This window comes from Pan troglodytes, chromosome 19 (assembly GCF_028858775.2).
Source record: "Pan troglodytes isolate AG18354 chromosome 19, NHGRI_mPanTro3-v2.0_pri, whole genome shotgun sequence".
Taxonomy (NCBI): Eukaryota; Metazoa; Chordata; class Mammalia; order Primates; family Hominidae; genus Pan; species Pan troglodytes.
In genome coordinates, this window is record NC_072417.2 from 27,683,227 (window position 1) to 27,966,720 (window position 283,494).

Here is a 283,494-nt window from a genome sequence, read left to right on the forward strand (position 1 = left end):
CTGGTTTTGGAGAAGGAATTGGTGGGACTAGCAGGGAAGGAAGATCCTGGAAAGGAGCAGAGGTAGTCATTGTTAACATGTCTTGAGCACTTATTACTTGCCAGACAATGCACTAAGAATTTGGTGTAAGAATTTTGCAGAGTGGGGCAGGGTGGGTGGATAATGAGGATGGCTCACCCTATGAAGAGCAGGAGGAGGTACTCCCATTATCCCCATTTTAGATTGTTAAAAATTATAGGCCGGGCGCCGTGGCTCACGCCTATAATCCCAGCACTTTGGGAGGCCGAGGCGGGTGGATCATGAGGTCAGGGGTTTGAGACTAGCCTGACCAACATGGTGAAACCCCATCTCTACTAAAAATACAAAAATTAGCTGGGCGTGGTGGTGGACACCTGTAATCCCAGCTACTCAGCAGGCTGAGGCAGGAGAATTGCTTGAACCTGGGAGGTGGAGGTTGCAGTGAGCCAAGATCACACCACTGCACTCCAGCCTGGGCGAAAGAGCGAGACTTCGTCTCAAAAAAAAAAAAAAAAAAATTATGGGAGGTTGGCTGGGCACGGTGGCTCACGCCTGTAATCTCAGTGCTTTGGGAGGCCAAGGCAGGCGGATCACTTGAGGTCAGGAGTTCAAGACCAGCCTGGCCAACATGGCGAAACCCCGCCTCTACAAAAATTAGCTGGGTGTGGTGGTGCACGCCAGTAATCTCAGCTGCTGCAGAGGCTGAAGCAGGAGAATTGCTTGAGCCCGGGAGACCGAGGTTGCAGTGAGCCGAGATCGCACCCCTGCACTCCAGCCTGGGCAATAGAGTGAGACTCCGTCTAAAAAAAAAATTATGGAGGCCATTGTTTTCAACTGAGCTCCTACACTAGGCCCCAAAAGACTAGACCAAACCAAGATGGAGTCATTCGTGCTAAATGCCATGTAATCCAACTGAAACTTTAAAGAAGCAGATAGATTCCAAAACAGACCACTTTTTCCTGAAAACAGGAGAGTCCAATCTACCTAAGTCAGTTTAATAAGGAAGTCCCCTCTGCTTTAACTCCACAAAAAAGTAACCTGAAGTACCTGATGTTAACCAATCAGGTTTTTTCCGATTGCTGTTTCCTGGTTCCCACCTTACAAAACCCACCGTTCTGCTATTGCCCAGTGGAAGCTTTCATTCTGTTTTGTAGAATGGGGGCTGCCCCAATTCATGAATCACAAATAAAAGTCAATTTGATCTACAACTGAACTTGTAAGGGAGACTGAGTGACTTGCCCAAAGTCATATACCCAGCAAATATCCTAGTCAGGGATCTGCCTTAAGTACTCAACCACATATTCAAGTACAGGTTGGGGGAGGGAGGGGGTAATGTCCAGGTAGCTACTTTGGGCCCCTGCAGAGTGGGGGCAGGGTGGGTGGATAATGAGGATGGTATCTTTCCCCTCCCCCCACCACAGCCCCCTGGAACTACCCCCAACCCCTTCTTGCCTCCCAGGACTGGCAGGCACCTGCAGTTCCCTCTTTGTGTGCAATGCCTTCCAGGCCCACCCATCCCAGACCCCCACCCACTTCTTTCTTCAATAGTCCCCACAAGTCCTGCAGGACCCCCTGCAATAGGCTCTGGGAAGAGGGAGGGACTGGCAGAGAAATAGCTTGTACCCAGAAGAGAAGGAGGGTGGGCCAGAGCAAGACCACCTTGTGCTGGAGAGCTGGAAAAGGATTGTCCCCGACACTTGCATATCTCATTTTGCCCTCTGTGTCTTTGATAAAGGATAATGGCATGGGGAAACCAAGAGACCCAGGAAGAATTCTAACTTAGGTGTGTGTGGCCCCAAAGTCCTTTTGTGTTTTTTGTTGTTGTTGTTGTTTGTTTTTTTGAGATGGGGTCTTGCTCTGTCGCCCAGGCTGGAGTGCAATGGCACGATCTCGGCTCACTGCAACCTCCACCTCCTGGATTCAAGCTATTCTCCCACCTCAGCCTCCCGAGCAGCTGGGATTACAGGCACCAGCCATCAGGCATGGCTAATTTTTTTTTGTATTTTTGTAGAGACGGGGTTTCACCAAGTTGTCCAGGCTGGTCTCAAACCCCTGAACTCAGGTGATCCACCCACCTCAGCCTCCCAAAGTGATGGGATTACAGGCGTGAGCCACCACACCCGGCCCCCAAAGTCCTTTTGACTCCACAGTACTTCTTCTGGGTTTTTGGAACAAAGACACACAGGATCCGGCTAAACTGCAGGACAGATTTCAAGCTGGGCCCCTAAAAAATAGGGCTGGAGCTGCTTGTTAAATTCCTGTTGCCTCATTGCCCAGTGGGTCACTGCAGGCTGGGATGAGCTACAGGGTAGAGGCCGGGAGCTGCAGAAACTGAGCTGCCATCCTTGGGGAAGCATGCCCACCATCCCCACTACCTTGGAGGTAGTGCGTTCTAGGAGGTAGAAGCCAGCATGGCTGGTTTCTGTCAGGGCCCTCGGGTGTCCTGCAGAGAGTGGCATGCAGGCCCTGGATCCCAGGGCCTGGTCAGCCTTCTGGCTGAGCAGAGGCTACTGGCCAAGCTTCCCTACCACTGCTCTGAGCCCCTGGTGGTCCTGTGCTCTCTAACACATGTGGTGAGCAGAGCAGAGCTGGGAACACACAGAGACTGCTGGAGGCCAGGGAGCCAAAGGTCAAGAGAGCAGAACAATGCCGAAGCACCATGCCTATGGTTTCCGAGTGCCCCTAGCCCATGGGCAACTTCCATCCTTGGCTTCCTGCCACATCATACGGCTCCCCATTGGCCCTCCCTTGACACACTGTGGTTATGTAACAATGGTTGACCTCTGGTTTCTTTTAGAAGAAGAAAAAAAAATTACATCCACAATTGTCACACCAGCCTAAGGAAAATTCCTGCTACCTAATACTGTCAGCCCACTATTTACCTTACACTTCTCTCATGTAACCCTCACACTACTCTGAGATCATAGTTAATTATTCTTTTTAGGAGAGGAAACGGAAGCACCGAGAGGCTTCCTCCATCGAAATGACACGAATGGCAAATTGCTGAGTTGGGACTGAAACCCAGGTAGAGGAAGGAAGCAATGAATGGAAAGAGGTGGCTCAGCTGGAATTAGTAGGCACTCAAATTGTGCAGTTTTTTTTTTTTCTGGCTTCTTGTAAGGGTAATAACTTTGTTTAATCCACTCAAACATTTATATCTAAGAGTAATTTTAAAACTTCAGTCTTCGCCGGGCACAGTGACTCACACCTGTAATCCCAGCACTTTGAGAGGCTGAGGCGGGCAGATCACTTGAGGTCAGAAGTTTGAAACCAACCTGGTCAACATGGCAAAACCCTGTCTCTACTAAAAAAATACAAAAATTAGCCAGGCGTGGTGGCAGGCGCCTGTAATTCTAGCTACACGGGAGGCTGAGGCAGGAGAATCGCTTGAACCCGCGAGGTGAAGGTTGCAGTGAGCCTAGATCGCGCCATTGCACTCCAGCCTGGGCGACAGCGTGAGATTCCATCTCAAAAAAAAAAAAAAAAAAAAAAAAAAAAGCAACAAAAAAACAAGCAAACAAAAAAACTTCAGTCTTGGCATTTCCTTGTCAAATTGGAACAGCTGTTCTGGACTGCAGGGTTCACGGAGGTGAGCAAAAGTAGCCAGTCGGAGGGCATCTGGCCAGCTGGCTGCGGAAAAGGTTTCAGCCCCGGATGGCTGAGCCCACCCTCAGCTCAAGAGGCTACCACCACAAGTTATCCCTTTCGATTTACCAGTTGCTGTCCAGCGCTGCTCTACTGGGGACCTGAATGCTGCCCTCCATTTTGCAAAGCCTTTCTACATCCTTCCATTATATGGAACCCCCAAACCACAACTGTGGCACTTTTATTTTAATTATTTTTATTATTTATTTATTTATGTATTTATCTCTTGAGGTGGCCTCGCTCTGTCACTCAGGCTGGAGTGCAGTGGAGCAATCACGGTTCAAGGCGCCTCGATCTCCAATCTCCGGGGCTCAAGCGATCCTCCCTCCTCAGCCTCCGGAGCTGGAGTTACAGGTGTGCGACGCCTCGCCCGGCTATTTTTTTTTTCCTTTTTGGGTAGAGACGGGGTCTCGCTATGTTGCCCAGGCTGGTCTCCAACTCCTAGGCTCCAGCGATCCTCCCGCCTCGGCCTCCCAATGTGCTGCGAATACAGACTCCAGCCACCGCACACAGCCTACTTTTATTTCTTTGAAAAATGAATTCGAGGGTAAAGGGGGCGGGGTTGAGGCAGATGCCAGAATCTGTTGGCTTCAACCAAGCAGCCAGGCTGCCTGTCCAGAAAGCCGGCACTCAGTTTCCTCAGGAAAACGAAGCTAAGGCTCCCATTCCCCTCGCTAACAACGTCAGAACAGAGGACAGTTTTTAGATTTCAGGGATCTTAAATAGATTGGCAGTTCCTGGAGAATAAACATCCTTTGCTTTTCACCTGCACACTTTTGCCTCAGGCAACCCCTTCCCGCTTCCAAAGCCCATCTCTTCCAAGCTTTCCGCACGAGAAAACAAGTGAGCCCTTCTCATTGGCCAGATTCCCTGTCAATCTCTCCGCTATGACGCCGAGTGGTGCCTTTTGAAGCCTCTCTAGTCCCGCCTCCCTAACCTGACTGGTTTATTCAAACAAACCCCGGCCAACTCAGCCGTTCATAGGTGGATATAAAAGGCAAGCTACGATTGGTTCTTCTGGAAGGAGACGATGAGAGCGAGTCAGGGATTGGCTGGTCTGCTTCGGGCGGGCTAAAGGAAGGTTCAAGTGGAGCTCTCCTAACCGACGCGCGTCTGTGGAGAAGCGGCTTGGTCGAGGGTGGTCTCGTGGGGTCCTGCCTGTTTAGTCGCTTTCAGGGTTCTCGAACCCCTTCACGACCGTCACCATGGAAGTGTCACCATTGCAGGTACGGCTCGCGGGAGGGACTGGCGGTGGAGCCTCAGCGCGGCCCGGGCATCTCTCTGGCCGCCCGTGACGGGTGAAGCTCCGGGGCTGCGGTCAGGCCGGCGACCGGCTTGGGAGCCCATATTCTCCATTCCCGGTTCCGGGGTGATCGTGGAGAGGCGGAAGCCCCTTCTGGTGCTAGTAGTGAAGTATGACCCGGCTTCCAGGGTGTCGTGCGTTGTTGCCCTGTTTCTAGGGGCAGGAGTCCGTTGGTCCCGTAGTGGATCCATGTTACAGCGGCCCGGGTGCGACGTTATTGAGTCGCGCGTACAGATGCTTTCCCCTCCTGCCCTCTGCTTGAAAACGGTCTTGAATGTCCCCGATCTTGGAAAGGGCAGAGCCTGGCACAGTGTTTCTCTGCAGCAGCTGGCCAGCTTACAAAAGCGCCCCCTTCCTGAGTTCACAACGCTCAGGTGGCCAAGGGATTGAACGGATAGCCGCCCAAACTGCTGCTGCCGAACTGGAATTATTTACGGTGTCGTGTGCTCGGGACACCGTAAATAATTTATCATAATAGGCACTCGGTAAATAATGTATGCAGGAACTGAAAGAAGTGGGTGTATTTTATTGATGACATCTACCATGTTGCTCAAGAAAAGAGGTTTCCAGACAGACCCACTTGGTGAGATAATATGTGTCTGTTTAACCTGACACCTGGGGACCTGGCCGCAGCGAATTTAAATTGTCCTGTTTGTACAAAACTGTCAACTCCACCACTGCCTACTAACAGATTGCAATGCGTGTTGACATCTCACTATGGTAGGCATTTTGTTCCTAGTTTGGGGTAAACTTATGATTAAAAATTGCCTTCTTTCTCTCTTTTTTTTTAATTGCTAGCCCGTAAATGAAAATATGCAAGTCAACAAAATAAAGAAAAATGAAGATGCTAAGAAAAGACTGTCTGTTGAAAGAATCTATCAAAAGAAAACACAATTGGAACATATTTTGCTCCGCCCAGACACCTACATTGGTTCTGTGGAATTAGTGACCCAGGTAAAATCAAGCTCATCAAAGGCAGTTAACCTAGTAGTTGAAATGGATACTCTTCTTTCTGTACCTTTCATGTACTGAGTGTGACCTTTCTGTGTCTCTCATGTACTGAGTGTCACTGGAACTGGCCTAAATACGGTAATACTTAATATGAACACTTTACGGTAATCATGATAACAGAACAATGAATATAGAGTAAAAATAACAGTATTTCTTTGCCTTATTTCTAGCAAATGTGGGTTTACGATGAAGATGTTGGCATTAACTATAGGGAAGTCACTTTTGTTCCTGGTTTGTACAAAATCTTTGATGAGATTCTAGGTGAGTAAATCCTTTAATATAAAGATCTGGTCAAATCTTTCGTAAGAAGTATCATTCCAAATAAAAATTTAAAAAAGATAAAAGTGAAAACAAAAAGTATCATTTCTACCAAATCTGCTGTAGCCAGGGCTCCTGTCATTTCAATTAGTTGATAAAGGTGAGCTGGTTTCCTGGAGCCCAGGAGGTTGAGCTTTCTCCTAGAAACAGTACTATGGACAAAAATTGCTAAATTAACACCTTGTTAATGCCACTCCTGTGCTGTTTGGGAACTTTTTTTTCTATATCTTACTTAGAGTTACAGAATGTTTTTTAAAACACTAATTTCTTACAAATGTATATTTTATTTTCTTTCAGTTAATGCTGCGGACAACAAACAAAGGGACCCAAAAATGTCTTGTATTAGAGTCACAATTGATCCGTACGTCTTTTGCTTAGTTTTTGTTATGTAGCTCGTTGCTATTGTTAGCTGCATGTATTTTGATTACTGGTGAAGTTGGCTTTTCCTAAACAGAAGTTGACAAAAGTACACAAAAGCAGAATGCTAAAATGAAAAACCCATGGATACCCACCACCTAGATCCAACAGTTGCCAACGTTTTTCCATATTTTCTCCATCTTTTTTTTAATTAGTTAATTTTTTTAGAGGAAGGGGTCTTGCTATTTTGCCTGGGCTGGTCTTAGAACTCCTGGCCTGAAGCAATCCTCCAGTGTTGGCATTATGGGTGTGTGCCATGGCACGTGGCCTATTTGCTCTGGATCATTTCAAAATAAATTACAGGAACTTATGACACCTAATCCCTAAATATTTGAGCAAGCACCTTCAGTAATTGCTTTAAGTATTCTGGCATCTGGAGTTTTAACTTTTTCTCATGATGCTATTCAAACAGTAAACCAGTAGGTGGTGGTAGAGAATAATTTGATCTGACATTTCTGCTTATAAATGCGGGGTGTCCCTTTGTGGGTGATCAGGGTGCTTATTTCACTTTTTTGTTAGTCTGATTGATTATGACAAAGTATACCTGGATTTTCCTAAGGACTCAGTATCATAGTCTTTAAAAAATGTTGAGCTAGGGCCAGGCACGGTGGCTCATGCCTGTGATCCCAGCACTTTGGGAGGCCGATGTGGGCGGATCACAAGGTCAGGAGATCAAGACCATCCTGGCTAACACGGTGAAACCCTGTCTCCACTAAAAATACAAAAAATTAGCCGGGTGTAGTGGTGGGCGCCTGTAGTCCCAGCTACTCCAGAGGCTGAGGCAGGAGAATGGCATGAACCCGGGAGGTGGAGCTTGCAGTGAGCCGAGATTGCACCACTGCACTCCAGCCTAGGTGACACAGCAAGACTCTGTCTCAAAAAAAAAAAAAAGTTGAGCTAATTTTAATTAGTTTTTTTATAGATAATAAGTACTATGTAGAACAAGAACCATAATGTATATCTAGTTATTAACTAAAATATAGTACCATCCAAGAATTAACTTAAAATAACTGAAATAAGTTTTCAGCATTTTATTTGAGAGCAAGGCAGTTTATGATTGATATTGGTTTTCCTTTTTTTTTTTTTTTTTTTTTTTGATGGAGTTTTGCTCTTATTGCCCAGTCTGGAGTGCAGTGGCATGATCTCGGCTCACCGCAACATCCACCTCCTGGGTTCAAGCAATTCTCCTGCCTCAGCCTCCAGAGTAGCTGGGATTACAGGCGCATGCCACCACACCTGACTAATTTTGTATTTTTTTTAGTAGAGATGGGGTTTCTGCATGTTGGTCAGGCTGGTCTCGAACTCCTGACCTTAAGTGATCTGCCTGCCTTAGCCTCCCAAAGTGCTGGGATTGCTGGGATTACAGGCGTGAGCCACTGCGCCCAGCCTGTTTTTATGTACTTTGTTGAGTGGGAACAAGAGATGTATAGATGATCCTCTTGAAAGGGGTATAATAGGCATGATGGCTCACTCCTGTAATCCCAGCACTTTGGGAGGCCAAGGTGGGAGGATCAATTGAGCCCAGGAGTAGTTTGAGACCAGCCTGGGCCATATAGTGAGACCCTCATCTCTACAAAAAATTTAAAAATTAGCCAGGTGTGGTGATGGACACCTGTAGTCCCAGCTATTCAGGAGGCTGAAGTGGGAGGATTGCTTGAGCCCAGGAGGTCAAGACTGCAGTAAGCTGTGATCCTGCCATTACACTGCAGCCTGGGTGACAGAGCGAGATGCTGTCTCAAAAAAAGGAGTGGGAGTGGTGTATAATAATGTTTCCAGATTGTCCTTTTCTTTCCATTGGGCATAAATCATTTCCCTCTGTTTATCCTAACACTTTAAAATTTTGTATTTTTTCAACATTATCAGTGTCTATTCAGGTGTTGGAAAAGGTTTTTTTTTCCTCTTGACTCCTATTTCAGGAATGTCAGGAACTAAGCATGGTGGGAAATGTTCCTGCTGAATTTCAGAAGGTATATATGAAAAGTGCCAAAAAAATTGAGGGCTGGGTATGGTGGCTCACATCTATAACCCCAACACTTTGAGCAGTTCTCCTGCTTCAGCCTCCCAAGTAGCTGGAATCACAGGCATGCGCTACCATGCCTGGCTAATTTTTTTTATTTTTAGTAGAGACGGTTTCAACATGTTGGCCAGAACTCCTGGCCTCAAGTGATCTGCCCTCCTCAGCCTCCCAAAGTGCTGGGATTACAGGCACAGGCCACCGCGCCCAGCCTGAATATACATATTTTAGAAATAATAGTATTTAAATATTTTTAAATGTTAAGCATTCGTTTAATGTGTTGTACAATACAATTTTCAATCTTTTTTTCTTAGGGAAAACAATTTAATTAGTATATGGAATAATGGAAAAGGTATTCCTGTTGTTGAACACAAAGTTGAAAAGATGTATGTCCCAGCTCTCATATTTGGACAGCTCCTAACTTCTAGTAACTATGATGATGATGAAAAGAAAGTGACAGGTAGAGTATTGAGGGGAAATAACATATTTGTTACTAAAAATATATATATTTAAATGACTGTCTGTGGCATGAGGGTTAAAGATATGGAAATAAATCTCTATAATTGAATAGCTCTGCCAGTGATTAAGAAATAAAGCTGTCAATGAGATAGTAACAATAAAATAGTGTTTCATATTTATTTGCCCAGGTGGTCGAAATGGCTATGGAGCCAAATTGTGTAACATATTCAGTACCAAATTTACTGTGGAAACAGCCAGTAGAGAATACAAGAAAATGTTCAAACAGGCAAGTAAATAAGTGTCTTGTACCTTAATGATAAATGGTAGTAGTATAGCCATTTATAATGGCATTAATGATCGGTTTAATTTAACATAGTTTATAAGCTATTGAAGTATGGAAAATTATTCATAAGCATATATATTAGGTTATTAGGACTCATAAATTTATGTTATTTACTTCCAGTTTGTGAGATGACTTGAATTTTTCATGTTTCCTATTCTTTACTTCCATAGACATGGATGGATAATATGGGAAGAGCTGGTGAGATGGAACTCAAGCCCTTCAATGGAGAAGATTATACATGTATCACCTTTCAGCCTGATTTGTCTAAGTTTAAAATGCAAAGCCTGGACAAAGATATTGTTGCACTAATGGTCAGAAGAGCATATGATATTGCTGGATCCACCAAAGATGTCAAAGTCTTTCTTAATGGAAATAAACTGCCAGTGAGTATTTTCCTGGATGTTAAGGATAATAAGGGATTTTGTAATCATTGTCAAGTGCAAAATTGAATTTTTTTCCCCTCCCATATGTTTTTGTTTGTTTGTTTGTTTGAGACAGAGTCTCACACTGTTGCCCGGGCTGGAGTGCAGTGGCACGATCTCGGCTCACCGCAACCTCCACCTCCCAGGTTCACGCAATTCTCCTGCCTCAGCCTCCCAAGTAGCTGGGATTACAGGTGCCTGCCACCACACCTGGCTAATTTTTTGTATTTTTAGTAGAGACAGGTTTCACTATGTTGGCCAGGCTGGTCTCGAACACCAGACCTCATGATCCACCCGTCTTGGCCTCCCAAAGTGCTGGGATTACAGGCATGAGCCACTGCACCTGGCCCAACCATATGTATTTTCTTACCACTTCTCACATATGTTCTTGAAAAGAGAATGGTATGCCACATTTTTTAATCAGCTCATTTTAAACTTACTGAAGGAATTTCTTTCTCAAAGAAACACCTAAAATAAATATTTCATGTCCTTTTTTTATTTTCCTTTTTTTTTCTTTTCTTGATAACCTCGCTGTGTCACCCAGGCTGGAGTACAGTGATGCAATCACGGCTCACTACAGCCTGGACCTCCCAGGCTCAAGCGATCATCCCACCTCAGCTTCTGGAGTAGCTGGAAATGCAGGCAGCACCACCATGCCCAGCTAATTTTTTTTTTTTTTTCTTTTTAATAGAGGTGGGGATCTCACTATGTTGCCCAGGCTGGTCTTGAACTCCTGGGCTCAAGTGATCCACCCACCTCGGCCTGTGTCCTTTAATGACCATTCCCTTATGCCTATCAGTGAACTTCATTGCATTGGTTTTGGAAAGTCCTCATAGTCTATCATTGAACCTATTTTTTAATAACTTTCTTAATACTGTTACCTTTAATTCCTGTACAGGTAAAAGGATTTCGTAGTTATGTGGACATGTATTTGAAGGACAAGTTGGATGAAACTGGTAACTCCTTGAAAGTAATACATGAACAAGTAAACCACAGGTGGGAAGTGTGTTTAACTATGAGTGAAAAAGGCTTTCAGCAAATTAGCTTTGTCAACAGCATTGCTACATCCAAGGTAATTTTATTCTTAAATTATTAATCATGATTTATCTTTACATATATGTGTTCTTATTGTTTTTAATATATAAAGTGGACTTGAATATTGGGCTAGCTTAGTATAAAGGAGGTTAAATTAGTTTTTAATGTTTGATTATTATAATTTTGAGGATACTGAGTTTTACAGTTTGGTATTTTTCCTTATTAGGGTGGCAGACATGTTGATTATGTAGCTGATCAGATTGTGACTAAACTTGTTGATGTTGTGAAGAAGAAGAACAAGGGTGGTGTTGCAGTAAAAGCACATCAGGTATGTGCTTTTGGCAGTTTTCTTTTTCTAAAGTCAAGGAAGAAGAGAAAGGCTAGAAATAAACCATGAGTACATTTTTAGTGGCTTAATATCAACTTTTATTGCAGGTGAAAAATCACATGTGGATTTTTGTAAATGCCTTAATTGAAAACCCAACCTTTGACTCTCAGACAAAAGAAAACATGACTTTACAACCCAAGAGCTTTGGATCAACCTGCCAATTGAGTGAAAAATTTATCAAAGCTGTGAGTACTTAGAGGGAAATAAAAATAGAAACACCTGACTTTATTTTCCATTGCACTTCTTAGCTCTGCAGAAACAATGATTCTTCTCATAGTGAGCTTCTCCAAGTCTTCCCAATCTGAAAAGGAAGTAAAAAAGGGCTTTTCTTTAACTGATTTACCAAAGACTTAATGACCGTCTATATTTCAGTATTTCCCAATTACATTTTACCATTAAGCTTAGATCACTTTTGAATTAATCTAGCTGTTTAACAAACACCCTCACTTAAATGCCTAAGACTTGCTTTCAATCAACACATCCAAAATTGAATTTGTTACCTCCATACTCACTGATTTGCCCATACAAGCAGCCCCCCACTCTCCAACAAAAGAACAACTTCCTATCTTAGTAAAAAGCCCCAACCAACCTCTAGGTTGTATAAACAAGAAAGCTGGGAGCCTTCCTTTATTTCCCCTCCTCTCTAATCCGGTCAATAAGAATCATCTCTTGGATGCTGCAGTAGCTTCTCACCATTATCTCTTTTTTGGTTTACTACAATAGGTTCTTAACCTTCATACTGGTTAAGTCCTTTCCTTGGAATGCTTTTGAGTGACTTTTGTGTTAAAACACCCATTTTTATCTTCACTCTCCTTTGAAATCTTTCAATGACTTCCACTCAGGGAAAGTCCAAATTCCATAATTTGGCCAACAAGAAAGATCTGCTGTAATCTAATTACACCTACTTCTCCAACTCATCTCAGTGCCAGTTTTTCGTATATTGTCCTGTTGCTTTTAAATTACTGAAAAGCACAGTGCTCTTCCCCTCCTCAGAGTTTATTCACATGCTAATCCCTCTGCATGAAATACATCCTTTTCACCTGGCTACTTTAGGTCTTGTCCTTTCCTCAGGAAAGCCTTTACTTTCTACCCTTCCCCCCACCTAAGTTGGTTCCAATATAATATTGAACATACCTTATTAGCAAACTTTTTGCTTATCCATAACACTTATAACACTGTAACTTATTTTATTTCTGTCTTTTTTTTTAGGCAGAGTCTCGCTCTGTCGCCCAGGCTGGAATGCAGTGGCACGATCTCGGCTCACTGCAACCTCCGCCTCCTAGGTTTCAGTGATTCTCTTGCCTCAGCCTCCCGAGTAGCTGAGATTACAGGCATGCATCACCATGCCTGGCTAATTTTTTTGTTGTTGTATTTTCAGTAGAGACAGGGTTTCACCATGTTGGTCAGGCTGGTCTCAAACTCCTGACCTCAAATGATCCACCCATCTCGGCCTTCCAAAGTGTTGGGATTACAGCTGTGAGCCACTGTGCCCAGTCTTTTTTTTTTTTTTTTTTTTTTGAGACAGAGTCTTGCTGTGTTGCCCAGGCTACAGTGCAGTGATGTAATCCTGGCTCATTGCAATCTCTGCCTCCCAGGTTCAAGCGATTCTCCTTGCCTCCTGAGTAGCTGGGATTCTCCAGCCTCCTGAGTAGCGGGGATTACAGACATGCACCATCACATCCAGCTAATTTTTGTATTTTTAATAGAGATGGGGTTTTACCATGTTGGCCAGGCTGGTCTTGAACTCCTGGCCTCACTTGATCCACCATCCTCGGCCTCCTAAAGTGCTGTGATTACAGGCGTGAGCCACTGCACCCAGCTATGTCTGTCTTCTATGTTGTGTCTTAAACTTGATGAGGACAAGTGTCTCAATTTGTTTTATTTGTGTCTAATTTTATTTATTTATTTTTAATTTTTTTTTTGGAGACAGCTTCTCACTGTTTCCCAGGCTGGAGTGCCATGGCTTGATCTCAGTTCACTGCAACCCGCGCCTCCCAGGTTAAAGCAATTCTCCTGCCTCAGCCTCCCAAGCAGCTAGGATTACAGCCATCTCACCACCACCATGCCTGGCTACCTTTTTTTTTTTTTTTTTTTGAGACGGAGTTTCACTTTTGTCACCCAGGCTGGAGTGCAATGGTGCGATCTTGGCTCGCTGCAACCTCTACCTCCTGGGTTCAAGCGATTCTTCTGCCTCAGCCTCCCGAGTAGCTGGAATTACAGGTGCCCACCACCACGCCAGCTAATTTTTGTATTTTTAGTAGAGCCGGGGTTTCACCATGTTGGCCAGGCCGGTCTCAAACTCCTGACCTCAGGTGTTCTGCCCACCTTGGCCTCCTAAAGTGCTGGGATTATAGGCGTGAGCCACCGTGCCTGGCCTAATTTGTTTTAACCACTATATCTCCAACAAGTAGCTCAGTGCTAGCACAATATAATTATATAGTAAATATTTATTGAACGAATGAACCAAAAGGAGCAGCTCCCTCAGTGGTGATAACCTGACATGGGAAGATGTGCCACCCTCTATCCAGAAATTATTGTTCTACATCTTTTTAATTTTTGAATCATTTTTATTTGTATTAAGGCTCATTTGTATTCTAGATTTCTGATAGATCCCTTCTTCCCTAATATGATCCCTAATATGAATCTTCTCGTTTTCAGGCCATTGGCTGTGGTATTGTAGAAAGCATACTAAACTGGGTGAAGTTTAAGGCCCAAGTCCAGTTAAACAAGAAGTGTTCAGCTGTAAAACATAATAGAATCAAGGGAATTCCCAAACTCGATGATGCCAATGATGCAGGTATATATTTAATAATGTTTCCAAACTTTTAAGTCTTATAGTTGTTATTTTATTCATTAATGGCATACCACGGATATTTATTTTTCCCTTGACAGAATAACTATATTCAACAGAATAACTTGTTAAAAATTGACCCGTTTCCTATTATGGAAGATTTAGGTCATTTCCATGTTATAAATAATATTGAGGTGATTATTTTGGAGTATAAAACAAGAATGTTTATATTATGATCTATTACCTAACAAATAATTTTGCTTGTTATATAGTAAATTGTGTTTTATCACAAGGCTATAAACAGCATGTTCAAGTTAGTATATTTGAGGTTGAACTAAATGTGCTAATATTAATATGTATATTTTTATTTTAGGGGGCCGAAACTCCACTGAGTGTACGCTTATCCTGACTGAGGGAGATTCAGCCAAAACTTTGGCTGTTTCAGGCCTTGGTGTGGTTGGGAGAGACAAATATGGGGTTTTCCCTCTTAGAGGAAAAATACTCAATGTTCGAGAAGCTTCTCATAAGCAGGTAGAATATAAAACGATCTTCAGAATCTAAATCTAATTTATAATACAAGACTTTATGCTTATATTTAATTCCCTCATTAGGCATTTTAAAATATATTTTAGACAATTTGTGCTTATTTTGAGAAATTAGGTACATTGTAGCCTATTTTAACAGACCTTTCTGATGTAGTAAATTATAAGCTAATAGCTCAAAATACTGGAGCTCAAGAAAATCCAAGCAACATATACTGTTAAATTTCTTTGTTCTTTTCAAATTTATAAACGATGCTTTTTTTGGTATATGTCCATTTCAGATCATGGAAAATGCTGAGATTAACAATATCATCAAGATTGTGGGTCTTCAGTACAAGAAAAACTATGAAGATGAAGATTCATTGAAGACTCTTCGTTATGGGAAGATAATGATTATGACAGATCAGGTCAGATTTGTTATTAAATTTTTAGATTGTTCAACTAAATTAAGCATGTCTTAATTTAATTTCATTGTTTTTTGCCATGAAAATAAATTACTTAAATAGGAGCTTTATTCATCATCTCTAATCAACATCTAATCAGATATGCTTATATCATATGTATGTTGCAAATACGGGTTAAGTGAGTCGGGATTTGAACAGACCTTTTTTGATTCCCATAGAAAATTTGACAAATTGCCAGTAGGTCAGTCATAATATTTTTTTATTTCTAAACAATTCTTTGTTTGTTTGAGATGGAGTTTCGCCCTTGTCGCCCAGGCTGGAGTGCGATGGTGCAATCTTGGCTCACTGCAACCTCCGCCTCATGGGTTCAAGCGATTCTCCTGCCTCAGCCTCCCGAGTAGCTGGGATTGCAGGCGGATGCCACCACACCCAACTAATTTTTGTATTTTTAGTGGAGACAGGGTTTCACCATGTTGGCCAGGCTGGTCTCGAATGCCTGACCTCAGGCAATCCGCCCGCCTCGGCCTCCCAAAGTTCTGGGATTACAGGTGTTAGCTACCACGCCCAGCCTAACAATTCTTTTGAACTTTGGCTTTCAAATCTTTCTAGGACCAAGATGGTTCCCACATCAAAGGCTTGCTGATTAATTTTATCCATCACAACTGGCCCTCTCTTCTGCGACATCGTTTTCTGGAGGAATTTATCACTCCCATTGTAAAGGTACGCTAATTTCTAAGTACCATCATGGATATTTTAAGACCCTACTCCTCAAACCTGGATATACATATAAGCCCCGTCACATGTAGTGGTATACAGGGGACCCCACAGTGTACAAAGCCACAGTCATTGTTTTTTATCACAGGTGTCTAAAAACAAGCAAGAAATGGCATTTTACAGCCTTCCTGAATTTGAAGAATGGAAGAGTTCTACTCCAAATCATAAAAAATGGAAAGTCAAATATTACAAAGGTTTGTAATGAAACCCATATAGAACTTCTCATTTTATTATACACCCTGTACAAGACTATATGAGGGAACTTGGTATTTTTGGTTTTATAGGTTTGGGCACCAGCACATCAAAGGAAGCTAAAGAATACTTTGCAGATATGAAAAGACATCGTATCCAGTTCAAATATTCTGGTCCTGAAGATGATGCTGCTATCAGCCTGGTAGGTTTGAGTTGTATTTTATATACATTCTAATTTTAGAAATCACTACTTTAGCCAGTTGAAACATTTACATTTTTGTATAAAGACTCCGTATCAAAAAAAAAAGAATGTTTTATAGAATAGAATGTTTCCAGTAAGCATATCCCAGAGAAGGAATCAGATATTTTAGAAAATTTTGATTTTTGGCTGGGCTTGGTGGCTCATGCCTATAATTCTAGGACTTTGGGAGGCCAAGGCAGGTGGATCACCTGAGGTCAAGAGTTGGAGACCAACCTGTCCAACATGGTGAAACCCCCTCTCTACTAAAAATACGAAAATTGGCCAAGCGTAGTGGCTCACGCCTGTAATCCCAGCACTTTGGGAGGCAGAGGCAAGCAGATCACAAGGTCAGGAGATCAAGACCATCCTGGCTAACAAGGTGAAACCCCATCTCTGCTAAAAATACAAAAAATTAGCCGGCCGTGGTGGCACGCGGCTATAGTCCCAGCTACTTGGGAAGCTGAGGCAGGAGAATCGCTTGAACCCGAGAGGCAGAGGTTGCAGTGAGCCGAGATCAGGCCACTGCTCTCCAGCCTGGGCAACAGAGTGAGACTCTATCTCAAAAAAAAAGGAAAAAGGCCAGGCATGGTGGCTCACGCCTGTAATGCCAGCACTTTGGAAGGCTAAGTTGGGCAGATCACAACGTCATGAGATGGAGACCATCCTGGCTAACACGGTGAAACCCCGTCTCTACTAAAAATAAAAAATAATAAAAAATAAAAAATTAGCCGGGCTTGGTGACACGCGCCTGTAATCCCAGCTACTCCGGAGGCTGAGGCAGGAGAATGGCGTGAACCCAGGAGGCGGAGCTTGCAGTGAGCTGAGATGGTGCCACTGCACTCCAGCCTGGGCGACAGAGCGAGACTCTGTCTCAAAAAAAAAAAAAACAAAAAAGGTCGGGCGCAGTGGCTCACACCAGTAATCACAGCACTTTGGGAGGCCGAGGCGGGTGGATCACCTGAGCTCGGGAGTTCAAGACCAGCCTGACCAACATGGTGAAACCCCATCTCTACTAAAAATACAAAATATTAGCTGGGTGTGGTGGCACGTGCCTGTAATCCCAGCTACACGGGAGGCTGAGGCAGGAGAATCACTTGAACTTGGGAAGTGGAGGTTGTGGGAGCCGAAATCGCGCCATCACATTCCACAAGAGTGAAACTCCATTTCAAAAAAAAAAATACAAAAATTAGCTGGGCGTGGTGGCGGCCGCCTTTAATCCCAGGGGCTCGGGAGGCTGAGGCAGGAGAATCGCTTGAACCTAGGAGGCAGAGGTTGCAGTGAGCCAAGATGACACCATTGCACTCCAGGCTGGGCAAGAGAACAGTAACTCCCGTCTCAAAAAAAAAAAAAAAAAAAGGAAAACAGGATTTTTGTTGTTTTTCTGTTCGTTCTTTGTAGAAGGATATTTTGGAACCTATTAGCCTATTAGTACCAGTGACATCTTTTCATCCTTTAATTTATAGGCCTTTAGCAAAAAACAGATAGATGATCGAAAGGAATGGTTAACTAATTTCATGGAGGATAGAAGACAACGAAAGTTACTTGGGCTTCCTGAGGTAAAAGTTTTAAATATATCCCACAAAATGGATTGTTAGACTGACCTTTTGGTATTGATACTATAGCAAATTAAACTTACTGAATAGTTATTTTAGTAAAAAATTTGATATGATAGAGTTGTGCAGCAGTTAAATTTGCTTTTAAAACATATAAAATATTTCTGTATTATTCAATATTTTTTAAAGACTTGAGAATTACAGAAATAATTCTTAGTTCTGAAAGGTTTCTGTTTGATTTTTGTGTTGAGCATTGTTTAGACCGGTAGACTCATGTAATACTATTTGGTCCTTCAGGATTACTTGTATGGACAAACTACCACATATCTGACATATAATGACTTCATCAACAAGGAACTTATCTTGTTCTCAAATTCTGATAACGAGAGATCTATCCCTTCTATGGTGGATGGTGAGTTCCAATTTGTTAGTCTGTTTTCATTGTAAGATGGAAATCAAATTCCAAAAATGGTTAAATTGAGGATACTTACGTTTGCTCTTATTTCATTTTAAAGGTTTGAAACCAGGTCAGAGAAAGGTTTTGTTTACTTGCTTCAAACGGAATGACAAGCGAGAGGTAAAGGTTGCCCAATTAGCTGGATCAGTGGCTGAAATGTCTTCTTATCATCATGGTGAGGTAAACACACAATCCATGTTTCCAGAAAGCATTATATCAGAAATCCCTGCAGAGTCATTCTCAAAACAGATTTGGTGAAAGTATAAGGTCATATATTCATAGTAAAGAACAAGTTGGTAAAACCTGTGAAAGAATAAAACTGCTTGCCCTTTGATTTCTGAAAGTAATATTCCTGCAGGGATATTCATAAGTCTGCAAAGGTCTACATTAAAAAATACTTAGTATGTTTATTATAACTTTGTGATGTCAAAATTTAGACCTCCACTGATTTGAAAATTGTTATAATAAATTGTGACACATGTATGCATGGAATCAGTGCTGTAACTTCAGTAAAACTGTGTGCACTGACACTGAGGAATATCCAGGGTCTATTCTCAGGTGAGGAAAAAAGACAGAACAATAACTAAAAATGTCTACAAGGATATGTTCCAAATTGTTCACTTTAGTTACCCCTGAGAACTGGAAAGGGCAACTTTCACTTTTTATATGTGTCTGAATTGTTTGACTTTACACCAATGTTTTGTGATTACTTTTTGCATTAATTATGTAAAACAGTTTTAAAGAACTAGATTGCCTACAGGTTTGTAGAATTTTAAATATAATGGTTGTCTTGTTGCTTTCAATCAAAATATAGTAGGGATACAATAAATTTTCACCAAACGAACATTTGTTGAATGCCTACCATGTACCAGGTATACAAAAATAAATAAAAATATGTTCCTTATCCCCAAGATATAATAACAATTTAGCCAGAGGGCCAGTACACACACAGCTATAGAATAAAGTGATACATGCTAGAATAGAAATGAACACAGCATTGTAACACAAAGGAGGAAATATTTCATTTTGCTGAGGATAAGGAGAAGAACTATGCCTTCAAAGTTGAGTGGGATTTAATAGAAATTGTTGGACGGCAGCCCTAAACTTGGAGCCAGAAGTTGTAGGTTCAAGTACTATTTCTGCCATCTATTAATCTGAGGAAAGTCACTAAACAACTAAACCTCACAAAATGTTACAGGATTATAGTGAGGTTAAGTCATAATAATGTATTTGTATTAGTAAAAGCCTCAGCTTAATGAATCTTTTTTTCCCCACAGATGTCACTAATGATGACCATTATCAATTTGGCTCAGAATTTTGTGGGTAGCAATAATCTAAACCTCTTGCAGCCCATTGGTCAGTTTGGTACCAGGCTACATGGTGGCAAGGATTCTGCTAGTCCACGATACATCTTTACAATGCTCAGGTAGGTATGCTTTCACTTTCTAGTGACTTGCCATTTCCAGTTTTGAAACAATGTAAGATTTAGTTCACCAAAAATACAAAAACTCAGTTAATCAGAAGATACTGGCATCTAGTGGCAGAGGCCAGGGGTGAGGCTTATACAGGAAAGCCCCCCCATAACAATTATCCAGTGCAACATGTCAATTATGCTAAGGTTGAGAAATCCTGATGTGTAGAGCTTGGGACTGAGTAAAGGAGACTTTGATTCTTCCTAAATATCACAATTGAAATTTTACTCCTTTACAAGCCTATGGAAAGTATATTATGAATGGTCAATTTTCAGCTGTCATCCCAGTCACCCTTTCAGTGGCATTCAAACAGTTACTAATTGCTCCATCCTTCTTGAAACTCTTTATTTGGCCTCTATGACTGTGGACTCTTCTGGTTTTCTACCTTATTAGCTTTCTCTGCTGGGTCCTTCTCACCTCCCCAACCTCTAAATACTGGCCCATTCCAGGGCTCCTTCATCAGATCTCTTTCCAATGCCTACACTCAATTCCCAAATGATCTCCCATTCATCCGTTCTATACCTTTAAATCTCCAGTCTTGGTCTCTCCCCTGAACTCCCAACTTTTATGTCTGACTGCCCTCTTAACATTTCCCACTTGGATATCTAGTTAAGTATCTCAAACATAAGTCTAAAACCAAATCCTTAGTTTTCCTGTCTCGGTAAATGGAATGCTGTGCCATCCTTCTAATTGCTCAGGCTAAAAACCTTGTCACCCTTGACTCCTTTGCTTGATACTTAACATCCAGTTCCTCAGCCAATTCTATAGGATCTGCACTGGAAAAATACTAAGCCACCCCCATCTCATCTAAACTATTGTAACATAATATATCATCTTTTCTTAAAGCAGCCAATTATTTTTTAAAAAATAAGTCACTCTGATTCAGAACCTTCAACTGCTCAGAGTAAAATCTAAAGACCTATTTTAGCTAACCAGACATTATGTGATCCGTGTCCCCACCTTCCATGTCTTTTGATTCCTTCTCATACCATCTCCTCTCCAGCCACACTGTCCTTGGCCTATACTCAAATATACCGAGCACATTTCCTCTTCAGGGCCTTTTACTTACTGGTTCCTTTGCCTGCAACACTCTTTCTCTAGATATCCACATGGCTCAGTCCCTCAGTTTGTTTTTTGTGTTTTTTTCTTCTTTTGAGATGGAGTTTTGCTCTTTTTGCCCAGGCTGGAGTGCAGTGGCGCAATTTCGGCTCATTGCAACCTCTGCCTCCTGGGTTCAAGTGATTCTCCTGCCTCAGCCTCCCGTGTTGCTGGGATTACAGGTACACGCCACCATGCTCAGCTAATTTTATATTTTTAGTAGAGATGAGGTTTCACCATGTTGGCCAGGCTGGTCTTGAACTCCTGACCTCAGGTGATCTGCCTCCCTCAGCCTCCCAAAGTGCTGGGATTACAGGCGCGAGTTACTGCACCTGGCGCCCTCAGTGTCTTTTCTCTGCTCAAATGTTTTCCTATCAGAAACGGCTTAACTTTCCTTAGCACCTCTTCAGTCACTTTCCTACTTTTTCTTCTCTTGTTTATCCCACCACCTAACAAAATATGTGTTAATTGCAAACCTCTACTGGACTGTGAGCTCCTTGAGGATTGAGACTTTATGTCCATGTGCGTGACACATAGCAAGTGCTCAATAAATATTGTTAAATGTATATTAGTCAGCAAGTAAAACCAAGATAATTTTCATGTATAACACATGTCCTTTCCATAAAAGTTAAGTGTCAAATTCAGTATTTTTGTAAAATAACATTCTTTGTTTCTTTTCTTTAGCTCTTTGGCTCGATTGTTATTTCCACCAAAAGATGATCACACGTTGAAGTTTTTATATGATGACAACCAGCGTGTTGAGCCTGAATGGTACATTCCTATTATTCCCATGGTGCTGATAAATGGTGCTGAAGGAATCGGTACTGGGTGGTCCTGCAAAATCCCCAACTTTGATGTGCGTGAAATTGTAAATAACATCAGGCGTTTGATGGATGGAGAAGAACCATTGCCAATGGTAAGTATTCTGTGTGTGTTAAGAGCCTGAACTTTTCCTTGGGTTTCAGTTGAATAGATTGTATGATTAAAGATGATGCAAACATAAAATTTAATTTCATAATTTAGATTTATTGTTAAACGCTGTTGTGATTTCCGTCTAGTATCACATTTAGAAAACATACTGTTTTTTTAAATGCCAATTTAGCTTCCAAGTTACAAGAACTTCAAGGGTACTATTGAAGAACTGGCTCCAAATCAATATGTGATTAGTGGTGAAGTAGCTATTCTTAATTCTACAACCATTGAAATCTCAGAGCTTCCCATCAGAACATGGACCCAGGTAAATAATTATGGATTTCTTTTTTAGGTTTGTGATCAAAAGAAACACCTTTTGTACTATTGCTGTTGACTATTCAGAAGCCTATATTTTAGAAACTTCAGGATTATTTCTTTCTTTAGACATACAAAGAACAAGTTCTAGAACCCATGTTGAATGGCACCGAGAAGACACCTCCTCTCATAACAGACTATAGGGAATACCATACAGATACCACTGTGAAATTTGTTGTGAAGATGACTGAAGAAAAACTGGCAGAGGCAGAGAGAGTTGGACTACACAAAGTCTTCAAACTCCAAACTAGTCTCACATGCAACTCTATGGTATGTATTTGTTTTGTGAGATGTACACGTTTCAATTTATATTAAAGATTAATATCAACTTTAAAAGTATATCTTAGTCTACCTTTATAAAGTTTAGCCAATTTGTCTATTCTTGGCTCTAATCTTGTTTTCCTTTTTCAGGTGCTTTTTGACCACGTAGGCTGTTTAAAGAAATATGACACGGTGTTGGATATTCTAAGAGACTTTTTTGAACTCAGACTTAAATATTATGGATTAAGAAAAGAATGGCTCCTAGGAATGCTTGGTGCTGAATCTGCTAAACTGAATAATCAGGCTCGCTTTATCTTAGAGAAAATAGATGGCAAAATAATCATTGGTATGTTTTGGGAATAATAACTGCTTACTAAAACTCTAGTTATGCCAAACTTTCTTTAAACATTTTTGGTGAGAGTAATGGTGGAGAAAGAGGCAAAATCCATTTAATTCACCTGGTCACTTATACACGCATTTCTTTAAAATATCTGATTAGGTATTTATAGTTTGAAAGAGATGATGTTTCCTTGACTGAGCATCTTGAGAAATCAAGATTTAGTTGACAATTAGACATGAGGAGAATAGAGAGCTAGAAGACCTTGCATAAACTGATTGACCAAGAGAATAGATACACTAATCATGTCTACAGGAACAGAAAATAAAAGAGACAGAGAAGAGATAATAAATCTGATGGTAAAAAAAAAAAAGGCAGGAAGATTACAAATGGCTTATACTGTCTGGGTGTGGTGGCGCATGCCTGTAATCTCAGCACTTGAGCTGGGGAGGTCAAGGCTGCAGTGAGCCTAGGTAGTGCCACTGCACTCCAGCCTGGACACAAGAGTGAGAGAGACCCTGTCTCCAAAAAAAAATGATTTGATCATGCCTCATATATGATTTGACTGCCCCCTTGTGGTAATTTATATTTGTCAATGGTTTAGGGAGACTTGCCTGTATACCGGGATATACAAATTTATGCTAGCACAAAGACAGTTTAATTTCCAGTTTTAAACTTTTGACTTGTGTAAAACCTTATCCCCTTCCTAAAATATTATTCAAAATCATTATCTCTGTTTACTTTTTTAAAAATAGAAAATAAGCCTAAGAAAGAATTAATTAAAGTTCTGATTCAGAGGGGATATGATTCGGATCCTGTGAAGGCCTGGAAAGAAGCCCAGCAAAAGGTAATCTTGGGTGGCACTTTTCTATATTGTTAAAGACTATGTATTGTACAATGTTTATGTTTCACATTTTCTAATAAAGCTAGATTTTAATTAATCCTTTAGGTTCCAGATGAAGAAGAAAATGAAGAGAGTGACAACGAAAAGGAAACTGAAAAGAGTGACTCCGTAACAGATTCTGGACCAACCTTCAACTATCTTCTTGATATGCCCCTTTGGTATTTAACCAAGGAAAAGAAAGATGAACTCTGCAGGCTAAGAAATGAAAAAGTGAGTTGATAGTAGGATGGTACATGCTGCTTAGTTTTGTTCTATTCTAATGGTAAAAGTAAAATTGTGTGTTGCATGAAAATGCTGCTTGTATACATATATTAACTCAATTTTGTAATTATCTTATGAAGGAACAAGAGCTGGACACATTAAAAAGAAAGAGTCCATCAGATTTGTGGAAAGAAGACTTGGCTACATTTATTGAAGAATTGGAGGTATGTAGTTTATAATGCCCATGTTAGAATTTTTATTAATGAAATAATATATTCTAGCAGTATACCTTTGTCAAGATAGTTCACAATTGGCAATAAAAAGAAAATAAGAGGCATAAGGATAAATTCCAAATAGCGTATAAAAGAACAGATTATTGGCCAGGTGCAGTGGCTCACGCTGGTAATCCCAGCATTTTGGAAGGCTGAGTTGGGTGGATCACTTGAGGTCAGGGGTTCAAGACCAGCCTGGCCAACATGGTGAAACCCCATTTCTACTAAAAACACAAAAATTAGCCAGGCATGATGGTGCATACCAGTTACTCAGGAGGCTGAGGCGGGAGAATTGCTTGAACCGAGAGGCAGAGGTTGCAGTGAACCGAGATCACACTACTGCACTCCAGCCTAGGCAACACAGCAAGACTCCATCTCAAAAAAAAAAAAAAAAAGGGACAGATTATTAAATACTACTTAGAATACAAGGCCGGGTGCGGTGGCTCACACCTACAATCCCAGCACTTTGGGAGGCTGAAGCAGGCAGATCACCTGAGGTTGGGAGTTCGAGACCAGCCTGACCAACATGGAGAAACCCTGTCTCTACTAAAATTGCAAAATTAGCCAGGCGTAGTGGCACATGCCTGTAATCCCAGCTACTTGGGAGGCTGAGGCAGGAGAATCACTTGAACTCGGGAGGCGGATGTTGCTGTGAGCTAAGATCGCACCATTGCACTCCAGCCTGGGCAACAAGAGTGGAACTCCGTCTCAAAAAAAAAAAAAAAAAAAGTACTATTTAGAATACAGTAAATGATACCAGGAGACTGCCCAGACATTCAGACATTTTTGGACAAAAAAAGAAAAGAGCAGGAGTTGATTTTTGATAAAGGGAAGAACATATTAGGACTGAGAAGATAAAAAGAGCTTAAATGTGGAAGAAGACCACCAACCCAGTCCCCCAAGTCAACTTAAAAGGACAAAGCCACAGGGCATGGTGGCTCATGCCTGTAATCCCAGCACTCTGGGAGGCTGAGGTGGGCAGATCACTTGAGGTCAGGAGTTCGAGACCAGCCTGGACAACATGGTGAAACCCTGTCTCTACTAAAAATACAAAAATTAGTTGGGTGTGGTGGCATCCGCCTGTAATCCCAGCTACTCAGGAGGTTGAGGCATGAAAATTGCTTGAACCCAGAAGGCAGAAGTTGCAGTGAGCCGAGATCGCGCCACTGTACTCCAGCCTGGGTGACAGAGCAAGACTCCATCTAAAAAAAAAAAAAAGGAGAAAGCAGGGCTATCCAGATGGTTTCAGAAGGTTATTTGTTACTTAAATCTTCCTAATAACATTTGTTTCTCAACATTATTTTAACATAAGAAAAAAGGCCAACACTGTGGCTCACACCTGTAATCCCAATGTGCTTTGGGAGGCTGAGGCAGGAGGATCACTTGAGATTAGGAGTTCAAAACCAGCTTGGGTAACGTAGTAAGACCTCATCTCTACAAAATGTTTTTTTTAAATAGCCAGGCATGGTGGTGTGGGCCTATAGTCTCAGCTATTCCGGAGGCCAAGGTGGGAGGATCACTTGAGACCAGGAGTTCAAGGCTGCAGTGAACTATGATCATGTACCACTGTACTCAGCCTGGGTGTCTCTTAAAAAAAAAAAAAAAAAAAAAAAACCACCAAAAGCTTTATTTCTTAAATTTAACATGCAAATTTGTATTACTGCACTTCAGTATAGATGCCTAGCTCATTGTAATCAGTCGGTTGAATAAGTGTGCATCACTTCCTTTCATATTTTGTATGTGAGTTTACAAATATATATGTATATACATGTTTTATTTTTAGTTTCTCCCTTGTTTTCCTCAAAAAGGTTAAGTGGTAGAATCAGGAATAAAACCCAGTCCTTCTGTCTCCACACCTTCCTTTTCAAGGTGTGTTTTAATTACATCTTCACTGTTGTTGATAGTATACTAGGTTATGGAGCAATTTATCACTAGTTTTTAAGATGTAACAAAATGAAATCAGTTTAACTGTTGGGTGTTTAGATATTGTAATGTTTTTGTTAACATTTAAACTTGCTTTCTTATATCCCTTCTGTAGGCTGTTGAAGCCAAGGAAAAACAAGATGAACAAGTCGGACTTCCTGGGAAAGGGGGGAAGGCCAAGGGGAAAAAAACACAAATGGCTGAAGTTTTGCCTTCTCCACGTGGTCAAAGAGTCATTCCACGAATAACCATAGAAATGAAAGCAGAGGCAGAAAAGAAAAATAAAAAGAAAATTAAGGTAATACTCTTGTGGTGGCTCACACCTATAATCCCAGCACTTTGGGGGCCAAGGTGGGTGGATCACTTGAGGTCAGTGGTTCAAGACCAGCCTCCCAACATGGTTGAAACCCTGTCTCTACTAAAAATTAAAAAAATTAGGCGGGCATGGTGGCAGGCGCCTGTAATCCCAGCTACTCGGGAGACTGAGGCAGAAGAATCGCTTGAACCCGGGAGGCAGAGGTTGCAGTGAGCCAAGGTCACACCACTGCACTCCAGCCTGGCCAACAGAGCAAAACTCCATCTCAAAAAAAAAAAGAGGTAATACTCTTAAAAATATTATGCATAAAATATTGATGCATATGTCCACTTAAAATTGAAAAAAAAATGTATAAAATTTTTTTGTTGTTGTTGTTGAGATGGAGTCTCGCTGTGTTACCCAGGCTGGAGTGCAATGGCAGGATCTCAGCTCACAGCAACCTCCGCCTCCCGTATTCAAGCGATTCTCGTGCCTCAGCCTCCCAAGTAGTTGGGGGCACATCACCACACCCAGCTAATTTTTGTATTTTTAGTAGAGATGGGGTTTCACCATCTTGGCCAGGCTGGTCTCGAACTCCTGACCTCAAGAGATCTGCCCACCACGGCCTCCCAAAGTGCTGGGATTACAGGCGTGAGCCACCGCTCCCAGCCAAAAATGTATAAAATCTCTAATCCCATAGTTCAGAATTTATTCTATATCCAACCCTAACTTTGCTATCTTTTAGAATGAAAATACTGAAGGAAGCCCTCAAGAAGATGGTGTGGAACTAGAAGGCCTAAAACAAAGATTAGAAAAGAAACAGAAAAGAGAACCAGGTATTACAACATTTTTAGAAAAATGGTATAAAGTGAAGATTAAATTGTGTTCGTTACCTAGTACATTCCACATAGATGTTCAAAACCTTTTTGTTGAATTGAGAAACGTGAAAGAGGACTGTATCTCAATTCTACTTGGACCTCTTTTTTTTTTTTTTTTTGAGACAGTTTCACTCTTGTTGCCCAGGCTGGAGTGCAATAGCACAATCTCGGCTCACTGCAACCTTCACCTCCTGGGTTCAAGCGATTCTCCTGCCTCAGCTTCCTGAGTAGCTGGGATTATAGGTGCATGCCACCACGCCTGGCTGCTTTTTGTATTTTTAGTAGAGACGGGGTTTCACCATGTTAGTCAGGCTGGTCTCAAACTCCTGACCTTGTGATTTGCCCGCCTTGGCCTCCCAAAGTGCTGGGATTACAGGCGTGAGCCACTGCCCCCGGCCTGGACCTCTTTAATATCGTCCTTGGGATTTGATTCATTATAGAAAATATTTTGTAATGAAGTAGTTTGTTAATTTGAATTCCTTAATTGGGATCTAAGAAAATACCCAGTTTATTAGATTTCATTTTCTAGCCACTTACGAGGTTCTAGTATACAAAGTTTCTTAAGAAAAGTGACCACATATTAGTCATGTTTGTAGTATCTCTAGAGTTCAACATCATGCTTCGGATATAAATAATGTCCACTCAATGAACTAAATAGAATTAATAATTCTATTAATCATTTGATAATGCCTTTACTGTCTACTTTTTTTGAAACATCTTTATTGAGATATTCACATGCCAAATTTGCCCATTTAACATATACCATTTGGCTGGGCGCCATGGCTTATGCCTGTAATCCCAGCACTTTGGGAGGCTGAGGCTGGCGGATCACTTGAGGTCAGGAGTTCAAGACCAGCCTGGCCAACATGGTGAAACCCCATCTCTACTAAAAATACAAAAATTAGTTGAGTGTGGTGGTGCGTGCCTGTAGTCCCAGCTACTCGAGAGGCTGAGGCACGAGTATTGCTTGAACCCAGGAGGCAGAGGTTGCAGAGAGCCAAGACTGTGCCATTGCACTCCAGCCTGGGTGACAGAGCAAGACTCCAACTCAAAAATAAAAATAAAGTATGCCATTCAGTGGTTTTAGTATAGACAAACAGTTTTAATACAATTTATTGCCCCCCAAGAAAACTGAACTCATTAACAATCATTTGCCATTTGCCACCAACTCCTCTCCACTGGGCGACCACTAAAAAATCTACTGTCTCTAGATTTTCCTATTTGGGGCATTTCCTATAAATTAAATCATATAATATGTGGTCTTTTGGAGCTGACTTCTTTACTTAACATATTTTCAAGGGTAACCCATGTGGCAGCCCATATATTAGTACTTCATTCTTTTTTTTTTTTTTTGAGGCAGAGTTTCGCTCTGTCGCCCAGGCTGGCATGCAGTATGCAGTAGTAGTGAGATCTTGGCTCACTGCAACCTCCGCCTGCTAGGTTCAGGCAATTCTCCTGCCTCAGCCTCCCGAGTAGCTGGGATTACAGGCACGCACCACCATGCCCAACTAATTTTTGTATTTTTAGTAGAAACAGGGTTTCACCATGTTGGCCAGGATGGTCTCAAACTCCTGACCTCAAGCGATCTGCCCACCTCGGCCTCCCATTTTACTAAGCCCGTGAAGGTAGACCTCTGTGTTTTCTTCTAAGCATTTTATAGTTTTAGCTCTTACATTTAGGTCTGTGATCCACTTTGAATTAGTTTTTGTATATGGTGTAAGGAAGGTGTCCAACCTGATTCTTTGCAGGTAGATATCCAATTATTTCAGTACCATATGTTAAAAAGACTTCTTTCTACAATGTTTGTCTTCACCCTTGTCAAAAATCAATTGACTATAAATGTTAAGGTTTATGTATGGAGTCTCAATTCTATTCCACTGATTGAGCTATATATGTCCTTGAGTATCTACTTTTTTTGAGACAGGATTTCACTCTTGCCCAGGCTGGTCTTGAAATCCTGGCTCAAGCAATCCTTCTATCTCAGCCTCCCAAGTAGCTGGGACTATAGGCACTCGCCCCATGACTAGCTAATTTCTAAAAGTTTTTTGTATTTTGTAGAGACAGTCCTTTTTTCTTTTTTTTTCTTTTTTTGAGACAAGATTTCACTCTGTCTCCCAGGCTGGAGTATAGTGGCATGATCACAGCCCACTGCAGCCTCGACCTCCCAGGCTCAAACAATCCTCCTGCCTCTGCCTCCGCCTCCCTAGTGGCTGGAACCACAGGCGCACTCCACCATGCCCATTAATTTCTGTATTTTTTGTAGAGATGGGGTTTTGCCATGTTGTCCAGGCTGGTCTTTAGCTCCTGAGCTCAAGCGATCCGCCTACCTCACCCTCCCAAAGTGCTGAGATTACAGGTGTGAGCCACCGCACCCAGCCAAGACAGGGTCTTATATCTTACCCCAGCTGATCTCAAACCCCTGGGCTCAAGTAATCCTCCCGCCCCAGCCTCCCTAAGTGCTGGGATTACAGGCATGAGCCACTGTGCCCGGCCACATTTATTTATGAGATTAAGTGACCAAGCTATATGCACCACAAAAACAGAGACCATATCTGTCTCTTTTCACGATTGTATTCTCAGAATTATCACAGGAGTTAATAAATTTGAAGGATGGATGGATGATAGATGGAGAAAAGTGGGTCTAATATATAAAGGTGATTAATTTCTATCTCCCCTCTAGGTACAAAGACAAAGAAACAAACTACATTGCCATTTAAGCCAATCAAAAAAGGAAAGAAGAGAAATCCCTGGTCTGATTCAGAATCAGATAGGAGCAGTGACGAAAGTAATTTTGATGTCCCTCCACGAGAAACAGAGCCACGGAGAGCAGCAAGTAAGGAAAACTAAAGAACATTATAGATAAACTGTAAGAGTGGAATGGCCAATATACTTCAGGGTACTTTGCCCCAGAAATTACTGTGTCTTAATAGAGCAGTAAATTATGTTAAAGCTTTGAAACACTGAAGCATCTTTCAGGAGATTTAAAAACTAAAATATTCATGAAATGTTATGTCAGCCTATGAATTGTTTCTCCTACTACCCTCTTTGATTTTTTTGTATATGGTTTTTTTTACTAGCAAAAACCAAATTCACAATGGATTTGGATTCAGATGAAGATTTCTCAGATTTTGATGAAAAAACTGATGATGAAGATTTTGTCCCATCAGATGCTAGTCCACCTAAGACCAAAACTTCCCCAAAGCAAGTATCTTATCTAATACGGGTTTTGTCATGATTGTTTCTAATATATTCTTTTTTGCTTGACACATTTAGAATTGGTTGTCAGGATATTTTTTTTTTAATTCTAGACTTAGTAACAAAGAACTGAAACCACAGAAAAGTGTCGTGTCAGGTATGTATTTAAGTAAAAGTAGTGAGACATCTGCCTTACTGGGACACTCAGATCCAACTGGGTTCTAATCCTGGCTACATTATCCAAGTACTTCCTTTGGAAATAAATTTGAGTTCTTATTAACATTATGTTGATACTGTTCACTGGGTTTAGTTTCACATGTAAATAGGTACTGCATTCAGTATACTAAAAGTAATCATAGTGCTTGCCAGGTACTTTGCTAGTTGCTAGAGATACAAAAAATAAAAACTGTTCTTGCTGATAAAAAATTCAGAAATTAGAACAAAGTTTTAAGAGTATGTTTTAAATATTCCAGAAAAGTCACATATTTTGTGTTTAAATAGGAATTCATACCAGGGACAAAGCAGAAAATGGATTTTCATGTGTTGCTTAAATGTACTATTTTCCTTTCCATTTGAAATAATAGACCTTGAAGCTAATGATGCTAAGGACAGTGTACCACTGTCTTCAAGCCCTCCTGCTACACATTTCCCAGATGAAACTGAAATTACAAACCCAGTTCCTAAAAAGAATGTGACAGTGAAGAAGACAGCAGCAAAAAGTAAGCCTAAATCTTTGAGATGGGTTAATGTTGCAATTACCTAACTGGTTTCCACGTGTCAATTTCAATTTTTTTATTGCCAAAACTCACTATTGATATTACAGATTAAATGTTTTCCAATTGGAAGCAATTTCTTTTCGATCTTTATAATCAAAATTAGTAGTCAAGGCTGTTCCAAAACAGTAAGTTATCTCTATTGATTGTTCAGTTACAGATCAAACTCCTTGTTCTACTCTTTTCCCTCCTTCTCACTACTGCACTTGACTAGTCAAAAAACAAAACAAAAGCCAGGCAGAGTGGCTCATGCCTGTAATCCCAGCACTTTGGGAGGCTAAAACAAGAGGATTGCTTGAGGCCAGGAGTTCAAGGCTGCAGTGAGCTATGATCAAGCCACTGCACTCCAGCCTGAGTGAGAGAGCAAGACCCTGTCTCCAAAAATAAGGTAGTCCAAATGTTTAAAATCAGTGAGTTTCTCTCAGTACCAGGCTTCATCTAGTTCATTTCTATGACAAGGATAGGATTTATAAGCAATTGCAATGTTTAACGTAAAACGTATTCTTGAAATTGAATTAAGTTTAAGGCTGGGTGCAGTGGCTCATGCCTGTAATCCCAGCACTTTGGGAGGCCAAGGTGGGTGGATCACCTGAGGTCAGGAGTTCGAGACTAGCCTAGCCAACATAGTGAAACCTCATCTCTACTAAAAATACAAAATTAGCCAGGTGTGGTGGCACATGCCTGTAGTCAGCTACTCGGGAGGCTGAAACAGGAGAATCACTTGAACCCAGGAGGCAGAGGCTACAGTGAGCCGAGATCGTGCCACTGCACTCCAGCCTGGGCGAGATAGAGCAAGATGCTGTCTCAAAAAAAAAAAAAAAAATAGAATGTTTAAGAATACTTTGATTCTCTGTTTTCACCTCTCTTAGATTGTCTTTTCCTATGTTAAATATACAGTCATCACATTGCTGAAGAAAGTTCGCAATGAGAACAATTCATCTAAGAGTGGCTGTGACTAGGTCAGGCGCGGTTGCTCATGCCTGTAATCCCAGCACTTTGGGAGGCCGAGGCGAGTGGATCACCTGAGGTCAGGAGTTTGAGACCAGCTTGACCAACATGGTGGAATCCCATCTCTACTAAAAATACAAAAAATTAGCCGGGTGTGGTGGCACACGCCTGTAATCCCAGCTACTCAGGAGGCTGAGGCAGGAGAATCGCTTGAACCCAGGAGGCAGAGGTTGCAGTGAGCCGAGATAACGCCACTGCACTCCAGCCTGGACGATAGAGTGAGACCCCATCTCAAAAAAAGAGCAGCTGTGACAAATGCCTGTATTGAATTGCAGGTCAGTCTTCCACCTCCACTACCGGTGCCAAAAAAAGGGCTGCCCCAAAAGGAACTAAAAGGGATCCAGCTTTGAATTCTGGTGTCTCTCAGAAGCCTGATCCTGCCAAAACCAAGAATCGCCGCAAAAGGAAGCCATCCACTTCTGATGATTCTGACTCTAATTTTGAGAAAATTGTTTCGAAAGCAGTCACAAGCAAGGTGAGTGTTGATCCTAGTCAGTCCTTTTGCTGTAGATGTTCTGAAACACGTAACTAAGCCATTGCTCTTAAAAATTTGGCATATCTTTAAGAAAATTAACTCTCATAATCTGTTAGCTTTTACTGTACATATTTAGTTTTAACAAAGTTAAATATGCCACTTATTTGGGCAATGGAAGAGTTGGCCTTAGATCTGCTTCTTATTACTTGGTAGAAAATAGAAAACTCCTTGAATATAGTGTCTTGATACATTTTTTTACATTACAATTATGTTGTCAGATTTACAATGTGCAAGTTACCTGGGCTTTTCTCTTTTAGAAATCCAAGGGGGAGAGTGATGACTTCCATATGGACTTTGACTCAGCTGTGGCTCCTCGGGCAAAATCTGTACGGGCAAAGAAACCTATAAAGTACCTGGAAGAGTCAGATGAAGATGATCTGTTTTAAAATGTGAGGTGATTATTTTAAGTAATTATCTTACCAAGCCCAAGACTGGTTTTAAAGTTACCTGAAGCTCTTAACTTCCTCCCCTCTGAATTTAGTTTGGGGAAGGTGTTTTTAGTACAAGACCATCAAAGTGAAGTAAAGCCCAAGTGTTCTTTAGCTTTTTATAATACTGTCTAAATAGTGACCATCTCATGGGCATTGTTTTCTTCTCTGCTTTGTCTGTGTTTTGAGTCTGCTTTCTTTTGTCTTTAAAACCTGATTTTTAAGTTCTTCTGAACTGTAGAAATAGCTATCTGGTCACTTCAGCGTAAAGCAGTGTGTTTATTAACCATCCACTAAGCTAAAACTAGAGCAGTTTGATTTAAAAGTGTCACTCTTCCTCCTTTTCTACTTTCAGTAAATATGAGATAGAGCATAATTATCTGTTTTATCTTAGTTTTATACATAATTTACCATCAGATAGAACTTTATGGTTCTAGTACAGACACTCTACTACACTCAGCCTCTTATGTGCCAAGTTTTTCTTTAAGCAATGAGAAATTGCTCATGTTCTTCATCTTCTCAAATCATCAGAGGCCGAAGAAAAACACTTTGGCTGTGTCTATAACTTGACACAGTCAATAGAATGAAGAAAATTAGACTAGTTATGTGATTATTTCAGCTCTTGACCTGTCCCCTCTGGCTGCCTCTGAGTCTGAATCTCCCAAAGAGAGAAACCAATTTCTAAGGATTGCAGAAGACTCGGGGACAACATTTGATCCAAGATCTTAAATGTTATATTGATAACCATGCTCAGCAATCAGCTATTAGATTCATTCTGGGAAATCTCCATAATTTCAATTTGTAAACTTTGTTAGGACCTGTCTACATTGTTATATGTGTGTGACTTGAGTAATATTATCAACGTTTTTGTAAATATTTACTATGTTTTTCTATTAGCTAAATTCCAACAATTTTGTACTTTAATAAAATGTTCTAAACATTGCAACCCATAGAATGCCTCTTTTAAAACACACACTATACCCTTTTCCTTATTCTAAAATATAGTCTTCACTTCCCTTTCAGAAGCATTCCAATCATATTGTGACAGACCTTACAGCCTCTGGCTAAGGTGATAAGTCCAAGAGATAGGCATTATGACCTAATTAAGGCCAAAGGCTCTTTATTGAGATTTTATACATGAGGACTAAGTTCTTCATCTCCACCACACTTGATCAGTAAATATGCATGTATCTTTTTTTTTTAATGATACCTTCCTTTAACAACTATTTTGATAACCTAGTCAACTACTTGATGGTATCAGTAAGATATATTGAGGCAACTGGCTAATCCATTTAGAAAAAAAATCAGATAAATCTCTTTCTTCACACCTTACACCAAAATTAAGTTCAAATAGATGAAATATTTAAATGTCAAAAACTATTTAAAAAGTAACTATAAAAAAAGTAATCTTGAGTTACAGAGGGATAAACTGAACAAAACCCAAAAGTAGTGTTGACAAAGATATGGAGGAATTAGCCCTTTCAAAGAAATCTGGGCCAGGCGTGGTGGCTCACACCTGTAATCCCAGCAGTTTGGGAGGCCAAGGAGGGAAGATTGCTTGAGCCCAGGAAGCAGAGGTTACAGTGACCAGAGATTGTGCCACTGCACTCCAGCCTGGGCAACAGAGCAAGTCCCTGTCTCAAAAAAAAAAAAAAGAATTTCGTTTGACAGAAGAATCAGACATGCAAAAAACTATGTAAACACACACAAATATGAGTATAAGTAAATCTGAGTAAGATCAATGGGTTGCTTCAATGTAAATATTCTGGTTACTATATAATTTTGCAAAATTGGGAAATGGGCAGAGTATACGATGGATCTCCATTCTTTTTTTTTTCCTTTCAGAAAGAGTCCTTGTTTCTGATCCATTTCTTTTTTTTTTTTCTGGGACAGAGTCTTGCTCTGTCGCCCAGGCTGGAGTGCACTGGGGCCATCTTGACTCATTGCAACTTCTGCCTCCCGGGTACAAACGATTCTCCTGCCTCAGCCTCCCGAGTAGCTGGCATTATAGGTGCATGCCACCATGCCCAGCTAATTTTTGTATTTTTAGTAGAGACAGGGTTTCACCATGTTGGCCAGGCTGGTCTCAAACTCCTGACCTCGTGATCCGCCCGCCTCAGCCTCCCAAAGTGCTGGGATTACAGGCGTGAGCCACCATGCCCGGCCTGATCCATTTCTTAAAACTATGTGAATGTACAACTATATCAAAACAAAGCCACATGCAAAGATGCTTATTGAAGTTGCTGTAATAATAAAATGGAAAATAACCTAAATGTCCAAAAGGTTAAAATGGTAAATATGGAATACCAGGTGCCTATTAGGAATGATCATGTAGGCCAGGCGCAGTGGCTCACGCCTGTAATCCCAGCACCTTTGGGAGCCCAAGGCAAGCAGACCACAAGGTCAGGAGTTCGAGACCAGCCTGACCAACATGGTGAAACCCCGTCTCTACTAAAAATACAAAAATTAGCCAGGTGTGGTGGCGTGCACCTGTAATCCCAACTACTCAGGAGGCTGAGGCAGGAGAATCGCTTGAACCCAGGAGGTGGAGGTTGCAGTGAGCCAAGATCGTGCTATTGCACTCCATCCTGGGCAACAAGAGTGAAATTCCATCAAGAAAAAAAAAATGATCAGGTAGACCAGGCACAGTGGTTCATACATGTATTCCCAGCACTTTGGGAGGCTGAAGTGGGAAGATTGCTTGAGCCCAGGAGTTTGAGACCAGCCTGGGCAACGTAGTGAGACCCCCATCTCTACCAAAAAAAAAGGTAAAAATCAGCTGGACATGGTGGTGCATGCCTGTGGTCCCAGCTACTTGGAAGGCTGAGGCAGGAGTATTGCTTGAGCCCAGGAGGCTGCAGTGAGCCATGATGGCACTGCACTCCAGCCTGGGCAACAGAGCAAGACTGTCTCAAAAAAAAAAAAGAATGATCATCTATACTGTTTATTTATTGACATGAAAAGATAGATGTTCACGACATTGCCAAGTGGAAAAAAGCAGATTACAAATCAAAGATGAAATCCCCATCTGGTAAATATGCCAGTTGTTTACAAAATAAATAGTGGGAGGAAAGTATGTAAACCCTTTTTAGAAAGTAAAAGAATCAAATATTTTTCCTTTTTTTTTTTTTTGGAGATAGAATCTCGTTTTGGCACCCAGGCTGGAGTGCAGTGGTACGATCTCAGCTCACTGCAATTCTCTGCTTTCTGCCTCCCAAGTTCAAGCAATTCTCATGCCTCAGCCTCCCAAGTAGCTGGGACTACAGGCGCCTACTGCCATGCCTGGCTAATTCTTTGTGTTTTTATTTGTGGGATTTTCTGGGGTTTTTTGTTTTTTGGGGGATAAAGTCTTGTCTTGCTCTATCACCCAGGCTGGAGTGCAGTGGCACCATGTCGGCTCACTATAACCTCCGCCTGCCTGGTTCAAGTGATTCTCATGCCTCAGCCTCCCAAGTGGCTGGGATCACAGGGAATACAAAAATTACAGTTAATTTTTGTATTTTTAGTAGAGATGGAGTTTCACCATGTTGTCCAGGCTGGTCTCGAATTCCTGACCTCAAGTGATCGTCCCACTTCAGACACCCAAAGTGCTGGGATTACAGGCATGAGCCACCACGCCCAGCTTAAATTTTTTGTATTTTTAGTAGAGATGGGGTTTCACCATGTTGCCCAGGCTGGTCTGAGCTCAGGCAATCCGCCTGCCTCCGCGTCCCAAAGTGCTGGGATTACAGGCCTGAGCCACCGCGCCCAGCCAATAGTTCTCTTTTGAAAGTAGAAGTTTTACATTTCCTGATGAGTAAAGACCTTGCTAACTGAAAGCGGATAACGTTTCCTTGACTCTTTTTTCTTTTTTTCTTTTTTTGAGACAAGGTTTCACTCTACCATCCAGGCTGGAGTGCAGTGGCTCGATCTCGGCCCGCTGCAACCTCTGCCTCCTGGGCTCAAGCGATCCTCCTGCCTCAGCCTCCCAAATAGCTGGGACCACAGGTACACACCACCACACCTGGCTAATTTTTGTATTTTTTGTAGAGGCAGGGTCTCACTATGTTGCCCCGGCTGTTCTGGAACTCCTGGGCTCAAGTGATCCACCTACCTCAACCTCCCAAAGAGCTGGGATTACAGGCGTGAGCCACCATGCCAGGCCTATTCATTATTTCTTTTTTTTTCTTTATTTTTTTTTTTTGAAATGGAATCTGACTCTGCCGCCCAGGCTGGAGTGCAGTGGCAGAATCTCAGCTCACTGCAACCTCCACCTCCCAGGTTCAAGCGATTCTCCTGCCTCAGCCTCCCGAGTAGCTGGGACTACAGCCACCCACCACCACGCCTGGCTAATTTTTTATATTTTTAGTAGAGACGGGGTTTCGCCATGTTAGCCATGATGGTCTCGATCTCCTGACCTCATGATCCACCCGCCTCGGCCTCCCAAAGTGCTGGGATTACAGGCGTGAGCCACTGCGCCTGGCCTTCGGCCTTCATTATTTCTTAAGCTACTGACACATTAAAGGATATAAAGATTTGGTAATAAACGTGATGGTTTTATGTATTTAGACCCTTTATAGAATGTGGTTATTTCCTATGTGTATGAAACATTCCTTAAATACATATAAGTTATGAATTACAAAAGAATGGCTATTGAGAAAAGATTAAAAAGTTGCATTAATTGGTAAAGGATTCAACAGTAAGTTTACTGAGTCTTTTTTTTATTTTTTTTATTTTTTCCATGAGACAGAGTCTTGCTCTGCTGCCCAGGCTGGAGTGCAGTGGCACCATCTCAGCTCACTGCAACCTCCGCCTCCTGGGTTCAAGCAATTCTCCTGCCTCAGCCTCCCAAGTACCTAGGATTACAGGCACCTGCCACCACTCCCGGCTTTTTTCTTTTTTTTTTTTTTAAGATTGAGTCTCGTTCTGTCGCCCAGGCTGGAGTGGAATGGCACAGCTTCGGCTCACTGCAACCTCCGCCTCCCAGGTTCAAGCGATTCTCCTGCCTCAGCCTCCCGAGTACCTGGGATTACAAGCGCATGCCACCACACCCAGCTAATTTTTGTATTTTTAGTAAAGGCAGAGTTTTACCAGTTTGGCCGGGCTGGTCTTGAGTTCCTGACCTCAGGTGATCCACCCATCTCAGCCTCCCAAAGTGCTGGGATTACAGGCGTGAGCCACTGTGCCCAGCCTGACCCTTTTTGTTTTTAAGATACAGTGCATCCCACTGTTTCTGCTGCAATGGATTTTTTTTTAATGATTTCTAGCCATTTTTCCTGAAACCCAAACAGAAAAATTTAATTCATTAACTTTTCATTCTTGAGTAATGGATACCTGTTCTTGCCTGTCCCGTACCCTTTCCTCAGTAATTTAGCTGTGGAAAAATATGTTAAAGTCCAAACGAAAACATTTAAGTCCAAAAGCATTCACTGAAGCATTATTTACACTGGTGAGAAATTGGGAACAACATAGATGTCTCACAATAGAAGAATTGGTTAAACTGGGCCAGGTACAGTGGCTCACGCCTGTAATCCCAGCACTTTGGGAGGCCTAGGCAGGCAGATTGCCTGAGCTCAGGAGACCAGCCTGGGCAACATGTCGAAACCCTGTCTCTACTGAAAATACAAAAATTACCTGAGTGTGGTGGTGCACACCTGTAGTCTCAGCTACTTGGGAGGCTGAGACACAAGACTCGCTCGAACCCAGGAAGTGTAGGTTGCAGTGAGCCAAGACTGCACCACTATAGTCCAGACTGGGCGACAGCAAGAGACTCCGTCTCAAAAATAAATAAATAAATAAATAAATAAAAGAAGAATTGGTTAAACTGGAACATCCTTACCTACAATGTATTGTACAGCCATTAGAAGTCATGTTTTTCCAAAACATCTAATACTACAGGAAAGTCCTCATTATGTTGGGTAGAGAGACAAAAGGATACAAAACTATTTAGTATCATTTTGTCAAAACTCATCAAATTATACATTATAAAATGATGCACTATGTGTAAATTCTACCTCAATATGGTGGGGGGAGTAACTGTTATATACTATGAGGCTTAAAATATAAACCAATCCTTCTCAAACCTGTGCTTAAAAATTTTTTTTTTTTTTTTTTTTTTTTTTTTGAGATGGAGTCTCTCTCTGTCACCTAGGTTGGAATACAGTGGCACGATCTTGGCTAACTGCAACCTCTGCCTCCCGGGTTCAAGCAATTCTCTGCCTCAGCCTCCCGAGTAGCTGGGATTACAGGCGCCCACCACCACACCCGGCTAATTTTTGTATTTTTAGTAGAGACAGGGTTTCACCATCTTGGCCAGGCTGGTCTTGAACTCCTGACCTCGTGATCCACCCGCTTGGCCTCCCAAAGTGCTGGGATTACAGGCGTGAGCCACCGTGCCTGGTGCTTAAAAATTTTTTAGGGATCTTATTAAATTACAGATTATGATTCAGTAGGTCTGGGCTGGGGCCTGAGATTCTGCATTACAAGTTCCCAAAATGATGTCAATGCCTCTGGTTGCAGACCCTACTTGGAACAGCCAAGGTGCACATATCCAGTGCTTCTCAATGTATGATACCTGGACCAACAGTGTCAGGGACACCTGGGACCTTCTTAGAAATTCAAATTATCAGCTGGATGTGGTGGCTCATGCCTGTAATCCCAGCACTTTAGGAGGCTGACATGGGTGGATTGCCTGAGGTCAGGAGTTCAAGACCAGCGTGGCCAACAGTGAAACCCTGTCTCTACTAGAAATACAAAAAATTAGCTGGGCATGGTGGCAGGCACCTGTAATCCCAGCTACTCGAGAGGCTGAGGCAGAAGAATTGCTTGAACCTAGGAGGTGGAGGTTGCAGTGAGCCAAGATTGTGCCATTGCACTCCAGCCTGGGAAACAAGAGGGAAACTGTCTCAAAAAAAAAAAAAAGAAAAAGAAATTCAAATTATCGGCTCCACTCCAAAACTTCTGACTCAGAAGCACTGTTTTAACAAGCTCTCCAGTTAATTCTGATGCACGCTAAAGTTTCAGAACCACTGTTATCTGAATCCAAAGGCATTTTGCAAGTCGCAGCAAAATGTCAGCTGCTTTTATCTGGAGAATGAGATTTCGATGATTTTTGTTTTCTTTGTGCTTTCCTATAGTTTATAAAAATAAGTATGTGTTTTCTTGTCTGGGTGCAGTAGTTCACACCTGTAATCCCAACATTTTGGGAGGCCAAGACAGGTGGAACACTTGAGGTCAAGAGTTCGAGACCAGCCTGGCCAACATGGTTAAACCCCGTCTCCACTAAAAATACAAAAATTAGTTGGGTGTGGTGGCACATGCCTGTAATACCAGCTACTCGGTCAGCTGAGACAGGAGAATCATTTGAACCCAGGAGGTGGAGGTTGCAGTGAGCCAAGATCGCACCACTGTACTCCAGCCTGGGTGACAGACAGCAAAACCCTGTCTTAAAAAAAAAAAAAAAAAAGTTAATAGGGCATAGTGGCTTGCACCTGTGGTCCCAGCTACTCAGGAGGCTGAGGTGGGAGAATCCCTTAAACCCATGAGGTCAAAGCTGCAATGAGCCATGATCGTGCCACTGCACATCAGCCTGGGTGATAGGGCAAGACCTTGTCTCAAAAATACATAAATAAATACAGAGAATTGTTGAGTTTTGCCAGTCTCTTCTGTTGCGAGGAATTAAAATGCTAAAAAATTAGTGGGCACAAACTCACTTCTGGGTACCAGCAGGAAGGCTCACAAAGCTGCTCTCTGACCTACTGATAGGTGTCCTCAGTAGGACAAGTCATCTGTGGGAAATCAGGACAGTTTGCAAAACAACTGAGCTGCATGGCTAGAGGTCAACACAGAGTTACACCTTCACAATATTTAGCTTGAGTTCCCAACCACATCAAATTCATGCTCTTGGGGTGACTAAGAAATAATGATTTTCATTAAAGCATCTTCGGAAGAGCCTTGTTTTTTGTTTTGAGACAGTCTCACTCTGTCGCCCAGGCTGGAGTGCAGTGGCACAATCTCAGCTCACTGCAACCTCCACCTCCCAGGTTCAAGCGATTCTCCTGTCTCAGCCTCCCGAGTAGCTGGGACTACAGGCATGTGCCACCATGCCCAGCTAATTTTTGTATTTTTAGTACAGACGGGGTTTCACCATGCTGGCCATGCTGGTCTTGAACTCCTGGTTTCAAGTGATCCTCTCACCTCGACCTCCCAAAGTGCTGGGATTACAGGCATGAGCGACCATGCCTGGCCCGACCCTTGTATTCTTTATTTTTCTGTTTGTACAACCCCCACTGCAAAAAGTACACAAGCTTTGCAGCCCACCAGCCAATTTGCATAAGATTGGATAATTGTAACTCCTGATACTTCTAGAGCTGGTGATCAAGTAGCTCTTTCTGAAAAACACAAATAGGAATCAGTAAAACTAAGCCAAAGTCAAGCTGTCTTCAGATCTGGAATTACCTTTACTGGTCCAATGCACAGCAAAATTTCCAAAGACCCTGATGCTTCTTGTCCACTGGTTTGCTGTAAAGGCTACAACTATCACCTGGAGGAGAGTGTAGGCAGAGAACTCAATCAGAAGACAGCAGAAAGGTATGACACTGAGGAGGGTGAAGAGACTGCTTGTGCTCAGCAGTTGCTGGTCCACACTGCAGTTATGTGATAACGCTGAGCCTCGTGTCACTTTCCAAGGTCTGAAGCGGTGGCCATGAGGCAGATTAGCAGGTCCTTTACTTGGGTTGCAGCTTTTGGTAGTAACACCTTGTACAGTGCATAAGACTCCCTTCTGACACAGTAGATATGTCTTCAATAATTGAAAAATAACAGCGTGAAGAAAGAAGGCTGGCCAGGTGTGGTGGCTCAGCCTGTAATCCCAGCACTTTGAGAGGTAGAGGCGGACAGATCACGAGGTCAGGAGATCGAGACCATCCTGGCTAACATGGTGAAATCCCGTCTCTACTAAAAATACAAAACTTAGCCGGGCATGGTGGCGGGCGCCTGTAGTCCCAGCTATTCGGAAGGCTGAAGCAGGAGAATGGCGTGAAGCCAGGAGGCAGAGCTTGCAGTGAGCTGAGTGAGATCGCACCACTGCACTCCAGCCTGGACGATAGAGCGAGACTCTTCCTCAAAAACAAAGAAAGAAAAAAAACAGAAAGACTGGGAAATGATGGCCAATATTCCTGCTAAGTGATACTCTGGCCAGAAGCAGTGGCTCACGCCTATAATCCCAGCACTTTGGAAGGCGGAGGTGGGAGGATCACGAAGTCAGGAGTTCCAGACCAGCCTGACCAACAAGGTGAAACCCCGTCTCTACTAAAAATACAAAAGTTAGCTGGGCATGGTGGCGCACACCTATAATCCCAGCTACTGGGGAGGCTGAGGCAGAAGAATCGCTTGAACCCGGGAGGCGGAAGTTGCAGTGAGCTGAGATTACGCCACTGCACTCCAGCCTGGGCAGCAGAGCGAGACTCCATCTCAAAAAAAAGATAAAGAAAAAGAAGTTTTGGCCAGGCACAGTGGCTCACGCCTGTAATCCCAGCACTTTGGAAGGCCAAGGGGGGCGGATCACTTGAGGTCAAAAGTTCAAAACCAGCCTGGCCAAGATGGTGAAACCCTGTCTCTACTAAACATACTAAAACCACCAATGTGCCGGGCACGGTGGCTCACGCCTGTAATCCCAGCACTTCGGGAAGCTGAGGTGGGCGGATCACGAGGTCAGGAGCTCAAGACCAGCCTGGCCAATATGGTGAAACCCCGTCTCTACTAAAAATACAAAAATTAGCCGGGCGTGGTGGCACATGCCTGTAGTCCCAGCTACTTGGGAGGCTGAGGCAGAAGAATTGCTTGGACCCAGGAGGTGGAGGTTGCAATGAGCTGAGATTGAGCCACTGCACTCGAGCCTAGGCAACAGAGGGAGACTCCGTCTCAAAAAAAAAAAGAAAGAAAGAAAGAAAAAGAAAGAAAGAAAGAAAGAAAACCAGTAATGCATCTTTTCTTGCCGGATGAAACAGGAGTTTGAGCTGGATGGAAAAATGGTTGCCTTACCATCTGTGTGGTTGTAGAATCCAGGGAGTGCAAACTCAAATTATGTGCTTTATAATTGTCTCTGTCTGACAAAAGAGTCTATGAAAAGACTAAATATGAGAACATAAAAACCCATCTTTGATAAATTACAAAGTGAAAAGGTGGAGCGCTCTGGCAGACACCACATTAACTAAGTGATCAAACTTGGCACACCAGTAATGAGACCAAATGCCATAATGTGCTCCTGATGTGATGCAATGGGAAGCGTACATCATCACTCATGGAGTATCCTTGCCAAAAAGACTTAACTTGAACCTAATCATGAGCGAACAATTAGACAAAGTGAGTTATAAAACAAATTCCCAGTGAAAGGGGTGAACTTGGGGACTGCTGCTGATAAAACAGACAGGCTCAACTACAAGAAAAGAAGCAACCTGGGCCTGGTGCGGTGGCTCACGCCTGTAATCCCAGTGCTTTAGGAGGCTGAGGTGGGCGGATCACGAGGTCAGGAGTCCAACACCAGCCTGGCCAATATGGTGAAACCCCATCTCTAATAAAAAAAAAAAATTAGCCACCCGTGGTGGCGCGCGCCTGTAATCCCAGTTACTCAGGAGGCTGAGGCAGGAGAATCGCTTGAACCCAAGAGGCGGGGGTTGCAGTGAACCAAGATCACACCATTGCACTCCAGCCTGGGCAACAGAGCCTGTCAAAAAAAAAAAAAGAAGCAACCTGGTCCCAAATCTCAGCCTTGAATCACTAACCCTAAATCTCAGTCTTCATTTATTTTTAATGTAGAAATCCTCAGTCCACCTGACATGGTCAAACTGTTCAGAGTGGGGCAGATGACTTTACATCCTTGAGGGTAAAGAAATAATATGGAAATGATAAGGTAATCAAACCCATAGTATTTATAATTTAGTGTTAAAAGTCATCAGGATAATGTGTCTGTATTGCATATTTTAAATGTCTCTAATGTTTAAGAGAACGTAACATTCTTTCAACCTGTCACATTAGAGAATCTTTCAGATTTGCCTTGTAATTTCAATTTTTTTTTTAAGAGACAGAGTCTTGCTCTGTCACCTGGGCTGGAATGCAATGGCACGGCTATGGCTCACTGCAGCCTCTACTACCTGGGCTCAAATGATCCTCTCATCTAGGCCTCCTGTGTAGCTGGGACTACAGACACTTGCCACCACGCCTACACCCAGCTGTTTCTTTTGGTTTTGGTTTTTACTCTCCCTCAAATCTTGGAACCCAGCTGTTTTTTTCAATTTAAATGCACAATTTTTTAGGTATGATTTAACATTGAAAGGCTTAAGGAACTTGATTAAATTTGTAAACATTATAACATTTTTGTAAAATTTAAAAGAACCTGAATTAGGGCGGGGTGCGGTGGCTCATGCCTGTAATTCCAGCAGTTTGGGAGGCCGAGGTGGGAGGATCATTTGAGGTCAGGAGTTCGAGACCAGCCTCACCAATACGGTGAAATCCTGTCTCTACTGAAACTACAAAAACTAGCCGGACATGGTGGTGCAAGCCTGTAGTCCCAGCTACTCGGGTGGATGAGGCAGGAGAATCGCTTGAACCTGGGTGGTGGAGGTTGCAGTGAGCTGAGATCGTGCCACTGCACTCCAGCCTGGGAGACAGAGCAAGACTACTCCAACCCAAAAAAAAAAAAAAAAAAAAAAACATGAATTACCACATTTGTAAATTTGGTTTATTTGCTTTACAAGTTGTTTTAATGCATAGGAAGATATTGTTTTTTTAGAGTTTCACGTCTGCCCCATCAGGCATTAGAAGTGTTTAGAAATGTAATCAATTAGGTGTTTTATGCTTAGGCAAATTTGACTTCTCAAAAGTGAGGTAATTAAAAATTAGATAATACGTGAAAGTGATTATTCTTCTTATTATTTATTATTATTATTATTATTTTGTTGAGAGACAGTCTTGCTGTTGCCCACGTTGGAGTGCAATGGCACAATCTCAGTTCACTGCAACCTCCACCGCCCAAGTTCAAACAATTCTCCCATCTCAGCCTCCGGAGTGGGATTACAGGCGCAGGCCGCCATTCCCCGCTAATTTTTTGTATTTTAGTAAAGATGGGGTCTCACCGTATTACCCAGATTGATCTCGAACTCTTGAGCTCAGACAATCCGCTGGCCTCGGCCTCCGAAAGTGCTGGTGGGTGCGGAATTGGTCGGTTCTTGGTCTCACTGACTTAAAGAATGAAGCTGTGGACCCTCGCAGTGAGTGTCACAGTTCTTAAATGCAGTGTGTGCGGAGTTCGTTCCTTCTGCTGTTCGGATGTGTTTGGAGTTTCTTCCTTCTGGTGGGTTTGTGGTTTCGCTGGCTGAGGACTGAAGCTGCGGACCTTCGCGGTGAGTGTTACAGCTCTTAAGGCGGCGTTTGTGGAGTTATTCACTCCTCCTGGTGAGTTCATGGTCTCACTGGCTTCAAGAGTGAAGACGCAGACCTTCCAGGTGAGTGTTACAGCTCATAAAGGCAGTGTGGACCCAAAGAGAGAAAGCAGCAACAGCTATTGAAAACAGTAAAACAACAAATCTTCCACAATGTGGAAGGCGACCTCAGCGGGTTACCACTTCTGGCTCCAGCAGCCTCCTTTTATTCTCTTATCTGGCCCCACCCATATCCTGCTGATTGGTCCATTTTACAGAGAGCCGATTGGTCCATTTTACAGAGAGCTGATTGGTCCGTTTTTGACAGGGTGCTGATTGGTGCGTTTACAATCCCTGAGCTAGACAAAAAAAGTTCTCCATGTCCCCACTAGATTAGCTAGATACAGAGTGTCCACACAAAGGTTCTCCAAGTCCCCACCAGAGTAGCTAGATACAAAGTATCAATTGGTGCATTCACAAACCCTGAGCTAGACACAGGGTGCTGATTGGTGTGTTTACAAACCTTGAGCTAGATACAGAGTGCTGATTGGTGTATTTACAATCCCTTAGCTAGACATAAAGGTTCTCCAAGTCCCCACCAGAGTAGCTAGATACAGAGTGTCGATTGGTGCATTCACAAACCCTGAGCTAGATACAGAGTGCCAATTGGTGTATTTACAATCCCCTAGCCTAGACATAAAGGTTCTCCAAGTCCCCACCAGACTCAGGAGCCCAGCTGGCTTCACCCAGTGGATCCCGCACCAGGGCTGCAGGTGGAGCTGCCTGCCAGTCCCGTGCCGTGTGCCCGCACTCCTCAGCCCTTGGGTGGTCGATGGGACTGGGCGCGTGGAGCAGGAGGCAGCACTCGTCGGGGAGGCTTGGGCCGCACAGGAGCCCACAGGAGGGGAGGCTCAGGCATGGCAGGCTGCAGGTCCCGAGCCCTGCCTCGTGGGGAGGCAGCTAAGGCCCAGCAAGAAATGGAGCGCAGTGCCAGTGGGCCAGCACTGCTGGGGGACCCAGCACACCCTCTGCAGCCACTGGCCCGGATGCTAAGCCCCTCATTGCCCGGGCCAGCAGGGCCGGCAGGCTGCTCTGAGTGCGAGTGCAAGGCCTGCCAAGTCCATGCCCACCCGGAACTCCAGCTGGCCCACAAGCGCCGAGCGCGCAGCCCCGGTTCCTGCTTGCGCCTCTCCCTCCACACCTCCCTGCAAGCTGAGGGAGCCGGCTCCGACCTTGGCCAGCCCAGAAAGGGGCTCCCACAGTGCAGCGGTGGGCTGAAGGGCTCCTCAAGTGCCGCCAAAGTGGGAGCCCAGGCAGAGGAGGCACCCAGAGCGAGCGAGGGCTGCCAGCACGCTGTCACCTCTCACTGGGATTACAGGTGTAAGCCACCATGCCCGGCCCCAAATTATTAAATGTATAACTAGAATAACAAACTGTAAGTTGGACCTGAAGGCTTAAAAGGAAAAAATTGGATTTTTTAAAATTTAAAGTTTTAATCAACTGTAAATAAATTCAAACCCAAGGATACTGATTTTGAGCTCAAAATCCCTTTCAAACATTAGAAACTCGCGGGGCGCTGTGGCTCACGCCTGGAATCCCAGTTCTTAGAGAGGCAGAGGCGGGCAGATATCTTGAGCCCAGGAGTTCAGACCTGCCTGGGCAATATAGCTAGAACCTATTCTCCACAAAAAGGGGGGGGGAAATGTGTAACTCAAACATTAAAAATTCAAACTGATAGTGAGGTAGGAGGCGGGACTCGACTCTGCGGGCAGGCCTGGGACACCGGACAAAATTGAGGACTAGCTGAAACAGGGATGAGTGGAAGCAGCTTTCCATCAGCGCCCACCAGTGGGCCCTGTCAGTTTCCCATTGCCATGGCAACACCCAGGGGAGTTACCGCCCCTTTCCATGGCAACAACCTAACCACCGGGAAGTTACCATCCTTTTCCTAAAAATTTCTGCATAAACCTCCCCTTAATTTGCATATAACTAAAAGTGGGTATGCATGTGACTGCAGGCCTGCCTCTGAGCTGCTTCTCTGGGCACATTGCCTATGGGGTAGCCCCGCTCCACATGGAGCAGCACCTCTGCTGCTGCTGTGCATCAATGCGTCAATAAAAATTGCTAACACCACCAGCTCACCCTTAAATTCTTTCCTGGGCAAAGCCAAAAACTCTCTTGGGCTAAGCCTCACTTTGGGGGCTTGCCTGTCCTGCATCATCAGGAGCAAGCCAGATTACCCTATTTCATAAAGAATAGGGAAAAGACAGGCAACAAAAGAGGAGAGGGTGACCAGTGTGGAGTGTAGGAGGACAAAAAGGAGGAGGAGGGGGAGAAGAAGGAAAGAAGTCCACCGGAGAGGTGAGAGAGAGATGTGTAATGATGACTTAGAGAAAGTCTTACTCTCTGTTTTCATTGTCACCTCAATGATTTTCAGCACAGATATGCATTGCTTTTTTCTTTTTAATCAACCTTGAGTTGTAATTTACGTACATAAAATGCACCCATTCTTTTTTTTTTTTTTTCAGACGGAGTCTCACTCTGTCACCCAGGCTGGAGTGAAGTGATGCGATCTCAGCTCACTGCAATCTCTGCCTCCTGGGTTGAAGCAATTCTCCTGCTTCAGCCTCCCGAGTAGCTCGGACCACAGGCACCCGCCACCACACCTGGCTAATTTTTGTATTTTAATGGAGATGGGGTTTCACCATGTTGGCCAGGCTGGTCTTGAACTCCTTACCTCAGGTGATTCGCCCAATTCAGCCTCCCAAAGTGCTGGGGTTACAGGCATGAGCCACCGTGCCCGGCCATAAAATGCATTCATTCCAAGTGTAAAGATTGATGACTTTTTGATAAAGGTGAACTCCCTTCCAAGTGCTAACCAGACCCAACCCTGCTTAGCTTCCAAGTTCAGGGTGGTATGGCTGTAAACGGTAAATGTATCCACTTGAACAACCGCAATCACAATCAAGATATAAAGCATTTCTATCACCCCAAAAAGTTCTTATGTGCCTCTTCAACCCCTGGCCCCAGAAAAACCCTAATTTGATTTCCAGCATTACAGATTACATTCACCTATTCTAGAACTTCATATACATGAAATCACAGTATGTATGCTTTTGTGTCTGGCTTCTTTCATTCAGCATGTTTTAGAAATGCATCCATGTTGGCCGGGCGCGGTGGCTCACGCCTGTAATCCCAGCACTTTGGAAGGCTGAGGTGGGCAGATCATGAGGTCAGGAGATCAAGACCAAGGGCCCCGGCCCTTTTTTTTTTTATTGCTGAATATTTTTCCATGGTATCATCTTGTTTCTCCATTCACCTGTTGATGGACATCTGGGCTGTTTCCAGTTTGGGCTCATTATGAATAAAGCTGTAATAAGCATTAGAGTACATATCCTTTTCTAGACATAACTTGTCATTTCTCTTGGGTAGATACGTAGGAGTGGAATTGTCGAGTCACATGTTAAGTGTATGTTTAACTTCATAAGAAACTGAAGAGCTGGTTTTCAAAGCAGTTGCATCATGGTACATTCCCTCTTACTTGCTCGGTACTTTCAGGAGTCAGATTTGTGTTCTCTTGGGTAAGACAATGTATTAGTCACGGTTCTCTAGAGGGACAGAACTAATGGAATAGATATATATAAAGGGAAGTTTATTAAGTATTTACTCACATGATCACAAGTTCTCACAATAGGCCATATCTGCAGGCTGAGAAGCAAGGAGAGCCAGTCCAAGTTCCAAAACTGAAGAATTTGGAGTTGGGGGGCAGGAAGCATCCAGCATGGGAGAAAGATGTAGGCTGGGAGGCTAAGCCAGTCTAGTATTTTCACATTTTCTGCCTGCTCATATTCTAGCCGTGCTGGCAGCTGATTAGATTGTGCCCACCCAGATTAAGGGTGGGTCTGCCTTTCCCAGCCCACTGACTCAAATGTTAATCTCCTTTGGCAACACCCTCACAGACACACCCAGGATTGTATCCTTCAATCCAATCAAGTTGACCCTCAGTATTAACCATTACAGACGATATCTTCATTGGGCTCAAGGTAGCTCCAATACATCATGATGAGTGTAAAAGGATATTATACCCATAAATGTGTTTTTGTCAGGCCTCTGAGCCGAAGCTCAGCCATTATAACCCCTGTGACCTGCACATACACGTCCAGATGGCCTGCAGGAGCCAAGAAGTCTGGGGCAGCTGAAAAACCACAAAAGAAGTAAAACAGCCAGTTCCTGCCTTAACTGATTAACCAACATTACAACATTCCACCATTGTGACTTGTCCCTGCCCTACCTTAACTGATCAATCGACCTTGTGACATTCTTCTTCTGGACAATGAGTCTTATGATCTCCCCACCATGTACCTTGTGACCCCCTCCTCTGCTAACAATAGATAACCACCTTTTACTGTAATTTTCCATTACCTACCCAACTCCTATAAAGCAATCCCTTCCCCATCTCTCTTCATTGACTTTCTTTTCGGACTCAGCCCACTTGCACCCAAGTGAATAAACAGCCTTGTTGCTCACACAAAGCCTGTTGGTGGTCTCTTCACATGGATGCGCTTGACAGTTTTTAGGTGGAAGAAAGGAAGCTCCATCCATAGATGACCTTGTCTTCTGCCCCTAGTAACTTTCCAGGGCCTGTTCCAAGCACAGCCCTTTGGGTCCAGAATTGTTTTCAGGGAGGGAGCTTCAGTGGTCTGTGGGTCCACTGATCTTGAGCTGACCTGATTGCACTACTGATCTGCTTAGTCCCCCTTGAGAGACTCTGGAAGGGCAGGGATCTCGGAGTACTCTCCATCCCAGACCAAGTCCAGGATCATGAGGCTGGGGTGATGGAAAAAGGATCGGGACCCCAGGCTACAGGCAGTGATAGTGATTGCTTACACATCTTGACAGGTACAAAAACACAGGCCATTCAGAGCTGCACGGCGAAGGGGTGGGGGGGGGGGTGCAGGGGAGGGACTCTGAAAAATGCCTCTTGATGACTCAAATCCTTCCCCTGCCCCAGCCCCAATCCCAAAGCAATTTCTCTCACCTGTCAGTTCACTCAGGAAAAAGAAGGGCTTTCAAGGAAAGGAAGAAAGGGACTCCCAAGCCCCTTGGTCACTAAGAAGAGGCTACCGCAGGCCCCAGCCACCTTCAGGTACACTCATTGTCTTTCCAGAGCAAGGTTGCTACATGTGCAACCTAAAAATGGGCGAAAACGCAGGAGCTCCCCTCGGAGGAAATGACCCTTCTACCCAAGGACGGTAAAGAAGGGATGAGGCTTGGCAGAGGGGTGTGAAGGAAAGCCCAGAGGTGCAGTGGTTTGGAAGGGCCTAGGGACAAGGTGACAGGCAAGACTGTGGAGGCTTCCTTCTTCCTCCAGAGCAGCTAATGGGGGCAGACTTGGGAGGAACCCAGTGAGTCCAACGACCCATGTCAGCGTGGGGGACCAATGCCAGAAGCAGATCTGTGACAGCGAGGGAGTCTCCCTGCTCCCTCCTGGGCACAAGAATAAAGACTACATTTCCCAGCATCCCTTGCAGATAGGTGTGGTCGTGGGGCTCATCCTACCCAATGACATGTGAGCAAATCGGTAAAGTGGCCACTTCCCGGCCCTTTTCTGAGACAGGGGGAGAGAGAGAGAGAGAGAGAGCGAGAGGGAGAGAGCATGGGGCTGTGGGCGGGGCAGCGAGGTGACCGCGCCCCTAAGGACTCCATGGGGCAGGCTTTTTTTTCTTTTTCTTTTTTTCTTTTGAGATGGAGTCTCTCTCTGTCGCCCAGGCTAGAGTGCAGTGTCCCAATCTGGGCACACTGCAACCTCCGCCTCCTGAGTTCAAGCGATTCCCCTGCCTCAGCCTCCCGAGTAGCTGGGATTACAGGCACGTGCCACCACACCCGGCTATTGGTAAAGACCTGGTTTCACTATGTTGGCCAGGTTGGTCTCGAACTCCTGACCTCAGGTGATCCACCCACCTCGGCCTCCCAAAGTGCTAGGATTACAGGTGTGAGCCACCGCGCCCAGCCCTTTATTTTTTTAAGACTGCGTTTCGCTCTGTTGCCCAGGCTAGAGTGCAATGTCGCAGCTCACTGCAACTTACGCCCCAGGGTTCAAGCGATTCTCCTGCTTTAGCCTCCTGAGTAGCTGGGATTACAGGCGTGCACCACCACGCCCGGCTAATTTTTGTATTTTTTAGTAGAGATGGGGTTTCACCGTGTTGGCCAGGCTGGTCTTGAACTCCTGACCTCAGGTGATCCGCCTCTCTAGGCCTCCCAAAGTGCTAGGATTACAGGCATGAGCCACCGCACCCAGCTGGGGCAGAGTTTTTATGTGAGAGAGAAACAAACTTCTCTCTTGCTTAAGCCACTGTTTGGAATTGTTGTTCCATCCAAACCTAATCTTTTTTTTTTTTTTTTTAAAGACAGAGTCTCGCTCTGTCATCCAGGCTGGAGTGCAGTGGCGCGATCTCGGCTCACTGCAACCTCTGCCTCCCAGGTTCACACCATTCTCCTGCCTCAGCCCCCCAAATAGCTGGGACTACAGGTGCCGCCACCACGCCTGGCTAATTTTTTTGTATTTTTAGTAGAGACGGGGTTTTACCGTGTGTTAGCCAGGATGGTCTCAACCTCCTGACCTCGTGATCCGCCCACCTCAGCCTCCCAAAGTGCTGGGATTACAGGCGTGAGCCACCGCACCCGGCCCCAAACCTAATCTTAAATAATCATGGAGCCAAAGGAGGGAGCAAAGGCTAGATGCGAAGGCGGGTCCCAGGTGTTGAAAACGCAGGGCCCCAGGGGTCCATAGGGAGCCAAAGGCAAGCTCCAAGGCAAGAGCCAGGAGGTGGGGCCACCCTGGGGTGGCAGAAGTCATCTGGTCTGGAAGGTTTTCGGGGCGCTGGGAAGAATATGAAGGGTCAGAAGCTGCAGCCAGGTTGGGGAGGGTGCAGAAGGACTAGAAGGGACCAAGAAGAGCCAACTCTGCTGCCCTCCACCCCTTCCCTCTCCCACCCAGGCATGGACCCAAGGCCAGCGGAGCTGGGGGCAGGTGTTTACCATGAATCCATTTTTGAGTTCTTGTTTCTATCTAGGATGGGAAATTCTGATTGCTGACCTGAGACTGGATTGGCCACTTAAATGCCCACAGCCCTAGAGGAGACCAGAGCCAGCAGTTGAGACCCGAGACACGCAGAGTTCTTATCACCTTAGGGCAGAAACTTCCACCCACTTCATTCATTCATCCACCCAACAAACATCTACTGAGCATCCACTGTGTGCCCCCAACCATTCTAGGTGCTGGGGATGGGACAGTAAGCAGAGCACCAAAAATTCCTTCCCTGTGGATCACCTGTGCTATTGGGAGAGATGGACTCTAAGCAGGATACATAAGAAAAAGATAAAATTGGCCAGGTGCGGTGGCTCACCCCTATAATCCCAGCACTTTGTGGGGCCTAGGCAGGTGGATTATTTCAGGTCAGGCGTTCCAGACCAGCCTGGCCAACATGGTGAAACCTCGTCACTACTAAAAATACAAAAATTAGCCGGGCGTTGTGGTGGGTGCCTGTAATCCCAGCTACTCGGGAGGCTGAGGCAGAACTGCTTGAACCTGGGAGGCGGAGGTTGCAGTGAACTGAGATCATGCCATTGCACTCCAGCTTGGGTGACAGAGTGAGGCTCCGTCTCTCTCTCTCTATATATATATATGTGTGTGTGTGTGTGTGTGTGTGTGTGTGTGTGTGTGTGTAGTTATGTAGTAGTCAATACAAAGGAAATAAAGCTGAGAAGGGACAGGAAACAGAGGGGTAAATTTCTGCTAGGGCAGCTGGGGAAAGCCTCACGAAAAGACAGCATTTCTGTAAGGACTTTTTTAAATGTTAGCAGGGCACAGGAGACAAAACAGCAGTGTGATGGCTCAAGGATGTCAGTAAATAGAATAAATAAATAAATAACAATAAAAAATAAGTGGCCAGGCATGGTGGCTCATACTTGTGATCCTAGCACTTTGAGAGGCCAAGGCTGGCGGATCAATTGAGCCCAGGAGTTCCAGGCCAGCCTGGGCAACACGGCAAGACCCTCATCTCTACAAATAATTTTTTTTTTTTCGAGATAGAGTCTCCCTCTGTTGCCCAGGTTGGCCTGCAGTGGCACGATCTTGGCTCACTGCAACCTCCACCTCCTGAGTTCAAGCAATTCTCCTGACTAGCTGGGAATACGGGCATGTGCCACCATGCCCAGCTAATTTTTGTATTTTTTAGTAGAGATGGGATTTCACCATGTTGGCCAGGCTGGTCTCGAACTCCTGACCTCAGGTGCTCTACCCGCCTCGGCCTCCCAAAGTGCTGGGATTACAGGCATGAGCCACCATGCCAGGCCTTACAAATAATTTATTTTTATTTATTTAGTTAGTTTTTATTTCATAATCATAAGCTTAATTCTGCAATCCAGCTAGGCATGGAAAGGAACAAGGAAAACAGGGAACTCAAAGCGAACTGATCGAGAGCACAAAGATTCTAGGATACTGTGAGCAAATGGGGTGGAGGGTGCTCTCCTGAGCTACAGAAGGAATGGGCTGGTGGTTAAGATAAAACACAAGTCAAACTCATTAGAGTTGCCCACAGTCAGCAATGGTGATCTTGCTGGTCTTGCCATTCCTGGACCCAAAGCGCTCCCTGGCCTCTGCAATATTCATGCCTTCTTTCACCTTGCCAAAGACCACACCCTTGCCATCCAACTACTCAGTCTTGGCAATGCAGATGAAAAACTGGGAACGGTTTGTGTTGGGTCCAGCATTTGCCATGGACAAGATGCCAGGACTGTATGCTTCAGGAAGAAGTTCTCATCATCAGATTTCTCCCTGCAGATGGACTTGCCACCAGTGCCATTATGGCGTGTGAAGCCACCACCCTGACACATAAACCCTGGAATAATTCTGTGAAAGCAGGAACTCTTATAACCAAACCCTTTCTCTCCAGTGCTCAGAGCACCAAAGTTTTCTGCTGTCTTTGGAAACTTGTCTGCAAACAGCTCGAAGGCGACACAGCCCAAGGGCTCACTGTCAGCGGCGATATTGAAGAACATGGTGGGGTTGACCATGGCTGATAGTTACTGGGTACAAACACATACGTGCACCTATGTGTGTCTTACATGAGCAGTGGCCCCACAATCCGATGGCCAGGGAGAGGTGTCTGGAACAGAGACTGGAGCGAGGCAGGATTGGCCTCTCAGCCCAGCCCCAGATTTTTTTTTTTTTTTTTTTGAGATGGAGTCTTGCTCTGTTGCCCAGGCTGGAGTGCAGTGGTGCCATCTCGGCTCACTGCAAGCTCCGCCTCCCAGGTTCACACCATTCTCCTGCCTCAGCCTCCCAAGTAGCTGGGACTACAGGCGCCCGCCACGACACCCGGCTAATTTTTTGTATTTTTTAGTAGAGACGGGGTTTCACCGTGTTAGCCAGGATGGTCTCGATCTCCTGACCTTGTGATCCGCCTGCCTCGGCCTCCCAAAGTGCTGGGATTACAGGCGTGAGCCACTGCACCCGGCCCCCAGCCCCAGTCTTTAAGCATGGCCGAGAATGGGCCACCGGCTGCCAGATCGAGGCAGCGTCAGCAACACCTCCTCTCAGGCTGGATGGCGCTATCAGGGAAGGAGGACCGGGCCTGAGATTGTAGAGTCTCTGGTTCTGGCCCTGTGGCATCACAGGCTGCAGACAGCACAGGGTGACTGTAGGCTCTCCACTTCCCGCCCCACCCTGGCCCACCGCCTCAGCTGCTTTCCATTCCCGCAGGGCTGATGGGCTTTTTCCAGGTGGCGCCAATGGCCTGACCCAGCAGGAGCCACGGGACAGGACGGGGTGGGGACCATTCCTGGACAGTCAAGGGAGATGAGATGTGACCCTGAGCCCCTGTGGCTGGGGGCAGGGGGCCGGTAGCAGCTTTGCCAGGGGCAGAGGGAGGTCGGTAGGGTGAGGCCAGCAGCGCCCCCAACCCACATCCTGTTTTCAGAATCTGGGGCTCCAGCATGTGCTTTTTCCCTTGGACTTTCTCCAGGGCAGCGTCCCCCACCCAGGCCCACTCCCAAGGGAAGCCTGCACAAGGGCAGGAGGGTTCCCCAACACACACAAGCAGGAGGTTACCTAGAGTTTTTCCTGCGGGGGCTGGGCCCCTGAGCTGGAGGGAGTGGTGGGTGAAGGGTACATGCCTTCCCCTTCCTGAAAGTGGACCTGGGGGTCTGCGTCAGCATACGGAAAACCACACAGGCACCCATGGCTGATAGGGAGAGGAACTGTGACCAAGGAGGTGAGTCCTGCTGCCCTTCTTCAGAGGGGCAGGCATGACCTCCCTCCAGTGCCTGCACCCACCAGCCCCACACAAGGCTGGCATAGAGGCAACCCCTCCTGGGGACTGTCAGGCCCTGGGACACCACCTGGGAAGCCCAGCCAGGCTGGATGGAGGACAGTTCCATGAAAGGCTCAAGAGCTTGGGCTCAAGAACTAGTTGGGCCTCGCATAGGCCTGGATCTGCTATTTACCAGCTGCGCGACAGCAGGCAAGTGGCTTAGACCCTCTGAGTCTCAGTTTCCCCTGGTGTAAATAGTGCCCTCATGCCACCATTGACAGAGAATCGAATGAGCTCATTGGCATATGGAGCTAACGGGGTTCCACACGGGGACTGGCCCAGCAGGTGCATAGGTGAAGCAGGTTTTGCTATGCACTCAGGCGGACCCCTAGGAAGGCAGAGCAGACAACCAAACATCTCAGCCTGGAGTGTCCCCTCCCTGACCACTCAGATCACCGTCGGTCACCCTTACTCCCTTCTCCATAAAACAGCTTCCCCCGCCACCCAGGGCAGTAGGAGGGAACTCTCAATTCAGAGCCTTCTGGGGGGAAAAAAGTCCTATTTTTCACATTATAAAATAACATGAGGCTGGGCGCGGTGACTCAAGCCTGTAATCCCAGCACTTTGGGAGGCCGAGGCAAGTGGATCACCTGAGGTCAGGGTTTCGAGACCAGCCTGACCAACATGGAGAGATCCTGTCTCTACTAAAAATACAAAATTAGCTGGGCATGGTGGCATATGCCTGTAATCCCAGCTATTCAGGAGGCTGAGGCAGGAGAATCGCTTGAACCCGGGAGGCGGAGGTTGCGGTGAGCTGAGATCACACCACTGCACTCCAGCCTGGGCAACAAGAGCAAAACTCTGTCTCAATAAATAAACAAATAAATAATAAAATAACATGTTAGGCCGGGCGTGGTAGCTCACGCCTGTAATCCCAGCACTTTGGGAGGCTGAGATGGGCAGATTGTTTGAGGTCAAGAGTTCGAGATCAGCCTGGCCAACATGGCGAAACCCCACCTCTACTAAAAATACAAAAATTAGCCGGGCATGGTGGCGCACACCTGTAATCCCAGCTACTGGGGAGGCTGAGGCAGGAGAATCGCTTGAACCCGGGAGGCAGAGGTTGCATTCAGCCAAGATCGTGCCCCTGCACTCCAGCCTGGGCGACAGAGCTAGACTCCATCTCAAAACAAACAAATTAAAAATAAATAAATAAATAACATGTTCATTATAGTAAAGCTAGAAATAACAGAAAAGTGGGAAGGAAACCAAAGATTTTATTTAACTATCAAAGCCAGGCACTTGGGATATTTTAATGGTTTTCCATATGGGATTTTTTTTTTTTTTTTTTTTTTTTTTTTTTTTGCAGGCACGAGGGGTTTTTTTGGTTCTCTGTAATATGGTTGGGAATTCAATATTAAGAAGTAGAGAATCCCAGCTACTCAGGAGGCTAAGGTGTGAGGATCACTTGAAGCCAGGAGTTCAAGATCGACCTGGGCTATGTAGAGAGACCCCGTTCCAAAAAAGATGTAAAGCTGGAAGGAAACTTGGGGGTCAGCTGGACTGGCCGCCTTTGTTGACAAGGCAGGAAAGCCTGGCTCAGTACCGCCGAATGATTTGTCCAAGGTGAGTGGTGGCAGAGCTGGAACCAGAAGCTGTTAGATGTTTGCTGCCCCTTAAACTCCAGCACCAAACCTCCCTCTGTCCCCGAAGACCATCTTCACAGGGCATGGTTAGTGCGTAGTGGATCTAGGCTCCAGACTGAGGGTCTGTCTGGGAAGGGCTTCTAGGAATCCCCCAGCTTCCTCGATAAAGGATGTGGCTCTGGTTACCCCCCTCCCCCATTTCCAGATGGAAATTTAGCTAAAAAGTGAGGGCCACAGAGCCCAGCAAGGGGCGTGGTCCGTGCCTGTTCCCAAGGGCGGAGCCAGCCAGCAGGGCCACCCTGTTCCTTTAAGAGAAGGGGGAGCGCTAGCCCCTCTCAGCCATCCTGTCCTGTCCTCCATCCTGGCCAAATCCGAAAGGGAAAATGAAAGAGGGAGCAGGAGGCGCCGGTCCCAGCCACCTCCCAAGGTCCCTGGCTCAGCTCTGACACCCCAGTCCCGGCCCCAGGGTGAGTGGGGTTGGGTGGCGGTTTACGGGCACCAGGGGCGTGTGGGGACCTGTGTAAGTGTGGGGTGGGGAGGCTCTCAGGAGATGTGGAGGCTGGAGGCACAGGAGGCCGGGGAGGAGGGAGAAGCCTGGCGTCGCACTCCCACCACGCTGGGGTAGGAGGGCAGGGACACCTCCGACAAAGGACCCTGTGACAGTTATGAAAGCGGAGTTGCCTCTGTACCAGCCCCCCACCCTGAGAGGAGTTCACTGCAGTAAAAATGGTGAGAGAAATGGTGGGCCAAGAAAGGAGTGGTCTCGCTGCCTCTGCCACTCCCACTCCTCCCATGGGCACCAAATTGGGTCTAGCGGCTCGGGTTCGAGGCTCCACTCTTCCCACAGCATCCTTGACAGCTAAGGGCACCGCTGGGTTTCCGCTTCCGAAACCAGGCAAGTCAGGGGCTGGTCCAGCTGATCTCCAAGGTCCTTCCTAAGAATCTGGGATCTGGAGGATCCCAGGGTCGAACGGAGACGGCTCAGGGGGTGCGGCTAAAATGCAAATGGGGGATCCTCCCCAGCACCCATCGGCCCCAAAGAGAAGGGAACCCATAGCTGAGCGTCGCCTGCTCCCCTCGGGCCCTCCCGTGGCCCTCCGTTTCATACTGGTCTCATCGCTAAACCCGGGCCTCTCCTACCTCACGACTCACCCTGAAGTCAGAGAAGGTCCAACGGACCCCACCCCGATAGGCTTGGAAGGGGCAGGGGTCCCTGACTTGCCCCATCCCCTGACTCCCCGCCCCGCGTCCCCAGCGCCATGGGGGAGTGGGCGTTCCTGGGCTCGCTGCTGGACGCCGTGCAGCTGCAGTCGCCGCTCGTGGGCCGCCTCTGGCTGGTGGTCATGCTGATCTTCCGCATCCTGGTGCTGGCCACGGTGGGCGGCGCCGTGTTCGAGGACGAGCAAGAGGAGTTCGTGTGCAACACGCTGCAGCCGGGCTGTCGCCAGACCTGCTACGACCGCGCCTTCCCGGTCTCCCACTACCGCTTCTGGCTCTTCCACATCCTGCTGCTCTCGGCGCCCCCGGTGCTGTTCGTCGTCTACTCCATGCACCGGGCAGGCAAGGAGGCGGGCGGCGCTGAGGCGGCGGCGCAGTGCGCCCCGGGACTGCCCGAGGCCCAGTGCGCGCCGTGCGCCCTGCGCGCCCGCCGCGCGCGCAGCTGCTACCTGCTGAGCGTGGCGCTGCGCCTGCTGGCCGAGCTGACCTTCCTGGGCGGCCAGGCGCTGCTCTACGGCTTCCGCGTGGCCCCGCACTTCGCGTGCGCCGGTCCGCCCTGCCCGCACACGGTCGACTGCTTCGTGAGCCGGCCCACCGAGAAGACCGTCTTCGTGCTCTTCTATTTCGCGGTGGGGCTGCTGTCGGCGCTGCTCAGCGTAGCCGAGCTGGGCCACCTGCTCTGGAAGGGCCGCCCGCGCGCCGGGGAGCGTGACAACCGCTGCAACCGTGCACACGAAGAGGCGCAGAAGCTGCTCCCGCCGCCGCCGCCACCTCCGCCACCGGCCCTGCCCTCCCGGCGCCCCGGCCCCGAGCCCTGCGCCCCGCCGGCCTATGCGCACCCGGCGCCGGCCAGCCTCCGCGAGTGCGGCAGCGGCCGCGGCAAGGCGTCACCGGCCACCGGCCGCCGAGACCTGGCCATCTAGGGGCGGGCACCGCCTCGCGCGGACTGGACGGCGAGGGCCGGACCCCGCCACCTCCGCCCGCACCGCAGAAGCCGGAAGCTGCTTCCACCAGAGCTGTCGCGGGACCTGCCCCGGCAGGAGACGCGTTGTGGGGACGGCCCGCGGGCGGCATCGCACTTGCCTCGTACTGCCTCCCAGTGGCTGCCGGCGGCACCTGGGGCAGGCCGGGCTGGGGGCGGAGAATGAACTCAGGCAGGTCCTGGATGCCACCACCCAGGTGGAAAGGAAGGAGACCAGGACCCTGAAAGAGAGTGGACCCGAGGGGGAGAACAGAGCGGAAGGTGGAGAGTGATTGTTTTACTGGGGACAAAAACAACTGTGATGCCAGCATTCTCAGGCACTCTCTGTGTTCAGAGAGAGAGTGGTCCCCCTGTGGGCTCTCTGCGAGTGTGCATACACGGACACATAAGCACTGTGAGCTGTGTACACGCGCACCTGTACACCCTGTGTGAGCGCTGTGCATGTGCGCGCATGTGTACACCCTGCGTGAGGCCCACTTGTGCACACAGACACACGTAACCCTCCCGGGTGAGCTGTGTGCACATGCACACAGAAACATATGCCCCGTGAGAGCTGTGTACTCACATCCTTGTGAGCTTTGTGTGAGTGCATTGTGCACACACGCACATGTCCATTCTGTGTGGGCTGCGTGTGCACACCTGTACACAGAAACATCCTTGTGCGCTATGTGTGCATGTGTACATCCTGCGTGACCTCTGTGTGTGCACGCGTGTGTGTGTGATCTCTGATATGCACTGCGGGGGTGGCCAGGATCCGATGCCAGCTGCAGCCACAATGGCTCCCTCCCTACCACCCTAACCCAGCCCACCTGCCAGGGCATCACAGGAGGTCTGTCCCCCCCTCCCAAGAGACCCCGCCCAGGGAGGGAAGAGGAGGAGAGGCTCCCTTTCCCCGGGCAGGCCTCAATCCTCGGGAGCCTATGAGCAACATCCTCACTGTACCCCTTGTGGCGAGGCGGGGGCTGGGCGCTTTCATGGAGGTGGGGTGGGGGTGGGCGGCGGGCCAGAGGGCAACCCAGACTTGTGTTATGCCTCCCTCCTCCATCTTCATCCTCCCCGCCGCTACTGCTCCCCCAGGCTATAAACGGGAAAGTCCCTTCTGTCCTCAGGAGAAAGCTCCCAAAACACACGCGCTCCCGACCCTGCCTTCCCTTCCAACCACCCCCTTCTTCCTACTTGCGGGCATTCGAAGAGCTGCTGCCTATGCAGCGCATCCCCCTCCTGTGTCTCCCCTCCCGTCTGCCCTCCCCCTTCACCAGCCAGTGGGCTGCTCTCCATAAGATCACCCAGGACCTAAGCGAGAAATCCAGGGGCCGTCATCGGACTGCACCTTGAGGGCCTCACCGCATCCTGCCTACCAGGCTGTGCGTTCCCCGCCATCACCCCACCCTGTCCTTCTGAGTTCCTGGCGTCTTTCTCAGCTCTCCTGTGCCCCACACAACAGTGGGAGGTGTTTCTGAATAGCCCCCCCCACTTAAACCCGGGACTGAGGGCAGCACCCCTGCCCTCAGGGTGAGTCAAGCGCCTTCACAAAGCTTCCTTCTGAAGCCCTGCCCCTGTCAGGCCTTCGACTCCACAGCACCGGCTTCCAGGTGTGCTCAGAACCATAGGGAATTTTCTGTTCTAACAAGCACCAGACCCGCTTGCTGCCAAGCGTTTGAATGTGCTGTTCCTTTGCCCAGAGTAGCCGCTGCTTCCTGCAGCCTTCTCCTCCCCTAGCTAATGCCCACCCACCTATTGTTGTCACTTGGGAAGAAAACAGACACCTTCAAGGAGAGGGCTCCCCTGGTAGCCCCCACCCCAAGACAGAGCTGGATGCCCCTTGCTTCCGTAGGGAAAGCACTTCTCCTGCAGGATGGCATTGCTCTCTCCCCTTCCATGGCACGTAGTATGTGCTCAGTAAATATGTGTTGGATGAGAAACTGAAGGTGTCCCCAGGCCTACACCACTGCCATGCCCGAACACTATCCATGCTATGGTGGGCACCATCTCTCTGATGACAGTTCTGTGTCCACAACCCAGACCCCTCCACACAAACCCAGATGGGGCTGTGCTGCTGTTTTCCAGATGTATTCATTCAACAAATATTTGTAGGGTACCTACTGTGTGTCAGGTGATGTTCAAGATCAGCATCATCCGATGGAAATAGCATGTGAGCCATGTATGTAGTTTCAAGTTTTTCATTAGCCACATTAAAAAAGTAAAAGGAAACAAATGAAATTAATTTTAGTCACGTATTTTATTTAACCTAGCACACCCAAAATATTTTCATCTTAATGCCTCATTGATATTAAAAAGTATTAAGGAGATAGTTTACTTCTTTTTTTCATACTAAGTCTTCCAAATCTGCACCCACCTAGCCAATTCTTTCCTCTAGAGATTTAGCAATGAGCCTCGGCTACAGCGGGAGACTCCGTCTCAAAATAAATAAAATTAAATTAAAAAGAGATTTAGCTGAGAGGGGCCACCTCTTCCAGGAAGGCTTCTGAGCCCTGCCCCAAGCCTGATTCAGTGCCTCTGCCCTGCACTCCCGTAGGCCTGTCAAGCCTGTTGCAGCTCTGCCCAGGTGGCATCCCGGTCACCTTCCTCTGGCTCAGTCTCTCTGCGGAGGATGGGCCCTGGCTCAGTGCAAAGCACATCAGCCCTGGAGGACCACACTCCACAGCAGTGGATCTCACCTGGGGGTGATTTTGCCCCCCAGGGGGGCGTTTAGCAGTGTCTGGAGACATATTTGGTTGTTACAGCTGGGGTGGGGGAGAAGCACCACTAGGGTTTCATGGGCGGAAGGTTGGAGATGTTGCTTAGCATCCTGCAATGCACAGGACAGCCCCCACAACCTGGCTCAGATCTTCACATTGGTGCTGAAGCTGAGCAACTCTGCTCGACAGCAGTGAACTGTGGACCACTGAGGACAACCCCAAGACTAGAGGTTCCCAACAGCAAAGGCACTACCCCAAGGGGCATTTTGTAAATGTGGGGGCCACTGCTTTGTTTTCACAATGATGGGGGACCCCATTGGCATTTAGTGGGCAAGGGCTATGGACGTCAAGATATCCTCTTGAAATAAAAACCTGCTTGGCACAACTTTTTTGTTTTTATTTTTATTCTTTGAGACAGGGTCTCCATCTGTTGCCCAGACTAGAGTGCAGTGGTGTTATCACGGCTCACTGCAGCCTCAACCTCCAGGGATCCAGCAACTCTCCCACCTGAGCCCCCCCCCCCCCCCCCAAGTAGCTGACACCACAGATGCACACTACAAGGCTAGGCTAATTTTTGTATTTTTTTTTGTAGAGGCAGGGTTTCACCATGTTGCCCAGGCTGGTCTTGAACTCCTGGACTCAAGTGATCCGTCAGCCTCTGCCTCCCAAAGTTCTGAGATTACAGGCTTGCGCCACTGCGCCCAGCCTCAGGCACAACTTTAGAATGTCCAACTGGACATTGGCATAAGTGAAAACCCTGGGCCCAAACCCTGTTTTACATGTAAAACATTACGGGTTTTGAGGCCAGGCACGGTGGCTCACGCCTGTAATCCCAGCACTTTGGGAGGCCGAGGCGGGCGGATCATAAGGTCAGGAGATCGAGACCATCCTGGCCAACACAGTGAAACCCCGTCTCTACTAAAAATACAAAAATGAGCCGGGTGTGGCGACGTGTGCCAGTAGTCCCAGCTGCTGGGGAGGCTGAGGCAGGAGAATGGCAATGGCGTGAACCCGGGAGGCGGAGCTTGCAGTGAGCCGAGATTTCGCCACTGCCCTCCAGCCTGGGTGACACAGCAAGACTGTCTCAAAAAAGAAAAGAAAAGAAAAGATAAAGAAAAAACCATTAAGGGTTTTGTTTGGGCTTTTTTTGCATTGTTTTATTGTAGATCAAACATGCCGATTTTTATTCCAACATCCACCCATGCTCTTTAATGTTCCTGGGCTTCTTGTACAGAATGGCTTCCAACCTTCTTCTTTTAAATCCAAATGTATTCATTCAAAAGAGAGGCAAGCATTAATGTATTGAAACACAAAGCACTGCCCCTCAATTTATCCTTTATAATACGGTTGTGACAACATATTGATCTGTGAAATCACGTGTACAGGTACAGTATGTTAGATTTCATTTCAGACTCGTAAAGATGTTAGAAAATATTTACTGGAGGAAAAGCGCCTCGGTCCCCACGGTTGCCTCCAGCCTAGGGCGGCCGGTGAGTCAAGCAAGGCGCTGCCGCCACCTGGTGGTTAACGTAGAAATGGCAGGCAGCCTCTAGCAGAAGGAACCCTTTGCCTTACTCCCTCCCGGCTAGACCCCCACAGCTTCCATCCCAATCCTGTGTTCTTGTTAAGTTTCTTTCTTCTTTCTTTCTTTCCTTTCTTTCTTCTTTCTTCTTTTCTTTCTTTCTTTCCTTTCTGTCCTTTCTTTCCTTCCCTTTCTTTCTCTTTCGTCCTTTCCCTTTCCTTTCTCCTTTCTTTCCTTCCTTCCTTCTTTCTTTTTCTTTCTTTCTTTCTTATTTGAGACGGAGTCCTGCTCTGTCGCCCAGGCTGGAGTGCAATGGCACGATCTCGGCTCACTGCAAGCTCCAGCTCCCAGGTTCAAGCAATTCTCTTGCCTCAGCCTCCCTAATAGCTGGGATTACAGGCACCCGCCACCACGCCCAGCTAACTTTTTTGTATTTTTAGTAGAGACGGGGTTTCACCATGTTGGCCAGGCTGGTTTTGAACTCCTGACCTCAAGTGATCCGCCCACCTCAACCTCCCAAAGTGCTGGAATTACAGGCGTGAGCCACTGCGCCAGGCCTCTTGTTAGGTTTCTATGAGTCCCTGACCCCAGCTCCTGTGCCATCTGTCATTCCTGCTGTGATGGTGAAGGCTTCCCAAGGACCAGAAATGTCTAGGGGTGGGTCCGGCTTCCTCCCTCAGACTGGGGGTTCCCTGAAGGTGGGGGCAGCTTTCCTCCTCTTCTCTCCCACTCCCAGACTGGGGCTCCTTGACATGGGCAGTGTGGATCCCCAGACTGAAGGCTTCCCAAGGGGCAGGACTTTCTCCTTCTCAGCATCTCCAAAGACCCCAGCACAAGGTAAGCCTCAGAAGGCAGCTTGGAAGGGTGCCCTGGACAGCCCCTTGGCCCCAGTGCTCATTCCTGACCATCACAGGCCCAGAGCACATGACGAAACCCATCCCAAGCCCCCAGACCAGACGCCAAGAGGAGGGGGTGGAGGCAGCAAGGCTGGAGGCATGTGTAGAATAAATAGAACTTTATTCTTTATCCAGTAGATCTCAGTGGAAAGTCCAACAGTAACAGGTGCACCCACGGGCTCCAGGGGAAGGGGCCCCAACCCCTGGTGAAGGAGGTCGGGGCAGAGCCAGCTCCCCCAGCTGGGGGTGCAGGGGTGAGGGGAGACCCCCCTGTAGGCCCGTCCTGCGGGGTAAGGAGGGGGCACGGGGGTGGGACAGGTTGGGGGTGGGGGGCAGGCCAGGGAAATGGAGGAACTCGGGCCAAGTGTGTGTCGGCCCATCTACTGTCCAGTGTGTGTGTGTGTGTGTGTGTGCGCGCGCGCGCACGCGCATGTGTGTGGTGTCTGGGGGCCCTATGGGGGTGCTGGTGGCTGAGGCCGGGGGTGGGGGCAGCTCGGGCCCCTGGCCAGCCCCTTCACAGTGGAGGCTGGGGAGCCTAGATGATGTGGGCCCTGACGGGAGGCAGCTCTGCCGAGGAGCCAGGTCTGGGAAAACTCTGCATCCCGGGGCCCTTGCTCTGCCCTGCTCCATGCCTCATGGTGGGTGCAGGCAAGTGCCAAGGCCAGGAGCCTGTCCTTTCAGGGCTGCCCCACACCGTCCACACCCAGTGGTCAGGCAGAGGGAGAAAGGGGCTGGCGGCTTCTCCAGTGGGAGGGAGGGGAAGGCAGGCCTTGGAAAGTTAGTACTTCACAGTTTTAAAGAGAAAACTGAGGAGGAAAAGGCTGAGGAGGAGAACTGGGGGCACAGGGACATGAAAGGAGAGTGGGGGCCCCTTCCGAGCCACTCCCTCCCCCGGACCCACCCCCTCCAGCTCTGGATCCAGCTCCCCCCAATACACAGCACAAATTCCTTCAGTATAAATGTGCTTAAAATGAAAATTCTTATTTAAAAAATCAAAACAAAAAAATTAAAATAAAAACAAAACCAGCGAGAATTAATACCTGGGGTTGGTATGGCAGGGTATGTACAGGGGGAACCCCCCGCCCCTGTCCCACCCCCTCTGTCACCAACCGAGGCAGGGGGGAGGTTGAGGTTCCCCGGCTGGGGAGCAATGGCTTGTGAGTTCTGAGGATGGGGGAGCCAAGTCCTGGCGTTTGCTGGTGATGAAGATGTGGTGAGCTGGGCAGAGGGGTGTCTTGATGAACACGAGGCCCCCAGGACCCATTCTGAGACCCAGGACCAGGGGCCTCACTCAGTTCCCGGCCTCGGCCTCTGACGTCAGCCCAGGCTGTGGGAGCAGGCAGTCCACTGAGGGCCCAGGCCTCTGTCCAAGGAGTCGCTGCCTCCTCCCTCCCCGTCCCCCAGGGAAGGTCCCCAGTACTGCCCGGGAGGACAGGTGGGGGCAGGGCTGGTGCGGGGTCACATGGTCGGTAGAAAGGCAGAGAAAAGCCGGGGCGGAGGGCGAGGGCTGTGTCCATGTGGCGTGGGCGGTCACGGGGAGTGGGTGGCCGGGCTGCTTCTGTTGGAGCTGGGGCTGAGGCTGGGGCTACAGCTGCCTGGCGGGGGGGCCAGGCCACCCCCGTCCCGCCCCCCACCCCCCGGCTGTCCGCTCAGAGTGTCCAGGCCCTCTGAGTTCTCCAACATTTCCTGGATGAGAGGCGGCATGGAGCCCGGGATCTCCATCTTCAGCGTGATCACCCGCTCAGCCCCTGCAGGAAAGGAGGGGGCAGAGGTCAGCACGCTGGGCCAGCCCTCCCACCCCCAGCCCCAGCGAGCCTGGCTCGAGGTGGGAAGATCAATACTGCTGATATTAGCATCTTTCTTGGGATTCAGTTCTTTGACACGAGCCAGCTCTCTTAAGCCCCCAAGTCCAGAGGCTGGTGGCAATGGGGCAAAGTGGTCCCGAACTCCGGCTCCAGGGCCAGACTGCCGGCCTGGGCTTGACGCCAAGCCCTTCCTTCCTCTACGCTGTGTGCTAGGGATTATCCTGACTCCTCTGTAAACACGAATGTTATCCCCGCCCCTCAGAAGGGAAACTGTAGCTAGGAGCTGTTAAGTGACCCACACAAGGACACACACCCACGTGTCTGGTTCCAGAGCCACGATCTGAACTACCACACAAAGGTGACACAGGCAGGCCACCTCGGCAAAGTGGAGTCACTAGGGGACCTCAGCCTAGACACAGATGGGGACAGGTGTCGTATTGTCCTGGCACAAAGACATGGGGTGCTGGCTTGGATGTGGGGGCCTGGGCCAGGTGTCGGGGGCCGGCACCCCTCCAGGTCTGTGAGCCTCACCCTTGGCGCTGATGCTTCGCAGGTCAGTAATCTTCATTAGCATCTTGGGGAACATGTGGGGGCGGCTGGGCCTCCGCTTCCGCACGTAGACCTTTAGCGCCTCCAGCAGCGGCTCCTGCAGCATGTCCACCCGGTCCGGCTGCTCCAGGTCCTGGCGGTCTGAGGAAGCAGAACCACCCCCTGAGCAGCTGGGAACACAGCTGCACCCCCAGCCTCGGCCACCGGGGGGCGTACCTGCCCAGGCCATGGAGGAGGGCAGCTCGCAGGCGCCTCCCCACACAGGGCAGGGCATGGGGTCTCTGCTGCTGCAGGGTACAGAGGCCCTTAAAAGGGAGCAACGGGAGCTGAGGGTGAGGGGGTGCCCCAAACCCTCCCTGAGCCCAGTTCGTGGGATGGGACCCCAAATGGGCAGTGCCATCCCCAAGCAGGGAGAGGGTTCCCAGGCAGGCTCCCACTCCCCCCTGTTATTCTGGAAACCAGATGAAATGGCAGAAATCACAACAATAAAATAGCAACTAACAAGCACTGGAGCTCGCTCTGGGCACCTGCACAGTATCTGTTACCACCGTAATCCTCCCATCAACTTCATGAGCTAGAGACCGTTACCGCCCCCACTGTACAGAAACGGAGGCCCAGAGAAGTTCAGCAACCTGCTCAGGGTCATGCATCGGCCAGGAGGTGACCCTGGTTGGTCCGACCCTCAAACCCTCACTCTTAACCTCCCTAGAAGGGGTGTTGCCCAGAAATCGGGAACAGGAGTCCAGGCCCCACATGGCCCCCTTGCTGTGTAGTTGCAGACCAGACCCTGCCCTCTAGAGATACCTAACAGAGGTGGCCTGAAAGAGCTCCCTGGAAGAGACTCCAGGGCTGCACCCCCGTCCCAGCCCAGCCCCCAGACCCAGGCCCCCTGCCCACCTCCGCAGATGAGGCAGATGGCGCTGAGCAGCCCCGTCTCCGCATCATCCATCTCCAGGGGCAGCAGCTGGTTGGCGAAGGCAAAGACCAGGTCGGTGAGGGGGCCGAAGCCAGCGTTGTGCATCTGGGTCCGGTTCAGGGTCAGCCCGTCCGAGAAGGTCATGGTGTCCTGCTCGGGCGTGTACCGCGTGCAGATCCGCAGGATCTGGGTGCAGAGGATGCTTGGGTTCAGGGACTGAACCCGAACCCACTCTGAGCACTCGGCACCAGCACTCCGCACCAGCACTCCCGGAGGACCACCTGGCAGGTGGCCGGAGCAATGCTGTCTGATAGAATTTTCTACAATGATGGAAAGGTTCTACGTCTGCACCATCCATACCTCAGCCACCAGCCACATGCGTCTACTGAGTACTTGAAATGTGGCTAATGCAACTGAGGAACTGAATTGAGTTTAATTTTAATTAATTTAAATTTAAAGAGTCACATGTGGTGAGCAGCTACTGTACTGGATAGTGCAGGTCCAGGTCATCCTGCCTGCATGCAGAGAATGTAGAGGGGACCTAGAATTTCTAGGAGCTAAGGAACACTGGGCTGCTGCCTACAGCTCCCAGGATGAGGTACACAACAAGCGCTCAGTAAATGTGTATTGGCTTGAATGTGGTTGCAGGAACCCAGACCGCACCTCCTGCATCCACGGCATGGGGATGGGAGCCCCTGCAGGCAGCACAATCTAAACCTCCCACCCATCACCCGCCTCAACATTCAGAGGTGCCCATGGAGAAATGACAGTCTGCCGGCTCACGCGGGAGGATCACCTGAGGTCAGGAGTTTGAGACCGGCCTGGCCAACATGGTGAAACCCCGTCTCTACAAAAATACAAAAATTAGCCGAGTGTGGTGGCGGGTGCCTGTAATCCCAGCTACTCAGGAGGCTGAGGCAGGAGAATCTCTTGAACCCGGGAGGCAGCAGTTGCAGGATGCAGTGAGCCAAGATCATACTACTGCACTCCAGCCTGGGTGACAAGAGTGAAACTCCATCTCAAAAAAGAAAAACATAAAAAGAAATGACAGCCTCGTCAAATCCCAGGTTCCCCACCCTGGAGGTGACCAAGAGGGAACAGGTGGACCGAGCCCTTGTCAGGGACAGCAGGAAGGAGAGTGCTCCCTCCAGCCTACACTTTGGCAGTTCCCACCACCTCTTCCTGTCCCCACCCCCTGCATCCAGCCTCCAGCCCAGTCTACCCTCGGGCTCACCTCACCTCACCGAGTGCCCGGCAGTCCCCTGAGCTCAGCATGGCCTCACAGCAGCAAGTCTTTCACTTCCTGCTCCTGAGTTAGGGCTACCCTCTCACCTCCCCCTCTACAAACCCCTAGATGTCACCTCCTCTGAGACATCATCCTTCAGGCTCAAGCAGTCACAAGCCCTCCCCCAATCTCCAGGAAGCATTGATCACAGTTTTGCAACCTCTGTTGACTTATCTCTTGCCTCACATGGAAGGTTTTCAAGAGAGGGGATGGTGGTGCATTCACCGCTGGGTTCCTGACACCCAGCTCGAACACTGGCCAGAGGATCCTAGGTGAATCTTTTTAGTTTTTTGCAGAAATAAGGTCTCACTATGTTGCCCAGGGTGGTCTTGAACTTCCAGCCTCAAGTGATCCTCCTGCCTCGCTCGGCCTCCCAAAGTGCTGGGATTACAGGTATGAGCCACTGCACCTGGCTCCTACGTGACTCTTTATTACTGGCTAAATGGATGGATGGCTGGGTGGCTGGATATGTGTATGGGTGAACAGGTGAGCTCCTGCACATCTGGCTGCTAGGTGGCTGAATGGACAGGGAGACGAGTGGACAGGTGGACATATGGGGAGAGGAAGGGCAGACATTTGGGCGGTGGGCATTTGGACAGGTTGATTGCAGACAGACATTTAGGAGGGTGGCTGTCTGGCTGGAAGGACATCTACCCAGGACACAGGGGCAGTGCCTGGGGGCCAGGGTGTAGACCCTCACCAGGATGTCCAGGCAGGCAGCCTTGAGGAGGGTGATCTGGTCAGCGATGGTGAGGGTGGTGAAGCCGGGCAGCTGCTTGGCGAACTCCACAGTCTTAATGATGCACTTGGTGGAGAGTTCACTGAACTTGTCCCAGAGGTCAATGTCCAGAGAGACACGTTGTTCTGAGCTGTTGTTCTGGGGGAGGAGGGAGAGTGAGGGCCTTCTTCTCCATGGCACCCCTTCTCGGCCTGGCTCCAGCCCCCACAGGCCTGCCCTCTACCCAGCCTTTACTTCCTGGGAGCTCCTTGGGAAGAGGCAGCAGGAGGAGGGAGAAGAGAGGGGAAGGGAAGGACGCAGAGATCCAGCCAGCGGGGAGGAGGAAATGCCTGGCACAAGAAGGGGTGCCTGAGAGGGGCCCGTCCTGGCCCTGTGGCCCTGGGCAAATCCCGCCCTGCAGGCCGGGGGAAAGCCATACCGTAGTGTATTTGCCCAGCTGGCAGAGGGCAGGGAAGGTTTCCTGGTGCGCTTTGCGCACCTTCTCAATGAGCTCCCCCACCTCCGGCGTCAGCGTGTAGCTCTCAGAGCACTCGGGCTTGGGCACCTCCTTCTTCTTCTTGTTTCGGTCGTTTCTCACAGCTGTGGAGGGCAGAGGGGGTTAGAGGGCAGCTGCAGGCTGCTCAGGGCCTCGTCCACCCCCAGCCTGACAGAGAGCTGCCAGCTGCTGAGGAGGTCACCCAGGCTTGTAAGCACGCGCACACAGCATGCGTTCACGGGCAGGCAAGGCATTGCCACGCACTCCAGCCCTCCATGCCCACCCAACCCACACATCAAGTTCTGCCCCAGAAGCCCCATGAGCACAGCTGTGGCCCTGCACACACACCCCCCCCCAACCCCGTAGCCAGCCGCATGCTGTCCCCCACGCGTCTACTCCAGCTCACACTCCAGGCTACGGTGCCCTCCTAGGTGCTCTGCCTCCTCTTTCCCCAGGAAGGTCCTTCTCCCGCCTCCACTCACCCAGCCCTCCCAGCTGCAGTCTCCCTGGGGGTCCCTTGGGACTGGCTCTGAGCAGCTCCTGGGGCAAGTGGGGAGTAGGGCTCCCCAGCCTGAGAGTGGGGGGCCTGGCGGGGAGAATCTCTTGGCCCATTAGCTGGGGAGCTGACAAATCACCAGGGGCGCTGAGCCGCACACACCACTCGGCTTTAAAGAAGCGATGGGGTCGTTACCAGCCGATTATCCAGACACACAATCATTCACAGGGCTGGTGGTGGTGGCTGCTGACGCGGGAGGAAGGGAGGGTGGGGGAGGGGCTCAGGGAGGGGGTAGCGAGGTGGGGGTAGCTGGCATAATTTGGAGATCACTCATGTCGATTCTGCAAATTCAATAAAGTGCAGGGGAGAGAAGGGAGAGGGAGAGAGAGAGTGGGGGGATAATTTGGGAAGAGAAAATTGCAGCTGTGACAAGACGTTTATCATTCGGAAGCTTTAATTCTATTGAAATGGCAGCTGCTCAGCTCCGGGGCACAGAGCAGCCGGGAGAGGGGGAGTTGGCGGTGGGAGGGAGAAGGGGAGTTGGCAGTGGGAGGGAGAAGGGGTCCCCTCCCTGGTCCTTCTGCCATGAAAAGAGCAGAAGGTGGCACAAACAGAGAGGAGGAGGTGACAGCCCTTAAGCGAAGGGTTCCAGGCTTGTGGGTCTTGAGTTGTCACCCACTCTTGCAGCAGGACCCACCACTTCCTGGGCTCAGGACAAGGCATCCCCAGCCTCCTGTGGCAGGACACTCCAGTCCCCTCCATTCCTGTCTGGGGCTCTTCGTCCAACAGTCAGAACCATCTCACCCGTGCCCCCTCCCCACTGCCCTCCCCACAAAGGGCTAGGGGGTCCTGCAGCCCCCTCCCCCATCCCATCCCCCAAGGCTCAGGCTCCATGGCAACGGCCACGCAGACAAGGAGGCGTCTGTCAGCGTCATTTATCTCTGACATCATCAATCACCGGTCACCACGGCAACACCCATGATTCAACACAAGAGGGTCTCCCTGTCCAGCCTTTCCCTCCCTCCCTCCATCAGGCCTCAGCTGAGCCCAAAGTGGAAACCCCATTTCCTCTGGGATCCGTGAAGTCCCAATTCTTTCTTCCAACTCTGAATCCCAGGCTTAACTAGACAATGGCTTTTGGATCCTTGTGCCAGCCCTTCCACCCCCCCATACACACATAAGTCCAGCCAAGCACCCCTCAGAATTCAAGCCCCTCCCCTAAGACTCACAATCAGAAGGGACTGCCTATGCCTCTGAGCCCCACCCCAAAGCCAAGCACGGCCTGGAAGAAAGCCATCCTGGAGCATGCACACACGCACACATACACAAGCACACACAGCCAGACGTGCAGAAACAGGAACGGTTACACATACACGGTCCCGGAGCACAGACCTGCCCGTGGACACACAGCCAGCCAGACTCGCAAACAGGTCCTTGCAGCTACACACAAACCATCCTCAACCGTGAGCCCGCACACCACGGCATGCGTGTTCATGCATGTGCACAAACATCCACAGAGCCCTGCTCCCTTGGTCTTTAGGAGCATCTGAGACCCCAACTCAGGCGGGACTCGGCCCCTGCCCTATGGCACTCACACTCCTTGGACATGCCCACTTCGAAGCACTTCTGCAGTCGGCAGTACTGGCAGCGGTTCCGAGTCACCTTGTTGATGATACAGTTCTTGTCCCGGTGACACGTGTACACCATGTTCTTCTGGATGCTGCGGCGGAAGAAGCCCTGGGTATGGAGGGGAGGGAGTCAGGTTGTCCACACCCACAGTGGGAGCAGTGCCTGGCTACGGTCTCAGTCTAGGGGAGGAGGGCCAGGCCAGCTGCTGCCCCCAAGCGTTTGCCCATCGCCTACCTGAGCAGGCCAGAAAAGCTGGGGAGAATGATTCACCTAAAAGGATCCTCCTCAGGAGAATCCCAGTACCTGCCTCAACGCTGCAGGATGGGCAGGAGTCTTCCCCCAACCCACAGCACACACCTGACTCCTCCCTTCCAGGGAAAAGACCTCAGGGCTGCTGGTGAGTCAGAAATAGGAAGACATGGGGCTAACGGGGCAACAGCCAGGGATCTGGAACCCATACCCCTGAACTCAGAACACAGGAAAAGAAGACAAGCCCGAAGAGGCCAGGAGGCAGATACACGGGCTGGCCAGAGAAATGGAGGCAAACACACACATGCACTCAGGAGCAAGGCAGAAAGATGTGAGTTCACCAAGACAGGTGTGCACCGACCCATCACAGACACAGACCCAGGCTGGCCAGGGGCTCCACATACAGGCTGACCAGACGGACAGGTGGACAGAGGAAGAACAGACCAGGAACAACCAGACAGGACAGGCAGACACACAGCCTGAGGCCTTGTGCTTTGCCCTTGACCTCCGTCCCACATCTGGGGATAGCTACTCCAGGCTGAAGAGCAGCCCAGAGCTGCAAGGCCCAAAGCTGTGAAGATTCTGAGCCCCAATCTCTGGAGGAAGAAACGCACACAGAGGCTCAGGCCCCAGGGAAAGGAGGAGAAGCCGGGCGCAGGGCTGCTAAGGACCAGGTATACCTGCACCCTGGCACCTAACGTGAGGGTGGGGAAATCCAGCCAGACACTGGGGAGCCCACAGCCCGGGCACCTGAAGGGGAAGCTAAGGCAGGGTGCCTGCTCCTAACTGCCTCCTGCCAGGCTGCCATGGTGAGGTTCAGGCAGGGCCGCCGGGGGAGGCCTCCTGGGTCCCCAGCCAAGAGCCAGTCGGCAGCCAGCTCACCATGGCAACCTGGGCAGCGGTGGCAGAGCAGGCGTACGCCCTGCCAGCTGGAGGATAGAGACAGGGAAAGGAGCTGAGGCAGGAGGGGACCTCTGGTTTGAGGGAGCCCTGCACATTTATGGGGGAGGACCTGTGGGGAAACTGTGGTAGGTGTCCCTGCTTGCTGCCAACTTCCACAGAGAAAGAAGAACAGCAACTTCAGGGACACCCCCCAACTGCACACTCCCAGGACACAGAAGTGGGGACATCCCATTGACCTCATCAAGCTGTCCTTCCCAATGACCCCTTCAACTCACCTTGCAGCCCTCACAGGCGCTGACCCCATAGTGGTAGCCTGAGGACTTGTCCTGACAGACAAAGCAAGGCTTGTAGATGCGGGGTAGAGGGGGTGGCGAGGGAGGGCTGGGCACTATCTCTTCAGAACTGCTGCTCTGGGTCTCAATGGCTAGAGAGAGAAGAGGGGAGGGGCAGTTAGAGACCTAGGTCGCCATCCTTAGTACCAAGCTCCACCCTGCCTCACCGTCCCTCCTAAGAGCCTCTCCCAGCCTCACCACTGCTGGCAGGATTCAAGTCTTAAGAAAACTGGGACTCCCCAGCCAGACTCGGGGAAGGAGGCTGCCAATGAAGCCTCCAGCGCCCCATCACTCCTCTGGACTCCTAGGACCCCCACCTTCAAAACCACAAAGATACAATGATAAACCATCACATTTGTATGTGTTCCGTGACTGTGCTTGGGGAGTAGGGGTGGGGGTCATCCTGATTCTAAAGCTCTTGCCCCTGGGCGGCCTGGCCCCGTTCTCCCCCCGAGTTAGGAAGGAGTTAACGCTTGAAGAGGAGGGAGGGAAGAGGACATAAGCTGGGGGCAGAGGAAACTGGGGTCAACAGGATATTCAAAGCCGGCCACTCCCCCACCCCCTCTGCTTCCGCTCCCCCCTCCACCCCATTCTGCCAGCAGCCACAGCCCCTCCTCCACCCAAACAATCCCAGGGCCAGGGACCCAAGGCAGGGGGTGCAAAGAAGAGTCACAAATGCTGGGCACAGTAGGAGGTGTCTCCCTGAGATAGGGGGAGACACCCTGAATACAGGGAGAAGAGTCCCCAGGGCCCCAAAAGCCCATTATTCTGGGTACCCCCCATCTGGGGAGAGATGGCATGACAAAGGGGGTCTGTTCCCATCAATGCTCTGTCTGTCTGGCCTCAATACTATGTCTGGGTTACTAACCCCTCCCCTTCTGTTATTCAGCTCCAAGAGGGCAGCCAGGAGGGGTGACCCAGACAGCAGGGGCAGCCATCACTGGCCAAATCCTCCCCAGTGTCTGGCTCCATGCCCATCACTGTAGGCAGAACAGGGCTGGGTTGGGTAGGGGTTATCCATGTCCAAAGCCTGGGCAGCTAAGGCTTGGTTGCAAGCCTTAGCTCGGTTGCAAGTTGGGTGCAAGATAAGAACTATGACCAGGACAATCCCAGATTCCCAAGGGGCCACCCAGCATCGTCCTGAGGCCCCTACCAACGTTCAAGTTCTCTTGTCCAGGGCCAAGGATGGATGAGGATGCCTCCCTAGGTAGACAGATCCCTGCCTCCTCCCATATTCCACAATCCTACCTAGCCCTACCCCAAACTCCGGCACATGAGACTGGCTGGCATTTAAAGGTGCCCACAGCTCCTGGCCCAAGCACCTTACAGCATGAGTCACATAGCCCCAAATCACATGGCCCTAAAATTGGGGCACAGAGGAAGGAAGCATGGGAACACCAGGGGCTGACTATGTGCTACCACCCTCCCCCCTTACCTGCAGACACAGTGGGGGCTGCTAGGCGGCTGATGACAGGGAACTAGGCCAACAACCTTGGCAGGGCTTTCCTGGCTCTTAGTAGTGCCTGGGCACCACTTCCCGGGCCAGCCTGGCTGACCAGCACTGCTATGGCCCCCCATCCCCTTCCCTGCCCCGAGACCAGCCTGCAGCAATGGGACAGTTGATGCCCACACCATCCCCAGCCCAGCAGATTCTCTCCTGACCTCCCCCCGCCGTCTGCTCTTCACTCCAACACCAACTGCCCTGGCCTGGTTTTCTCCCACCTCATTCTCCCCAGGCCAGACAAGCAAATCAGACAGGCTGAGAGGCCTGAGAACAGCTGCTGGGGGGGCGGGGTTGGGGGGCCTGGGTGAGGCCAGGAGGCAGAGGGGGTGAGCCACAAAGCAGCCCTTTGTTGTGCTAACTTTTTCCAAGACGTAAAAGCAGTAACAATAGACAATCCAGACTGGTGGGGGGAGGGGAGATCAAGGGCAAGGGGGTATGTGGAGGGTTGGGGGGACCATGGCCTAGAATCTTGGTCAGCATTCCGACAAGCAGAGGAAGAAGGCACTGACCTCCCCACCCCTCCTAATCCACCGTTTGCCCTGGGCCCCGCCTCTCCCAAGGCCCCACTTCTAAAATGAACCAGACTGGAGAGGGAGAAAGGACTGAGGGAGGTTTGGGGGTACAGAGCGGGATGTCACGAGGGGAGCTAGGGTATGGGGAGTCATGGGGGATACCAGGATGAGAGGTAAACAGCTCTAAGGCCTGGGACAGACTAGAGGGCAAAAAGCCATAAAAACATGGAGCTAAAGCAAAGTCCAACAGAGGGTGTTTACGGAACTGAGAGAATGTGCTTTTTAAAATTATTTTTTGGCAGAATGGGAGAGATGACCAGAGGCGAGGACTACAGTTTAGGCTGGGCAAGGCCTTCTTTTAGCCCACCCAACGGCAGCTTGACTGCCTTGGAGGCTGTAACATAGCCTGCCCCCTACCTCCAGCACATCCCCACCTGTCACCCAGGTAACCCAGCTCTGAGGTTTCCCTGCTCTGCCCTTTGAACCCAGAGCTCGATGCCCCACCTCCCCAGGCCTCCAGCCAGCAGTCCAAGGAGGTGAGGTACAAGGACCAAGGCGGAGGTGTGGGGAACTCCGGAATCCTCACAGCCTCTGCAAGAGTTAGGACACGGCCATAACTCCCTGCACACACAGGTGGAGGGGGGAGGGACACCAACGGGGGAGGGACTGCCCGGGCCTGGCCCATCCCTGCTAACCTCCCTCCCCAGAGGCCCAGCCCACCAATCTCTCCTCTTCCTGCAGAAGGACTCGGGCTAGAGAAGGACCACACCTTCTCAGCTCAAAGTTCCAGCGCCCAACAGAGGACTGGAACTGACCCAGGAAGCCAGGCGTCCCCTCCCGCCGACGCTGCCAGGGTGCCCCTCCCTCGCTCCCCATCCTGGCAGGGCGGGCGGCGCAGAGCGCTCCACTCCGGATTCCCCACGCCCCCGAGCCGTTCGCAGGCTCGCACAAGGGGCCGGTTTCCTGGAGGAGATCAGCAGGAAATCAGCCGGGCCCCCGGCCAGCGGCTCCCCTCCCAATCCAGCTGGCGCCCGCTCCTCCGCAGCTCCCCTCGCAGCCCCTGGGGACGGTTGGGGAGGGGGCGTAGGGCCCTCTGTACCGTCCTTCCTCCTCCAGGGGGGAGGCGGGGGTAGCTCTGGGTGTACCGCGGCAGCGGAAGAAGGCCCCTAGCCCAGCGGCCGCCTGATAAGCATCTCCCCCTCCCCCAACTACGGGCATCCACGTGCTTCACATTCTTGGACGTCTGGGAGCGGGCGGAGGTGTGAGTGGCGGAGATTGGTGGGAGACAGATGGGGAGCCACATCCTGTGCACCCCCCTTGTCCTCTAATGCACCGAAATGAGGGCTCTGGGGAGGGAGGCAATGTCCCTAGGGCCCTGCAGAACCCAGGCCACCTCCTCCCACAGCCAACCTGCTCTTCCCACCTTCAGTGGCAGTAAAGGGGAGAGTGGAGAATTCCCCAAGAGGGGGCTGGAGGCAGCTCCAGTCACCAGCGGACTTCCACACACCCAAGGGGACCCTTCCAAGGTGGTGGCATTGGCCCCACATATTCTAGACTGAGTCTAGTTGCCACCCTCAGACTCCGGGTCCTTCCTGTGCCTCAAGGCAAGCCCCCAGACCCCCATCACTCCCAACCTCACAGCCTCAGGACCCGAGTCCACTGACACCTCACTCACTTATATGCACACCCACGCTCAGACTACGGGAACTGGAAACCCAGGCCTCTAGGTCTACTACCCCACCCCAGAATGGGTGTGGGGACAGGTCTCCACTTCCCCATGTCCAGTGGTTTAGGGGAAGGGCTCACCAATACACTGCCTGTCCTACTCTCTGTGATCCTCCTCCCTCTCCAGTTCTGGGCCAGGAAGAGCTGAGCTGTCCCCATGGGCTAAGAAGAGACAGGGGCTGGAGACCAAGGTCTCAGATCCCAGCTTCTCTCCAGCCCTCTGGAGAAGGTGGCCAAGGCAGTGGAAGGGGTGACTCTGGCAGCCCTGCTCCAACTATCCCCCTAGGGGAGGGGGGTCTTGCTCCAGCACTGGGAGAATGAGAAAAAGGGTCCTAGAGTCATCCTCTCACTCTCTCTTCTTCCAAAGTCAACGGTGATACCTTCCCTCTTGTGTCTACAGCCACACAGCAGATTCGGCCCTAGAAGAAATGGTCGGGGGCGGGACAATAGGGAAAGCTGGGATAGAAGTGGCTCTGGGAGGGCAGAGGTGGGCTGTCTGTCCATCTCAGGTCTCTCTTCTCCCAGCAAGAGGGGTGGGGTAAGTCCTTTGCCCTTCAACCTTCTCCAATCTGCCAGGGCCCCCCGAGACCCACTCCACCCCTCCTCCCTGGCAGGCAGGAGGGAGGCAGCAGGTCCAGGAAGGTGGGAGATCCTCCACGGAAGAGCTTCCCCTCCAGCAAAGAGCCCAAAGCCCAGGAGGGGAAGAAACCTGAGCCATCTAACAATAACCCCCTTGCGCCTGCTCCCGCCCACTCAGTGTACACTGCCTCACAGCTGCGCAGGAAAATGCCCAGGTGTACACCCTGGTGCTCCGAGCTCCTGAGTGTGCACAGAGCCCTTCCTCCCAGAGGAGCTTGCACCCAGGCAGGGGGCAACAAGGAGAGAAAGTGACCAGGCTGCCAGGATGCTAGGATTCTCATCAGTGCCCCTCTTAGGAAGGCACAGCCCAGGACCTGGCCCTATCCCCAGGTGAAGTCAGGGTAACAAAAGGACTCGGTGGCGGAGCTGGGAAGGGATGCAGTCCTCATTTCCAGAGCAGCCCCAGACCCACAAAAACAAACTCATTCCCCAGAGAACAAACCGGATTAGGATTAGGGGGAGAGGGATTCTTCTCACCAGAGCAGCTTCTCCCCTCCACTCCTGGGGATGAAAGCCTCAAAGATGACAGCCAAGTGTCTGGGGCCAGGACAACAACCCCATAAGGACCCAGTGCCCCTTGCCAAGATGGAAGGTTAGGATGGCAGATGGGTGTCTGATGAAGTTGCCCCTTTATGCCACACCCCACTGTCAATACCAAAGACACTGAGTGCTCCCCTGACACCCACTCTAATGACGCAAGAGCAAGGGCTGGGGGCAGCAGCTGTCGCACAGGAAGGGGCTCTCCCTCGGGCTTTGGCAAGTGGGATCTGGCGGGGGGGGTCTTCCCCCGGGAGCAGACAAACCCACACAGACAGGACCTTTACCCCACCCTCCAGCCTGCTGTGAAGCTGTTGGATTCCAGGCAAGAAGATATAAACTGGGGGCAAGGGGCTTGGGCTTCATTTCTCCTGGAAGAAGTGAAACAAGAGATGAAGGAATGTATCTTGAAAGAAGGAACCCTCAAAGTTCCTCAGCCCTAATCTAACACAAATTGCACTCAGGGTTACTGGGGGGAGGGTGCGGCCGGGAGGGTTCAATTGTCCAGCAAGGGCAACACGGGTTAAGTGAAAGGTAGAGACAGGACCTCCACTACACCCCGGGACTCTCACCCCCGAGTAGTAGTGGAAGCCCTACAGCCCACTCCCACCCCCTACAACAGCAGACTGAGAGGCCGGTACGTACAGTGGTTTGAACCATTCCAAAGCGGAGTCCGGAGCGGGGTGGAGTACGGACCCGGGGCGGGGAGCCCCTTCTCTGGGAGCAAACAGGCCCGGTTCTGGTTATAAAAATCCACCACTAGGAAGGGGTTAGGGGTGGGACCCCCCACTTCTACACTCTCGTACATCTTTCCCCTCGAAGGCAAGAGGTCCGAGCTGGGAAGTCCTGCGCGCCGCCCCCGTCACTCAGCCGGCGGCGCCATCCGAGCAGAGCAGCTGGGGGCGAGGAGACGTCCCCTCGCCCCGACTGGTGACCCGGGCAGGGGGCGCCCCCTGCCCTGAAGTCCCCGCGTCTAAGTCCGCCGGCCGCTCCGCCAGTCCCGGTGAAAAGCAGGGAAGTTGTGTGTGCTGGGAGCGGGGGGTCCGTCGGCTCTCCCAGGGAAGCCTGGCGGGGCCCGGGAACTCAGCGGCTTCACCTCGAGGGGACTCCCGTCTAGAGTCTCGCGGCGTCCGAGGCAGAGTACAGCGGCTCCCCAAGTCCGCAGGCCGGGGGCGGGATCAGCGCGGGGCTGGGGGTCAACGAGCACTTCCTCCTCCCAGCCGGGGATCCGGGGCTTCTCCAGGGATTCTCCGTGGCGAGGATTCCGGGTGGGGGTGGGGATCCCGCGCGGTTCCGCCACCGCCAGGCCAGAGGCAGCCGGCGACTCGCTCGGTCTCTGGTGGTGCGCGCCACGGCCCCCCCCACCCCAGCTCTGCGCGCCCCCTCCCCTCCGGGCACCACCCCCTTTCCACCGCCCCGCCCCGTCCAGGCACCGCCCCTGGCTTAACCCATTCCCGGCGCGTCCGGCTGCAGCGGGAGAAACGCAGGGAACCGAGAGGGAGAGGCGGCATGTGGACAGGCAAGTGGGGGCAGCCTGGGAAGGGGGAGGAGAGGAGAGGAGCAGGAAGGGGGAAAGGCTCCAGATGAGGAGTACACAGAGTACAGAGGGACGCCGAGTACAGGGAGAGGAGGGGGCTGCGAGGGGACAAGGACGGAAGAGGGGCGGGCGTCCTCCCTTGTACCAGTTCCGGCTCCCAGGCTCCCCCAAGGTTTGGTCAGTCCCTGGCCGAGCGAAGCCGTGGTGGAGGAGGTGGTGGGGCGGGGAAGAGGGGGGTGGTCCCGGTGTCCTCCCCTTAACACACACCCCCACCCAGGCCGGGCCTCATTTGCCTAATGCAATGCGGCTGAACTCTCGCTGAACTCGCCTGGCGGCGCCTCACCTCCGAGTGACCCACCCACCGCTGCCCGTGACATCACCCGCTCGCCAGCCCGCCCGCGGGGCTCGCCCGCCAGCCCCCTGCCCGGCCGAACCGGGCCACCTCCCCCGGAGACGCGGAGAGCGGCGGCAGGAGGCGTAGGGCCGGGTCGCGCGGGGCCAAGTGTTTGGCACCCGGGTGTGACATTGTGCAGCTCGGACGCTGTGTCGGAATGAGACACCGGCTTGTGTCATTGTCTGTGACATCATGTGTGACTCCGGCCGCCGGAACCCGACGCGGCAGCGCGGGTGCTGTTGGCACAAACACAGGCAGAGGGGGCTCTCCTCCCCACGCTCTGCGTGCTTCCGGCGAGCAAAGCCCCGCCCAAGGTGTCTCCTAGCTGGGGAACCAGTACCGGCCCCTGGTGCACTGTCCAGCTCTGGAGAGATAAAAGGAAGAGCTGGTGCCTTCCAGTGGACTACTTCATCCTAGAAGCCCTCGGGATGCACGTTTCACTGGAAGAAAGGCCTAGCTTGGGTAGGTCCCTAGAAAGAAGGGATACCCCTGGAGGAGGGGGTATCCTATTACCCCCACTCTCTAAAAGGAAGGATGGAAATGTACATGCTACCCAAGGATATTCTTCTAGAAGAAGCCTGGCTCTTTATATATGTTGTCATTTTATCCTTACAGCAACTCCAAGAGATGTTTTACAAATAAAACAGGTCTCAGCAAGGCTATGTGGGTTGTCCAAGATCACATTACTAATAATAAAGAGTAGAGCAGGTATTTGAACTTACTGCTGCCAAAGCCCATGTTCTTACCAAGCTAGGCCGATTCAAGGTATTTTTCTGAGCACCTTCTATGTGGACACCCTGGGGAACCTGCCCTTGTAGACCTTAGGGAGCAACAGCCATTAAGCAAATAATCACTATATGCACACACAATTGCAAACTGAGATAAATGGTATTATGCTCTGAAGAATTAACATAGGTACCTAACTTAGCTTTAACTAAATTAGGGAAGAACTCAAATAAAACAGACCTACCATAAGAGAAAGTTTGTAAGTTAATCAGGCAAAGAGTAGAAAGGAGTGTAGTTCCAGTTAAAGGGCGAGTCTGTGCAAAGGCCCTGGGGTTACAGAAGTTGATGAGTTCATTGAAGGAACTGGCAGAAGGCTAGAATGATGGGGCACAAAATTCAAAAGGAAAAGGTACACAAGACCAGGCTGGAGAGGTGGGCTCAGGCCAGACCAGGGGGGCTTATAGGCCTCAGTAAGGCTTTTGGATTTTATCCTAAATGCAAGGAAAAGCCATAGAAAGGTTCCAAGCAACGGAAAGATCAGATTTACAGTGTAAAAAGATCTTTCCAGCAGTTGTGTGAAGAATGGATTATAGGAGGGCAAGAGAGACCAGGTAAAAGCTACTGCAGCAGTCCAGGCATCAGACAAGGGTGGCTTGGCCTAGGAAACTGGAAGTGCTGATGGACAGAGGAAGGTGGATTCAATAAACATTTTAAAGGTACAAATAACGTGGGGGGGTGGGGGTAAGGGGTATGGGAAAAGAGGTAGCAAAGAGACTTGTGTGTGACTTATGCATCAGTGAAGTTCCTGAGACTGCAAAGCAGAGAAGTCCACTGGGCTGCTGGACAGGTGGATGTGGGGCCCTGAAGTGCAGTCAGGGCTACAGATGGAATGCTGGGGTCTGGGGGCAGGTATGCAAATCTTGACAGTGGATGAAACTAATGGCGAAGAGGACAGAGTGCTTCCATGCCCTCGGGATCTTTCAAATGATGGAGCAAGGCTCTGCGCTCACAGCTGCAAGGCGCTAAGGGACCTGAGACTCTGTCCCTGCCATCAAAGACCTTGTGGTCAGGAAAAGATGTCCCAAATGGTTACAGCTCATGGCAGGAACAGGGGAGAAGCAACTTCTGGGTAGCGAGATGAGTGTTGTTAAAAAATAAATAAGGACCCACAGGCATTCTAAGTAGGGAGGCAGAGTGTGGCAAGCAAGGGGGAACATCTGTGAAGATTTCTGGGAAGAGGCGGCATTCAAGATGTTCCTTGAAGGATAGATAGGATTTCCGGAGCTGGAGAGGAGAAGCTAGGGCAAGAGGCCCGTTCTGGGCAACAGCAAGGTCATGGGGCAGGTCAGAGCAGAACACAGTGTCCTGGGGCAGTGGGAGAACTGGGAAACAAGGAAGGCTCTGGCCCGCAGCTGGGGCTGGGGGGCCTCCAGCGGCAGCTGTCTGCAGGCCTGGGGCCCCATCCTGCTCAGCCTTATCCCTCCCTCAGCTCCTTCTCAGGGCTTTGCGTTTAGTAAGCCCTCAGCAGGTGCAGGCCAAACTGGCCCCCACTTGTGCCAGGCAGGGCCCCCTCCTGTCCCCAACCCCATCTGGAGGGGACAACAAACAGGAAATCATGAGGCCCAGTGCCAGGTGGACACTGGCTCCCAGTACAGAGTGGCGCCATCCCCCAAGACAGTGCCCAGCTCTACCCTGCCCCTCACTATCACAGCCTTGCTGGGTACGTGAAACTCACCAAGGGCCTCAGCAGGAAGCAGGCGACCGTGGCCTAACGGCAACTCGCCCAGCCAAGGAGAGATTAGAAGTTTTGCTCTATTTTTTTATTTTTATTTATTTATTTGAGACAGAGTCTCGTTCTGTCACCCAGGCTAGAGTGCAGTGGTGTGATCTCAGCCCACTGCAGCCTCCACCTCCCGGATTCAAGCAATTCTCATGCCTCAGCCTCCCAAGTAGCTGGGATTACAGGTGTGCACCAGCATGCCCAGCTAATTTTGGTATATTCTGTAGAGATGGGGTTTCGCTATTTCGCTATGTTGCCAAGGCTGGTCTTGAACTCCTGAGCTCAAGCAATCCTCCCACCTCGGCCTCCCAAAGTGCTGGGATTACAGGCATGAGCCACCGTGCCCACCCTTTTTTTTTTTTTTTTTTTTTTTTTGAGTCCAAGTCTTGCTCTGTTACCCGGGCTGGAGTGCAATGGCGCGATCTCGGCTCACTACAACCTCCACCACCGGGTTCAAGTGATTCTCCTGCCTCAGCCTCCCGAGTAGCTGGGATTATAGGTGTGAGCCACCGTGCCCAGCCAGAAGTCTTGCTTTAAGGAGGAGGAAACAGATTTGGAGAGAGCTTGGGTGACCTGCCCAAGGCCACACAGGAAGAACTGTCCTTTAAGACTCCTGCCCATGGAAGGCCCTTGGTCTGTGGGCTGGTTGAGGTTTCCAGCAACCCAGAAGTCAAAATGGGGAGGGGAGCACCTCTATTTCTGACAGCCAAAGGTTGAGTGGCCTCCAGTCAACCCTGGGAGGCCCAATCCCTCGCTGTGCCCCAACTCCACAGAGGAGGAGGAGGAAGAAGGCACTGCCCCAAAATGACTTAGAGATGGAAACCACTTCCTCTTCCCACAGACACTACTCCCTCAAAGGGCAGGCAGGCCTGCACTGGTACAGCCCCATAAGCAACACATCCCTTGGCATGGGGTAGACACAATACCTCGGCCCTGACCCACCTAAAAGGAAGACGGGCTTCCTTCCCTGTGTTCCCTCCCCACGTCCATGCTGGGATCTTGTCCAGAGGGAACCTGTGCATTATCCTTGCTGGGAGATAAAAGGTGAGGGACCCCATTTTCATTAAAAACTCCATGTCATGTTCTTTTGTCTGACTCTACATTTCGGACTCCAAGAAAGGCATTGCTAGGCAGCACTCCCTCCGCCTGGGCTGTCCCTCTGCCTGGGCTGTCCCTCCGCCTGGGCTGTCCCTCCTATTGTCTAGGGAAAGAGTGGGAAGCAGGGAAGGAGGCAGTATGCACAGACTGCAACAGCGAGGAAGTGGCAGAGGATAGGAAGAAGGGAAGGACACAACCTCCTCCTTTCTGCCTTCTGCTGGGGCTCACCCAGACCCTCGGGCATTCCCCAGTCTCTAGGCACACGAAGCAAACATGCAGCCACCCTTTTGGGGCTCCCATCCCCGGCTCCTCTGTTGATGGCTTGCAACTTCTTTGCCTCCATCCACAAATTGAAACAAATTAAGAATAAGAACTGTGGCTTTTACACTCTGTTCCTTCAGTGTCTGGAGATCGGGGGGAGGGTGCCCGCTGAGTTCTGCAAACTCCCGTGGGCTACAGCGGGCAGATTTGGGGGTGGGGATGGTGTGAACAGATTGTATCCACAGCTTCCAGGACAGGATGGAGATCTGGCCCAGGCCCCTTATCTTTCTTTCTCTCCAGCCTTCAGGATCCAAAACAGAGAGGAGGGGGTATGGCTTGGGCCTTCCCTACGCCCCCTACCGGGGAAAGGTAGGTTCTAAGGCAGAGAAAGGGCCTCTACAGTGGGGAAGGGGGTTTCAGTCAGCACTAAGCCCCACCCCCCATGCTTCCCACACCCAAGAGTGTGCCCCACAATCCACTCTCAAAGCTGCCTATGTAGATGGTGGAAAACAGCCCAGCTTTACAATCCTACAGTCATGATTCTGCAGTACTTTAACCTCCCCCAGCACTGCGTCCTCTGTGTAAGTGGGGATAATGTCCCTCTTCCAGGATTGCAGGGATTAAAATTTGTAAAACACAGACAAAGCCCCTGACACACAGTAGGTGCTCTATAGATGTTAGCATCCCATTCTCTCCAGCTCCCACCTACAAAGGGTCTGGGTCCCGGCCAGGCACAGTGGCTGATGCCTGTAATCCCAGCACTTTAGGAGGCCAAGGCGGGCGGATCACAAGGTCAAGAGATGGAGACCATCCTGGCCAACCAACATGGTGAAACCCCACCTCTACTAAAAATACAAAAATTAGCTGGGCGTAGCGGCACATGCCTGTAGTCCCAGCTACTTGGGAGGCTGAGGCAGGAGAATCGCTTGAACCCAGGAGGCAAAGGTTGCAGTGAACCGAGATCGAGCCACTGCACTCCAGCCCGGGTGACAGAATGAGACTCCGTCTCAAAAACAAAACAAAAAAATAACAACAAGCCGGGCGCGGTGGCTCATGCCTGTAATCCCAGCATTTTGGGAGGCCGAGGCGGGCGGATTGGGAGGTCAGGAGATCGAGACCATCCTGGCTAACATGGTGAAACCCCATCTCTACTAAAAATACAAAAAATTAGCCGGGCATGGTGGCATGCATCTGTAGTCCCAGCTACTTGGGAGGCTACAGGAGAATGGCTTGAACCTGGGAGGCAGAGGTTGCGGTGAGCCAAGATCGTGCCACTGCACTCCAGCCTGGCTAACAGAGCTAGACTCTGTCTAAAACAAATAAATAAATAAATGAATAAATGTCTTTGGCCAGGTGCAGTGGCTCACACCTGTAATCCCAGCACTTTGGGACGCCGAGGTGGGCGGATCACCTGAGGTCAGGAGTTCAAGACCAGCCTAATAAGGAGGAACCCCATCTCTACTAAAAATACAAAAAAATTAGTCCAGCATAGTGGCGGGCGCCTGTAATCCCAGCTACTCAGGAGGCTGTGGCAAGAGAATCGCTTGAACCTGGAGGCAGAGGGTTTCAGTGAGCTGAGAGATTGCACCACTGTACTCCAGCCTGGGCGACAGAGCAGGACTCCGTCTCAAAACAAACAACAACAAAAAAGAAACATGCTCAGAGAGGTTATCAGCAAGGTGTATGTGACATAAATGTCCAAGTTGTTGTTGTTTTTGAGACAGGGTCTTGCTCTGTCACCCACCAGGCTGGAGTGCAGTGGCGTGATCATAGCTCACTGCAGCCTCAACCTCTCAGGCTCATGCAATCCTCCCACCTCAGCCTCCCGAGTAGCTGAGACTATAGGCACACGCTACCACACCTGGCTAATTTCTTCTCTTTGGTAGAGGCAGGGTCTCACTATGTTGTCCAGGCTTGTCTCAAATTCCTGGGCTGAAGTCCCTACCTCAGCCTCCAAAAGTGCTGGGATTACAGGCAGGCGCCACTGCACGCAGCCAGTGTCTTAAGTTTTATTTTATTATCTTTTTTTTTCGGAGACAGAGGCTCGCTCTGTCCCCCAGGCTGGAGTGCAGTGGCATGATCTCGGTTTACTACAACCTCTGCCTCCTGGGTTCAAGCGATTCTCTAGCCTCAGCCTCCCGAGTAGCTGGGATTACAGACACGTGCCACCTCGCCTGGCTAATTTTTGTATTTTTAGTAGAGATGGGGTTTCACCATGTTGGCCAGGCTGGTCTCAAACTCCTGACCTCAGGTCATCCGCCCGCCTTGGCCTGCCAAAGTGCTGGGATTACAGGCATGAGTCACCACGCCCAGCCCAGTGTCCAAGTTTTAAACTCAGCACTAAATGCCTACTCCACAGCCCCCAGTCAGACCCCTTTGCCCATGGAATTCCCAGGGTGAACAAAAAAAGGCAGATCAGTTCTCCCCTCCGGCCAAGAAAGGTTAAGAACCCAAACCAAAGACCACTCCTCTTTAAACACTCTGTGCCCTAAGTCACTCCCCCTCCCAGCCCCAACACCAACACACAGACAGGCTGACTCTCCCTCCTTAGCTCTGGATTTAATTCCCCCAAAACACACTCAGCTCTCTAACCCTCTCACCCAATACACACAAGTCATTAATCCCCTTCCCAACACACACCCAACCGTGACCCCACCCCCAAAACACACACAGCCCTGACCCGTAGTGCACACAGAATCCCAGAGCTCCACAGTAAACACCAGTCTTCAGAGACCAAGCCCCAGGGGCCGGTTTAGGGGGCGGGGAGAATCGCCGGACCATCTCTAGGGCTCCCACCCTGGCTGTAGCAGGACAAATACACAGCCCTCCCCACAGTGACCTGGAGAGGATTTCTGTTGGTCCCATAGGCTACTAGGTCTCTGAAGGGCACACCCAGGCCACCTAATGTGCTGCCTCCTCCCCACCTGGGGAAAGGGATGAGGGGGAGGAGGGACCCAGCACCTTTGTTGGGTGGGGAATGGGAGTAGGAAGCCTCATCAGCAAGAATTCCTACAAAAAGGGTGTGGGCAGACTGGGGCATACCACTGCTCCTGCAGGAATGGAGGACCATGGATTGCCACCTCTCCTGGGAACTGCCTCACCCTCAGCACCAGCCCTAAGGCCAGGCAAGCAGGGAAGGCTAAACTGCCTCCATCTCTGAGGCCAGGCATGTGATAATTTTATCTGCCATGCTTTCCTACCCAGAGCTCAGGAGCTCTGTCCACCAGGCAGCCCTGGCTCTGCAGAAGGAGGGAGATGCCAGGCTCCCTCAGACCCATGGCCACACCTTGTCCCAGAGAAGAGGAAGGTCAGTGAGAAGCTCAGAAGCTAAGGGTCTGGGCAGGGAGAGAAGTTGTTGTTGTTTACTAGGGAGAGGGGAGGGGCAGGGAAACCAAAAGGCTCACAGAGGGAGGGGGCAGGAAGGGGGCATTGCCTAACCTGGGTGGAGAAAGCCGAAGAAGGCTACACTTGCCTGAAATGTGGGCACCCCACCCACATTTGGGGAGAAGGTTACCAGGATGGGAAGCCTTCCCCACCCACCTCTAAGAAAGAGGAAGAAGCTTGCAACATTGAGGGGAGGGGAAGGCAAAGCATTTGCTCCCTCTGGCCAGGATGGGCAAGGATGGGGCCAGGCCCCAGCCCCCACCTCCAACCCTCCAATGAGCCCAGGCTCCAGATGGACAGAGTGTCTGGGAACTCTGTTGCCATCACCTGGGTTAGGACAAGTTGTCCACAGGCACCAGGTCGCAGGTCCCTAACTCCTCCCCCGTCAAAAATCCTACCCTGAGCTGGGTGCAGTGGTACATGCCCATATCTCCAGCACTTTGGGAGGCCAAGATAGGAGGACTGCTTGAGCTCAGGAGTTTGAGACCAGCCTGGGCAACATGGTGAGACCTTGTCTCTATGAAAAATCAAAAAATCAGCCTGGTGTGGTGGCACGCACCTGTAGTCCCAGCTACTCAAGAGGCTGAGGCAGGAGAATGCCTTGAGCCCAAGAGTTCAAGCCTGCACTGAGCTATGATCATGCCACTGCACTCCAGCCTGGGAGACAGAGTGAGACCCTATGAGAAAAAAAGAAAGAAAGAAAGCCAGGCACAGTGGCTCATGCCTGTAATCCCAACACTTTGGGAGGCTGAGGCGGGCAGATGACTTGAGGCCAGGAGTCCAAGACTGGCCTGGCCAACATGGCAAAACCCCATCTCTACTAAAAATACAAAAAAAAAAAAAATAGCTAGGTGTGGTGACACGCACCTGTAATCACAGCTACTCGGGATGAGGCATGAGAATCGCTGGGAGGCCGAGACTGCATTAAGCCAAGATGGTGCCACTGCACTCCAGCCTGGGCAACAGAGGAAGACCCTGTCTTAAAACATAAAAATGGCCAGGCGCGTTGGCTCATGCCTATAATCCTAGCACTTTGGGAGGCCAAGGCGGGCGGATCATGAGGTCAGGAGTTCAAGACCACCCTGGCCAATATGGAGAAATCCCGTCTCTACTAAAAATACCAAAAGTAGCCGGGCATGGTGGCGTACGCCTGTAGTCCCAGCTACATGGGAGGCCAAAGCGGAAGAGTTGCTTGATTCTGGAAGGCGGAAGTTGCAGTGAGCCGAGATCGCACCACTGCACTCCAGCCTCGGTGACAGAGCAAGACTCTGTCTCAAAAAAATAAATAAATAAATAAAAATAAAACCCTACCCTGTCAGAAAGCAGACAGTCTTCTAGTTCCAGTGATCCAAGTCCAGAATGTAAATCACAGTCCCTTTAAATGCAGTGAATATTCTACAAAGATACACCAACGCATTCCCTAGTAGCCCCAAACCCCAGAGGCTGGCCTCTCCCCATCACTAACACAGACTATAGGACCAGACCAGAATCAGAGTCCCCAGACTCCATCCATCCCATACTCCTATATGAGGTGGAGAGAAGAGACAGCAGAAACAGAAGATGAAGGTTTGATAAGGGGTGGCAGGAGAAACTGAGGCAGCACCTGCCTGCCACCTGGCCCCAGGGCATAAAGGGCGGGGAACATAAAGAAACACAGACATAGAGTCCCTGCTCCTGGTGGCTGGTGGAGCCTGGGAGGGAGGGGGCCACAGCTAAGCCAGAGGAGGCGATCCAGGAAGCAGTGGTGGTGGTGGGCACCCAGCCAGTGCGGGCAGTGAGGCGCCCAGCCAGGGCCTGCCCCAGGGACAAAGAGACTCCCTGGCTCCGGGGAGAGAGCGCTGCCCCCACACTGAGAAGGGGGCACTGACCCAGCCCAGCCAGGCACATAGGGCAGTGGTGCCAGGCAGCTTGCCAGCAGCTGTGAGAGGGGTGGTGGGTGCCCAGGGCAAGGTGTGCAGTCCCTGCTGGCCAGGAGAGGTGGGGACACGTTTCCCAGGTCAGCAGCTGACCAGCCGGCCAGCCAGCAGCCCATGGCCCATTCTGCTGCTTCCACCCCCTCCCGTCCCAGGCCAGGCCCCGGCTCCCTCCTCCCCCCAGCCCTGGCCTGGCGCCCAGCTGGGCCCTGGGGGCCAGAGTTACTGTAAGCGGCCTGGCAGGCCCCAGCCCTGGACTCTGCCAGCTGGCCAGAGCTGCCGCCACCTCCCACTACCTGGCTCGGCCAGCCGGCGAAGGGTACTGAGACCCCTGCCCAGCCAACGAGTGACCTCCATGGCAGAGGGTGGAGGCAAGGAAAACACAGGCCCTGCCAAGACCATGCATGCGTCCGAGGCCAGAGTCCAGGCCAAGTGTCCCCTCCTGGGACACTCACCCTATCCACCCAGCTAGACCGTGGGCCCCTCCCTCTCATCCTCCCCACAAAGGGAAGCACATCCTAGCATGGCCGGGGGTGGAGCTGGCAGGGGGAGAGGTGGGGTTCCAGCCAGCCTTCCTCGGTCTGCTCCTTCAAGCCCTTTCCCTCAGAGGCACTGAGTGGGGGTGGGGCGTAGGTGGTGTGCTGCTCTCACTCTAGGTAGAGCTGCCATTTCCATCAAATGTCAAGAGGTTTGTTTACCCACCTCCAGCCTGTGTGTCCAGTCCTTGGAGCTATTTATAAGGCCCCAACAGCAGAGCACAGAAGAGGGGTGCGAGGGCCACTGCAGGCCAGAACAGCATGGTTTCATATCCCCCTCTGCCACCCCCAACTTCAAACACAACCACCATGATCAGCCTATAGGCCACAGGGCTTTCATTTTTAAGACCTCAAATGATGGTCACCCCAACTGGAGAAGACCTTGCCGCTCACCGTGCCTTCCACTCACAGCAGAACAGACGTGCCCAGAGCCCAAGCTCTGAGGCCTGCCACCCTCCACAGTCCCTTCCCACCCCAGCCCCCACACCCAGACTTACTGGCTGGGGATGGTGTGCTATATCCACTAACTGGAAGCTGGTGCTGGAGAGTGGTCAGAGCGCCTGGCGGGGAGAGTCCACCCAGCATAGGGGGGAAGAAGAAGGCGTAGGGAGGCACCGGGTACCCATTGAGGTGCCCGCCCCCAGGTGTCGGGCAGGAGCTGCTGTTGCTGGCCATGCCAAGCGGCCACAGTCAGAAGGGAGGCAGACAGTCTGGCAGGGGGCTCTGGTGGGCTTCAGACCACCCCTCCTCGGGGCATGGGGCCTGGGCCCAGATGGGGTTTGGGTGGTCAGCCCACCCGCCCTGTCCTGGAGCTGCTGTCCAAAGAGGACAGGCTAATCTCAGTCTCCTGGAGCCCCCACCCTAGCTGGGGGCCAGGTGGGTTGGGGGATGTCTCAAGAGCCGGTCCTTTGGTCAAGCAGTTCTGTGAGCTGGCACTTTTCCTGGGAAGGTCCAGAGCTGGCCTTCAGGGCACCAAAAAAGATGCCACTCCTAGATGGGCCCCAGCTAGGTGGCTGAGGGGGCCATGTCCTGTGATGCTGCAGAAAAAAGAAAGACAGGTGAGTGGGCACTGAAGAACAGGCACACAGGCATTCCCCGTGGAGCTCCCCAACCTGGGCTGCCGGAGATTTTCCCGTGGCACCCAGCTGAGCAGACAGCTGGCACCATGCCTGGCTGGCAGAGATGACCTGGAAGCAGGGCCCAGACACTGCTGGGGGTGGCAGATAGCACAGCCAGGCTGGGGAGACAGGGACAGAGCCCAGAACCTTGGAGGGCCTCTCACCCACAATCCTGAGGGGAAAGGGTCCACAGTGCCACCTCAAGGGATCACTGCAGCAGAAGCGGGCAGCTGGCCCTCCTTCCCCCAGTGAGGGTTACCTGAGGTCAAGATGCAGAGAACGTGTGCTGGGGGGGAAGAGGGAGGGGGAGGAAAAGCCGCTTCCCTAAAGCATTGGCACTTCTCAGAAAAATGACTCCTAAGCCAGGGGGCCCCTCTTACACCACTTCCCCCCCAGATCCAAGCCCCAGCACCCCAGACGGGTTTGTCCCACAGGCCCTGGGAGGAGGCCCATTTACGTACACACTAATAGGAAAATGGGAACCAAGGACTCCTAGGTATCACCTCCAATGCTTAACAGCATGGATGGTCCAGGGGTAGGCGATGTGTAGGAGGGCAAGGACCGCCCAGGAAGCCTCCTACCCCCAGGCAATGAAGGAGAGATTGATCTCAAGGTTCACCCACATACTTCTGTCTGCAGAAGCAAAACACATGAACTGGGGTGGGAGGTGGGCAGAAGATGAAAGGCCAGATGCCCCCTTCACCAGTGTGAATACAGATCCACACCCTGTTTGAACAGCTGGCACCAGAGGATATGCACAGATAATACCATGGGGTAGAGACAGAGACAGAGATGAACCCAGAGATTCCATAACACAGTGAGACAGATAGGCAGCAACAAGAGCAAAGAGAGAGAACACGAAGAACATATCCATACGAGGACAAGAGGATGTTTCAAATCCATTTTGGGTACAGGTTATATATAAATACATATGCATGTATTTATATATGAAAAATACATATATGAAAGACAAAAGAAAAGAGACAGACAAAAAGAAACATGGCCAATCAAAAGCACAATGAGGCTGGGGGTGGTGGCTCACGCCTATAATCCCACCACTTTGGGAGGCTAAGGCAGGTAGATCACCTAAGTCAGGAGTTCAAGACCAGCCTGGCCAACATGGCAAAATCCTGTCTCTACTAAAAATACGAAAGTCAGTTGGGTGCGGTGGCTCACATCTATAATCCCAGCACTTTGGGAGGCTGAGGCAGGTGGATCACCTGAGGTCAGGAGTTTGAGACCAGCCTGACCAACATGCTGAAACCCCATCTCTACTAAAAAATACAAAAATCTACTAAAAAATTAGCTGCGCATGGTGGCAGGTGCCTGTAATCCCAGCTACTTGGGAGGCTGAGGCAGGAGAATCGCTTGAACCTGGGAGGTGGAGGTTGCAGTGAGCTGAGATCACACCATTGCACTCCAGCATGGGTAACAGAGCAAGACTCCGTCTCAAAAAAAAAAAAAAAACACACAAATGCAAAAGTTATCCAGGCGTGGTGGCACATGCCTGTAATCCCAGCTACTCAGGAGGCTGATGCACGAGAATTGCTTGAACCTGGGAGGCAGTGAGCCAAGATTGTGTCACTGCACTTCAGCCTGGGCAACAGAGTGAGACTCCATCTCAAAAAAAAAAAAAAAAGCACAATGAGATACCACTTCATACCCACTAGGCTAGCTCTAATAAGAAAGACAGATAATAACAAGTACTGGCGAGGATGTGGAGAAATTGGAATCCTCATATATTGCTGGTGGGAATGTAAAATAGAATAGCTGTTTTGGAAAACAGTTTGGCAGTTCCTCAAAAGGTTAAACACAGCGATGGCACATGACCCAGCAATTCTACTCCTAGGTATCTACCCAAGAGATATGACAACGTAAGTCCACAGAAAGACTTATACATGAACATTCACAGCAGCGTTATTCCTAATAGTCAAAAAGTGGAATCAACCCAAAAGTCCATCAACTGACGAATAAATAAAATGTTGTATGTCCCTACAATGGAACGTTATTCTGCCAAAAAAAGAATGAAGTACTGATACTATGATATGGATATTCCTTGAAAACATTATACCAGTTACAAAGACCATGTATTGTAGGATTCCATTTATATGAAATATCCAGGATAGGCACATTTATAGAGACAGAAAGCAGACTTGTGGTTACCAGGAGCTGGGGTGTGGATTTGAGGAAGATGGGAAGTGACTGTTGCTGGGTATGGGGGCTCTTTTTGGGGTGATGAAAATGTTCTAAAATTGATTGTGGTGGTAGTTGCACAACTCTGAATATACTAAAACCACTGAATTGTACACTTTAATGGGTAAATTTTATGGTATGTGAATTATATCTCAATAAAGCTGTTTTAAAAAGAAGAGGAAAGAAAGAAAAGAAACAGGGCCACAGAGACTCAAAATAAGGACTGTCCGTTTCCAACACCCCCTATACCTTGCCACTCCACCCCAAGCTCAGGCTACACTAGGTTCCAAGCTCTGAACTCCAGACTCTAGCCTCAAACCTGGAGTCCAGGGCACAAGCACATGGCCAGCATTTGGTTGAAGACCAGGCCTGGGAAGGGGGAGTTCCTGCCAAGGCCACTGTGGAAGAGGCCAGGAATTCTGGCCCAGCTGAGCCAGCCAGCCTGTGTGGAACTGAGGGAGAGAGGGTGGGAGGGGACAGGTACTGGGCTAGGGAGGGGAGGCTGCCCCAGGAGTAAAATCTGGACCTTGCTAATAACCACGATTTTTACTGTTACTCATTATGACAATCATAGGGCCTCTCTCCTCACTCCTGAATAAAGAGCCCCCTTCCTACCCCAGGCCCCTGCCAATTCCCTCCTAGGCTGAGAGGGCTGATGTCAGAGGAACAGGGGCCCCACCCACTGGACCAGTTGCCGCCCTGGCCCCCTCCCAACTCCTGTGGGGCCCCACACAACGGGAACTGGAGCTGGGGGAGCCATGCAAGGGAAGAAGAGGCTGGCAGAACCTCATCAGTTCCTACAGTTGGACCCTCACACACAAATACACATACAAACTCATGCATGCAGGTCTACAGAAAACATCTGGGTGGGCAAGAGCACGCCTGCAGCCCCAGCCTGTGTGTGTGCAGGCATGCATGTGAGGAGAAGGAACCTGGAGATACCATCTCTCCACACCTGGGCTCCACCACACAATGAACACAGCTCAGAAACTGCATGCATGGGCCCCAGTACACAGCTCCCCAAAGACACAACCACAGCCCCACAGTCTCCCAAACTGTACATTCTCCGAACCTCACACAGCCAGGGTGGCCCTTGTACCTGCTGCTTCTGCCAGAAGATGCTCTGAGGTCCTCCCTGTGGGCCCAGCCCATGCACCAGGTCCACAAACACTCAGGTGAATTCACATCCACAGAGGCCTGCCTCTCTCAAGGTGAGGCCCAAGGGGCAGCTAACCCAAAGTGAGGCCTCTGTAACCCACGCTGAGGCCCAGAAAGCCATCACTCCAGATCTCAGGCATCCTGACCCAGCCTTTGGGGGTCGGGAGGCCAGTTTAGTCAGTTCAGCCTGGACCCTCTGGAACCCACCCTTGCTCCCAGAGAAGAGAAAACCACAGCCACCTCAACTCTGCCCCGGTGGAGTTTGAAATTGAATCAAACTTCAATCCCCACTACCCCCACCTCACCCCCAGCCCACCACCCACACACACTACAGGGCAAGGCTGGAAGGCCTCCCCAGACCCCTATCAGAGCCTCCAAAAAGCCTAACCCAGCTCTGCCTGCAAATTTCAGTGCAAATTTACTCAGCTCCCTGGGGAGGGCCTTGAGCCGCAGGAGGGCTAAAGGTCACAGAAATAGGCCAAGGGCCAGAAAGACCAGAGAACAGGGATGGGCAAGGGTAGGGATGACCAGGGTGGGCCCAAAAGGGCACAGACTCTGCCTCAGAAGGTCCATCAGAAGCTATGACCCTCAGAGAGACACCTGGGCCCCAGCCCCCTACACCCCAGGGGTGGAGAAGGCCTCGGCAGAGAATCGAAACCAGTACCAAAGAGAGGGAAAACAAACTACCCACATCCAACCTCCACCCTATGCCAGCCACCTCCACTGCCCACGGGCACCCTCCCCTGAGAGAGAGAAAACCACAGGCCCACACCTCCAATATACGGAGCCTAGCCTAAGCACAGCAGAAAAAGGGGTAGGGGGCTAGAGCACCTGCAACCAGCCCCACACTCCTGCCCACTGGGGCCGCTCTCACCCTCAGAAGGTGCCAGGATCCCTTCTCCAGCATCAGCGTCCCTAGCTGCCCACGCGTTACACCCCAGAGTCACACACCTAGAGAAAAAGGTGAGAGCTTTCTGAGCCACGAAGATGGGAGAAAGAACCAGAAGTCGGAAGGGTCAAATCTCAGCTCTGCCACTCTGGGTGACCTTACGCAAGTCACTTAACCTCTCTAAGCATCTGTTTACTCGCCTGTGAACTGCCTACCTCAACAACGAGCTGTGCGATTTCAGACAGGAAGTCCTGGAAAGCACCCAGACCAGAGCTTGGCACAGGGGAGGCCCGGGCAACTGGAGCCCTCCATCCCCACGCCTCTTGCCACCACCTTGGTGCCCCTCAGCAGTCGGCCTGCTTTCCCTTGCCTCACCCCACCCAGGGCAACATCTGTTGACAGGGCCAGGAGGGAGAATTACCCATTTCCCAGGGTCTGCTTCCCTCGGATGGAGGAGAGGGATGTGGGGAAAGGGATATTCGGGGTGTGGGTGGAGGCCTGACCACAACCCATTCCCAAATTCCCTTCTTTCATTTCACAAACCAAAAAAGGGAAACCTTTGGATTTAGGGAGGGGAGAAGGGGAAGAGAAATAGACCATTTCCTCCCCTATACTCAGGACAGAAGAGCAGGGGACCCCAAACCCAGCCGGGACTGGCCCCAACCTCTCTTCCTCATTCATTCTCTCTGTTCTCCAGTGTCCCCCAAAACAACGGTTCCCAAGAAATAGAGGTCAGGCAGTCTCAGAGGGGCTGAGAGAAGGGGAAAAGGATTGGGGAGCTTAAAAGAAGGGGAGACTGGGGGTTTCCTAAGCATTCTAGACAGTTAGTGAATCATATGCAAATGACACCCAGAGCTCAAGCTCAACTTGGGCAGGAGGGACTCTAGCCCTGGCAGAAACAAAACCCTGCCGCCTTTGGACCCCTGTCCCGCCAGGAGCTGGCCAAGCAGGGCAGAACAGAGTAGATTCAAAACTAGAACCATTTAGAAACTTTCCAGGAAAACACACTCCCATACATACAAAGCCACAACCTCTCCCCTCCCCAGCGCCCCTCATATCTGCAGACAGGGGTTGGGGAGCAGTGATGACTACTCCCCGCTTTTTCAAGGGTCCCCTCTGGCCAAGGCTCTCACCCCTCTCCTCCCTGGCAAGCCTACAATCCGGCCACTCGGGTCCTCTGTTTCCTGTCTGTTCACCAGGGGCTGGGCTGCAGGAAGCCAGGTTAGCCCAGCCTCTTTTTATTTATTTATTTATTTATTTATTTATTTATTTATTTATTTTTGAGATGGAGTCTCACCCTGTCACACAGGCTGGAGTGCAATGGCGCAATCTCGGCTCACTGCAACCTCCGCCTCCCGGGTTCAAGCGATTCTCCTGCCTCATCCTCCCTAGTAGCTGGGGTTACAGGCACCTGCCACCACACCCAGCTAATTTTTGTATTTTTAGTAGAGATGGGGTTTCACCATGTTCACCAGGCTGGTCTCAAACTCCTGACACGGTGATCTGCCCGCCTTGGCCTCCCAAAGTGCTGGGATTACAGGCGTGAGCCACCACGCCCGGCCAGCCCAGCCTCATTTTAAAAGAGGCTACCCTAGGAGGGCTGGAGAAGGATCACCTGAGGGTGGCTGGGATAGCTGGAGGGTGCCTCTTCCCCACCAACCCCAGAGAACCCCAGGCCAGCCTTGCTAGAGCTAGGACTGGTTTGAAAATCTGCCCTAGTCAGTGCAGGCCATAAGCATGTCCTCTTGGGAGTTAGGGGAAGGAGGAAGCCTAGTGTCTCACTTCCGGGTGCTACCACTGCCCATTGCCTCAAGACACAGTGCCTTGTCCCAAAAGAATAGGTCCAATGTCTCCACAGCTTGTACTCCACTCAGCCCAGGGTTTTTCCCCAGCTACACAGAGCTGCAGGACCCCCACACGCCATAATCTCACCAGTGACTGGATACCAGGCAGAAAGGGTGACTGGACAACCCAAGCTCGGGGCAGTCCAGGTTCTAGGAGGAGGAAGTGGGGGTCTCTGCTGGTCAGGGCTGTGCTCCCAACTCCTCCATCCCCAGGGGCCATATCCCAGATCCCCGGGGGGACATGCTCAGGACCTCTGAAGCCCAGGGTGTCTGAGAGGTCCACCTAGAACCAGAACTGAAGCCTCCCTACTCCAAGCAGCGAGTAGGTGAAAGGGCAGGGGGTAATTCAGGCCTCAAGAAGAGGGACCAACCCACAGGGAAGGAAAAAAAAAATGGGAAGAGGAAGAGATGAGCCTACTGAGGCCACAGCCAGACCACAGAAATGTGTGGACCATACACAGGCAGCTCTGTTGGGTGAGGGACCAAAGGGGCACAGACAAAAGGGGACCCCCTAGCTTGGAAACCACCGACCTCACATCCAGCCTGGCACGGGGCTTTCCCCACCCTCACCTTGGCAGCTGCCCCCTCACCACTACCTCCCCTCCATGCTACCAAGCAGGAAGCACAGCTCTCTCACAATGGGGGGACAGCTTACAGAGATACAGGCAGGGCCAGGGTGGGGAGATAGGCTGCAGCAGCCCTCACCCCTCCCCTCAGCTCAGCCCAACCCTGCGTATGCCATATTCTGAGTCCCAGGGCAAACTGCCAGCAGGACTAGATGGTACCAGCCCCCTCTCAGCATCCCACCCTGGGGACCCACGCTGCAGGGAATCCAGGAATACACCCCCCCCACCAAGTCCTGCCTCAGGATATCCTTTTGGCTCTGACCCCAGACCAGGCCTGAGTCAGACTGTGCCCTGCCCCATACCCCCCCTCCGACCCATTGACCCCCCCACCAAGCAACTTCCTACTCCACACCCGCCTACTCAGTTGGGGCTAGAACTAGGGGGAATCTCTTCCCCTCACCATCCCCAGCTGAACAGGGAAGCCCACAGGTGGATAGGGATAATAGGTCACAGATCCCCATGGCCTTCCCCTTAGAGAAGAGCGCCTGCCAGACAAGGGAGAAGCGGGTGCAGGCTGTGTGTGCAGGGGAAGGCATAGTCTGCAGAGCCCCCACCTCCCCAGCCCCAAACACATGCAACCTGGGACCCTGCCCCACAGCCCCTTGACACTCCAGCCTGGAGTCCAGGAAGCCACAGAAACTCCCTGGGGAAGGTGGTTTCCATCAGAACACAGGATGGGAGCAGGCTCCAGAACTGTATATGAGGACAGATAGGGAGCACAGAGGTTCCCTGAATGGGCATCTCTATGAGCGAGAGGAACCCTGGCCAGAGCGGACAAGGGCTGCAAAATCAGTCAGACTCACAAAGTCACAGCCACAGTCAGGCACAGCCAGATGTGGTCACAGTCTCCCCAGCACTCAGTCTGAGTAGGTGGCAGTGACTCCTCCCCACAGACAGAAGTCTGGGGGGTCCTGGGGAATCTGGGGCATCAGAGACCACACACACTCAGCCTGAAAGGACCCCCTAGTCAAGTCCCCCAACTACCCCCCCAGCCTGGTGGGGAGGGGTAGCTCCTTCCCCACAAGAACCAGGGGTAGTGCCCACGGCAGACATCACCATGGCAACCAACAACAAACATCCCAGGAACCACAGTGGGACAGGAAGTGACAGCCACGTGACAGGAAGACATTTTTTTTCTTAGTGTTGGGGGGGTGATGAAGATTGTTTGCAGCCCCTGGGGAATCAGCTGTCCCCCAGGTTTCTCCTACCTGGAGCTGGAGGGAAGGGGGACCACTAGGAAGGGGGCCAACCCCCCCTTGATCTGCACAGTGGGTCACAGGACTGACAGGGCTCTCCCTCCCTGCCTGCCACTCATGGGTCCCCCCCTTAACCCCCCTCTTTTCCACTTCCTGCCGTGACTGGAGATCAGAGAACTCCCCACCGCAGCTTCCCCTTCTCAAGTCTCGATTCCTGGGCTGAAGGTTTCACTGTAGGGCGAGGGACAGAGGGAAGGAGGGCTGAGGACCTGCGGTAGGACCCAGGGGACAGAGGCTCCGGGGGGAGGGCCGGGATAAAGCCACTCCAAGGTAGGTGTGTACACACAGACACACAGCGAGTGGGTCACGGTGACACTGCCTGCGGGGTACAGTGACACATGGAGACTGCCTGACCTCAAGTAACTCTGTGGGGAGAGGGAACAGCCAGAGGACCCAGCCCCGGCGTGCCCCACTCTTGCCCTGTCCTGAGCCTCCAGGTTCATCTCCGGCATCTACTGGCCTCCAGGCAAGCAAGGTCCCAACTGTGCCTAGCCCCTGCCACCTCTCCCCTGCCACCTCTTCCCTGCCACTTCTCCCCTGCCTTTTGTGCTGAGGAATCCCCCTCACTGCTCCAAGGTGCCCGCCCAGACGAGGGCACCTTGGCTGAAGGTGGGGGAATGGAACCTCCCTCCACCCCCCTCCCCTTCTCTGCAGATGTCCCAGACTATATTTAGCCCAAACCGGGCGGCCAGCCAGACCCAGACTCCCCACTGGCCCAGAGCTGAGCTCCCAGTTTTTAGGCAATTAAAACATTAACAGAGAACCACCCCCATCTACACACCCCCACACCCCTAGCCCTGCCAGGGCAGCACAGCTCTGAAAACTTGAAGGAGGGCAGCCCAGCTCTGCAGCCAGGGATGGAGGTGGGGGTCATCAGGCAGGACAGGGGCATCATCCATAAGATCAGGTTGACACTTGGAGTGGCGAAGGGGAAGTCTTTCCTTGTTCCGGCAGAAGGGAAAGGCATATCCAGTTGGGAGGGTGGAGTTGCCTAGCTGCAGAAATTACACCTGTCATTCTGCAGCCCCCTCCCTAGCAAGCTCCAGTTATAGGGCTGGGGTTGGCAACAGGTGCGGGCCAGCCTGGCAGCAGCCTAATCCCCCCACCGGCTCCCCAGGCTGACAGTGGTGCCTGGAGGTCCAGCAGGGGCCCTTTGGGGCAGGATGTTAAGTAGAAGGAGGTGTCACTGGCCAGAGGGATGGACAGCCCATGGCCTTTCCATAAGAGCTGGCCCCTGGCCCTCATGATGTGTGCTGGAGGGTCTAGGGAAGCCAGGGAAAATGTAGTTCCATAGCACCTATTTCATTTCCCCATGATGCCAGGTGGGCGGGCTAGAGTGTGGGAGGTCTGTCTGCCTGCCTCTTCCTCCTCCTCCTCTCCAAATTCCAGGAACAGGCAAGGGAGGCTCCAGTTGTGGGGAGAGAGGGAAAGCAAGCAGGCGGTCCCAGCTAGGGGGGAGCGAGGGGAGGGCGGGACTGGAGCGGGAGGCAAGATCCAGACGAAGCAAGAGACACCCACACCCGAGACACCCACACCCGAGCCAGACTGGGGACAGACACACCAACGCTGACACATTCTCACACTAGGTCCCCACATGCCGCCCACCCTGCGGGGACACCAAGACACCCTCAGCCAATCCTGCCAATTCCCAGAATACTCCCTGGACACACACGGAGATCCAGGCCCTGCCCCCCACCGTGCATCCCCCCACAAACTGTGTGGGCTCCAGACAGCAGCCAGAGGGTGGAGAGGGGAGTAGAGGGAGGAAAGACAGCAGGCGTCAGAGAGAATGTTCAGCCAAAGCCCTGGGAGCCGGGATATCAGTTGCCATACTCCTTTCCCAAAACCCAGTAAGTCAAGACAACCCTGGTCATCTTGCCAGGGGCCCTGCCAGCTTCCCACACTCCCAAAACTACCGACACAAGATGGGTGTGGGTACTGAGCAAGCGGAGATTACCCCGCTTATTTGTCGCAGGGACAGGATTACCATCCCCAGATGCCTATCACCCCAGATCCCAGGCAGTGCTCCCAAATATTAATAGACCCCACAGAGGTCAAAACAAACCACCCCTCCAGCCTAGCCTAAGTCCTGTCCTGCCCATGCTTCCAAGAGGACTGGAAACTGGGCATTGGGGTTTGTATTTTGGGACAGGCCCCACCGTCACATCACACGGTTCTGAGGACCATCCCACCTGAGACTGGAGTCTGAGCAAGGAGTGGCCTGGGAGGAAAGGTCCCAGAGGGCAGAGTCAGCTTCCAAGACTAAATGGTTTAGGGGAAGGGGCGCGCATTAGCTGGGGTCTGGGTGAATGTCCCCAAAACAGACCTGAGGGGCCACTCAATGTCCTCTCCCCCATACTTAGACGGGGTGGCAGGAACCACGTCATGGCATGTGTGGGTGACTGTGCCCAGCGGGGGAGGCACATGGGTGATCAGGATGGGGCTGCCCACAGCTGGCTTCCTGCCAGGCTGCCTCAAGGTTGGGAGTAGGAAGGGGACTAAAAAGGTGTCCCAGGGTGGCAGCCGGTGCATTTAGGGTCAGACTGAAGGGATAGAGATTTAGGGGCTATAGGAAGGAGGATGTGGCCAGGATTAAGCCATTTCAACCCCAGGATCTTCTCAGAACTGCCACTGCATCTGTGCCACCGTCGCCAGTCTGATGGTGAAACCCCTGCAGTGATACCTCATATACACTCAATCACACCCTCAAAATCCTTGCAAATCCAAGATCCTCAGCTCCCAAGAGGCTACTCCAGTCTGACCCTCCTGACCTCTCTTTCAGGACACCACATGGTCCAGACTCCCAGGCAGTACTGATGTCCCAGCTCCCTCCAGCATACCATTTTTCACAGCCACAAACTCCCTGACTCCACAACCACCCCCTCTTATTCCTCCAGGAAGAAGCATCATACAACCAACTCCAAATATTTTTTCTCTTGTTCCTTCCCCCAGCCTCATCTCTACCCGCCCCCCCCCCCGCCCCCTCCAGGGGAAGCCCCAAGGCTCCAAGCCACCCCCACTCCAACCCGGGGCTTCCCCGGCACAGCCTCTTCATGGAGCCCTGTAGGAGAGTTTGGGGCCTGAGGTCCAATTTCCTAGCAAGACCTGGAAGGTCCTTACAGAACCACTTCCCCCAAAACAATCTTGCCCTATGAAGACTGCAACCAGAGAAGGGTATAAGAGACATCCCAGAATGTCCTGGCCAGGAAACTGAGGAGGGGGAGTGTCAGGGGCAGAAGTGATCCTTGGGGTAAGCAGCAGGGGGTGGGGGGGTCGGGGGGTGTTCTCAGAAACAATCCTTTCCAAGAATATCTACATACACATATGTGCACACAGCCATCAGACAGAAGGCAACCTGGTTACAGAAGACAGAGCCAGAGGGGGCAGGAGGTACCCTTCCAGGCCATCACACTGGGCATCTGATCCAAGACAGGATGGAGGGTGCGGAAACATCTCCAAGGCTGGGGAGCTCTTCTGTCTGGTTTCCGGGTTAGTTGGTCCCCATCCCCACCCTAGCACACTGGAGGCCTGTCTTTCCTTTCGCAAGGAGCAGCCTGACAATAGGCCAGTGCCCAGAGAGGAGACGAGGGGACATAGCCAAGCTCATTTCCCAGCCGTCCCCCCAACCCCACAACAGGCTCACACACACATCTGGCCAGCAGCTTCCAAGCCTCGTGGGTGGCACCAGGTCCCAGACACCCTCAGCAGAGCAAAGTCGACAAGTCAGTCTATTCCGTCTTCCCCTCACCCCAAAAAGTTCCCACACCCCATGATGGCACAAGACCCAGGAACACCCCTACACACATACTGCATTGGCTCCCGCACCCAATTCTGACGGTTCCCCTCACTCCACGGGGGACACCAGCTGAACCGGCCCCGCCCCCGGCCGGCTCCCCCTGGTGGGAGTGGGCCCCCTGGCTGATTCTCCCCAAACCACAGGGCAGCTCAGATAACAGGAGGGAAAAAGAGAGGGGGCTAGTCCGTTGAGCATCCGATCTCTCCCCAAACAGGTTTGAATTCAAGTCTTTTTGTTTTGCTTATCATTAAAGAGAAAAAGAACAGAAGTTCCCAGCGGCGGTTCTGCAACAGCTCGAGCGCGGGGGACACGCGCAGCAGACGGCCCCAGACGCCTCAAGGCTGCGCGCGAAGACACGGCGCAGGCAGACTCACAGACGGGGCTCCCCCACCCTGGACACGGCGGCAGCGAGTTGGGAAGCCCAGGAAACCCCGGGTTCCCGTCGGAAGCCTCCTGGTACCCAGTCCCCTCCCGCAGCACCAATCTGGGGCAGGACATGGGGCCCCGACGCCTGCGGGAACCAGGGGCTCCCCAAAATCCCCGGGGGAGGAATTACCTCGCAGCGGGGGACGCAACCCGTTCGGGGTGCCAGCGAGCACAGCGTCTGCCCTAACCCGGCGCCCTGGTGCTGCTCGGCATCAGGGTGCGGGGTCCCGGGAGAGGAGCCGTCCGGGGGGCCGCGGCTCAGGGGCGCGGGGCGATGGCAGCGGCCATAGCGAGTCACGTGCGGAGGCTGAAACTTTACCCGGAGCCCCAGACTGAAGGGGCGGAGGGTACGGAGCAGAGGTAGGGGGAGGCCCTGTCCCTCAGGCCCGCCCCTGCCCGCCCACCGACCAATCACCAGTCAGGGGCGGATCTACAGGCTCACGCCCGCCCCCGCCTCTCCTTAATAGACCTCGGGAAAGGCGAGTCTTAAAGGAGCCGCTCCTAGTTGAAGACTGGACCGTGGGAATCCGGGAGAATCCCTCCCTCAGACCCAGAACCGAAGATTCAGAGCAAGAACGGGGTGAGGTTCTGCGGGAAGAATGAAAATAGCGCTCGGTGGAGAAGACCGCAGCGTGTGGTATCCTACACTCCTTTCCCCCCAACCACACACACACCCACACCTAAACCTGAGAAGTGAGGCGGCGGCGTAATATGGAAGTGAGTGCGGTGACTCCTGCCCTAGCTGTCAAGCCCCTGAATCCTATAATTATAATCCTCTTCTAGGGACCAGCTGGAACTGAGAGCTGTGTGACCTTGACCAAGTCACTTCCCTTCCCTGGATCTTAATTATCTCAGCTGCAAGAAAAAGAAAAAAAAAAAAAAGAGTCCAGGAGTAGATCTCCCGCAAGTATATCTCTTCTTTCCCCAAACACCTCTGCAGCTCCAGTGGGTCCTAGGAACTCTGGCTCAACCCAACCCTCCCAGCCCCCTTAAAGTACTCTTCTCCTCAAAGGGCAAGACTTTTGGATCTTCCAGTAGGGGCGCCCAGGAGCACCCCTCCGTGCTCAAAGACTCAGACTCAAGCTTCTCTCTCCCGAACAAGTCTGGAGAAGCCAGGAAAGCTCTTTTTCATGTTCCAGCTGGACAGGATCTGAATCACCCTCCATCTGAGAGACCCCCAGTCCCCAATACAGTCATGACCCCCCTCCCAGCCTGCCGCTCTGTTTGGGAGGATCCTGTCCCCATCGCTAGCAGTCCACTGGCGGGCTTAGGGGGAAGCAGAATTGCTTAGAATACTCCCCTCTCGCCCTGTTCCCAGGCAGAGAAGTGGCCACAAGTGCCCCCACAGAACTTCCCACTGGAAGGGGAAGTGCTGCACTCCCAGGCCTCCAGCCCAGTGAGGAGACTCTCAGCCTGACCCGGTGGCAGAGCTCTCAAACCCACTGGTCCAACGGACCCCGCTTTACAAACAAGGAAAGAGAGTCCAAGAGCAGGCACTGGGTTTTGTGCACAGTCGCACCGGTTGCAGAACCGGGTCTAGAATTGAAGTATCTGATTGTCCCTGGCTTTAGCCCAAGAGCCATGGTAAGGTAGGACAAGCCAGGATGGCGGGACCCTTTGCCCTGAGGGCCGGCGCACGGGAAACTGCCCCAGCAGTGCTGGGCCGCGCTTCCCCAGGCCCCTTCCCGCCTGCTGGGCCGGAGCTGTCTCCCGCTCCCGTCTGGATTTCCGTCCGCCGGTGCGAACCTCCCGCCCAGCCCCTCCCGCCCTGTCCTGTCCAGATTCATCCGCAAACATGCGCTCAGCCGGCAGGAATGCGCCAATGGCTCCCAGATGTGGACGCCACCGCTTAACCCCTTACCCCCCAGCCGCGCTCCCCCAAGGGCCTTCCAGCCTGAGCCCCGCCAACAGCAGGGAGCTCTGCCCAGGTGAGAACCAGCCCAGGACTGGAGTCAGCGCCAGCCCGCCCCCAGTGCCCACGGACACCTCCCAACCTAGATCCTACCTGTCTTCCTTCCTTGAGGCTGGAGGGGAAGGCTCATGGACACAAGAATGCAAGCATGCATGCACACAGCTACACTGCCTCCCAAGTGGGACGACCTTCAGGTACACCTGCCATCATAGGGTCAGGCATCCTGGTACAAATGCATTTCCACGTGCACATTCAGGGCAGGGATGTGTACATCCCCGACGCATGTATGCACATCCACGCATGAACAAGTACATCCAAACACATTTGTGCACAGACAAGGGCATGAAGCAGAGGGTGGGGCACACTTCTGCACAGACACAGAAGTAGCCCCATGTGTGGATGAGGGAAGAAATTCATACACACAAACCCACCCCCCGCAGGGGTCAGACACTCAAACAAGACCAGCACCCGTGTGTACAAACACATAGCATGCACATCTTTGGGGCATTTCCTTCCTGTCCAGGGAAACCAGTACCACCTGTCCAAGGCCCAGCCCTACCCAAGTTTGACTGCAGAAGGCAGGAGAGGTCCCCAGGTGGGGGACCAGGAGTCTTCAATCTGCAGCAGCAGTTGAACTCCAGCTATGCTGGGCTCATAACAGGGCTTCCACCCCCCCACCCCCCCCACCCCCCCACCAGGGACTCTGATGCAGGAGGAGAGAAGGGTACCCAGGGAGCAGCAGGAAACTAGCAGAGAGAGAAAAGCCACAGGCTCGGGGCGCCTCACTCTAGGAAGGACACTCCTTGGGGCCTACTGTTTCCCTGCACACAGGAGATAGGCTGGGGGAGGAGTCTGAGCCCCATCCCTCTTCAAACTAGAGGAAGTGAAGGAAGAGAGTCTGGACAGGTACCAGGGCCAGTGGCAGTTCTCAGTAGTCAAAAGAGATAAAATATAGCTCTGAGACACCCTAGGAGGGCCCACACTTCTAGTACAACAAGGCTGTCTTCTCACAGCCTGTGGAAACTCCTGAAGAACAGCATTAAGTGATAGTCCGAAGAGATGATGAGAAGCAATTGGCCCTCCAAGACCATGGTGCGGGAGTTTGTTGGAACCAGCTCCAGCTGACTCCTCTTCCCCTCCCAAGCCTCCTAGCTCATCCCAAAAGGAGCTCCTCCCACAAGTACCTTAATAGTCCCACTCCATTTGATTCTCACAGTCCTGAAGGGGCAGGCTCCTGTTGCCATTGTAGAGATGAAAAAACTGAGGCTCAAAAAGAAAATTGCCTTCCTCAATGTCATACAGCTTGTCAATGGCAGGGCTGGGATTCAAACCCAGGCCAGGTATGGTGGCTCACACCTTTAATTCTAGCACTTTGGGAGGCCAACATGGGACGCCAGGAGTTGCTTGACTCCAGGAGTTCAAGACCTGTCTGGGCAACATAGCAAGACCCTGTGTCTTTTTTGTTAAAATAAATAAATATGTGTGTGTGTGTGTGTGTGTGTATATATATATGCATATATATATATATAACCCAATCAATGTTCCCTCCTCAACTCTTTCCTCCCCTACTTACTCCAAATCAAACATATATCACTCCACTCTGTGCCCTGCTACCTTTTCCTTCACCCCTTAGTGGATCACAAGGGAGAAGCGCCATCCTTGCCTGGCTCTGCAGGTTTATGGGTGGGGCCAGGACATGCCAGAGAGAGATCAGAGAAGACACTGGGGGCTGCACACATAGCCCTCCACCCCCACCACAAGCCTGGTGCCCACCTGCCTAGCAGGCATGGCTGGGTGACTCAGCTGCATCCGGGGGAGATGCCAGGGCAGTGACTCACCTACCGAGAAGAGCTGAGCCTGGCACCTTGCCAGCCCCAGGACAGAAGTGACTTAGTCACCACCAAGACTGTGATGCCCAGCAGGCACAGCCCAAGGATTGGAGACAGGGGCAGACTGTCCCTCCATGGTTACATGCGCCCCCTGGCAAAGAATGGGCCTCAGCATTCTGGGGCCAGCAATGTCTGTGCCAGCCCCTGCCCCCTCACCACTGCCCACCCCCACCACACCAGGCCCCGCTCCAGTGCCAACAAGTTTTGTGAGACCCCTGGGCTGCCCTGCCCCCACTGCAGCCTGCCCATCACTCACCACCCACTCTCCCACCTGCCCCACCTCCTCCTGCCACCCAAGTTGTACCCAGGCTGTGAGTCTCCTTTAACATGTCCTGGCAGCACTCCCTGCCCCCACAGCCCCTCTCACCCTCTCCCCCCATATACACATGCACTCAAACACACTTCTGCCAGCCTTGCTTCTGCCAGCAGCTGCTGAAGTTGTTGAGCAGGAGGGAAATTGGGAGGGTGGGGTGCAGGGATTGAGTTACCAGAGCTGATGGGGTGGGCTGTCACCCAATCCCTTCCCCAGCTAGTCCCCACCCCCACCCCACCCCTCCACCCGCCGTATCCCTCACCCACCTGCCTCCCTTCCTACCTCTGGCTGGCAGCCTACTGCCCTTATTAAGCCCCTCCACCCAAGCTAGAAAATAAATGTTCAAGAGTATTTGTCATGTTAAGATCAGCCTAGTATATGAGAGAGAATGAGACAGAGACCAACAGAAAGAATAATTCCTGTGCTCAGTGCTCTGGCTACAACCACTAAATATGTGTATGTTGAGCCAGAAGGGGACTGAGCAACTCCGCAAGTCCCAGAAGAGTTGGTGGGGCCCAAGGAGAGTTGACAGGCTAAACAGCCTCAATCCATTTGCACTATTGATTTCTCACACACCGCAGTAGGCCTGATGGGGGGTATGATAAATCAGCCCCCAAGAGGCACAGAAACTGCGTGGAGAGAAGGGGAGGGGCTCCTGAACCACAATTGGTGGTGCACCATGACTTGCTTGGTGCGTTGGGGGTGGGCAGCAGAGGAATAGGAGATGTTGAGTGGCATGAGGCAGGGTAGGGGAGAGGGTGTTGGATTAAGGCCTGTCTGGAACACCTCCTTCCAGGTGGGTCTGAACTAATTTGTAGGAAGAAGGTGGGAGACAGATGCACCATGTGTGGCTACACAGGCAGGGCCTTGAACAACCCCAGGGGGTGCCATTCACATCATAGTCTATGGAATGGTTCCCCCTGCAGCTGTGCAGCATGGTGGCCTGTGGGGAGAGCCTGAGGCAGAAGACAGAAAGCAGACTGAATTCTGAGGGACCACAATTCTCCATTGAGTTTTCTCCCCATACACACCCCAACTTGCCCCAACTTTCCCTGCCTCCAGGCCTTAGAGGGGGCCTCCTTCTGACTAGCGATCAGAAGCCAGTTGTAATCTCCCCACTCCTCAGCCCTGCTCCCTTCTTTTGTTGGGGAGATGGGCAAACAACCACCATGACCCACAGGTCCTGGGCAGGGCAGGAGGAGGGCTCACAAAGGGCTCTGGGGAGTCTGGACGTCCCTTCTGTAAGGTGTCTCCTAGCCCCACAGCTCACCAGCCTGTGAGCCTGCTGGAGCCTGTCCAGCAGCTCCATTCACACCAGTGGCCACAGGCCACCCAAACAAACCCAACTCTGACCTCCTTCTAGCCTGGACACAGACTCTTTCCACATGGAGACTTATAAACAAACCAAGCTGGGATTTTCAGAGACCCTGCACAAAAAAGCAGATGGGAAAATGGACCAGGTGTGCCTGGCTCATGGTCCTCCTTGCTGCAGTAGGGGAGGGGAGCACACTGAGGTGTGGTGAGGAACCATGACAACAGAAAAATGGTGCAAAGGGAGGGCCTGGGTTCAGGTCTCAACACAGCCAATGACTGATTGAGTGTTCTCTCTAGGCCTCAGTTTCCTTCTCTGCAAGGGGAAGGGATTGCCTAGGTAGCCTCTAAAACCCCTTCCAGCTCTGAGTCCAGCTGGATAAAGAAAACCCTGTAGGGTGCCAGGACTCTTCCACCCAGTCCAGCCCGGCCCATCTACCTGGGTCAGGCCCCTCTGGGTAAGGTCCTGCCCCTGCTCCCCATGCCTCCTTGCTGTCTTCTGCCCCTCTGGCCCTTCCTCACTCCTCTGCCTGCCTGCTTACCCTCACCTTGGCCAGCCCCTCTGCCTGCCCCGTGCTTTTCTGCACGTCCCTCCTGCCAGGGGACTGACCAACTAAAAATAGTCCCTGCAGCCTTTCTCGCCCACAGCTGCCCAAAGAGCAGGAAATGAGGGGGGCAGGGAGGCCCATGCCCTGCCTTACCCCCACTAACTCCCAGGTCAGAATCATGTCCAGCACTCCAGCCTGGGGCTAGCGCCAACTTGGCCATCCTGGGGGCATCCCACACCCCTTCCCTAGGGGGAGGCCTGCCCATAAGTGCCTGCAATCACAGAGCTGCCCCTACCCTGCGGGAGGAGGAGAAAGGAGGCAAGCGGTCTAGAGGGAAACCTTCCCAATTTCTGACAAATCAGTGCCAACCACATTGTGGGCACCCAGAGGGCAGGGCCTGGCTCCACTGACTGGTCTTTTGAGGGCAGAAGGAATTGGCTTGGGGAAGTTTGTGACAGTCTCCTTCATCCTGGCCCAACTGGAAGGAAGACAAAATAGTGCCCCAGCCTCAATTATGTTAGTCCCTTGCTCCCCAAAACCAGGGATTTCACTAGCCACCCGCAGATATCATGGGGAAAAAAACTAAAAAATGAGAGCAGGAGATGTAGGCTTCTGTAAAGAGAGAAGCCTGGAGGCAAGAATAGGCCATGCCTGCCAGGCTGGGCATGTGCTGCCCCCAAGCTGAGTCAGAGGCTAGGAGGGAGAAGCTGGGGTGCTACAGTGCCAGAGGCTACTGTGCCCCCACCCCTGTCCCACCTGGGATTCCTGACACCTCCCAGCCCTAGGGGAAGGCCCTCCCCACAAAGGAGGAAGGAAACCAGCTAAGCGACTCTCTGGAGCCCTGCAGGGGAGCCCTGCACCACAGGCAGGCGGGAAACCCAGGAGTCCTGGCGCCCAGCCCAGAGACAGTGAAATACCTTGGAGGGGAGGAAACAGCCCAGATTGAGGCAGACATGTGGCACCCCCAGAAGCTCCCAGATGTGACCCACAAGGAGGTACTGGCCAAAGGGGCTAGATGAGGCAAAGTGAAACATTTCTGAACAAGAAGAGAGAAGAAAGTGGGGCTATGGGAATGGGGTGGCGGGGGTCAGCCTGGCTCATCGCTGTCCTTTCCTCCTTGTCAGAGTCAGAGACACTGACATTAAGGTCATCGAATATCAACCAGGTCCTGAGGACCTTGGTGTGTTTCCTCCTCTCCTAGTCTCCAGACCCCAGCCTGTTCATTCCTGAGCTTCCTCTGGCACCCCTTCCTTGGGGCCAAGCCAAGTAAGAAATCAGCAGACCCAAGGTGGTGCTTGGGAGGCCGGGGCAGTGCCAGGGGCAGTCCTCATACCATCCTCCCACTGGCTTCCCTCCTGCCTGCTCTTAGCCGCCACACATATCTCAGCTGTCGAATCCGATTAGGGCTCCTGCCCAGTGAGCCGGACAAGGAGGCCACTGGGCAGGGGAGAGAGAGACAAGGACGCCAAGCAGGGATGGCAGAAGGAAGGTGGAGACATGGCTCAGGGGAGCAAGTATGGGGCCCCAGAGGAAGAAATGCCTGGTGGAGAGATCTGTACTCTGTGACCACAGGTGCTCTGGTAACAGCTACAACCTGCATTAGGGGAATTCTGCAGTAACCGGGGCAATAACCCTGCCTAGTTCCTCCATCCCCCAGATGGGCAAAGGATGGGGGAAGAAAACTAAAGGCAGAGAGATTGACCTAGATTTAGGAAGAGGATTCCATCCTAGATTCCCCCAGCCATTACTACCGTTTGCAGTGAGCTTTACGATACATTGTCTGTGTGGTTTTAGTGGCAATGTCCCTGCTTGCTACTGATAGCCATTTTTACAAATGGAGAAACTGAGGCTTAGCGAAGGGGAAGACCTATATAAACACATATAGTTAAGTAACCAGTCTAAGTCTCCAGTTCAGGCCTCTGATTCCTAGTCCACTGCTCACAGTCAGAATCTCTACTTTCCTTGTTGGATCAAGACCAGAACGAAGTCTGAAGCCAATTCATTATCCACCCTGTCCTCTAAAACCAACCTTTAGGGGACCCGGGGAGCCATGGAAGAATGCAGAGCACACCCCACACCTAGACAGAGCTACCAGATGGGGACATGCCACCCATTCCTATCATACATTGATTGCTAGAGGAGTTCCCTCAGTGTGACCAGTCTCTTCTATCACCCCCCTCCCCAGTCTACTACCCCCAGAAGCAAGACACACACTCACACATGGTAACTCAGACAAGGTGTACACCCTTCCTGTAAACCCACCAAACCAGAATGACATGCCCTAGATCTTCAGAGAGCAGGGCCTGTCTGCCCACCACAGGAGAGAAAAATAAGCCACTGTAAACAGTAGGTGCCATCTAGCCCTCTCCCAGAGAGCCTGTAGCGGGGCAGAAGCTTGGGGACCTTGTAGCTCTAGAGAAACACCAGGAACCTGAGATTCTGAAAGCCAAGGAGCTCAGGGAGCTGGCAAGGCTGGGTGACCTCCTCAATCTGGTCCACACCCCCTTCCCTAGCCATCTGGACTGAGCCTGTTCTGGCCTGGGCCACACTCTGGTATCCCTCCCCTTCAATGCATGCAGCCACCTCTATCCAAAGCTTCTAGATCTTACAACCACATTGTCCCTACACACACACACACACACACACACGGGTGGGGTCGGGGGGCTTCTGCAGCAGGTGTTGAGATGTTGACATGGATGGGGGCTCTAAGCTGAAAGAACTTTCCTAGAGGAAAAGCTCACCAAAATGCTCACAACCTCCACTACCCTCTAGCAAAGCCTTTAGCCACCCAAGTGTGAGATGAACCTGGAAGGGGACATTAGTTCCCCTACGAGGTGTGTAGGGAGTAGGGGCAAAGTCCTGAGCTCTTTGGGTGAGGAAGCAAGAAAGAAATCCCTTGGGAAAGCTCAGGTCCCTCTCTGGCTCTCTCCTCTCTCTGTTACCTCAGCACTTGCCAATTCTCCAGTCTAGGTGAGGTGGGGGAAGGGGTATTAGGCAATACCGCAAAGGAGGGTGCAAGGGCGTGGGGCCTGGGCAGACCTTCCCCCTACTCCCCACTCTTATCTAGAGAACGGGAACTGCCTCAGGAGAAATGCAGGAAGGGTGCTGGAGGGTGCAGAGGGCTCTGAGCTTTCAGACACCCCACTGTTCCCAGGCTCCCACCTCCCAGGACTACAGTGAGCGACGGGAGAGGAGGGATGGGGAAAGCCAGAACTGGCGAGAAGGAAATGGCTAGATCAGAAGCAGAGGCCGGGGTCAAAGGCGGCCAAAGAATTGGGAAGGGGTGTGCATGGTCCTACCTGCTCAGGTGTGTGCTGGCAGGGGGGCGATGGGGTTCCCAGGAGAACCGGGGAACCCCTCTCAGCTCGATTCAGGATTCCCCCCTGCTTCTGGGTTAGGCTGCTGCAAGAGGCACGGGTTCCCGTTGGGTCCTAAAGCCCACTCGCCAACTAGAAGGCTCTCCCCGCCCTCTTCCACCAGCCAGCCCCGACTGGGTCAGCGGGCGCAGAGCGAAGGACTGATGGGGGAGAAATAACCCACTGGAAGAAAGATGGGCGTCTGGTCATCGGCTGGGGACAGGAACAGTTCCCTGTCTCAAATACACAGCATATGGATAACTCGAGGATAGGATGACCTGAAACAGGAGAAAATAGACATTTCTTCCTGCCTGCCCTGAGCAGATGGATTTAGGTTTTGGTGCTGGAGGTGGGGTTAAGATCTCTTTCCCTGCCACTCCTGCTAAGACATTCAGCTAGAGATTTTGGAAAGGGAGCATTTATTTTGGTTGGGCGCTCACTTCTGTCCTCTTCCTCATGGACTGCAGGAGTCCCTTCATCCCTCCCAATTATTCCCAAGGGCCTAGGAGGCCATAGAATGTGAAAAAAGATTTTCAGCATGTAAAAAGTGCAGGCTCACTTAGATGGCAGCTGGAAACAGGGGAAACATGTAGGACCAATGTATGTGTATCTGGGAATGTGTGGGGTCTGCAAATATACATATATAGGCAAGAGTATAAACAGGTGGGGTTAGGGAAGGAGAAAAAAACAAAAAAGAACTTTGGGTTACATCTATTACTGGAAATGGTAATTGTCAGTGGAAGAACAGGACGTAGAACCTAGAGGTCAACTAGTGCCCCTACCCAGCCCTCAGTAATGTCCCGAATCTTTATGACCAGAATAAACAAGTTAAAGAGAGAATATTTTCCTAGATACCATTTAGGATAAATATAGGGGCAGAGGGACCTCAATACAGCAGATCAACTTCAAGGTCACTGATTCAGTTTAGTATAGCCAGTCTTCTCAGTAGCTCAAAAGGGAGAATTCAGATTTGGTGGGCTAGATGGGCAAGAGAAAGCTGGATAAGAATTCTGAAGTTGTGGATTGAGAACATTTTGCAAGGAGAGTTGCACATATCTCTAGCAGCAGAGCAGGGAAAACGTCATGAGGGGAAGGGCCAGAGGAAGTCAGCGACAGACTTGAGGGGAGAGGGCATGGCCTCTCCCTAGAAGGGGAGAAGACACCAGCAATGCCTCCACCTCTGTCTTGCAGGAAGAACTGAGTAAAGGAGCTGGACTAAGGATGGAAGGCCCCAGGGTGGAGTCCATGGGGTGAGTTTAGGTCAAACCTTTCACCCTAATGTGCCTCAGTTCTCTCCCAGCTGTTAAACAGGGCTCTTCGTTCTTCCCAGGCAGTTAATGAGTGTTTACAAAAGGGTCTGGAGATCCTCAGATCTCAGCTGGGCCACCACTACAGTTATAAAGTTCAATAAGAGCTGAGTGTTATTTGGGGAGGAGAGGAGTAGGGGAAGAAGGAAACAGATACTCTCTTATAAACTAAGGATAAAACTAAGCTCAGAGAGAAGCACAAGCCTAGCTGTCACAGGATATCCTTGTGCCCATGGATGGAGGTCACCCCACCCCCCCATCACCACCACCAAAGGCTGGCCTCCAGCTAGCTGTAGGCAGAACCCAGACTAGCAGCTGGTCTTCATTAACTCCAGCTTTTTCACCCCCCACTGTGAACCCACAGCTTCTACAGGCCTAGGCTAGAGGGGGCTGCCCTAGCCCGACCTTGCAGCTGACACTGGGGTGGGGGGCACCGCACCAAAGGCCAAGTTACCAGCTGAAAAGAAAGTTGAAGCAAGAGTCCTTTTTCCCATTGGGAGCAAGAAGAAAGCAGTGTGGGGGTGAGAGGGTGGAGGTGGGGGAATTTAGGGCAAACAGCAGGCAGTGAAGTCAGCTGGATTGAGGCCCAGAAACCCCCACACCCTGGGGCCAAGTCTTACTCTAGCTTTGCTTTCAGCTTAAGTCTTGGCGAGGCCCCAAACTAGGGAAGGCCCTGGTTGCCCCTTTCCGCCTCCCTACCCCCACCCTTATTAAATACACATTTTATCTCTCAGCATCTTCATTATCTTAACTGAAGGAGACAAGCAGTGGATGGCGGCAGCAGAGAGCGTCAGGAGCGGGGGGCGGTGCGGGGAGCAGGCGCACCCTTGTTATAAAGTGCTGATCTAGCTCTTTCAGGCAGTGTGGGAAACAGAGGAGGGATCAAAGGGAGTGAGGCTGATTCAGAACTCAATTAGAGCTTTTTAAAAAACGAAGCTGGCTCTCTCCTTTCACCAGTCTTCAGCCTTTACCCAAGCCCCTTGCACCCAATTAACTTCCACTGCCAGTGCCTTGGGGCTGGGGTTGAAAATCAAGGGGAGGCCAGAGGGCACACCTTCTCCCCTTACGGAACACACCTCTTCTAAGAGGAAGACCTGCACTGTTTGTAGCTTAAGAGAAAGTATCTTAGAAGGTACCTTATCTTTTCAGGAAGAACCTGAGATCACAACTTGCCCCAAGTTAAAAAGAGGGACATCAAAGGTGGGCTCCTCCCTAAACCCTTACCTACAGACCCAGCTTCTGGCCAATCTAGCCACACTGAGTAACATCCAGACAGGCAGCCCTCTTCACAGCCTGTAGATAAGACTCTTCCCCTCATAGCCAAAGCGTCCCACCAGCAACATGGAAGTTGCCTCAAGCAAAATGCCACTACATCAGAGGGAGTGATTGGAATGCATCTGTGAGGCTAATAAATGCTCCAAAACTGTGCCAAGACACATTTTGTAAGACAGAGCACCCTTCTTATGCAGGGGCCTGCTCCACCTCTGTGCAAAAGTACCACCAACGTTTACCTTCAGCTTAGAACTGTTCTCACCACGGAGGGAAAGGCAGCATCTTATTTGGTTCACTTATCTGTTAAACAACTATTGAGTACCTACCAGGTATTAGGCACTATACTAATTGCTAGGCACAGATACAAATGTAAATAAAATTTCAATCTTGGATCTCTTTTGTCCTCCCTCAGCAGTCAAGGTAACACATCTCAAGATATTTAAAAAATATATAACCGGCCAGGCATGGTGGCTCAAGCCTCTAATCCCAGCACTTTGGGAGGCCGAGGCGGGCGGATCACGAGGTCAAGAGATTGAGATCATCCTGGCTAACACAGTGAAACCCCATCTTTACTAAAAATACAAAAAAATTAGCCGGGCATGGTGGCGGGTGCCTGTAATCCCAGCTACTCAGGAGGATGAGGCAGGAGAATGGTGTGAACCCGGGAGGCAGAGCTTGCAATGAACAGAGATCGCGCCACTGCTCCAGCCTGGGTGACAGAGTGAGACTCCATCTAAAAAAAAATATATATATATATATAATATGTATATAATACATATTATATAATATATATAATATGTATATAATACATATTATATAATATATATAATATGTATATAATACATATTATATAATATATATAATATGTATATAATACATATTATATAATATATATAATATGTATATAATACATATTATATAATATATATAATATGTATATAATACATATTATATAATATATATAATATGTATATAATACATATTATATAATATATATAATATGTATATAATACATATTATATAATATATATAATATGTATTATAATACATATTATATAATATATATAATATGTATATAATACATATTATATAATATATATAATATGTATATAATACATATTATATAATATATATAATATGTATATAATACATATTATATAATATATATAATATGTATATAATACATATTATATAATATATATAATATGTATATAATACATATTATATAATATATATGTATATAATACATATTATATAATATATATGTATATAATATATATAATATGTATATAATATATATAATATGTATATAATATATAATATGTATATAATATGTATATAATATATATAATATGTATATAATATATAATATGTATATAATATATATAATATGTATATAATATATATAATATGTATATTATATATAATATGTATATAACATAATATGTATATTATATATATGTATATTATATATATAATATGTATATTATATATATAATATGTATATTATAGATAATATGTATATTATATAGATAATATGTATATTATATATAATATGTATATTATATAGATAATATGTATATTATATATAATATGTATATTATATAGATAATATGTATATTATGTATATAATATGTATATTATATATAATATGTATATTATATAGATAATATGTATATTATGTATATAATATGTATATTATATATAATATGTATATTTTATATATAATATGTATATTATGTATATAATATGTATATTATATATATAATATGTATATTATGTATATAATATGTATATTATATATAATATGTATATTATATATATTATATGTATATTATATATTATATGTATATTATATATATTATATGTATATTATATATATTATATGTATATTATATATTATATGTATATTATATATATTATATGTATATTATATATATTATATGTATATTATATATATAATATATATATAAAACCTAAGTCACATCTTATTCCCAACTTCTCATTCTTATTGGTGTATCTGCTTTCTGTCTTTTACAGAGAAAGGGTCTCGCTCTGTCACCCAGGATGTAATGCAGTGGTGTGATCATAGCCCATGCCGAGTTGAACTCCTGGGCTCAAAGCATCCTCCCATCTCAGCTTCCCAAGTAGCTAGGACTACAGGTGCATGCCACCATGCCCAGCTAATTTTTAATATTTTTTTGGTAGAGAAGGGTAAGCGGGTCTCACTATGTTGCCCAAGCTGGTCTCAAGCTCCTGACTTCAAGTAATCCTCCCGCTGCTGCCTCCTCCCAAAGTGTTGGCATTACAGGCATGAGCCACCACACCTGGCTTGATGTATATTCAAAGGGACACTTAGTAAAGGTAGGGAGCAATGCAAAAGGGGGGGCGCAGAGAGAATAAGGCTCTGCCAACTTTTTGATCTCTGGGTAGCTTAGACCTCACACATTTTTTTTGAGACAGAGTCTCACTCTGTCACCCAGGCTGGAGTACAGTGGCATGATCTCATCTCACTGCAACCTCCACCTCCCAGGCTCAAGCAATTCTCCTGTCTCAGCCTCCCAAGTAGCTGTGATTATAGGTGTGTACCATGGCACCCAGTGAATTTTTGTACTTTTAGTAGAGACGGGGTTTCGCCATGTTGGCCAGACTGGTCTTGAACTCCTGACCCTTAAGTGATCAGCCCGCCTTGGCCCCACAAAGTGCTGGGATTACAGGCATGAGCCATCACACCCAGCATTTTTTTTTTTCTTTTTGAGACAGTCTCATTCTGCTGCCCAAGCTGGAGTGCAATGGCGCGATCTCGGCTCACTGCAACCTCTGCCTCCCAGGTTGAAGCGATTCTCCTGCCTCAGCCTCCCAGTAGCTGGAATTACAGCAACACACCACAATGCCTGGCTAATTTATTTTAGTAGAGACAGGGTTTCGCCATGTTGGCCAGACTGGTCTCAAACTCCTGACCTCAGGTGATCCGCCCGCCTCGGCCTCCCAAAGTGCTGGATTACAGGCGTGAGCCACCACGCCCAGCCTGGACCTCACACATTCTTGCAGAGTTAGCTAGCCACAGGCAAGTCTCCATTGAGCCAGAAACGTCTGTGGCAGCTCTGGGGTTGAAACACACACCTATTTATTTTGTCTATGCTCTTTCCATGGCAATACCCAACACTCTATGGAAGCTTAATCAGCTTCCTTGGGGTGGGGGAGAGAGATAAACCAGGATATAGACACACACTCCATCACCTTCAAAAGGAAGAATGTAGGTCAGCATCTTTGCCACTACTCTAAGTGAAGCAGCCTATGATCCTGGCAAAAACTGCTAACCACAAGCCCATCCCATCCCATCCCACTAAAACTCCTACCACCTTCCTGAAGCTCTCAGCTTCAGGGAGAAAAGCCAGCAAGGAAAGGGCTTTCTTCCTCAGCAGTCTGAATTACACTTAAGACTTTACTGACAAACATATATCAGCTTTTGCTCCCACAAGGGCAGCAGAAGCCAAGCAGGGACACTAAGTCTGCTTCATGCATCATTGACAGAACCAACCCTGTTCCAACTGCTAAAGTCTTAAGAGCAGCAATGACCTAGAAATTGACAGTGAGGGGAGAAGAAAAGGAAACTAACAAATCAGTAGACAGAAAACTCTATTTCCAAAACCAGGGGAAAGGGAAAGATAGAGGGGAAAGAAATTTGGCCCCTTTGAATCTACCAATGTGATTTTGGCTGGAAGCCAGGGAGGATACATAGCAGCCCCACTGCGAGTCAAGCCATGTTCCTGACTCAAGCCCTACAGTTAAGAGGAAGGCGCCAAGCCTCAAACACAACGAGGTGGGGAGGCTGCTCCTTATTGGGCAGGATCCTACTGTGGACACAGAACAGACAGCAGCTGCCCACAGTGTGGAAACAAACTGTAAAGCAGTCACGTCTCTTAAGGCTGCAGCATCCAATAAAATGTAATTTAAATCAAGCTTCGCATCTGTTCTCAATCCCATTCAGTCTCTGCTTTCCATCAGCCTTCGGACAATCTTTGCAATTATGCATGTTAACCCTTATAGTCCCAGACACTTTCCAACCTTCTAGGTATAGAACTGTGTTTCCATGTTCAAACTACCTTCAGAGGGAACGAATACTCTAGTAAAGGAGTGTGAGAACAACATTCAGACTCATGCCTACAGACTATCTTGTGCTACACACACCAGTGGGTACTGTTCATTTCAGAGGGCTCTCTCTGCTTTCCTTGCCTCTATCCCATACCACCTGTTGTAGCTCAGATCACATTACATGGATACAGTGGTCAGGATGAATGAAACAGTGGCCAACAGATCACTTGTACACATATCAAGTTCCAAATGGAAGGCCATGTCAGAAAGGTAGAGGCAGCAGCAGGAGAGCTCAGGGAAAAGCAGACTTGGTCACTGGCTCTCAGATCATTCATATCACACATGGTTTACATTTCAAGCATTTGCTTCAGTTATGAAAGGACAGCAATCTCCCAAACAAATCAAACTAGAACTTCCCCCTTTCCCTCAAAACTACCTCAGCCTCAAGCATCCCCTTTCAAAGTAGTCAATGTTATAAGGGTGCCCTCTGGTGTCTCAGTCACAAATTGCCATTTAATGCCACCAAACCAAACCCAGAAGGCTCTTGATTAACCAACCATATGGACTAATTTATCTAATAAGACTGGAAAAATGTGTTTAGATGAAAACCCAACCCCAAAGTAGTCATCTTGAAACAAGTGGCTTCATCTAAGGGCAGCAAAGACTGTGGGACAGCCTAGGAAGGAATTTTCACATTGACTTCTGAAAGCTTGAGCTCTCTTGAAATCTGATTGCTTAAAAAGACAAAGAATGCAACTTGAAAATAAATATATTCACAATCTGTAGAGTTATAGTCTCCTTATGACCCCAACGCCCTTGGGAGTGCCCAAGAAACTCAACGAGTCTAAAATGCCACAATGTTGTAGTATCTGCACCATGAACATAGTATACTATAAAAAGAAATAAATTCTTTAACCAGTGTCCTCCAAATCTCCATGTGGGCTTGCTTGCATTTTTCTGGATCATTTTCATTCTTCTTACCCTAACCTTAAAGTTCTTAACAAAATACCTTAATGGCTGGGCATGGTGGCTCACGCCTGTAATCCCAGCACTTAGGGAGGCCAAGGTGGGCAGATCACTTGAGGGTCAGGAGTTCAAGACCAGCCTGGCCAACATGGTAAAACCCTGTCTCTACTAAAAATTAAAAAATTAGCTGGGCGCGGTGGTGGGCACCTGTAATCCCAGCTACTCGGGAGGCTGAGGCAAGAGAATCACTTCAACCTGGGAAGCGGGTGCTATAGTGAGCAGAGAACGCGCCATTGCACTCCAGCCTGGGCAACAGGGTGAGACGCGCCTCAAAAACAACAACAACAAAAAAAAAAACAAAAAAATACCCACTCATGTTTGAGCAAACAAAGAGGTAAATATACACACATTCCTCTACACAGATCTGTACACTTGCAAGCACATTGGCTAGAGATACACAAGTGGTAGAAGTAGTGAATGTAATTAAAAAGGGTCTACCTGGTCACTTTTATGGGTAAAAATAGTAAGACCCAAAGATATTATTCTGTGCTAATATTAAATAATCTATAGATTAAAATTCATTGGCTTCAAGTAAAAAAGGTCATATTTGTTTTCAGGCCCGTGTAAAGCACTAAAATGAAGACTGTAGCTCTCTAAATGCCAGCTGAATACTTTCGGGTGGGGTGTAAGAGAAGAATTTAAGGCAATCCAGTAGCTAAGATATTTCCAATTAAAGCTTTATCTTTCAGAGCATGTTCTATTTCTTTCTCTTCAATCTTGAAAAACACCTGGAAAGAAGAGAAAATGATTTTTCACACTGGGGAACTCACAAAAGCAAAGTTGTCAGTATACAAACTTCTACCATATTAAACTTTTTCTCACAAAAGGCAAGCAAGTTAAACACTTTTTTTTCCAATGGCTTGAAAAAATATTCATATCACACTCCCATCTTTACACACCTTAAACCTTACCTAACAAAAAACGACTTGTTTAACTGTGGTCATCTTGTTTAACAATAAACCTTTACTTTAGCATCACTCTACAAAATAGGACAATTAAAAACACTGTCACAAAAAAGCAGTTGTACCTTTGTCAAACGGGTTTCCTTGTTTCTCTTTAATCCTAAAATGCCCCTGGCTTCCAAGAGCCCTGAAAGTGACAAACACTCTGACTGGTCCACAGCCGCCACCTGCTGTTTGCGACAGACTTTACTGTAGGCTTCATATAACTGGTAGGAAACAAGGGAGAACAAATGCTGCTTAAAAGTCACATTGCTTATAGCCTTTAATCATTTAAGAAACCTGAGTCTGGGTTTGCAAAAACTTATCTGAATACCCTATTTCTTCCTCTTTTCAATAAAATCCTTGAACAGGCTTCTGTAGATATTCCCAAAAACCTATACAGTAATGTAGGAAAGGGGCTTTATATATTTCCTAGAGAGATGCAGAAATGAAGGGGAGGATAGGGAAAAGATTAATGATAAACTCTCAACCACAATCCAAGGGAAATAGGTGCCTTTTATATAGTACCAGTATTAATTCTTACTGTTAAAATCCATTTTAAATTTATTATCAGCTGAAGTATCATAGGCCTTTTGGAAAATACCTGCTCTGCAAAGCAGATTCTGATCTCTACCTCCGTTCCATCTGCTCCATCCCAACTTACCTTCCCCAGAGTGACCTCTTTGATTTTCAACTGCCTGATCAAGAGCATCAAAGAGCAAACCAAGATCTTCTGCTGAAGAGGGAAGGAATCTTGTGCTCCTTCTTGGCTCAAGGTCATCCTGTTACCATCAACTTCTGAGATGACTTGGGATATGTGAATAAGACCAACCCTCTTGGGAATCAGAGGCTCAGAAGGTGATTTACCTATAAAGTAAATAAGCCAAGCTTAATTCGATTTCTAAAATACTGTGTGTGTGTATGTATGATGAGACAGATGATACTAAGTTTGAGCTAAAGGAAATTCAAGTACAGTCACATGGTGGCAAAGCAGAGGTTTTAAATCTCTAACCAGAGGCCAAAGGATGAGAGATAATGCTATTCTCTTAAGGATGTCAAAATAATGTGGGATGACTTGAAAAGTAGGGTTACCCTTTCTCTGGGCCAAATAGTGAGCTGTTTTGTCCTATGGAATGTAATTTAATGTCAGAGGAACAAAATCCACCTCATGAAAGGACCAGAGAACTACTGTATTTTTTTTTGGGACAGGATCTCTGTCACTCAGGCTGGAGTGCAGTGGCACTAGCATGGCTCATTGCAGCCTTGGCTTCCTGGGTTCAAGTGATCCTCCTGCCTCAGCCTCCTGTGTAGCTAGGATTACAGGTACGTGCCACCATGCCAGGCTAGTTCCTAGTATCTCAGAGGTATAGAATAACAGAACCTTGAAGCAAAGATGGTGACTGTGCTTAGTAATTAAGAAAGGAAAAAAAAGGCCAGGCGCAGTGGCTCACGCCTGTAATCCCAGCACTTTGGGAGATCAAGGCGGGCAGATCACCTGAGGTCAGGAGTTTGAGATCAGCCTGCCCAACACGGCGAAACTCCATCTCTACTAAAAATACAAAAAATTGGCTGGATGTGGTGGCAGGCGCCTGTAATCCCAGCTACTTGGGAGGTTGAGGCAGAAGAATCACTTGAACCCGGGAGGCAGAAGTGCAGTGAGCCAAGATTGTGCCACTGCACTCCAGCCTGGACGACAAGAGTGAAACTCCATATAAAAAAAAAAGAAAGGGAAAAAAAAGTTGGAAAATTACCGAATATTTTGGATCAAATGAGTGGCTAAATGTGGAGAGTGAAGTCGCTGCCATGTCAGCCCCTCAGATGGCTTCCCCAAATGACCTTTGAGGTTTGGTTCACTTGCCCAAGCTGATTAGCAGTAGAGCAACACTTGAGAAAATGTCATTGGATATGCTAGCAGATAGCACCATCTTTTTTTTTTTTTTTGGTATTTTTTGTAGAGATGGGGTTTCATCATGTTGCCCAGGCTGGTCTTGAACTCCTTAGCTCAAAGCAATCTGCCCTCCTCAGCCTCCCAAAGCACTGGGATTATGGGCGTAAGCCACCATGCCTGGCCAGATATCATCATCTTAATAAAAGCCAGGGGTTGGGAAACTGCCAATAAGCTTCATAAGACTATATCCTTAGCAAACTACTGTAGGAACAGAAAACCAAACACCACATGTTCTCACTTCTAAGTGGGAGCTAAATGATGAGAACACATAGACACATAGTGGGGACAACACACACTGGGGCCTATAGGAGGGTGGAGGGAGAGGATCAGGAAAAATAACTAATGGCTTGAGCTCAGGAATTCATGACCAGCCTGTGCAACAAGGCGATAGGTTTCCCCCATCGCTACTAAAAATATAAAAAAACAGCCGGGTGTGGTGGTGTGTGTCTGTGGTCCCAGCTACTCAGGAGGCTGGGGTGGGAGGATGGCTTGAGCCTGGGAGGAGGAGGTTGCATTGAGCCAAGATCACGCCACTGCACTCCAGCCTGGGTGACAGAGCGAGACCCTGTCTCAAAAAAAAAAAAAAGACTATGGCCTTATCGTTTGGAGATGCATGAATTCCAAGACAAAGAAATGTGTTCTGTAACAACCTTTACCTGAAGTTACTTCCTGAAATCACTTGCAGTTGCCCCACAACAATTTACTTCTATAATATTACATTACCACAAAGGGATGCTGCAGAGGACTAATGGAGAAACCGGAGATCACAGATCAAGTAAAAGAATCTTAAAATTGAAAGGAATTTAGAAGTCTATTTTTACTCCCTATCCACTGGCAGAGTCCTCTCTAGAACAATCTCAACAAGTGGCATCTATCCAGCTTTTGTCTGAATATCTTCAATGCTGGAGAACCCACTATGTTTCAACGAAGCCCAGTTAGTTCTAGTTATTATAAATTTTCTTCTTATATTTAGTTGAAGTCATTCTCCCTATAGCTTTCTGGAGCCCTTGAAAGCCAATCTCAACCTGGTATGGTGGCTCATGCCTGTAATTCCAAAGCTGTGGGAGGCTGAGGCAGGAGAATCACTTTATCCCAGGAGTTTGAGACCAGCCTGGGCAACATAAGGAGACTCCTCCACCCACTGACTCTACAAAAATTTTAAAATTAGCAGTAGCTGGAGCTGGGGAGGCTGAGGTGAGAGGACTGCTTGGGCCTGGGAGGTTGCAGCTGCAGTGAGCCATGATCGCACCAGCCATAATTGCACCACTGGACTCCAGCCTGGGAGACAAAGCAAGACCTTGTTTTACACAAAAAGAAAAAAAAAAAAGAAAGAAAGAAAAAAGCCAATCCCACACAAACCAGAAGTCAAAAGATAGAACTTACAACCTCTTTACCTTTTTGAATTATGTTTGTGTTAGTGGTGCTCACAGGGGCCAGTGACAAGCCTAAATGTTACTGATGGGGAAAAAGGAGGAGGAAAAGGGGATAATCTGAAAAGTTGAAAAGGAGGAAGAAACCAGTATCTAAGTCTATACATTGGTATATATTGCCTACTATTAGCCTAAGCACTATTTTTGGCTACTTCTGAAACATTTTTAATTATTTTATTTTAGCAAATTGATGAAAAAAAGAAAGAATTTCATGCAGAACTATAATGCCAGAAACAATTTTACTTAAACTCCCAGCCAGTGTAGGAGTGAAAAAGAAACAATCAAATCTTACTATTCTGTTTATAAAGACTAACACTGGATATCAAATACTGTAAGATATGTAGTTCATGGCCATTTTACATTTGCCACAACCAAAACAAGGCTGAGGGAATGGAATATTAATTTTGTCATTTGTGATAGCATGCAGCTTACTGTAGCAGTATGATCTTTTTACCTCTACCCTCTAGACTTGTTTAAAAGCTTGAGATATCCCAAGTTGAACTTATAATTCTTCTTATTATTATTCTTTTGGGACAGGGTCTCGCTCTGTTGCCCAGGCTGGCAGTGCAGTGGCACCATCTCGGCTCACTGCAACTTCTGCCTCTCCAGCTCAAGTGATTCTCCTGCCTCAGCCTGCCAAGTAGCTAGGACTACAGGCACACACCATGCTTGTCTAATTTTTTTTAAGTTCTGGGATACATGTGCAGAACATGCAGGTTTATTACACAGGTATACATGTGCCATGGTGGCTTGCTGCACTCATCAACCTGTCATCTAGGTTTTAAGTCCTGCATGCTCTCCCTCCCTTTGGCCTCCACCCCCAACAGCCTCCGGTGTGTGATGTTCCCCTCCCTGTGTCCATGTGTTCTCATTGTTCAACTCCCACTTATGAGTGAGAACATGTGGTGTTTGGTTTTCTGTTCCTGTGTTACTTTGCTGAGAATGATGGTTTCCAGCTTCATCCATGTCCCTAAAAAGGATATGAACTCATATTTTTAATGGCTGCAAAATTTTTAAAATTTTTTGTAGAAACAAGGTCTCACTATATTGCCCAGGCTGGTCTCACAATCCTGGGCTCAAGCGATCCTCCCGCCTTGGCCTCCCAAAGTGCTGGGATTACAGGTGTGAACCACCGCACCTGGCTTCACAATTCTTTTACCCAATTCTCCCTTATTTATCAGGCTTTGCTTTCACCTATATTGAGACCTAAAGTGCACGCAACATAAGCACCCAGAGAGCTGATCCAACCTCATTGTCTACAAGTTTCATTTCTAGAGCTTGGAAAGAAAACTTACTCTGTCCCAGCCATTTACGCAATCAATACCCTGGGAACTCATTTCCAGTAATGCACGAACTATAGTACTGGCAGGCAAGATTGAAATAAAGTAGACGAAACGGACTAAAAACACAGACACACATAAAAATGGGTGAGTTTGGATTTAACTATGTTCATTTCATCTTTCTACCTCTTTCCTCAGAAAAGCTAAGCTTCTAGTTACAAAGGAAGACAGGAAGGAGATAAACTACTTACATTCAGACAGTGGTTTGAGAATAGTCTGGCTTTTGACATCTGACTCTACAATTTCAATAGCTCTCCTATAAAAAAAATTTCTAAAATTAATTTAGTCTGAGCCAAACCAAACACACCAAACCACCAGCCTCAAAAGCGGCACATTAATGACCATTGCTCAAAGACTGCAACTATGAACAATGGTCATGTAGGCTAACATGGTTTAGCCTACACATATCCTATGTGTAACTTTAAAATTATGATGTTTTATAATTTTAAAGCCCCCAAACAAAACTGGGTTATTTCTCAGATAAGGGGACTTAATTGCTTTGAAATAATTCATGGACATCAGATTTGAGAAACTTCAGTGGTTTCCTCCTAATGGATGCCAAGTAGGTCATCATACATTAAGCCAATGATAACATTTTGGATGAGGAGAAAATGTCATGGGTAGGAGAGAGGATATGTAGTGTGGGTGACTGACTAAAGGGAGTCAGCATCACCCATACACACCAAACCTAAAAGGGATATCTTCAGTTATATATACATAGGATATGTGTAGGCTAAACCACGCTAGCCTACATGACTATTGCTCATAGTTGCAGTCTTTACCCAAGTAGTTTGCTAATTAGGGGAAACTTTCAAATTCAGGATCATGCAATCTAGCAATAGGAAGAGCTTACTCTCCCACTGCTCTCTCCAAAGTACTTGCCCACAGGAAGCCATAAGCCAGACCTGGGTCTTCTGCATGGCAATAGGGGGAGGTTGGACCAGCAGGCCAGCACAGCAAGTATCATTTTAATGGACCCAGTGTCCCTACTGGGAAGGAAGAAATTTCATCAGTCGGCACAGAGGCTTTCCCCAGCAGGAGGGGCAGGAGGATGGGAAGGGAGAAAGAGGTCTGGAGTACAACTGTGGGGGACCACCAACTGAAGGGAAGAAGGGGTGCTCACAAAAGGAAAGGAAGGGGAACAAGTCTAAAGGCAAAGACGGTTCAGGTCCATAAATAAACCTGCTTGAGACCAGCTAATGGAAAAGTAAACTGGAGTCTTTTTTAATACAAATGTAATTAACCAATCTATAATCACCACAGGGAGTGCCAGCAACATCTCATTTATTTCTCCCTCTGTAGGTAATGGACTGATAATGTTTCAGACATTAACACGGTGGAAATCCAGAGCTCCCCACTGAGAAACAAGTCCTCCTTTCTGAGCTTAAAAGTAGCAGAACAGAGCCTCTTAAGCCACATTCACTTGAGTTACATGAGACAATTAACAGCATTTCTTTTTTTTTTTAAATAAAAGAATGCAACAGAGCCGTAACTCACCTGCAAACATCCAGTGCTTTGCGAACATCTCCTGAAACAGCAGAGACTTTGCGGGCACAGAATTGAATTGCAGCATTGTCCAGAACCTGATCTCTAGATACCTTCAGACAAGACATAGAAGATGACAGTTTGAACCATAAGATTCTCCCTCTGTAATTTAGGTCCCAAGCATAAATATTTTCACATTTAACCCTAAACTTGATTGGCAACTCTTTAGGGTTAAAAAGATGCCTTTTCTTCTCATAAATAATGGAGACGTTTGAGAGTTTTCACACATTTAAGCTTTTTGTACGGATGCAGTAGAAGTTCACAAATGGAAAAAAGCAATCAGAACTGAAATTAGCAAAAATAAAAAATCTATTTAGTCACTTTCAACAGAAAAAGTTTTTTCATAGGCCCTATTTTTTAAAGGTCATTAAAGAAAGCACTTGAGGCCGGGTGCGATGGCTCATGCCTGTAATCCCAGCACTTTGAGAGGCCCAGACAGGCATATCACCTGAGGTTAGGAGTTTGAGACCAGCCTGGCCAAGACGGTGAAACCCCAGCTCTACTAAAAATACAACAATTAGCTGGGCGTGGTGGCAGGTGCCTGTAGTCCTAGCTACTGGGGAGGCTGAGGCAGGAGAATCGTTTGAACCCGTGAGGCAGAGGCTGTAGAGAGCCGAGATCACGCCATTGCACTCCAGCCTGGGCGATAAGAGCAAAACTCATCTAAAAAAAAAAAAAAAGCACTTGGGTGATTCCTCTAACTCCTGCTTTTATTTCAACACTGAGACACCCAGTAAATGAATGAAGCAGAAATTCACATAAAAATGTTCTCACTATGGTCCACAGGAACTCCTTGCTCCATTAATAAAGCAATCAAGGCAAAAATATTTTAGAACGATTGTTAAATTTTCCTAGCACAGGTGATCCAAGGAACACATAATTTGGCAAAATATTTGGCACTGACCTGATTAAGTCGATCTTGCAAAATAGTGACTATCTGATTTCTGGTATAAGGTGGGAAGTTCAACAGCTGTGGCTTACATTTTTCTCTAGCTTGAAGCCTAGGTAGAATTCTATCTGTGAGATCCAGGGTATTAGCAATACCTAAGGAGGAGATCAACAACATTGATCATTGGTCAAATTATCCTAAAGGGAAAACTAAATCTTCTGAAAGCTAAATAAATTTCCAGTTATAGAATCTAGCATTCTAATTGTTGCTTGCCACTTGTCTCCTACCCCATCCCAATAGATAAGATGTATCTATTAGGTAAGATGTACATAGTCATTTAACTTTCTTATTTTGACACGGCAGAAAGCTGGTTTAAGATAAAATAGCTGATAAATAAGCTGAATATATATTCTTAAAAAATACTTTAGAACCACCATGTAACATTAACAATTGAGCACTAACCAATCAGCACCAAGTGAGAATTGCTTAGCCATGGCCATTCAAATAGCGTGTACAATACATCCTGGCCTTTGCTGTCCAGTTGATCCATCTCGTCCAATACCAACACACTATAAAAAGAGAAACAGTTAGTATCCATATTCACCTTCTTAACCCTCTAATGTTTGATATAGGCTGACTTCAGGTCACTTTCCTAAAGCTGAGACCAGTTTAAAGATCATAATCTAACCTATCTCTAGTTACTGCTACAAGGATACCCCACATCATCTATAAGTAATCCAATTTAAAATTAGGTGTATCTTCCTTCTCTTCTTTCCCTTTAAGTTTATGTAACTATCCTTCAGAGAGAAAATATACAAAATGTACTTTTTATGGGCAACAGACCTTGCAGATTTTCACAGAGCAACATGAAGCAGAACAATACTTACATCATGGGGCCCTTCTCTGCAGTCATATGTTTTTCCAATTTCCTCATCATGTCCTTCCCAGCTGGCCTGGATACCTCTTCCTGACAAATCTCCTGAGCAATAGCTGGGAATACAGCCTGGGCAGTCCTCAAGGACATGCAATTCAGCATGATAGTTTTAAAGCCTTTCAGTTCCTTCTGGAAAAAAAATGCAAATATGGGAGTTATTTTGGCCTCAGAAAATAAAGATCTGATAGAGCCTAAAATGTCTTTGAAGAGCTAACAGCACGTAAGGAAGCTCTACTTTCATTTGGAAAGATTTAAACAATGAAATTACAAATGTTTTATTTTGAAGAAACCCTCAATCTTCTAAACTTCTACTCTTTCTTTTCTTTCTTTCTTTCTTTTTTCTTTGAGACGGAGTCTCACTCTGTTGCCCAGGCCAGGCTGAAATGCAATGCCACAGTCTCAACTCATTGCAACCTCTGCCTCCCAGGTTGAAGTGATTCTCCTGCCTCAGCCTCCCAAGTAACTGGGATTACAAGGATGCACCACCACACCCAGCTAATTTTTATATTTTTAGTAGAGATGGGGTTTCGCCACATTGGCCAGGCTGGTCTTGAACTCCTGACCTCAGGTGATCCACCTGCCTCAGCCTCCCAAAGTGTTGGAATTACAGGTGTGAGCCACCGCACCAGGCCTACTCTTTCTTAACTCTTTTTTTTTTTTTTGAGACGGAGTCTTGCTCTGTCGCCCAGGCTGGAGTGCAGTGGCGCGATCTCGGCTCACTGCAAGCTCCACCTGTGGGTTCACTCCATTCTCCTGCCTCAGCCTCCCGAGTAGCTGGAACTACAGGCACTCGCCACCACGCCTGGCTAATTTTTTTTGTATTTTTAGTAGAGATGGGGTTTCACTGTGTTAGTCAGGATGGTCTCAATCTCCTAACCTCATGATCCGCCCGCCTCGGCCTCCCAAAGTGCTGGGATTATAGGCGTGAGCCACCATGCCCAGCCTTCTTTTTCTTTTGAGACAGAGTCTCACTCTGTCACCCAGGCTGGAGTACAGTAGCGCGATCTCAGCTCACCGCAACCTCTGCTTCCCGAGTTCAAGTGATCCTCCTGCCTCAGCCTCCCGAGTAGCTGGGATTATAGGCACCTGCCACCATGCCCAGCTAATTTTTTTTTGTATTATTAGTAGAGACAGGGTTTCACCATGTTGACCAGGGTGGTCTCAAACTCCTGACCTTAGGTGATCCACCCACCTCGGCCTCCCAAAGTGCTGGGATTACAGGTGTGAGCCACCGTGCCTAGCCCTCTTTCTTAACTAAGTGCCAGCCAGGCACAGTGGCTTACACCTGTAATCCCAGCACTTTGGGAGGCTGAAGCAGGCAGATTACTTGAGCTCAGGAGTTCAGGACAAGTCTGGGCAACATGGTGAAACCCTGTCTCTACAAAAAATTAGCTGGGTGTAGTGGTGAGTGCCAGTATTCCCAGCTATCCAGGAGGCCGAGGTGGGAGGATCACCTGAGCCCAAGAGGTCAAGGCTGCAGTGAGCTGAGATCACAACACTGCACTCCAGCCTGGACAACAGAGACCCTGTTTCAAAAACAAAACAGGCCAGGTGCGGTGGCTCACGCCTGTAATCCCAACACTTTGGGAGGCCAACAAGGGCGGACCATGAGGTGAGGAGATCGAGACCATCCTGGCTAACACAGTGACACCCCGTCTCTACTAAAAATACAAAAAACATTAGCTGGGCATGGTGGCGGGCGCCTGTAGTCCCAGCTACTCGGGAGGCTGAGGCAGGAGAATGGCGTGAACCTGGGAGGCAGAGCTTGCAGTGAGCCGAGATCGCGCCACTGCACTCCAGCCTGGGCGACAGAGCGAGACTCCGTCTCAAAAAACAAAACAAAACAAAACAAACAAACAAACAAAAACACCCAAGTATCATTTTACCAAGAGTATCATAATTCAGACTCTCAATGTACCTTGAGGTCTTGCAGAATCCGGCTTAAGCAGGCAGTTTTTCCAGTTCCAGGAGCACCAGAAAGGTAAAGGCTTCCAGCTTTTTTCCCACAGATGTGTTCCCTCAAGAAATTCCTGATGACATCCATCTCCCTTTCCCTGGCAGGCAGCCGATCTGGGACAGCTGTGTTCAGGACCAGCTTTGCTTGCTGGTAGCAAGTGCCTGTGCCAGACATAAAAGGTCAATTAGACACAACAGAAGGTGAATGAGAAGACCCAGTGGGTGGTTTCATTTGGAGTCATCAGCCTTGGTTACAATGGCTGCACTAACAGTTGCCATGTAAGAACAAACCTTCTTGCTTGAATAGTCTCACACATGCAGATTCTTTCTCCAGTGGACATCTCTGCTCAGAATTTGTTGTGATCTCTTGACTTTTTCTAACTGAAGAAAGTATTTTGTTTTGGTGAACTTTGGCTAGTTCTCTTTTGCTAGGAGACTTAATTGTCAGCTGATTGTCAAATACCAATCTTCGTCCCTTAAGTGTATGTGAGTGAGGGGGACCATTCTCTTTCTTGCCTTGCTTTGGTGGAGAACAAGGAGGTAAATGGGGAGTGTTGCATAGGTTGTCATCGCCTGAAACACAATAAAATAAAAATGTAGTCACTCATAGCATTGGATAGTAAAAGGATGTGCAAGACCTCTGCCTCTCCCAGAAAGAGGTGAATTTCTACCTTAGTCAGAACCACCAAAATAAAATGCCTTCTCACTTAGCAGCAAATATTGGTCACCAGATGGCACCACTGATCTTACTACAGTAGTCCCTTTATCCACCGTTCTAGTTACCCTCAGTCTGAAAATACTAAATGGAAAATTCCAGAAATAAACAATTGACAAGTTTTAAATTGCATGCTGTGGAGTGCCATGATGAAATCCCGCACCATCCTACCCAAGACATGAATCATCCCTTCAGCCAGCATATCCACACTGTATATGCTATCCACCCACTAGTCACTTAGTAGCTGACTTGGTTATCAAATCAAAAACACAGTATATGTAGGGTTTGGTACTATCCTCGATTGCAGGCATCCACTGGGGGTCTTGGAATGTATCCCCCATGGATAAGTGGGGACTACTGCATTTAGTAGAAACCAAATGGGTTTTAGTAGGATGAAACTGTAAGGCTATTTTGAAACAGGTTTTCTCAACCTTGGCACCACTGACATCTTGGACCAAATAATTCTTCATTGTCAAGGAGCTGTCCTGTGCATTGTAATGTCTAGCAGCATCCCTGGCCTCTACCCACTATGCCAGTAGCAACCCCCAGCTGTAACAACCAAAAATGTCTCCAGAAACAACCAAATTACCCCGCATTTAAAAACAAATGTTCCAAAACAAGAAAGAATTACCAATCACTGTCCTAAAGGATGGAAAATATTCATCATGTCACGTTTTTGTTTCTTTTAATTTCACAAATATTGAGGTAAGTTTCATAATACCATGTAACTACAAGGTAACTTAAAACATTGACAGAACTAAGTTCAGTATTAAGGAACTGAAGATCAGACCTATTAAGTAGTTCAGAGTGACCTCAGTAAGTGGCTTAACTCTGGAGTTCGGTAAGCACTTAGCAACCATTCTGAAAATAACTAAAATGAAGAGTAGTCTTAGGCCAGGAGCGGTAGCTCATGCCTATAATCCCAGCACTTTGGGAGGCCGAGGCAGTTGGATCACCTGAGGTCAGGAGTTCAGAGACCAGATTGGCCAATATGGCAAAACCCTGTCTCAACTAAAAATACAAAAAAAAAAAAAAAAAAAAAAATTAGCCAGGCTTGGTGGTGGGCGCCTGTAATCCCAGCTACTTGGGAGGCTGAGGCAGGAGAATCGCTTGAACCCAGGAGGCGGAGGTTGCAGTGAGCCAAGATCGCACCATTGCACTCCAGCCTGGGAGATGGAGCGAGACTCTGTCTCAAAAAAAAAAAAAAAAAAAAAGAAGTCTTAACTGAACTTAGAAAGCTCCTTCAAAGGACACACATCTTACCAAGAAAAGAAAGGTCACGAGCTGCTAGTGAAAAAGTGATATAATGGATGGTTTACCCAGACGTTTCCTGGGGCTGAGAGGCAGGGCTTTTACACGAGGAGAACAGGTTACGGTTTGGACATTTGTTGGTTCTAGTTTGGCATCACTGGAGTTTTTAGCTTTGTTCAATGCCCGAGACAGCTTCCTTTTTGGAAAACTGATTGTAGCCTGTGCCTGGGATCGGGTTTGAGGCATGACGACAGCACAGCTAGATTAAAAAAAATAAGAGGACAATTAGTCAATATGTGAAAGTGAAGAGAAAATAACTAACATGGAATTTATTTATACTGATGATTAACACTTATTTCCTAATTATGTTATCACACTTATTTTAGCATTCACTTTTGCTTCACATCCAAATCTATGCAAGAACAGCTGACATTTGTTGTCCACCTACTACGTGGAAGGCGCTGTTATAAACACTTTAGGTACCAACTCGTTTAACAACGATCTTAGAGGTAGGTACTATTATTAGCCTTTATTTTACACATGAGAAAACTGAGATAAACAGTGGCCCAAAGTCACAGAAAAACAGGAATAACCCCGGGCATCTGGTGCCAGAGCCCAAGTTCTTAACCAATTGAGCGATGCAATAACAAGTTACCTGAAATGGGCCGGGCGCGGTGGCCCATGCCTGTAATCCCAGCACTTTGGGAGGCTGAGGCGGGCGGATCACCTGAGGTCAGGAGTTCGAGACCAGCCTGACCAACATGGAGAAGCCCCGTCTCTACTAAAAGTACAAAAATTACGGCCAAACGCGGTGGCTCACGCCTGTAATCCCAACACTTTGGGAGGCCGAGACCATCCTGGCTAACACGGTGAAACCCCGTCTCTACTAAAAATGCAAAAAATTAGCGGGGCGTGGTGGTGGGCGCCTGTAGTCCCAGCTACTCGGGAGGCTGAGGCAGGAGAATGGCGTGAACCCGGGAGGCGGAGCTTGCAGTGAGCCGAGATCGCGCCACTGCACTCCAGCCTGGGAGACCGAGCGAGACTCCGTCTCAAAAAAAAAAAAAAAAAAAAAAAAATTAGCCGGACGTGGTGGCGGGCGCCTGTAGTCCCAGCTACATGAAGAGGCTGAGGCAGGAGAATGGCTTGAACCCGGCAGGCAGAGGTTGCAGTGAGCCGAGATCGCGCCACTGCACTACAGCCTGGGCGACAAGAGCGAGACTCCGTCTCAAAAAAAAAAAAAGTTACATGAATTGATTTATATAGAACTTCTAGTTTCCTCCCTCCAGGCACGCGGGGTGTCTTTATCACCAGTTCAGCCCAGCACCCGCCACATTTAGTCTCTTCTATCCCAAGCCCTCACACTGCAGCTCAGTCTTCCCTCAGGTCTTTCCGCCCCTGCACTCAGTCCTCATTCTAGGCAGCTCTCAACGCACCCCAGAATATTTCCTTCCTACAACTTTCACCTCCTTCACACCAGGCATAACTGCTAGAACTACCCCGAGGGCACCTGCCCTTTCCCTGATCCCGACCTCAGACCTCCAGCGAGCTCAGCTCTTTTCCCTTCACTTCACCTCAGGCCTCGCCGGAACCCGCAGCCTTCACCCAGCTCCGCTGCCTCACAGACCCCAGGCCTCCTCGAGCAATCCTCTTCTTTCCACCTCAGTGCAGGATCCTTCTCACGTCTCTCACACGCAGCCTCTCGGACTCACCACCACAAGCCCCTGAACAAACTGCACAGCGGCAGCAGCAAACTCCAGCCGCGCTCGCGCCAAATCCGAATGGCCACAGCGTTCCCACCTCCCGCCAAAGCCCGGCCTCGATTCTGATTGGCTGTAGTCACAGAGCCTTTCGCCTTGGGCACCGCCTCTTTTTTTGCTACCAATCCAGTGGAAGAGTTACAGCCAATGAGAGAGCCCCAAGTCTTAGAGTCGCTGTGAGGCCACGACCACTGAACGGGGTAGGGAATCTACATCCGGGGCCTCGGTGGAAAGACGCGCGATTGCGGCAGGGCGACTCTGGGTAAAGCGGGCCGGCCCGCCGCAAAGCACGCTGGGAGGCGTAGTCTTTGCTGCCGCGCAGTCGCACTCTTCCTTCGACTGGAAGTGTCAAGATGTGGTTCCCCTTCTCACTGCCTAAAGTACCCATTTGCATCATCCTGATGGGCTAGATTTTCAGAACTGCTACATGATACCTACCGTTTTGGGTTCTGTGCGCCAGGTATGATGCTAGGCACTTTCCTTACCTAATGCTCAACCTCGCAAAGTACAAAGCAAACCTGTATACAAGGTTAGAGGTCACAGCATCTTGGTGACAGTGAAGAGCCTAGGATCCAGATCTCCTGATGGCTGAACTAGTGATTTTTATGGTAAAGTTCTACACACCTACATAAAGAAAAACTATGCTTCATCATAGTATCTCTTGATTTGTGCTTCAAAGGTGAGAAACAGAGCCAACTCTTTGCTTTTATTTCGTTCAACGTAAGAATATTATGTTCTGTGCATCTTCTTACCATTAATCCACACATCATGGGGAGGGAATTATGACCCCTTAATTTTAAAATCTTTTATGGCGAAACACTAGGGTTTCAGGGCCAGGGAAGACAGCTATATAGAAGAGGCAAGCTGAGTTTTTAATGAAAAGTATAAATTAGCGCAGTAATTTGAAGGCCAGCTTCCAAAGCCAATAATTCATCTAAGCCTCAGGTTCCTTTAGAGGCCAGAACCCAATTCTAGGTGATGGTAAACATTTATCTTTTACCCCTCAGTAACAAGCAAAATAGAGCCATAAAGCCTAGAAAGAGGGAAGCAACAATATTACGATCATCAGTGAATTGGTACCTAGTTCATGAAGAGAGCCAATATTGAGTGCTTAAGTGTATGCCAGGGGCTGTGCTCAGTATTTTACCTACATCACCTTATTAATCTTCACAAGCACCCCCATGAACCTGGTGTTATTTCACTTTACAAATGAGGGAACTACAGTAGAGGGGAGTTGAGTAAACTTGCCCAAGGTCACACAACTAGTAAGTGGAAGAGCTAGAATTTGAACTCTGAACTCTGACAGAAAATCAAACTCTTGACCACTTTATCATAGGGGGATGATTAGACAGATTCAGGTTCTAAACAGGAAGAGATGGTGGAGTACATTTCGTGAAGGCTTTTTAGCAGCTGAAAACTACAAAAGTGAAGAGAATGGGCTGCCATGAATGGAGAAAGTTACCACACAATGGAAGCTTTTTTTTTTTTTTTTTTTTTTGAGACAAGTCTCATTTTATCACCCAGGCTTGAGTGCAGTGCCATGATCTCGGCTCACTGCAATCTCCACCACCTGGGTTCAAGCCATTCTCCTGCCTCAGCCTCCTGAGTAGCCGGGACTACAGGCACGCGTCACCACGCCTGGCTAATATTTGAATTTTTAGTAGAGGGGGTTTCACCATGTTGGCCAGGTTGGTCTCAAACTCCTGACTTCATGATCCACCCACCTCAGCCTCCCACAGTGCTGGGATTACAGGCATGAACCACCGCCCCTGGCCACAATGGAAGCTTTTAAAAGGACTAGATGGTATTTCTGATGTCTTAGTAGGATAGTAGAACTCAGGAAGCAACCTTCACTGTTCGTATTTTTATAACATGGGCACCTAAGAATTGCCCTTAATAACCTGAAATGGTAATGTGTGCCCAGCCAGCTGTAAGGGGTGGTTATGGTAAACAACCTAGGAAGCTATGAGTACTTAGCATGCATATTGGAACCTATGAAAACACCAGGAAATGGCTGGGTGCGGTGGCTCACGCCTGTAATCCCAGCACTTTGGGAGGCTGAGGTGGGTGGATCACGAGGTCAGGAAATCGAGACCATCCTGGCTAACACGGTGAAACCCCGTCTCTACTAAAATACAAAAAAATTAGCCAGGCGTGGTGGCGGGTGCCTATAGTCCCAGCCACTCAGAAGGCTGCGGCGGGAGAATGGTGTGAACCCGGAAGGTGGAGCTTGCAGTGAGCGGAGATCACGCCACGCCACTGCACTCCGGCCTGGGCGACAAAGCAAGACTCCGTCTCAAAAAAAAAAAAGAAAAGAAAGAAAACACTAGGAAACATAGCAGTGGCCCAAGAAAAGCCTACAGGTGTAAATGACCACTGTGGAAGCAGGCAAATAATCACAGAATGTCAGGACTGAAAGGTTATCTACTTGAAGCTTTTCCTTTGCACTAATAATGATCCTCCAGTAACGTGATGCGTACACATCATATTGTTTCTTGCTTCTGTGCCTTTGTTTTTGCTGTTTCCTCTGTCTGGAATGCCACTAACCATCCATCTTCCCTGGCTAACTCCCATAAAGCCTTTTAATATCCTGCATAGGTTTCTCCTGGTAGCTATCCTGAAGTCTACTAAACTATGAGTTCCTTGGAGTCAAAGACCATGTCTTAGCCTTGCACAGTGGCATGCATCTGTAATTCCAGCTACTCGGGAGGCTGAGGTGGGAGGATCCCTTGAGCCCAGTTTGAGGACAGCCTGGACAACATAGGGAGACCCCATTTCCAAGTTGGAAAAAAATAAAAAAGACTTTTTTTTGATATGGAGTCTCGCTCTGTCGCCCAGGCTGGAGTGCAGTGGCACAATCTCAGCTCACTGCAACCTCCACCCAACTGGGTTCAAGCAACTCTCCTGCCTCAGCCTCCTGAGTAGCTGGGATTACAGGCGCCCATAATTTTAGTAGACGGGGTTTCACCATATTGGACAGACTGGTCTCAAACTCCTGACCTCAGGTGATCCACCTGCCTCAACCTCCCAAAGTGCTGGGATTACAGGCGTGAGCCACCGTGCCCGGCAAAAACAGACTTTTCATCTTCATATTGTAGATGCCTGGTACAGAGTAACGTGTACAATAAGAGCTTGCTGAATGAAGGAATGGAAAGGACATTCTTGCCAAGTGGACATCCACCCTTTGCATAAACACTTGTGGCTGGAGAGCATACAGTCTTTTAAGTCTCACACCCCTAAGCCTAGGAATGGAGAATGAATTCAATTATGTGTGAAAATGACCCAGACTGGGCTCCAGTGATGTCAGAGGCAAAGCATTTCCCCAGTTATCCTCTGGGGCAGTCAGAATCCTGAGGCTGACATATTTCTAGTTCTAATTCATTTTCCATAGTTCCTTTACCTCTCTTTGCAGAGTACTAGGAAGTTGGAGACAGGCAGCTTTCTTCCAGTGGGTCGTTTAGTTCATGGTTAGATTGGGTTGGGAAATACTTAAGAGGTACATTCATGGCAAGCAGCTCTGCCTCAGTAATGGAAGGAAAACTAGTGTCCTTATCACCTGCTAACTCATACACAGTATCATGGAGAAGGAATCAAATCACACTGGAAGAACCTGTCTGGCATCCTTTTGTGTGACTGTGTGTGTAGACACACACACACACACACACACACACACACACACACACAAGCAATACCATCACAAGAAGACAGAATGAATTATAGGGTTAGGAAGTCGAAGGTCATTTAGGCAAGCTCCATTTGCAGGCTATTTCAAGTCAGGAGGAACAATTCAATCAATAAATAGGTAGTTTATTAACCATATTAATAACAATGATGGGTCAAATAATCGGAGATTCAGCCCATCTGGGAAGTACGGATGAAAATGAAAGGAGTCCTTTTTTTTCTTCCCCTCCCTCCCTCATCCTCATAGGTTTTTATATCTAAATTATGTGAGAGTGATTCATACACACACCCATTATGAATCAGTAAGAGAAATAACTTCAAGACCTTTGCTAGTGATGAAAGTGCAAGTTAAGCTCATTAAGCCTTAGTGGTTATGATGTCAGCTGACCACAGTAAGGAGAGAATGTCTGGTTGAATTTTTACACCTAAAGTCAAAGTTCAAGAAAACCAGCTAAGATTCAGCTTAAAAAGCAGTGACGAAAAACAGCCAACACCCACATAAAAACAGATACACACATTCTGTATGCTTTGTCCCCACCCTTCTTTTCTTTAGCCTCAATCTGAGAATCTGCCATGCAACACAGGTAGAAAGAATTATAAGAGATTCAAGGAAAAGGTCACAAGGCCAGGAAGCCTCCTAGGTTCCCTGAAATTGTGGGCAAAGGGGAGTTAGGTGGAAATATAAAATAAGGACTGGCTGGGTGCGGTGGCTCATGCCTGTAATCCCAGCACTTTGAGAAGCTGAGGTGGGACAATCACTTAAGCCCAGGAATTTGAGACCAGTCTGGGCAACATAGGGAGACCCTGTCTTTACAAAAAAATTTTCATAATTAGCCAGGCATAGTGGTACACACCTGTGGTCCCAGCTACATGGGAGGCTGAGGTGGGAGGATCACTTGAGCTTGAGAGTTGGAGGCTGCGGTGAGCTATGATCACACCACTGCACTCCAGCCTGGATGACAGCAAGATCCTGTCTCAAAAAAAATAATAATAATAATAAAATAAGGACCATGAGAATCTCCCAGGAAGGGTAACTAGAACTCTAGAACTATATATATATATATATATTTTTTTTTTTTAGTGCAGTGGCATGATCTCAGCTCAGTGCAACCTCCGCCTCCTGGGTTCAAGTGATTTTCCTGCCTCGGCCTCCCGAGTAGCTGGGACTACAGGCATGCGCCATGACACCGGTTAATTTTTGTATTTTCAGTAGAGACGGGGTTTCACCATGTTGGCCAAGCTGGTCTTGAACTCCTGACCTCAAATGATCCACCCGCCTTGGCCTCCCAAAGTGCTGGGATTACAGGCATGAGCCATCGCGCCCAGCCAACTAGAACTGTAATTTTCAAAATACAGCTGGAGAGGAGGAGAGAAGACCCTCAGAAAGCTATAGATGAGTCTGCCCAATTCAGTAGATCTACTTTTTCAAGGGACCTGGAATCAAACCACTACACTTACCCAAATTATGAGGCAAAGGTTTTCTCCCCTCTCTGTGCCACCACTTGAGGCGGTATTCCAGACAAGAGTACACAATTTTCACTTTTTGTTTTTAAGCAAGGTTTTAATTAAGCTGCATGGCATCCAGAAGAAAGAAATGTACCAAAGAATCCAACCTGAGACCAGATTATACATTTTAGAGGGGGGAAAAAATCAATGCTATTTGGGAGAGGGAGCACTGTCATCAGAATATAACTCCAAAATAAATCATACAATAAATTATTTTCCAAAAGAAATTGATCCACATGCAGACAGATGAACACACACACGCACGCGCGTGCGCACGCACACGTGTCATTCTAGTCATTTATTCAGTGTTGACTGTGACTTCCATGGAGGGCACCATGAGAAAGGAAAAGATTAGACATGAGAAAAGAAGGCTAGGCCCCATCTTGCCACCAGTGGAATGAGATTTAAGACCACTAGAGAAGGAACCCACTAAATTGCCAGAAACAAGAGTAGAAAGAAACAGCAGTTATCAAGGAAGATTTTAATTGCTTCAAAGAGGGAAAGGAAGAAAGCACAGAAATCTAATGCAAGTAAAGGCACAATGAATGTGGAGTTGAATGGAACCAAACCCTTCCTTCGGTTAAAGTTATCCTTTTTTTTTTTTTGCGTGTGGTTTTGATGGTGGTTGTAGTTTGTTTCGTTTTGTTTTTAAGAGATGAGTCTTGAAGGCAGAGTTGTAATGGCCCTCCTCTCTCCCCTCCCATTCCCGAAATTAGGGTAGCTTAACAGAAAGCCACCTTGACCACATGGCCAGGGACTGAGATTCAATGGGGAAAGAAAGACTGTAGCTGGAATGTGAAGAATTTGATTTGCAGTTGATTGCAGGTTGGGTTTCCGGAAGGGCAGACAGCTCAATGTAGTGCCATCATAGGGCCTCAGATGCCCACACTCCACCCCCAGAGCTTCACAAAAGGGAAGGACCCTGGAGTCACCCTTTTCCCCCACCCCCATAAGCACTCAGCCTACAGATTATTTCAAGTGATCAGGAGAATTAAAACACACCCCAACCCTGAGTTGCTCTTTAGCAAGTCTATTTACAATTTTTTTCTCACCTCTCCCTGGAGGTAAATCTGGGTTTCAAGTTGGGAAGCCATGGGGTGAGGGAGTTCCCCAGTGCAATGGCCGATGATGAGTATCCTTGCCACTGCCAGTTAGCAGGGCTGGGATGAGCTCCTGTAGACAGCAGCCTCACATCTATCAGCTAGGGTAGCCCTAGGTTCTCACTCTGTTGGCCTACGCTGTGAAAATGATGGGGCTCTGCAGTGGAGCAAATCCCCATGACAGAGAAAATCACACCTGGAATATCAAAGTGCTTTGGTCCAGGTTCAGTGACCAGAGAAGAGGAAGAGGGGCATCTAGCTCATTTAAAAACCTGGAGGTTTGCCCTGCTTCCCAGACAGGGCAGTAAGAAACAACTATAAAGTTTTTCCCATTAGGGAAAAACATCACAAAACCAAACCCATACAAGGGCTTTTAACACAGCTTCCTGATGCTTAGCTGGGCAATGTCTCTTCCTTCTGTGGGGGGACAAGGGAGTTAATGGGACTGGGCAACAGCCTCAACATGAGACCACACAATCTTCCACGAAAGAGACGACATTCCCACAAGCAGATAAAAAGAGCAGTTTAAAAGGTGAGGAGTTTTAGTGCTCTTGTAGCCAGCCCACCTTAAACCTAAATTAGAAGCTTTTTACAACATACAAAATAGACTGATAACTATGCAGATCACATTCCCATCTTCAATAGTAAATATACGTAGTAATAAATCTATTATTAACAGCGGGACCAAATAACATATAAGGCAAAGACATTTAAACAGGTGTTGTATCATCAACATGCTCTAAAAAAAACTCATCTGACTAGATCTAGACCCAGGCCTTTTTGCATGAGGCCAAGACAACAAGTATACAATCAATACCCATGTGACACAGTCCAAGTGCTGGGGAATATGAGGGGGCAGTGGGCCATGGGGAGGAAGATATCAGCCCCAGTGAAAAGCTGGGGTTTGGCTTTACTCGTGATATTTTGATGCTCTATGTCTGAGTAAAGGAGGAAAAAAAAACACTTTGATAACGTACAAAAGGCATCGACTCCCATTTCAAAAATAAATGGGAAGACTTCACAGTCAAAGTTCAGTCACTTGTCAGTATCTGCCCTGGAACTCTGCTGCAGTATCAACTCTTGTACTCTCTCCTTTTCCCTCCACTAGCATGCCCTCTCTCTCAGTTGTTTGGTTTGTTTGTTTTCTGAGATGGAGTTTCACTCTGTCACCCGGGCTGGAGCGCAGTGGCGCCATCTCCACTCACTGCAACCTCCACCTCCTGGATTCAAGCGATTCTCCTGCCTCAGCCTCCCCAGTAGCTGGGACTACAGGCACATGCCACCACGCCCAGGCCCAGGTAATTTTTGTGTTTTTAGTGGAGACGGGGTTTCACCATGTTGGACAGGCTGGTCTCGAACTTCTGACCTCAGGTGATCCGCCCGCCTCGGCCTCCCAAATTGCTGAGATTACAGGCGTAAGCCACAGCGCCCGGCAGTTCTGTTTGCTTCAGGATGCTAGGGATACTTCTGGGAGATAACTGCTAACAGATTAGAAAGAAGAATGATACATAAAAAATGATTAGGAAAAGTTTGGTGACAGACCTAATCATGGTCTGTCCCAGAGTTAATATGGTCCAGGGGATGGCAAAGGACAGCAGACCCCATACACATTACCCCCGTTGAGCCCTCCCTCACCTAGCACTGGGGAGACTTGGGTTTCACCTGGCACCATGCACAGATCCCTAGCCTGTGATCCAATCAACTGGAAAGGTCTCTAAGACAGTTTAAGCCTGTGATGTGTGTGATTAAATTTTTAAGCTAATTTTCCCCATCCATTTCAAAGAGTAGTCATGGTCTCCTTGCTCTCATGCCACGCTCTGAGCACCCTCTACACATAACAACAGTTGTAGAAAACCAAAGCATCTGGTGTGTGGAGCCCAAGAGCCCCATCCTGCTGTCGGAAAAAAAGAAGTCCTCATCCAATCAGCTTCCTACCTAGACTGGGGACCTCCATTTTCTCTGTGCTCTTTAGGACCTGGAAGACAAAGAAACAACCTATGGCTGGCTGCCAAGGAAGATCTACTGAACTGAGGCAAATCTCAACAAAGTCTTTGTGCTTCCTGGCATAGAAGAGTATCTGAATATCTTCATAAGCCTCTGCTCACTTCTTCACCCTTCTGTACTCTGCTGTGTTAAACCGTGCAGTCCTGGGAAGGCAAGGGTGGTAGAGAAAGGAACAGGAAGAGTCTGCTCAGTCAGGTGGGCTGTGAACTTCAGTACAGGCAGGACTTAAAAGTCCTTTGCAGCCCCACAAAGCCAGCTCCTTCCATGAGGGGCTTCAACCTGCCCTTCTTTGTTATCCTGGAGCACCTTCCAGGGGCTGAAGGACAGAAAGAGCCACTGACAACTTCAGGGCCAGTCAGAAAAGACTGAGGCAGACACAAGATTGAGGTTAAGGCCCAGGCCCATGCCCTATCTTCCTATCTCCCACCAGAGGTTTTTGGGGTTTGTGAATCAGGAATGAATGATGCCCTCCACAAAAAGTGACTTTTCTTTCAAGGGCATGGGCGTTAAGGGGGAGGAAAAACATCCCTCAGCCTAGCACCCTGAAGCAGTGGGGTGAGGGGTCCCAGAGGGTTCAAATGGCTCCTGTTCCCTTTGCTGCAGAGAACTGACTAGTTCTAAAATGGTCTTCAGTTTATTTCACCCTTTCTTTTTATTAAATGTTAAGTTCAACTGATTAGTATTTAGTGTTTATATCCAATTTATCCCTGGGGTGGTGGGGGGGGGGGCAGCAGGTGAGAACAAAAACAAAATACCCCTAAAAATAAAGCAGACCCAATTCCTTGCCCTTTCTCCAAATATGACCTTTAAAACAGATCACTTCTTGGCAAACTCCTTTCTTGCTTCACTAAAAATGCTCCCCTCCCACCCATAAGTCCTGGTCATGCCAGCCTCCTAAATGATGAAATATAATATACCTGCCAAGCTTCCCCCACAGTGGACAGGAGAAGGAAGGAGTACCATTCTCCACCCTGCCCTAACAGTGAGTTAATTCATCACAACAAGGCACCTTTCCCCAAGAGGAAGGCAGAAGACACGGAAACTTGTTCCTCATGTGGCTAGCAGGGCTTGCTGGAGGAAGGATGGATGCAGGGTTTGAGATCCTACTGTCAATATAGAGTCTGATCACCAAATCCAGAGATGAGATGCATAGATGGAGGTGAGCTGGGAGGACATTTGGAGTCTAGGGCTTGATTGCATTGGAGAAACATGTTAGGAGCTCTCATGCAGGTTTCAGGGGAATGGAAGGGACCATCTGAGAAGAAGAGAAGGTCCATCCTTTTCCTGAGGAACAGGACCAAGCCAGGCTTCACCTGAGAATGGGTGGCAGAGGTGGGGCTCCACGGGCAGCTGAAAAAAAACAAAATAAAGACCACACACATACAGGTCACCCACCAGAATCTGAACAACCCACACATTCCTAAAATGAGAGACAGGCTCTTTAAGCTAACCTTTAAAATCTGGGGACTACGTGTTATTATTGTTTTGCCTAAGAAAATGAAGATGAGTGGCCAGGCAAGGTGGCTCACGCCTGTAATCCCAGCACTTTGCGAGGCCGAGGCGGGCGGATCACCTGAGGTCAGGAGTTTCAGACCAGCCTGGCCAACCAGGCAAAACCCAGTCTCTACTAAAATTACAAAAATAATCCGGCATGGTGGCACACGCCTATAATCCTAGATACTTGGGAGGCTTAGGCAGGAGAATCACTTGAACCTGGGAGGCGGAGGTTTGGGGTGAGCCGAGATGGCACCAGTGCACTCCAGCCTGGGTGACGATAGGGAGACCCTATCTCAAAAAAAAAAAAAAAAAAAAAAAAAGGACAATGAAGATGATGAGAAGCAATTTTTTTTTCTTTTTTCTTTTTTTTTTTTTGAGATGGAGTCTCCCTCTGTCACCCAGGCTGGAGTACAGTAGCGTGATCTTGGCTCACTGCAACCTCCGCCTCCTTGGTTTAAACAGTTCTCCTGCCTCAGCCTCCCGAGTAGCTGGGACTGCAGGTGTGTGCCACCACGCCCGGCTAATCTTTTGTATTTTTAGTAGAGACAGGGTTTCACCGTGTTAGCTAGGATGGTCTTGATCTCCTGACCTCATGATCTGCCCACCTCAGCCTCCCAAAATGCTGGGATTATAGGCATAAGCCACTGCACCCAGCCTAATTTTGTATTTTTAGTAGAGACAGGGTTTCATTATGTTGGTCAGGCTGGTCTCAAATTCCTGACCTCGTGATCCACCCACCTTGGGCTCCCAAAGTGCTGGGATTATAGGTATGAGCCACTGTGCCCAGCGAGAAGCAAATTTTAACCTAAGAAAATGCACAGATTCTACATTCTATGCAATTATGGAAAAACCTTCTTATTATTATTCTCACCTCGGTTTGTTTTGCTGGGATATATCCTCTGAAAGTGTTTATATTCTTCTGGAGCAGGAAAGTCTTCTACTGGATGGAAGGAATACTTTGACTCAAAATCATCTGCGAAAAGAATAGAATATTAATTCCTATCATCCTTGCTTGTGCTCCCGCAGGCCTCTGATCGCTTTGACCCTCCCCACTTACTAATCTCTCAGGCATTCTGAGGTACTGTGAGGACCTACTGCCCCACCAAACCAACCACCCTGAGAACAGCAGCAGCATCACCCCACGTGCCTTGCATGCACAGAGCATGTATTCGAAACCTCTCTGTACTAAGTAGTGCGTCTTTGAGCCCATTCTTTATTTATTTATTTTTTGACAGTCTCGCTCTGTCACCCAGGCTGGAGTGCAGTGGTGCCCACCACCTCGCCCAGCTAGTTTTCTGTATTTTTAGTAGAGACGGGGTTTCGCCATCTTGGCCAGGCTAGTCTCAAACTCCTGTGCTCAGGCAATCTCCCCACCTGGCCTCCCAAAGTGCTGGGATTACAGGTGTGAACCACGCCTAGCCTGAGCTGATTCTTTAAACCTTTCCACCAAGTCAGGCACAGAACAGGAAAGGAGCCCAGTTGTTTGCATGGTAGCAGAAAGAAATATAATTTTTTTTTTTTTTTTTTTTGAGACGGAATCTCACTCTGTTGCCCAGACTGGGCATGATCTTGGCTCACTGCAACCTCCACCTCCCAAGTTCAAGCGATTCTCCTGCCCCAGCGTCCCTGAGATTACAGGCATGCACCACCACACCTGGCTAATTTTTGTATTTTTAGTAGAGATAGGGTTTCACCATGTTGGCCAGGCTGGTCTTGAACTCCTGACCTCAGGTGATCCACCTGCCTCGGCCTCCCAAAGCGCTGGGATTACTGGCGTAAGCCACCAGGCCCAGCCAATTCTGGGTTTTAATAACATCTTACAGACTGTCACCACGGGAAAACAACTGATCTAAATCCAGAAATTGGTAGGAATTAATTTAAAATGGGAATATCTGTCTATGACTAGTGAGAGATTTGACCAGATAATTCCCTTTCAGTCCATGTTACCTTCACTTACATAGTTGGGACAGCCATCTCATGGCTTCTACTCCTACTTTCTACAGCCCCTCCATCAGAAGGCTCAAATTTTCTGTAAGTGCGGCTTGATCACATCCCAAAGGTTTCTACAATAAGGATATATCTTTAAAGCAAAAACCCTGGCATACCTAATAGGAATAGACTAGAACATGGAGGACAGTGGGTAGGTAAGGACAGCAACCATTAAAGAATCTAGAAGCTGGGCATGGTGGCTCATGCCTGTAATCCCAGCACTTTGGGAGGCCAAGGTGGGTGGGTAGCTTGAGCCCAGGAGTTCGAGACCAGTCTGGGCAACATGGCAAAACCTCATCTCTACAAAAAAAATACAAAATTAGCCAGGCATGGTGGTGCACACCTGTGGTCCCAGCTACTTGGAAGGCTGAAAGATGGGAGGATTGCTTGAGCTTGGGAGGTCGAGACTGCGGTGAGCCGTGATTGCGCTACTGCCCTCCAGCTTGGATGACAAAGCAAGACGCTATCTCAAAAAAAAAAAATCTAGAGTGTTAGGGCTGCAAGGGACCTTTCAGAGATTTCTTCCAAGGGTCCTCAACAGACGGGTCTAACAATAGCCTATGGACAACCTTTACTTAGGGTTACATCCCAGAACCAAGGAATCAGAATCTCTTAGGTAGAGCACCCCCAACATTTATAATCTTGGAAAAGTTAATCTGATACACTTCTGATCTAGTCAACCTAATTTTACAAATAAGGGAAGTGAGGCCCAGAGAAGTAACGTGACTTCCTCAAAATAACACTGCTAGTTAGTGGCTTTGGATTAATGTGTGTAATGTTTTGGGTTTCGTTTTGTTTTTTTTTTTTTAAGACGGAGTCTTGCTCTGTCACCCAGGCTGGAGTGCAGTGGCACAATCTTGGCTCACTGCAACCTCCACCTCCTGGGTTCAAGAGATTCTCCTGCCTCAGCCTTCTGAGTAGCTGGGATTATGGCTGCGTGCCATCATGCCCAGTTAATTTTTTATATTTTTAGTAGAGATGGGGTTTCACTATGTTAGCCAGGCTGGTCTCAAACTCCTGACCTCAGGTGATCCGCCTGCCTCGGCCTCCCAAAGTACTGCGATTACAGGCGTGAGCCACCGCACCCAGCCGACTTTTTTTTTTTTTTTTTTTTTTTTTTTTGAGACAGAGTCTCTCTCTGTTGCCCAGGCTGGGGTGCAGTGATGTGATCAATGGTTTGCTGCAGCCTCAACCTCCCTGGACTTAGGCAATCCTCCTGAGTAGCTGGAAACACAGGCGTGTGCCACCACACCCAGCTAATTTTTGTATTTTTTAGAGAGATGAAGTTCCACCATGTTGCCCAGGCTGGTCTTGAGTTCCTGGGCTAAAAGCAATCCTCCCACCTTGGCCTCCCAAAGTGCTGGGATTACAGGCATGAGCCACCACGCCCAATCCTTTTTTCTTTAATATTTTTTGTCATTCTTTCTTCTTTTTTCTTTCCAGGCAATGTGCCATGGGACTTTTCTTTTTTTTTTTTTTTTTCAAGAATTCCAAGGAAAGGCTGGATGTGATGGCTCACATGTGTAATCCCAGCACTTTGGGAGGCCGAGGTTGGAGGACTGCTTGAGACCAGGAGTTTGACAGCAGCCTGGGCAACAGAGACCCAGTCTCTATAAAAAATAATTAAAAAATAATAATTCCAAGAACAATCAAGTGTTTTGTTTTTGAAGAGCTAGAAAGGAACACTCCTTCCTAGGAGAATACATAAGTCCTGTCTGAATAATCCTAAAGAAGATACAGAGTCTCTGACCTAAAAGCTAGCTACAAAAAGTGATCTTTGGAGTGGATTTAGAGTTAGCACAACACTTGCTGATTTTACTTCAATCTATTCCAAAGCATCCATGCTTAGAATTCATATCAAGATAAGGAAGTCAATGAACACAGCCCATACCTCTGAGGATGAAGTCAGGAGGAGAACTATTGTGAACAAAGGATCCCATGTGGCCATTCCCACTCTATGGTGGCCATCTGGCAGCCATGGCACTGGAGTGGGTGAAGTCACCGCAGGAACCATGAGACTACAGATAGCTAGCTACTCACCCAAGAAAGACCGGACAGTGGTGATAGAATCTCTGTGGCCATTCCTCAGGGGCGGTGGAGGAGGAGGGGGTGGCCCAGCTGGCGTCCTTGAGGGTGGAGGTGGGGGCTTTCCTCGGCTCGGGGGTTCTGACCCATGCATTCGGTATGGTGGTGGGGGAGGGGGAGCATCCCTGGCACCATTTCGGATCACAGGTGGTGGGGGTGGAGGAGCTGCAATTAAAATCCAAAGTAGTTAGGTTTGGATGTGGAGACGGCAAGGGGTAGAATGACTTGAAACACATGAGCTAAAAGAGTAACACACCCCGCAGAGGCTCACAGTGCCTGGTTCCCCTTTGTCCTTATTACTTGAACAGCATCACCATTCTTCCAGATACCAACATTCAGAATAAATGTATGGCCTTTTTACATTTCCTACCAGTCAGTCAAGAACCCTATCTGTTCTTGATTTTTTTTCTGCTTTTCCATGCCTTCCTCCACAATTCTAATTCAGGTCTTCCTTATATTTAGCCTGTTCTACTGCAAAAGCCTTCCGAATGTTCTCCTTGCTTTGTCTCTTACCCCTCCAAATTCATTTTGCATAACACCAACTCACCAACCTCCCTAAAAACTTGATCCAGTTTTTTCAAAGGCTTTGCACTGCCTAAATCATAAAGTCTCAAACCGTGGCTGGGTGTGATGGCTCATGTCTATAATCCTAGCACTTTGGGAGGCCGAGGCGGGAGGATTGCCTGAGCTCAGCAGTTGGAGACCAGCCTGGGCAACATGATGAAACCCCATCTCTACTAAAAATACAAAAAATTAGCCCGGTGTGGTGGCGTGTGCCTGTAGTCCCAGCTCCTCAGGAGGCTGAGGCACAAGAATCACTTGAACCTGGGAGGTGGAGGTTGCAGTGAGCCCAGATTGTGCCACTGCACTCCAGCCTGGGCAACAGAGAGAGACTCCATCTCAAATACATAAATAAGTAAAAAAATTAAGTCTCAAAGCCTTTGCTTACATAGTAACCTACCACACCAATCAGCTTGAGCTTGGCTTCTCCTCTTCCCTTCTTATTGCTAGGCTAGGTTAGGAGCCCTCCTCTGCACTTCCACTGCAGCTTGTGCATACCTACCACTTGAATAGACTATTATAATTATTTATTCTGTGTGCTCTTTCCCCAGTATACTGTGTACCCCTTGATGTCAGAGCAGTTCCTCCTTCTGGGTTCCCAAGTTCAGCCAAATGTACAGCACACAGCAGGTGCTCAATCAACGTTTGCTGAATAAACCGAATTATATGCTTTGCTCTTGTGACTCCCCTCACAATATTCTGATATCCCCCCTTCCCTTACTACCAAATCCTCCCTATCCTTCAAGGTTCAATCCAAGTCCCATCTTCTCAAGGCTTTCCCAAAGCAATCCATTTTCTTCTGAGTCCCTCCACCTCTGCTCTCCCACAGCATATACAGGCTATGTCACTTACTCTAATATCAATGAGCGATTTTCAAAATATATACAGCAGATTCATTGTGGGAAGTTACATATGTCCAGTAACAGTCTCATTGCTCAAACACTGCAAACACCTCTTTTGGAATTGCCTCCAAAACAAGTTTATCAGTCAGAGCTGTAAACACTATTATATGATGGTCACATTTCATTTCTGAGGTCACCCCACCACCATCACCAATGAAAATATTCATACCTATGCCAGGCACGGTGGCTCACGCCTGTAATCCCAGCACTTTGGGAGGCCGAGGCGGGAGGATCACCTGAGGTCGGGAGTTCGAGACCAGCCTGATCAACATGGAGAAACCCAGTCTCTATTAAAATACAAAAATTAGCCAGATGTGGTGGTGCATGCCTGTAATCCCAGCTACTCGGAAGGCTGAGGAAGGAGAATTGCTTGAACCCAAGAGGCGGAGGTTGCGGTGATCCAAGATCGTGCCATTGCACTCCAGCCTGGGCAACAAGAACAAAACTCTGCCTCAAAAAAAAAAAAAGAAAATACTCATACCTATGGCTGAATCTGCTTTTTGGTGATTCCAAAAATCAAATTCACTCTTAAAAGATGAAAATTTGCCACCAAGTAGAAGGTAACGTCAAAAGCATGTGTGAAGAAATGGCAATATGACTGGAATATAATAGATTCTAACGTGTTTGTCTTACTCCTATGCTCTGTATTAACTAACAATAATAGCAGCTACCATTTATTGGGTATCTATTATGTTCCAGGCATTTTCGGTGTATTAAATCTTTAAAAAGTCTTATAGCCACACATGCGAAGTATGTAATATTATCCCCATTTCACAAATGAGAAAACTGGGACTCAGGTTATTTGTTTAAGGTCGCAGATCAAATAAAAATAGGCAAGGCACATGTCTGCTCTTTCTACTCTCCCACACTGCTTTTTGTAACTCCCAGTATTCTGCATAGTATCTTCCCAACCAGATTTACAATCCAGTGGCTTGGAAGTGCATCTTTTGGTATCTAGGCGATGTTCAATTTTTTTTTTTTTTTTTTAAGAGACAGGGTCTCACTCTGTCACCCAGGTTAAAGTGCAGTGGTGGGATCATAGCTCAGTGTAGCTTCAAACTCCTGGGCTCAAGCAATGCTCCCGCCTCAGCAAAGGGCTGGGATTATAGGCATGTGCCACAGCACGTGGCCCAATAAATAGTTGTGACCTAAATAGTATGTGAAGAGACTACTCAGCTTAACAGACAAAACTGTTTTTTGTAGTAAAACGGTATCTTGGCCAGGCATAGTGGCTCACATCTGTAATCCCAACACTCTGGGAGGCTGAGGCAGGCAGATCGCTTGATGCCAGGAGTTCGAGATCAGCCTGGGCAACATGAGGAAACCTCACCTCGAATTTTAAAAAAGTACAAAAATTAGCCAAGCGTGGTGGCACACGCCTGCAATCCCAGATATTCTGGAGCCTGAGGTGGGAGGAGCTTGAACCTGGGAGGTGGAGGCTGCAATAAGCCAACATCGCGCCACTGCACTCCAGCCTGGTGACACAGCAAGACTGTCTCAAAGAAAAGAGTATCTTATTATTCCTCCTGATTACTATCAGAATTGCTGTAGTGACTATAGTTAAGCATCTAACACAGTAATAGAATAACATACACACACACACACACACACACACACACACAATCTGGCACAATAAGCCCAATAAATGTTTTTGCTTCCCATAAGACACACTCAGAATGTCAACTCTTCCTCACTGTTTCCAAGCTTTGTTCAGTAGAAACAGGGGACACTAGATGCAATAATTAAAGAGAAATCTTGTAACTCCCAGCAGATCTCTGAGCCTTGTTTTGATTCCAAATCTACTCAAACTAAAGCTCTTTAAGAATAGAAGCTTCTTTAAGCCCTCAAAAATATTCCCTAAAACCCAGATTCCTCAAGGCCCTGAGAATTTGTATCTACTCCTAGGCCAGGGCAGCAAGGTAAACAGGGTTAGCCAGGTTCACAAGGACACCAACACCAGCTAGACACCAGGCAGGTGACAGCGATGAGATGACCTGGAATGGCACAATAGAGCAGGGTAAGAGTGATCTGTTTGGCTTCTCCAGCTCCCTCCCTCATCCCAGCCAGGTTCTGCTGTCTCCAATAAGCTTCTGGGCTCTTTGTCAGATCCAGTTATTTTTCTTTTTTTTTTTTTTTTTTGAGACGGAGTCTCGCTCTGTCCCCCAGGCTGGAGTACAGTGGCACGATCTCGGCTTACTGCAAGCTCCGCCTCCCGGGTTCATGCCACTCTCCTGCCTCAGCCTCCCCAGTAGCTGGGACTACAGGCACCCGCCACCACGCCTGGCTCATTTTTGTATTTTTAGTAGAGAGACAGGGTTTCACCGTGTTAGCCAGGATGGTCTCAATCTCCTGACCTCATGATCTGCCCGCCTCAGCCTCCCAAAGTGCTGGGATTACAGGCATGAGCCACCGCACCCGGCCCCAGATCCAGTTTTAAGACTGTTTCAAGTGACAGAGCCAGAACTCCAGTCCCTAAAAAACAATTTCCAAAAGAAGTCCTGGGATGGGAGACAGGCTTTTGTAATCCAAGATTAACCCTAATTTTGAGAAAAGTATGATGGTTTCAATTTTTCTCAAATTCCCTTAAAAATGGACAGTGTTGGCGGGTGCAGTGGCTCATGCCTGTAATCCCAGCACTTTGGGAGGCCAAGGCAGGCGGATCACAAGGTCAGGAGATCGAGACCATCCTGGCTAACATGGTGAAACCCCGTCTCTACTAAAGATACAAAAAAATTAGTCGGGTATGGTAGCGGGTGCCTGCAGTCCCAGCTCCTCGGGAGGCTGAGGCAGGAGAATGGCGTGAACCTGGGAGGTGGAGCTTGCAGTGAGCCGAGATCGCGCCACTGCACTCCAGCCTGGGCGACAGAGCGAGACTCCATCTCAAAAAAAAAAAAAAAAAAAAAAAAGACAGTGTTTTACTCTGCAAAGAAAAAATTCTTGAAACAAACTCTGTGAACCAATAATGCTAGTTTTTGGGTTTTGTGGGGGCGGTTTTGAGGCAGGGTCTTGCTCTGCTGCCTAGGCTGGAGTGCAGTGGCGTGATCTCAGCTCTCTGCAGCCTCTGCCTCCTGGGCTCAAGTGATCCTCCCATCCTAGCCTCCCAAGTAGCTGGGACCACAGGCACACGCTACCACGCCTGGCTAGGTTTTTTAAATTTATTTTTATTTATTTTATTTTTTTTTTTTTGAGACAGAGTCTCGCTCAGTCACCCATGCTGGAGTGCAGTGGTGCAATCTTAGCTCACTGCAACCACGATCTCCCTGGTTCAAGCAATTCTCCCGTCTCAGCCTCCCGAGTAGCTGGGATTACAGGCACCCGCCATCATGCCTGGCTAATTTTTGTATTTTAGTAGAGAGATGGGGTTTCACCATGTTGGCCAGGCTGGTCTTGAACTCCTGACCTCAGGTGATCTGCCTGTCTCAGCCTCCCAAATTGCTAGGATTACAGGCGTGAGCCACTGCACCCGGCCTAGTTTTTTTATTTTTTGTAGTAATGGGGTTTCACCATGTTACCCAGGCTGGTCTTGAACTCCGTCTCAAGCGATCCTCCTGCCTCAGCCTCCCAAAGCACTAGGATTACAAGTGTGAGCCTGTGTCCCTGACCCCCACTGTACTTTTCAAATGTACATTTTACAGGTGAGAAAAGAGAATCAGTGATCTGTCCAATGTCACACAACAAATCGAGGCAATACTCAAATGATCTCTGACTAAAATATCTCAATTTTTTTCTGGTTTATCACTCTTAAGAATTGCTGCTCTAGCCAGGTACAATTGCTCACATCTGTAATCCCAGGGCTTCGGGAGGCCAAGGTGGGAGGATGGCTTGAGCCCAAGAGTTTGAGTCCAGCCTGGGCAACATAGACCTCATCTTAAAAAATAAAAATAAAAAAAAAATTTTTTTAATGAGCCAGACATGGTGGCAACATCCCTGTAGTCCTAGCTACCACAGAGAAAGAATGGAAAAGTGGGAAGCAAGAAAGCCTGCAGACATTTAAAAGTGCTCAGCTCAACCCACGGAAATTGCATTTTTCTCTTCTTCTATTCCTGGATGAGGTCAGAAAGATATGAGCTTTGCTCAGACAGAGTCTTTTGTAAAATCCCTAAGTTAAAAAAAAAGTCAAACCTGAACTTTATAGAATCAAGGGCCACCTTAGCACTACCTCATTATGGCTAAAGCTAGGGAGATATGGGATCAGGAATGCAGTAGGCCACTGTTTGGCTGCCCTATGTTAGATGGCCAGCTGCTAGAGTACAAATCTGTATGTACCAAACAAAGAAGCTGCACACAGGTTAATGGACTTTTAATGCCTTGCTACTTAATGATATAACCTTTACCCTTTTTTTTGGGACAACGTCTTGCTGTGTTGCCCAGGCTGAAGTGCAGTGGCACTAATACAGCTCACTGCAGCCTCCACCTCCCAGGCTCAAGTGGTCTTCCCACCTCAGCCACTCAAGTAGCTGGGACTACAGGCATGCACCGCCATGCCAGGCTAATTTTTTTAAATTATTTTTTGTAGAGACAGGGTTTTGCCATGTTGCCCAGGCTGGTCTCGAACTCCTGGGCTTAAATGATCTGCTGGCCTCAACCTTCCAAAGTGCTGGGATTAAGGCGTGAGCCATCATGCCCAGACTCCATGACATAACTCCTTAATCAATGTTCTATACCTGTAGAAACTGACTTTAAAATAAAAGCTAAGGGCTGGGCGCAGTGGCTCACTTGAGGTCAGGAGTTTGAGACCAGCATGGCCAACACGGCGAAAACCCGTTTCTACTAAAAATACAAAAATTAGCCAGATATGGTGGCACGTGCCTGTAATTCCAGCTAGTCAGGAGGCTGAGACACAACAATCACTTGAACCTGGGAGGAAGAGGTTGCAATGAGCAGAGATTGCACCACTGCACTCCAGCCTGGGCGAAAGAGCAAGGCTCTGTCTCAAAACACAAACAAACAAATAAATAAATAAAGGCCAAGAAGCTGTTTGTGGAGGCTAATGATACAACGATATGGGAGCCAAAATTCCCATGTCCAATAAGGCCCCAGAGAGCTGTCACGGTCTCCCTCACTCTAAAATTTCAGTTATGCTAATTATAACGAGATTACACAACCTCTTCTTTTTCCAGGGTTCCTAAATTCCCTCCTCACCCAGCTTAGGCTCCATTATTGCAATCACTCCCTCACATACACCCTTCCCTTCCTGCCCCACTCTCCCTTAGAGTCGCACATGCCTAAAACATGCTAACGCTGGTTAAATACAGCTCTACTCTTTTTCTGTACCTGCAAATCACAACTGAACACATGAGACTAATTAATCTCACATGAAATGTATGGCCCATAATCTCAAGTGGGCCCTTCGCGTGGTTGCCTATCTGAGCACATTTCCCTAGTCCACCCACACTCCCACGGTCCAGATGACCATTTCATGCCTCTTCTCTCTCCTCAACTCTCCTTCTCCTTCCCTCGCCTCAATCACAGCTGATGCTCTTGCTTTCCATTTCACTGAGAAAACAGAAGCAAATTAGAATAAACTTTCCACATGCTTCTACCACTACACCCACCTACCCACTTGCTTCTAAGCCTATATGCTCTGCCTCCCCTCTTGTTACTATGGAAGAACTATGTTCCTATCTAAGGCCAACCCTTTATCTATTGATCACATTCTCTCTCCTCTGGCCTCCTCCAGGTCATTATTCAGGCAATCTGTTCCCTCTCTTCTGATTCAATTTTTTTCCCTCTCTCCTAAGTTTCATGCTACTCATTCCATCAGCATACAAATAGGTCTCCCATCTTGGGATGGGAAAAAAACAACTCTCAACCCCACATCTTCCTCCAACAATCACTTCACTTATCTTCACCCCTCTCTCCTGGACTTTACAGCGAACTCTTTAAGAGATTTCTATATTGCTATCTCCAATTTCTCTCCTCCTATTCCTGCATTCTTGAACCCACTCCAATTAAGCTTTCACTTTCACCCTCCACCACTCCACTGAAACTACTCAAAAGGGTCCCATGATACTAAGACCAATGCCAGTTCTTGGTCTTTAACTTACCTGACCCATCTGCAGCACTGGGCACAGCTGACCACTTACTCTACCTTGGAGTTTTTCCATCACATTCTTGGTTTTTCTCCTTCCATCCTCACTAGAAGCTTTTCTGTTTCCTCTGCTGGGTATTCTTCATCTCTTTTGCCTCTAATGTAGGAGGGCGAGGGCTCAGCCCTCATTTTTTTTTTTTTTTTTTTGAGATGGACTGTCACTCTGTCGCCCAGGCTGGAGTGCAGTGGCGTGATCTCGGCTCACTGCAACCTCTGCCTCCTGAGTTCAAGCGATTCTCCTGCCTCAGCCTCCTAGGCCTCTTCTTATCTATATTCACTCCTTAGGTGACTTCATCCAGCATGTGGTTTTCAACACCATTCAAATGTATCTCTCTAGCCGAAACCTCTCCCCTCAACTTTGGAGTCTGATAGCCAATTACCAATTCATTGTCTCTTCTTGATTACCTAACAGGCATCTCAAACTTGTCTCAAACTGAACACCTATCTTCCCACAAATTCACAGTAGTCCTAACCATCTGGCCGTTTACTGCAACAGCCCAGTAACTGGTCTCCTTTTGTCACCTTTGTCCTCCTGCGGTCTGTTCTCAACATAGGAGTTAATGATCTTTTTAAAAGGTGAATCAAATCATACTACTTCTCTGTTTAAAACCCTCCAGTGGCTTCCCATCTCACACAGTTAAATCCAAGGTCTTCGCAAAATCCTGCAGTGCGCTCTCCCCTGCAGCTCCAGCTTTCCAACCTCCAAGTCCTACCACTCTTCCCTCCCCTCACTCTTTGTAGTCTTGCCACAATGGCCCCCTTGCTGTCCCCAAAATGTTTCAGGAATACTTCTGCCTTATGGCCTCTGCATTTGTTGTTCCCACTGCCTGCAACAGCTGTTCTCCTAGATAACTACTAAGCTTACTCGTCACTTTCTTAAGGTCTTTGTCAAATTTTCACCATATCAGTAAGGACTGTCCTGACTCTCTCCCCACTCCTCCAATTAAAGATATCATCATCCCGACCTCCGCCCCAGTATATCTTATTCCTCTCCTCTGCTTTGTAATTTTCTAAAGCATACTGCATACTATGTATTTATATATTTTACTAGTTTGTCGAATTTTTTTGTCTTTTCTATTTATTGCTATTTCCCTACCAACAGACCTGACACATAAAAAGGTACTCAATAAACCCACTGAATGAATAAACGAATTACTGTCTTCAAGGAGTGCTCTGGGGAAAGATAAAATCAATTCACAGCATGATAGGGAAAAAGGTGCTTCCAAGCACTTACCTGCTCCCCGACTGGGAGGGTCTCGGGCTGGGGGAGGTGGCCTATTACTCAGTAAAGAGGGGGAGGCTGAGGTGGGTGGAGGAGGTGCTAGGCCTCTGACAGGCCCTGGTGTCTTCCTATGCAAAGAATTGTGTCTCTGTGGCAGCTCAGGGGCTGACTCATTAGTGGGGCTAGAGGGTCCATTGGGGACCCCAGGAGGCTGGCGGTAAGGCGGAGGAGGAGGAGCCAGAGACTGGCCACTTGGTCCTGTTCTGATATTCACAGGGGAAGGAGGTGGTTTGACTGGGGGTGGAGCAGGAGGTCCCTCTCGACCAGGGTGAAGCCTTTGTCCAGGCGTCGGTGGCAAGGGTTTCTCTCTGTTGTAGGCGGGGGCTTTGTTGCTGTGCATAGGCAGAGGTGTGGGGGGTGCGTTGGCACGCCGCCCTGGGGGTGGTGGGGGAGGGGCAGAGGAGCTGTGCTTCATGCCCGTACTGCTGGTGGTATTAGGCCGAGAGAGGTCCGGTAAAGAGGGTCTCTGCATCCGGGGCAGTTCTGGGAGTGAGGCCCGGCTGCTGTCTGTATCATCCTGAGGACGCCCGCTGGCGGCAGATACTGGAGGCCTTGGGGCAGCAGCTCGAGAACTGGGGATTTGCAGGGCTGGCTTACCAGCTAGGTTCTCTACAAATACATAGACAACACAGGGTCAACAGAGCTGGACAGATATTGGTCAGTATCCCTACTTCACTTAGCTCCTTAGTGCAACCTGCATGGCAGCAGGGAAAGGAATTGAATAGTTCTGGGTTTTTTGTTTTTCTTTTTGTTTTTTTTTTGAGACGAAGTTTCGCTGCTGTTGCCTAGGCTGGAGTGCAATGGTGCAATCTCAGCTCACTGCAACCTCTGGGTTCAAGTGATTCTCCTGCCTCAGCCTCCCAAGTAGCTGGGATTACAGGTGTGCGCCACCACACCTGGCTGATTTTTGTATTCTTAGTAGAGATGGGGTTTCACCATGTTGGACAGGCTGGTCTCGAAATCCCAACCTCAGGTGATCTGCCCACCTCGGCTTCCCAAAGTGATGGGATTACAGGCATGAGCCACCACGTCTGGCCTAGTTCTGGGTTTTAATAGGGTTTCAGGCTCAGGATACATTGTTATTTATTTTAAATGTTACTTTATTTTTGACAAGTAATAATTTTATGTATTTATGGGGTACAATGTCTCGTTATATGTATACATTGTGGAATGATTAAATCGAACTAACATATCCATCACCTCACATATTTTTTTTTAATGGTGAAAACACTTAAAATCTACTCTACAACAGGCGCAGTGGCTCATGCCTGTAATCCCAGCACTTTGGGAGGCCAAGGTGGACAGATCACTTGAGGTCAGAAGTTTGAGACCAGCCTGGCCAACATGGTGAAACCCCGTCTCTACTAAAACTACAAAAATTAGCCAGGTGTGGTGGCCTGTGCCTGTAATCCCAGCTACTTGGGAGGCTGAGGCAGGAGAATGGCTTGAACCCGGGAGGCGGAAGTTGCAGTGAGCCAAGATGGCACCACTGCACTCCAGCCTGGGCGACAGAGCAAGACTCCATCTGCGGGGGGGGACAAATAAATAAAATAAAATAAAATATACTCTTTTAGCAATTTTGAAATATACATTAAGTATAATAAGGGGTCGCCAACCCCTGGGGCCATGCACCTGTACAGGTCAGTGGCCTGTTAGGAACAGGGCACACAGAAGGTGAGCGAGCAAGCATTACTGTCTGAGCAACGCCTACTGTCAGACCAGCAGCAGCATTAGATTCTCATAGGAGGGCGAACCCCATTGTGAACCGTGCATGTGAGGGATCTAGGTTGCATGCCCCTTATGAGAATCTAACTAATGCCTGATGATCTAAGGTGGAACAGTTTCATCCTGAAACCATCCCCCGCCCACCATCTATGGAAAAATTGTCTTCCATGAAACCAGTTCCTGGTGCCAAAAAGACTGGGGACTGCTGCAATAGATCACTAAAACTTACCCCTCCTGTCTAACTGAAACTTTGTACCGTTTGACCAACATCTCCCCTTTCCCAATCCCAACGCCTACTGCCCCCAGCCTCTAGTAACCAACATTTCACTCTCTACTTCTACGAGTGAGTTCAACTGTTTCAGATCCCACATATAAATGAGATCATGCAGTATTTGTGTTTTTGTGCCTGGCTTATTTCACTTAGTATAATGTCCTCCAAGTTCATCCATATTATCAGAAATGACAGAAGTTTCCTTCTTGCCTAAGGCTGAATAGTATTCTAGGGTATATATGCCACATTTTCTTTATCCAAGTTGCATCCACTTTCATCTAATCCCTCAGCTTTTGCTGTATTCTATTCTATAACTCCTCCCCTACTCCCAAGTCTTTCTTCCCCCCACCTCTACCATACTCCTCAACCTGAGATGGCCCACTTGGGACATCAGAAATTAACACACCAGGGAAACACCCTGGGAAAGTACTCATCAGATACCTGAACCATCCTTGGCTCCCACAGGTCGAAGCTTCGGCACTCCTCCTTGGAAGAGACCTCCCTTGGGCTGCAGGGCAGCTCCTCCAGAGCCATAGCCACCACTGCTTCCTTTCGGCTCTGGAAAGCATACCAGTAGGGTTTTCATTTCACATGTTCTCAGCTGGTGACCAAGTAAATCATGAGGGGAAACCACTCCTCTATCTGGGCTATCGCTTGCAAACAAACCAGTCTTGTTTTTGCCCTTCTATTTAAAAAAGCAGGCCTGGTACAGTGGCTCATGCTGCTAATCCCAGCATTTTGGGAGGCCAAGATGGGAGGATCACTTAAGCTCAGGAGTTCGAGAGCAGCCTAGGCAATATAGTAGGACCTGACTCTACAAAAAATTTCAAAAATTACCCAGGCATGGTGATGCATGCCTATATAGTCCCAGCTACTCGGGAGGCTGAGATGGGAGGCTCGATTGAGCCTGGGAGGTCGAGGCTGCAGTGAACTGTGATCGTACCACTGCACTCCAGCCTGAGCAACAGACAGAGCAAGACCCTATTTCAAAAAAAAAAAAAAAAGAGAAAAGAAAAGAAAAGAAAGGAAAGCTAGGCCTCTCTGCTCCACAGCTTTGTGTAGGGATGAAACTCTGTTGTGATGAAAGAGAAAGAACGAGTGAAGCCGGGCGTGGTGGCTCACGCCTGTAATCCCAGCACTTTTGGAGGCGGAGGCGGGCGGATCATGAGGTCAGGAGATGGAGACCACAGTGAAACCCCGTCTCTACTAAAAATACAAAAAATTAGCTGGGTGCGGTGGCGGGTGCCTGCAGTCCCAGCTACTCGGGAGGCTGAGGCAGGAGAATGGCATGAACCCAGAAGGTGGAGCTTGCAGTGAGCCAAGATCGCGCCACTGCACTCCAGCCTGGGTGACAGAGTGAGATTCTGTCTCAAAAAAAAAAAGAACAAGTGGCCGATCTTCCTTTATTCAGGGCAAAGGGATAAGGGGGTTAAATAAATGTTTGGGGGGCCAGGCACAGTGGCTCATGCCTGTAATCCCAGCACTTTGGGAGGCTGAGCAGGTGGATCACCTGAGGTCAGGAGGTCAAGACCAGCCTGGCCAACATGGTGAAACCCCGTCTCTACTAAAAATACAAAAAATTAGCCAGGCGTGGTGGCACGTGCCTATAATCCCAGCTACTTGGCAGGCTGAGGCATAAGAACCACCTGAACCTAGGAGGCGGAGGTTGCAGTAAGTGAGCTGAAACCGTGCCACTGCACTCCAGCCTGGGCAACAAGAGCAAAACTCAGTCTTTAAAAAAAAAAAAAGAAATGTTCAACATAGTTATCTGGGCTCTTCTCTCCACATCTCAGATGACAGATAGAAGGCTAAAGAATCAGGGACCAATACGTGAGCACTCTCCAGAGGCCTACGGGAATGGACACTTGTAGCAATCATAAAATCAACCTTGGTTTCAGTCAAGAGGTTTCCAGGAATGTGACAGTGTCCTCAAAGGACAGTCAAGGATGTGCCCTGATGAGCATTAGTTACAGTAAGAGATGGCAGCTTTTTTTTTTTTTTTTTTACCTTTTTGAGAGACAGGGTCTTGCTCTGTTGCCCAGGCTGGAGTGCAGTGGTGCAGTGACATGATCACAGCTCACTGCAGCCTTGAACTTCTAGGCTCATGCAATCTTTCCACCTTGACCTCCCAAAGTGCTGGGCTTACAGGCATGAGCCACCATGCCCGGTGAGATGGTAACCTTAATCCTGAGATGCTCTCCAAGAGTCAAGAAGAAACTTCTAAGGTTCAGAAGAATGAATGAGAAGAGAGCCAAAGCACATCCCAGGACAAAACTCTCCCACTCAAGCCCCAATAAAAATAAGAACCCAGCCAAGTCTCCAAGTCACTCCTGGGATCCTGCCAGTTCACTAGGAAATGAAGCTCAGACTCACTCTCGAGGATGGGAGCACTCCGATCATTAATGTTGGTCACCTTCTTCAGCTTGGTCCCTTTGCAAATGTCCTGTAAGAGGGCGCCTCGACCCCGCTGCTCATCTCTACTCAGCTTGGGCTGCTCTGTGTTTGCCTGGAGGATAAGAGAAATATAAGTTCACCCTAAAGAGTTCCCTTTATCGGCCGGGTGCGGTGGCTCACGCTTGTAATCCCAACACTTTGGGAGGCCAAGGCAGGTGGATCACTTGAGGTCAGGAGTTCCAGACCATCCTGGCCAACATGGTGAAACCCCATCTCTACTAAAAATACAAAAACTTAGCTAGGCATGGTGGCACATGCTGTAATCCCAGCTACTCAGGAGGCTGAGACAGGAGAATCGCTTGAACCCAGGAGGTGGAGGTTGCAGTGAGCCGAGATCACACCACTGCACTGCAGCCTGGGCAACAGGGCGAGAATGTGCCTGCAAAAAAAAAAAAACAAAAAAAAAAGTTCCCTTTATCACAAGCTTGGGATAAATGACTTAAAGCAAACTGGATTCCATGAGATGTCTATCTAACCTCATTAGATATACATGCCAAAGAGCAATATCAATGTGCATTATCCTTCTCAGTTTTTCCCCTCCTGTTCTATCTTCTGTGAAGGAACTCCATTTCCTTCTCATTCAGAAGCTTCTGATGGGAGGCCTGCAGTAATACTTAGTTATCTTTGTGCTAGTCTGCATGTTAGACACTATGTATGTTAGACATTTAATGCGTATCATCACCATCAAGGCAAACATTTAGTGAGTCCCTACTATGACTTAGGCACTGTGGTAAGCACAATATTTGCCTTAGCTCATTTAAATCTCGAAACCTTCCCATGAGAAAGGTATTATTATCATTGTCGCCATTTGGAAAGGGTGGGCCAGAAGCTGAATAGCTATCTAAGGTCATGCAACTAGTAAACAATAAAACAAGAGTCCAAACTCCAACAGTGACACTAAAAACTCATATCCTATCTCAACTAACATACCCTACTGTCTCCCTATTACTTCAATTTAACCTCTAAATAAAGTTATACAGTAAACTATATTATTCCCATTCCAAAGATGAGAAAACAAAGGTTTAGGACAGTTAACGTCACATCATTAATAAACAAACAGCCAAGATTTGAATGCTCTGATTGTCTCAAAGCCCCAGGCCTTTTCCACCCTCTGATTGCTTTTTTTGCTTTTTGCTTTTTTTTTTTTTTTTTAAGACAGAGTCTTAGATTCTACCATCCAGGCTGGAGCACAGTGGTGCGATCTCGGCTCACTGCAAGCTCCACCTCCTGGGTTCCCACCATTCTCCTGCCTCAGCGCCCCCAGTAGCTGGGAAATATTTCAAGAACTCCTCATGATCGCCAGAAGAAAAATCTAAACCCTCAGCTTACATCTCCAGCTGCATCTGCTACCACATCCCCTCAAGCAATAATCTAAACCTCTATATGCTTTCCTAAAAATCAGCACGAGGCCGGCCGGCACAGTGGCTCACACCTGTAATCCCAGCACTTTGGGAGGCCCAGGCAAAAGGATCACTTGAAGCCAGGAGTTCAAGACTAGTCTAGGCAACAAAGTGAGACTCTGCCTTTACAAAAAAAAAAAAAACAACTTTTTTTTTTTTTTTTTTTTTTGAGACAGAGTTTCAAGTGCTGGGATTACAGGTGTAAGCCACTGCACCCGGCCTAAAAATTTTTTTTTTATATTAGCCATATGCAGTGTCATGCACATGTAGTCCCCTCTACTTAGGAGGCTGAGGCAAGCGGATCACTTGAGCCCAGGAATTAGAGGCTGCAGTGAGTTATGATCACAACCATTGCACTCCAGCCTGGGTAACAGAGTGAGACTCTGTCTCATTAATTAATTAATTAATTAATACCAAATCAGTATCTTTCCACATTCTACTTCCTCAACTTCAAGTGCCCTCCCTCCCTCCTCTCTTTCTGGCTAAACTCTACTCATGGCTTAAGACTCAGCTCAAGTATCACCACCTACCTAAAAGCCTTCATTGACTGCCTCCTCTTTCTACCCCCAACATCACCATACAAGCTCTGCTTTATTTTTTTGAGACAGAGTCTCACTCTGTCATCCAGGCTGGAGTGCAGTGGCGTGATCTCGGCTCACTGCAACCCTGACTCCCTGGTTCAAGCGATTCTCCTGCCTCAGCCTCTCGAGTAGCTGGGATTACAGGCAAGCACCACCATGCACAGCTAATTTTTGTATTTTTAATAGAGATGGGGTTTCACCATGTTGGCCAGGATGGTCTCAATCTCCTGACCTCGTGATCTGCCCGCCTCGGCCTCCCAAAGTGCTGGGTGCAATCTCTGCCTCTGGGGTTCAAGTGATTCACCTGCCTTGGCCTCCCAAGCAGCTGGGATTACTGGCACTCAACTACCACACCCAGCTAATTTTTGTATTTTTAGTAGAGATGGGGTTTCACCATGTCGGCCAGGCTGGTCTCAAACGCCCGACCTCAGGTGATCCGCCCGCCTCGGCCTCCCAAAGTGCTGGGATTCCAGGCGTGAGCCACTTGTGCCCGGCCAAGCTCTGCTTTTAGCTACTTCATTTATTGGGCTTCCACACAAAACTTCATCTAAAAGGCAGTTCATACATACTCTTAAAACAAAATGTCTAAAAACTACAGGTTATGAAAACAAACAGAAGTGGGTAGACCTGAACTCTAGTCCTAGTTCTGAAACAAATTAGATAGGCAAGTCACTTTTCCTCTTCGGGGTACAATTTCTCAACTGTTAAACACTTAACATATACATATAAGCACACATACACACCTATGCGGGCACACATACATACACCCATGGCCTATTCTTTTCTGAAGTCACTTTTACTTCCAAATTTTACAAAAATAGAATGCATACAGGTTCCTTTCCTTTTTTTTTTTTTTTTTTTGAGATGGAGCCTCGCTCTGTCGCCCAGGCTGGAGTGCGGCATGATCTCAGCTCACTGCAACCTCCGCTTCCTGGGTTCAAGCAATTCTCCCGCTTCAGCCTCCTGAGTGGCTGGGATTACAGGCGCTTGTCACCACACCTGGCCTCAAGCAATCCACCCACCTCAGCCTCCCAAAGTGTTGGGATTACAGGCATGAGCCACCGCGCCTGGCCTCAGGTTCCTTCTTTCTCATGTGACACCAGGTATCACAATCCAGGTATGGCTAAGGTAGCTTCCTGCTTGGTTCAAAAATCACATTGCTTTTTTTCCTATTATTGAATCTTTCAGTCTTCGAACCAATACATTCCAAAAACTCCTTTCCTTCTTGATAAGGTGTTCAACTTGATGGACTTGGCTTTAAAATGAACTGATTTTGAATAGAAGAGATGATGAAGTGGTAGCAAGAAACAACCACTAAGAATCCTCAAGCCGGGCGCGGTGGCTCACACCTGTAATCCCAGCACTTTGGGAGGCCAAGGCAGGAGGATCACAAGGTCAGGAGTTCAAGACCAGCCTGGCCAACATGGTGAAACCCCATCTCTACTAAAAATATAAAACTTAGCCAGGCGTGGTGGCGCGTGCCTGTAATCCCAGCTACTTGGGAGGCTGAGGCAGAAGAATCGCTTGAACCCAGGAGGCAGAGGTTGCAGTGAGCCGAGACCATGCCACTGCACTCCAGCCTGGGTGACAGAGTGAGATTCCGTTTCAAAAAAAAAAAAGGAATCCTCACCACTTTTCTCAAAAATGCCAAAGAAACAACATACTAACTTTTATACAGCAAATAGTTTTAGGGGAAAACACTAGCTCCAACTCCAACGCCACCTGTCCAAATCTCCATTTAGAGTGAACCAGGACAAGGAAACCAGACATGCCATTATGATCCTAAGAGGACCTCTCAGGAATCAGAACCAGCTGAAAAAGATGGACTTGTTTATTCTCCACCTTCCTATACCACATGTCATTGATTATACACTATGTCTTGTACAAGGAAGCCCTAAGTATCCTTTAATACTAGGAATAACAATCTGGAATGTTAAAAACAGAATTAAAGAATAGGAATGCTACTAGTAGGAAAATCTAGACATTTTAACCAAAAGGAGTTAAAAGAAAAAAAAAGTATGTGAGGACCATCAACCTATTTACTCAAAGGTTTTGAGATAGCCTAATGGAAGGACTACCTACCTGATGAAATGTGGGAGGTGGAGGAGGACCAGGTGGGGGTGGCGGGGGAGGAGGAATTGGCATTCTTGCCCTGCTCCCAGTTGGCACTGTTCTCTCTCCGTCTTTATTTGTACCTTTAGGTCATTCATATACCTGCAAATGAAAAAGAAACTCATTAAGAACCGCTTTACCATTAGATACAAGTGCCCAGGAGAATGAGAGAACTGGGCACAGTAATCAAAAGAGACTGAACACGTTATCTTTTAGTTCCACTGTGATACAGTCCAGGGCTTGGTCAATCTGTTTAAATCAATTGTTTTAATTTGCAATTTCCTAATGACTTATGATGCTGAACATCTTTTCATATGCTTACTTGTCATCTGTTTATCTTCTCTGGTAAGGTGTCTATTTAGGCCTTGTGTCCTTTTTTTTTTTTTTTTTTTTTTTAAAAGACCCTGGGTCTCTCTCCATTGCCCAGGCTGGAGCACAGTGGTGCAATCATGGCTCACTGCAGCCTAGAACTCCTGAGCCCCAGCGATCCTCCCACCTCAGCCTCTCAAGTAGCTGGGACTACAGGCACACATGTCATTACGCCCAGCTAATTTAAAAACAATTTTTGGGCCGGGCGCGGTGGCTCATGCCTGTAATCCCAGCACTTTGGGAGGCCAAGGCGGGTGGATCACGAAGTCAGGAGATCGAGACCATCCTGGCTAACATGGTGAAACCCCGTCTCTACTAAAAATACAAAAAAGTAGCCTGGTATGGTGGTGGGCGCCTGCAGTCCCAGCTACTCGGGAGGCTGAGGCAGGAGAATGGCGTGAAACCAGGAGGCGGAGCTTGCAGTGAGCCGAGATGGCGCCACTGCACTCCAGCCTGGATGACAGAGCGAGACTCCGTCTCAAAAAAAAAAAAAAATTTAGGCCGGGCACAGTGGCTCACACCTGTAATCCCAGCACTTTGGGAGGCCAAAGTGAGTGGATCACCTGAGATTGGGAGTTCAAGGCCAGCCTGACCAACATGGAGAAACCCTGTCTCTACTAAAAACACAAAATTAATTGGGCATGGTGGCACATGCCTGTAATCCCAGCTACTCGGGAGGCTGAGGCAGGAGAATCGCTTGAACCTGGGAGGCGGAGGTTGTTGGGGTGAGCAGATGTCGCGCCATTGCACTCCAGCCTGGGCAACAAGAGAGAAACTCTGTCTCAAAAAAAAAAAAAATTTAAAGATGGGTGCTCCCTGTATTGCGCAGGCTTGTCTCCAACTCCTGGCCTCAAGCAATCATCTCACTTCAGCCTCACAGCTGGGATTACAGGTGTGAGCCACCATGCCTGGCTGGCCCATATTTTTAATTGGGTTGTTTTTGCTTTATTATTGTTGAGTTTTAAGAGCTCTTTGTATATTCTGGATAACAGTCCTTTAACAGATATGTCTTCTGCAAGTATTTTTTCCCAGTCTGAGGCTTATCTTCTCATTTTCTTGATTTTTATAACCTCTTAAAAATGTAAAAATCAGGCCGGGCACAGTGGCTCACGCCTGTAATCCTAGCACTTTGGGAGGCCGAGGAGGGCAGGTGAATCACCTGAGGTCAGGAGTTCGAGACCAGCCTGACCAATATGTGAAACCCCATGTCTACTGAAAATGCAAAAATTAGCTGGGCGTGATGACATGTGCCTGTAGTCCCAGCTACTCGGGAGGCTCAGACAGGAGAACTGCTTGAATCCGGGAGGTGGAGGTGCAGTGAGCCGAGAGAGTGCTACTGCCCTCTAGCCTTGGGCAACAGAGCGAAACTCTGTCTCAAAAAAAAAAAAAAAAAAAAAAAAGGAAAAATAATTCTTAGTTTATGGGCCATACAAAAACAGGCTGTAGACAAGATCTGACTTATGGGCCACAGTTTACCAACATCTGGTATAGTCACATCTCTGGAATCTGACAGCCATTTATCAGGTCACCAAACACTTAAAACTCAAAAACTATATAGTTGCCCCTCTATTATAGTCTGCAAGTAATCCTCATTTTACAGATCAGACTAAAACCAGAACTCAAGAACAATAACTACCCCCACAAAGCCATTTTAAGGAAATCCCATTTTTTGACCCCCTCCCCCCAAAAAATGGAAGCCAAAATAACATGGCCACCATGAGTACAACTTACAGATGACAAGAAAGGTTCAAGAGGGTAACCAACCTCACCAATCAATCCATGGAAGAACTGCTTCTAAGCAAGGTTATTAATAAGATTAGGAGGCCAGGCATGGTGGCTCATGCCTGTAATCCCAACACTTTGGGAGATGGAGAAAGGAAGACGGCTTGAGCCCAGGAGTTCAAGACCAGTCTGGGCAACATGGTGAAATCCCATCTCTACCAAAAATACAAAAATTAGCCCGGCATGGTTGTGCACACCTGTAATCCCAGTTACTTGGAAGGCTCAGGCAGCCGAGTTGCTTGAACCTGGGAGGCGGAGGTTGCAGTAAGCCCAGAACGCACCACTGCACTCCAACCTGGATGACAGAGTGAGACTCTGTCTCAAAAAAAAAAAAAAAAAAATCAAACCAGCATGGCAGCCCACTGGGAAGGCCTGGTTCTGAACTCCTTACATGGGTGACCAAAACCTCTCTGTCAATAATGCAGTAATTTAATACTTCTCTCAATGCTCTGGGAATGATGAAAGGAAAGGGAAATTTTTCCAACAGTTCTATAAAACCAAAAACCACTGCAGGAGAGTAGAATTTGATCAGAAATGAGACAGTAAAAGTCTTCAAAATCCCAACTCCTGCCAGTGTGATGCCACTATAGGCTGGCTGCCCAACAGAGCTATTTCCTCTAACCACAAAAAAATGGACAGTACTCAGGCTAAGTGGTTCCTGTGGGGAATGGTGTCTGTACTCACTTCAAGAAATAAGCCGATAAATTCCCTCCAAGGGAAATACCTTTTTATTTCTGCTTTCAAAACTAAGGGCAGTCTTTCTTTGCCAGGCGTTTAACATACGAGGCTTTAAAAATTGATCGAAACAGTAAATCATAAGCAGAACATCTATCACCAGGTGGGGGAAAGGAATTTAAAATAAAGAAAACACAAGAAGTAGAAAAACCAACAAACAAAACCTTTCTTTTCTTTGAATCCCCTGGGTTTACTGTGACCATTCCACTCCAAAGTGCCCACAGCATTAGCAAAGAAAGCTAGTAGGAAACAAAGGGGAAAATAGGCTGGGCGCGGTGGCTCACGCCTGTAATCCGAGCACTTTGGGAGGCCAAGGCGGGCAGATCATGAGGTCAGGAGATGGAGACCATCCTGGCTAACACAGTGAAACCCTGTCTCTACTAAAAATACAAAAAATTAGCTGGGTGTGGTGGCAGACACCTGTAGTCCCAGCTACTTGGGAGCCTGAGGCAGGAGAATGGCGTGAACCTGGGAGGCGGAGCTTGCAGTAAGCCGAGATCACACCACTGCACTCCAGCCTGGGTGACAGAGTGAGACTCCGTCTCAAAAAAAAAAACAAAAAGTCCAGGCGCGGTGGCTAATGCCTGTAATCCTAGCACTCTGGGAGGCTGAGGCGGGAAGATCACCTGAGGTCAGGAGTTCGAGACCAGCCTGACCAACATGGAAGAAACCCCATCTCTACTAAAAATACAAAATTAGCCAGGCATGGTGGCACATGGGATTACAATCCCAGCTACTAGGGAGGCTGAGGCAGGAGAATCACTTGAACCTGGAAGGCGGAGGTTGTGGTGAGCCGAGATCGCGCCATTGCACTCCAGCCTGGGCAACAAGAGCGAAACTCCATCTCAAAAAAAAAACCAAACAAACCAGGGAAAATAACAGTTGATTCAGAAACAAACATTTTCAACTAATTCCAGTCACCAGAGGTCCTGCCTTTTTGAGGAGGTTTCTAGGTTTTTTTTTTTTGAGACAGAGTCTCTGTTGCCTAGGCTGGAGTACAGTAACATCATCTCGGCTCGCTGCAACCTCTTCCTCCCAGGTTCAAGCAATTCTCCTGCCTCAACCTCCCAAACAGCTGGGACTACAGGCGCATGCCACCACACCCAGCTAATTTCTGTATTTTTAGTAGAGACGGGGTTTCACCAAGTTAGCCAGGCTGGTCTCAAACTCCTGACCTCAAGTGATCCTCACGCCTCGGCCACCCAAAGTGCTGGGATTACAGGGGTGAGCCACCATGCCCGGCCTGGGTTTCTAGTTCTATCAGCCATTGGCCATTGCCATAATTGAAAGGATCTCCTAGAATGACCCAAAAAAGACTCAGACAAGTCCTTTACTCTTTCCATGTCCATAGGTGACCCAATCTCCGTGCTACAAGGTGAATAATGACCTAAAAGGAACAGCCTTATGCCTGTCAGTGTGCTCCACTTATTTAAGCAAAGCAGGAATTCTCTAGCATAGCAATTTTTTTAAGCAATATATTACACAGTTAAAGATGCCTTCCTAAAATAGACTCAATTCAAACTCTAATTGAAAAACAGATTCATCAGTGGCGCTTGCCTATAATTGCAGCTATTCAGGGGGCCAAGAAGGGAGGATCACTTGAGCCTTTGTTTTTGGATCCAGCCTGGGCAACACAGCAAGACCCCTTAAAAATTAAGTACATAAAAAAAGTTAAATCAAAGAAACACCATCTATATCAAGTGACTGACTTTAGTGTTGACTACCAACTGTGGCTCTCAAGCTTTCTTCTGGCTCCACAGGGATTGTATGCATGACACACTCCTATCAATGACATTTATTACATAATGATGTATTATCCTTCCCATTTTATGGTGAGGACACTGAAGTCCCAGGAGTGGGAGTGCCTACATGTACATGAGAAAAACTGACTCATCAAAGGGCAACTGCCCAAGATCACTCAGGAATAAAGTGCAGAGTTAGGCCTCATATCCAGGTCTCCTGACTTCTTCCTTTTCACTAATCACTATGGAGAAAACAAACAAAAAACTCCCCTGGAAATTAGTGTGGTTTAGCAATTTTCTATTTTTCCCCAAATGAAATTTAACTCATTCCAAATTTCTTAGTTATAGAATACAAACAGTTCTCTATATGTTTCCAAGAACAGCCCCATTTAGGTGAATTCAAATTAAAACAACTTTCCTTTCCCTGAAAAACTCCCAAAAGAAGCTTTTTGTTTACATCAAATTAGGACTGATACTTATAATTGCTAATCCAATGCAGAGGGTCTGCTTTGAGAACTACTTTGAGTTAAAAAAAAAAAAAGAACCAAAAAAATTCATAACATTTGACAACAGAAAGACAAATTTCACTAACCAACTGTGATTAATCAAAGGACAAATTTGAGCCTTCTGGAAGCACTGTCTATTGCAATACTAAGAATCTAATAGGCTGGACGCAGTGGCTCACGCCTGTAATCCCAGCACTTTGGGAGGCCGAAGAGGGCGGATCACAAGGTCAGGAGATTGAGACCATCCTGGCTAACACAGTGAAACCCCGTCTCTACTAAGAAACATAAAAATTAGCCGGGCGTGGTGGCGGGCGCCTGTAGTCCCAGCTACTAGGGAGGCTGAGGCAGGAGAATGGCATGAACCCAGGAGGCAGAGCTGGCAGTGAGCCGAGATTGCGCCACTGCACTCCAGCCTAGGTGACAAAGCGAGACTCAAAAAAAAAAAAAAAGAATCTAATAGCTAACGTGTACTGGCACCATCATAGCTCACTGTAACCTCAAACTCCTGGGCTCCAGTGATCCTTCTGCCTCAGCCTCCCGAGAAGATAGGACTACAAGTGAGCACCACCACGTGCAGCTAAGAATCTAATGGTCTTGAGGTTAAACCTGAGATTAAATTTAGAAAAGAATAAGAAGGTTCTCTACAGAATTTTAAGTATTTCCTTTCTGATCTATTAAATTAGAACTACAAACCTCACCATCTGTGCTCTTCAGAGACCTTGACTTTCAGAAACATCTTGAGGCTGCCTCAAGTTCAGAAACACAGTAATTCTCATTCCTTTCTTAAGCCCTTCCATCTTAAAAACCAAGATAAAGGCCGGGTGCGGTGGCTCACGCCTGGAATCCCAGCACTTTGGGGGGCCGAGGTGGGCAGATCACAAGGTCAGGAGATCAAGACCATCCTGGCCAACACAGTGAAACCCTGTCTCTACTAAAAAAAAAAAAAATACAAAAATACAAAAAATTAGCTGGGCGTGGCAGCGGGCACCTGTAGTCCCAGCTACTCAGAAGGCTGAGGCAGAAGAATGGCGTGAACCTGGGAGGCAGAGCTTGCAGTGAGCCGAGATTGCGCCACTGCACGCCAGCCTGGGTTGACAGAGCGAGACTCTGTCTCAAAAAAAAAACCATGATAAAATTCGCTTTGCACATCCTCAGGAGTCAATATCTTAAAAATAAACACCAGAGAGTATTATTTAAAATCTTCCTGATGTCCGGTCCAGCAGGGTGGCTCAGGCCTGTAATCCCAGCACTCTGGGGGGCTGAGGCAGGCAGATCACAAGGTCAGGAGATCGAGACCAGCCTGGGCAACATGGTGAAACCCTGTCTCTAGTAAAAATATAAAAAATTAGCCAGGCGTGGTGGCAGGTGCCTGTAGTCCCAGCTACTCCGGAGGCTGAGGCAGGAGAATTGCTTGAACCCGGGAGGTGGAGGTTGCAGTTAGCCAAGGTCACGTCACCGCACTCCAGCCCAGGTGACAGTGCGAGACTCCATCTCAAAAAAAAAAAAAAAAATCTTCCTGATGTCAAATTCATCACAGAATTCAGAAATAAGTCTTGATAAAACTCAAGTAATGCACTTTTAAAAACTGCTTCCTGGCAGGGTGCGGTGGCTCACACCTGTAATCCCAGCACTTTGGGAGGCCGAGGCAGGCAGATCACCTGAGGTCAGGAGTTCAAGACCAGCCTGACCAACATGGAGAAACCCTGTCTCTACCAAACATACAAAATTATCCGGGCATGTTGGTGCATGCCTGTAATCCCAGCTACTCGGGAGGCTGAGGCAGGAGAACCACTTGAACCCAGGAGGCAGACAGAGGTTGCAGTGAGCCAAGATAGCGCCATTGCACTCTAGCCTGGGCAACAAGAGCGAAGAGCCATCTCAAAAAAAAAAAAAAAAAAAAACTGCTTCCTTCTATCCATCTTTAAAAAGACAAAGCCTATTTTTCTATTCAATTTCCTAATGTTTCACTCCAAATATTCCTACATTTTAAAAACAGGAGACTTCCTTAGTACAAAGACACCAACTACTACCTTTCACATGTGATAAATGAAGAATCCAGTTTAGTTCTTGCTTTTCTCGTACACTTAAAATTATCTAAGAGGTATCCTAGTTACCACTACAATCTGGGGCCTTTATTCAAATGGCATCCTGCTGCTCTAAAACTCAGGTTTCAATTGCAAGTTATTTTAAAAAGACACGAAAATCAAGAAAAATTCTAAATCTTAATGCTATCTTCTATTTTCATGCCTCAGGTAACAGTACTTTCCTTTGATCTCAGTTTTGACTACAAAGTAAATTACAGTTTTTGTATCAAAGCACTGAACAAAATCCCACAAGGGAAAAAAACTGACCTTAAAAAAAGAGGCCACCTCCCTCACTCAGCAAAATCTTAAGGTCCCAGTCCTTCCTTACAAGAATCAGTCATATGAATAGGAATCTGAGATATCAAAAAGAAAATCATCTTTATTTCTTAAATATATGTTTAATTACTTAATATCCTAATAAACCATTTCTCAATACAAAGAAACAGAGATAGGTAAAACAAATTTCAGGATCCTCTCTGAAAAAACCACAACAGCTTTGTCTACTCTATCTCCCAGATAATCTAAGGAGAAGACAGTTGTTGTGTCTTCAAAAGAAAAAGATTCCAGACACTCCTCCCTAATGGAATTCTTCTGATCCCATAGTTCAAATCAAATGAAATCTCTCTAACAGTATCAGAGATGAAACATAAATGTTTGGTAGAAAGAGAGTCAGGCAGGGCATTATGGCTCAAGCCTGCAATCCCAGCACTTTGAGAGACTGAGGCAGAAGGATCGGCTGTGCTTAGAGACCAACCTGGGTAACAAAGTGAGACCTTGTCTCTATTTAATAAGAAATATTTTTTAAGCCAGGCACAGTGGCTTACGCCTATAATCCCAGCACTTTGGGAGGCCGAGGCGGACGGATCTCTTGAAGTCAGGAGTTTGAGACCAGCCTGGCCAACATGGTGGAACCCCCATCTCTACTAAAATTATAAAAAACATTAGCCAGGCACGGTGGCGGGTGCTTATAATCCCAGCTATTTGGGAGGCTGAAGTGCGAGAATCACTTGAACCTGGGAGGCGGAAGTTGCGGTGAGCCAAGATTGTGCAACAGCACTCCAGCCTGGGCAACAGAGAGTCTCAAAAAAAAAAAAAAAGAAAAGAAAAGAAATAATTTTTAAATTTTTATTAAAAAAAAAAACTGATGTATCAGCTTTTCACAACCTTTCAATACAACAACCAACCCCAAGAACATTCACATCAAACAAGAAGTTCAAAATGACCAAGTCCACTTTGTATATTTTTCAACCAGGTTTTAGACAAAAATAGAATTAACAGCAAGAAACCAAAGACAATTGCAACAAATGAAAATAAGTAAAAATTGAATGGGTAGGTTTTGTTAAAACTGGATTCTAAATTCGACAGCAATTTCACCCATTCTGATAAATATTTAACAATTACAAACTTAACCCTATGGTGGCCCATTAGTATCAATTTAAACATTATCCTGAGGCTGGGTGCACTGGCTCATGCCTATAATCCCAGCATTTGAGAGGCCAAGGGGGGTGGACTGCTTGAGGTCAGGAGTTTGAGACCAGCCTGGTCAAGTTGGTGAAACCCCATCTCTACTAAAAATACAAAAATTAGCCAGGCATGGTGGCAAACGCCTGTAACTCCAGCTACTCGGAAGGCTGAGGCACGAGAATCACTTGAACCCAGGAGGTGGAGGCTGCAGTGAGCTGAGATTGCACCACTGCACTCCAGCCTGGGTGAAGGAGTAAGACTCTGTCTCAAAAAAAGTAAAAAAAAAAAAGGCCAGGCGCGTTGGCTCACGCCCGTAATCCCAGCAAAGCTTTGGGAGGCTGAGGCAGGTGGATCACTTGAGGTCAGGAGTTCGAGACTAGCCTGGCCAACATGGTGAAACCCCATCTCTACTAAAAATACAAAAATTAGCCAGGCTTGGTGGCACGCACCTGTAATCCTAGCTACCTTGGGAGGCTGAAGCAGGAGAATCGCTTGAACCCGGGAGCTGGAGGTTGCAGTGAGCTGAGATTGTGCCACTGCACTCTAGCCTGGGCAACAGAGCAAGATCCTGTCTCAAAAAAAAAAAAAAAAAAAAACCCTGAAATAAGAATTAAATTTTCAAGGAACATTTCATACACCTATGTCCATTTTAACAAGCGAGTTGTTTTTGTGTTTTTGTTTGTTTGTTTTGAGACGGAGTATCGCACTGTCACCCAGGTTGGAGTGCAATGGCACGATCTCGGCTCACTGCAACCTCCTCCACCTCCCAGGTTCATGCAATTCTCCTGCCTCAGCCTTCCAAGTAGCTGGGATTACAGGTGCACACCACCACACCCGGCTAATTTCTTGTATTTTTAGTAGAGACGGGGTTTCACTATGTTGGCCAGACTGGACTCGAACTACTGATGTCGTGATCCGCCCACCTCGGCCTCCCAAAGTCTGGGATTACAGGCATGAGTCGCCACGCCCGGCCAACAAATGAGTTCTTAAGCACAGACAGTACCATATCTTTCTAGGGTTCTCTCTCATTATTCTACAGCATACCGTAGCTGCTCAGCAGTCACTTGCTGAATTGAACAAAAGTAAATATAAGAGTAGCACAGGCCTAGCCAGGCGCAGTGGCTCACACCTGTAATCCCAGCACTTTGGGAGGCTGAGGCAGGCGGATCATTTGAGGTCAGGAGTTCAAGACCAACCTGGCCAACATAGTGAAACCATCTCTACTAAAAATACAAAAATTGGTTGGGCATGGTGTCAGGTGCCTGTTATCCCGGCTACTTGGGAGGCTTGAGGCAGGAGAATCGTTGAACCCAGGAGGTGGAGGTTGCAGTGAGCCGAGACTGTGCCATTGCACTCCAGCCTAGGCAACAAGAATGAAAATCAGTCTCAAAAAAAAAAAAAAAATGAGCAGCACAGGCAGGGCACGGTGGCTCACGCCTGTAATCCCAGCACTTTGGGAGGCCGAGGCAGACAGATCACTTAAGGTCTGGAGTTCGAGACCAGCCTGGCCAACGTGGTGAAACCCCATCTCTACTAAAACACAAAAATTAGCTGGGTGTGGTGGTGCGCGCCTGTAATCCCAGCTACTCTGGAGGCTGAGGCAGGAGAATCGCTTGAACCCGGGAGGAAGGTGTTGCAGTGAGCCGAGATCACGCCACTGCACTCCAGCCTGGGCGACAGTGAGACTCAGGAAAAAAAAAAAAAAAGAGTAGCATTGTCTAAAAGAGCAAGCAAAGTCTGGGTGGAGGAAAATGCAGCAAGGAATGGATCAACATGCCAGAAACAGAAAACAGACAGAAGAATGGAGATATCTATGAAAAGAGGAAAGAAAGAAACACAAGGCTATACGTGTTGTTCAATGCTCCAAAAATTTTTAATATGCTGAATGCACTCATGCATCCATCATCCAATTAAGTATCCACAACTTAACCACTTAATAAATATTGAAGCACCCACTGAGTGCCAAAGTATTTTTCTAGAACAATGGCTCTCAACCAGGAGGGATTTTGTTCCCCAGAGTCATTGACAATGTCATTGACATATTTGTCACAACTAGGGTAGGGAGTGCTGCTGGCATCTAGTGAATAGAAAACAAGGATGCTGCTCAACATCCTCCAACGCATAAGACAGCCGCCCACAACAAAGAATTATCTGGTCAGGACAGGTGCAGTGGCTCACACCTGTAATCCCAACACTTTGGGAGGCCGAGGCGGGTAGATCACTTGAGGTCAGGAGTTCAAGACCAACCTGGCCAACTGGTGAAACCCTGTCTCTACTAAAAATATAAAAGTCAGCCAAGCATGGTGGCGGGCGCCTGTAATCCCAGCTACTCAGGAGGCTGAGGCAGGAGAATCACTTGAACCCGGGAGGTGGAGGTTGCAGTAAGCTGAGATCGTGCCACTGCGCTCCAGCCTGGGCGACAGAACGGGACTCCATCTCAAAAAAAAAAAAAAAAAAAGAATTACCTGGTCTACAATGTCAACAGTGCTGAGGTTGCTAAGCCCTGTTCTAGAAGACAAGCGTCTACTGTCTTGGAGCTTACATTCTAGTGTAAGAAGGAAGAAATAAAATCTCAGTATAACAGTTACTGATAAAAGGAGTTAAAAAAAACAGAGAATCATAAAGGTAGAGTATAGGAATAGACTGGAATGTTCTTTTGTTCTACTTATTTATTTTTTAGAGATAGATTGTCCAGACTATGTTGCCTAAGCCGGTCTTGAACGTCTGGGCTTAAGCAATCCTCCAGCCTCAGCCTCCCCAGTAGCTGGGACTACAGCTGCCCAGGTTAGAGTCTTCCTTTGGATAGGGTTGCAGGCTTCAGGATCTAGGAGAATTTAACCACTACAACAACAAAATAGTAATAATAATGATAAAATAATACAGTCACAGGGAAAGGGCCATTGGGGGAGAGTATCTGGCTCTCCCAAGAAGTCTCTCCACGAGCAGAGCATGCCATGTAAACATCTGGGGAAAGAGCATTCCGAAAAGAAATAACAGCAAGTGAAAAAATTCTGACATGGGAATGTAGTTGGTGTGTTAGAGAACTAGTAAAAAGACCAGGATAGCTAGAACAGAGTGAGAAGAGATGAAATCTGAGGCTTTATATATAGGCCATCCTCCAAATCCAAAAGTAGTCCCCTTCTCTGTCCAATACACCAACACTGTAAAACCAAAGAAACCTAAATGAACCGACAGCTTCACACTCAAACCAGAAGTTGGATCGGTTATCTCATTAATCCCACAGACTATACTTGATCTCCTGGCTTAATCTCATCCAGAGACTAAGTACTAACTGAAGGCCTTCCAGGGTTAAAAGTCACCTGTTGGTAATCTGCCCACCTGTTCAGCTGTCCTTCAGCTTTGCTCCTGAAAAGCAATCCAGAATGGGAGGTAGGAGCTCATTACTACAATGGCATAATGGCATCCAGTCCCTAGGCCAAAGAACCCCAAAATGAGAAAAGAGCCAGGAGCTGCCTAAGAGTATTCACATGCCACTCCAGGAGCCAACAACAGCAGGAACCAAACAGGTTCCTATAATCACATAGGGAATAATGTCAAGAGGAATGAAAAACTTGCCTCCATGTGTTCTAGGACAGACTATAGCAGAGGGTTTCCACTAAAGCGTTTCTGGTTTCTCTAAAGTACAAGGAAACAGACTAGAATAACATTCATGTTACACACATTTTACCACTACCACTCCAAAAAAAGGCTTTTTCTATAGCTCACAGCCCTCTCCTCTCAATGGAGAAAGTGCCACCACTTCTTGAAATTCAATTCAGTCAAACCTCTGGTGAAACAGATTTCTATCACATGTAGAGATGGAATTAATTAAAATTCCAAGGTTACTTAAGGGAAAAAAATTTTTCAACTACAGAAATTTTCATCACAGAAATTCAACTATGCAGCAAATCTGACTGATCCAACAAGTAATAAAAAAAAAAATCACATAACCATCATGAATATTAAAACTGAAAAATCGGGCCGGGCGTGGTGGCTCACTCCTGTAATCCCAGCACTTTGGGAGGTGGAGGTGGGTGGATCACCCGAGGTCAGGAGTTTTAGACCAGCCTGGCCAATACAGAGAAACCCCATCTCTACTAAAAAAAAAAAAATACAAAATTAGCCGGGTGTGGTGGCGGGCACCTGTAATCCCAGCTACTCAGGAGGCTGAGGCAGGAGAATTGCTTGAACCTGGTAGGCAGAGGTTGCAGTGAGCCGAGATGGCGCCATTGCACTCCAGCCTGGGCGACAGAGCAAGACTCTGTCTTAAAAAAAAAAACCTGAAAAATCCTAGGACTTCTACAACAAATGAAATCTGGATGTTTTACTCCTCCCTGAAAGAGAAAATGAAGGAGGAAGAAGATATAACTACTGAATGATGAAATTCTTTCAAACATATTTTTTTAACAAAAACATAATGCATCCCCAAAACGCAGCTTTCCCCACTAATGTGACTCTTTCCTCTTCCCCCAGATTTTTTTTAAAGCCAGTCAAATTTAGCAGTGGGGGGGTTTGTATACCAACTGCAGTGACACTAATGTTAATAAGCTCTGATAACCCACTACCATCAGACCAGCCCCAAATTATTTTTTTAAAGCCCTAAAAATGTAAATTCGGAAGACTACCTTCATATACTACCTTATGTGGTAAATATTAGATACTATGGGTTATTCCCAGATACAAGGCAGCCCAGGAGCTGAGTCCTCTCATCTAAAATGATGACAAATCAATGAGAAGTCTACTCCTGTGTTCAATTAAATAACCAGAGCTGCAAAGAAAGCTTCATTTAAAAAGACAGACTAGGAATAACTAATACAAAAGCAATGTAAATTAAATATCTGAAAATCATCCAAAACAGAAGTCAGGGAATGACCTCACGCCCAACCCCTCAAGGCAAAGAAAAAATCTCATTATCCTGAAAGCACTGAAGTACAGCACTGGGAGATAGGCGGACGTGTACAGAAAATAGTCAATTGCAGTAAATCAGTAATAGTTCAAAGTCATGCCCTATAACACAGCCAGTGACCAATAATCAATGAGACAATAACACTTTCAATGTAGCTTTGTTTTTGTGACTTTGTTCATCAAAACTGTTTCTTGGCCAGGCACAGTGGCTCATGCCTGTAATCCCAGCACTTTGGAAGGCCGAGGCAGGTGGATTATCTAAGGTCAGGAGTTTGAGACCGGCCTGGCCAACATGGTGAAACCCCGTCTGTACTAAAAATACAAAAAAATTAGCTAGGCGTGGCGGCTGGCGCCTGTAATCCCAGCTACTCAGGAGGCTGAGGCAGGAGAATCACTTGAACTCGGCAGGCGGAGGTTGCAGCGAGCTGAGATTGTGCCACTGGGTAACAGAGTGAGACTGTCTCAAAAAACAAACAAACAACAACAACAAAAAAAAATTTCTTGCTTTTTCTTTCTTTCTTCCTTGAGAAAGGGTCTCACCCTACAACCCAGTTTGCAGTGCAAGTGGCACAATCACAGCTCACTGCAGCCTTAACCTCCCAGGCTCAAGCAATCTTCCCACCTCAGCCTCCTGAGTAGCTGGGACTACCACATCCAGCTAATCGTTTTATTTTGTTTGCAAAGACAGGATCTCACTATGTTGCTCAGGCCGGTCTCAAACTCCTGACCTCAAACAATCCTCCTGCCATAGCCTTCCAAAAAACTGTTTCAATGGAAGTTGTAAAATTGTATTACAGCTATTTCTATAGAGCTGCTCATCTTAGAATGCAAATCAACTCTATGTCAGAGCCAACATGGCCTCCTCAGCTGTATTTTAGTTAGTAACAGCCACAAGATTTCCAAGAACTGAGAACTAGGGTACCACAATTAGCCTCTGCAACACTGCTAAGACAAGTACTATTTGGCTCTTAACCTCTAAGCAATTCACAACAACCAAGGAGCAGCTGCAAACACATTTCCAGATACTTTACAGACTGGCAGCAAAAGATACAACCCTTTTTCTTTTCTAGGCGTAGGAATCTATAATACAAAAGGGAGAATTGTGTCCTTTTGATTGTAAAGTTAAAAACAAACTTCAAATCACAGTGCTTCAACATCTCCAAAAATGACGCTGCATAAACCCAAGGCAGATTAGGACATCTGTTTTCAAAGCCTGAGTCAATTTTCCATTTCACCAAAAACACTGATTCCTGGACTTAGTAAATTGGTGCAGAGCAGCTCAATGTTCATAACTAGTATTTCCTCCCCTGTACATCCCAGGAGCGGGTTTAGAGACGCTGACTAAAAAAAATGAAGTCACACAAGCCCAAAGTTATTACCATCAGCCAACATTTAATACTAAAGAGGGGAGTTAATCAGAGGAAAGACACACATGCTAATTCAGAAATCCAGACCAAAGCTAGACAGGCTAAAACAGAGTCTGAATACAAAAGCAGTATTAGGGGAAGGCTAAGGAGTTTGCCATGGAGATGTAAGATGGCATTAATGGTTTAAAAAGAATCCTTCTAAAGCAGGGTTTCCTAACTTGCCTGAAGATAAGACACATTTAGGGCATTTGTTTAAAAACAAACACACTTTAAAAAAAGATCCCTGGGCGCTAATCTAAACCAACTAAAATCAGAAGTTTTCCAGGAGAATGATCTGGTAATCTGTATATCCAACAAGCACTTTAAGTGATTCTTGGTGTTAGGGGAGTCTAGAAAACACTATGCTAAAGGAGTATTAGTAATCAACTGTAAAGACACTGTGGTGTCTGAATGGATATTGGCAAGGAAAAGCTGATGAATATGTTGAATAACATGTTAAACATAATATATTGCATGCATTAATCAATGTTCCATCATAAAACACCATTAAAATTACAGCAAAAGGATTTTTTTTTTTTTTTGAGACGGAGTCTCATTCTGTTGCCCAGGCTAGAGTGCAGTGGCGCGATCTCGGCTCACTGCAAGCTCCACCTCTCGGGTTCACGTCATTCTCCTGCCTCAGCCTCCCAAGTAGCTGGTACTACAGGCGCCTGCCACCACGCCCAGCTAATTTTTTTGTATTTTTAGTAGAGACAGGGTTTCACCATGTTAGCCAGGATGGTCTCCATCTCCTGACCTCGTGATCTGCCTGCCTCAGCCTCCCAAAATGCCGGGATTACAGGCGTGAGATACCGTGCCCGGCCAGGATATTTTTTTATAAAGACATAAACCAAACAACAAGCAAAAAAACTGGGAAAGGAGACAGCAGAGAGAGAGATGTCAACAAAGTTTTGGAAGGTAAAAAGCAAATGCACTAGTGATAAATAACTTCACAAAAGTAAAAAAAAAAAAAAAAAAAAAAACACTGCAGTGGGAAGAAGCAAGCAGATTCCCACCACAGATGAACTTCTGAATCAAAACGTCTCAGAAATTAGAGGCACCTGGTACCTCGGGAAGATGGGGTGATAGTGTAGAAGGGGCTAAACAGGAGCACTGGTTGAAAGTCTGGGACTGGCGCGGTGGCTCACACCTGTAATCCCAGAAGTTTGGGAGGCCGAGGCAGGTGGATTACTTGAGCTCAAGGGTTCGAGACCAGCCTGGTCAACCTGGTGAAACCCCGTCTCTACTAAACATACAAAAAAATTAGCCGATTGTGGTGGCTCATGCCTGTAGTTGCCAGCGACTTGGGAGGCTGAGGCAGCAGAATTGCTTGAACCTGGGAGGTGGAGGTTGCAGTGAGCTGAGATTGCACCACTGCACTCCAGCCCGGGCGACAGAGCAAGACTCCATCTTAAAAAAAAAAAGAAAAGTCTGTATAATAAATGGATTCCTCCATCCCTCCCCATGCTGCCAGGCAAATTAGAAAAGTTAAACCAGGCCAGGCTCGGTGGCTCATGCCTGTAATCCCAGCACTTTGGGAGGCCAAGGTGGGTGGAACACCTGAGGTCAGGAGTTCAAGACCAGCCTGGCCAAGATGGTAAAACCCCATCTCTATTAAAAATACAAAAATTAGCCGGGCACGGTGGCAGGCACTTGTAATCCCAGCTACTTGGGAGGCTGAGGCAGGAGAATCCTTTGAATCCGGGTGGCAGAGGTTGCAGTGGGCCAAGAGAGCACCACTGCACTCCAGCCTAGATGACAGAGTGAGACTCCGTCTCAAAAAAAAAAAAAAAAAAAAGAAAAGCTGAACCAAAGAGTCCAAAGGAACTAGTCACAGCTAAGGGCAGTGACGGAAATAAGGGTATCAAGTGAAAAGCCTAATGAGTCAATGGTGAGACCTCTCCTACCTCCCCAGCTCCTTTCTCTCACTTGGCTCCAAAAACATTGGCAGCCAGACTTACACTCAAACACCTGCCACTGGCTTATACTCTCTAGGCAGGGGACTGGAGGAGTTCTTTTACCAGCCTGCCAGGGTGCCTGTAATCCCAATACCCTATAGTAGGGTCCACCAGTTGATGAGCTTCTTAGTGTCACATTCTTAAAAATAAACAGAAGCCAAGGCTGGGCGCAGTGGATCACGCCTGTAATCCCAGCACTTTGGGAGGCTGAAGGGGGCAGATCACGAGGTCAGGAGATCGAGACCATCCTGGCTAACACAGTGAAACCCCGTCTCTACTAAAAATACAAAAAATTAGCCGGGCGTGGTGGCGGGCGCCTGTGGTCCCAGCTACTTGGGAGGCTGAGGCAGGAGAATGGCGTGAACCTGGGAGGCGGAGCTTGCAGTGAGCCGAGATCGCACCACTGCACTCCAGCCTGGGCGACAGAGCGAGACTCCGTCTCAAAAAAATAAATAAATAAATAAAATAAAATAAACAGAAGCCAGACACAGTGGCATGAGCCTGTAGTCCCAGCTACTTGGAGGTAGGAGGATAACTTAAGCCCAGGAGTTTGAATCCAGCCTGAGCCCCACAGCAAAACCCCATCTCTTAAAAAATAAATGGCCGGGCACGGTGGCTCACGTCTGTAATCCCAGCACTTTGGGAGGCCAAGGCGGGCGGATTATGAGGTCAGGAGTTTCAGACCAGCCTGACCAAGGTGGTGAAACCCCATCTCTACTAAAAATACAAAAATTAGCCACACTGATGGCACGCGCCTATAATCCCAGCTACTCGGGAGGCTGAGGCAGGAGAATCGCTTGAACCCGGGAGGCGGAGGTTTGCAGTGAGCCGAGATTGTGCCACTGCACTCCAGCCTGGGCGACAGAGTGAGATTCCGTCTCAAAAAAATAATAATAAATAAATAAGGGCAGGTGCGGTGGCTCACACCTGTAATCCCAACACTTTAGGAGGCCGAGGCAGGCAGATCACCTGAGATCAGGAGTTCAAGACCAGCCTGGCCAACATGGTAAAACCCTGTCTCTACAAAACTACAAAAATTAGCCGGGCATGATGGCGGGTGCCTGTAATCCCAGCTATTTGGGAGGCTGAGACAGGAGAATTGCTTGAACTGGGGAGGCAGATGTTGCAGTGAGCCAAGATCGTGCCATTGTACTCCAGCCTGGGCAACAGAGCCAGACTCCATCTCAAATAAATAAATAAATAAATAATAAAAATTGAATAAGCAGCTAAGAATTATCAAACAACTGAAGAAAATCTCTAACACGAAAGATAAGAATCAAAATAACAAAACAGAATTCCTGACAATGTCCAAAAATACATGTAAAATTCAGATAATAAAAAGAGCCCTTGGAGCCAGGGGTGGTGGCTCACGTCTGTAATCCCAGCACGTTGGGAGGCCAAGGCGGGTGGATCACAAGGTCAAGAGCTTTTTTTTTTTCTTTTGAGACGGAGTCTCCCTCTGTTGCCAGGCTGGAGTGCAGTGGCACCATCTTGACTCACTGCAACCTCCGCCTCCCGGGTTCAAGCAATTCTCCTACCTCAGCCTCCTGAGTAGCTGGGATTACAGGCGCACGTCACCACACCTGGCTAATTTTTTTTTTGGTATTTTAGTAGAGACAGGGTTAGGAGTTTGAGACCAGCGTGACCAACAGGGTGAAACCCCATCTTTACTAAAAATATAAAAATTAGCTGGGCATGGTGTCAGGTGCCTGTAATCCCAACTACTTATGAGGCTGAGGCAGGAGAATCATTCGAACCCGGGAGGCGGAGGTTGCAGTGAGCCGAGATCACGCCACTGCACTCCAGCCTGGGCGACAGAGTAAGACTCTGTCTAAAAAAAAAAACAAAAAGCCCTTGGAAATTAAACAAACTGATAACAGGAATTAAGCGACAACAGAGAGTCGGAAGAACAGCTAAGGAAATCTCACAAAAATTGAATGAAGGAAAAAAAAATTAGGGTTGGGCGTGGTAGCTCACACCTGTTATCCGAAGCACTTTGGGAGGCCAACACAGGCGGATCATTTGAGGTCAGGAGTTTGAGACCAGCCTGGCCAACATGGTGAGACTCTGTCTCTACTAAAAATACAAAAATCAGGCGGGCGTTGTGGCACACGCCTGTAATCCTAGCTACTTAGGAGGCTGAGGCAGGGGAATCCCTTGAACCCAGGAGGCGGAGATTGCGGTGACCCGAGATAGCACCACTGCATGCCAGCCAGGATGACAAAGTGAGACTCTGCCTCAAAAAAAAAAAAAAAGAAAAATTGAATAGGAAAAAAAAATTAGAGTACCAACCTAGGAGTTTCACCATCTGAGTAACAGGGTTTCCAGAAAGAGAGAGGAGATAAATAATTATCAAAGTGAGAATACATTATCAATACAAGAAATAATACAAGAAAATTTCCCAGGATAGATTGAAATAAGCTTCCAGACTGAAAAGGTCCACTGAATGCTGAGTATGATGAATTTTTAAATATCCACACCAAGGCACAACATGGTTGCATTTCAGAATGTCAGGGATAAAGGCAAGATCCTAAAGTCTTCCAGAGAAAAAACACAGATCCCATACAAAGAATCTAGAGTCAAAATAGCATCAAACTTCATAATGCCACTATTAAAAGTTAGAAACCTTGGGAGGCCGAGGCGGGTGGATCATGAGATCAGGAGTTCAAGACCAGCCTGGCCAAGATGGTAAAACCCCGTCTCTACTAAAAACACAAAAATTAGCCGGCCGTGATGGTGGGCGCCTGTAATCTCAGCTACTCAGGAGGCTGAGGCAGGGAATTGCTTGAACCCAGGGAGGTGGAGGTTGCAGTGAGCTGAGATCGCACCACTGCACTCCTGCCTGGGCGACAGAGTGAGACTCCGTCTTAAAAAAAAAAAAAAAAAGAGGCTGAGTGGGGCGGCTCATGCCTGTAATCCCAGCACTTTGGGAGGCCAAGCCAGGAGGATCGGTTGAGGCCAGGAGTTCGAGACCAGCCTGGCTAATATGGCAAAACTCCATCTCTACACACGCCTGTAGTTCCAGCTACTCGGGAGGCTGAGGCAAAAGAATCGCTCAAACCGGGAGGTGGAGGTTGCAGTGAGCCAAGATTGCACCACTGCACTCCAGCCTGGGCAACAGAGCAATTCTCTGTCTCAAAAGAAAAAAAAAGGTTAGAAGACCACAAAGCAAGGGCTTATAATTTCCAAAGAAATATAATCTCCAGTAGAAAATTTTATATCTAGGCTGGGCACAGTTGACTCATGCCTGTAATCCCAGCACTTTGGGAGGCTGAGGCGGGTGGATCACCCCGAGGTCAGGAGTTCGAGACCAGCATGGCCAACACGGTGAATGAAACCCTTTCGTCACCAAAAATACAAAAAATTAGCCAGGCGTGGTGGCAGATGCCTATAATCCCAGCAACTCGGGGTGGTGCTGAGGCAGGAGAATCGCTTGAATATGGGAGGCCGAGGTTGCAGTGAGCCGAGATCCCATCACTGCACTCCGGCCTGGGTGACAGAGCAAGACTCCATCTCAAAAAAAAAAAAAATTTTTTTAATCCAGTCAAACTGCCAAGTGTGAAGGAAGAAAGGAGGTAATTCAGATATGCAAGGCCTCAAAAAAGTCCCACTCTCCAGAGGCCAGGCGCGGTGGCTCATGCCTGTAATCCCAGCACTTTGGGAGGCCAAGACAGGCAGATCACCTGAGGTCGGGAATTCGAGACCAGCCTGACCAACATGGAAGAAACCCGTTCTCTACTAAAAATACAAAATTAGCTGGGCATGGTGATGCATGCTTGTAATCCCAGCTACTCAGGAGGCTGAGGTAGGAGAATCGCTTGAACCCGGGAGGCGGAGGTTGTGGTGAGCTGAGATCGTGCCATTGCACTCCAGCCTGGGCAACAAGAGCGAAACTCCATCTCAAAAAAAAAAAAAAAAAAAGTCTCACTCTCCAAAGACTCCTTTCATAAAGCCTCTGGAAGAGGTGCTCCACTAATGTGCTTCAATGATGAGAAGAGGTTTATACCTGTCAGAGTTTGGGGATGAATCAGTGACTTTCCGTAAAACAAGCAGAAAACAAAAAAGGGAAGGAAGGAAAAGAATGACAATTACTATGTCTAGGGAAAAACTACACAAGGAAGTAAAGGTAATTGAATGATACAGTCATTATACTGGGCGCTAAATTTTTTTTCTTTTGTAACTTTCACTTCTACTTCCTTCTGGATTCATCTGGAGGCCTGGGAACTACATTTATCAGAATCCTCCATCAGTGCCATTGTGGTTTAAATTCTACCAACACTTAAGATTTGCACAATGGGCTGGGCGTGGTGGCTCAAGCCTGTAATCCCAGCACTTTGGGAGGCCGAGGCGGGCGGCCATCCTGGCTAACACAGTGAAACCCTGCCTCTACTAAAAATACAAAAAATTAGCTGGGTGTGGTGGCGGACGCCTGTAGTCCCAGCTACTAGGGAGGCTGAGGCAGGAGAATGGCGTGAACCCAGGAGGCGGAGCTTGCAGTGAGCTGAGATCGTGCCACTCTGCACTCCAGCCTGGGTGACAGAGCAAGACTCCGTCTCAAAAAAAAAAAAAAAAAAAAGGAAAAAAAGAAGATTTGCACAATGGAAGAAGGGTAGATGCCATTATTGCTTCTCCAGTAGCAATGAGAGCGTGCGTGGCCTAGGACAGATGGCAGACATGTGGTTTGCAGCCATTTCTAATTTTCTGCAAACTGCCTGTTTTGGTGCTTAAGGCAGCTAAGATTATTAACGGAAGCCATTTCTTGAAATTCCTGCAACGAGGTTTCCCTGACCTATGCTCTTCCAGCCTTCCAATGGTCTTGCAAGCATCTAAAATATCCTCTTTGAAATAACAAAAATGGTTTTTCTTTTTTTTTGAAGAAAGGGTCTCGCTCTTTCACCCAGGCTGGAGTGCAGTGGTGTGATCATGGCTTACTGCATGCAGCCTTGACCTACCAGCTCAAGTGATCCTCCCACCTCTCAGCCTCCCAAATAGCTGGAACTACAAGTGCATGCCACCATACCCAGATAATTTCTGGGTTTTTTTTTTTTTGGTTTTTTTTTTTTTTTTTGAGACAGAGTCTCACTCTGTCACCAGGCTTGAATGCAGTGGCGCGATCTCAGCTCACTGCAACCTCCGCCTCCCAGGTTCTCCCAAGCAATTCTTCTGCCTCAGCCTCCCGAGTAGCTGGGACTACAGGCATGCGCCTCCCAAGTAGCTAGGACTACAGGCGTGCGCCTCCCGAGTAGCTGGGACTACAGGCACGTGCCACCACACCCAGCTAATTTTTGTATTTTTAGTAGAGACAGGGTTTTACCATGTTGGCCAGGATGGTCTCAATCTCTTTACCTTGTGATCTGCCTGCCTCAGCCTCCCAAAGTGCTGGGATTACAGGCGTGAGCCACTGTGCCTGGCCTGTTTTTTTTATTATTATTTTTTGAGATGGAGTTTTCTTCTTGTTGCCCAGGCTGGAGTGCAATGGCACAATCTCAGCTCACCGCAACCTCTGTCTCCCACATTCAGGCAATTCTCCTGCCTCATCCTCCCGAGTAGCTGAGATTACAGGCATGCACCACCACGCCTGGCTAAATTTGTATTTTTAGTAGAGATATGGTTTCTCCATGTTGGTCAGGTTGGTCTCGAACTCCCAACCTCAGGTGATCCGCCCGCCTCGGCTTCCCAAAGTGTTCAGATTACAGGTGTGAGCCACAGTGCCCGGCCCAATTTTGTATTTTTAGTAGAGACGGGGTTTCACCATGTTGGCCAGGCTGGTCTCAAACTCCCAATCTCAGGCCTCGGCCTCCTAAAGTGCTGGGATTACAGGCTTCTGCCATCACCTTCAGCCTCAACAGATAATATGTAAGAATGGAAAACTCAAGAAAGAACTGTATAGCCAGGTGCAGTGGTGCACACCTGTACTCCCCACTAAGGCAGGAGGACTGCTTGAGCCCAAGAGTTCAAAGCCATCCTGGACAACACAGCAAGACTTCAGCTATCAAAAAAAAAAAGAAAGAATAAACAGCCTAAACGTACTATATAGAAATATGGATAATATACATCAGGGAAAAAAAATTGCAAAAGTGGTTAAAAACAAACAAGCAGAAATAAAGTAGTGTTTTTTTTTCTAATTATAAGCCTTGTAGTACTATCTGATTCTTTATGTATTCTTACTATTTTGATAAAAAACAATTACCAAAAACCAAAAAACCCTAACACTGTATAAGCAAAATCACCATATAAACAAACTGAGCAAAATTTCAAAATATAAGGTCAATGTTGGATCTGGTACCAATGCAGTTAAGGAGAATAGAAAATCCCAAACAAAACAAAAAATTTTAAAGACTTAATTAAGCCCAACTCTAGAACCAGTATCTTGACTCAACTCAAATGGCAGCAGGCTGGCTAATGTGACCTGAATCTCTGCCACAGCCTGGGTGTAACCACACAGTGATCAACAACCCCACAGCTTACTCTAACAGAGAGCAAATATGAGAGCAACTTCCAATCTACCATAGGAAATCATAACCAAAATTAATTGCAAAAGTATGCACAAAAATAGAGAAATGAGCCAGGTATGGTGGCTCACGCCTGTAATACCAGCACTTTGGGAGGCCGAGGCGGGCAGACGACCTGAGGTCGGGAGTTCAAGACCAGCCTGACCAACATGGTGAAACCCTGTCTCTACTAAAAATGCAAAATTAGCCGGGCATGGTGGCGCATGCCTGTAATTCCAGCTACTCAGGAGGCTGAGGCAGGAGAATCGCTTGAACCAGGAGGCAGAGGTTGCAGTGAGCCGAGATCACACCATTGCACTCCAGCCTGGGCAACATGAGTGAAACTCCACCTCAAAAAAAAAAAAGAGAAATTAATATTAAAATCAATTACTGGCCGGGCACGGTGGCTCATACCTGTAATCCCATCACTTTGGGAGGCCAAGGTGGATCACTTGAGCTCAGGAATTCCAGACCAGCCTGGGAAACATGGCAAAAGCGTCTACAAAAATACAAAAATTAGGCCAGGCATGGTGGTACTCATGCCTGTAATCCCAGCACTTTGGGAGGCCAAGGCGGGTGGACTGCTTGAGGTCAGGAGTTCGAGACCAGCCTGGCCAACATGGTGAAACCCTGTCTCTACTAAAACTACAAAAATTAGCTGTGTGTGGTGGCGTGCACCTGTGATTCCAGCTACTCCAGAGGCTGAAGCATGAGAATTGCTTGAACCTGGGAGCCACAGACTACAGTGAGCTGAGATCACGCCACTGTACTCTGGTCTGGGCAATAGAGCGAGACCCTGTCTCAAAAAAAAAAAAAAAAATTAGCCAGGCATGGTGGCATGTGCCTGCAATCCCAGCTACTCAGGACGCTGAGGTGGGAAGATCGCTTGAGCCCAGGAGGCAGAGGTTGCAGTGAGCAGATATCACACCACTGCACTCCAGCCTGGGTGACAAAGCCAGATCCTGTCTCAAAAAAAAAAAAAAAAGTAAAATCAATTACCTTAACTCTCTTTTTAGGTCTTGTTTTCAATGTAATGCCACTAACTGCTAAAAAAAAAAGAAAGAAAAAATCAAAGAATCTTTAGACATTCTAAGAAACTGTTAATTAGATTTAAAATGCAATTACGAGGCAGGCTGAAACCTAGTCATTGATGACCAAAAAAAACAGCTCTTCTCAGATTTTAAGCTAGCCATATCTCATATTATTACTAGCTCCCAACTTCCAAGAGCCAGGCTTCATCTGCACGCTCCATATATAAAAGTAGAAAAGCGGCCGGGCATGGTGGCTCACGCCTGTAATCCCAGCACTTTGAGGCGCCAAGGCGGGTGGATTACAAGGTCAGGAGGTCAAGACCAGCCTGGCCAAGATGGTGAAACCCTGTCTCTACTAAAAATACAAAAAATTAGCTGGGCGTGGTGGCGGGCACCTGTAATCCCAGCTACTCAGAGGCTGAGGCAGAGAACTGCTTGAACCCGGGAGGCAGATGTTGCAGTGAGCTGAGATCGTGCCACTGCACTCCAGCTGGGACACAGAGCAAGACTCCGTCTCAAAAAAAAAAAAAAAAAAGGTAGAAAAGCACAGAGAACAGTCAGATAGAAGGAAAATCCAGTGATGACAGTCCCCACTAAGAAAAGGCCTGAAAGAAAACTTAAACAGATGCTCCATAAAATGCTGATCCAGACTTCACATGGAGACAAATGTCATGCCTCATTTCAAAGATAATATATTAAGTCCCAACTCACCACAGATAATCTAATAACAAATCTGTGACTTTCATTGTCAAGGAGTCTCTTCTCTTACATTCTAATACCCTTAAGCCATCAGAAACACAGATGCTCCTTGCTGAAATGCTAGAAAATTTGCACATTTCCGTCCCTTGATCACTAGTGATGGGCTGCTAAGTCAAGAGTCTACTTTAAGTTATAAAAACAGGGCAAGCTGATCCAATTAAACAAAAGTACTAAATCAAACAGGACCATCTGGGTTTTAAGTACTGTGATTTCTGAACAAAAGTCAATACACTTGCAGATAAAAACGCTTTCATATATTCAGAATTATAATGGCCCTTGGGCTACCTTGCGTGTCCAACAAGACTTACGTGTCATGCTAAGACATATGGCCCAGATGATGGGTATGACAGTATACTATATTCATCGGTTCAAAATAAAAGAACATCTGTTCTCTCCCTAGCACCATGAAGATTATTTTTAAAATAGTCAACATTCCCTAACAGTAAATAGGTTTTTTCTTTTTTTAAACACTCCTCCCTGCTCCTCCCACTAAAAGTAAATAGGTTTTCTGTTTCCTAAATAGCAAGTCTGGTAAACTAACAATCCCATCATCCCCCATAATCTAAAAATTGTTCCCCAATAATCCTAATCTCCAAAACAATTTCTAAGATCCTAAAATTCTAAGAGCTAATCCAGCCAACCAAGTTTGATTTGCAGGACCTATGAGAAATCAAGACTAAAAGAATAGGTTTCATCCAGGAAAGTTCTTATAAAAACTGTTTCACTGCACAAGCATCAGACTTCTTTATGACACTGATGGTCTCATCATCAACACTAGTAAAAGAACTGACAGGAAAAAAAAAAAAAAGCCCTATTTTAGAAGCTGACCTCAAAATTCACTATCCTATTACTCTTTTAGTTGTTGTTTTTTGAAACAGGGTCTCACTCTGTCTCCGAGGCTGGAGTGCAGTGGTGCTGCAACAGCTCACTGCAACCTCCCTCTCCTGGGGCTCAAGTGATCCTCCTCCCTCAGCCTCCTGAGCGGCTGGCACCACAGGTGCTCATCACCATGCCCAGCTAATATTTTAATTACATAGAGTCTGGGGGGTCTCCCTATGTTGCCCAGATTGGTTTTGAACTTCTAGGCTCAAGTGATCCTCCCACCTTGGTCTCCCAAAGTGTTGGTATTACAGGCATGAGCCACCATGCCAGCCTATTTACCCATTTTTTAGGACAGCTCACATTCTGAAGCCTTGCCTCCTACCTGTCTGTTTTTCACTCCCTAAGCTCCAGCCACACTGGAACCTCTTTCAATTCCTCAAAATACAAACATTCTTTCCCTCCTCAGGACATTAACCTGTGCCATCTCCTCTACCTAGGTCAGTCTTTTGTCCTCCCTTCATTCTTAGGTTTCACCCTTAAAAGTCAATTCCTCAGAGACCTTCTCTGACTGCCCTTCCTCTCAATCAACCTGGGATGGGCTAACCATTAGCTGTCTCCACAGCATTTACAGCAACAGTAATAATTATTTGTTTAATAAATGTCTTTGGGCCAGGCACGGTGGCTCACACCTACAATCCCAGCACTTTAGGAGGCCGAGGCAGGAAGATCATTTGAGGTTAGGAGTTTGAGGCCAGCCTGGCCAACATGGTGAAACCCCATCTCTACTAAAAATACAGAAAAAATTAGCCAGACATGGTGGCATGCACCTGTAGTCCCAGCTACTTGGGAGGCTACAGCAGAATGGCTTGAACCTGGGAGGCAGAGGTTGCGGTGAGCCAAGATCGTGCCACTGCACTCCAGCCTGGCTAACAGAGCTAGACTCTGTCTAAAACAAATAAATAAATAAATGAATAAATGTCTTTGGCCAGGTGCGGCGGCTCACACCTGTTATCCCAGCACTTTGGGACGCCAAGGTGGGCGGATCACCTGAGGTCAGGAGTTCAAGACCAGCCTAATAAGGAGAAACCCCGTCTCTACTAAAAATACAAAATTAGCCGGGGGTGGTGATGCATGCCTGTAATCCCAACTACTCGGGAAGCTGAGGCAGGAGAATCGCTTGAACCCGGGAGGCGGAGGTTGCGGTGAGTTGAGATCGTGCCATTGCACTCCAGCCTGGGCAACAAGAACAAAACTCATCTAAAAAAAAAAAAAGACCAGCCTGGGCAACTTGGCCAAGCCCCACCTCTACAAAAACTACAAAAATTAGCCACGGTGGCATGCATCTGCAGTCCCAGCTATTTAGGAGGCTAAGGCAAGAGAATCACTTGAGCCCAGGAGGTGGAGGTCGCAGTGAGCCAAGATGGGAATGAAACCTTGTCTAAAAAAAAAAAGTCTTCCACCGTAAGTGGAAGACCAAGTCAGGGCCAGGTGTGGTGGCTCATGCCTGTAATTATGGCACTTCGAGATAGGAGGACTGCTTAAGCCCGAGTTCAAGACCAGCCTGGGCAACAAAGTGAGACCTCACGTCTACAAAAAATTTAAAAAATTGTGCACACACCTGTGGTCCCAGCTACACAGGAGGCTGAGGTGGGAGGACTGCTTGAGCCCAGAAGGTTGAGGCTACAATGAACCATGTTTGCACCACTAAATTCCCGCCTGGGTGACAGAGAGAGACTCTGTCTCAAAAAAAAAAAAGACCAAGAAAATTTGTTCACTGCCCTATCTGCATCCCCTGCATCCCCTGCATCCCCTACCACAGTACTTGGCACACAGTAGGAACTCAAAAATTCTTGTTGAATAAATGAATAACGAACATCAAAAAAAATCAGCTTCAGCAATTCTAGTTCTAAGAATTTACCCTACAGACACAGTCATATATGCAAAGAGCCAAATATATATGCTTCTTCACTGCAGCATAGTTTGTAATAGCAAAAGACTGGAAACTGTGTATGTCTATCAGTGTAAGGTAGGTGCCAAGTATCTTTATTGCTGATAGGGAGTAACAGTCAAAAGAGGTATAAAAACAAGCAAAAGATACAGATAGTATTAACAGTGTGCTACATTTATTAAAAAAACAACAAAAAAAACCAAGAAATATACATATTTGCTTTATATGTACCTGGTATCTCTGGAACAAACTTTTTTTGTTTTTTGTTTTGTTTTGAGACAAAGTCTTGCTCTGTCACCCAGGCTGGAGTGCAGTGGCACAATTTTAGCTCACCATTCCGCCTCCCAGGTTCAAGTGATTCTTGTGCCTCAGCCTCCCGAGTAACTGGGACTACAGGCACACACCACCATGCCCCGCTAATTTTTATATTCTTAGTAGAGACAGGGTTTCACCACGTTGGCCAGGCTGGTCTCCAACTTCTGACCTCAGGTGATCCGCCCGCCTCAGCCTCCCAAAGTGCACGGATTACAGGTGTGAGCCACCGCAACCAGCCTGGAACAGATCTAAAGAAAATAATAATACGAGTTGCCTCTGGGAAGATGAACTGGATTGATAGGAAGACAAACATAGATGTTTCCAAGGGTATTCACTATATACTTTCTTTTTCTTGGCAGGTGAGTTGATACATACTCCTTAGTGGATTCTGACTTCCATGGCCACCATCCTGCTTATATATTTTTTTATCTTTTAAATTTTGTATTATTTATTTAAAATATAACATTTGTGGCCAGGAGCAGTGACTCACGCCTGTAATCCCAGCACTTTGGAAGGCCGAGGCAGGCAGATCACGAGGTCAGGAGTTTGAGACCAGCCTGGCCAACACGGTGAAACCCCGTGTCTACTAAAAATACAAAAATTAGCTGGACGTGGTGGCACACACCTGTAATCTCCGCTACTTGACACGGTGAGGCAGGAGATTGCTTGAGCCTGGGAGGCGGAGCTTGCAGTGAGCCCAGATCTTGCCACTCCACTCCAGCCTGGCTGACACAGTGAAACTCTGTCTCAAAAATAAATAAATAAATAGGCTGGGCGTGGTGGCTCACGCCTGTAATCCCAGCACTTTGGGAGGCTGAGGCGGAAAGATCACTAGGTCAGGAGTTCAAGACCAGCCTGGGCAACAAGGTGAAACCCCACCTCTACTAAAAAATACAAAAATTAGTTGGGCATGGTGGCGTGCACCTGTAATCTCAGCTACTCAGGAGGCTAAGGCAGCAGAATCGCTTGAACTCAGGAGGTGGAGGCTGCAGTGAGCCGAGATTGTGCCATTGCACTCCAGCCTGGGCAACAGAGCAAGACTCAGTCTCAAAAATAATAATAATAATAATAAATTTAAAAAATTAAAAAAATAAAATTTGCTAAAAACAGTTCTGTTCTTATTTCTAAGACAAGGAAAGAAACAGTTTAAATGTCTCACATCTGGATCTTAGATAATAAACATCCTCCCTACTAGGTGAGCACTGGGAGGGCAGGAACGGAAGAAGGAAAAGTCCACTTATCCACAAATCTCAGACATCGCATCTCATACTAGTGTACTACCTTAGAAGAAAATTCCAAAGGCCGGGCACAGTGGCTCATGCCTGTAATCCCAGCACTTTGGGAGGCCAAGGTGGGCGGATCGCGAGGTCAGGAGTTCGAGACCAGTCTGGCCAACATAGTGAAACCCCGTCTCTACTAAAAATACAAAAAAAAAAAAAAATTAAATTAGCCAGGTGTGGTGGTGTGCGCCTGTAATCCCAGCTACTCGGGAGGCTGAGGCAGGATAATCGCATGAACCCGGGAGGTGGAGGTTGCAGTGAGCTGGGATCGCACCACTGCACTCCAGACTGGCCGACAGAATGAGACTCCATCTCAAAAAAAAAAAAAATTCCTTTTTTTTTTTTTTTTTTTTTACCAACTATCCCAATCTGAATACATATGGAGAATGTTTTCACAGTCAGAGGGATTACTGGGAGGAAAAAAAAAAGGATTATTCGATTCAGCATTTCCAGAAGCACAGAAAGTAGGTCAGTGAATTTGCACTTTAGAAATATCATAATTACTTGCTAAAAACAAATTATTTCCACTGAGGGGCCTCAAAATCCAAATGGCACTCAATTTGAATCCATGAAGCTTAAGAAACTAAATTTTTTTTGAAAATCAATTATAATGGCTGAGCCTGGTGGCTCACACCTATAATCCCAGCACTTTGGGAGGCCGGCAAGAGTTCAAGACAAGGCTGGGCAACATGGCGAAACCCCATCTCTACAAAAAATAAAAATTAGCGAGGCATAGTGGCGTGCGCCTGTAGTCCCAGCTACACAGGAGGCTGAAGTGGGAAGAACACCTGAGCCTGAGCCTGGGGAGGTCGAGGCTACAGATCACGCCGCCACACTCCAGCCTGGGCAAGAGAGAGAGATCCTGTCTCAAAATAAAAAGGGAATGATCTTCACGATCCATCCCAAAACATGTTGGAGATAACCCTACCTTTAGCTAACTATCCCCTGAAAAACAAGAGAGTATTTACTAAGTAGAACACATTGTTGGATAGCCATTCCAAATTGCTCTAACTTTGCCAAGCTTAAATGGCAAGGAAGAAACCAATTCCTGGCTCCCCTATTTGATAACTTACATACATCTGCAGGCTCTTAAGCCAAAATGAGCCAAAATCTTAAAGAGAGTTAAGACTGACATAGACATTAGCAAACATATCACCTTTTTTTCCTATTAACATTGTTGTTCCCCATAAAGGTCTATTCAGCATTTTTTTTTTAGTAGCCCTCTGTAGATATCAAGAAATGCTCATAAATTTAGCCTGTAGTTCCTCAGGCTCAATGGCTTGAGAGTGAGAAAAGAAAAAAAAAAAAAGTTGGAAATATTGTCTTCTCTTCCACGATGCCCACGAAGCTAGGCAAAGGCAATGATTCTGCATTTAATCACTAGATGAATAAGAAACAGACTTGAATTTAGAAGAAAGATAAAGGACCGCAAGAACATTCAGTAAAGAGTACTGCCTCTATTTCTTTGCAAAGCAGCTCTCAAGATCTGCCAATGAACCTCATTTTGACATGGAACGCCCCATCCACTCTAATCCGGGGCATATCCCTCAAGACACAGTCAGTCAACCGGAACTCTGCCAACTTTTGCCTGGGAGTTGTGTGAAGAATAGTAGCAACAAGAGCCTACTTTGAGAAGGAGATCAACAATCACACTCAAGAAGAAAAGAAGTTATTTGGCAAAGGGATGCATGTTGCCAAAATGTTAGTCACAGCTTCAAGGGCCCAGTTTGTGTCTCTACAACTATTCTTTGCTTTGACAGAGGCCATTCTCTGACCCAGGAAACAGCTCAGCTTCTGTCACCCTCCCCATCTGAAGCAGTGAAGAATCCTTTCAATTTGGTAGTATCAAACTGTGACACAGACAAGATGTCCACCAGAGACTAAAAGGGGAGAAAAAATGTGTAATTTGCCACTTTCTACATAGGACTGGCTCAAGCAGAGCAACGGATAACTGTGACAGGATAGGAAAAATGGAAAATCATTATGTTAAAGAAGCAGGCTGGGCCGGGCGCGGTGGCTCACGCCTGTAATTTCAGCACTTTGGGAGGCCGAGGCGGGTGGATCACAAGGTCAGGAGATCAAGACCATCCTCGCTAACAAGTTGAAACCCCGTCTCTACTACAAAAAAAAAAAAAAAAAAAAATACAAAAAATCAGCCGGGCGTGGTGGCAGGCGCCTGTAGTCCAGCTCCTCAGGAGGCTGAGGCAGGAGAATGGCGTGAACCTGGGAGGCGGAGCTTGCAGTGAGCCGAGATTGCGCCACTGCACTCCAGCCTGGGGGACAAAGTGAGACTCCGTCTCAAAAAAAAAAAAGAAAGAAAAGAAAAGAAAAAAAAAATAAGCAGGCTGTACCAAAAGTCCGCCCAGGAGCACCGAGCCTCCATATGTTATCTCAAAATCCCCTTAAAAAACAAACCAAAAAGGTACACTGTAGGTTGCAATAGCATAATATTAAGCAGGTTTTTACTCCCAAATAAGTACATATATTTTGTAGCCTGCAACTCTTCCTGGGGTTGTAAGAAGACTATGTTTGCTGAAGCTGCCTGAACCAAGAGCCCATGAATTTCACAGTTATTTCAGAGCAGGAAAACAGACTAACATATACCAGGTTACTCTCCCAATCAGAGAACACAAGTAAAGAAAGAACATTTAATAATTTTCTCGGGCCGGGCGCGGTGGCTCACACCTGTAATCCCAGCACTTTGGGAGGCCGAGACTGGCAGATCACAAGGTCAGAAGTTCGAGACCAGCCTGACCAACACGGTGAAACCTCGTCTCTACAAAAATACAAAAATTAGCCAGGCGTGATGGCACCCAGCTACTCAGGAGGCTGAGGCAGGAGAATCGCTTGAACCTGGGGGGTGGAGGTTGCAGTGAGCAGAGATCATGCCATTGCACTCCAGCCTGGGCAACTGAGCGAGCCTCCGTCTCAAAAAAAAAAAAAAAAACCCAAAAAAAAATTTTCTCTTCAACAGAACAAGACTTCTGTCTCTTGCCTCTTGCCTTTTTTTTTTTCCTAAAAACACCTAGTGAGTCTAGAATCTCTTCCCTTCGTAAAAGCCATCAGTAAAACATGAAAACTCCAATGTTCACACCTCCCCTGCATTTCACCTTGGTGCTATCACATAACTTATCAGTACCAGCTAGGGTAAACACTACTCTAGTATCAAGTGTGAGGTGGAATTAGTAAATGACCAGCCTGGCCAACATGGCAAAACCCTGTCTCTACTAAAAATACAAAAATTAGCCAGGTGGCACATGCCTGTAATCCCAGCTACTTGGGAGGCTGAGCCAGGAGAATTGCTTGAACCCAAGAGACAGAGGTTGCAGTGAGCCAAGATTGTGCCATTGCACTCCAGCCTGGGCAATACAGCAAGACTCTGTCTCAAAATAAATAAATAAATAAACAAATAAAAAAACAAACACTACATTCTACTAGTCTTCATCAATTGACTTCATTCATCTCCACCTTCCCCAACTCTTAACTTCCCTATCTTCATCTTGATGGCAACCAATACAATGTAACACAATATGAAATTTTTACTTTTAAAAGTTGACATTAATAAGAGTTAAAAAACTAAACATGCGGCCAGGTGTGGTAGCTCATGCCTGTAATCTCAACACTTTGGGAGGCCGAGGTGGGTGGATCACCTGAAGTCAGGAGTTCGAGACCAGCCTGACCAACGTGGTGAAACCCCATCTCTACTAAAATACAAAAAATTAGCTGGGCGTGGTGGTGCATGCCTATAGTACCAGTTACTTGGGGGACTGAGGCAGGAGAAGCGCTTGAATCCGGGAGGCGGAGGTTGCAGTGAGCCAAGACTGCGCCATTCCACTCCAGCCTGGGCACCAGGAGCGAAACTCTGTCTCAAAAAAAAAAAACTGAATATGCATCAAATCAAAACCAGTTCTTCCCTGGCTGGCACGCAGACACACACACACACACACATACACACACACACACACGAGCAAGGCTAAGAGGAAGAAACAGAAAGACATGTTTCCTGTTGTTGTTGTTGTTGTTGTTGTTGTTGTTGTTGAGTTTCGCTCTTGTTGCCCAGGCTGGAGTGCAATGGCGCGATCTCAGCTCACTGCAATCTCAGGTGATCCACCACCTTGGCCTCCCAAAGCGTTGGGATTATAGGCATGAGCCAGCGCGCCCAGCCTTGTTTTCCTTTAAGAGACAGGTCCGCCAGGCGCGGTGGCTCACGCCTGTAATCCCAGCACTTTGGGAGGCCAAGGCGGGCAGATCACGAGGTCAGGAGTTCGAGACCAGCCTGGCCAATACGGTGAAACCCTGTCTCTACTAAAAATACAAAAATTAGCTGGGCGTGGCAGCACGCGCCTGTAATCCCAGCTACTTGGGTGGCTGAGGCAGAAGAATTGCTTGAACCTGGGAGGCGGAGGTTGCAGTGAGCCGAGATCACGCCACTGCACTCCAGCCTGGGCAAGAGAGTGAGACTCCGTCTTAAACAAACAAACAAAAAAAAAGAGACAGAGAGAGAGATGCGGTATTGCTACGTTGCCCAGAATGGTCTCGAACTCTTAGACTCAAGCAATCCTCTTGCCTCAGCCTCCCAAGTAGCTGGGATTACAGGCAGGTGCACCACTGTATGTCTTTTAAATATCAATATCTCAATCTCATTTTCAGAGATCACTTCTATGCAACCACTTTAAAGATCCCATGTGTTAAGACAAACTTTTAGAGGCAGGGACAGAGAAAACCTATATTTCAAAGGGGAAAAAAATGAGAGCTTAATAATTTGCCTTGAAGTTATTTACTAAATCCATAGGTAGGCTAAAACTGTCCTTATTCCCTGTGGTTCTCTTCTGATCTGTAAAAGGAGAACAGAATAGCCAAAAACATTCAGTAAGACAGTCAAAAACCAAAACCGTAAGGCAAAAATAACAGCATGAAAAAGGATGGGGACCCTGGGAGAGCCCAAAGCAATGACAGATTATTCAAGTCCTTTAAAAAATATGAATTCTGGACGGGCGCAGGGGCTCACGCCTGTAATCCCAGAACTCTGGGAGGCAGAGGCGGGCGGATCACGAGGTCAGGAGATCCAGACCATCCATCCTGGCTAACACAGTGAAACCCCGTCTCTACTAAAAATTCAAAAAAAAATTAGCCAGGTGTGGTGGTGGGCACCTATAGTCCCAGCTACTCGGGAGGCTGAGGCAGAAGAATGGGCGTGAACCCGGGAGGCGGAGCTTGCAGTGAGCCGAGATCGCACCGCTACACTCCAGCCTAGGCCACTGAGCGAGACTCCGTCTCAAAAAAAAAAAAAAAAAACGAATTCTGGGCCAGGCACAGTGGCTCATCCCTGTAATTCCAGCACTTGCGGAGGCCGAGACAGGAGGATCACTTGAGCCCAGGAATTCCAGACTAGCCTGAACAACAGGGCAAGACTCTGTCTCCAACAACAACAACAAAAATATATATATATATGTACACACACACGTTAGGCGGGAGTAGTGGTCACACCTGTGGTCCCAGCTATTGGCGGGGCTTAGGTGGAAGGACCACTTCAGCCCGGGAGGTCGAGGCTTTAAGGAGCCATGATCATGCCACTGCACTCCAGCCCGGGCGACAGAGTGAGACCACGTCTCTTAAAAGAAAAAAAAAGAAAAAAGAATTCCATCACATATCAGTTCCTTGCCTCAATGCTATTTTTAAGAACTTTCCTTCCTGATCAAAAACTCGACCATACACACTGCCATGCTGAACACTTTAACATTTCCATCTTGGCCGGGTGCAGTGGCTCACACCTGTAATCCCAGCACTCTGGGAGTCCAAGGTGGGAAGATCGCTTGAGCCCAGGAGTTCAAGACTAGTCTGAGCAACATAGCCAGACCCCACCTTTAAAACAAACAAAAAAAAATTCCATCTTCCCTCACTTCACACCACTTCAACATGAACCCTCAACTCCAGACGTTCCAATGCGCATCTTCACATTCTCAATCCAACCTTTAACTAAATTCTGATTCCTTTTCAAAGAACGCTCTCAAGATTCCCTCTAGTGTAAGCAGTTTCCCGAGCCATCTTCCCAAACACTAGCTTTCACCTAACTCAATCCCCAAAATGTCACACTGGACTCCTCACCCACAGCATCCTGCTAATTAGCCGTTCCCAACAGGTCCTCCGTTCCCGTCTCCCTTTTTGCGCACGATTACCTCGTTCCTCACACCGAGTTGCCGCCTTAACTCACCCAACCCTTCAGGAGCCCTTATTGCCTGTCTCTCAAAAACCTTCCTCCCCATTTTTCCAGTCCACGCTCGCCCCATACCAATATTCGACCACTCCTCCCCAGATTCCCCACGCCCTCTCTCCTCCAGGTTCTTCCGATACAGTCCCCCGGCCCCCCGCCCCTCAGGCCCCACCCGCAAGACCCCTCTCCCCCTCCGGCCCCTCCTCTAATGCCCCCCTCTTCTCAAGCCCCGCCCCGAGCCCCCCTCCCCGCGACTTTCCCTCCCACTCAGGTCCGCAGGTCATTTCAGCGACTGACCCAGCCGCCCCGGCCTCTTTCCGACCTGGCCGCAGCTGCTCTGGGAGCGAATCCTCTGCCGCCTACACTCCGGCTTCGTCCTGTCCTGCTCGCCCCCCGGCAAGCTCTCTTTCTCGTCGCCGCCGCCGCCGCCGCCGCCGCCGCCCCTTTTGCCAACCCGGAAATGAATCTGCTCCCACCGTCCCCAGCGTCCGCGAACAAAATGGAGGCGGGGGAAAAAGGAGGAGAGAGCAGGGAGCGGAGAGATGCGAGACGCATGCGCCCCTGGGAAGCCCGCCCCCTGCCGGCCCACGTAAAGGCGGAAGCGGTTGAGTGGCCGCCATCTTAGGAAGGTCACAGGAATTCCGCTTACCAGCTAAAAGCTGGGTTTGCAACTTTAGCTGCAATTGGAATCACCTGGCAAGATTTAAATACTATGATGCCTGGTTCCCACCCCTGGAAATTATAATTTAATTCTGGGGTGCAGCCTAGGCATCAGGAAATTGTTGCAGGTGATTCTAACGGGTTGCCAAGGTGGAGAACCACTGAGCTAAACAGTCATTGTTGAATATACTCCTTTCGTCTTTAATCCGCCGCACACACACACACCCTCCCCCCTAAATATCCTTCCTTAATCTCGAGTTAACGAAGAACCCGCCTCGGCCAACCTTGCAAAGGCCAAGTAGTCAAGCTCCGGTTGTCATGGCAACAGAGGCAGGCCGCTGCTCACAAGTCATCATTTACGTCATCTTACCCACCTGACTCGAACACCTTCTCTTCTTTCTCGGGCTGGGGTTTCCTCCAGCTTCCAGGGCTATAGGATGGTGCTGTGGACCCCTCCAGCTGCTTGGGCCAGAGAGAGAAATCCTGTGCCCTCTTTGATGGAGCTGCTGTTAACCCCTGACAGCTGACTAAGTATCTCTCCCTAGTCCACCCAGAAAAGCGCTTTCCATTATAGCTTCAAAATACTCTTGGTTTAATTCCATTCCTAGCACAGAATCCGAAGTAAGGGGGCAAGATTGGGACTTAGTCCCCATTACTTAACAAGCTGTGTGCCATTGGGCCTTAGCTACCCTATCTGTAAAATGGGTCTAATAGTGCCTGTCCCGTCTGTCTCATAGAGTTGTTGCAAAGCTGAAATCAGTTAATGAATGGGAAAACGTGATAGAGCATAAGTTGTTATTATTTTTGTTTTCCTTCTATTCTGCCATGAGTAGTACTAGGCACCACCCACTAGTCAAGTAAATGTCACATTGAGTACCTGCTAAACACCAGGAGATGGCTACAGAGGTGACTAAGACAGAGCCTCTGCCCTCAGGGAACTCACTACGTTGGTGGGCAGACTGGCATAAACAGCTAGCTGAGATACAAGTCAGAGTGTGATTAGTGCTGTGGGACGTCAGACAAGGGAGCAATTAATTCCTGCTAAAGAATGGAAGGAGGTTTCCTAAATGGTTTGGATCTGGGCCTTGAAGGATGAATGGAATTTTATTATTAATCAGAGAAGTCAGGGAACACAGCAGGCATAGGGATCAAGGACACGAGGTAAAGATTTTCAGCTGTCTACATCCTGCATGGCCATACGTGGGGCGATGGAGCCAGGGAGATGGTGGGTCCAAACACCTTACCAGAGCCTCCCAACTCTTCAACCTCATCCCCTGCCTGTCCCCTCTTCACTCTACATTATGAGGACCTGATTTCTATCACTGCAATGTACCCCATTCAGCAGTTCCCACCTCAGGGACTGTGTACTGGCTATCCTCCGCCTCTTCCTCATTTTTCAAGCCTTACTGCAAATGCTTCGTCCTCAAAGGGCATTCACTGCCCACTGTAGCTAATGTAAACCCCCATGCTCTATAACACACTCTGTGATAAGGGCAGCCGCTGGGATGAATATAGGGACATCTCACCCAGACTTAGGGAAATAGTGATATAGGCTTCATGAAAAAAGTAAATGGCCCAAGTGCAGTGGCTCATGCCTGTAATCCCAGCACTTTGGGAGGCTGACAGGGGTGATCGCTTGAGCCCAGAAGTTCAAGACCAGCCTGGGAAACATGGTGAAATCTTGTTACTACAAAAATTACCCAGATATAACCGGGCACGGTGGCTCACGCCCGTAATCCCAGCACTTTGGGAGGCCAAGGCGGGCAGATCACCTGAGGTGGGGAGTTCGAGACCAACCTGACCAACATGGTGAAACCCCGTCTCTACTACAAATACAAAATTAGCCAGGTGTGTTGGCACATGCCTGTAATCCCAGCTACTTGGGATGCTGAGGCAGGAGAATCGCTTGAACCCAGGAGGCGGAGGTAGCGGTGAGCCGAGATCACTCCATTGCACTCTAGCCTGGGCAACGAGAGTGAGACTCTGTCTCAAAAAAAAAAAAAAAAAATTAGCTGGACACGGTGGTGTAAGCCTGTAGTTCCAGCTACTTGGGAAGCTGATATGGGAGGATCACTTAAGCCCAGGAGATCAAGGCTGGGCTGAGCCATGATTGGCCACTGCACTCCAGCCCGAGCAATAGAGTGAAACCCTGTCTAAAGGAAGAAAAAGAAAGTAACTAAGTGAGGCCATACCCATATTCTAAGTGAGACTTGAGGGACAGGTAGGAATTGACCAGGGAAGAAGTGAGGGAAAAGCATTGTAGGGAGAGTTTGTGCAAAGCAAGAAGAATCATGGCACATTCCAATAACTGAACGCACTTTTTTTTTTTTTTAAGAGACAGGGTCTTTTAGAGACATGCTGCAGTGCAGTGGCACAGTAATGGCTCACTGCAGTCTTTTTTTTTTTTTTTTTTTTGGAGACGGAGTCTCGCTCTGACGCACAGGCTAGAGTGCAGTGGCGCAATCTTGGCTCACTGCAAGCTCCGCCTCCTGGGTTCACACCATTCTCCTGCCTCAGCCTCCCGAGTAGCTGGGACTACAGGCACCTGCCACCATGCCCGGCTAATTTTTTTTTTTTTTTTGTAGTTTTAGTAGAGACGAGGTTTCACCATGTTACCCAGGATGGTCTCGATCTCCTGACCTCGTGATCCGCCCGCCTCGGCCTCCTGAAGTGCTGGGATTACAGGTATGAGCCACCGCGCCTGGCCTGCAGTCTTTTTATTTTTTCTATTTTTTGAAAATGAGTCTCACTCTATTGCTCAGGCTGGAGTGCAGTGGTGTGATCTCAGCTCAATGCAACCTCCATCTCCTGGCTTCAAGCGATTCTCCTGCCTCAGCCTCCCGAGTAGCTGGGACTACAGGCACCAGCCACCATGCCTGTCTAATTTTTGTATTATTATTTTTTTTTGGAGACAGAGTTTCTCTCCTGTTGCCCAGGCTGGAGTGCAAGGGCTCAATCTCAGCTCGCCTCCCGGGTTCAAGCGATTCTCCTGCCTCAGCCTCCCGAGTAGCTGGGATTACAGGCGCCTGCCAACACGCCCGGCTAATTTTTTGTATTTTTAGTAGAGATGGGGTTTCACCATGTAGGCAAGGTTGGTCTCAAACTCCAGACCTCAGGTGATCCACCTGCCTTGGCCTTCCAAAGTGCTGGGATTAGAGTTGTGAGCCGCTGCGCCTGGCCCTAATTTTTGTGTTTTTAGTAGAGATGGGGTTTCACCAAGTTGGCCAGGCTGGTCTCAAACTCCTGATCTCAGATGATCCATCCACCTTGGCCTCCCAAAGTGCTGGGATTATGGGCATGAGCCACCACACCTGGCCTGTAGTCTTGAACTTCTGGGCTCAAGTGATCCTTCTGCCTCAGCCTCCTATTTGGGACTGCAGGCACTGGTGACCACATGCAGCTAATTTTTACATTTTTTTTCTTTTTCTTTCTTTCTTTTTTTTTTTTTTGAGAAGGAATCTCGCTCTGTCCCCCAGGCTGGAGTGCAGTGGTGCAATCTCGGCTCACTGCAAGCTCCGCCTCCAGGGTTCATGCCATTCTCCTGCCTCAGCCTCCCAAGTAGCTGGGACTACAAGCGCCCGCCACCACGCCCAGCTAATTTTTTGTATTTTTAGTAGAGATGAGGTTTCACCGTGTTAGCCAGGATGGTCTCAATCTCCTGACCTCGTGATCCACCTGCCTAGGCCTCCCAAAGTGCTAGAATTACAGGCGTGAGCCACGGTGCCCGGCCAATTTTTTTCTTTTCATAGACACAGCATCTCCCTTTGTTGCCGAGGTGGTCTGGAACTCCTGGCCTCAAGTGATCCTCCTACTTCAGCCTCCCAAAGTGCTGGGATTACAGGTGTGAGCCACCTCACCTGGTTCAGAAAATATATTGATATAGAGTTAGAATTTCTGGGGGAGGCAAGAAATTAGGTTACAGAAGTCATCATAAGTTTGACATTTAGTAACACTTACCATGTGCCAGGCACTGTCAAAACCTCACATAGCTCATTTAATCCTCTCAATAACTTTCTGAGGCAGATATTTTTAAGCCCATTTTACAGATGAAGAAACAGACACAGCAAGGTTAATCATCTTGCTCAAAGTCACATATCTATAAGTAGCAAAAGTAAAAGTATCTCCAGAGTCTTGTGTTTTTTGTTTGTTTGTTTCAGACAGTCTTGCTGTGTTGCCCAGGCTGAAGTGCAATGGCGCGATCTCGGCTCACTGCAACCTCTGCCTCCCGGGTTCAAGCAATTCTTCTGCCTCAGCCTCCCGAGTAGCTGGGATTGCAGGCACATGCCAGCACGCCCGGCTAGTTTTTGTATTTTTAGTAGAAATGAGGTTTCATCATATTTGCCAGGCTGGTCTTGAATTCCTGACCTCAAGTGATCCACCTGCCTTGGCCTCCCAAAGTGCTGGGATTACAGGTGTAAGCCACCACACCTGGCCCTTTGTTTTTTTTTTTGTTTGTTTGTTTGTTTTGAGATGGAGTCTCGCTCTCTCGCCCAGGCTGGAGTGCAGTGGCGAGATCTCGGCTCACTGCAAGTTCCACCTCCCAGGCTCACACCATTCTCCTGCCTCAGCCTCCTGAGTAGCTGGGACTACAGGAGCCCACCACCACACCTGGCTAATTTTTTTTTTTTTGTATTTTTGGTAGAGACGGGGTTTCACCATGTTAGCCAGGATGGTCTCAATCTCCTGACCTCGTGATCCGCCTACCTCGGCCTCCCAAAGTGCTGGGATTACAGGCGTGAGCCACTGCGCCCGGCATTTTTTTTTTTTTTTCTTTTTTGAGACGGAGTTTCACTCTTGTTGCCCAGGCTAGAGTGCAATGGCGAGATCTCGGCTCACCGCAACCTCCACCTCCTGGGTTCAAACTATTCTGCTGCCTCAGCCTCCCTAGTAGCTGGGATTACAGGCATGTGCCACCATGCCCAGCTAATTTTGTATTTTTAGTAGAGACGGGGTTTATCCATGTTGGTCAGGCTGGTCTTGAACTCCTGACCTCAGGTGATCCGCCAGCCTTGGCCTCCCATAGTGCTGGAATTAGAGGAATATGCCACTGCGCCCAACCCCTTTTTTTTTTTTTCGAGACACATCTTGCCCTGTCGCCCAGGCTGGAGAGCAGTGGCATGATTTCAGCTCACTGCAAACTCCACCTCCTGGGTTCAAGCAATTCTCCTGCATCAGCCTCCTGAGTACCTGGAATTACAGGCGTGCTCCACCACACCTGGCTAATTTTTGTATTTTTTAGTAGAGAAGGGGTTTCACTATGTTGGTCAGGCTGGTCTGGAACTCCTGACCTTGTGATCCACCCTCCTCGGACTCCCAAAGTGCTGGGATTATAGGCGTGAGCCACCGCACCCCGCTGAGCCTGTGTGTGTGTGGTTTTTTTTTTGTTTTTTGTTTTTTGTTTTTTTGAGACGGAGTCTCGCTCTGTCTCCCAGGCTGGAGTGCAGTGGCGCGATCTCGGCTCACTGCAAGCTCCACCTCCCAGGTTCACGCCATTCTCCTGCCTCAGCCTCCTGAGTAGCTGGGACAACAGGCGCCCGCCACCACGCCCGGCTAATTTTTTGTATTTTTAGTAGAGACAGGGTTTCACTGTGTTAGCCAGGATGGTCTCGATCTCCTGACCTCATGATCTGCCCACCTCGGCCTCCCAAAGTGCTGGGATTACAGGCATGAGCCACCGTGCCCGGCCTTTGTGTGTTTTTTTTTTAGATGGAGTCTCATTTTGTCACCCAGGCTTGAGTGCAATGGTGCGACCTCGGCTCACTGCAACCTTCACCTCCCAGTTTCAAGCGATTCTCCTGCCTCAGCCTCCCAAGTAGCTGGGACTACAGGCGCATGCCACCACACCTGGCTAATTTTTGCATTTTTCTTAGAGACAGGGTTTCACTGTTAGCCAGGCTGGTCTCGAACTCCTGACCTCGTGATCTGCCTGCCTCAGCCTCCCAAAGGGCTGGGATTACAGGCATGAGTCACCATGCCTGGCTGAGTCTGCGTTCTTAATGTCCTGGCTGGTGACTTTCCACCCTACCAGATCCAATGTCACAGGGTCTTGCTCCGTCACCCAGGCTGGAATGCAGTAGCACAATCATAGGTGGCTGCAACCTGGAGCTCCTAAGTTCAAGCAATCCTGCCACAGCTTTCCAAATAGCTGTGACTACAGGCCCACACCACCATGCCCAGCTAATTTTTTTTTTTGTTTTTAGTAGAGACGAGGTCTCACTGTGTTACCCAGGCTGGTCTGGAACGCCTAGGTTCCAGTGATCCTCCTGCCTTAGCCTCCTAGAGTGCTGGGATTACATGTGTAAGCCACTACACCCAGTCCCAATGTTCCTTTCTTATAACAAATATTTTGCAACACTAATATCCCAAAGTGAAATGAACCGATAATATAACCTGCCTGGACACATGATTTCAAAAAACAAATCAATATGATGTCTTGATTATAAAAAAGATAAATAGGCCGGGCACGGTGGCTCACACTTGCAATCCCAGCACTTTGGTAGGCCAAGGCGGGTGGATTACCTGAGGTTAGGAGTTCAAGACCAGCCTGGCCAACATGGGGAAATCTCATCTCTACTAAAAATATAAAGAATTAGCCAGGCATGATGGTGGGCACCTTTAATCGCAGCTACTCAGGAGGCTGGGGCAGGAGAATTGCTTGAACCCGGGAAGCAGAGGTTGCAGTGAGCTAAGAGCATGCCATTGCACTCCAGCCTGGGCAACGAGAGTGAAACTCCGTCTCAAAAAAAAAAAAAAAAGACAAATAGAAGGATGGCGTTTCAATATGCAAATACCCAGGCACCATTACACTAGAAGATAAAGTAGTCAGATACTTGCACCCATACCTAGAATCACTAAGAATGTGATAGAGATAAATGCAGACTGACCTAAGGGTGTTGTATAGAACAGCATTGCCATTAGGGTTGTGATTTTCCAAAATGGTAAACAACTTTTGATAAAGTTCTGAACAATACAAAACAATTTACATAGTAGTTGCATTCTTGGAAAAAAACAGGTCATATTAAATACGTGCAAAAATATTTCATGTTTATGCCTTCCTTTGTCTGCCAGGCCAAGTACCTGGAAGACTCTGTCTCCCCAAAAAACAACTAAAAATCTCAGATAAAAATTATTATTTTTTTAAATTTTTTTTTAGACGGAGTTTCGCGCTCTCGCCCAGGCTAGAGTGCAGTGGCAGAATCTCAGCTCACTACAACCTCCGCCTCCTGGGTTCAGGTGATTCTCTTGCCTTAGCCTCCTGAGTAGCTGGGATTACAGGTATGCGCCACCACGCCTGGCTAATTTTTTGTATTTTTAGTAGAGATAGGGTTTCACCATGTTAGCTAGGATGGTCTCAATCTCCTGACTTCATGATCTGCCACCTTGGCCTCCCAAAGTGCTGGGATTACAAGCATGAGCCGCCGCGCCTGGCCTAATTTTTTTTTTTTTTTTGAAATGGAGTCTCATTGTGTTGCCCAAGCTGGAATGTAATGGCATGATCTTGGCTCACCACAACCTCTGCCTCCTAGGTTCAAGCGATTCTCCTGCCTCAGCCTCCCGAGTAGCTGGGATTACAGGCATGAGCCACCACACCCAGCCTAAATTTTTTTAAATTTTAAATGCTTTGATGAGCTGCTGAAAAAGTAAGGAATTATCAGGGCAAAATAAAATAAGGCAGGGGATGCAGAGAGAGGTCAGTGGAACACTGAAACAAGCTTTTACTCTGAGGGCACTTGACTAACCTGGTGAACTTGAACTTTTGTTATTGTCTCATGGGAAGGGGAAACACCCCAAAACCTCTCCAGAGGGGAATTTTTTTTTTTTTTTTTTTTTTTTTGAGATGGAGTCTTGCTCTATCACCAGGCTGGAGTACAGAGGTGCAGTCTCGGCTCACTGCAAGCTCTGCCTCCTGGGTTCAAGCAATTCTCCTGCCTCAGCCTCCCAAGTTGCTGGGACTACAGGCGCGTGCCAGCACGACCAGCTAATTTTTTGTATTTTTAGTAGAGACGGGGTTTCACCATGTTGGCCAGGATTGTCTCAATCTCTCGACTTCATGATCTTCCCGCCTCAGCCTCCCAAAGTGTTGGGATTACAGGCGTGAGCCACCGTGCTCAGTCTTCAAAGGGGAATTTAATAGGAGATTCCCCCACCGTAAAGATGGGACCCACTCACGCCTGTAATCCCAGCACTTTGGGAGGCTGAGGTGGGTGGCTCACTCGTGACCAGGAGTTCCAGACCAGCCTGGCCAATGTGGTAAAACCCCATCTCTACTAAAAATACAAAAATTAGCCGGGCATGATGGCAGGTGCCTGTAATCACAGCTACTCTGGAGGCTGAGGCATAAGAATGGCTTGAACCCAGGAGGCAGAGGTTGCGGTGAGCCAAGATTGTGCCACTGCACTCCAGCCTGGAAAACAAGAGCGAGCCTCTGTCTCAGAAACTATATATATATTAAAAAAAAAAAAATTAGCCAGACATGGTGGCGAGCACCTATAAGTCCAGCTACTTGGGAGGCCGAGGCAGGAGAATAGCTTGAACCTGTGAGGCAGAGCTTGCAGTGAGCCAAAATTGTGTCACTGCACTCAAGCTTGGGTGACAGAGCAAGACTCTGGAAAAAAAAAAAAAGAGTTTTGTGGAAACCAAGGATAATTCTTGGTTGGGTGTCCCTTGTATTATAGCACTCCAGTATCCCTGACCACTGACCATCAAATGCCAATAGCACGTTCTTACCATTGTGATAGATGGACAACGACATTTCCAAAATGCTCCCATGAAGAGCTACTGCCTCACGCTATACTGTCAAGCTGACAGGGGCCAATTTATGAAGGACTTAATTATGTATTGAGAAAAGTTAGATTTTATCTCAAGGGAAACCATTGAAAGGCTTAAGCAGAGAAGACCAAGATGCTCTTGGTATTCTAGAAAGATACCTCTGACTGCAGCATGGAGGATGGATTAGATGGGGCCAGGTTGGAGGCCAGAACACCAGTTGGGAGACTGCTAGGAAAGGCCAACTGGGAGATGACAGTTGTCTACACTGAGTGGCTGCTGGACACCGGCTTGGCACAAAGCCTCTGAAGTCAGGGCTGCCTGTCTGTCTGCAGAACCTAAGGCCTCTTAGTTCTCCCCACTCTTGAATAAGGTGAGACTTTGGGCAAATTATCCAACCTCTACCAGTCTCAGGTTCCTCATCTGCAAAATGAGCAGATAAGCCCAAATGGAATGCATCCCAAGTGTTTACACACATGGAAACCACTCACCAATCTTAGCCATGTTTGTGATTAGAGTATCAGCAGCAGAGATGGAGAGGGGTAAGTCTAGAGATATTTAAGAAAAGGAATGCGGGACCAAAGAGTGGGAGGACCCAAATATGATTGCTAAATTTCTGACTTGAACTCCTGCTTGGAGGTGATGTTAACACTTAGCTGGAAACAGTTGCAGAGCAAGAGGAGGGGCTGGGGCACTGGAGGAGCCCGAATAGCACAGTGGAATGACCAAGAAGAGAGATTCCTTAGATCACTGGATATTTGGGTCTGAAACTGAGGAGAGTAATCCTAGGAATTTGGGACTCATAAACTGTGGTAGCTAATTTCCAAAGATGGCTCCCAGTGAACCAGGAGTCCTGGTATTTATTGAATGTGGGGCTGGCCTGTGACTGCTCTTAACCAGTGGAATGCAGCAGAATTGAAGCTGTACCAGGTTCAGGACTAAATTGTAAAAAGACTTGACAGCTTCTACTTTTTTGCTTTTGGGAGTCATCTCCCATGTGAGAAATCAGGTACTCTGCCGCAGAGACCACCTGGAGGGAGAGGCCTGGACATGGAGAGAAAAGTCCAGCCATCCTTGTGGTCCCTTTGTTCCCACCAGGGCTCAGGACATGTGAGCTAGCATCCTAGCTAGCTCCAGTGGCTTTTTTTTTTTTTTTTTTTTTTTTTTGAGACTGAGTCTCGCTTTGTCAGGCTGGAGTGCAGTGGCACGATCTCGGCCCACTGCCATCTCCGCCTCCCGAGTTCAAGCGATTCTTCTGCCTCAGCCTCCTGAGAAGCTGGGATTACAGGCACCAGCCACCATGCCCGACTAATTTTTGTATGTTTAGTAGAGATGGGGTTTTGCCACGCTGGCCAGGCTGGTCTCAAACTCCTGACCTCAGGTGATCCGCCCGCCTCGGCCTCCCAAAGTGCTGGGATTACAGGCGTAAGCCACTGCACCTGGCCCTCCAGTGGCCTTCTGACTGCAGCAAGAGAGACCTCAAGTGAGACCAGAAGAATTATCCAGCTAAGCTCCCATCAGCCCGGAAGATCATGAGAAGTTATAAAATGGTTGCTGTTTTTAGGCTGGGTGCAGTGGCTCACACCTGTAATCCTAGCACTTTGGGACGCTGAGGCAGGCAGATCACCTGAGGTCAGGAGTTCAAAACCAGCCTGGGCAACATAGTGAAACCCTGTCTCTACTAAAAATACAAAAATTAGCTGGGCGTGGTGGCTCATGCCTGTAATCCCAACTATTTGGGAGACTGAGGCACAAGAATCACTTGAACCCAGGAGGCGGAGGTTGCAGTGAGCCAAGATCATGCCACCGCACTCCAGCCTGGGCGACAGAGCAAGACTCTGTCTCAAAAAAAAAATAAAAAGTAAAATAAAATAAAACAAAGTTGTCATTTTTAAGCTACTAAATTTGGAACTGTTTGTTATGCAGCAGTAGATTCCCAAACACAAATATAACGATGAAATCTAAGCCCAGGATTATGGAAGGAAAAAAAAAGGGCTCAAGAGGGAGCTGGGGCACTCCACATACAAGGACCAGGCTGAGGGAGAGGCCAGTGAGGAAGACTGAGAAAGAGAAGACAGGGAAATCCTGAGAACGTAGCATCCTGGAAGCAGTGATAAGTGTTCCAGAAGGAAGAATGGTCAGAAATATCAAATGCCAGCAATAGGAAAATAAGTGTTCTTGGATTTGGTAACATGGGAGTCATCGGTGCTCTTGACCCAGGCAGATTATGTGAGTGATGACAGAGAAAGCCAGATGCACTGGGTTGAGAATCAAAGAGAAACACAGAACAGCAAAACCAAACAAACCAGTAATATATGCTGACCTGGATGAGCCTCACAGGCAGAGTGTTGTGGATGGGGAGTTGCTGAACACCACATCCAGTATGATAATATTTATATAAAATCTAAAAACATTCAATTGGCCAAGCGTGGTGGCTCACACCTGTAATTCCAGCACTTTGTGTGGCCGACCGAGGCAGGCAGATAGCTTGAGGCCACGAGTTTGAGACGAGCCTGGGCAACACGATAAAAACCCCGTCTCTACTAAAAATCCAGAAAAATTAGCTGTGCTTGGTGGTGCGCGCCTGTGGTCCCAGCTACTCGGTAAGTTGAGGTGGGAGGATCACTTGAGTCCAGGATGTAGAGGCTGCAGTGAGCTGAGATCGTGACACCGCACTCCAGCCTGGGTGACACAAGAAGACTCTGTCTCAAAAAAAAAAAAAAAGAAAGAAAAGAAAAGAAAAGAGAGGCCGGGCGCAGTGGCTCACGCCTGTAATCCCAGCAGTTTGGGAGGCCGAGGCGGGCGGATCACGAGGTCAGGAGATCGAGACCACAGTGAAACCCCATCTCTACTAAAAATACAAAAAATTAGCCGGGCGTCGTGGCGGGCCTCTGTAATCCCAGCTATTCAGGAGGCTGAGGCAGTATAATCACTTGAACCTGGGAAGCGGAGGTGGCAGTGAGCCAAGATCATGCCACTGCACTCCAGCCTGGGTGACAAGAGTGAGACTCCATCTCAAAAAAAAAAAAAGAAAGAAAGAAGAAGAGAGGACACAGAGAGACACACAGAGGAAAATGCCTTGTAATGATGGAGGCAGAGATTGGTGTGATGAGTCTAGAAGCCAAGCAAATAAAATTCACATAACATAAAACTCACCATTGTAACCACTTTAAAGCATCCAAGTGAGTATATAGTATATTTACAATGTTGTACAGCCATCACCACTATCTAATTCCAAAACATTTTCATCACCCAAAAAGAAACTCCATACCCATTAGTAGCCTCTCCCCATTCTGCTCTCACCCCAGCCCATGGCAACCAGAAACTATCTACTTTCTGTCTCTGTGGATTTGTCTATGCTGGACATTTCATATAAATGGAATCATACAATATGAGGCCTTTTGTGTCTGGTTTTTTAGCACAGTTTTTTCAAGGTTCATCCATGTTGTAGTATATATCAGTACTTCATTCCTTGCTATGGTTTGACTTTGTGTCCCCACCCAAATCTCATGTCAAATTGTAATTTCCAATGTTAGGAGGGACCTGGCAGGAGGTGACTGGATCATGGGAGCAGATTTCCCCCTTGCTGATTCCGTGATAATGAATGAGTTCTCATGAGATCTGGTTGTTTAAAAGTATGTGGCACTGGCCAGGCACATGGCTCACGCCTGTAATCCCAGCATTTGGGAGGCCAACGCGGGTGGATCACCTGAGGTCAGGGGTTCAAGACCAACCTGGCCAACATGGTGAAATCTTTTCTCTACCAAAAATACAAAAATTAGCCAGGCGTGGTGATGCATGCCTGTAATCCCAGCTACTCAGGAGGCTGAGGCAGGAGAATCGCTTGAACCCGGAAGGCAGAGATTGCAGTGAGCTGAGATCATGTCACTGTACTCCAGCCTGGGCGACAGAGTGAGTCTCAAAATAAATAAATAAATAAATAAATAAAAGTGTGTGTCACCTCCCCTTCTGCTCTCTCTTTCCTGCTCATGTGAAGATTACTTGCTTCCCCTTTCCCTTTCTGCCATAATTGTAAGTTTCCTGAGGCCTCCCCAGCTGTGCCTCATGTACGTCCTGTGGAACTGTGAGTCAATTAAACCTCTTTTTTTTTTTTTTTAGATGGAGTCTCGCTCTGTTGTCCAGGCTGCAGTGCAATGGCGTGATCTCGGCTCACTGCAACCCTTGCCTCCTGGGTTGAAGTGATTCTCCTGCCTCAGCCTCCTGAGTAGGTGGGACTACAGGTGCGTGCCACCACACCCAGCTAATTTTTTGTATTTTTAGTAGAGACTGGGTTTCACCATGTTGGCCAGGATGGTCTTGATTGCCTGACCTCGTGATCTGCTAGCCTTGGCATCCCAAAGTGTAGCGATTACAGGAATGAACCACCGCGCCTGGCCTAAACCTCTTTTCTTTCTTTCTTTCTTTCTTTTTTTTGAGACGGAGCCTGGCTCTGTTGCCCAAGCTGGAGTGCAGTGGCACGATCTTGGCTCACTGCAAGCTCCACCTCCCGGGTTCATACCATTCTCCTGCCTCAGCCTCCCGAGTAGCTAGTACTACAGGCGCCCACCACCATGCCCAGCTAATTTTTTTGTATTTTTAGTAGAGACGGGGTTTCACCATGTTAGCCAGGATGGTCTCAATCTCCTGATCTCGTGATCTGCCCACCTTGGCCTCCCAAAGTGTTGGGATTACAGGCGTGAGCCACCGCACCCAGCCACTAAACCTCTTTTCTTTATAAATTACCCAGTCTCAGGTAGTTTTTGTGTGTGTGTGTATGTGTGTGATGGAGTTTTGCTCTTGTTGCCCAGGCTGGCGTGCAGTGTCACAATCTGGCTCACTGCAACCTCTGCCTCCTGGGTTGAAACGATTCTCCTCCCTCAGCCTCCCAAGTAGCTGGGATTAGAGGCACCTGCCACCACGCCCAGCTAATTTTTTTGTATTTTTAGTAGAGACGGCATTTCACCATGTTGGTCAGGCTGGTCTTGAACTCCTGACCTCAGGTGATCCACCTGCCTCAGCCTCCCAAAGTGCTGGGATTACAGGTGTGAGCCACCGCACCTGGCCTCAGGTAGTTCTTTATAGGAGTGTGAGAATGGACAAATACATTCTTTTTTATGATGGAATAGTATTCCATCTTATGAATATACCACATTTTAGTTTATCTACTTTGGGCTACTACAAATAATGTTGCTATGAACAGTCTTGTAAGGGGGTTTCTTTGGGGGGGTAATGAAAATGATCTAAAATTAGCCAGGTGTGGTGGCTCACGCCTGTAATCCCACCACTTTGGGAGGCCAAGGCAGGTGGATCACGAGGTCAGCAGTTCGAGACCAGCCTGGCCAACATGGTGAAACCCCCATCTCTACTAAAAATACAAAAATTAGCCAGGCATGGTGGCGGGCGCCTGTAATCCCAGCTACTCGGGAGGCTGAGGCAGGAGAATTGCTTGAACCTGGGAGGTGGAGGTTGCAGTGAGCCAAGACCGTGCCATTTCACTCCAGCCTGAGCAACAGAGCGAGGCTCTGTCTCGGAAAAAAAAAAAAAAAAAAAAAAAAAATTAACTGTGGTGATGGTTACACAGCTTGGTGAATATACTAAAAACCATTGATTTGTACATTTTAGGTTAATTACATAGTATGTGAACTACATCTCAATAAAACTGTTATCCTCAAAATTGCAACACACTGGAGATGTATACAAATGTAGTACAAGTTTACAGGAATGTTATACTGTTGATGAAAGAAAAATCAAGCTTTTGGCTGGGAACAGTGGCTCACACCTGTAACCCCAGCACTTTGAGACTCTGAGATGGGAAGATCCCTTGAGCCCAGGAGTTTGAGACCAGCCTGGGCAACATAGCAAAATTCTGTCTCTACAAACAATAAAAAAACTAGCCAAGTATGGTGGTGCATGCCTGTGGTCCCAGCTACTCGTGAGGCTGAGGTGGGAGGATCACTTGGGTCCAGGAGGTCAAGGTTGCAGTGAGCTGTGATTGCACCACTGCACTCTAGCCTGGGTGACAGAGTAACATCCTGACCCAAAAAAAAAAAAAAAAAGAAGAAGAAAGAAAGAGACAGAGAGAGAGAGAGAGAGAGAGAGAGAGAGAAACCAAGCATTTAAAGAATAAGTTTTATGCAGAGTTTCACTGAGGATTGCAATCTGGGAGGAGACTTTCTTTCTTTCTTTCTTTCTTGAGACAGAGTCTCGCTCTTGTTGCCCAGGCTGGAGTGCAATGGCATGACCTTGGCTCACTGCAACCTCCGCCTCCCAGGTTAAAGCGATTCTCCTGCCTCAGCCTCCCAAGTAGCTGGGATTACAGGCTCCCATCACCACGCCCAGCTATTTTTTTTTTCCTTTTGAGACGGAGTCTCGTTCTGCTGCCAGGCTGGAGTGCAGTGGCACGATCTCAGCTCACTGCAACCTCCGACTCCCCGCTTCAAGTGATTCTCCTGCCTCAGCCTCCCGAGTAGCTGGGATTACAGGCATGCGCCACCACGCCCTGCTAATTTTTCTATTTTTAGTAGAGATGGAGTTTCACCACGGTGGCCAAGATGGTCTCAATCTCTTGACCTTGTGATCCGCCCGCCTCAGGCCTCCCAAAGTGCTGGGATTACAGGCGTGAGCCACCACGCCCGGCCTTTTTTTTTTTTTTGTATTTTTAATAGAGATGACGTTTCACCATGTTGGCCAGGCTGGTCTCAAACTCCTGATCTCAGGTGATCCACCTGCTTCAGCCTTCAAAGTGTTGGGATTACAGGCATGAGCCATTGCGCCCAACCTGGGAGGAGACTTTCAGAGAGATTCAGTTAGACTGCTCCGGAGTAGTGAATACACAGTTGGTGGCAGTTCTGTATGTGCTCAGAAGTTATATTAAATATATGCTGAGAAGTTACATTAGAGCAAAATCTCATCAAAGTATGGGTGCGAAGATACATCTGGTTATAGATTACAGAGGCATAATCATTAATTCGTCACATTGTTTTACGTACAGGAAGAAGCAAAGGCCAGGATCACTGAACTTATCTTTTCGGAAATTGCAGTGACTTTGGCAAGAGACACAGGAAGCTGTGCCCTATCCTGCTTATCATTTTCAGGGCATTCTTCTGGGCTGGGGACTGTGCTCACACTGAGTCAGGGGCTTTGTGAAATTCTGCTGCCAAGGGAATTGGTGAAATTCTGCTGGCAAGCAGAATTAACAAAAGTGGCTACTTAGGTTTGCTACTTTGTGTCACAATACCATACTTATGAGGGTGGTTGTCTCTGGAAAGAAAGAAAGAGGATGCGACTGGGGACAGGTACCAGGTTCAGCTGGAGGGTAGGGTTTCATTTCTTTTTCTTTTTTTCTTTTCTTTTTTTTTCAGACGGAGTCTCTCTCTGTTGCCCAGGCTGGAGTACAGTAGCACGATCTTAGCTCGCTGCAACCTCCGCCTCCCAGGTTCAAGTGATTCTCCTGCCTCAGCCTCCCGAGTAGCTGGGACTACACACCTGGCTAATTTTTTTGTGTTTTTAGTAGAGACGGGGTTTCACCGTATTAGCCAGGATGGTCTCGATCTCCTGACCTCATGATCTGCCCACCTCGGCCTCCCAAAGTGCTGGGATTACAGAAGTGAGCCACGGCACCCGGCCAAGTTTTCATTTCCTAAGCTGGGAGGTGGAGAGTCAAGTGCTCATTATATTAGTCTTTAAACTTTTTGTATGATTGAAATATTACACAACACATTTAAACATAATGTTTTTTCTTTTTTTCCCCAAATATTAGGATTCTTTTTTTTTTTTTTTAGACAGTCTCACTTTGTCACCCAGGCTGGAGTGCCATGGCTCAATCTCCACACACTGCAACCTCCACCTCCTAGGTTCAAGCAATTCTCATGCCTCAGCCTTCCGAGTAGCTGGGATTACAGGCATATGCCACTACACCTGGCTTTTTTTTTTTTTTAGTAGAGATAAGGGTCTCACTATGTTGCCCAGGCTGGTCTCAAACTCCTGAGCTCAAGCAATCCTCCTGCCTCAGCCTCCCAAAGTGCTGGGATTACAGGCGTGAGCCACTGCACACGGCCTATTTATTTTTGAGACAAGTTCTTGGTCTGTTTCCCAGGCTGGCGTGCAGTGGTGTGATCATAGCTCACTGCAGCCTCAAACTTCTAGGCTTAAGCGATCCTCCCACTAGGACTACAGAAGGAAAGTGTTTTTAAAAATGGAGACTTAAAAGGGTTTAAACGCTAAAGATGAAAGAGCTCATAGAGAGGGAGAGACTGAAGAAACAAGTTCTTCCGGTCAAATATGACTTATATCTGGGGATAGACCCTCTCAGAAGGATTCAAGATTACCCCAAGAAAGGCACTATCCTCCTCTGGGTTATGTAGCCTCCTCCCTCATCCCCAGGCAGGTTGAGAAAACAATCTTGGTGGTGACACCTAGTGGATTCAAAGGGCACTGCCTAAATTCTTCACTGCACGCAGCACACCTCATGAAGACACCTTATTTATTTATTTTTTGAGACAGAGTCTCGCTCTGTCACCCAGGCTGGAGTGCAGTGTTGGGATCTCGGCTCACTGCAACCTCCGCCCCCTGGGTTCAACTGATTCTCCTGCCTCAGCCTCCCGAGTATCTGGGACTACAGGTGACCGCCACCACACCCAACTAATTTTTGTATTTTTAGTAGAGGCAGGCTTTCACCATGTTGGCTAGGCTGGTCTTGAACTCCTGACCTCAAGTGATCTGCCTGCCTCAGCCTCCCAAAGTCCTGGGATTATAGGTGTGAGCCACCATGCCTGGCCAGGAAGGGAGAATTTTTTATTTTAAATCTGTTATTAAAAACAGTGGACTGTCAGAATCTGAATTGCTTTATGGTGTAATGTAGCTACGGTAACACTTAACAAATTTTACATGACCAACTCAACGAGCCAGATAGACACACTTGTATACCCACCCCCAGGTCACGATATGGAACATTTCTTTTATTTATTTATTTATTTATTTATTCCTCGTTCTGTTGCCCAGGCTGGAGTGCAGTGGCCCGATCTCAGCTCAGTGCAACCTCAGCTCACTGCAACCTCCACCTCCCGGGTTCAAGTGATTCTCCTGCCTCAGCCTCCCGAGTAGCTGAGATTACAGGCATGCGCCACCACGCCCAGCTAATTTTTGTATTTTTAATAGAGATGGGGTTTTGCCATGTTGCCCAGGCTAGTTTCGAACTCCCGAGCTCAGGCAATCTGCCCACCTCGACCTCCCAGAGTGTTGGGATTACAGGCGAGAGCCACCGCGCCTGGCCGATATGGAACATTTCTATCGCTCCACAGGGCTTCTTCATGCCCCTTCACGGTCAATACTTTCCCCTACCCTATTGAGTAGGCACTATTTTTACTTCTTTTTTTTTTTTTTTTTTTTGAGACGGAGTCTTGCTCTGTCGCCCAGGCTGGAGTGCAGTGGCATGATCTCGGCTCACTGCAAGCTCCACCTCCCGGGTTCACGTCATTCTCCTGCTTCAGCCTCCCGAGTTGCTGGGACTACAGGCGCCCGCCACCAGACCCGGCTAATTTTTTTTGTGTTTTTAGTAGAGACGGGGTTTCACCGTGTTAGCCAGGATGGTCTCGATTTCCTGTCCTCGTGATTCGCCCGCCTCAGCCTCCCAAAGTGCTGGGATTACAGGTGTGAGCCACCGTGCCCAGCCTATTTTTACTTCTATCCCCATAGATTAATTTAGCCTGCTCTTGAACTTTTTTTTTTTTTTTTTTTTTTTGAGATGGAGTCTGGCTCTGTTGCCCAGGCTGGAGTGCAGTGATGCCAACCCAGCTCACCACAACCTCCGCCTCCCAGGTTCAAGCGATTCTCCTGCCTCAGCCTCCCGAGTAGCTGGGATTACAGGCATGCGCCACCATACCCAGTTAATTTTGTGTTTTTAGTAGAGACAGGGTTTCTCCGTCTTGGTCAGGCTGGCCTTGAACTCCCAATCTCAGGTGATCCACTCGCTTTGGCCTCCCAAAGTGCTGGGATTACAGGTGTGAGCCACCGTGCCCGGCCTAAATTTTTATTTTTTTTTGAGATGGAGTCTCGCTCTGTCGTCCAGGCTGGAGTGCAGTGGCGCCATCTCGGCTCACTGCAAGGTCCCCCTCCCGGTTTCACGCCATTCTCCTGCCTCAGCCTCCCGAGTAGCTGGGACTACAGGCGCCCACCACCACGCCGGGCTACTTTTTTGTATTTTTAGTAGAGACGGGGTTTCACCCTGGTAGCCAGGATGGTCTTGATCTCCTGACCTCGTGATCCGCCCGCCTCCGCCTCCCAAAGTGCTGGGATTACATGCGTGAGCCACCGCGCCCAGCCTTTTTTTTTTTTTAGACTGAGTCTTGTTCTGTCGCTGTCGCCGGGCTGGAGTGCAGTGGCGCAATCTCAGCTCACTCCAAACTCTCCCTCCCGGGTTCAAGCGATTCCCCTGCCTCAGCCTCCCAAGTAGCTGGGATTACAGGCGCACGCCACCACACCCGGCTAATTTTTTTGTATTTTAGTAGAAACAGGATTTCACCATGTTGGCCAAGATGGTCTCAATCTCGTAACCTCGTGATCCACCCGCCTCGGCCTCCCAAAGTGCTGGGATTACAGGCGTGAGCCACCGTGCCCGGGCTTTTTTTCTTTTTCTTTTTCTTTTTTAAGAGAAAGAGTCTCACTCTGTCACCCAGGCTGGAGTACAGTGGTGCAATCATAGCTCTCTGCTGCCTTGAACTCCTGGGCTTAAACAATCCTTCCACCTCAGCCTTCTGAGTAGCTGGGACTACACACATGCACCACTATGCTTGGCTTTTTTTTTTTCTTTTTTTGAGACACGGTCTCCCTCTTTCGCCCATGCTGGAATACAGTGGCATGATCTCTGCTCACTGCAGCCTTGAGCTCCCAGGCTCAAGCAATCCTCCCACCCCAGCTTACCAAGTAGCTGAGACTACAGGAATGCACCACCATATATGGCTTTTTTTTTTTTTTTTGAGACGGAGTCTCACTCTGTCGCCCAGGCTGGAGTGCAGTGGCACAATCTCGGCTCACTGCAACCTCTGCCTCCCGGGTTCAAGCAATTATCTGCCTCAGCCTCCTGAGTAGCTGGGATTACATAGGTGCCTGCCACCATGCCCAGCTCACTTTTGTATTTTTTAGTAGACATGATGTTTCACCATCTTGGCCAGGCTGGTCTTGCACTCCTGACCTCGTGATCCATAGGTCTCAGCCTCCCAAAGTGTTGGGATTACAGGCGTGAGCCACCCTGCCCAGCCTTTTTTTTTTTTTTTTTTTTTTTTTGAGATGGAGTTTTGCTCTTGTTACCCAGGCTGGAGTGCAATGGCACGCTCTCAGCTCACCACAACCTCTGCCTCCCAGGTTCAAGCGATTCTCCTGCCTCAGCCTCCCAAGTAGCTGGGATTACAGGCATGTGCCACCACGCCCAGCTAATTCTGTATTTTTAGTGGAGTCAGTTTCTCCATGCTGGTCAGCTGGTCTCAAACTTCCGACCTCAGGTGATCCACCCACCTCGGCCTCCCAAGTGCTGGGATTACAGGCATGAGCCACCGCACCTGGCCTATTTTTTATTTTTTTGTAGAGACAAGGTCTCCCTATGTTGCCTGAGCTGGTCTCAAACTCCTGGACTCAAGGGATTCTCCTGCCTCAACCTCCCAAAGTGCTGGGATTACAGGCGCGACACACCATGCCCAGCTACATTTTTTATTTTTTGTAGAGATACGGGTCTCACTATGTTGGCCAGGCTGGTCTTGAACTCCTGGGCTTAAGAGATCCTCCTGTGTCCAGAACTGGTTCCTTCCGGTGGGTTCTTAGTCTTGCTGACTTCAAGAATGAAGCTTCAAGAATGATGCCACAGACCCTCATGGTGAGTGTTAGCTCTTAAAGATGGTGTGTCCGGAGTTTGTTCCTTCAGGTGTTCAGATGTGTCCAGTTTCTTCCTTCTGGTGGGTTCGTCCTCTCCCTGACTTCAGGAATGAAGCCACAGACCTTCAGCAGTGAGTGTTACAGCTCTTAAAGGTGGCGCGTCTGGAGTTGTTTGTTCCTCCCAGTGGGTTCGTAGTCTCGCTGGCTTCAAGAGTGAAGTTGCAGACCTTTGTGGTAAGTGCTACAGCTCATAAAGATAGTGCGGACCAAAAGAGTGAGCAGCAGCAAGATTTATTGCAAAGAGCAAAAGAACAAAGCTCCCACAGCGTGGAAGGGGACCCCAGTGGGTTGCCGCTACTGGCTCGGGTGGCCTGGCCCCACCCACATCCTGCTGATTGGTCCATTTTACAGAGCGCTGATTGGTCCATTTTACAGAATGCTGATTGGTCCGTTTTACAGACTGCTGATTGGTTCGTTTTTACAGAGTGCTGATTGGTGCATTTACAAACCTTTAGCTAGACACAGAGCACTGATTGCTGCATTTACAAACCTTTAGCTAGACACAGAGCACTGATTGGTGCATTTACAAACCTTTAGTGATTGGTGCATTTACAATCCTTTAGCTAGACAGAAAACTTCTCCAAGTCCCCACCTGACCCAGAAGCCCAGCCAGCTTCACCTCTCACTCCTACTTCAGGCCCCCAAAGTGCTGGGATTAGAGGTGTGAGCCAACACACCCAGCCTGTGTCTGGCTTCCTTTATTCAACATTAAGTCTGTGAGATTCATTCACGCGGGTATTAATAATTTGTTCTTTTTTCTTGCTATATAGTATTCCACCATAAGAATATGCCCCAATGCATTTGTCCATTTATGTGTTGAAAGACACTGGGTTTTTTTCCTTCCTTCCTTCTTTCCTTCCTCCCTCCGTCCCTCCCTCCCTCCTTCCCTTGCTCTCCTTTCTTTTTTTTTTTTTTTTTTTTTTTTGAAACAGGGTCTCACTCTGTTGCTCAGGCTATAGTACAGTGGTGCTATCGCAGCTCACTGCAGCCTCGTTAATTTTTTATTTTTTGTAGAGACAGGGTCTCACTATGTTGCCCAAGCTGGTCTTGAACTCCTGGGCTCAAGCGATCCTCCTGCCTCAGCCTCCCGAAGTGCTAGGATTATGGGCTTGAGCCACCATGCCCAGCGTGATTGGTGTTTCTGAAAGAACACCCTGGCTGCCATGTGGAAATCAAACTGGTGGCAGGTAGGGGTGGATCAGAGAGAGGAAGCTGACAGACCAGGTAGGAGGCTGCAGTAGTCATGCAGGGAAGCTATGAAGGTGGTTTGGACTAGTATGGTCATAGGGGAGTCATACAGAAGTGGATCACTCAGAAAATGCTCTGGAATTGTAGCCGATGGGACTGGCTGAGATGAATGAAGGGTGGGAAAAAGAGGCACCAATGGTGAGTCCTGTATTTTTGCCTTGAAAACTTGGGTAGGTGGCTGGGCAGTGGCTCACAGCTGTAATCCCAGCACTTTGGAAGACTGAGGTGGGTGGATCACTTGAGGTCAGGAGTTTGAGACCAGCCTGGCCAACATGGTGAAACCCCATCTCTACTAAAAATACAAAAATTAGCCGGGTGTGGTGGCCTCTGCCTGTAATCCCAGCTACTCAGGAGGCTGAGGCAGGAGGATCACTTGAACCTGGGAGGCAGAGGTTGCAGTGAGCCAAGATTACGCCACTGCACTCCAGCTTGGGCAACAGAGAGAGAAAACCTGGGTGGATGAGAGGATCATTTTTCTGAGATGCAGAAGACTGAGGCAGAAACAGATGTGAATGGGGATTATCAAGGGCCCAGGTATACCTATTTGAGTGTATGATGTCTCCTGGAACTAAGGCTATCATTTAAGCCTAACGCTAGGCTCTCTGCACCCTATAATCTTAGTAGGATTGGGCCAGGCGCGGTGGCTCAAGCCTGTAATCCCAGCACTTTGGGAGGCCGAGGTGGGCAGATCATGAGGTCAGGAGATCCAGACCATCCTGGCTAACACAGTGAAACCTCATCTCTACTAAAAATATTTTTTAAAAAATTAGCCCGGCATGGTGGTGGGCACCTGTAGTCCCAGCTACTTGGGAGGCTGAGGCAGGAGAATGGCATGAACCTGGGAGGCAGAGTTTGCAGTGAGCAGACATCACGCCACTGCACTCCAGCCTGGGCAACAGAGCAAGACTCCGTCTCAAAAAAAAACAAAACAAAACAAAACAAAAACTTAGTAGAACTGGTAAATATTGGTTGTGTGAACAGTACATGCTGTCTTCAGGGGACAGACCTGGGTTAGGGGACCAGTGCCCTCACTAGTCATTATTCTGGGACTGCTGTGCCTCAATCTTCTACCTTAGCATTAGAATTAAATGTGATCTCATATTTATGCCACCTGGAACATGTATGAACTTAAACATCCCATCCCCTCTTCTGAGTTCCAGGCATTATGTGAATGTCTTGTGAGGTTGGCATCTTTTCCTCTCATCCACATTTTTTTTTTTTTTTGGCAGAGTCTTGCTCTGTTGCCCAGGCTGGAGAGCCACTGTGCCTTGCAACCTCCGCCTCCTGAGTTCAAGCTACTCTCCTGACTCAGCCTCCCAAGTAGCTGGGATTACAGGCATGCACCACCACACCTGGCTAATTTTTGTATTTTTAGTAGAGACAGGGTTTCACCATGTTGGCCAGGCTGGTCTCGAACTCCCGCCCTCAGGTGATCTGCCCGCCTCGGCCTCCCAAAGTGCTGGGATTACAAGCATGAGCCACTGTACCCTGCCACCCACATTTTCAAAGTCACTCCAGAACAGCCCTGCTCCTGACAGCACTGGGCGGCCATCCCCTCTCCCCTCCCTCAGCACTTCCACAGCCTCAAAGAAAACAGAATGGAGAACAACAGGCAGGTTGATTCATAGACTTTATCGGCTTCTTCTCCACCCAGCGGTTTCTGCAATGACAACCGCGCCTATACAATACACATGGTTCACTCTGTTAAAGCTGCAGGGCAACGGGAGGGGGCTGGGGGTCCCTGGGCAGGCATCAAGGCTAGGGGTAAGCAGCAGCCAAGACTGGGCCAGTGGGTCCCAGTGTTTGACCCAGAGGGTGGTGGCAGCTGGAGTTCCAAGGCTGTTGGAAGGGGTCAGGAGGAAGGCTGGGAAGCCAGGGGCTGCAGGGAGAGGAGAGTGCATCAGCAGTAGCAGGGAGGGGGCAGGGAGCAGAAGGGGGCCCATGGGACACTGTCAGGGCAAGAGGGCATGGGACACAGCACCTGCCTATGTCCACAGAGGATTTTTGCTGCAGGAACAAGACAGATCACCGTATAAAAGGGTCTGTACAACGTTACCTATGATACAATGTTCACATATGATACAAGGCTCTTTCCCTCTTTGAGTTTTAAAAAATAAATGTACAATTCCAGAGCTTTGGGTAAAAAATATATACACCCTCATAGCAGGAGCAGCAGCTGCTTTTGCTACGGCTGTTGCTGTCTCTTCAAAAGGGAAAGAGGTGGTGCCAGAAAGAAGGGTGAGTCTGTGCCAGGAAACCTCACCCAGTAGCTGCCAGGAGCCCCTGCACCCCTCAGGCCTTGAGGCTGGTGATGGGAGAGGGAGGGGAGTAAAGGTAATAAAGGCCTTGCCAGAGTCCAGTGGCGCCTTTACAGTCTCTGCCATCCCCCTCCCCCACTTTGGGGCTGCCTGCCCCAGGTATAGGGATCCACCCCACCCCAGCTCTATGGGGAGGACAAAGGGAGAGTCAAAGAGAGAGGGACAGAGACCATGTTGTTGGTGTCAGACACATGAGCCAGAAGGGGGATGTCAACTCCCTCCTTAGCAGTTAGATATCCCAAAAAGCAGGAGTGTGGGCAGCAGACAACCCTAGCTCCTGATACTGCTCTACCCCAGCCCACTGCAAGGCAGGGGGAGGGTCCTCTAGGCAGCTGAGGCCTGTGTTTCCCTGAGCATCTTTTACCCTCTCATCAGAGCCCATCCCTGGACCTTCCAGAGGCCTGAGTGGGGGACTTGCAAGGGCTGATGGGTAACCCCTCCCACCTGCTGCTACTCCCTGCCCCAAAAAGCAGCTTGGCTCACAAGCCTGGGCATGCAGGGCAGCACGAGGAGCTGAGCAGGGAGTGTGGGGGTGGAGAAAGCACCCCGCACCATCCAGGGGCAGAGTAGACAAGGGTAGCACCAAACAGAAGGACCCCTCCCCAGCACACACAACATCCACCCTCAATTACCAGATGCATTCCTGCTCCCTAAAAGAAGACACACACACACACACACACACACACACACACACACACACACACACACGGCAACATAATATTCCTGGGGGTCCCAGCCCTGACCAGGAAGAAGCTGGACAGGTGGTGGAGAAGAAGGCTGCCAATCCCTCCCACAATCCCACTCTGCAAGACAGAAGGGTGAGCAGCATTCTTTCCTGCTGCAAGAGGAAGTTGGAAGCTCCATCCCCAGAACAGATCTCGATGGGAGGACATAGAGGAAGGAGCTTTCTATCCCCTTTCTCAGAGAGGACAGGAACCAGCAAAGTGTAGTTTTGGCTTGAAGGAGCAATGGGGAGGGGACTTCAGCAGGATGAACAGACTTATGGGTCCAGGGGTAAATCCATCGACCTCTTTCCCGTGGAGCAGGAAGTTGCTCCACGGGAAAGATGTCAGATGTTGGTTGAGACATCGTGCAAAGTGCTTGAGTGCCAGGTGCCCAAGGATCTGGCGGGTCTGACTGGAGCCTCCACTCTCACTGACTATTTGCCTCCAGCTTGTAGGAGAGCTCGAAGAGGAGGTTCTGGTTGTCGATGACCTGAAACTGGCGCACATAGGCCTTGGTCTGCAGGTGATGGGGGGATGCCTCCATGTCCAGGCCTAGTGGGTAAAGAGGGAGAGGCAGTCAGGTTCCCAGCCTCCCTTCTTCCTCTACACACACACCGGGCAGAAGATCAGGCTGTGGACTGAGACAGATGTTGGGCAGGAAGGCCTCTGCAGAGGCAAGGAGAGAATGGGGAACCAGCAAGTGTATGGAAATACACATCTGGACAGGGAGTTCTCCCCTGAACCCTCCCGTTCAGTCAAAGCTCTATCTGTACTGCTCTCAGTACCCTGGGTACTCACAAAGGGGCCGGCTCCGGTATTTGCGGATTGTCCTCACTTTTTCGGCCACTGAATGCTGGGAGATGACAAGGAATAAGCCTTGAAAGGGGCACAGAAAGAGGCTCCCCCTCTTATGCTCCCCCTCCGCCATTCTCCCACTCTGCTTTACTCCCTCCAGTCTCCAATTCTGGAGGGTCTCTGAAGGACCAAAGGAGTGGGTGTAACAGAGTGCCATGTGAGGGGGAGGTGAAGTTGCCCCCAAGCTGCCTGTCAGCTCTGCCACCTGTGGGTGGGTTGCCACAGTGATGCCACCAGGGAGACAGTCAAGAGTCTGTTAGGCAAGCTGGGCACTTGGAGGAAGCCTGCTATTTTTGGGAGGTGATGAGAGAGGGAGAGGATGCAAGCCCCCCACTTGTGGGACTAGGGGTTTGCAGTGCCACTCACTCACCAGCTTCTCGATGTTCACCAAACCATCTACAAGGGTCTTACTCCCTTCGTGCAGGAAAGTCAGGTCTAGGGGATGTGGAGAGAATCCAATGTGAGGAAAGGATAAGAGAGGAGTTCGAAAGGGGCCACTGCACCCGAGGACCCCGCTCTTCCCCAGAACCCACTCCGTCTGTGGTGGGGGTCTCCTCTCCAGGTGGGTACTCAGGGCTGAGTCGAGAGGGGGCTGGAAGTCAGAAGCAGGGCATAGGAGAAGGGAAGCATGGGTGGAAGTGGCACAGCTTGGGAGTAACTCTCTCACCTTTGAGGATCAGAGGCACGAAGGGAATCACAGGGGGCTTCATTTTGGAGATCACTTCTCGGTAGCTTTTGTGGTTCCTGCAGGGGTCCTAGTATTCCACAGGAGAGAGATCAAGGGACAGACTGGCCAATGCATCCCAAAGATGTCCTCAGCTTCCTCCCTCACCCCCTGCCTTGTATACATTCCTGATCAGATAGGGGTGCTGGGGGCTTTCTAATGGTGTGGTGGGGAGGGACCTGACTACTCCCCCTTTCCTTCAAGAAAAACAGGGGCGCAATCCTTCCAACCTCACCCTCCAGCATGGTAAGGAGGGTGGGGGGTCCCATACACTAAACACCTTGAAAGGAAAGCTTGAGGAAGGGGGTTTATGGGAACAGAGGGTTTCTGGGCTCTCAGTCCAAGAGCAGAAGAAAGAGTCAAACCCACTCACCGTCAGGTTCTCAAATTTGCGAAACAAGTTCTTGAATTTCCCTGGCAGCTTCTGCAGAGTTTGAAGGAAGGAGAAGGGATATCAGAGTGGAGCTCCTTGGGTTACATGGGAGCCTCGGATTAATTCTCCCTGTTGGAGGGCAAAAGGGCCTGCATGGCTTGTAGGGGGCTGGGAAGCTGGTGGGTGGGGAAATGAAGTCAGGCCTTGGCTAAGTCTAGAGGCTTGAAACAGCCCAGAGGAATTCATTATTCTGGGGAAGGCCAGGTCTGTCTTATGCAGGTGCTTTGTATAAAGATGCCCCCACTGAGTGTGGATGAAAATCAGCCCAACTCCCACAGCCAAGTCTGCGATCTGACCTGGCCAAGGGCTGCCTGCCGCGACTCAGGCGGGATCCGGGCTTTTCACTAATTTGCACAAAGACAGGGTCCATTAGCCAAGCTGTGCGCCCTGGGGTTGCGTATGCCAGAAGAGGGCGCCTCCCTCCAACTGGCGCAAAGACTCCCTCCAGGCCGGCGGCCGTCCCGGGAGGACGCACTTCGGGGAGCCCGGGATGCCCAGATTCCCAGGTAGGAACGGGAGGGGTCTCATCACCTCCCAGGTGAGTCGAAGGCGGCTGACAGCGGCGTTATCCAGCCCCATGACCACGGCGTAGAAAGACAGCAGGTCCTGGTTCTGCTTGCAGCTGCGGGGGTGGGAGGCGGGGTCAGGGGCGGGCGGCGGCGCGGGCCTCCGGCCTCCGGCCCCCCATCCCGCCGACGGCCGCACTCACAGGGCCGCGATCTTGATGAACTTCTTGAGCAGCTGCGCGCGCTTGCCCGGGGCCTCGCAGAGCAGCACTTCGGTGGCCACCCAGTGCGTGACCTCGCTGCAGCGCTGCAGCAGCAGCTCCAAGTTGGCCGTCTCCCGGCGGCCGCGCTCCCCGTGGAACACGTAGTCCACGAACTCCAGCTGCACCCACGGCAGCGGAGGGGCGGCCAGGGCGCCAGGGGGTGAGGGGAGTGGGTGGGAAGATGGCAGTGCAAGGCGATGAGGAGCGAAAGGCAGGAGGGCGGGGGCGGAAGGGGTGGAAAATAGAAAAATAGAAAGGACAGGAGGCGGCAAAGATGCGGAAAAAGAAAACAACCAGCATTAATAATATTTCACCAGCTACTGAGCACTTACTAGGTGCCAGGCATTCGCTCACGGCTGACATCCTCAAGACAACCATCTGCTACGCATTATTGTCTCTGCCTTATTTTATTTCTTTAATAGTGAATATTTTAAAAATACAAATCCTGGGTCAGGTTCTGTGTAAACAGCACTTGGGCCCTGAGCCACTCTGCTCTGGGGTCTCTCTCTTTGCGATTTTTTTCAGATGGAGGAACAAAGGTTACGGCCATGCGTTGCCCAAGGGCTTGCTGCAAGTGAGCCCTGGAACCAGGACGTTGTGCTGCGAACACCGTCTCCCAATGGCACATTTCTCCCTCCAGCCCCCCAGCATAGCACCAGCCTAGGTCCCCACCTCGTGCACACATCGGAACAGCTCCCAGTGGAAGGCAGTTAGGTGGTTGGCAACGTCCTCAGGCTCCACTCGGTGGATCTCTGTGTCTCCAGGGGAGACCTGGATCTCCTCGGGGAGGGGCACCTGGTGGCAGGCAGGGGCATAGGGGCTGGGCTCCTGGTGGCAGGGTGAGGGATTGCTCACAGCCCCCCTCAGCCCTCCATTCCAGTCAAGGCCTTGGGAAGTTCTTACCAGAGCCTCATAGCTGTCCCGAGTACAGGCAAACAGGTGGCTGTTGATGCCCAGTGCGGTGAAAACACAGTCCTCAGTGGGCTGGAGAAGGACCTTCTCTGCAGGAGAAAGAGCTGCTCATCCTCAGCCCCTGCCGCCTGCACCCTCACACATCCCACACTGGCACTGTCCTATCCAAAAACTCCTCACCCCACACTGACACATTCTAGACTAATGGAACTCATATTATCACTAGTTTATGCCATATTTATCTGGAATTTGTCAAATGATTATTTCTTTTGCATTTATAACTTTTTTTCTACTCCCTTTCTTTCACAGCTTTTCTCTTACTCTGTTGTCCTTGTGACACTGGGAAGGCTGAAATTTTTTCCTACTGTAGAGGAAAACAAAGCTTCAGCGACATTGCTGGCTTTCTGCCTTCCCACTCATCCTGTGTCTTTAGCCTGTGAAATGTGGCATCCTTACATACACAGGGAGGTTAAAGGATCAGAATACAATCCATAGGTGAGTGAGGGGCAGCACTCAGATCAGAACCTGAGTCCTAGACCAGTGCCTCCCAAACTTTTTTTTTTTTTTTTTTGAGACGGAGTTTCGCTCTTGTTGCCCAGACTGGAGCACAGTGTCTTGATCTCGGCTCACTGCAACCTCCGCCTCCGCGGTTCAAGTGATTCTCCTGCCTCAGCCTCCCAAGTAGCTGGGATTACAGGTGCACACCACCATGCCCAGCTAGTGCCTCCCAAACTTTAGTAGGCATAGGAGTCCCCTGGGGGGTCCTGTCCAAATGCTAATTTGAACAAGACCAGCAGGTCGGGGTGGGGTCTCAGATGCTGCATCTCTTTTAGAGACAGAGTCTTGTTATGTTGCCCAGGATAGGGCGCAATGCCTATTCACAGGTGCAATCATAATGTACTACCTTGGATTCCTGGGCTCAAGCAATCCTCCTGCCTCAGCCTCCTGAGTAGCTGGGACTGCAGGTTTGCACCACTGCACCCAGCAAGATGCTGCATCCTAACAAGTTCCCAGGTGATGCACATGAGGCTTGTCCCGGGACCATACTTTGAGTAGCAAGGGCCTAGAATTCAGTCTCTACCCCTCCCCCAGAGCCCTGAGCTTGTGAGTTTCTCCTCTCGGAGCATCAGCCCAGTTCTTCCTGACCCTCACCTCCGGAGGAGGATACAGCTACCAGGATGAGGGAATCCTCACGCCCCGTGGGCTCCTCTGAATATTGAAGTTTCTCCGTCACAGAGCCCAGAATGTCCTGCACAGATGCTGAAAGGCGGCTGCGTATGGTCACATAAGAGTGGTCAGGCATGTATACACGGCAGAAGACTGGACGGAAACAGGAAAATGGCTTTCAACAGAGGGCAGAGTGGCAGCAGCTGGCACAGTCTCCTCCAGGGTGCCTCTATTCCCCACCAGAGGCTGGCCTCTGAAGAAGGTCCTGTGAAAGGGGCTGGTTCTACCACCCAGGGAGATGCCACTGAGGGTGCTCAAGACCCAGAGACATGTCCCCCTGAGCCACTCAGGACACCCTGCCCCTCCTAATGCCCACACTCACTCTCATCAGAGCCCCGGAAGGCCACCCGGGTCTGCAGACAGGAGTCTATCCGGCGGAAGTGGCGGAAGAGTGGCTTCACCTGCTTGCTGGGTGGCTGGTTCTCCTCTGGAATCCTGGCATGGACACAGCTGGGCATCAGCACGCCCTGCCAGGCATATGGACAACCAACACCAAGCAGGCAACATCAAGCAAGAATATCAGAATTGGGTCAAGGATGCACCAGCACCAGTTTCAGGTGGTTAAGGGGGTCAGAAGAGAGGACAATGAGCAGTATGGGATAATTATCCAAGTAACCCTAATCAAATGCCACCTCTTCCATGAATTCTTCTCTGGTCCACCCCACCCACCAGGAAGGTCACTTTCTTCTCTCAACTACTATAGAACATTGGGATAATGTTTATGTTCACCTCTTATCTCTTCTATGAGATTGAGAGCTCTTGAGGACTGGGATTTGGTTCTTACTGAGTATCTTTTCATCCTCCAGGGCCTAACACACTGCTTGACACATGGTAGGTAGTAGGTCAGCAGCTGTTTGCTGAATTTTGCTGAAAAGAACTTCACAGTCTAGGAAGGAGATAGACAGGCATACAGCTACTTCTAATACCAGGCAGGAGGTGTTGATAATATAACAAAGGTACCAGGAGAGTTATGCTGGTGTGGGGGAAGAAGAAAGCTATTCCTAAAAGGAAGATCTGGGAAGTTTTCATTGAGAAGATGGCATTTGACCTGGGCCTTGGAGGAAAGCAGGAAGAGAAGGAGGTGGAGGCCAGGTGCAGTGGCTCACACCTGTAATCCCAGCACTTTGGGAAGCTGAGGTGGGCAGATCACTTGAGGCCAGGAGTTCAAGACCAGCCTGGCCAACATGGTGAAACCCCGTCTCTACTAAAAATACAAAAATTAGCCAGGCGTAGTGGCGTGCACCTGTAATCCCAGCTACTCGGGAGGCTGAGGCAGGAGAATCGCTTGAACCCAGGAGGCAGAGGTTGCAGTGAGTTGAGATCACGCCATGCACTCCAGCCTGGCAACACAGCAAGATTCCATCTCAAAAAAAAAAAAAAAAAAAGGCCAGGCGCGGTGGCTCACGCCTGTAATCTCAGCACTTTGGGAGGCCAAGGCGGGCGGATCACGAGGTCAGGAGATCTAGACCATCCTGGCTAACACGATGAAACCCCGTCTCTACTAAAAAATATATAAAAAATTAGCCGGGCGTGGTGGCAGGCGCCTGTAGTCCCAGCTACTCAGAAGGCTGAGGCAGGAGAATGGTGTGAACCCGGGAGGTAGAGCTTGCAGTGAGCCGAGATCACACCACTGCACTCCAGCCTGGGCGACAGAGCCAGGCTCTGTCTCAAAAAAAAAAAGAAAACATGGTGGGAGGAGGGCATTCTGGGGTGGACAATATAACCGACCATGGGAAGTTCGAGAGTGCAGGAGTTGAGGTGTCATGGATGGAGGGGATGTAGGAGATGAGATGGGAAGGATCAGCAGAAGGCAGGAAGGGAAGGGTATTGAATGCTGGGATGTTTCACTTTCTCTTGGAAGCATGGGGAGCAGGGATGCCTTTGGAACAGGAGCATGAAAGATCTCTCTAGTGTCAGCACAGAGAAGGCAGGGAAGGATGCTAGACCACAAGCTGAGGCCTCCCTAAGGGTTGTGGTGGTGGGGACAAGAGAAGAGAGAAACTAAAAGGGCAGAATGGATTCATGGATGGATGGATACAGTGGTGTCCTGAAGCTGGTTCACGCTGGCTCACAAGAGCATACTGTTAAGTTCTGGGGAATTTTACCAACTGTTTTTTAAAGAGCCATTAAAATATAAATAAACAAATATATCTCCATATATAAATATATATGTTTTATAAACTTATAGTCAGGCCAGGTGTGGTGGCTTACACCTAGAATCCCAACACTCTGGGAGGCCAAGGTGGGAGGATTGCTGGAGCCCAGCCTGGACAACATAATGAAACCGTCTCTATTAAAAAATAATAATACAAATTAATAAATAATACATAAAATTTATAATCAAATAAGTTATTACCAAAAAAAGTTTCCTTCCTGTTTGCACTACTTTTTTTTTTTTTTTTTTGAGACAGAGTCTTGCTCTGTCATCAGGCTGGCGTGCAGTGCCACAATCTCAGCTCACTGTAACCTCCACCTCCTGGATTCAAGCAATTCTCCTGCCTCAGCCTCCCGAGTAGCTGGGATTACAGGTGTGTACCACCACGCCCGGCTAATTTTTGTATTTTTAGTACAGACAGGGTTTCACCATGTTGGCCAGGATGGTCTCGATCTCTTGACCTCATTCTGCCTGCCTCGGCCTCCCAAAGTGCTGGGATTACAGGCGTGAGCCACCACACCCAGCCCACCTCTTTTTTTTTTTTTTTTTTTTTTTGAGACGGAGTCCACTCTGTCACCCAGGCTGGAATGCAGTGATGCAATCTTGGCTCACTACAACCTCTGCCTCCTGGATTCAAGACATTCTCCTGCCTCAGCCTCTTGAGTAGCTGGGATTACAGGCATGTGCCACCATGCCCAGCTAATTTTTGTATTTTTAGTAGAGATGGGGTTTCACCATGTTGGTCAGGCTGGTCTCGAACTCCTGATCTCATGATCTGCCTCTCATGATCTGCCTGCCTCAGCCTCCCAAAGTGCTGGGATTACAGGTGTGAGCCACCGCACCCGGCCTTTTTTTTTTTCTTTAGAGACGGAGTCTCGCTCTGTCACCCAGGCTGGAGTGCAGTAAGGTGATTTCAGCTCACTGCAACCTCCATCTCCTGGGTTCAAGCAATTCTCCTGCCTCAGCCTCCTGAGTAGCTGGGACTACAGGCACGTACCACCACCCCCAGCTAATTTTTCTTTTTCTTTTTTTTTTTTTTTTTTGAGACAGAATCTCACTCTGTCGCCCAGGTTGGAGTGCAGTGGCATGATCTCAGCTCACTGCAACCTCCACCTCCTGGATTCAAGCAATTCTTCTGCCTCAGCCTCCCAAGTAGCTGGGACTACAGGAGCGCCCTACCACGCCCAGCTAATTTTTGTATTTTTAGTAGAGACAGGGTTTCACCATATTGGCCGGGCTGCTCTCAAACTCCTGACCTCATGATCTGCCTGCCTTGGCACACAGCCTTTTTTTTTTTTTTTTGTAGTGGAGACAGGGTTTCACAGTGTTAGCCAGGCTGGTCTTGAACTCCTGACCTTAAGTGCTCCACCCATCTTGACCTCCCAAAGTGCTGGGATTACAGGCATAAGCCACCTTGCCCAGCCATTTTACTAGCTTTTACTACATCTACTGTATGGTGGAGATACTACGTAACAGCCTGTGCTGCATGTCTCTTCCCAACTCCTCCTTCAGTGTTGTCACATTGGTAGCTTGAAATCAGCCATGGTGACAGAGTTTACACTGTAGGAATCAGCAAAAGCTACAAATCAGGGCTCTTTCTCCTGCAGCACTGGTTGTTAAATATTTACCAGTACACCACTGGATTATCAGACAAATGAATGGGAGAATGGACAAAAAAGTGACTGGAGACAGTGCTTTGTGCCACCCTTCAGTGAGAGAAAGGAGCTGAAATAAAACCATATTGGAAGCCAGACACAGTGGCTCACACCTGTAATCCCAGCACTTTGGGAGGCTGAGGCAGGCAGATCACTTGAGGCCAGGAGTTCAAGAACAGCCTGACCAACATGGTGAAACCCATCTCTACTAAAAGTACAAAAATTAGCTGGGCATGGTGCACCCCTGTAATCCCAGCTACTCAGGAGGCTGAGGCATGAGAATCACTTCAACCCAAGAGGTGGAGGTTGCTGTGAGCCGAGATCGCACCACTGTTCTCCAGCCTAGGCGACAAAGTGAGACTCTGTCTCCAAACAAACAAACAAGCAAATCCATATTGCAGCCAATAGGCCAGAGGCAGCCCCTGTAGTAGAGGAACGCAGGGGACCACTTTCCTGTTCCCGCCCCTGCCCCACTCCCCCTCACTTTAGTTCCACCGTCTCCACCAGCTGGTGCAGCCTCAGAGTGTCCTCTCGGAGGCCCTGGTAAAGGGACTCGTCCTTCATAATTAGCAGGTATAGATCCTGGAGAGAGGAGGACAAAGAAGGTGAAGGAAGGGGTCTCATTCCAAGGGCTACTCTCTGCAGGGGCCGGGCAAGGTCTCCATACCTTTGAGCACAGGAGAGCCATATAAGCTAAGGCCCCCTGGCATCTCTTCCTTCCAGGTACCCAGAATGAGAAGTATGGCTCCTTCACAGGGGCCCCCTTCCAGAGCTAATAACCTGTTTACCCACCTTCTCTTCCCCCAGGCCCACCTTGATGATGTGGCCGGCCCCCTCTTCCTCTTGAAGCAGCCCCTGGTAGGTGTCCAAGAAATGGAGAAGCATGGCTAGACAGGCTTGCTTCCGGCCCAGCCCTTCAGGGCCCTCCATGCCTCCTGCCCGAACAAAGCTGACCCTTAAGTTAAGAAAAATCCCTACGCAAGCAGACCTGAGGAATTGAGAAGAAAGATGGGAGGCTAGGCTGGGCGCAGTGGCTCACGCCTATAATCCCAGCAGTTTGGGAAGCTGAGGCGGGCGGATCACCTGAGGTCAGGAGTTCGAGACCAGTCTGGCCAACATGGTGAAACCAAGACTCTACTAAAAATACAAAAATTAGACGGGCATGGTGGTGTGCACCTGTAATCCCAGCTACGCTGGAGGCTGAGGCACAAGAATCGTTTGAACCTGGGAGGCAGAGGTTGCAGTGAGCCAAAGTCGCACCATTGCACTCCAGCCTGGGCGACAGAGAATGACTCTGTCTCAAAAAAAAAAAAAAAAGGCAAAAAAAAAAAAAGGCCAGGCGCGGTGGCTCACACCTGTAATCCCAGCCCTTTGCAAGGCTGAGGCAGGTGGATCACTTAAGGTCAGGAGTTTGAGACTATCCTGGTCAACATGGTGAAACCTCATCTCTACTAAAAATACAAAAAATTAGCTGGGAGTGGTGGCGTACGCCTGTAATCCCAGCTACTCGGGAGGCTGAGGCAAGAGAATCACTTGAACCCGGGAGGCGGAGGTTGCAGTGAGCCGAGATCGCGCCACTGCACTCCAGCCTGGGCGACAGAGCGAGACTCCGTCTCAAAAAAAAAAAAAAAAAAAAAAGAAAAGAAAAGAAAAGAAAAGAAAGATGGGAGGCTAAATTGCCTCCAAGTATTCTCTAGATTTGGGGCCAGAGAGAAAGGAGTTTCGGTGGTCCTGGAGCCAAGACCTCCTCATGCCCCAGCCCAGGCTTTTGCTTAGAGTAGGTAGCGATGACCACTTGACCACATCCAGCTCCTGCAGGTTAGACAGGTTAGATCTTCACTTGAGGATACCCTGCCCAGACCCATCCAACCTCTGACCAGCCCAGGGCCTGGAGCTCACAGTGCGCCTAATAAACGCCAATGGTGTTTACCACAAACCTGACTATACCTCACTGGAAGGCCTGATGTTTCTAAGACAGCTTGTTACTTTTATTTATTTATTTATTTGAGAGGGAGTCTCACTCTGTTGCCCAGGCTGGAGTGCAATGGCTCGATCTCAGCTCACTGCAACCTCTGCCTCCTGGGTTCAAGCGATTCTCCTCCCTCAGGTTCCTGAGTAGCTGAGATTATAGGTGCCTGCCACCAAGCCCGGCTAATTTTTTGTGTTTTAGTAGAGACGGAGTTTCACCTTGTTGGCCAGGCTGATCTCGAACTCCTGCCCTCAAGTGATCCACCCGCCCCAGCCTCCCAAAGTGCTGTGATTAAAGTCATGAGCCACCGTGCCTGGCTGGGAGCCTGTAACATTCTACTCAGTGGTCTGACATTTACAATTAGGTCCTAAAATAACTCTGTGAGAGGCCCATGCTTACATGAGACCCTATGAATAGCCCATCCAGTGGCTCCTCTCTAGCAGACCCTACTGAAGCACAACCATGGCCTGATGTTTACATCAGACCCCATCATAACTCACTGGGCAACCAGATGTTTTAGAGCAATAATTCAGTGGGGATAGAGGTGCCCTTATAGAATAATAACACCTTGGCTGGGCGCAGTGGCTCACGCCTTTAATCCCAGCACTCTGGGAGGCCAAGGCAGGCGAATCACTTGAGGTCAGGAGTTCGAGACCAGCCTGGGCAACATGGTGAAACTCCGTCTCCACCAAAAAATACAAAAAGTAGCCAGGTGTGGTGGTGTGCGCCTGTAGTCCCCAGCTATGGGGGAGGCTGAGGCAGGAGAATCGCTTGAACCCAGGAGGCAGAGGCTGCAGTGAGCCGAGGTCGCACCACTGTACTCCAGCCTGGGTGACAGAGCAAGACTCCATCTCAAAATAAATAAATAAATAACACCTTTCATTTGTACAGGGCTCTGCAGCCTCCAAAGCACTCCCACATCTGCTATCAGACTGATCTTCATAGCAGCTAATAGATAGGCAGGGCAGGTGCTATTTACCTCCATTTTACAGAAAAGGAAACTGAGTCCCCATGAGGTTAGGTAATCTGTACAAGTCACACAGCTGATGAGTAGAAAAGCTGGGACTGAAACCCAGGTATGTTTTCTTTTCTTTTTTTTTTGAGATGGAGTCTCACTCTGTCACTCAGGCTGGAGTGTAGTGACGCGATCTCGGCTCACTGCAACCTTTGCCTCCCGGGTTCAAGTGATTCTCCTGCCTCAGCCTCCCAAGTAGCTGAGATTACAGGTGCGTGGCACCATGCCTGGCTAATTTTTTCTATTTTTAGTAGAGATGGTGTTTCACTATGTTAGCCTGGCTGGTCTTGATCTCCTGACCTCAGGTGATCCGCCTGCCTCAGCCTCCCAAAGTGCTGGGATTACAGGTGTGAGCCACCGCACTCGGCCCCAGGTATGTTTCCTAGGGGAGAGTTTAGGCTCTGAGATTGCATGTGGGACGGAGGGAGTGGCTCCCTTCTGACCTCTCCTTTTCCAAACTCCACAAAAGGATATTACTGGTGTAGCTCCTGCAGAAATTTCTCCGTTGGGAGGAAGAGAGAATGGGTAAGGACAATGTCATCCAGCAGGATATCTGTAAAGATCAGTGGGCACCACAGATGTCAGGTGGGCACTTCCAGAATGAAACTGGAAATGCAGTGCCTCCCTCTCTTGCCCCTGAGGGCAAGTTCTCTTTAGCCAGGCTGGAGCCCCAGCCACCTGCCTTGTCATGCTCTGCACACGCGCACACACACACGTGTAAAGGTTCTGGGCAGCCACTGCGGGGGTGGGTTCGGCAGCTGCCAAGGCAGCTGAAGGGAGGGGGGGGGGGGCGTGCCTTTGATGGCCATGTGCACTTCTCTTCAGCGTATGTGGGAAGTTGGTCAGATAACACACCAAGGTTGAGTTCTGCCTGAAAAAAGAAGTAGCCCACAGAAGAGTCTCCAGACAAAGAGTATTTCCAAACACAGAGGTTAGCATCAGTGGGGACTGTGTGTGTGCATGTGTGTGTATCCCTCTTCCCCTCCCCATTCCCCACCTAACAGCTTTGAGTTCTAACTAGGCAGGTGGGAACCAGCCTGATTAAAAGGGAGATGGAGAGACTGCCATCGCTTTGATCCCAGAACCTTTAAATAGAAATCCTGTGTCCTTTAGGGGCCCAGAGACAGAAGGGTTAATGATGGAATGGTGAAGGGGAGCGGCTCCTCTCACCACCCCTTTCCCCTCCACACCCCCGTCTGGGCCTGGCTCAGCCAGTCAGCCGGGTACAAGGTCGCCCTGACTTGCAGCCAGCCCTGGGGTGGGGCAGGGCCACCTGGCACACACAGACAGACAAGGTGCAGGGAGGGAGCCAGGTGTCCTCACCAGGACTGGTTAGGGCCAGGTCCCCAGGCACTGTCCCAGGACAAAACCAAGGCTTCTGACTGCCCTTGGTTCACTATCTCCTGTGGTCAGTTCTAGCCATGAAGGCGGAGGAGGAAAACCAACACAAAGTAATTGACTTCAAGGATTTCATTTCGCAAATGTGAAACTGAGGCCCAGAGCTGGGAGGGACTTGCCTAGAGCTGGAATAAGAACCCAGAATCCTGAGTCTTTGTCCTTTTCTCAATATGCCTGAGGCAAGCAGAGTGTTAGGGTAAAACCTAGTGGTCAGAGGGGGCTGCTTGGACGTTGGAGAGGCTTTGGTAGGTTCAGAGTAACTTCTGTAAGTTCTCTCCTCCCACACACCCTGGGAGGAGACCAGGATGACTTGAGAACATTGGTTTTATTGGAGAACATCAGAGTGGCAGGTTAAGCTGATTCTCATTCACCTGGGACTGGTTTGGAATTTCCCAAACTAGTTACTCTGGGGATCCAGGCTGCCAGATAACATGGGTGACATTTCAGGAGTCTTACCCCAGGGGAGAATGAGCGGAGCGTGTGGCACCAGGCCCCTGTAAAAGGGGAAAGACAGCTTCTCCCTTTTCCTCCCTGCCCAGCTACCCTGCTGTGTTCTTACAATGAGTCAGAGAGCCTCCAGCTCTGACCCCCAGCTTCAGGGATGAGGGTGAGGAAACGAGAGGCCTGACATCCTTCATAGACTTTATCTCACAGGATTCCTAAGCTGGAGCAAAGGAAGAGTAAGATGGGGCAGAGTTGGGGAGATGCTGATATGGGGGCCACAGTTGGGCATCTGTCTTTTCCAAAGCAGGCTCTGGGCCAATGTACAGCCTCCCTAGGGAATGTGTCATAGAGACACAGGGTGTGTGGTGTAGGCGGGAAGTTATGGTTAGGAGAGCTGTGTGTGTCTGATATTTTTCTAATTAAATCCAAAAGGTGTCAGCTCCCCAGGGCAACTACAGCCTGCGCCAAAGGAGAGGACCCAGGTCTTGAGAAGGATCTAGGAGAGTGGAGCCCCCCTCCACACATCTAGGTTGGGGTTCCCTGCTGAGGGCTGAGAGCAAGTGTGAAAGCCTTCACCATTAGGGCCTCAGCTGGGGCTCCCAAACCTCAGACCCTCCTGGGCTTAGAGTAATGCCTAGAGCTAGACCTAAAGAACCCTCGGTCTTCTACCTCAGAACTAACCAGATTTGGGGCCTTGGTTTCCTCAAAGGCCCCTTAGTAGGGGTGCTGAAAGGGAGTGGTGAAATAGTATCATCATTTAGGGAATAAGCTTCTCAGGGTGTGGTGATTATGTTTTAAAGAGGCCGTGTGCCAGGTCCGGTGGCTCACGCCTGTAATCCCAGCACTTTGGGAGGCCGTGGGGTGGGGGTGGGGGGAGGTAGATAACGAGGTCAGGAGTTCAAGACCAGCCTGACCAAGTTGGTGAAACCCCGAAACCCCGTCTCTACTAAAACTACAAAAATTAGCCAGGCCAGTGGCTCACGCCTGTAATCCCAGCACTTTGGGAGGCCAAGGCAGGTGGATCACGAGGTCAGGAGTTCGAGACCATCCTGGCTAACACGGTGAAACCCCTGTCTCTACTAAAAATACAAAAATTAGCCAGGTGTGGTGCCACATGCCTGTAGTCCCAGCTACTCAGGAGGCTGAGGCAGGAGAATCGCTTGAACCTGGGCGGTGGAGGTTGCAGTGAGCTGAGATCGCGCCACTGCACTCCAGCCTGGGTGACAGTGAGACTACATCTCCAAAAGAAAAAAAAAAAAAAGCCGTGTGCTGAGGCCTGCCACCGAAGGGTGGAAGCTGGAGGCGCTTGGACACCCTGGATGCTGCAGGGCCATGATGCCGGCCCAGCCACCTCTCCCCTCCCAGACACCTTCTGAGTCCAGCCCAAGGAGAATACTATCCCCCCCACCAAACTGCTAAGGACAACGCATCCCTTTGCTGATGCCTAAAAGGCAGCTTGGGGCCTGTGCCTGTCTGGCACTGCCTCCCTGGGTGGGTCAGCCTGCGCTGTGCAGGCCTCTGAACAGTCAGGGACCCCAGGGTTTTCAGGGCTCAAGCACCTCTGGCGGGTGGCATGGCTGCGCTGGGCAGCTTCCATTTTAATGTGTCAGGCCCTAATTTGGGACCACAGGAGGAGGTATTCAACATCAGGGACCCATGGGAGTCAGTGGCTCCAATGCCCAGGGGAAAGGAAGGGTGGCTGAAGGAGAGTAAGAGGCTCAGCTGCTTCTCCAGACGAGGGTGAGGCTGCTGTAGGGAGGAAGGTGGGTACTGCTCTCCTCTTCCGCGGGAGGGTCTGTACCTCCGCTAGGCCCCTAGCCGGCTTCCACGGACCACTCAACCCTATAACCAAGCCCCGGCACGGCGCCACCCCTACGCTCCAAGGGCAAGGAAGAGGAGCCGGGGCCAGCCCCTGCTCTGGGTGTTCGAGCCCACCGGCTCCTTACCTGAGGCGGCGCTGTCCCTGGTAGCCCCTCCAGCAAGCCGCTCCAGAACCCGGTTGAGAAGATGCTCCGGCCGCTCGGGGGCGCCCAGAGGGGCCCAGGGCGGCGAAGTCAAGGGCTCGCCCGGGGACAGCTCGTCAGATGAGTAGGAGGAAGGGGAGCGCAGGGGCCCCCCTCCCCCGAGCGGCCCGGGCCCCGGCACCTCCTCCAGCTGCAGCCAGCAGGGCCCCCCGCTGCCCGGCTCCTCCGCGACCCCCGCCGGCTCTCCTCCTTCCTCCTCAGGGGGCGGCTCCAGCCCCGGCTCGGCGGGGGGCTCCCGGAGGAAAGCGGGGAGCAGCAGGCGAGACACGCTCTGACGCCGCTGCAACGACCGCTGTCCCCCGGCTGGACCACCGCCCCCGCCGGGTCCCCCACCCCCTCCAGGCCCACCGCAGCTCCCCAGACCCCCGCCGGGACCTCCCGCCACCGTTCGGCCCGCCAGCTGCGACGTCTGCTTCTTCAGAAATTTCTCCAGCGGCTTCATGCCCCCCCCCCGCCCCTCTCCTAGGGGTCGCCGGGGGACCCAGGTATCCCAGGCGCGGGCGGGGGGGGGCGGCGAAGACACGATGCTCAGAGCTGGAGGAGCAGAGTAGAGGGCCGTGCCAGGCGCCAGACTGGGGGCCAGAGGTGCCGAGCCTCGCTGGCCAGAGTCCAGTGGCCAGTAGCCGGGGGAGGTGCCAGAGGAAAGGAGTGCTCGCTCTCAGCAACCCCCCATACTGGCTGCAGCCGGCACGCGGCCCGAAGAGTGGGCAGGCTGCGGGGCCGGTGCGCCCGGCTCTGCGCTGCGGCGGCAGAGGCAGCGGGCGGAGCGCAAGGCTGAGAGGACGCGGCGGCGGCGGCGGCGGCGGCGGCGGCGGCGGCGGCTGCGCTCCTGGCCGTGAAGAGGGGGAAGGTGGCAGAACCGAGACCGCGCCCCCTCCTCCAGTCCCCGCCCAGTCCCCGCCCCTGCCCTTCCTCGGCTCGCCCCCGCGCCGCACGAGGCTTGAACTCGCGCGCTGGGGTTGACCGCGAGGGAAGCAGTAAGGGACTTGGGTTCTAAGCAGAAGAAATTAAGGGCAAAGGTAAGTCAGAGATTTACCAATGGGGAAGGATTCCTGGCTCAAGGGATAACCGGGTCTCAGCATCATTTCAAAGAGTCAGGACAGGTCTGTGGCCTGGACACCTTCACTCACCTACCTGTGTACCCAAGTCAGGCCTACAGATTGCTGAACCCAAGAGTGTGCACCTTTCTCATACTCACAGAAATATGTGGAGTTTATCTTCCTTCTGTGAGAAGAGCTGGGAAGGCCTCTTGGGTGAATTAGCATTGCCACTGGAGGCGGTGCCCATCTGTCCTCTCTGGTAGGGCACAATAGGTGGTGTGGGCCTGGTCTGTGGGCAGGTACTGGCAGGCAGGTAGGAGCCAGGCAGGGAGCAGCAGGTTGTGGCAGGTCTAGCTGGGGTGAGGAGGGGATAATAGGCAGTGGGGAGGAGACCAGGAGCACAAGGGCACCTGAGCCCAGCTGGCAGCAGAAGGAAGCAGGGCCATGGAGACAGGTGACAAACCCCAGAACTGCCGACTATCATCAAGCACAGAGCCCAAGTGTACATGGCCATGGAGTGGGAAAAGTGGTGCCAATTAGCACTCCAAGTAATCCTTACTCCTGATGCCCACACCAGGAGCATTCTGTCCTTAAGGATATGCTGCCCCAGAAGGAGTGTGGGGGAGGAGGGGGGTGCATCGTAAAGCCATGCTAAGTGTGAGAACATCCAGGTTAGACTTACAAGGTGTGGGAGTGGCAGCAGGTTCTCGATGGGTTGAGGCTCTCTGGACAATGCCCCACCCCTGTTTACCAAGCACCAACCAGGCAGACAGGAATGCTAATGGCTGGGAGTGGTAGTAAAACTGAACAGGGTGTGTATGACATACGTATCAATGTATGTGCATATCTGTTCCCATGTGTGCTAGAGCATGTGTTCACAGAAATAAAGCTTTGCACACCCATCTGTTTGTGGATTTGGAAACAGTAAAAAGAAGACAGTGCACAATTTTGGCTAAGAAGCTGTATTAGAGGTCTGAGTATCAGCTTCCTGTGCTCCCCTTATTGGACACTCCAATATCCCCGGGCTTGAAAGGGGAAAGTGGCTGGAATGGGTTGGAGCTCCCCAGGTAGCATTTTATGAACTGAATAGGAAGAGGGAAGGGCTTCTCTCCCAGCACATGCCACAGTTACCAGATTAAGCCGGTTGCCTTGGTAACCTTCTCTCTGGGCAGGATTTGGGAATTGTTGGTTAGGAAGGGCGAATTGGGGAGTGTGAAGGGTGTAGGGGGTTGAAAATAAAACAGACTGAGAGACTTCTGGAAGCTAGAAGCTTGGGACACAGGACCCCAGTACTCCCCCAAATGCTCAAGGATGTCAGGCAGAGACTAAGTTCAACATTTTGAATCAGTGAGGAGAGCCAGCATCAAGTCATGGTCCTCCTGGAGTGGCAGTGGTTTTCACCCTGACTACACACTGGAATCACAGGGAAGCTTCTCAGAAATACTGATGCTGGCTGGGCTTGGTGGCTCACGCCTGTAATCTCAACACTTTGGGAAGCCAAGGTGGGCAGATCACTTGAGGTCATGAGTTCAAGACCAGCCTGACCAACATGGTGAAAACCCATTTCTACTAAAAATACAAAAAAAATTAGCCGGGCATGGTGGCACACACCTGTAATCCAAGCTACTCTGGAGGCTGAGGTAGAAGGATTGCTTGAACCTGGGAGGTGAAGGTTGCAGTGAGCTGTTATCATGCCACTGCACTCCAGCCTGGGTGAGAGACTCCATATTAAAAAAAAAAAAATACTGGCCAAGTGCAACAGCTCACGCCTATAATCCCGGTACTTTGGGAGGCTGAGAAGGGTGCAACATGAGGTCAGAAGTTCGAGACCAGTCTGGCCAACATAGTGAAACCCTGTCTCTACTAAAAATACAAACATTTGCTGGGCATGGTGGCTGGTGCCTGTAATCTCAGCTACTCAGGAGGCTGAGGCAGGAGAATCGCTTGAACCCGGGAGGTGGAGGCTGCAGTGAGCCGAGATCATGCCACTGCACTCCAGCCTGGGCAACAAGAGCAAGACTCTGTCTCAAAAAAAAAAAAAAAAAAAACTGATGCCTAGGCCATATCTCAGACCAATTAAATCAGATTTCTGAACCAGGGCGAAGGCTTATGGGATTTTTTAAAAAGCTCCTCACATGACACAAATGGCCAGGATTGAAAATCACTGCCCTAGACGGACAGTCAACCCAAGTGGGCTGCAGATGCTGGGAGCTGACTTTGGAATTCCAAGTCTTTGGTGCTCCGAGTTGCCTACAAGGTAGCAGGTCTGTGCGCTGACCCTGAAGGGGAAGAGAGCTGGCAGAGCATTTGCACCCGCTTATGGAAGAAATAAAGAGGAAGGCAGGGTGGTATGAATAACAACTATGAGATGGGGGCGAAAAAGCTTTGAGCTTTTTTTGAGCCCATGGGCTTCTACAAGGGGACTGGGCAGGGCCACCTAAGGCTATCTGTCTGCTGCTTACACACCCTCTTCTTTCTGCCCACCCAGAGGCAGGCTGGGAGGATAGAGAGAACCTGGGGGCTTTGCTGAGCTTGAGTTTCTTCTTGCAGAGCTGGTTACCAGGGCAACAGAGAGAGCAATAGGGTCTAACTGAAGGACTAGGGAAGCAAGAGGCAAGCGTAAAGGGGAAGCATCCAACACTCAAACCTCCTGCCAGTAACCCACCCCCAAGGCTGGATGGCATTTTTTCATAACCCCAGGAGATCAGGCCTACAGTCACCCATCACATTGTGGGGAAGAGAAGCAAACTGACATGATTTAAAGAGGAATTAGGGGCCCAGCGCGGTGGCTCATGCCTGTAATCCCAGAACTTTGGGAGGCCAAGCTGAGCCAATCACCTGAGGCCAGGAATTTGAGACCAGCCTGGCCAACATGGTGAAACCCCATCTCTACTAAAAATACAGAAAAAAAGTAGCGGGGCATGGTGGCGGGCGCCTGTAATCCCAGCTACTTGGGAGGCTGAGGCAGGAGAATCGCTTAAACCCGGGAGGTGGAGGTTGTGGTGAGCCGAGATCGTGCCACTGCACTCCAGCCTGGGCGACAGAGTGAGACTCAGTCTAAAAAAAAAAAAAAGGAATTAGGGACGGGGCTCAGAAAAGTCATAGTCCTCTGGCTGTGGCACCAGCACCAAGATATGGGGGAAGTCCCATCTGTCTTTATAAGATGTACAATAGTTGGGCACAGCAGCTCAAGCCTGTAATCCCAGCACTTTGGGAAGCCCAGACAGCGGGATCACTTGAGCCCAGGAATTCAATGACCCTATCTCTACAAAAATAAATTAGCTAGGTGTGGTGGTGCATGCTTGTGGTTTCAGCTACTTGAGAGGCTGAGGTGGGTGGATTGCTTGAGCCCAGGTGGTCAAAGCTGCAGTGAGCCACGATTGTGCCATTGCACTCCAGCCTGGGCAATAGAGCAAGACCAAAAAAAAAAAAAAAAAAAAAAAGATGTACTGTGATATCTATGCCTCCAGTGTATGGATTTGTGAAACCCAACAAATGCTGCCAGCTCCATATGAAAGTTGCTCTCCCATACCAGAGATAGCTTCTGTAGTAAACTTCCATCCCACCCAGGACCTAGAGGAAAAAGTCACTTCAAAGGTAGGAACTGCCCTCTAAGCATCAAAGGCCAAGTGGACTAGGTAAACTGAATTATGACCCACAGTTGATTTGTTTTTTGAAATCATGTGTCCAGGCAGGTTATGTTATCTGTTCATTTCACTTTGGGATATTAGTGTTGCAAAATATTTGTTATAAGAAAGGAACATTGGGGCTGGGTGTAGTGGCTTGCACATGTAATCCCAGCACTCTAGGAGGCTAAGACAGGAGGATCATTTGAACCAAGGCGTTCCAGACCAGCCTGGGTAACACACTGAGACCTCGTCTCTACTAAAAACAAACCACAAAAATTAGCTGGGCATGGTGGTGTGGGCCTGTAGTCACAGCTATTTGGGAAGCTGTGGCAGGATTGCTTGAACCTTGGAGTTCCAAGTTACAGCGACCTATGATTGTGCTACTGCATTCCAGCCTGGGTGACGGGCAAGACCGTCTCAGAAAAAAAAAAAAAAAAAAAGTGACTTTGGATCTGGCAGGGTGGAGAGCCACTGGCAAGGACATTAAGAACACAGACTCAGACTTGGCCTTGGGAGGCCAAGGCAGGTGGGTCACCTAAGGTCAGGAGTTCAAGACCAGCCTGGCCAACATGGTGAAACCCCATTGCTACTAAAAATACAAAATTTGTTGTACAAAAAATACAAAAATTTCTACTAAAAATACACACACACACACACACACACACACACAAATTCCCTTCCCCTTACCTGAGCTGATAGTCTCCCTAAGACTGTGTGGTCCTGAATACTTTAGTGTCAGCATCTTTACTTTTCCTTTTTTTTTTTTTTTTTTTTTTTTTGAGACGGAGTCTCACTCTGTCGCCCAGGCTGGAATGCAGTGGCGCAATCTCGGCTCACTGCAAGCTCCACCTCCCGGGTTCCCATCATTCTCCTGCCTCAGCCTCCCAAGTAGCTGGGACTACAGGCACCCGCCACCACTCCCAGCTATTTTTGTATTTTTAGTAGAGGCGGTGTTTCACCCTGTTTAGCCAGGATGGTCTCGATCTCCTGACCTCGTGATCTACCCACCTCGGCCTCCCTAAGTGCTGGGATTACAGGCGTGAGCCACGGTGGCCGGCAGCATCTTCACTTTTCAAGAAAGCTAGCTACCTGTACTTCCCCCCAGCCCAGGACTTGGTATAGTTATATTGACATCTGATGGCATATTACCTTGGGAAACTTACTTGCCAAACACAAAGGAAGCCATAAAGGATACTAGATGCTCATGCGAATAACCAGCATCTCACTACTTTTCTGTCCCTGACACTTCCAATCTAAGGGATGGCATGACATCCTGGTGATCTATGTGGTTAAAAAAGATAACTGATGGGGAGTGCAGACACATTTATGGCCTCATAGGGGCTCCTCATCTCTCTGGGCTTCTGTTTCACAACTTGGGCTGACCTGAGTTGTGACCGTGACCCTGTGGGGGAATTAGGGAGTCCTCTTCCCTCCCTCCCAAATCAAGACTCATGCAAAACACTGGCAAGGGAGCCAAGTTTATAGTCTAAATTTTATTATCTCCAAGTCACAATGCTGATCACAAATGGGCACCCTTTAAAACAGTAACAAAAAACACCACCACACATGGAAAAATCCTTGCAACTAAACACAGTGGACCAACAGAGACAACTCTCACAGTGTCTTAAGGTCTGGGAATCTGGGCATGCTGCCCACAGGCTTGAGGAGACATCTTCAGGTTTAAGGCAAAGGGAACAGCCTACAAAAGGCACAACCACCAGCTACCCCTAGAAGAATCTCTTAGTTATTTCCTCCTTGGGGGTTATAGATTAAGTGCCTCTCCCCACTCTCCATCCCACACCTGTGACTCAGAGTGATTAGGCCAGCTGCTAGATGGAAGGAATAAAAACAGTGACATTACCGGGGAGAGACACAGCCACCATCTTTGCCCTCAGGTTCTGTAGAAGGACAGGGACAGTGGCCAGGTTACCCCTGGCAGACGTATGTACTGCAGTAATAGGAATCTCTTCCACAGAGGCAGCAGAGAAGTGGTTTAGTGCCATGGATAGGGAGGAAAGATAGGAGCCCTTGCCCAGAAGGTGACTGGCTTCCTTAGGCCTTAAGCCCAGGAGTTTTTATATTCTGTCTGCAAGGACAAAAATAGAATTCGGGGAAAATAAGGTAGTAACATCTAAAACACTTGTAGCAGGAAAGACGTGGAGAAGAGCAATTGCAAAGGACAGGGTAGACTGCTTGCTGGATAATATTTGCCTTTAAAGAGATGCATTGGTCCACAGCAACTGGAAAAGGGGTGTAGCAAGAAGAATGGAAAGAAGAGAAGCAAGGCCCTCTAATTCCACTTACCTCAAAAGACTGAGCCCTGAGGACTATGTGAATACACACCCCTAAAGGCAAAGGCTCTCACTCCACCATCCCTTTCTCACAAAAGCATCTGGTGTACCATCTCTCCCCACAGTAGGGTATTTGCCCTCAGCAGAGAACAGAAGCCCATCATAGTACAGGTATTGATGGATGCTCAGACTCCTAAAAACCTAAGTCAAAGAGAAGGGCTCCTACCCACCTACTCTGAGCTTTTCTGCACAATGGGACCCTCTGTGCAGACAGCCATGCTTCCACAGGGTTAGAGTTAAGGGAATACAAGTATACAAGAGGATAACAAATGCCAACTAAAAGTGAAAGGCCAGGTCTTTTTAGACTTGGTGGGGAAGGCTGGCTGATACATTCTCCATTATCTGGGATGCACAGAAGAGTCAAAAGGGAATCCAGAGGGGCTAGAAAACCAGAAGACTAGACTTGTTTCATTTAAAGGCAGGGAGAGAGAGCAAGAAACAGAAACAAAGAGAAAAAATTAAAATAATATTAAGGATAAGAAGCCAGGCTTTAAAAATGAACATCTTAGAAAACAAAACAAACAGGAAGGAGCTTCCTTGGGAACAGAAGACACTTCAATTTCCCAGAAGTGAAGAACAGCAGAAGACATGGGCTTCTGTATCTAGACTCAGAAGCTTGGGGCTCTCTGGCTCTCTCTGCTCCCCCGAACACAGCCAACTCAAGTGAAGAGTGAAGATGGGACGAGGTCCACTTGTTTCTCCCTCTCTCTAGAGCCTGTCCTCAGAGGAAGGCAGGGGTCCTCCTCTTTCAGCTGTTTGCTGGTAGGAGCCACACCCTATATCTTTGAAGCCCTTCTGGTAGTAGATAGCCAGCTGTATTTCTCTTCTGAGTTCTCACCTCTGCTGCTCTGACAGGGGTTGGAAAAAGGGAAGAACCACCAAAGTGTTAGTGGGCCTTCTGGGCATTCACAAGCTGTTTTCAAAAAGCCACACTTCTAAATAATGTGTTTTAAGTAATGTCCTTAAACAAAAGCAACAAAACCCCCAGTCCTTCTCCTCTATGATCTTTAGAACTGGTTTTTTCTGCTATAACATCTCAAATTTAGATTTCCCTTTTCCTTGACTGCCTTCCTGTATTTTTTCCTTGTAGCTTCCCAATTGAAAACTGTCATGTTAACAATTGTTTCTACTTCAACCCTGCCCAATACACTTGCCAAACAAACAAACTGGCAAATTTCAGGACTCCTTTAAGCCTCCTGAGATATCCCATGATTATTATAACTTAAAGCATTAATTAGAGGCTGGGTGGGGTGGCTCACGCCTGTAATCCCAACACTTTGGGAGGCCAAGGCAGGTGGATCACCTGAGGTCAGGAGTTCAAGACCAGCCTGGCCAATATGGTGAAACCCCATTCCCACTAAAAATACAAAAATTAGCCAGGTGTGGTGGTGCGTGCCTGTAATCCTAGCTACTTAGGAGGCTGAGGCAAGAGAATCGCTTGAACTCAGGAGATGGAGGTTGCAGTGAGCCGAGATTGCACCACTGCACTCCAGCCTGGATAACAGACTGAGACGCCGTCTCAAAAAAAAAAAAAAAAGCATTAATTAGGTGATTTTTGTTTATTAAGCAAGTGTGAGCATTAGTTTTAAGAATATTCACAGTAAGTTGTGCACTTACTTTTATATGATGTTAAGATTTAAAATATTCAGAAACTCGTATTAACTGGAACCCCTGCTTACAACCTGAAATAATAAAGTTGGAATTTGTTATCAGGTCATAACAAAAAGACTGTTTTCCAGAGAAACACACCCAGAAAATGAGGGAAATCCTCTGGGGAGAAGGAAAGCCCACTGACGGAGCATGTGCATTAAGTATAGGAAGGAACTCTCATACCTCAGGTGGAGGGGGCTTGATGGTGACTGGCTGGGGAGTCCTCCGGGGTGGGGAGGGCTTTGGCTGCACCTGCTGCTGGGCGGGGTTATAGTAGGTCACTCCTCCATATACCTGTGATGGGGCCTGGGACCCCACAAGCCAGGAGAAGAAAAAGTTAGGAATGAATTCATCCAACCTATGATGAACAGGAAATATTATTCAGCCATAAGAGAACTGGGGAATTTATAATTTTAAAAATATCTAATCTGCCCACCCTTCAAAATAAAGTGACTATTCATTTTTGCCTTAATTCGTCATTATTATGCTCTGGTTTTTATTTCTTCAAAGTACTGCCCAGCTTTCTCTAATTCCTACCATCAGCTGACAAATGGAAAAGGCTGAGTTCAGTAGCGACACTACAGATACTTGATTATGTCAACGTGGTGGAAGTTAAGCAGGACAGAGGTAGGGGTGATAAGGAGTAGAATACAGCTTCTTTATGCAATAGAGTAAAAAGCAGGTATTGCCACCTATGATGTACCACAACACAGGAAAGAAACACCATTAAAGAAACTGAACGCTGGGTGCGGTGGCTTATGCCTGTAATCCCAGCACTTTCGGAGGCCGAGGCAGGTGGATCGGTTGAGGTCAGGAGTTTGAGACCAGCTTGGCCAACATGGTGAAACCCCATCTCTACTAGAAATACAAAAACTAGCCGGGCATGGTGGCAGGCACTGTAATCCCAGCTACTCGGGAGGCTGAGGCAGAAGAATCGCTTGAACCCAAGAGGTGGAGGTTACAGTGAACCGAGATCACGCCACTGCACTCCAAGCCTGGGCAACGGAGAAAAAAACTGAAAAGAATAAAGATGATGGGCATTACATAAGCTGCATTTCCAGCTCCTGACCACTAAGAGGCGTCTTGGTGTCACATACAAATCAGTGGCACTGAAATGTTCTCTCAAATTCCTTTAGCATTCTCCCCATACCACATTCCTGTCTGAATTAAAGAATGTGTATCTAGAAAAACATGATCATTAGCCATCTCACCTGTGTATTAGGATACAGATGAGGCGGTGGTGGGGGAGGCAGTGCCCCTGGAGCATAAGGGTAACTGGGATTACCAAAGTTCATGACGCCTGGAGCAGAAAAGTAAGTAGGAGCAAGCAACTGCTGAGGTGGTGGCTGTCCTGGAGACATGGACACTGGTGGGGGATAGAGGCCTGGATTGGGCAGAGGAGCTGGTGTCTGGTGGGGATGTAAACCTGGATAAGGAGAAGAAAAAAACTGAAAAATAAAGTAACATCATTTTCATAGGATGGCCCGGCTGGACTGCTCAGTATAATCAGGCTCAGAATGGAAGTCCTCAGGATGGACACAAGAGGAACTTGTTGCCCAAGCAGCCGGGATGGCCAGACTCCCAGGCTAGCAGCACAAAGCTCAGGAGGATGGGTTTTGTGGCATTCCCAACATATATCCTCAGGTACTGGAAGCATATAAGCAGAGACACAAAGCTTACCTGGGTGGGGAAGGTTCATTCCTGGCTGCACAAGCATGCCCTGTGGAGGCAGCGGGGCAGGGCTGTCACCATGGGTATAGATTGGTCCCTGGAACTGCACTGTAAGATATCACATTGGGACTCTCATAAACCCTTACTCTTCACATGGACAAGTCTCCTTGTTCCCCAAGCCCTTTAAAAGATGTTCTCAATATTCCATGCGAAGAAAACAGCAACCAGACAATGTCTGATAACCACTATAAGAGGTCAGAAGAGAAATTCAGGAGCCAGGAGCCTGGTATCTTACTTCACTTCACCCTGCCAAGAAAAGTACCCCAACAGTAAGAAAAAACTCACGTGGATCATAGTAATGTCCCTCCATGATACTGATATGCACTGGAGGGGCGGGGGGCTCTGGCACAGGTCTTTGCCGCTGGGATGAATAGCGTTTGGCTCGACCACCCTGGACACCCTGAGACAAAGAAAGAGGCCTAAACAATAAGAATTCTAGAGGGCTCTCATATCAAGTCCTACCTTCCTTTAGGTGTTGAAAAACACTTGGTACATGGCAGGTATTTAATGGGTATTTGCAAAGTGAGCTGAAAAATAATGAAAAGATATCAAGATTTGAACCTAAACCTTCTACCTTACATTTAGGAGATCCAAATTAAAAGAAACATGCATAATCAATGGAAAAACTGACTTTATCTTGGCCGGGCGTGGTGGCTCATGCCTGTAATCCCAATACTTTGGGAGGCCAGGGTGGGTGGATCATGAGGTCAGGAGTCAGGACCAGCCTGGCCAACATGGTGAAACCCTGTCTTTACTAAAAATACAAAAATTAGCTGGGCATGATGGCACGTGCCTGTAATGCCAGCTACTCGGGAGGCTGAGGCAGAATTGCTTGAACTGGGACCCAGGAGGCAGAGCTTGCAGTGAGCCGTGATCCCATCACTGCACTCTAGCCTGGGCAACAGAGCGAGACTCTGTCTCAAAAAAAAAGAAAGAAAGAAAAGAAAAAAAAAAAGATCTTATCTTGGTTTAAACAATGAACAAGCTGTGTAACAGGCAGCTCCCTCCCCCATCTACCCCTTTCCCCTTCTGTACCATTTCTTCCATCCGGTTAAACTGAGGTGGAGGTCCTGCTCCCATGTGTATATGGTTGGGCATACCTGTAATACACCAAAAAAGTCACTTCTGCAGATCAGACATATGTGAGTGGGACTCAAAGATACTATCAAGAGACAGGTTTAAGTGTCAACATAAGGAATGCCTTTTTTCTTTTAACTAATAAAATTCTCTATAAACTATCTCTGCTTTCTGTCAACACCAGCATTTAGAAATTTGTCCCCACTGTCTGCCATCTTAATATAGCAATAAAGCCCTTGAAAATGAAAAATAAAATGACTTCAGTGAAGAAAATCAAATTCAAATTTTTCCTATCAAATTGTTCCCTGCATAGAATCCCTGGGAGATTATAATTAGCACATTACATTATCCAACATATTGAAAAATCTCAGCCCAAGAGTTTCTGAGCAACAGCTGGACAAGGGAGGGATGCTTTGTAAATCTACTTGATTATATCCATTCACAGGGGTCTGGGTTGGAAGTTTGAGAGGAGATTCTCCTCTGGCTAAAATGACTCAAGACAAAAAGGAATGTTCTAGAGATTGTCCTCCAATAGTAAGAAGGGTGCTGCAACTCCAATTGAGGAGTTCCAATATTTAAGTTAGATTTCAGACTAAGGGAAGATCCTTTGATCTATCTGGCTGGAGAAAAACAAACCAGAATAGGCAAAATGGGTAATAGGTAGGTCTTACTCTCTAAAACTATGCTGCCCAATATGATATCCACTAACCAAATGTGGACACTTAAGTTTCAATTAATTAAAAGTTCAATTCTGGCTGGATGCAGTGGCTCATGCTTATAAGCCCAGCACTCTGGGTGGCAGAGGTAAGACTGCTTGAGCCCAGGAGTTCAAGACCAGCCTGGAAAACACAGTGAGACCCCCCGTCTTTTCAAAAAATAAAAAAAATCAGCCAGGTGTAATGATGTGTGCTTATGATCTTAGCTACTGAGGAGGCTGAGATGGGAGGATTGCTTGAGCCCTGGAGGCAGAGGTTGCAGTGAGCCAAGGTCACGCTACTGCACTCCAGACTCTAGCCTGGGTGACAAAGTGGGACCCATCTTAAAAAAAAAAAAAAAAAAAAAAAAACTATATCTATATAAACACAACAACAACAAAAACACAAAAGTACAATCATTACACAAAGTTCTATTGGGCAATCTGTCTCTAGAAGATTAAGGAAATAAGGGAGGCTTGCCTTTCAAATATATTAGAGAAGATCTTGATCAAAATTCAACTGAATAAATTTCTGCCTTCAAATATTTAACCATTAGTTCAAATAATAACGTTGTCTTCTACTTTTTGTGGAAAAGGATCCTGTACTCAGGAGGCTCAATGATGACTGGGCAGGTGCAGTGTCTTCCATCTGTAATCCCAGCGCTTTAGGAGGATCTCTTGAGCCCAGGAGTTCAAGATCAGCCTGGGCAATATAGCAAGACACATCACTACAAAAATTTTTTTAAAAATTAGCTGGGGCTGGCACAGTGGCTCACGCCTGTAATCCCAGCACTCTGGGAGGCCAAGATGGGTCGACCACTTAAGGTCAGGAGTTCGAGACCAGCCTGGCCAACATAATGAAACCCCATCTCTATGAAAAATACAAAAATTAGGTGTGGGCCAGGCACGGTGGCTCATGCCTGTAATCCCAGCACTCTGGGAGGCCAAGATGGGTCGATCACTTAAGGTCAGGAGTTCGAGACCAGCCTGGCCAACATAATGAAACCCCATCTCTATGAAAAATACAAAAATTAGGTGTGGGCCAGGCACGGTGGCTCATGCCTGTAATCCCAGCACTCTGGGAGGCCAAGGTGGGCGGATCACGAGGTCAGGAGATCGAGACCATCCTGGCTAACACGGTGAAACAGTCTCTACTAAAAATACAAAAAAAAAAAACTAGCCAGTCGTGGTGGTGGGCGCCTGTAGTCCCAGCTATTCAGGAGGCTGAGGCAGGAGAATGGCGTGAACCCAGGAGGCGGAGCTTGCAGTGAGCCGAGATCACACCACTGCACTCCAGCCTGGGCAACAGTGAGACTCTGTCTCAAAAAAAAAAAAAAAAAAAATTAGCCAGGTGTGGTGGTGACAGCCTGTAATCCCAGCTACTCAGGAGGCTGAGGCAGGAGAATTGTTTGAGCCCTGGACGCAGAGGTTGTAGTGGGCCAAGATCATGCCACTGCACTCCAGCCTGGGCAACAGAGCAAGTCTCTGTCACAAAAAAAAAAAAAAAAGGCCAGGCCCGGTGGCTGTGGCTCACGCCTGTAATCCCGGCACTTTGGGAAGCCAAGGTGGGAGGATCACAAGGTCAAGAGATCAAGACCATCCTGGCCAACATGGTGAAACCCTGTCTCTACTAAAAATACAAAAATTAGCCCGGCATGGTGGTGCACGCCTATACTCCCAGCTACTCGGGAGGCTGAGGCAGGAGAATCACTTGAACCCGGAGGTGGAGATTACAGTGAGCTGAGATCGCGCCACTGCATCTAGCTTAGGCAACAGAGCAAGACTCCATCTCAAAACAAATAAATAAATAAAAATACAAAAAAAAAAAAATTAGCTGGGCGTGGTGGTGTGCGCCTGTAACCCCAGCTACTCAGGAGGCTGAGGCAGGAGAATCACTTGAACCTGGGAGGCGAAGGTTGCAGTGAGCCAAAATCGCGCCACTGCACTCCAGCCTGGGCAAAAGAGTGAGACTCTGTCTCAAAAAAAAAGAAGAAGTAGACATTTGTCAGACACCACCTTCCTGAGACAGAAGTCCCATGCCCCTAAACCTGATGATGCAAAGGGGAAAAAGCTAGCCACCAATCCTATGATACCTACCTCGAAGTTCCCGTGGTTGCAGGAAAGAAGGCTGCCCCGGACTCCAATTCTGTTCTGCTATATTTAGTTGTGCCACATCTTGCTCAAGTCCACTTGTACTAGAATCCACCGGAGCTTCCCAGGTCCCAGTCTTAGTAGGTGGAGTTGGGGTGGTTTCTGGGACTGGAGGTGCTGGAATCAGTCCTTCAGGAGGAGGGGGCACCTCCTCTGCAAGCTTGACTGCATCTCCAACTTTGGTTCGAGTTCTTCTTGCCCGGGAATAGGATTTCTTCTCAATGGGCCTATCAGGGGGTGGTGGTGCAGCATCAGGAGCAGCAGCTGGTGGCTCTGAGGCTGCCTCTTCCTTCTCAGGACTGCCAAGCACTGGAGCATCTGCTTCTGGAGATGGATCCCTCACAGAAGTCTGCTCTAGGCGCCGTGACCGGTAACTAATCTCATGCTTAACAGTCTCACCAGACCGGCCACCATGCTGCCCACCAGCTTCCACAGGCCTAAAACCAGCACGACCTTCCTTGAAGCCCCCAGATCGAGAATAATTCCTGGGTGCAGACATACGGCCGGTACCTGCAGCATTCCTGTTAATAAATGTCCTTGGTGGTAGGGTGCCCCCAAGACCCTGGTGGCGATGAGACTTGTTTAGCCGCTCACCGTTCCAGTTTGGATCTCTTTGTGGAGGACTCCCATATCTACAAAAAATGGAATGAAGAAACTGTTAGGAAATTAACAAAAGGAGGCTACGCGCGGTGGCTCAGGCCTGTAATCCCAGCACTTTGGGAGATCGAGACGGGCAGATCACTTGAAGCCAGGAGTTCAAGACCAGCCTGGCCAACACAGCGAAACCTCATTTCTACTAAAAATACAAAAATTAGCCGATCACGATAGTACACGCCTGTAATCCCGGCTACTCAGGAGGCTGAAGCAGGAGAATCACTTCAACCCAAGAGGTGGAGGTTGCAGTGAGCCTAGAACATGCCATTGCACTCCAGCCTAGGCAACACAGTGAGACTCTGTCTTAAATAAATAAATAAAAAGAAAAGCAAAGAGAATTCTTTCTAAAAGATATCAAGAGTCTACAATCTATTTTTTTTTTCCTTTTTTTCTTTTTTTTTTGGAGACAGGGTCTCACTATGTTCCCCAGGCTGGTCTTGAACTCCTGGCCTCAAGCAATCCTCCTGCCTCAGCCTCCCAAAGTGCTGGGATTCCAGGTGTAAGCCACCGTAAGCCACCATGCCCAGCCCGGTCTTATGTTCTAAAATGTCCTCACCGGGGTTTCCGGATTCTTCGAGGTTTGATGTCATCAGGATTATGAGCTGAGCGAATGTCATAACCATAAAGAGCGATGAGCTCCTGTCGGGACTTTGGGGCCTGCTCATCTTCCCGGAACTTGTCATGCTCCCAGCGACCCTCATCCTTCCATAGCTTTCGCTGACGCCCCTTGGGTCTGGATAAAATGAAGGAAAAGTGTCTTGGGTCAGCAGAATTCTCCAAGTAGAGATGTTCTTGAACAAAATGGGTCAGGGAGGCAGGGGGACAATAGGAACTTTACGTAGTCTCCTCATCATCCCAAAGAGATTATAAAAAACAGGCCTCCCCAAAGCAAGCATGAATCACAGAACCTCAGGGCCTGCTGGGCTCAAATATAACAGACACAGAAATGAGAAAAAGACTTCATTTCATGCCATTCAGTACCTTTGAAACATCTCCTTTCTCCTAAAAGGCAACCTATGCAAGTATTTCACTTCTCAGATGCCTTACACCTCAGACTAAGAAAAGCCAAAGTATAATAATTAAGAGAAGATGAGTTCTGGAAACAAACTGCCCTAGGTCTGTATCTTAGCTGCCTCACCAAGAGTTACCAAATATTCTAAGCCTACTTTCCTCATTTGTACGATAAGGATAATCATAATACTTATCTTAAAATGCTATAATAAATGAAATACAGGCAAATCGAAGTACCTGGCCTACATGTGTAAAATACATGTTAGACAGCAGCAGCAGCAAGTGGCTTTTACCTGACTTCCTCCTCCTGAGTTTGCCCTCGAAGATCATGCTCAAAGAAGAGCCCTTTCCGAGGTATGTATGCTGGATTCTTCCGATCTTCATCATCATCCAAATGCTTAGGGCCCTTTTTACCCACTTTGTTCTCCACAGGCTCTGTGCTCTCCTAGAGGACAGATAAAGGGATCCTTACTCTTCCAAGCCTCAAGAATCTCTATTCCAGCCTCTAAAATGGAGGACTGTGGAATGTACTAACCTGTCCGTCCCCACTTTGCCTCTCTCCAGTCACAGTGCTTTTGGTGTCAGGCTTTTCTTCTCCCTTCTCTTCTTTTGTTGAAGAATTAACAGCATCATTAGCTTCTGATTTCAGCTCCACTTTGGAGTTTTCCTCTTCACTGTATTCACCTTCTTCACCCTGAAAAAAGTTTCCCTGTCAGCGATGCATATAAGATCTGAACGGTGCATTTTAATTCCCACCCCTGCCCCCAACCCCAAAACAGAGTCTCTGTCACCCAGGCTGGAATACAGTGGCACAATCTCAGCTCACTGTAACCTCTGCCTCCAGGGGTCAAGCAATTCTCCTGCCTCAGCCTCCTAAATAGCTGGGATTATAGGCGCCCACTACCGCGCCTGGCTAATTTTTGTATGTTTAGTAGAGACCAGGTTTCACCATGTTGGCCAGGCTGGTCTTGAACTCCTGATTTCGTGATCTGCCTGCCTTGGCCGCCCAAAGTGCTGGGTTTATAGGCGTGAGCCACCGTGCCTGACTGCATTTCAATTTTCTACTCTTTAGGAATACATTTATCAATAAATTTTTAGTACAACATAGAACTGAAAAGCAAACAAATCAATATTCTTACCCATATTTCTAGAAAATAAAGATCCTATTTTGGCCTGGCACAGTGGCTCACGCCTGTAATCACATTTTGGGAGGCCAATGCAGGCAGATCACCTGCGGTCAGGAGTGCGAGACCAACCTGGCCAGCATGGCAAAACCCCATCTCTACTAGAAATATAAGAATTAGCCGCACTTGGTGGTAGGCACCTGTAATCCCAGCTGCTCGGGAGGCTGAGGCAGGAAAATCGTTTGAACCAGAGGCAGAGCTTGCAGTGAGCAGACTGCGCCACTGCACTTCAGCCTGGGCGACAGAGCAAGGCTCTGTCGCAAAAAACAGTAATAATAAAAAAAAGACACTATTTTAAAAATATCACATTAAAAAAAATACACACATACATACATATATATCCACATAGGTATTCCTGGAACATATGCAAGAATTATTAAAAGTGGCAGGCTGGGCGCAGTGGCTTACACCTGTAATCCCAGCACTTTGGGAGGCCGAGGCAGGCGTATCACTTGAGGTCAGGAGTTCGAGACCAGCCTGGCCAACATGGTGAAACTCTGTCTCTACTAAAAATACAAAAATTAGCCGGGAGGCGGAGGTTGCAGTGAGCCAAGTTTGTGCCACTGCACTCCAGCCTGGGTGACAAAAGCAAAACTCCATCTCGAAAAAACAAAACAAAAAAACAAAAAAACAGCGGCAGCCTCTAATAGGCCCAGAGGATAAGAATGGAAGGGAGACTTACTATACGATACCTAACATATAAGAGGAGCTTAATCTTCCTTGATAATTTCTCTCTCCATGAATTATCTTTTTTTTTTTTTTTCTGTTTTGAGACAGGGTCTTGCTCTGTTGCCCAGGAGTGCAGTGGCACAATCATGGCTTACTGCAATCTCAATCTCCTGGGCTCAAGTGATCCTCCCACCTCAGCCTCCCAAGTAGCTGCGACTACAGGCACATGCCACCACACCTGGCTGATTTTTTTTAATTTTTAGTAGAGACGAGGTCTCGCTATGTTGCCTAGGCAGTTCTCAAACTCCTGAGCTCAAGCAATCCTCCTCCCTTGGCCTCCCAAAGGGCTGGGATTACAGGCATGAACACTGTACCTGGCCCATGAATTGTCTCTTAAACATGCAGTGCCTAATAACTATACTTTGACGTAAGTTGTGAACTCTCCCATCTCAAAATGGCTTAGAGCAGAAATTCCCAACCTTTTTGATTATGCGGACCCCTTTTTAGGATCTAAAAATTTTCATGGATCCCCATGAGATATTCACTGAGAAAACATACAATGACAAACAACTGCTAGGCTGGATGTAGTGGTTCACGCCTGTAATCCCACCACTCTGGGAGGCCGAGGTAGGTGGATCACTCGAGGTCCGGAGTTTGAGACCAGCCTGGCCAACATGGTGAAACCCTGTCTCTACTAAAAATACAAAAATCAGCCAGACATGGTGGCATGAATTTGTAATCCCAGCTATTTGGGAGGCTGAGGCAAGAGAATTGCTTAAACCCAGGAGGTGGAGGTTGCAGTGAGCCAAGATTGCACCACTGATACTAGCCTGGGCAAAAGAGTGAGACCCTGTCAAAAAAAAAAAAAAATTCGCCAGGAATGGTGGCGTGCGCCTATAGTCCCAGCAACTTGGGAGGCTGAGGTGTGAGATCATTTCAGCCCAGGAGGTAGAGGTTGCAGTGAGCCATAATTGTGCCACTGCGCTCCAGTCTTAGCAACAGAGAGAGATCCTGTCTCAAAAAAAAAAAAAAAAAAAACACACAACGAACTGATGCGTGCGTGCCTGTAGTCCCAGCTACTCAGGAGGCTGAGGCAGGAGAATCACTTTAACCTGGGAGGCAGAGGTTGCAGTGAACCGAGATCGCACCACTGCACTCCAACCTGGACAACAGAGACTGTCTCAAAAACAAACAAAAAACAACAAACTGTTATACATTCAATAACACTTTAAGTTTACATTTTATTAATTTACATATATTCAAAAATAGTAGTACATAAGGGGGGAGATGTATATTTTAGTCTATAGATAATGAGAACTGAATGAGTAGACATGCAACTCTTTTTTGAGACAGGGTCTCACTCTGTCGCCCAGGCTGGAGTGCAGTGGTGTGATCTCAACTGACTATAGCCTTGACTTCCTGGGCTCAAGTAATCCTCCCACCTCAGCCCCCACAAGTAGCTGGGACTACAGATGTACACCACTATGCCCAACTAATTTTTGTATTTTTTGTAGAGACAGAGTTTCACCACATTACCCAGGCTGGTCTGAAACTTCTGAGCTCAAGCGAACCTCCTGCCTCAGCCTCCCAAAGTGCTAGGATTACAGGCATGAGCCACTGCGCCCAACCAGATGTGCAAACTCTTGATAATGACTCCATGATTTCCCAATGCACTTATCCTCAAGCTGGAAAATAGTAGCTTTTTTTAATGCCTATGAGTACTAGTTTTCTGCAGCAGAAAATTCCTGCAGCCAGAACATATCCAGAATCACATAATTACAAAAATTTGACCTAAAAAACCTTAAAGGACAACTTGTACAACCATCACATTTCAGAAATGAAAAAAATTAGTCCAAGTGCTCTCTCTCTCTTTTTACTATCTTCTTCCCTCTTTTACCACATCAAGATTGGGTAACACTGTTCATGACACAGAAAGTGCTGGGTCTACACACAAAGGATCATTAGGCCATTAGAAAGGGCCAGGAAATGGACGTGTGGCTAGTTCTAGGTAGGAAAAGGCAGCAGCTAAGGCTCATGATAAGGGAACTGGCTTTAGAATAGGGTTACTCTCCTCTCCTTGTCCTCCCCAGATTTGGACCTAAGGAGGCAGAGCTATGGCTAGGGAGGCCTACGAGAACACAGAGAAATGGGTTCAAGGAAAGGTGGTCTAGTCTTCATTGGTGGGTTACATCTGAAACCTGGTAGATGTAGGTACACTGGTCTCTCACTCACCTACTGGGTCTGATACTTGAACTGAACCAGACTGCCCTGTCACTCAAGACCCAGGCTGGCCCCAATAATCTGGTCAAAGAGGCTCAACATGAGATTCCTGAATTCCTGATTGAGAAACTCTCAAACTCTAAGTTTCTGCCATCTCTTCAAATAGAGCTGAGTCAGCCTGATTGGCCCAGACAAGCCAATTAATCCCTCTTCCTCATTTTTCCCTGCTCAGCATCTGGGTATAGTTGACGCTGGAACAAGGGGTTTGAACTACTCAGGTCCACTTCTACGCAAATTTTTTTTCAATAGAAGTTGCAGCAAGTATGCCTGCCTCTCCTTCCACTGCCTCTGTCACCCAAGGCAGCAAGATCAACCCCTCCTCTTCTGAAGTCTACTCAATGCAAAGATGATGAAGACCTTTATGATGATCCACTTCCACTGAATAGTATGTTCCCTTAATAGTGAATGATTTCTTAATAACATTTTCTTTTCTCTAGCTTCATTGTAAGAGTACAGTACATAATACACATAAAATACAAAATACATATTCACTGACTGTTTATGTTATTGGTATGGCTTCCAGTTGACTTAGTAGTTAAGTTTTGGGTGAGTCAAAAGTTATACTTGGAATTCTTACTGTAACAGGGATAGGTGTCCTTTATATTTTATTTATTATTTATTTATTTTGGAGACAGAATCTTGCTCTGTCGCCCAGGCTGGAGTGCAATGGCGCGATCTCAGCTCACTGCAACCTCCACCTCCTGGGTTCAAGCAATTCTTATGCCTCAGCCTCCTGAGTAGCAGGGACTACAGGCGTATGCCACCACTCCCAGCTATTTTTGTACTTTTAGTAGAGATAAGGTTTCACCATGCTGCCCAGGCTGGTCTCAAAGTCCTGAGCTCAGGCAAGCCGCCCACCTTGGCCTCCTGAGGTGCTGGGATTACAGGCATGAGCCACCACGCCCAGCCCCTTTTAATTAATTAATTAATTTATTTATTTATTTATTTATTTTGAGACGGAGTCTCGCTGTTGTCCAGGCTGGAATGTAGTGGTGCAATCTCAGCTCACTGCAAACTCTGCCTCCCAGGTTCACGCCATTCTCCTGCCTCAGCTTCCCGAGTAGCTGGGACTACACGCACCCGCCACCAAACCTGGCTAATTTTTTGTATTTTTAGTAGAGACGGGGTTTCACCGTGTTAGCCAGGATGGTCTCGATCTCCTGACCTCGTGATCCACCCGCCTCGGCCTCCCAAAGTGCTGGGATTACAGGCGTGAGCCACCGCGCCCGGCCAACCCCCTTTTATTTTTTTAACAGATGGGGTCTCGCTGTATCACTCAGGGTAGAGTGTAGTGGTGTGATCATGGCTTGCTGCAGCCTCAAACTCCCGGGCTCGAGTGATCCTCCTGCCTCAGCCTCCTGAGTAGCTGGGACTGCAGGCACGTGCCATCATGCCCAGCTAATTTTTGTCCTTTTTTTTGTAGAGACAGGGTCTTGCTTTCTTGTCCAGGCTAGTCTCAAACTGTTGGACTCAAGTGATCCTCCTGCCTTGGCCCACTAAAATGCTCGGATTAGAAGCATGAGTGACTGTACCCAGACAAGATAGGCACTCTTAACTCCCATGTTGTCCAAAGGTCAACTATTTTATTTTTTTAATTTTTTTTTATTGAAACGGAGTCTCACTCTGTCGCCCCAGCTGGAGTGCAGTGGCTGGATCTCGGCTCACTGCAAGCTCCGCCTCCCGGGTTCATGCCATTCTCCTGCCTCAGCCTCCCAAGTAGGTGGGACTACAGGCGCCCGCCACCATGCCCGGCTAATTATTTTTTGTATTTTTAGTAGAGACGGGGTTTCATCGTGTTAGCCAGGATGGTCTCGATCTCCTGACCTCATGATCCGCCTGTCTCGGCCTCCCAAAATGCTGGGATTATAGGCATGAGCCACCGCGCCCGGCCGTTCAAAGGTTAACTATTTTGGCCTTGAGTGTTTTGGGTTAGGACTCTCAGAAAGGTAACAGAATAGAGGGAGACTGTTTGACTATACCCACACTATCAGAATCAAGCCTTTACCTATAGCTTTTTAACAACTGAGCACCATTGATTCTTCCCATTTCCCTTAATTACATGAAGTTTTTCCTCCTCAAGACTAGGATGGGTAGGTGGCAATCATTCAGTTCTTTCCTTGATCCTATGTTCCCTGAAGATTTTCAAGCAGAAATTACAATAACTTGGTGTATGTGACTTTAATTCTCCATCTCCCTACACACACGTACTGATTTAATTCAAATACCTTTAAATAGTATTATCACATGATTAATAAGGAAACCTTGTTTTATGCTCCACCCTCTGATCTGTGGTAGGATGTCAAATAAGGCAACTTTATTTTAAGTGAAAAACTAATTTTGTTTCCAGGGCAGAACAGATACAAATAGCATAGTACATAGTCAAAGCTTAGTCTAACTGAAGCCAAGGTGCTACCACACGGTCACACTGCTTTGGCAAAGGGATGTCATCAAAACCTTTTTCCAGAAGAGACAAACTCCCCTACATCACCCACCATTTCAGTGTACTCTTTCCAATTCTTACTAGCTCCACCCTGAAGGAACTGTTCCTTTGAAAAATTCTAATACAGAAGTTTTAGCTCATTCTTCTACTTCCCACATATTTCAGACTAAGAGATGGAGTTGGTATCCTTATTCTCAATGTCTCTTTCAGATCTAACTCCTCTAGCCTCATTTTAATAAACCCCGGCTCCTCTGAGGCCACACGCCTGTCGTTGACAGGAAGACTTTAGCACTGAGGTCAGTCTTCACCTGCACTTCACCCATCCATTTCCATGGCTGCACTCCAAACCAGTCTTACCTAGAACTGCTATGCTTTATTATAAGTAAAACTGCTCCACTTTTAAAACCTTAAATATAATTAGCTGAGCGTGGTGGCTCATGCCTGTAATCCTAGCCACCCAGGAGGTTGAGGCAGGAGAATCGCCTGAACCCAGGAGACAGAGGTTGCAGTGAGCCAAGATAGCGCCACTGCACTCCAGGCTGGGTGACAGAATGAGACTCCATCTCAAAAAAACAAAACAAAACAAAATAAAACCTTACGTATAAACATCCGAGTCATTGACCAAAATCGTCACATGCAAAAGAATGAAGTTGGCCGGGCGCAGTGGCTCATGCCTGTAATCCCAGCATTTTGGGAGGCCAAGATGGGTAGATCACGAGGTCAGGAGATCGAGATCATCCTGGCTAACACGGTGAAACCCCATCTCTACTAAAAATACAAAAAATCAGCTGGGCGTGGTGGCGCGCGCCTGTAGTCCCAGCTACTCGGCAGGCTGAGGCAGGAGAATGGCATGAACCCGGGAGGCAGAGCTTGCAGTGAACCTAGATAGCGCCACTGCACTCCAGCCTGGGTGAAAGAGCGAGACTCCATCTCAAAAAACAAAAAGAATGAAGTTAGACCCTTACTTTACCCCACATATAAAAACTAACTCAAAATGAATCAAAGACCTAAATTTAAGAGTTGAAACTATAAAACTCTTAGAAGAAAACACAGGAATAAATACTCATGACTCTCAGTTTGGCAAATGACTCTTAGATACCTAACACCAAAAGCATCTGCAACAAAAGGAAAAACATAAACCAGGCTTCATCAAAACTAAAACCTTTGTCCTTGAAAGAACACTATAAAGAAAGTGAACAATCCACAGAAAGGGAACACATATTTGCAAATCATATCTGATAAGGGACTTACATCTAGAATACAGAATATATAGAGAACTCTTACATCTCAATTAAAAAAAAAAATGGCCAAGTGCGGTGGCTCACACCTGTAATCCCAGCACTTTGGGAGGCTGAGGTGGGCAGATCACCTGAGGTCAGGAGTTCAAGACCAGCCTGGCCAACATGGCAAAACCTTGTCTCTACTAAAAATACAAAAATTAGCCGGGCATGGCAGCGCACACCTGTAATCCCAGCTACTTGGGGCAAAGATCAAGTGTGGTGGCTGATGCCTATAGTCTCAACTACTGAGGAGGCTGAGGTGGGAAGACTGCTTGCTTGAGCCCAGGAGTTTGAGACCACTCTGGATAATATAGCAAGAGCTTGTCTCTAAAAAAATAAAAACAATAATTAAAAATTAATTTTTAAAAAATTGCCTAGGTATCTGAATAGTCATTTCTTCAAGGAAGATACACAAATGGCCAATAAGCACCAAAAAAAAAAAAAAAAAAAAAAACGCTCAGCATCATTAGTCATCAGGGAAATGCAAATCAGAATGAGAAAACATCTCATACCTAATAGGACATCTAGAATCAAATCGGCTCACTGCAACCTCTACCTCCCAGGTTCAAATGATTCTTATGCCTCAGCCTCCTGAATAGCTGGGATTACAGGCGCGTGCCACAGTGCCTGGCTAATTTTTGCATTTTTAGCAGAGACGAGGTTTCGCCATGTTAGCAAGGCTGGTCTGGAACTCCTGATCTCAAGTGATCCATCTGACTCGGCCTCCCAAAGTGCTGGGATTATAGGCATGAGCCACCGTGCCCCGCCCAAAAAAAAAAGTTTTAGACAGGTCTATGTTGCCCAAGCTGGTCTCGAACTCCTGGGCCCAAGAAATCCTACTGCCACAGCCTCCTGAGTAGCTGAGAGTACAGGCATGCACCTGGGTAAATAACACAACAAGTGCTGTTAAGGATATGGAGAAACTGGAACCCTCATACACTGCTGTTAGTCACGTAAAATGGTGCAGCACCTTGGAAACAGTATGGCGGTTCTAGTTCCTCAAATGATTACAGAGTTACCACATGACTCAGCAATTCCATTCCTAGGTACATAGTCAAAAAGAAGTGAAAACATATGTCCCCATAAAAACATGTACACTAATGTTTGTAGCAGAATTATTCATAATAACCAAAAGATGGAAATAAGCTATGGAAATAACTCGTGTCTGTTGTTGGGTGAATGGATAAAGAAAATGTGGAACACACGAACAATGGAATCTAATTCTGCCCTAAAAAAAAAATTTTGACATTTGTGACAACAAATGGATGAACCTAGACGGAACTATGCTAAGTAAAATAAGCTAGACACAGAAAGATAACCACCACATGATCTCAAGTCAAACTCATAGAAACAGAGAGTAGGAAGGGGGTTGTCTACGGCTTAAGGGTAGCGAAAATAAGATCGTGGTAAAAGGATATAAAATTTCAGTTGTAAGTTCTGGAGACCTAATGTACAGCATGGTAACCATAGTTAATAATAACTTACTGGTTGGGCATGGTGGCTCACACCTGTAATCCCAGCACTTTGGGAGGCTGAGGTGGGCAGATCATGAGGTCAGGAGTTCGAGACCAGCCTGGGCAACATGGTGAAACCCTGTCTCTACTAAAAATAAAAAAATTAGCCGGGCGTGGTGGTGGGCGCTTGTAATCCCAACTACTCAGGAGGCTGAGGCAGGAGAATTGCTTGAACCTGGGAGGCAGAGACTGCAGTGAGCCGAGATTGTAACAGCGCACTCCAGCCTGGGCGACAGAGCAAGACTGTCTAAAATAATAATAACAATAGCGTACTGCATACTTGGCCAGGCATGGTGGCTCATGCCTGTAATCCTAATACTTTGGGAAGCTGAGGCTGGAGGATTGCTTGAAGCTGAGTTCAAGACCAGCCTGGGCAATACAGCGATTCTTTGCCTCTACAAAAAATTTGTTTAAAAATTAGCTGGGCGGCCGGGCATGGTGGCTCACGCCTGTAATCCCAGCACTTTGAGAGGCTGAGTGGGTGGATCACCTGAGGTCGGGAGCTCGAGACCAGCCTGACCAACATGCAGAAACTCCACCTCTACTAAAAATACAAAATTAGCTGGGCTTGGTGGCGCATGACTGTAATCCCAGCTACTTGGGAGGCTTAGGCAGGAGAACCGCTTGAACCCAGGAGGCGGAGGCTGCAGTGAGCTGAGATCATGCCACTGCACTCCAGCCTGGGCAACAAGAGCGAAACTCCGTCTCAAAAATAAAAATAAAAATAAAAACAAATAAATAAATTAGCTGGGCATGGTAGTGCACGCCTGTAGTCCCAGCTATTGAGGAGGCTGAGGTGGGAGGATCGCTTAAGCCCAGGAGTTTGAGGTTGCAGTGAGCTATAACTGCATCACTGAACTCCAGCTTGGGTGACAAAGGTTCTGTCTCTTTTTAAACCATGTAAAATAAAAATAAATAACATATTGTAAACTTGAAATGTGCTGAGAGTAGCTCTTCAGTGTTCTCATCACACACATACAAAAAGGTTAACTAGGTGAGGTGATAGATACGTTAATTAGCTTAACTGTGGTACTCCACAATGTACACGTATATCAAGACGCCACACTGTATGTGTTAAATGTATACAATTTTTATTTGTGAGTTATACCTCAATAAAGCTGGGGTGGGGAGGCAGAAAGAAGGAATGAAGTACTGATACATGCTGCAAGTCAGATGAAAACATTATACTGAAAGAGGCCAGACACATAAATCTACATATTACATAATTCCATTCATATGAAAGGCCAGAATAGGAAAATCAACAGAGACAGAAAGTAGATTTGCGGTTGCTTGAGGCTACGGGAAGGATGGGAGAACTGGGTTTCTTCCTTCCTTTTTTTTTTTTTTTTTGAGATGAAGGTCTCTGTTACTCAAGCTGGAGTGCAGTGGTATGATCACAGCTCCCTGCAGCCTTGACCTCCTGGGCTCAAACAATTCTCCTGCCTCAGCTTGCCAAGTAGCTGGGACTACAGGTGCACGCCACCACGCCTGGCTAAATTTTTTATTTTTTATAGAGATAAGGTCTTACGGGCCAGGCGTGGTGTCTTACGCCTGTAATCCCAGCACTTTGGGAAGCTGAGGTGGGTAGATCACTTGAGACTGGGAGTTTGAGACCAGCCTGGCCAAAATGACAAAATTCCATCTCTACTAAAAATACTAAAAATTAGGCAAGCATATGGCACATACCTGTAACCTCAGCTACCTGGGAGGCTGACGAACGAGAATCACTTGAACCCCAGAGGGTCAAGTTGCAGTGAGCCAAGATTGTGCCACTGCACTCCAGACTGGGTGACAGAGCAAGACTCTGTCTCAAAAACAAACACACAAACAAATAAAAAGAGATGAGGTCTCACTATGTTGCCCAGGCTGGTCTGGAACTCCTGGGCCGACCATTCCTCCTGCCTCAGCCTCCTGAGTAGCTGAGTACAGGCACGCACCTGGCTAAATTATGCACTTTATAAATAAATGAATTGTACGTTCTGTGAATTGTATCTCAATAAAGCAGTTTTTTTTCTTTTTTTCTTTTTTTTTTTTTGAGAGGGAGTCTCACTCTGTCGCCCAGGCTGGAGTGCAGTGGCGTGATCTCGGCTCACTGCAAGCTCCACCTCCCGGGTTCACACCATTCTCCTGCCTCAGCCTCCCGAGTGGCTGGGACTACAGGTGCCCGCCACCACATCTGGCTAAGTTTTTTGTATTTTTAGTAGAGACGGGGTTTCACCGTGTTAGCCAGGATGATCTCGATCTCCTGACCTCGTGATCTGCCTGCCTTAGCCTCCCAAAGTGCTGGGATTACAGGCATGAGCCTCGGCGCCTTGCCACAATAAGCGGTTTTTTTTAAAAAATGCCACTTATTCCTAGTTGTTTCCTTACTGTCTCGTCTCTAATTTTTTAATGCATCCATTCCCTTGATCCTTCTAACTTCTGCCTATCAGTCCTTTCTCACATTCACTTTCTTCTCTCTCTAGACTCCATAGCTCATTCATTTCAATCACTACTAGTAACATCCCATTTCTCTTGCCACTCCCATATGCCTGGAACTGGATCAATTCAAATGTCTGCTTTCTCCAGGCCTACAACAGACTACTCCATTGCCAAAGGGGGTTACACACACACACACACACACACGCACACACTCTTACTTTTTGAAGCAGATGTCATTCTTTTGTTTTTTTCGAGAGTCTCACACTGTTACCCAGGGTGGAGTGCAGCAGTGCAATCATAGCTTGCTGTGGCCTCGACCTCCTGGGCTCAAGGGATCCTCCCACTCCAAGCTCCCAAGTAGCTGGGACATAAGCACACATCACTGCGCCAGGTTGATTTTTTGTAGAGAGAGGGTCTCACTTTGTTGCCCAGATTGGTCTCAAATTCCTGGGCTCAAGCAATCCTCCTGCCTTGGCCTCCCAAAGTGCTTGGATTACAGGTGTGAGCCACCGTGCCTGTCCTGCTCTATCCTTCTATTTCACAAAAACAAAACACAGAAAGGAACACTAACTTCCTTTCCTTCCCACTTCTTTGTAATTACAATGGAAGATACTTCTCATCTGTTTCCTACATCTTCTCATGTACTTAGTCAAGAATACCAGTACTTAATATTATTATCTATTCCCTCTTTTTTTCCCCTTTTTTTTGAGACGGAGTCTCGCTCTGTCGCCCAGGCTCAAGTGCCCGCCATCATGCCCGGCTAATTTTTTGTATTTTTAGTAGAGACAGGGTTTCACCATGTTAGCCAGGATGGTCTCGATCTCCTGACCTCGTGATCTGCCCGCCTCGGCCTCCCAAAGTGCTGGGATTACAGGCGTGAGCCACCGCACCCAGCTTTTCCCTCCTTTCTAATCTTCCTTTGCACATACCTTTCCTTCCCACTTCTCTGTAATTACAATGGAAGATGTTAATCTTGTCTGGTTCCTACTTTTTCTCATATACTCAGTCAAAAATACCAGTACTCAATATCATTATCTATTCCCTCTCTTTTTTCCCCCTTCTTTTCTTTTTTTCAATCTTTGACCTTATTTGATACTCTCCTAACTTTTTAAAAAACATCCAAATCACCTCTTGATCTCAAAGCTACCTCTCCAACTACCATCTCTTCAGCCTTCCCTCAGTCAAATTTCTTTAACAAGTTTTTTTGGCCAGGCACAGTGGCATGAACCTATTGTCTCAGCTATTCAAGAGGCTGATGAGGATTGTAAGTTCAAGTTCAAGCCCAGCTTGGGCAAAATAAGGAGACCCATTTGCCAAAAAAAAAAAAAAAAAAAAAGAATTCTTGGAAGACTCTCAGAAAATGGCAGTGGCACAGTTTTATCTCTCTTCAAATCTCCACATGGAATGAGAGCTCTGGACAGCAAAACCGAGACCCAAACCAAAACCCTGGCCAGACACAGTGGCTCACGCCCATAATCCCAACACTTTGGGAAGCCGAGGTGGGTGGATCACCTGAGACCAGGAGTTCGAGACCAGCCTGGCCAACATGGTAAAACCGCGTCTCTACTAAAAATACAAAAATTAGCCAGGCATGGTGGCACGCACCTGTAATCCCAGCTATGCAGGAGGCTGAGGCACAAGAATAGCTTGAATCTGGAAGGCAAAGCCACTGCACTCCAGCCTGGGCGACAGCAAGACTCTGTCTCAAAAAATAAAAAAGAAACCAAAACCTTCAGACAACACTGCAACAAAGTTAAGTTACCAGGTATCCCCCAAGACCCAAAATGTAAGTGCATAACAAAGCACCAACAGCTGTAGCACCTGTATAGTACTGGTGTCCACGCAGGAGAAAGCAGAGAGAAAGCAAATGGACCTGAGAACAGGAGAACACTGAAATAATCAACAGGCAGTCAAGGGAAAGCACAACAGTCAAAACTGAGAACAGCACTTACAACTAGCAAGGGGGCCATACACGGTGGCTCATGCCTTTAATCCCATCACTTTGGGAGGCCAAGGTGGGTGGATCATCTGAGTCAGGAGTTCGAGACCAGCCTGGAAAACATGGTGAAACCTCATCTCTACTAAAAATACAAAAATTAGCTGGGCACGGTGGCACACGAGGTCCCAGCTACTCAGGAGGCTAAGGCAGGAGAATCGCTTGAACCCAGGAGACGGAGATTGCAGTTAGCTGAGATTGCGCCACTGCACTCCAGTCTGGGCGACAGAGTGAGACTCTGTCTTAAAAAAAAAAAGGTCTGAAGGGATGAAGCTGACCTGCTGCCAGGGCTTCCTTCTGGGGACAGGGCCCTACACTGTCCCTAGAAGGGAGTTCCTAGAAGAGAAACTGTTGAGAGCAGGACCAAATTCAGTAGGACAGGGATGGTCCAGAACAAGCTGGGAAAGGGAACAAAAGCAACAAATCTCAGAAAGCAAGCCACCATATTTCTCACCACCACAGAAAAACAACAGAAGCAGCTCTGTGAAGTTAGAAAAAGCTATTCTAAATCATGCTTCCTTCTAAAAGACCAGGAAAACTAATTTTACATAAAAATGAACAGAAAATACAGAAGTTAAATCCCATATAAAGTTATAATAAGAAAAAATAATAGCATTCCTACAGACAATGAAAGCATGCCAGAAAGACATCCGCATATCATATCAAAATTGCAACTTCTATTTCAAAATAAGCTAAAAAGACATTAAGAAAATTATATAAGGCATGAAAGAACATCAATCAGAATTGGAAAAACTCAAAAATGAAATGAGAACTCAGAAAGGTATGAGCATTAGGAATCAAAAACTATTTATCAGGTATCACCACCTAAAAGTCCCACACCTTCTCGATCTCAAAACATCCAAAACCTAACCCACAACTGTCCTTCCAGAACTCTTCTCCTGGGGTCCCTTCCTTAACAGTTAACACCATTCAACACCATTCATCAACCTGCACATTCCTTTGACTCCTTTTTCTTTTTCTGAGTCAGGGTCTCACTTTGTTGTCCAGGCTGGAGTGCTATGGAGTGATCACAGCTCTACAGCTTTGACCTCCCTGGGCTTAGATGATCCTCCTGCCTGAACCTCCTCAGTAGCTGGGACCACAGGCCTGCGCCACCAAGACCGGATAATTTTTTGTTCTACTTTTCTTTTGTAGAGACAGGATTTTTCCATGTTGCCCAGGTGGGTCTCAAGCTCCTGGGCTCAAGCAATCCACCTGCCTCAGCCTCCCAAAATGCTGTGATTACAGGCATGAGCCAAGGTACCTGGCCTCCTTTGACTCCTTAATTTAGGTTCCACATTCAATCAATGAAGGGGTTGTTAGTACACTAGAATCTCTCTCTAATCTGTCCACATCTTGCCATTCCAACAAGTATGAACCTTCTTTAGGGGCACCATCGTCATGCTCCTTGGACTATCCTAACAACCTCTAAACAGCTCTTCTGCCTCTAGTCTTCCTTTGTGTCTCACCCACAATTCATCCCCCACATTTAAGCCTTCAGTGGTACTTCTTTCCTAGCCATTAGGAAAACATCCAAACTCCCTTACATATAGAATGGTAAGCTGCTATAAATTCACAATCCCCAAAACTCAATGAACACTCCATATTGCCTGTCAGTTTCTCCAACGTTTCCATTCTCTAGTGACTACAGACGGTCCCTGATGTATGATGGTTCAACTTATAATTTTGACTTTATGGTGGTATGAAAGCCATAAACATTCAGTAGAAACTGTACTTCTCAGCTGGGTGCAGTGGCTCACCACACATGTAATCCCAGCACTTTGGGAGGCCAAAGTGGGAGGATCCCTTGAGTCCAGTTCAAGATCAGCCTGGGCAACATAGAGTGACCTCATCTCTATTAAAAATATTTTTTAAAAAATAAAAAAGAGGCCAGGCACTGTGGCTCATGCCTGTAATCCCAGCACTTTGGGAGGCCGAGGCAGGCGGATCACCAGGTCAAGAGTTCAAGACCAGCCTGTCCAACATGATGAAACCCCGTCTCTACTAAAAATACAAAAAAAATCAGCCAGGCATGGTGGCGTGCGCCTGTAATCCCAGCTACTCGGGAGGCTGAGGCACGAGAATCGCTTGAACCCAGGAGGCAGAGGTTGCAGTGAGCTGAGATCACGCCACTGCAGACAGAGTGAGACTCTGTCTTAAAAAAAGAAAAAAAAAAAAAAGAAATCGTACTTCTCGAGATGCTGGATAGCAACAGAGAGCTGCTGCTCCAAGTTAGCCAAGAAGTTATCTTGAACTTCTGAACTTATGATGGGTTTACCAGGATGGGATGTAACTACACCATAAATCAAAAAGCATCTGTACTGCAGCAAATATTCCCCATCCCAAAACCACTTCTAACTCTGAATTCTGTCCACTTCTATTTTCACTATCACCACTCTATTCCATGCCACACTCACTACTTAACTAGATTCCTACAATAGCTTTCTTAACTAGCTTTTCTGTCTCTGATCTTGTTTCTCTTCACTGTGGACAAAATAACTGCTATAAAAGAATCCTCAAATTTTACAGTACGTAGCATCAACCTGGGATATTCTTTAATACATAAATGTCTGAGTCTCCAATGCCCCTCCCAAGAGTCTGTTTCAGTAGAGAATGGCTAATTGGATTTTCTGATGCAAGTGTTCTCTGGATCTGAAAAACACATCTTTAAAATTTAAATCAGACAAAGCATAGTGGCTCATGCTTGTAATCCCAGCACTTTGAAAAACCAAGACCGGCGGATCACTTGAGGTCAGGAGTTCGAGACCAGCCTTGCCAACATGGTGAAACCCCATCTCTACTAAAAATTAAAAAAACAAACAAACAAAAAACAGTAAATAAAAATTTTTTTAAAATGAATAAATAAATCCAATCGCATCACTTTTTTTTTTTGACACAGGGTCTTGCTCTGTTGCCCAGGCTGGAGTACAGTGATACAATCTTGATTCACTGCAACCTTCACTTCCCAGGCTCAAGCAATCCTCCCACCTCACCAATTAGTGGCCCCTGCTCACCAATTTGTCTTTATTTCTAATACTTATCCTGTCCCAACAATGCTCCAGTCACACCTAATTACTCCCAAGTTCCCAAACGCTCTCTATCTTCTCTATCTGGGCTTTTTCTCTTTTTAAAAAAATTTTGGGCCAGGCGCAGTAGCTCACGCCTGTAATCCCAGCACTTTGGGAGGCCGAGGTGGGTGGATCACGACGTCAAGAGATGGAGACCATCCTGGCCAACATGGTGGAACCCCGTCTCTACTAAAAATACAAAAATTAGCTGAGCGTGGTGGTGCGCACCTGTAGTCCCAGATACTCGGGAGCCTGAGGCAGGAGAAATCACTTGAACCAGGCGGGGCGGAGGCTGCAGTGAGCCGAGATTGCACCACCGCACTCCAGCCTGGCAACGGAATGAGACTCCGTCTTAAAAAACAAAACAAAACAAAACAAAAAAAATGGGGGGCACGGTGGCTCATGCCTGTAATCCCAGCACCTTGGGAGGCCGAGGTGGGTGGGTCACCTGAGGTCAGGAGTTCGAGACCAGCTTGACCAACATGGTGAAACCCCATCTCTACTAAAAACACAAAAATTAGGCAGGCGTGGTGGCATGCGCCTATAATCCCAGCTACTCGGGAGGCTGAGGCAGGAGAATCGCTTGAACCCAGGAGGCAGAGGTTGCAGTGAGCTGAGATCGAGCCATTGCACTCCAGCCTGGGTAACAGAGCAACACTCCATCTCAAAAAAAAAAAAAAAAATTTAATTTTTTTTTTTTTTGGCTGGGTATGGTGGCTCATGCTTGTTATCTCAGCACTTCAGGAGGTCAAGGCAGGAGGACTGGTTGAACCCAGCAGTTTGAGGTTGCAGTGAGCTGTGACCCCACAACTGCACTCCAGTCTGGGTGACTGGGCAACAGAGTGAGACCCTGCCTCTTTTAAAAAAAAAAAAAAAAAAAAAAAGAGGGCTGGGCACAGTGGCTCACACCCGTAATCCACCTGTAATCCCGGTACTTTGGGAAGCTGAGGCGGACGGATCACCTGAGTTCACGAGTTCATGACCAGCCTGGCCAACGTGGTAAAACCCTGTCTCTACTACAAATACAAAAATTAGCTGGGTGTGGTGGTGTGCACCTGTAATCCCAGCTACTCGGGAAGCTGAGACAGGAGAATCGCTTGAACCCGGGAGGTGGAGGCTGCAGCGAGCCAAGATCATGCCACTGCACTCTTGCCTGGGTTACAGAGCAAGACTCCATCTCAAGCGAAAAAAAAAAAGAAAAAGAAAGTTTTTAATTTTTGTTGAGTACACAGTAGGTATATATTTATGCAGTACATGAGTTTTGTTTTTGTTTTTGTTTTTTGAGACAGTTTCCCTCTTGTTGCCCAGGATGAAGTGCAATGGCACAATCTTGGCTCACTGCAACCTCCACCTCCTGGGTTCAAGTGATTCTCCTGCCTCAGCCTCCTGAGTCGCTGGGATTACAGGCACCTGCCACCACGCCTAGCTAATTTTTCTTATTTTCAGTAGAGACTGAAAATGGGTTTCGCCATGTTGGCCAGGCTAGTCTCGAACTCCTGACCGCAGGTGATTCACCCGCCTCGGCCTCCCAAAGTGCTGGGATTACAGGTGTGAGCACCAAGCCCGGCCCATGAGATATTTTTATATAGATATACAATGTGTAATAATCATGTAAGGGTAAATGGGGTATGGATCGCCTCAAGCATTTATCCTTTGTTACAAACAATTCAATTACATTCTTTTATTAATATATATATATACTTTTTTTTTGAGATGGAGTCTTGCCCTGTCACCAGGCTGGAGTGCAGTGGCTTGATTTCGGCTCACTGCAACCTCTGCCTCCCGGATTCAAGCGATTCTCCTGCCTCAGCCTCCTGAGTAGCTGGGACTACAGGGACGTGCAAGCACACCCGGCTAATTTTTGTATTTTTAGTAGAGACGAGATTTCACCATGTTGGCCAGGATGGTCTCAATCTCTTGACCTTGTTATCCACCCACCTCAGCCTCCCGAAGTGCTGGGATTACAGGCATGAGCCACTGTGCCCAGCCAATAGTTATTTTTAAATGTACAATAAGTTACTGGTTGACTGTAGTCACCATGTTGCAAATATGAAATTCTAGATCTTAGTCATTCTTATTTTTTAAATTTTCTGAGATAAGAGTCTTGCTCTGTTGCCCAGGCTGGAGTACAGTGGTGTGATTATGGCTCACTGCCACCTCCACCTCCCAGGCTCAAGGGATTCTCCTGCCTCAGCCACTTGAGTAGCTGGAATTACAGGCATGCGGGACCATGAGCTGCTAATTTTTGTATTTTTAGTAGAGATGGAGTTTTGCCATGTTGGCCAGGCTGGTCTTGACCTCCTAGCCTCAAGTGACTGGCCCACCTTGGCCTCCCACAGTGCTGGGATTACAGGTGTGAGCCATCGCGCTGGGTTTAGATCTTATTCATTCTAATTACTATTCTTTTGGTACCCCTACAGCCTTTCTTTTATTTATTTATTTATTTTTTTGAGACAGAGTCTCACTCTGTCACCCAGGTAGCATTGCAGTGGCATGATTTCAGCTCACTGCCACCTCCATCTCCTGGGATCAAACGATTTTCGTGTCTCAGCCTCCCAAGTAGCTGCGATTACAGGCATGCATCACCACACCAAGCTAATTTTTGTATTTTTTAGTAGAGATGGGTTTTTTTTTTTGAGACGGAGTCTTGCTCTGTCACCCAGGCTGGAGTGCAGTGGCACAATCTCAGCTCACTGCAAGCTCCGCCTCCCGGATTCACACCATTTTCCTGCCTCAGCCTCCCGAGTAGCTGGGACTACAGGCGCCCGCCACCACGCCCAGCTAATTTATTTTTATTTTTTATTTTTTGTATTTTTAGTAGGGACGGGGTTTCACCATGTTAGCCAGGACGGTTTCGATCTCCTGACCTCGTGATCCGCCCGCCTCGGCCTCACAAAGTGCTGGGATTATAGGCATGAGCCACCACGCCGGGCCAGAGATGGGGTTTCACCATTTTGGCCACGCTGGTCTCAAACTCCTGGCCTCAAGTGATCCATCTGCCTCAGCCTTCCAAAGTGCTGGGATTACAGGCGTGAGCCACTGCTCCTGGCCCCTGTGGGCTTTCTTGACTGTTGTTCTCTCTGCCTAGAACACATCTTACCCAGCCAACTGTTTAATCTTTCCCGACTGCCTAAGATGGATTCAGTACCCAGCTGTAACACCCTACTTAGCCCTATCCCAGTGCTATCCCCTATCAGCAAGTGGTAAAATTGCTTGAATGTTTGTCTGACTTCCTTATTGAGTTGTAAGATCTCTAAAGATAGGAATTTTGTTATAGTGTTCACTATTCCATCCTCAAGGGCTTAACAGATTCTAAAATGTAGTAACAGTTCTAAAAATGTATAGACAAAATCTTTGATCCACCATCCAATTCCCCCTATATATAATCCCATTACCAGACTCCACTCAACAACCCAGGAAACAAACACTTATTCTGATGGCATCTCTAGTAGTTTATCCAAAAGACAGGAAACTTTCTCCTAAAAACAGAAAAATCCCCACCTATAAAATGATGGATGCTCTTGGCACAAAACATTCCGAATCCTACCCTTTCAAAGTCTTCAGATAGATTTGGAAAAAAATAACCAATTGGCTGGCTTCTCAACCTACACTGCATAAAACAAACTGTCAAACATCTTTCAGAGGACTTCAAGATATCCTCACTCTCTTATTTAGAATCTCATATTCTTCAGACAGGAAGAGAAGCCAACTAACAGTATAACACCTGTGGCTTGAGACGGCATGCCCCAAGTTTTCCCTAGGTCTAAAGTGAACAAGACCTTCTGTAACACTTTTTCAGAAGCATAAATGAAGAATACACAAGAGGATAAACACGGAGGTCATGGTACGTTTGCAACGAAGGTGTGTACACGTTTTTAAAAAGCATTTCTGATCTATACCATAGGAAAAAACCTGTCATACTCACTTCCGAGTCTTCTGCACTTTCATAATCCGAGAGAACAGCTGAAATAAAACAGAAATATGTGGAAAAAAAGAAACCCAGAAACATTTTTTGGCTGCTTATTACAGGTCAGACTAAGAGTCTCATTTAATTCTGACATCAACCTACAACGTGGATAAAATTATAGTCCCCACTTACAAAAGGAGAAACAGGCTCAGAGGGTAACTTGCTGAAGACTATACTGCTAAAGCCTATGCTCTTAACCACTATGTTACAAAAAGGCACTCTGTGGCCCTAAATCCGTGACAGTGTGTGAGAATGTCGATGTTGGAAATAGATGACCTGAGTTTATGTTAAAAAAAACTCTTGTCCTAATGGGGTAAAAGATGCTACTCACCATCACCTTCAATGCCATCTTCACTCTCCTGAAGGAAAGCAGAAGACATGGGTTAGTTCTGTGATTTCCAGAGGTGGGGAGCCCAATAAAGAAATGTGGGTGAAAAGCTGAAGATTCAGCACAAAATGGTTGGAGAGGGAGACAGAGATAGGTAAATCTTTAACAAGTAGTAGCAAAGGCAGATCTGGTCTCCTTCCCTCCAGCCCCGACTTCTGAATAAAACATCCGCTTTCCATCTCCAGCGGCTCTACCATCCTCCCAGAAACCCCCAATCCTTCTTCTTCCCTTGGAACTCCGGATGCAAACTCGCATTGGGATAACTCCCCTTTTCTCTCAAAAACAAAAAAAAGTCCCAGTATCTACTATCAACTCACAGACACCTAGCATCACCTACACCCCGCCCCCGGCCGGCTCGCCGCCCGGTCCCCACCCCGCCCCGCCTGCGCGCACTCACACACTCCGACTCCTCAGCACTCTTGGCGCCCCCGCTCTCCACCCGCCGCAGATGAAGGGCCCCGGTTCGGCCTCCGCGCTGTGAAGGCAGAGAACCGCTGCCGCCGCCTCCGGCGCTACCGCTGCAGCTCCCGCCTCCCCGCAACGGGGAGCCGCCGCTGTCGGAGCCCGAAGCACCAGATTCCTCGTCCTCGGTGTCTTGCGAAGCGCGCTGCCGCCGCCGGTCCGCCATCTTACGGAGAACGGCCACCACCGGCGAGGTACTTACGCACCGCGCCCGTCGCAGAGGCTGCTGGGAGGCTGGATAGCTAGTCCCGGCGTGCTACGCGTGCGGCGCTCGGCCATCCCGGTGTGTGTGTGTGTGTGTGTGTGTGTGTGTGTGTGTGTGTGTGTGTGTGTGTGTGTGTGTGTGTGTGTGTGTGTGTGTGTGTGTGTGTGTGTGTGTGTGTGTGTGTGTGTGTGTGTGTGTGTGTGTGTGTGTGTGTGTGTGTGTGTGTGTGTGTGTGTGTGTGTGTGTGTGTGTGTGTGTGTGTTGGGGGAGGGGCGGGGCACTGGGCGGGGCCTAGGCCTGCGGCACGTTTGCGGCCGAACCGGATTACGTCTATCGGTGATGTAAGGGGGCGTGGCGCGGCTCCTGACTTCCCTTGGGCAGGCCTAGGGCGAGGGGAATTGAGACTTCAGCAGCCTCCCGGGTTCCTGGCCCGGCCATCTTGGGCTTCCCGAGTGGAAGGAGTCAACCTGTCACAGCTTCACTGCAACACTAGGGCTGTTTCATGGTTTTCTGTTTCCATTTCTCACTTCTACCTACGTTTGAAGCAGGTCAATTTACTGCATTCCTTTGCTTGGTAAAATCACGAATCAAGGTAAATCTTAAAAGCTGTAGTGCTGCGTCAGATTTGCTGCACCAGCCTTGTTTAAGATAACGGGCGAAGGAGAAACCAGTTGTCTGCAGTGAAGCCAGAGGACTTCTTGTTGCAGCGTTTTCTCTGTGTTCTCATTTCCTCTTCACGTTTCTTCCCACCCCAGCCATTACCTGTCCCAAAGTGCAGGCTGGTATGATGCCAGTACTACCGGTTTTGTTTTGGCTTTTTCGAGGCAGGGTCTCACTCTGTTGCCCAGGCTGGAGTGCAGTAGCGCGGCTCAGTGCAGCCTTGACCTCCCAGGCACAGGTGACCTCCTTGCCTTAGCTTCCTTAGTAGTTGGGACAACGGGCACACACTACCACACCCGGCTAATTTTTCTGTTTTTTGTAGAGATGGGGTCTCGCTCTTGCCCAGGCTTGTCTCCTGGCTGGGATCAAGCGATCCTTTCGTCTCAGCCTCCCAAAGTGCTGGGACTACAGGCATGAGCTACTGCCCTTGTCAGGATTTTAGAACCTATTTAAAAATAAATGGTCAGTAGAAACAGATGTTGATTCAAAATCCTGACATTATTTCCTTCTTAAGGTTTATGGAAATTATTTCATTTTGGCAAGGCATTTGTCACCATTGAAAAGAGTCAGTGTGTTTTCTTTGGACCATTATAAGGATATACAAAGTGCATGAGCTAAGTTTTTAGTGCACCTACAGGAGTGCACGTTAATAATGTATGTTATCAAACAAAGGCCACCATGGCATAGAATTCTTTCCTGAGTAAAATATATATATATTTTTTTTTTTGAGAGGGAGTCTCACTCTGTCTGTCGCCCAGGCTGGGGTGCAGTGGGGTGATCTCGGCCCACTGAAAGCTCCGTCTCCCGGGTTCACGCCATTCTCCTGCCTCAGCCTCCCGAGTAGCTGGGACTACAGGCGTCTGCCGCCAGGCCC

General features: G+C 48.2%; 7 protein-coding genes, 2 long non-coding RNA genes and 1 pseudogene across 27 annotated transcripts; 4 read left to right on the forward strand and 6 right to left on the reverse strand.

The window, feature by feature from the left end:
* Window positions 1–4,682: 4,682 nt before the first annotated feature.
* On the forward strand, window positions 4,683–34,140 carry TOP2A (DNA topoisomerase II alpha). Of its 2 annotated transcripts, none has more exons than XR_010153227.1 (35): window positions 4,683–4,889; window positions 5,765–5,920; window positions 6,148–6,238; window positions 6,593–6,656; window positions 9,041–9,186; window positions 9,374–9,471; window positions 9,699–9,911; window positions 10,849–11,022; window positions 11,212–11,313; window positions 11,421–11,558; window positions 14,032–14,170; window positions 14,538–14,695; window positions 14,988–15,113; window positions 15,720–15,830; window positions 15,973–16,078; window positions 16,169–16,278; window positions 17,781–17,873; window positions 18,168–18,282; window positions 18,386–18,507; window positions 19,605–19,753; window positions 21,582–21,813; window positions 22,000–22,134; window positions 22,254–22,454; window positions 22,596–22,791; window positions 23,538–23,629; window positions 23,732–23,896; window positions 24,028–24,111; window positions 26,198–26,380; window positions 27,123–27,213; window positions 29,936–30,088; window positions 30,333–30,460; window positions 30,564–30,607; window positions 31,035–31,169; window positions 32,507–32,706; window positions 33,024–34,140. XR_010153227.1 is itself a non-coding variant. In XM_016931845.4 (35 exons), the coding sequence occupies exons 1-35, from the start codon at window positions 4,869–4,871 to the stop codon at window positions 33,150–33,152; spliced, it is 4,596 nt and encodes a 1,531-aa protein (XP_016787334.1). In that variant the 5' UTR covers window positions 4,683–4,868; the 3' UTR covers window positions 33,153–34,140. The 2 variants fall into 2 exon arrangements, 1 of the variants encoding a protein (XP_016787334.1); XM_016931845.4 differs by having other exon boundaries at window positions 30,333–30,456.
* Window positions 34,141–53,799: 19,659 nt separating this feature from the next.
* On the reverse strand, window positions 53,800–54,808 carry LOC101057002 (peptidyl-prolyl cis-trans isomerase A-like; annotated as a pseudogene).
* Window positions 54,809–57,064: 2,256 nt separating this feature from the next.
* GJD3 (gap junction protein delta 3) lies at window positions 57,065–62,824 on the forward strand. The gene has a single exon (XM_003315452.7). The coding sequence runs from the start codon at window positions 58,808–58,810 to the stop codon at window positions 59,687–59,689; it is 882 nt and encodes a 293-aa protein (XP_003315500.1). The 5' UTR covers window positions 57,065–58,807; the 3' UTR covers window positions 59,690–62,824.
* Window positions 62,825–64,969: 2,145 nt separating this feature from the next.
* RARA (retinoic acid receptor alpha) lies at window positions 64,970–113,582 on the reverse strand. Of its 6 annotated transcripts, XM_063799610.1 has the most exons (10): window positions 113,368–113,484; window positions 96,133–96,209; window positions 91,287–91,826; window positions 74,187–74,335; window positions 72,726–72,867; window positions 70,578–70,738; window positions 70,121–70,297; window positions 68,117–68,321; window positions 67,202–67,360; window positions 64,970–66,613 (listed from the first exon to the last, which is right to left on the reverse strand). In XM_063799610.1, exons 3-10 carry the CDS (start codon window positions 91,462–91,464, stop codon window positions 66,396–66,398), a joined length of 1,389 nt encoding a protein of 462 aa, XP_063655680.1. In that variant the 5' UTR covers window positions 91,465–91,826; window positions 96,133–96,209; window positions 113,368–113,484; the 3' UTR covers window positions 64,970–66,395. The 6 variants fall into 6 exon arrangements, with proteins under 6 accessions (XP_063655680.1, XP_016787337.1, XP_016787336.1 ...); XM_016931848.4 differs by lacking the exon at window positions 96,133–96,209 and having other exon boundaries at window positions 113,368–113,582; XM_016931847.3 differs by lacking the exons at window positions 96,133–96,209; window positions 113,368–113,484 and adding an exon at window positions 104,226–104,495.
* LOC134808948 (uncharacterized) lies at window positions 72,866–74,595 on the forward strand. The gene is made up of 2 exons (XR_010153228.1): window positions 72,866–73,682; window positions 74,424–74,595. It is a non-coding gene; the product is annotated as an uncharacterized LOC134808948 (long non-coding RNA).
* Window positions 100,043–104,805, forward strand: LOC134808949 (uncharacterized). The gene is made up of 2 exons (XR_010153229.1): window positions 100,043–100,348; window positions 103,923–104,805. It is a non-coding gene; the product is annotated as an uncharacterized LOC134808949 (long non-coding RNA).
* Window positions 113,583–120,849: 7,267 nt separating the features above from the next.
* CDC6 (cell division cycle 6) lies at window positions 120,850–136,043 on the reverse strand. Of its 2 annotated transcripts, none has more exons than XM_009432229.4 (12): window positions 135,603–136,043; window positions 134,142–134,332; window positions 132,399–132,680; window positions 132,070–132,269; window positions 130,105–130,280; window positions 129,680–129,786; window positions 129,233–129,372; window positions 128,281–128,381; window positions 126,975–127,039; window positions 122,730–122,932; window positions 122,152–122,292; window positions 120,850–121,852 (listed from the first exon to the last, which is right to left on the reverse strand). In XM_009432229.4, the coding sequence occupies exons 2-12, from the start codon at window positions 134,317–134,319 to the stop codon at window positions 121,763–121,765; spliced, it is 1,683 nt and encodes a 560-aa protein (XP_009430504.1). In that variant the 5' UTR covers window positions 134,320–134,332; window positions 135,603–136,043; the 3' UTR covers window positions 120,850–121,762. The 2 variants fall into 2 exon arrangements, with proteins under 2 accessions (XP_009430504.1, XP_001170494.1); XM_001170494.5 differs by having other exon boundaries at window positions 135,645–136,032.
* Window positions 136,044–141,051: 5,008 nt separating this feature from the next.
* Window positions 141,052–203,511, reverse strand: WIPF2 (WAS/WASL interacting protein family member 2). Of its 6 annotated transcripts, none has more exons than XM_016931854.4 (8): window positions 203,202–203,511; window positions 167,042–167,173; window positions 162,898–163,030; window positions 160,966–161,082; window positions 158,481–159,137; window positions 149,648–149,857; window positions 146,490–146,591; window positions 141,052–145,471 (listed from the first exon to the last, which is right to left on the reverse strand). In XM_016931854.4, exons 2-8 carry the CDS (start codon window positions 167,102–167,104, stop codon window positions 145,431–145,433), a joined length of 1,323 nt encoding a protein of 440 aa, XP_016787343.1. In that variant the 5' UTR covers window positions 167,105–167,173; window positions 203,202–203,511; the 3' UTR covers window positions 141,052–145,430. The 6 variants fall into 6 exon arrangements, with proteins under 6 accessions (XP_016787343.1, XP_016787344.1, XP_016787348.1 ...); XM_016931855.4 differs by having other exon boundaries at window positions 203,177–203,372; XM_016931859.4 differs by lacking the exon at window positions 203,202–203,511 and adding an exon at window positions 202,958–203,055.
* Window positions 203,512–227,092: 23,581 nt separating this feature from the next.
* RAPGEFL1 (Rap guanine nucleotide exchange factor like 1) lies at window positions 227,093–245,487 on the reverse strand. 4 transcript variants are annotated; one of them, XM_016931862.4, is made up of 16 exons: window positions 244,021–244,110; window positions 241,029–241,103; window positions 240,707–240,785; window positions 238,062–238,197; window positions 237,733–237,830; window positions 233,761–233,873; window positions 233,364–233,531; window positions 232,203–232,300; window positions 231,972–232,094; window positions 231,240–231,418; window positions 231,062–231,152; window positions 230,471–230,521; window positions 230,041–230,128; window positions 229,744–229,808; window positions 229,317–229,371; window positions 227,093–229,070 (listed from the first exon to the last, which is right to left on the reverse strand). In XM_016931862.4, the coding sequence occupies exons 2-16, from the start codon at window positions 241,039–241,041 to the stop codon at window positions 228,946–228,948; spliced, it is 1,482 nt and encodes a 493-aa protein (XP_016787351.1). In that variant the 5' UTR covers window positions 241,042–241,103; window positions 244,021–244,110; the 3' UTR covers window positions 227,093–228,945. The 4 variants fall into 4 exon arrangements, with proteins under 4 accessions (XP_016787351.1, XP_016787350.1, XP_016787349.1 ...); XM_016931861.4 differs by lacking the exons at window positions 241,029–241,103; window positions 244,021–244,110 and adding an exon at window positions 245,297–245,487; XM_016931860.4 differs by lacking the exon at window positions 241,029–241,103 and having other exon boundaries at window positions 244,021–244,627.
* A 601-nt stretch (window positions 245,488–246,088) lies between these two features.
* Window positions 246,089–282,298, reverse strand: CASC3 (CASC3 exon junction complex subunit). 4 transcript variants are annotated; one of them, XM_063798592.1, is made up of 14 exons: window positions 281,691–282,242; window positions 281,237–281,264; window positions 280,864–280,901; window positions 260,622–260,780; window positions 260,380–260,531; window positions 259,632–259,808; window positions 258,368–259,053; window positions 255,535–255,599; window positions 254,785–254,899; window positions 254,449–254,547; window positions 253,980–254,194; window positions 252,952–253,074; window positions 252,736–252,800; window positions 246,089–248,195 (listed from the first exon to the last, which is right to left on the reverse strand). In XM_063798592.1, exons 1-13 carry the CDS (start codon window positions 281,919–281,921, stop codon window positions 252,777–252,779), a joined length of 2,112 nt encoding a protein of 703 aa, XP_063654662.1. In that variant the 5' UTR covers window positions 281,922–282,242; the 3' UTR covers window positions 246,089–248,195; window positions 252,736–252,776. The 4 variants fall into 4 exon arrangements, with proteins under 4 accessions (XP_063654662.1, XP_024206094.1, XP_024206095.1 ...); XM_024350326.3 differs by lacking the exon at window positions 246,089–248,195 and adding an exon at window positions 250,242–251,966 and having other exon boundaries at window positions 281,691–282,298; XM_024350327.3 differs by lacking the exon at window positions 246,089–248,195 and adding an exon at window positions 250,242–251,961 and having other exon boundaries at window positions 281,691–282,246.
* Window positions 282,299–283,494: the final 1,196 nt, after the last annotated feature.

Coding starts and splice junctions, on each gene's coding strand:
- TOP2A (XM_016931845.4), top strand. CDS start 4,869: ATGGAAGTGTCACCATTGCAG. Junction 11,023..11,211: donor ACAGCATTGCTACATCCAAG/GTAATTTTATTC, acceptor TTTCCTTATTAG/GGTGGCAGACATGTTGATTA. Junction 23,897..24,027: donor GCAGGCTAAGAAATGAAAAA/GTGAGTTGATAG, acceptor TATCTTATGAAG/GAACAAGAGCTGGACACATT.
- GJD3 (XM_003315452.7), top strand. CDS start 58,808: ATGGGGGAGTGGGCGTTCCTGGGCTCGCTGCTGGACGCCGTGCAGCTG.
- RARA (XM_054670920.2), bottom strand. CDS start 81,285: ATGATGTCACAGACAATGACACAAGCCGGTGTCTCATTCCGACACAGC. Junction 72,868..74,186: donor GCGCCTGTGAGGGCTGCAAG/GTGAGTTGAAGG, acceptor CTCCATACCCAG/GGCTTCTTCCGCCGCAGCAT. Junction 67,361..68,116: donor CATCTGCCTCATCTGCGGAG/GTGGGCAGGGGG, acceptor CTGCTTCCTCAG/ACCGCCAGGACCTGGAGCAG.
- CDC6 (XM_009432229.4), bottom strand. CDS start 134,319: ATGCCTCAAACCCGATCCCAGGCACAGGCTACAATCAGTTTTCCAAAA. Junction 132,681..134,141: donor CAGCCCCAGGAAACGTCTGG/GTAAACCATCCA, acceptor ATTGTGTTTCAG/GCGATGACAACCTATGCAAC. Junction 128,382..129,232: donor TGCAAGATCGACTTAATCAG/GTCAGTGCCAAA, acceptor TCTTGTCTGAAG/GTATCTAGAGATCAGGTTCT.
- WIPF2 (XM_016931854.4), bottom strand. CDS start 167,104: ATGCCAATTCCTCCTCCCCCGCCACCCCCACCTGGTCCTCCTCCACCT. Junction 163,031..167,041: donor CACCTCCCACATTTCATCAG/GTAGGTAGTCCT, acceptor CTTATCCTCCAG/GCAAACACAGAGCAGCCCAA. Junction 149,858..158,480: donor CCCTCCCAGTCGGGGAGCAG/GTAAGTGCTTGG, acceptor TTTTAATTGCAG/CTCCTCCACCCCCACCACCT.
- RAPGEFL1 (XM_016931860.4), bottom strand. CDS start 244,540: ATGAAGCCGCTGGAGAAATTTCTGAAGAAGCAGACGTCGCAGCTGGCG. Junction 240,786..244,020: donor CAGGGACAGCGCCGCCTCAG/GTAAGGAGCCGG, acceptor TGATCTTTACAG/ATATCCTGCTGGATGACATT. Junction 229,809..230,040: donor CGTGCCTCTGATCCTCAAAG/GTGAGAGAGTTA, acceptor CACATCCCCTAG/ACCTGACTTTCCTGCACGAA.
- CASC3 (XM_063798592.1), bottom strand. CDS start 281,921: ATGGCGGACCGGCGGCGGCAGCGCGCTTCGCAAGACACCGAGGACGAG. Junction 260,532..260,621: donor GGCAAAGTGGGGACGGACAG/GTTAGTACATTC, acceptor TCTGTCCTCTAG/GAGAGCACAGAGCCTGTGGA. Junction 254,195..254,448: donor AATGAACCTTCCCCACCCAG/GTAAGCTTTGTG, acceptor CTCCTTATCCAG/GTTTACATCCCCACCAGACA.